The sequence below is a fragment of the Hippichthys cyanospilos genome, chromosome 2 (assembly GCF_059441005.1).
Source record: "Hippichthys cyanospilos isolate Australia breed blue-spotted pipefish chromosome 2, RoL_Hcya_1.0, whole genome shotgun sequence".
NCBI lineage: Eukaryota > Metazoa > Chordata > Actinopteri > Syngnathiformes > Syngnathidae > Hippichthys > Hippichthys cyanospilos.
Genome location: NC_142370.1, coordinates 17,877,698 through 18,166,055, shown reverse-complemented (window position 1 = coordinate 18,166,055; position 288,358 = coordinate 17,877,698). Strand labels below are relative to the sequence as shown.

Below are 288,358 nucleotides of genomic sequence, written 5' to 3'. Positions count from 1 at the left end.
ACTGGGCTGTGGACCGGTGGTTGGGGACCACGGATCCATGCCTTTCCTCAGAAGGCCATTATGACGGTAAAGCCACATAAATGTTTCATCACTCCTCATATAATCCCAGCTGTGTTTGTTTGTTTGTTTTTACAAATTACTGTAGCTAGGAAGTTCGATTAAACAAATTTCTTGCAATATTTCAACATCCTACATACTTATGACAATTTCAAATGTTGGAACAGATATGAGCAAGAATCATCTGCTGCAGGCCATATAATTATGCAGCAGGCCGGAACTGGCACCCAGGCCTTGGGTTTTAACACGGGTTTTAGCCCAACAGTAAGGGGCGGGGTCAAATACTTAGAGGGCGGACTGAAACATGCGCTGCATTATTTTACATGCCATTTTCCTTACTAGAGTGAAAGCGGCCCTCTTCTCACAGGTTCTCAGTGTAACCGGAGGCGCCTCTCGACTTGCTCATCCTGTCTGTCTCCTCAGTTTTTTTTTCTTTCGTTCTTTCCAATTTCAAGAGCGGTACTCTCAGACCGCCTTTCGTCATAGTTCAAGCGACATCGGCAAGAAAGGGAAATAACTTCTCAGTGAATGCAATATGGACAGAGAATACACAAACAACCGAGAAACCATCGCTCTCAATAAAACCAATGAAATAGAGGTAAGTGTCGGGATTAGATTAGAGATTAGATAGATAGATAGATAGATAGATAGATAGATAGATAGATAGATAGATAGATAGATAGATAGATAGATAGATAGATAGATAGATAGAAAGAAATACAAACAAAACGGTTGTACAGTAGTTCTAAAAGGATGTCAAATCAGTTCAGTTCCACTTTTCCTCTAATATGTAGAAGTGAAAGAAGAGTTGTTAACTCAAAGAAAGCTGTAGTTTAAGTGTCATGTCACACCTACTTGTGCAATAGCAGGGTTTTGGAAATACTTGAAAAAAATGCCTTGGGTCTACATGTGTGTGAGTACGTGTGTGTGAGTAAACAAATGCCAGTAAGACAGAAATGTCCCTTTTTTCCCTATATTTGGCAAGAGATGACCTTACATTTTTCATTCCTGGCCAGGTGAATCAACGGCACTGTCCCCTTGTGTGTGCCGCTCCTTTTGAGGCCACGCATCTAAGTGCCTAGAGACAAAACAAACAAGCATTTCTCTGAGGTTTGGAATTGAGGAAATGTCACGTGTTAGAACGGAGGAGTCGGAATATTTGTTACGAGCAACATTGTACCGACGGTCTACCTGGGGAAAGCCGTTAACACTGTGGACCCAGCACAAAGATGGCGGTCCTGATTTTGGCAGACATACTTCAAAACGTTTTCCAAAACCTGTGTACAAACGTCACTTGTCAAAGGACATTTTTAAGTTTTATAAGTATAAAATATAGTTTCGGTAATTTATTTAATTTTTCACGGTCAATGATCATAATGTCAATGAACACAGGCTCTGGTCCAGTCAGCTGGGACAGGCTCCAGCTCATGAGGACAAGCGTGTTCAAAAATGCATGGCTCATATTCAAAGTTACCTGAAGAAATACGAGCTGTCTTTTACCCGTGTCCTCCACAGGTGACGACGTCCCCTTCAGGCAAAGTGCATCGGGCCCTAAACATGAACCACTATGCCACCAAGAAGAGTGCGGCTCAGAGCATGCTGGACGTGGCCTTGTTAATGGCCAATTCGTCCCAGCTGAAGACCGTTCTCTACGTGGGGCCTCTTTACCGTTTTTACATCCCCCTCATTGTCTTACTGTGTCTGTCCATCACGCTGCAAGTCATCGTGGGCCTACTGCTAGTTTTTATAGGCAAGTAAATGAAAGCTGGCAACATTTCCCTTCCAAGACTCTTTCAGTATCAGTCATTGCTTTGGTCCGCTTTGACTCTGTTGCAACAGTGAAGTATGATCTGAATGACGTGCGTAAACACGCCAAGTTGAACAGGATGAACAATGTGGCAACAGTCTTGGTCTTCTTCACCGTGCTGATCAACATCTTCATCACGGCGCTGGGATTTGAGGGACACGCTCTCAGGTGCATACAAACACACTGTCACCATTTGGGCTTTCATAACGATGCGTTGGTCTTCCTTCGCAGGCCGTCGCACAATAGCATGACGTTTGAGGCAACGCCTCACATGTCACCTCAGCGTTCCGAGCTCAACTCGACGGGCCTTTAAACCGGCACTCCAATCTACTTTCAGATGCGAAGTTTGCACGTTACACATGGCAGTTTTTCAACATGTACATAGACTTTTGTATTGACATTCTTCGCTGTGTGATTGTGTTCGTCTGGAATTTTTCCATATTATAGGTCTCAATTCTGCCATCATCATTTCATTGATGTTGCTGTATTCCACAACAGACCCTCTGCTCGCAGAAACAGAAAACAGATTATCGAGGCCAAATAATAGTGTATATATATGTAATATGAAAATATTTTCAGAGAATATATAAATTCATAGAAATGATTTTGCTTTATATTCAGTAGCGCATTCATTACAATTCTAAAAATTCAATCTTCTCTATCTTAAAAGGTTTGAACTAAGCTTCCACATGCCACGTAATATTGCTTGTCAATCACTTTAAAACTTAATCTAAGATCATTTGAATTATTTCATTTTGAGAACAGCTCCATACTATAATAAAAATAAAGACATGTTTTATGTGCACAAAACGTTATTCATAATTATTTTCTAACTTTTTTCCCCTTGAATATTTCATGAGATTACAATACAAATTGTGATTCAGTTTAATAAATGTGACAATGATAGCACCACTGTTTTAAGTTGTCGCCCCCCTTTCACATGCTACCAAAAATGCTCTGTGCTGGTGGGCACTTTGCTGCAAAAAGATATTATGTATTATATACTGTATGTAATATGTGGTCAAAGTGACCACATTACTGAAAAAGGTTGAGTACCGCTGCTATCGACAATATTTAATGCTACAGGGACAAGCCAAATTTAGTGTTTATGTTGGAAGTCTGTACATAATCACAAGAAATGTCTTTGTGACTAGAAGGCATTAAAAGCAATGACAATGAATAAAACAAAGCACTGAGTAATGTGCAATTAAAAATACTAAAAGAATATAAATAAAACTTGTCATTTGGAGAGAGACTTTTTAAATTCACTGTATAGTAAAGGAGGGCAGCATAGTGGAATCCTGGTTAGCACGCCCGCTTCAGAGTTCAGGGCTCCCAGGTTTGATTGTTGCACCGGCCTTCCACCGGGAGTTTGCAAGTTCTCCCCATGCCCACATGGTCGATCACCAGGTACTCCAGTTTCCTTGTAAAACATGCAAGGTAGGTGGAACGGACACTCCAAATTGCCCTTAGGTTTGTTTGTGAGATTGGTCTCTGCGTGCCCTGCGATTGGCTAGCGACCAGTTCAGGGTGGCCTGAGGACAGCTGTGATAGACACCAGCATGCCAAATACTCTACAGTAATGCTGATAAGCAGCCATAGTAAATGGAAGGACGGATGGATTTTAAAAGCTCAGCCTTTGTCAAAATAGCAGGGCTCAGTTTTTACAAGAATAAGTGTGCTCATTAGCCTTTATTGGGTATTACATTTGGAAGTGGGCACTCCCTCACAATGCTCCAATCATATGAATGTCACTACGGGCACTCAAATAGGTGACGAGCGATGATGAGTAAGATGAGAGATTTCCTATTTGCTGAGTTCAGGATCAACATATCCTTGAAATGACGACATTCCCGACAATTAAATGTACAAAAAAAAATGTTCACGTGTTTTAGAAACGAAAGACAATAACAACAAATACCAAAACCAGTGTTCGAGCTAAGTCATGGAAATGGCCTGGCATCCTTGAAGTGGTTGTTGATGAATTATTGAAGCCTGAAAGGATTTTCATCTCTAGTCATATGGCAATAAGTATAGTAGGCGGCCGCTACCGCTGCTAGCAGCAATAGGATTCTCGTCACCCCCCACACGCTGCATCCAGAAGGGACCGCCTCCTTGGCGCAAACGGCATTCTGAGTGGTTCCCCCGCTGCTGTACTGGATGGGCCTGCGGCGCAGGAAGGGATGAGCATGATTTGATTCAATGGCTTGCCGTAAAGCAAAAGGTTTGCAGACGTACTCTTTGTCTTCGTCTGATTCCTCATCTTCACTTGGTTCATTGTTGTATCTCCTTTTCAGCCTGGATGGAAAAAACAATTCACTTTCTTATTGATAATGACAATGTGAAAGTGACTGTCATTGAAAATGTGCCTCATACAGAACAAATGAAGTTCATGGACTGAGCTTCAACTGATCTTGCGATCGTGCTGGCTAAATGGTGAGACTTGCTTTGATTGGATGCCTTATTGGGCGAGCGCATATTGCGCCCAGCTGCTTGCTCTTTTTTTTCAGAAGCAAAAACTATTGATTGATGGATTTTTGATGGAACATATGAACATACATTTCATTAAAATAAACACAACCATGAGAAAGGATCAATTTGTATTAGTTAAGTTACAGTTACCGTATGTGTAACAATCTAATCTAGTGCTACCCCCTTGTTTCCGATAAATACATGGGAAAAAAACAGTAAGAGAATCACAGTTTTTCTATTCGTTTTCATAATTATTCGATAGTAGAACACCTTTTACCGAAACATAAATTTGCTTTATGTTGTTTCTTGTCTTTGTTTTAATGAGCTCTTCCTCATTTTGAACAGCTTTTGGACACCGTGCAAGACTGATTGTTGTGTACTTTGTACATGATTTATGCTGTTTTAAATTCGACCAGATCATAGCATTTAAGAATATTTCATTTACATAATATACAATATATACTACATAATACACAATTGGTTTGTTGGCTCTATAAAATTTGAAGGGTTAATAACCTGTATTGCTTTTTTTGGAGTTTAAAAATCAAACAAAAGTGTTTGTTTTATAGGTATTTCCCCACTTCCACAAAATATGCCAGCAAAAATGCGTTTTGTGTCTACAACTGCTTGATTACGCGAAGATGAAGCCAGCAAAGCTAAAGTGGCATTTTTATTTTGACTAAATAATTGGCAGCAACCTTTTTGTGGGAAATTGACCCAGTTTGTTATAAGGAGGAGCACAATTTTCCATTTATATTTTCTAAACTTCAGTATAGCTGAAAAGTAAGAAATATACTTGGTATCAAACTGAATCTGTCGGTGAATAAAAAGGGCATTTATATTTGGCTTCAACTAATTAATTTTTTTGTTTTTGTTTTTGCAAACATTTGCAATGGGGGTCCTTGGAAAATTTCCTTTCTAAAAGGGGTCCGTGACTCCAGAAAGTTTGAGGAACCCTGACCTAAATATCATATTTATTTAATTTTGTAATCAATTTATTATAATTAATGGTATCAAAAGCTTTTTTTATGGATTAATATACCAACCGTACATTCTATTTTATTCATTCTAGATGAAACGTCTTCAACTCCTTTCATAACTGCCATAGAAGTGTTCCTTTTTTCTCTAAATCCAATTTGATCTCTCTTAAGAGATGATGTTTTGCAATGAATGTATCAAGCCTATGAGAAGTCTCTCTGGAATTTTCGGGAATCGCAGTATTAGTAGATGTGTACTTTCAAGCTCAAAGGCTCACCAGTGCATCCTAAAATGTTAAACAAGTAAAGGCTTCTTAAAATGTTCTACAGTAAACAAAGATCCCCAAAATTATAACATTTCGAAAACGTTCCATTTAATTTTGTTTTAACTTCAGGCAAAATCTCGAATAATGCCAACTGAAAGTGCTAATAAAAAGTTCCGTGAAGTTAAATTTGAAGTCCGAAATCTATCATCAGACTTTTAAAAATGGCTGATGCCAATATTCGCCAGTAGCCTATGCCAAATGTTTAAACACTCAAACTTGCTTGGGCATGTTTTCATGTTACTCCACCCAGCAGGGCACACAATGAAATAGTCTCACAAGGTGTGAGTACACACTGCACTGTATGTGTGTATGTGTGTGTGTGTGTGTGTTAACACTGCACTCACATGTCTTCATAACCTTCATGTCTGACCTGTGAAAATGTAATCAGGATAGAATGTAAGACTATTGACCTTGTCTCTACAGCTAAACAAAGAAGAAACACCAAGTGGTAGGCTGCTCCACTCACCGGGCTGCGGTATGTCACGTACGTAATTTCCTCCTCTGTGAAGACATACAACAAATCAAGTCACGTTGTTTCTAGACTTGTACCAACCAATCACGGCTCACACGTCTGAGTTTAGTCATGTGGAGTAGGCAAACTGAGCCATGATTGGCAGTCACCCGAGCTCTGGGCATCCGAGATGTCATTTTCAGTCGACAGCAAGTGGAAAAATGTCCGCTCCCAGAAATGGGCAAAAACTGGTTGATTTTACGGGGTAATTCATATTCCACAAGTGTGGCTGTATAGAATACATCACTGGAAATAATGTATTTGGGTGGCTATCTCCTTTAACTCGTGAAGACTCATATGCAAGTCACATGTATTGTTTTTCTACTTAACAGTTTAACCTCCTTAGAAACTGTATAGCAAATCAGAAATTTCTCAAAACGTGTTTAGACTTCATGATGGAAACAGATTTGATCCTGGAATATGAATTAGTCCAAACATAAGCGAATGGATGTGATAGAGTGTGGAACAGATGAAACAAATGATTATTTTCTACCATTGTTTTAGTCCTGAAAGAGGCAGTAAAGGAGTGTTTATGAATGCCGGAGCGTCCTACCTTCCTCTCTGTAGTAAGTCTTATCAGAGGAGGGTTTCACTGGCAATTGCTCCATGGCCCTCTCGAGCTTCTTCACATACAATTTGCGAGTGGAATCTGCAGGCGTAGTTGCATGTCAACAATCTACTATACAATCTTCAAACTCCATTCAAAAAGTTGCACAATCGCGTATGACGTAGCCTAATTATGCATTCTGTGTAAAGTACTACGAAATACAAAAAAAAAACAAGGGGGGGGGGGGGGCATCAAGTTTTTCTTACATTTCCTAAATTGGGACAAATTAAACTGTTTTGCTTTTGTAAAGCGTGAAATGGGCCAAAAGGTTTTAACAATTGTTCTGTTAAGCGGGTGAAAAAAAATCTGTAGTGCTTACCGACTATTGGTCCATGTTTGATGCCGTAGTCGCAGAGCAACTGGCTGAGCTCTTCATCGCTTTTCTCACTCAGAGACATATTCTGCACAATGGTAGAGGAGTATGAGAGTAGATCGACAATTAAGTGGTCAAGGTTAGCGATGCGGAAAAAACACGGATGGGGGATTGAAACAAACCAAAAAGACGTAAACTAATGGGGAGTGACATGAAAAGATTTAAACTTACTTCCGAAACGGGTGCAAAGAAATGAGTTCCGCGTTGGAAAAAAAAATCTGCCAATTTTTGGGGAATGAGAAGGAAGCGGACGGAGGGCGTGTCTGTCTAAATGACGTTACGTTATTCGCCAAATCAGTTCACGGCCGTCACATGTTTATGGACGTTTGAATTTGAGTTGATTAGAAAATGTTTAGGGATCGAATTTCTTTCCTTTTTATTAACTTTACATTTTTCACACTTTCCATGCACATATCGATATAAAATTCCGAATGACTATATATATATATATATATATATATATATATATATATATATATATATATATATATATATATATATATATATATATATACACATACATACATACATACATACATACATACATATACACACACGCACACACACACACACACAAAATGTGAGGAGTGGTGACGTTCGACCATTTCGGGTAAATTTATTGATTTCCAGAAAGGCCAGTCTTTTTTACGGGCAGTTTGGAGCAAGGATCGTCAGAGACGCAACTATTCCTGGGCACGTTTTGAAATAGTCCTGTGGTTGGCGCAACAGAGCCCATGGACAGACTCAAGACAACTTTCCGCCCCAAAACTATTGGCTTTTACATTGTATAATTATTCACATATTCTCGCGACGTTTGCGCTTGCTCCGTTTTTTTTCTGTGCGCACTTCCGGGTTTGGGCAGTCGAGACGGTCAGAAGACTAAAACAGCGGTCCTCAACCTTTTTTAGCACCACGGACCGGTCAAAGCTTTAGATTTTTAATGCGGACCGGGGGTGTGGTGGTGGTGCTTCTTTAAAAAACACATCCTTCTCACTGTGTATGCAATATCAACAGCGGCCAGAAGCGGGGGAAAAAAAAAAAAAAAAAAAAAAAAAAAAAGATCAAGCACAACTGTATGAACTTTCATTATTTCCAAAACATTGTTTCGGGTGCAGCCCACGCGGCCCGGTACCAGTTGATTCGCGGACCGGTGGTCACACATAATTTTCATTACGTTATTTTGTCTGTACGTAATTTAGGTGGAATTATTTTTGTCGTCCAGTTTTCACGGCCTGAAGAAGACGAGCTTGATTAAACCCGTCCAAGAAAACCACTAGAGGTGGTCGTGCATCCGAGGTAGTCACAAGTTATATTTCCATCTACTGTGTGAAACCTGTGAATAAGAATGTGAAACCAACATTTGTATTAAAAAAATGACAGCCACTACACTCGAATATTCTAGACAACTTTATTGTGTATCAAAATACTGTCTTACATTTAATAGCATTTTTTTTTGCACAATATTTTTTTTTTATAGCGACAGAGCTGTCAGGAAATGTAAAACTGATAAAAAAAAATGTAATTGAGACGCAAATTCTGTTCTTTTTGGTCAACATATTGGAAAGATGTAATGAAGCACAACATCTTTTGTCCAGCATCATTTAAATTCTTCCCTTTTTAAAAAAGACACATTTGCAACACATCAGGTTGGTGTTATCCTGAATCTTGAGGGCGGTAGAGGAATGAACATGCAGCAGCATTAACCACACAGAAAAGCAGTGTTGTGTGTGACAAGCTTTGCGTTAGTACTACCTTTTTACCGAATGCTTTTAATATTTAGACTCTATGCTAACGTGCATAATTTCAAGATCAGCAGTGCCTAAAACTGGGCCACACTATCAGCAGGTAAACGGTGTCATCAAAAAAGCATAACGAACAACACATACTGAGTGGACTAGTTATTTTCCAATTAATAACCACAACATCACAAACCCCCCCCACCCCGGTTCATAATGAGCAAATGACATTTTATAGGTTCAAAGAAAAAGTGTCATTTGATGGTCTAACTCAAGAAGGCAGACTGAACACTTTGGCTTCATTGCCATTAATGTTGGTATGAAAACTATACCGTACTTTCATGCAGGGCAAGACTGACTTTATGCATCATTAAGACTGAGCCATCGACCGCAAATCATTAAAAGACGCCTTATTGTCTCTCCTTTCAGAGAAAATTAGAAATGGGCAAAAACCGACGACGAGAAGAAAACTGAAATATTTGTATCTTTGGGAGATTGTTCGCCTCTTAATGGTAAGCATAAACTGAATCAGGTTGACAGAAATGTGTAACATGGGAGGGACATGGCTCTGTAAACAAATACAACAGTGGTAAGAAAGTTGCTGATGGTGGTGAAAGTTTTTTTTTTTTTTTTTTTTTTTTTAAATAGGTTTATTTACTTATGTTAGACAATGATATGGAAGGGGCTGCCCGGAATGTGATCATCCCCCCACTTGACCACTAGGATGTACTCTCCCTTCTCTTTAAGCTGGTAGCTGACATTGTACAGGCGGTTGCCCAAATGTTTGACCAGGATCTCCTCACAGGGAACTTTGGGGCCATCCACCCCAACCAGCAGCATGTTCCGACCTATGGACCCAGACGACAGAAAAGCATCATTAAGCATGTACAGGTTTAGGTAGGGTTTCGGTCTAAGGTTTTAGGTTGCTGTGGGATCTCAAAGGTAGGACACAAAAGACTCTTTCAGAGGTAACTGCTCAATAAAATATGTGGTTGGATAAGTACAAATGGCAGTCCAAAAATGTTTACATTGATTGTTAAAATGTAATTCTATTCAAGGGTCATTTTAGGTTCGGCCAAAGTAAAACGCTAAAAATATTTTTTCAAACCCGTTCCTGGCTACTCTTAACTAGGGTGGAGATAGGCCAATCAGACATCAGAAGACAAAGAGTCCAGGCGCCTGTACCGACTGTCTGCTCCGTTAATATCATATCGGCGCTGTTAGCAGGGCATTTCAGTCCGAGGTAGTATCGGACCATCGTGGCATTTGATCACATTGATTGGCTGATACTAGTTGAAGAGCGCCTGGGGAAAAGAGCAGGAAGTGACAAACGCTGACAAACGCAGTAAGGGAAGGTAAGCCTTGACAATTTTTCATTTCAAAGTTTGCACAATCACCCTCCACATTCTGACCTACAATGTCTGTATGAACAGAAGGCAAGATTATGTCATCACTATGACGCAAGTGACAGGAATTGTATGCTCTTACCACATGTCAGTCAGTGAAGACACGGGGGTACAACTGGACATACCAGATAGTGCAATGTTGACATTAATCCTGTGTCAAGAGTGTGAGGGTTTGTTTCATATCGTATGTGTTGTTTATGTTTTTATATTCTGCCTCTCCAAAGCTTCACAGTTGTCTTTTAATAACTGAGTTAGTGACAACAACTGGCTATGATATGGTGTTAATTCTCCTCATGCAAGCGCACAAGCTAATTAGTCATCGTGGTGCATTTGTCATTTTTCCAGTGCAACGGGCCGGCACTACGGGGGCAGGAGTCAGTCATATTTGGCCCAGGTGGAATTGATCAGTTTTGAAGCACGCTCAAAAGTTCATAGTATAGTGTATTTCAAGATAAACCATTTTAATAGGGATAGACCAATATGGTGTTTTTGACGCGATTATTAGTCAAGGAGATTGACATCAAATTTTCAATAATGGGGGGGCGGCATTGAATGGCACTGAAAATAAACAAACCCAACTTTTAACTTTGCTGAAATATCTATGCACATTTAACAACTTTTTAGATTTGAAAAATGTTTTTCTTATTTAAAATAAATTGGACTTGGAAGTTCAGGGCGCTCCCAGGGTCATTAGCATGTCACAAGTAAATCACTTCCTATCATTTTCTCCGGGAAATGAATCTCGACAATTTTAAAACAAAGGAAATAATAAAACTTCAGTTTTAATTTCAAACAAAAAGGTGCACCCTATACATGGTAACAAGAAACAATACCAGAATTTGACTCTAAAATTAACACTGCATTCAATACACAGATGTGTCCTATATGTGGGGAATTACCCTAAAGCTCGGTTTTAATGTGTTCTATTACAAATCAACAGATTTTTAAAAGGAATTATGCCAATGTCAAAATGCCAAACAAACACCAATAACTGACCCAGGGTGGTAATTCAGTTTCTCAAAATTGTAAGCCCAACCCAACAGCCTATTCTAGATCACACCAGTGTCATTTTAACATATTAAGTCGATCAGTTAAATAGGAACTTGTGTAAAACTCTGGATTTTTATTTTTGACAGCGTTGACTGAGGAGCAAGGCATTTAGCAGTGCTTGTTACTACTGGTTAAGAAAGTCAAGACGCACCTGCTTTGCTGCAGTCTACACTGAAGCTGTTCTTCTGACCAACAAAGCCCTTATTGAGGCCAAGGCCTTTGGCCACCACCTTACTGGCATCTGACTGGATAGGAGCAACTTGCTGAGTGGAGCTGATGGCACGAGTTACGGGGTCAACCATGACAGAGGAGGTTTCATGCAAACTGTGGCTGGACACAAGCTTTGAACCTGAAAAATGGCGGTAGAGTGTGATCCAATCATTCTTAAAAGTCACGCAACCATTAATTGTCGAGTCACAACAAGTCTCTCACCAGTGATCTTTGCCTTGAAAGGACTTCCCACGATGTGGTAGGGTCCACCATACTTGATGGATATCAGGTAACTGCCCGGTGCCATTGGAATATATGTGACTTTGTAACCCTCCGAGCATTCCACGCAGTCCATCTTCACTTTGGAGGGACCGTCAATGGCCACAGCTAAAGCCCCGGGGCCTGCGTTGCTCGTGTTGACCACAAATTCACATGCAGTTCCTGTAGTAACAATAGAAAATCGGCATTTGGATTATTAGCCCCCCCCCCCCACACACACCCAATTTTACACAGTAGCGTGCTGCATGTTACCTGTGCTGCCTCTTTCTAAGCCCGGTCCATAGGCAGACACCATCCCGGGGTCGCCGGCCTGGCCTGTCTCTCCAACCCGAATCTTGAAGGGACTACCAGGAATGTGACTTCCGTTGAACTTCACATCAATTAGATAGAGGCCATTCTCTCTGGGGATAAAGCGGACTGCATACTTATCTAGGTAAGACAGAAAACGGGAGTTGACGGCAGAATCCTTCACAACAGTCAACAGTTGTTGAATTACTATATACTGTTTTTTTGTGGTTACCTTGGTCAATCTCAGTAACACAACACTCCTCCAGCGCTCCTGATGGGCTGTGAACCTTTGCATCAATCACACCCTTTGCTCCATTCAGGCTGACTGCAAATGAGGCTGGCTGGTTCACCTTCAAGCCAGACTCCTGCTCGACAAAAGACTCACACTCTCAACTCAGCGTGGTGGAGAACCAATACTTTTGACAACAGGGTTGATACGAGTTGTTTTTATATAATTTGATCAATAACAGTATAGACACCTTCCAGAATTACATTCAGAATTGTTCGGTTTAGTGTACTAAAATTAAACCATGCATATATTGTAATAACTTACTCAACCTTAGTCTAGGGCGGGGGCGTTAAACGTAACCCAGAGGAGTTTTAATCCGACCCGTAAACTGTTTTCATGAAGCATTTGTAAAAATAGCAATAGGACCAACCCCATTAGTCTGCTGTCCATAATACCGTAATGCCTTTGAGTGTGTTAAACGATTCTCAGTCATGGTTCTGTTTGATCGCTTCTTTCATTTAAAAAAAAAAAAAAAAAAAAAAAAAGTCGGTTAACAAGCATATGAGCTGCTGTCTGCTGCCACTCACGCTCAATAGCAACTCTGTCATCCTCTGCAAGTTTCTTCATGGCCTGACAACAATGAACGCTACAGTACACAAAATTTGTCAGTTTTTTTCAAATCTTCGTGTCCATCATGACTGCATGTGGATACTACTCTGTGTCCGAAATGAGACAACAACAACACTATTTTATTCTGCTCAGTTCTTTGCAGGTCACTGCACTCCTGACAAAGAAGCATTTCCCTTCCTCTGGGTAGTGTTGTATTGTATTTGTTCATTTTTAGTTCATCTTATTATGTGTTCTAAAGAACATACCTGTGTGTATATATATATATATATATATATATATATATATATATTATCATATATCATGAATCATATGAGCAAAAGATGGGGGTCCATTCATTCTATACAACTTAAAAAAAAAGTGTTATACAGCTACATAGATGAACAAAAATATATTTTTTTTAAATGTACTTTAACATTATATTTACAGTTGACACCCACTATTTTTGGCACGCAGAGCAAAAATTTACATACAAGTGAGAGGATTTAAAGCATGCAACTCCTGAGCTAAAATGAGTTTGACACCCCTGGCCTAGGGTCTTTGTTGTAAAAATGTGTACTGTGCGATCGTAGTTTTCAGTTAAAACACGTTCATTTCTTGTGTTCCGATTTTAGTCATTAGTTTGAAGACATTTTGTTTGTGTACACGGTTCTGAAAATATTCTTTCAATAATTTCTTACAAATGGTTTACCTTTTGAATAGCTACTATCAATAATTGATAAAACAAAACAACGATGAGGTCTATACAGTTACTGATAGAATTATATGAAAATGACAATATACAAACTTAAGAGAAATCATTTCCTACCTTACATGGAGGTCGCTAAGAAGGTTAAAGAGAAGGCTGTATATTAAAAAGGCAAGAGGGAATTTAACACAAGTGAGAGAGAGAAAGACTGTGTATAAGTGCCTCAGTGATAGTGTTTATACAACTTTCAGGAACCCAGAGGTCACCTTTGTTACCTTTATGTCACAAAGTTCAAACTCTTTTGACTAGGTCTCAGAACAGTTCATATCAGGTTCTTGGGACAGTTCACCTTTTATATACGAAAAGTGCTTCAGATCTGAGGTTGACCATGGAATAAAAAACAAAAAAAACAAAAACAAAGACCCGAAGTTCAGTTCGCTTAAAATGTATTCAAATGTCTAGTGGGTCTGCATGCATTTTAAAAGACACTTGTCTATAAAGGAAGACAGTTACCTGAATTAAAAAAAAAAAAAAAAAAAAAGAAAGTAGTAATCAAATGGAATTGTAATAAAAAAAAAGTTAGGAATCTGAATTGTGTACTACACTTGTATTAAAAAGATAACTTGATTTTGGTTAAAACGCATGAGTGCATGAGACTATGACTATCGTTATAGCACTGTGTGTGTGTGTGTGTGTGTGTGTGTAAGGAGGAAGAGAGGGAGGAGGGGGCGGGGGCAGCCATTTCTAAACTCTTTAACCCTTTAGCGCCCCATAAACATATTTAGAGGGGGTAGGCTGTTGGGAGCCTTTAGAATGAGGCACGAGAAACACACACAGTCCCTTCTTATTCCAGAAGCCCTTGGCACTGCCCAACAATGCAGCAGCTGCTGAGTGACCTGCAGTACTTAAGATATCTGAACCACTCTAACAGTACCGTCACAATCTTCTAACCAGCTACACTTTATTTACATTCAAAGCAACTGCTGCTTCGCAGAGGTTCTATTGTTCTAATTGTCTATTGTTGCAGTTTCCTCGCTAAGGCTCAAGATGGTCAGTACCTCAGAGTGGTAGCTTACATAAGGTCACTTAACAAGCAGCTGTATTTTGGGCAGTGTACTGCGGCCTGGCGTGTACGTGCACATGGACATGTGTGCCCGTCTCAGAGCCTCACCTGAAGGCTGGCAACAGTTAGGCGTCGGGCATCATCTGAGGGTGAGGCCACTGGAACGATGACAGGACTATCAGGGATGTGTTCGTCATTAAAGCGGATTGAAACCTCATAGTCTCCTACACAAACACAAAAGATTCCAATAAAAAAAGCAATCACATTAACTAAGCTACAACACAGGTAAAAAAAATACTATAATAATTCAGTCAGTACATTCACATGAAGACTTGAAACACATACAGTACTACAACTTTAGTCATGTTTGCTGACACTACGCCTCCTCGCCTCTTAGCCCTTGAATTGGGCTTTTACCAGTTGACCATAACGTCACTATGCTTACATTTGCTGAACACTTTTGTTAGTCTCTATAAACAATTAGATGCACGTCCTCTCTTTGGGCATTTTCTACAAACAATTAGATGTACATCCTCTCTATGGGCATTTTCTACAAGGGCCTCACCAAGCTGCATTTGTCATAGTGTTCCTGGTCTACAATTAAGTTGTAGTCTACTTAAAGAGTCAATGCTTGTGAGATCAACTGCAGACTTTCACCTGCCCAAAAATAGTAACTTTATGAAATTAAGACATTTCAAATCAGCTCAAATCAGACTTTTGTGATTCTGTGCAAACATGCTGCCTCTCTTGTCTCACCTGGCTCCTGCACAATGTAAGAGACTCCACTAGAGCCATCCTTGCGGTCCTCCAAGGCAATTTCGGCCTTGCTCGGCCCTTCCACAGCAATACTGAGCCCACCAGCTCCAGCCTCCCTCGTCCAGATACTAAATTCAGCTTTACACACAAAATGGAACAGGCCAGGTTTTCTTTGAAACTTGAGTTATCTCAGAAAACAATATCCGGCCACCACACCTACCTGGCACTCCAGCCTCTGCTCTCTCAAGGCCCGGTCCACCAGCACGGACTTTATGGGCCCCTACCTCTCCAAGGGGGCCGACAGTAAACTGGAATGGGCTGCCAGGCACGTGCATCCCATTGTATTTCACGCACACTGTGTGCACGCCTGTCTCAGTGGGGACAAAACGGATGCAGTACGTGTTGTTCTCTCCCTCCATAATTTCAGCCTGGTGGACCTGACCGGAGGGGCTAGTCACTTGAGCAGCCATGTCTGCTATGCTGATCTCTGAAGACACAAGCAGTTGGGCATTTGAATAATAAAAACACTTAAACTCTGTGCTCTGATAGAATTGGAGCAATATGCCAGTGTTTAGATAGTATTGTCATCAACAAAACACATGCATGCAAGAAATGGATGCAATTCCGCCACTGGCGACCTGGGATTTTGAGGCTGAGGTCACACTGGCTGCCAACATTGGCCACCGATGCTGCTCTTTTCTTCCTAGTGATGCTCTCCTTCATCCTGCCTTCACCTGTAACTTTTACTGTGAATGCACTCCCTGTACAAAAATCACAAACAATGGCTAAGGTTAGGACATCTTACCACCATTTTCGCAGTCTGTCCTGTTATTTTTACATACCTGGAACATGTTGGTCAGCAAATTTGATGTTGATTATGTAATTCCCAGGTTCAGTAGGGCAGTATGTGACCTTACAGGTTCCATCATCCTGGTCCTTGGTGTTAATGTCCACTTTGCTGGGTCCTTCGATGGAAAGGCTCAGGCCACCGTAGCCTGAATAGACCAAAACAAGAGGGTCGTTTCAGGTGTTTTTTTTTTTTCTTCAGTGACTGATGCCACTGATAAACTACTTGAAGCTTGTACCTGCATCACGAGTGTCAATTATGAATTCAGCAGGCTCAAAGGTGCTGGCTTCACTCAGGCCCAAGCCACTAACATGAACACGGCTGGCATCTCCAATCTTAGACTGGTTGATCATAACAGGGATGGGGCTGCTTGGAATGTGGCGACCGTTTTTCTTGATGTTCACCAGATGCTCTCCTATCTCCTTCGGAACAAATGAGATGCCTGTAACAGAGAGAGAATAAACCAACACTTAGAAGGTATTTTCTGATCAGTGTCATCATCCGTTTGGTTTATAACTGTGCCACTCACCAACATCATTGCCATTACGCAGCATCTTTAGGAGGCAAGGTTCCTCACGACCAGATGGCGTGGTGAGCGAGGCTGTCAGTTGACTCAAGTCAAAATCGCCAATGTCCAGAGGAATGTCAACAGCTGATCCCACCTTCAGATGGGACATCCTCATCGAATCATCTCCTGGAGGCAGGAACAAAGAATGTGTATTTTGACAGCACTGCAAACTACACTTCACTTTAAACCATAGGGCACATATTATTTGCATAGTGTATTTTAGGATCTTGTAATACCAGTGATCTTTGCTGAAAAGGGGCTGCCAGGAATGTGCTTGTCATTGTATTTGACCAGGATACTGTAGTCTCCTGGCAGAAGAGGCAGGTAAGACACAGTGCATGTCCCATCCTTGTTGTCCACACAGCTGATGTCTGCTTTAGATGGGCCATCAATGGCCAGAGACAGACCACCTACAGAAAAGAGCCAATCATCATAAGAAAAGGATTCTCCTCCGGGGGGGCACGACTTGAAAGAAGAAAAAAAAAAAGAATAATAACTTGAACATTTAAATAGGAGGTAGAGAAAATGTGCTAACATACCCTCGCCTGCATCTTTAGTATTGACTGTAAATACGGCAGGCTTGTTGACAGTCCCATGGATTAGCCCAGGACCATAGGCACTGACGTTACCGCTGTTCATGTAGTCAACATAAAACTGTAGGGGACTTCCTACGGATGTTAAATCAAAATGTTAGAGAATAGACCTCTCATAAAGCTATTATGCAAGGTCTCAAAAACAACACACACCAGGGATGTGAATGCCGTCGTATTTTATGTCCATCTCATGCAGCCCAGCCTCAATTGGCGCATACTTGACAGTAACTGTGCCGTCCTTATTGTCTGTGATGTCAGGCTTCGCAACCTTGCCTGATGGCATTCGGACCTCACCTGCAGTTTAGGAGAGGGAGAGATAATGAGATTCATGAAAGCCAAAAGAAGAGGCCTGCCTTACTTTTTAGTTGTTTCCTACCTGTGATCTCTCCTTTCTGAATGGTGAACGGGATGACCAGGTCAAATGGTCTGAGCCCTGTCACGTCTAGACCGTTCATTCCCAATGGTCTGTCTGTTGCCTAGAAGACAGAGCAGAAGTCTAATAGTCAGCATGTAAAACTTTTGTCAGTATTTTACACTTTGAGCTGCGCTATCCAGGCAAACAAAATGGAATGAAACAATGACGTGAAATGATCAACAGGGTAGATCATTGGAAATGATGAGGATGATGATGATGTTGACACCAGCAGTAACTGAGAATGAAATGCGGGCTAAAACACTGCAAGGTCAAAAGTGTAGTTCAGCAAAAAAACGACTCAGAAAACATGTCCACATGGAAGACTGTCAACGCAGATCATGTGTCCCTTCAGTAAGTTGTCAAAGAGCACTGGGCAACACAGTGTTTTCTTTTCTGAACTGTTGAAATTTAGCTTAAACGCCAATTGCTTTACCACATATATAAATGTCGACCAGTGTCTCTTTGTTACTGAGCAACTCGTGTTGCATTGTCCATGTTAGGAGCCCTGTTAATGAAAGAACACTGCACAAGAGGAGAAAGAAATGCCTATCAGAGGTGAGACACCTGCAATGAGACACAGCACACACATTGACGCCGGACATGTTTGATGATGCAGAGCAGAGGCAGGAAGTAGAGTAACAGACAATGAAAATAAGACATAGGACTCATTTGGGGGAAAAAAAAAAATGTAGGGACAGAGTTTTTAGGTACCCAGGGCTGTTGAGCGTAGTACTGGGGCATTTGACATTGTTGCATGAGTTGGTCTGATGGAGCCCCCTCCAGTGCCTGGTGGGTGAGATGTTAAAGGGGAGAAATAGAAGGGATTGTAGGGAAGTGAAACAATGGGACACCACCTATCCTAGTGATAATTCTGCTCTAATATTAAAAGGATTGTGGTTTTGAACCTAATCTATGAGAAGTGACATTTTCTCTTATTATACACATACTACATTAAAATATACCAGGAATATTTATATGCCAATGATGTTCAGTGGCTGGCTGATGTTAAATGAATCCCGACTTGTAGGCCCGAGAGCTTGCTAACTGAGGGCTGGTCCTGAAACAATCTAGTCGGTTCAGGTTGTGCTTTCTCATGTCCAATTTTTTAATGTAACCGATGTAGCTCCTACAACGACACTCACCGTAACTTGGAATGGACTGTTGGGAATATGCTCTCCTCCAAAACGGACACATATGACATACTCGCCGGGCTGTGGCGCAGTGTAAAAGATGTCGAATGTGCCGTCCTCGTTTTCCACAACGTCTACGTCCAACTCAGCTCCCTCGGGTGTACACACAGTGCAGGTCACCTTGCCTTTCCCAGCTGCCTTTGCATCCACGGTGATGACTGTCTGTTCTCCAATCTGAATGGTTGGGCCAACACCAGCGCCTGTGGAATTGAAATAATCAAGTTTGGTGATGCACTAGGGCACCCGTAGTATTGTCCATTTAGCATGCACAATTCACCAACAGAAGAATAGGTTGAAGATGAAATCTAGTCATGTTAAACCCAGAAACTCTTTTCCCAACATTTCTACTGTTATTTTTCTGCCGAACTGGAAGCTTTATTAGCTGGTATCATTCAGCATGCCTACCTTAACTTCCATGAGTTAGTATTAGTGTATCCAAATGCGAATGTGAGCGAAACGCACACATGTAATGCAGTACAAGTGGGAAATATAAAAGGTGTAAAAGAAGAGTAAATTAGAGCCCTTGTTAAGAGTCTTTCCATGCTAAAGACAGGAATTCCTCTACAGTACAAAGTTGCTCCATAGGCTTACCTAAACCGTGACCTCCAATTGAGACTGATAGTGGGAACGGTGACAAGCAGGATGTGCAAAAGACAAAAGTGACACACACAAGATAGTCAGGTAGGGGTGATTGAAGGCAAATGTGTGCTCTAAAAATTCAATTAAAATAAATAAAAAAATACAAAACAGCGGTTAAGTGCTGTGTGAGGCGAGGAGCGGTGTCTGTGCTTGCATATGTGGGCATGTTTGTGTCTGTGGAACAGTGAATGGGCTAAGGAAGAGTTTAACAGCAATAGAATCTGAACATATAAATGCATGAAATGTCAAAAAAAAAAAAAAAGCAGCAGAATTGAGTACTTTGTGAAGCACATTGAGAAGCAGATATTTGTGGGCTCAAGTCTAGCAAAGGTCAAACTGATTATGCAAATATGAACAATAATATTTGTAACGGAAATTTAATACCGCATTCATTGAGTAACACATGGTATGAACAGCTGCAAGGAGACTTTGGTGTATATATATTTCAAACTGTAAAGAAAAGTTTCCTAAACATTGATTTAAGAACTGCATCAAAAAGACAACCAGTATGTAGGATAGCAGTCCAGACGTCTTGGAAGGTAGGCAGAATGAGTTTTACTCATACCTGGGTGGTAAATGACACATGCTTTTTAAATGACCTAAACAATTTACACTTTTACAACAAATTACAGAATTGTAATCTAAGTTAAAAAAAAAAAAAACTGACAACATTCTCAAGGACTCAGTAGGTTTAATCAGATGAAACTTAATTGCATGCCCACACCAGGAGTACAGTAAAACTATGGATGATGTTCATTGCATACCTGTGACAGTGCATTTGCTGGCATCTCCTGTGGGCAGGGCCCGGATGCGATACGGTGAATATGGGATTTCGTCTCCACCATACTTGATCAAGATGGTATATCGGCCAGTCATGTCTGGAACATAAGACACTAGGTATGTTCCGTCGTGGTTGTCGCGGATCTTGGCCTTCTTGGGCTTTCCTTCTGGGTCCTGTACATTACAGTTATTCATCAAGAGTGATCAGAGTTTCGTCAAACTACCGGTGCATGACTTGCACGCCAAGACACTCACAGTGATTTGCACTGCCAGCAGTCCTTCTCCTGCATCTTTGGCATCTATGGTAAACTCCACAGGCAGGGAGGCAGGCACCCCTGTGGTGTTCAGACCAGGCCCACTAGCACGCACTTTACTGGCATCATGGGTAGGAAGCACCTTGACCTTATAAGGGCTGGAAAAGGTGATTGTTTTGTTTTAAACACTAAACTAAAAAAATTAAATAAAAAAAAAACAAACACTATAGTCACACTCTGTATATGTGGTACCTGCGTGGGATTTCCTCATCAGCGTACAAAACATTAATGGAATACGGACCCTCTCTCGTGGGAACATAGTTGACTGTGTGAGTTTGGTCACCATTATCCACAATTTCTGCAGGCTCCACCACACCTAATATGCATAAACAAACAATTGTTAATCCCAGCAAAGGCATCAAAGCAGGGGTGTCAAATTAATTTAGCTTTTGGATTAGAATTTATATAAGTTAAAGACATTCTTTAAAAGAAAATAAAAAAGAAAAATTAAGCTTTTTTTTTTTTTTTAAATTGCATGACATTATTGGAAATTCCTATGATTTTTTTTTTCCTGTTCACAAATCGCATATTTAGTATAAATCGAAAGGTATTTTGAAAAACCTTTTAATCTAAAAACTGGCCGAATTCTCATGGATTCATTTCGATCACTTGAGGACCAAAATTCCACTCAAAAAGAAATAAAATGAGTAAGAAACACACGTCTTTGGCAAGGGGAATAAGCCCAGTCAAGAGACATGAGCCTACAACTTCCAAGGAAAAGAAAGCTTTAAGCATTTGGCGCTTTCATTTCCCAATTGACGTGGCAAGATCCGAGTAAGGAAGGCTGCCCTTCTCTGTCCCCTCCTTCCCTAACGTCAACGTGAGTACTGCAGCAAGGGGCAATTCGGCGGCACTTGACAGGTGCAAACACTCTAAAACGGATGCATACTATATAGAATTAGAGGTATATCCTGTTTAATCATTTTAAGACTTATTTCTCATTCGACGGAATGTTATTCAAGCAGGTATGTGGAGAAAATCGGTCTGTATTGAATTATGCTGTAATGAGTCCAGGCCCCCTACCATGGGGGTTGTACTGTAAATGAAGGGGTGAAAAAAACAAACAAACAAACAAAAAAAAACTCGACTTAAGTTGCAGTGCTCATCTGGGCACTGCTTGTAAATTTAAGAATTTTTATGTATTTTAATGTCAGTTGTTGTCCAGTCAGGAGGAACACAGTGGAGGAGGACTGAGAGAGTCAGTCAGTTGTTAACGAGGACGATGAGCTTCGGGCAACGCTTTGGTAACAGTCTGTTCTTACAATAAAAGAAGTAATCAGACAGAACTACGACAATAAATCTTTTAACACACGCAAAGGCATTACCGTATTATGAACAGAGGACTACTTGGTTCGGTCCTATTATTTTTTTTTAATTGCTTAAACGTAATAATCTTGCGGGTCGGATGTTATTAAATTGCCAAAATTACTCTACTTTTAGTACTTTAAGAATCCGGCCCACACCTCTGAAAACCCTGCATTAAAAGAGAAATGTCTAGTGATTTTTTTTTTTGTCAATATTACATTAAATGTTCAAAACTTTAAATAGCATTGAGATCTGAAGCAACACACCTTTGGGGCCCTGCACACGAACTTGAAGTGGAGCCACTCCCGCTTTGGTCGCATCCACTGTAAAAGCCTGTGGAATATTGACCCTGACATTGCCACCAAGCCCCGGACCTTGGCATTTCACCTTGGAACTGTCCACTGTGTCAGTGACCGGAACTGAGAAAGGACTGCCTATGAAAACATTACATTAGTGGACAGTAAATAATCAAATGCATATTTTTTCCTCTAGTCTAAATGACATTTTTCACAAATTGTTGAGCAAGTACTTTTTTCAGGTGAAATTTCAGCATCAATCTAAATGTACAGGTAACCTTAATTATTCATAACCATAGACTGCTATAGATGTCTAAGTTCCATTTTTAGTGGGCTGGCTCATTCACTACCAGCGATACTGCATTAATCAAAAGTGCATTTCAACCTGGCTAACAGTGAATGAGTAAAATACCAGTTCTAATATAAACAGATTTCATTAATCAAACACGTGTGTTTTGTTGTTCAGCCACAACAACGTTGAGCAGTAGCAGTAGTAAACTGACTTTTTGTTTTCCAAGTTGAGTACCTTTGACGGGTTGTCCTCCATACGTTACATTGAGATTGTATGTGCCCGGCTCATAGGGGATGTACTCAACACTGCAACTGCCGTCTTTGTTATCGGTGCAGGACATTTTGGCCTCTGATGGACCTTCCATTGCCAACCCAAGACCGCCAGTGCCGGCTCCCCTGTAAATAAGATCAGATAAAACTGAAAAGCTCTCACAAAATTGGAGTAAAACCCATTGAATGTAAGGTTTAAGTCTCATTTACCGTGTCTCCACGGTGAACTTATTAGGTTTGTTGGTAGTGCCACTCTTCAGGCCGGGACCGTGCACACGTACTCTGGCCGGATCACAACCTTCAGTGACGGCAACGCGGAATGGGCTTTTTGGCACCGGTGTGCCATCATAACAGACTTCAACATTGTGTGTGCCTAAAGCATATACAGGGAACATCTTCAAGCTTGTGTAGCTGAGGTAACAACACACTGACTCTCCAAAGTGGGAAGATGATACTTTTCAACTAACCCTCCTCGTAGGGCGTGTACTCGACGTTATAAAGCCCATCTCCAAGATCGGTGATCAAGCTATCCGTACGGCTGCCCGATGGGTTGCTGATTAGAGTTTTAATGTGGTCACCTCCCGACAAAGTAAGAGCACGAGCATCCACCGTGAAATCAGTGGTGGCTTCACGGAAAATACCTGTTTAAAAAATAAAAAATAAAAATTGGGATAATGTTTTACAAATGTCAACAGGCTCAAATGATATCTTAATGAATCATTGCATTAAGCCACTGAAATGGTCGCATATCTAACAGGTGACCATTTTCATTTGTCCTTTCCGTGTTGTCTCACCTTTGCCTTCCACCCCTGGTCCAAACACACGGACTCCACTGGCATCGATGGCTGGCTCCACAGTGAGCCGTGCGGGGAAGTTAGGCACATCCTGGTCACCGTAGCGGATGGTCAGAGTGTATGAGCCAGGATAAAGGGGAATATATGTGATTGTGTATGTGCCATCCCCATTATCCTGGATATGAACTTCAGCCTCTGTACCACCGTCAGAAATGATCTCTATGGTCAGTTCAGCTGGGCCAGCATTGGTACAGTCGACCACAAACTCCCCAGTTTCTCCAACCTTGGCACGCTCCAAGCCTGGGCCAGAGCAGCGCACCTGACAGGAGATGATTGCATGCATTAACAACTAAGGGCCGCATTTCTATGGTTCTAATTTATTGAACCTGTGCACATACAGTCCTTCATAATTTACCTTGGAGGGGTCTGTGGCAGGATAAGCTATGGGTGTGAAAGGTGATCCAGGGATCTGGACTCCATCATAAGTCAGTTCAACCTGGTATGGCCCTGCTTCCCTTGGGATGAACTTGACCTGATTGGTTTCTGCACTCAGCCCAGGCTCCACCTGAGAAGATCATTTGCATTTGTATCCAAAGAGGTGTAAAATTAATGTGTATGTATTGAAATGTACCCCACCTTGCAAGAAATGGGCTTTCCAGAGGGAGCTGTCACTTTGGCGGCCACTTTGCCCTGTCCTCCAGCACCTTTTGATTTCACAGTCACTTCCTGGTCTTTGCCAACGGACATCTCTACAATGAACAAACAAGCAGAGACATAGTTAAAATTAAAAGAAAAAAAAAGTTGGGAGTAAAAAAACATGGCAAGCTGTTTAGGATGCAGCCTGTATGGTTTTCAAGCACGTTTAAATACAGTTTTTATCACAGACACAGTACGTAGAAACAATGAACTGTTAGAACAGGACTGATAAGCACATACTGTCCCCCAGTCCTGTGACGTTGATCTTGCTGAGGTCCAGTGAGGGCGCCACAGCGACATTAAAGGGGCTCTTGGGTATATGATCTCCACCATAGGTAACAGCAAGCCCCAGAGGACCCTGATGTCAGGAAGGAATTGAGATTCAAGGTGTAACGGTCTGTGTCAATGAAAAGGTTTTGATTGAGTAACTCCATTGTGTTGGTAGAAATAGAGCGCATGGAGGACTTTACTCAGTCAACAGCCAAGGTTGAGTGTGGAAAGGAAGGAAAGAAACTGATCCAACCAGGATGGAATAGGTGGCGGGAATTGTTAGGCGTGGCAGAGATTAAATGAAGATCGGGTTCTTTTTAAGAGTGACCAGGGTGGATCGGATTTTGAAATTAGCTTAGAGGGGCATAAAAAGTTAGATGCTTGTGAAACTAGACTTCCACGGTTTAGACATGTTCAGCAGGGTGAGTATTTTGGTAAAAGAGTGATGAGGATGGATCTGCCAGGGAAAAAAAGTTAATTGACATAGTGAGGAAAGTGAGGAAGACATCAGGGCAGTTGATTTTGCAAAGGAGGATTAAGAAGTTAGGCTTAGATGGATAAGGGTGACATGTAGTGACTCCTAATGCGACAAGCTGAAAAAAGGTTTGTTCTTACAGTCATGCACACTGAAGTAACAAAACTTAAAAGCACTATATTAGTGCACTCAATGTACTATACAAGTTCAACAAACATACTAATAAGATTAGCTTGGGTATTGTTATATGTGGCACATAAAATTTATGCTTCATAGTTCGTACAGTCGTCCTGTAGTTCGGCTTTTTATTATGAAAGTAGTGAAAAACTGTTCTTGCTTTGGCACAAACAGCACAGGTGGATAAGGTAAGTAGTAGCTCATTTGCATAACAGCATCCCTATCCAAAGTATCAAGTAATTGCAAGTTATAGTATCAAGTAATTGCAAGTTATAAGCAGATGTTAGGTATCCTCTAATTCTTTATTTTTTTTCCTCTACTTTTAACCAAAATATGTCTGCTAACATACACCAGTGAACAGCTTTAAAAATTGTTGAAAATTTTCTTTATCTCCTCGGAGTAGTGGTTGGACAATATTGTTATACACTTCTGAATCAATCTGTTTAACACTGATTGGTTGAACATTCTGGAACCTTACCTGCTGTACAGGAGTGTATTTGACCGTTTGCGTATTGTCATGGTTGTTAATGATTTCAAAGTCCTTGACTGCCTCTCCTTTGATGGGGCCGACAAAGCTGCAGTCCAAGTTTGCTTTTCCTGCACCTTTTGTGGTCACGGTGAAATGAGTGGGCTTGTTTAATTCAACACCTAGCAAAAGTAGCAGATTTAAAAGTGGATAATGTGACGAAAGCTTAAAATGTGCATTATACAGTCAACTCCATACATACACAGTCACACGCGCACACACCAAGAATTATCATCGTCCCATAATTCCACAAGTATAGTTTGGAATAGAGATTTTTTTTTTTTTTTTTTTTTTTACAATATTTGAGGAACAGAGTTATGATGTACAGATAAGAATTTCTATATCGGACGTATCCTTACTTATGGTAATAGACGAGTGAGACTGCAGAGGCAGACAGTTGGCTGTTTGCAGCCAGGACGAACAACCTCAGCTAACACAAATACCTTGTTAGCTGCAAATACCACAATATTTTCCTATCAAAGAATTGAGCAGACTGAACCAGCGTCCAAGTTCATCCTTGTTCACACAGGAATATTACAGTAGTTTTTAAGAACAAAGTGATTCTTGTCGCGGAGCAGGTTAGGTACCGTAAGACCGCCACAAAGTTTGGGCTAATGGCCCTCACATGGCAATCTAGAGTGGAGCAAACGTAAAGTTTACATTTGTGGCGGAGGTTAAAAGTGACAGGTGTACGACATCTGTCATTTGTCACTTGCAGTCACTGAACCAGCAAGCAGGAGCACACAGCCCGTTGGTAGGTGACGATTAAAATGCCTTTATTTCCTCTGCAAGCTAACGGCACTGAAATCCACAATCGGCCGTTTGTTACCACATGTTATTTGACGCAGTTGTAGCGCGAGCAGTGGTAAATTGTTTTTCTGCCACAATGACCGCTGAGATAGTTTGCATTTAAGTTAGACTATGCCTGTATGCATAGGTATTTTGTTAGTGTATTATGTACCGTGTTATTGTGAAATTGTTTTGATTTTCCCCCTTTCAGGTTTATGACCTGTGTGTCTTAAAAAATAAAAAGGATAAACAAGAGTTACATCCCCCGTGTGCTTCCTGCCTCGCCCTTTCGGAGGGCAAACAAAAATTTCCGAACATGCACAGTTCAAGTATGAAGATATCAAATTATTCACCTACGATTTCACTAATGCACAAACCATTATCCATTATTATTGATCGAAAATAAGGAGTAAACATTAAAAAAATATTTCAATAAAATAAAATGCTTACCACTTCGGCTAAGTCCTGGTCCTTCTGCCTTAACTTTACTAGCATCATGGGCAGGGTCTACTTTAATTCTGATTGGTGTCATTGGAATAGCCTGAAAAGTACAAAACAGGAATACAACTTATCACACGCAGACAGGCTCAATCCAACTTATATGACTGAATATGGGAATACAACTTACTTGGTCAGCAAATAGAACCATGATGGTGTAGCTGCCGGCCCCAGGTGGTGTGTATTTGACAGTGAATGTATCGTTGTCGTTCCTTATTATATCGAAGTCGATATCAGCTTCGGCATTCCCCACAACACCAGGGGCACACTTGATTCCGATGCTGATGTCACCTTTGGACAGCAGAAAAGTAAATTCACAAACACTAGTAGCTGGGAATTGACATCCGTTTGCATAATACAAGTACAACAATGGTAGCATTTATGCATAGCATTTCAACTTTTGCAGGGTTGTAAAAATGTTTTGGTTTAGTCTTGTGGAAGTAAAAACAAAAAAAAGCCTTTACCTTGACCAGCCTCAGTACAATCAACTGTAAAATAAGTTGGGTCAAAGGCCTTGAGACCGGTCTTGGCCACTCCAGGTCCTGATACCTTCACCTTGTTTGGATGGCAGCCTGCCCCTACGTTCATCTATAATCAAATGTAAAGGGGAAAGCTCAGAGTTAAAACAACATTTTATGAAAATCTGTGAAAAAAAAAAAAACAAAATCGAAGCATACATACCCTAAAAGGGCTGTCGGGGATGTTCACTCCTCCCCAGGAGACCATGACTGTGTGTTTTAAAGGTCTGCGAGGTGTATAAGAGCAAGTGTATGTGCCATTGTCATTGTCTTTAACATGCACATCCAGAGGAGTGCCTTCCCCATCCTGCAGAGTTAAGGACAACCAAAGTGTAATCAGTAATTTTTCAGTGAAACATTTAAAGGTGAAGTTTAAAAATAAAAAAAAATCTTTGTATTCTATGTGCCCCGCAATAGTGTGCAGTGTTCTGATTAAATGCAACTAATTTCTCTCTCTCAACAGGCAGCCATTTTGCATGTTGTTGTCACTGAAACTTACATCAGAGTATCTCAGGGCTGAACTAACACGTGACCAAAACCAAAATGGCATCTGGCCATCATGTCATTTTTGGTTGACAGTTAAAGAAAAAAAACGGATGGATTTTGCTGCTTAATTCATATTCCAATAATTCAGTATTATAATCAGAATGCCATGCTTAGATTTGTGGAGGTGAATAGAAATATTGTAAAGAAAATTCCTTTTTTTAAATAAGAGCACATAGCCTAGCTTAGAACCTAGTGCACACATAAGGAAATCAGAGCAGTAAAGGAAAGCCCATTTAGTTTTTGTACACACTCAATAAAAATTACTGAATGGGGATGACAACGGCCCCAATAGCTCAAGGATTTAACTTGTCCTGCACGTGGTTATAATGGCCCTTAAAATGGCTAACATTGGTTATCCATTGTTTTCATGCTGATTTTATTTACTAAAAAAAACAACAAAAAAAAAACAATCACATTTTTGTATGACAACTATACCTGTGCAACAATCTTCAGCGGAGCTTTTCCACCTTGCTTGGCATCTACCGTAAACTCAGTGGGCTTGCCAACAGCCAGACCACTGCTTTGGAGACCTGGGCCAAATGCCTTAACCTGAAGGGGGGGAAAAATACTGTCACTTGTGAGGAAGAAGATTAAATGAAGGTAATTACATTTTATTTAAAGGATTCGCCAACTATTAAATGTGTGGTTTGAAAAACACCAAGAAAGTTTGTCCAAAGTAACTGCTTACCTTGTCAGGGTAGAAGTCTTTTCCAGGTGGGTTGACAATCTCAGCCATGAAGGGGGAGTGCTGAATGTCCTCACTGTTGCAAAGCACATGTACGGCATACTCCCCAGGCTCTGTGGGCCAGTAGCGCACATCACAAGAACCATCACCCTTGTCGTCACATTCAATTTTGGCCTGAGATGGACCTTCCACAGAGAAACCTGAAGATGGCAAAGCAAACTTAGCAAGGAAACCGAGATGTAAACAACTGAAAACATTTAAAAGTCACAAGAAAACATACCCAAGGTGCCAACATTGTCTCCGACAGCCTCTACTACAAAGTCAGCCGATTTGCCAATGACTCCGCCCTCAAGGCCCGGACCCCAGGCCCTCACCTTCTGCTGGCCCGCCTCAGGACCAACCTTGACTTCAATGGGACTAAAGAGAAACAACACTCTTGACCACAGGTACATCTCAAATATATTAATGGTTTGCAGATAATGACAACCTAAAGTTCTAATGTTTCATAAAGAATACAAATTTTCATACTGCACAAGATCATTCAAAACTGATTGTTTCAGCAGAAGTGTGAGGGTTCTGAAATGTCACGAAATGTCCATGCTGATTAAATTTTACAGCAGAACTTTGCTGAGTGGGCACGTGCCATAAGATGGTACAATACCAATCATCTCTAAAGGTTGTCCTCAAGAAGGTGAGACCCATTTTAATGCATGACTGTTGCAAAAAGAAGCCCACCCAAGTATGGAGTGCATAAAAATGAACACACCAGAATTTTGCCATTAGTGCTTAAAACATCCTTTCCGGATTGGTTTTATGTGACGTTAATTTTCTGTCGTGAGTGTATACCTGCGAGGAATGTGCTGTCCTCCCCAGGTGATAGTGATGCTATATGTGCCAGGTGTGGTTGGATAATACTCAAACCCAAACACGCCATCTCCCAAATCTTTCCTTTTGCAAGGTTCCTCAAGTCCCTCTGCACACAAGAAGCCATATCAGTACCATTTTATCTCAAACTAAAAGGTTAAGAGACACATTTTTGAAAAAAAAAAAAAAAAAAAAAAAACTCACTGGGACCCTTGATGATGACTTTAAGCTCTCCAGTGCCAGCTCCTTTGGTGTAAACTTTGAAGTCTGCTGTCTCCTTTGTTCTCAATCCCTTAGGCTGCAGTCCACGACCCTTTGCTTTGCATAGGCTGGGGTTGCATGCTGTTGAAAGACACACGCACACACGCACACAATGAGAAATGGTTCCCCATGCGATGACAACCAATGATGAGAATTTGGGTCAAGAAGTGTCTCCCTCCATTGCCACATCCCTCCTTTTCTATATTAAGTGGGCTGTTAAGATACACCAAAGGAAGAGGGCCTTTACCAACATACAAGAACCCACTTCCTTAATATCACCTGTTAGTGCCTGTCACAGTGGGATGGCTTTCCAGGTATGAGCAAATGTCAGAGGAAGAGAGACTGGCTACATGATGGTAGATATATGATATGGCCTTCAAAGTGGGAACAATGTAAACTGTCAAAACCATGTTATATTAAATTTGTTTAAAAAGACAGAAAAGCACTATACCACATGACATTATACTTAAATGTCTGCAGTTAAAATAAGTAAAACGGTATTTAGAAAACATCAGTAATTCATACATTACTTTTTTGCATCAAAATATGGTATTTTACATTACAACTTTGTATCATTTGAAACAATTGCTGGATTTTTTTTCTTTCTTTTTGAATGAAAAGAATGTCCTTGTGGTATAGTTTAAGACAGACAACAGACATTTTCAACCCAGAACACAATCAAATGTGTGTTTGAATGGGATTTGAGGCTGGAAGGCACATAACAGTGACTAATATCGTTATGTAATCTGCTGACTTGATTGTTACTGAGCTGGAACAAATAGGATTCAAACTGTTTAATGGTGAAAGGGCTACTGACGACAAAAAAAAAAAAAAAAAAAAAAAAAAAAAAAAAAAAAAAAAAAGTCTGTTGCAAAAACAGCATGGAGGTAGAAGAGTAATTTCCTCATGGAGGTGTGAAATTCTTTTCCACCCAGTTACACACAGAGAGACCTAATAGGCAGATTGCATATACGCAAGTCTACAGATGCAATCACAAAAAGACATGCAATTTGATAAAAAAAAAAAAAAAAAAAAAAAAAAAACCTGACAGCGATATAGCAAAACACTCCTGCATGCAAACATGCATTTTATATTGCTATCTTAGTAAGGACATTAAGAGGCACAAAACCATTTATAGTCCTGTGCGGTAAGAGATTTAAAGACTTAATATAAAGTGTTTTAAAAATTCTCCAAATGTTGTTTGAAGGCCTCTTTTGAGAGTGAAGCGCAAAAACATTCTCAGGTGGTTTTAACCTAGTATGCCACTCACAAAGATAGCGCCATAAGAACACAATAGCACAAACACATGTGAGTACCCCAAAGAGATCCCAGGAAACAGGAAATGACAGCAGAAGGAAGATGCAGCTCCAAAAAGTAGTCAGATGACACCAGGCCTCTATCAGAGGAGGCCAGGGAGAAAGAATCCAGCACAAAGAGGAAAAAAAAGAAAACTGTGACAACAAATGTGTACTCACTAAAGCAATTTCAGAAACATTGATAAGGATATCCATGACAACTGGCACAAACAGAACTGTTGAAACATTTGATTCTCTTTCTGGATCTTACCTTCACCAATATTCACAGTAAAAGGACTCTTGCTGATCTGGCCACCAGCAAAGGTGACATAAATTGTGTGTTGGCCCTCCTGGGTTGGTTTGTAAGTACAGCGGTAACTACTGTTGCCCTTGTCCTCTATGTTGCAAGTTACAGTGTTCTTCTTCCCTGCAGGGTCCATGATCACAACCTCCACCTCACCAACGCCAGCACCTAACCAACAGGATATATATGAGGAGGACACACCACGAAGAGGGGGAACAGAACAGACACTTTGTCACCTGATACTTGACGCAAGTAATTACCAGCTGTGTAGATGTCAAAGTAAGTGGTCTTGTTAGCAATGTTCCCCGTGGGCTCCAAGCCAGGTCCCTGCGCAGAGGCCTTGCTGGAGTCTCCTTGAGCCATGCCAATCTCCACCTCAAAAGGACTTTTGGAGATGTGTTGGCCTGCAAACAACACTGTCACCTACAAAATGGCATATAAAACAAGGGGAATACCAGAATGAGTGAATGAATGTACCTCATAATGAAAAACAAGGTTAAAAGGTTGTGAAAAAGTCAAAAGAATGAGCACATGAATATTCTCACACAATTACTGTATTATTCAATACATACTGCATATAACGCTTTCCAAACCATATGGCGCTCGAAATACTTTACAATGGCGTGTGCACACGCACACACACACACAAACTTTGTACACTTATACTTGTGAGGACATTCATTGATATAATACACTTCCTAGCTCTTAACCCCAACCTTAACAATCAGAAATGATTGCCTAACCCTTATCCTAACCTCAACCCTAACCCATTTCAAACCTATATTCTATAAGCAAATCAAGACCCTCAAAAAACAGGTCTGAATAAGTTAGGACCAACCTAAAAGTCCTAACTTCTCCAAAATGTCCTCCTTATGTTGGTAGGAAACTCAAAACGGTTCTCACAAGTATAGCCGTATAGGAACGAACAAACGCACATATGCACACACACACAATAATGGAAGCTGCTGCCATGCAGGATGCTGCCAGGGAGCAAATTAGTGTTGAGTGTGTTCAGTGTCTTACTCAAGGACATTTTAAGAGGGTAAACGGGGTTGAGGGTCAAACCCGCAACTTTCCAGTTGGGTGGGAAAGAGTACTACTGAACCATACCGAATATTGTCCATTAGCTATTTAAAAAAAAAAAAAAAAGGACAAATAAAAACTATAGCTGTGTGTGTGTGCGTGTGTGTGTGCGTATATTATATATATATTTATGCGCCAGCATCATACTGTGATAGGCAAGAAAAAATATCTCTATATAAAATTATGCCAATAATAAACGTGTGTCCTGGAAGGATACGCAGTTCCTTGTTATACCTTTTCAGAATTACTAGCTCAAATTTCTTGACCTCTTAACAGGTTTGCGACCATTTAAAACTGAAGGCATTCCCAAACGTTTGACTGGTATTTTAAATGGGTTGAGAATTTTAACGTGACACATCCAAGCTACCTGAATCTCTTCTAACTCATATCACCTCTGTATTACACATCAAATATGTACAATAGATTACCTTGTGCATGCCTGTGACTTTTGGGATGTAGTAGACAGAGTAGGTGCGATTCTTATCATTGTTGGCTGTCACTTTGGCCTGGAAGTAAAAGGGTATTTTAAAAAACAGTACACAAATACCATGACATTAGTTGCACCAAGCCTCTTTAACCTCCTCTCTTTGTCCTGCAGGGTCCTCGACATACACGAGGACTTCTCCCATTCCTGCACTGATGGTCTCCACAGTGAATACAGCCTTCTTCATCACAACATTACCATGCGGTTCTATGCCTGCATAAAGTAGAAGTGGTCTTTATTAGCTTTCTTCATGGAGTTGTGCGTGTAGGTGTGTGTGTGAAGACGCATATATACCTGGCCCATAAGCACGAGCTTTCTTAGGGTTGAGTTTGGGTCGCAGTGGTGCACCAGGCTTGAGTTTAGCTTTCGGGAACTGGGACAAGTATGTCATGACTGAATGCTCATCCACATTGGGGTCCACAATTTCCTCAGGGGTAATGACCTAGGAGGGCAACATACCACATATGCAAAGTTTACACTATTGTTGATGAAAAGAGAGAGGGGCTACCGCTACACAGACCTAATGTATAATGTTGCTGTTCACTTAGGTAACTTGCTAACACGCAATTAAAAAAGTACACACAAGCACGCAGACACACACGACCGACTGAAACACACATGCCTTTTGTCTTTTTGAATAGTCCACAGAGACTGAGACAAAAGGCGGTGGGTGGAAACTGCAGCAACCACACAGCCAAGTGAGAGCACGCAATGCGGTGCCAACTCTGTGCCAGTCAGCAAAACGCATAACAACTTCAGCCCATGAGTCATTACCCATTTTGAAATTGCACTGATAAGTTCAGCTAGAATATATGACAATAAGTATACCATGAGCCTTGTGGTCCAATGCTTACTGTTTTAAGTGGGGTGCAACCACACAACAACTCGTACATACAATTAAGGTCACAAATGTCCAATTCAACTTCAAAGTTAAAAATACTGGGTAATTTGTTAAGTGTCAAACATTCACACAAAAACGTTTTAAAATGTACCATTCTGTCAGCTTTTGATGTCTTATTGAAACTGCCCACAAATAATTCTATGCAATAAATGTTCTATGCTCCCCCGCTCATCGAAACAATTTTGAATTATGAACTGAACAAGATAATTTAGAAATGTCAACTTTGATCTACTTTGATGATTACCAGAAAGATTTGATAAGCCACATGCAACATAGAAAACCAATTAAATCTACAGAGCAAAATCTTAGATGTAGTACTGAAAATAATATTTTAAAACCAGTTACTCGCATAGTACCCCCCCCCCCCCAAAAAAAAAAAAAAAAATTGATCAAAACTAAAATTTAGCTTTAGCTGCAGTTAAAATTTCCATCTGGGTGACCATAAACAGGTGGACATAGAGGACCAACACTCAGGCCACCTAAATTGAACAAACAGGTTGAGCCACTGCTTTCTTTGGAAGACTTATGCAGTACTTCTTATATTTGCAAATTCATTTAACATGCAGTTTACCTGTGGTATACCCAGCCAGTCATCAGCCTGCTGCATAGCCTCACGGGCATTGTCAACAGGTTTAGTCTGATCCCACTGGTCCCAGTCAGGACACAGACCTGGAAGGAGCCGCAAATGTAGTTTTTAATTTGGTATCTAATGCATTTACATGAAAAAAAGCTTTGCTATGGAAAGCAATACATTTCAATACATTATCAAGCAGCATAAAAATAGGACTACGCAATAATAGATCACATTTATCTAGAGAACTTGGTGCAAGAGTAAGAAAGTTATTTCTGTTGTTTAAAGGAAATAAATGGGGCCAACTTCACATTAATACCCATATTAAACTGACAAATGATAAACAGTGATAGTAGGCACATTATAACTATAAGACCATACATTTCTTCTTTATTTTTGCATTTAACAGGAAATTAAAGGATATTAAATACAGCCTTCTAAGAGGGTTACTCATTTGGGAGTGTTTCTGTAGAGCAACAAAAAGCTTATCTGTCACTTGTGGCTGCATTGGTATGCCAAATATACCAAAAATGCAACTTTTTTTTAATCTTCATCACTCCATATCAAATATCCTCCTCTTATTCACGTTCCCCACACTCTTGATGCAACAGAATAACCTCCCCGTCATTGTTTAGCTCAGCAAAGGACTCACCTTAAAAAGCACTTTCTTTGACTTGACCTAAGGTCTTTCAGCTTCCACAAAAGTTTTTGCCTGATGTGTCAAATATGTTTTGTATCAAATCAAAGCTATGAGCTCCAGGTTTCTTTTTATTAACTGTTTGTGGGGCATGCAATCACAATGTGTGTACAAGCTCACATTGTGCCCCTTTTCCTCTTGTTGACCTCCCTTAGCTTGTAAATATAGACCCATTTTGCAGTCACCTGGAGCACAGCTGTCGACCAGGGCTCCCAGAGCCCGACCAGTCTGCCAGTCCCGGTTGAAGTTGGTGATGGGAAGCTCGGGGAGTTTGTTCTGAATCCATCCCAACAACCTCTGCTTCGGAGTCTTTTGTCTGCTTTCATCTGCCTCTTCCTCCTCATCCCACATCGGCATGGAGATTGAGTAGTGCAGGATCAAGGTCCAGATCAGACCCAAGATGAGCTTCAAATTCCCATCAACAATGGCTTTGGAGTCTGGAGGCGACACAAGAATTTGTATATTTATTTATCTCACAAGTAATGATCAACAAATATCATTTAACACAAAGTGATGCATATTCTTTTTACTCTGGACGGTTGTGTGAATGGTAATGATCAGTCGACATTGATTTGAAGAGGTATAACATTTTCAAAAAATGCCAATGCCAAAATCCTATTTTTTTCTGGAATTTATTTTGACAGAATCAAAGTGTATAAACCGTTTATTAGTCATCATATTTCCTCGACCCTTTCATCTACTACATTGGGAACACCCTCACCAATTGACATGTATGTTTAAAGACCAAATGGCAAATACAAGCCCAAGCCCAAATTCTGAAGAACTTTGCAAGTGGGCACATCAAAATTTAGTGATGTTCAAAAGGTGTGATTTGTCCTACAAACAAGGCTGAAATAGCTCGAATTGAACTTTTTTTGTGAGACGAGTAATGTGGGCATTAATGTATCACGTGCTAACTGGCAACCACTTTTTTTCCTGATTTTTTTTTTCCTTATAGGACTTTAGGAGGCATTTGAAGTGTCTTTTTTTTTAATTCAACAATGGTCGCAGCTAGTTATGTTGTAACTATGATACTAAATGTTCTAAATGAAATGACGCAACCACTCACAAAATGCTCTGAAGTCCTTGTGTTGTAATGGGTGGAAAATACCTTAAGGAGTTTTGTATTACAAGTGCATGCAACTGTGATATTACATGTTTTTAATGAAATTATGCAATCACTCAATGAATTCTCTGAAGTCCCGGTGTTGAAGTGTGTGGAATAATACCTGAAGGAGTTTTGTATGAATATCCTCCCATAGCTCATGTCACACAAACTACTATGCTTGCATCTGAATAATCGGCACTTATGGAATTAAATGGTCTTGGTCCAATTCCAAAACGTGGAGGATAGTGGCCCTCGTGGACATGGTTTGGGCACACCTGTTTTAAACATTTGACACACTTTGTGTTCAAACGATTCCATCCAACCATTTTTAGAGCCGCTTATGATCAGGAGGGTCTCAGGTTTGCTGGTGCCTAATCCATCTGAGAAGGCAGAGGACACCCTGAATTGGTTGCCAGCAAGCTTCAGGGCACACCAAGACGAACAACCATTCATGCACCCTATCACACCTAAGGACAATCTAGTTTGTCCGATACACCTGCCATGCATGTTTTGTAGGAGGAAACCGGAGTGCCTGGAGGAAACCCACACCAGCACAGGGAGAACATACAAGCTCCACACAGGAAGGCTGGAGCAATATGGATTTCAATTCGGGTCTCTGAACTGTGAGATGGACGTGCTAACCACCGCTCACTGAGCCGCCGTTGTTCAAACGAGTTAAAAAAAAAAAGAAAGAAAACAAGGAGCTTGCTAAGGCGCAGACAATAAATCACATGTACACAAATACAGCTGGTAACAAAGTCAGAAGCATGCAAGTACATGTTGCACAAGATGGGGTTGACTGGAAGGGTGATCTCAAACTTGAGGACAAGCCTTGAGGAAAGGTGGGGCTGTGTGTTTGTGTGTGTGCGCGCGCGCATGAACATATTCTAACTGATGGTAATCAGACCTTTAGTCTACAAAAGCATGTGCTTTAGCGCTGATAAAAACTGTGTATGTTTAATAAGTTCCTGTACAATTGAGTGTGAGTAATCAAACATTTTTGGTTTTGTTAATCTGGCACCATTGTGTCACAAGATGTCAGGTGCACCAGTGGGAAAAACAATGATTTGGTCACAGACATAAAGGGCCAGCTTTAATTACCCCTCACCATCAGATTTCTAAATTTGTGGATCACCATGGCAACCCAGTCTCTTCACTTTCAATACTACAAGAAAGCAAGCAATGACAGAGAAAAACTAAGAAACAAAAAGTGAGAACAGAAAAACAGTCGTGCTAAAGAATGCTGATTAAAGAAAACAAATACAACTGCTTATAAATGAAGTGAGGCTCCTTGTGTACTAAAGAATGCCACACGTCAGAACAAGCCTTAAGAATGCCAATGTGCCAAAAGAAGGGTGTGTCCACCTGCCCGACCTATCACCTTGGAATCACCAGATGAATAGAACTATGTCAGATCAGAAGCCCCACATTTATTAATTTATGTGGCCTGCTAAACCAGCCTCTTTAATGAGTCTCACTGGCTACAATGGTTCAACTTCAAATGTACTCCAGATTGAGAAATTAAGACAATAAAACATTACTGGAAATATGTCCTCTGGTCTGAAGAGACCAATAACAGATTTGTGTTTTGTCAACCAGGTAGAGTACAATCAAAGAAGGTGTTGGGAGTGTCAAGGACGAGGGCCGTCAATTTGTAATGTCAGTTTCAAATGAACACATACTTGGAAGAATATCTGCCCTTCATATAATCTTGCATTCACGTGAGACAAGTCTCATGCTAAGAACTGTAGCAGTGAACACAAATGCAAACACTTACAGTACCAAGAACCATCCTTGGAGGTAAAAATAAGAATTGACAAGAAATCAAAGCTGTCATAATAGATATTCAATTTCTTTTTGGTGTTCACATTAACATCTCAGACTTTTTAAACTTTGATCAAGAAAGTAGTAATCATTTAACCTTCTCCTGTTTCAAGACTCAAAGCTGCTCACACTTAATAATCCACCTCTCTCTCTCCACCAAACTTCCTAGGAATGTGCCGGCATTCCCGTCAGACCACACCAGTTCAGACGGAGCCCATATACGGACACAGACAGCGCCATAACCCCCCCTTTGCTGACTAATACCCCCCGGGTGCATGTGCGTATGTGTCAAAAAAATTCCCATGACTCAACTACATGGCACATTTGTGCAGACATCAGTCCTTAGTCGACTGTCACAGTAATGACATCACAAAAACCTTGGATTCCCCCTACGCCGGTGTCAGCGTCGCCAAGATCGGCAGTAATGGCAGAACAGATGGGAAAAAGAACAGTGAGAGCATCAACAGGACTTGAAGTTCTGAACTTTCGCAATGTGCTTCAACAGATGAGACAAGCCACCCATGTCCATTACTCATAAAAAAAACAGACATGCATTCTGTTTTAATTTCAATTCCTGTGCAAGCAACCTAGATTTTATAATTTCCAATGAAACAAAACTCAGTACATTGTAATCCTCCACCAAATCAAAGCAAATAATGCTGGAGTTGTAAATTCACCCATCCTTTTTTAGCCGCTAGTCTGGAAACAGCTGGGTAAGATGCCTTGTAAAATTGTTGGGCTGAATAAAAAAAGGAAAATGTTGCGGTTTAAAGATGACAAATGCAAACATATGGACTATCTTTGTTTTAAAACAAGCAGGATGTTTAACAAGGACTAATGAATAAAGTAGTTGAAAATTCTTTTTAATGATTGATTATTCATTTTGAAATCTAAAGTAGTTTCAACCGAATTTCAGCTTCAACGTAAAAGTAATTATGGCTTCTTAGGAAAAGTTCTGTGTGTACAACTATTAGTAAGCAGAATTATTATGCAACTAAATTAAAAAATGTTTTCCCATCACACTTGTTTATTTAAACATTCAAAAAAAAAAATCTGTGACCAATACAGCTACGCTCCTTTTCAGTAAGTTATAAGCCTTCCATCAATAGAATCTGTCATCTTCTTGATCTGTTGGCCATTCTCGCAATCACAAAAGGTTTCATCTTCAAATTGGTTCATATCTAATATCAGGATTTAAAAAGGTCTTGGTTGCACTCTCTTTTTTTACTTTACAAAATGAAAACATTTTGCAGCCTCACAGTTTGACCTGCTATCATGGGTCTTTTCCCTTCCTCCTCCACTTGCCTCCCTCCCTTGAACAAGCCACAGTGGATCTACTACACTTCCTCATTTTCCTTTCTGCCATTTCCCCTCGCTCACCCACCCTGCCTCTCTCCCTCACTTCACTCCCTATGACTGTGGGGGAAAAAAAAAAAGTTCCCCTTGGTTTTTTAGCCTTAAAAGGGCAGAAGCAACTCGATCTTGGCGGCCCTCCCATTCCATGGGCTCTGGTTACAGAGGAGGGAGGAGGGGTTTAGGAAGATTGGTGGAATTGAGACAGAGGGTGGAAGACCTAAAGAAGAAGAAAAGGTAGAGAAAGCGCTGTATGGCATTTCTTTTGTTCGATCCCTTTTGCACAACCTGATAATCTTCGCTAAAGTGAGGAGACAGTACGGTGAAAATGTAGTTTGAGTTAACAACGCAAAAAGAAAGAGCTTGGCCAAAATGGGGCTGCAAGATTTGCTAAAGCTAGGAGTGATGCGGAGGCAGTGTATGAAATGATGAACGAGGGGCTTTAATAAATACCATGTGGCTTCAATCAGGTGGTTTTTCATGGAAGCATCTGGTAACACTGAGCAAACACACACGTTTGCATTTGTAAGTCATTGATGAGCTCAAAAAGCACAGAACATTTCCAGCAGTGTACCCTGCTTGTCTTCCATCTTATACATATATTACGATTCCATTACATAACAAGACATTTCTTTGTGAATCCCTAACTGTGGCTTCACATGCCTTGCTCGGTTTATACATGAGGAATGGGGCGTAAGGGCATGAGTCCAACTCTGAAGTAATGCAATTGGCTGAATGCCATTGAACGGAATGAGAATGCATGTTCTACTTATGCTCAAAACCCCCTTGACCAGTCCCACTTTTTGGCTTTGCAGACAGGAAGCTATGCCAACGATAAGGAGCTGGCAGGAAGTGATTCATTCGGACGAGAATAGCTTAACATTCCTCTGTTATCTATCCATTAACATTTCTATACCACCTATCCTAATTAGGTCCATGGTTAAGAAGAAGTCTATCAAAACTGACTAGGTTAAAGTAAAGGACACCTATGAACAATTAAAGGTCATCCATAGATTCAGAGTCTGAACCTCAGAACTGTGGGGGAAACTTGCAAAACACTGGGCCATCTATGTCACAATATTCACTCAACAAAAAGTATAAAAAAAAGAAAAAGAGAATTATAGATAAAACAAGATACTACTAGATTTAATCACAGTGTGTGTAGAAAAAATGTTCATATTATTATTTTTGGAGTGATGTGATGAATAAGCTTTTATTTCCCCTGAAAAACTAAACTACTTGTCAGTCCACACATACAGGATGGGTTTGTGTTACAAATTATTGAAGCATTGAAAGTGCTGAAAAGGAACTGGTCTCTTTTGTGATGCAAAACTTACCATTGCTAACTTATTTGTTCTTCACTGTCTTATCACCGCCTTTCACTGTCTATTTGGATAGAAAAGGAACAAAGCTTTACCGTTCCGCCATTTTGAAACAAGTGATGCCGGCCAATAGCAGACCACCATCTCCGTGAAGAGACGCCAACCAATAGCAGACCAGCATTGTGGTCACGCATTGCATGGAAGCAGTTAGACGGCAATAGCAAATAAGTGCAATTACCTAATAACGCCATCAGATGGAGGCAAAACAACACAAATACAGTCAGGCCGATAGGGTCATGACAGTTGTTTTGGTCACATAACCGGGAAAATGTCATTAAGAGGGGATGAAAAACTCAGTATTACACGTCGCAACATGAAAATAACGTAAATCAGGGACCTTGTAATATGGGGGTCCACTGTATTTAGAACACTGGCTGGATTCTCATGGATTTGTTTCGGTCACTTGAGCGCCAAAATTTCACTCACAAATAAGTTAAACATGTAAGAAACAGCCATCCTGCAAAGAGACAAGTGACAAGCCTACAACTTTGAAGGAAAAGAAAGCTTGTCACTCTTTCAGAGGGTTACCGGGTGAAAAAAAAACCCTCACATTTTCACTCATCTATCAAGGTCGACAGATTATGAGCTATGTCAATGTAAACATGGATGGCATCATATGAAAGATTAATTTGCATTCCTTTCTTACTTGTAATATATGTTTTGTATGCATGAAAACACTGCCATCCAAACACAGGGAGCACTAAAGCACTAATTTGGCTTAATATTAGTTAAGCACTAGTCTTGGGTGTCAGCTACACTCCATAAAAAACATACTTAATGAGAATTGTATTATTTATGTTACTATTTTAAAAGACGAGAACTCTCGTCCTTGGTATTGAAAGAGTTAACGGGATAGCAGGATTTCTACTTAAAATGATGACTTTGTGGTAATAACTTAGAGCACTACTTCCTAGCCAATAGGGACCCACGAAGTAACAAGGAATGGATTCTCTACATTTTTGTTGCCGAACCAGAAGCGCTCGCAAATGGCAGGAGGAATGTTTTGCCGCACTATCCATGTACCTCTCACAGAATCTATACATTTTTTAGGCTCTCAGTGTCCATATGCCAAAAAGTACGTTTCCTAGTTTCCATTTCACTATTATGAAATAGCCGGGCAGTTGCCACACATGTATGTGTCCCAACCTGCCTTTTCAGCTCGAGGCAATCGACGAGAGAACATCCAGTCACAGTTACAACACACTTGCTTGTGTTTACGTGGTAGCCAACATGCATGCTCAATCACATCAATTAAATGGACTAGTTTTGTTTTTAACGTAAATATTCCTTTTTAATATAAATTACAACATGTTTATAACAAGAAACAGACGAAACAAAAGGCTTTATATTGCTGATTATGGTTTAATTAATAAACGAGTGGTACTTTACACAAGCAAGGAGGATGAGGAGGAGTGGGAATGATTCATTGTATTCAAACACGAGTGTTGAAAAAATGCATAGGCAATCTCAAGCATAGCTAGTGAATTGGAGCTTCCGTGTAGTGTAGTGCTTACTTATGCCCAGAGTGTCAGAAAAGTGAAACTCTGACTCTGACTAAAGGGGGAGTCAAGTCCCAATTTTTGCCTAGCACTATTTCCAATGCAGCACCACCGATCGAAACAGAGCATCATTCTTATTAATAGTGCATTGGTGGAAAATGAAACAAGCCATAAAATTCTGTTGTTTTTTTTTTGTTTGTTTTTTTAATGTGTTACATCCCTGCAGCCCATTTCCATTTGCTGTCAAATTGAAAAGGTCTTTCTAACCCCAAAAAAGCTCCTTGCTGGAAATACAAAAAAATAACATACAATTCAATGTGGCAATTATTAAAACATTTACATTTAGAGAATGAAATTACATTTTAAATTACCTGGCTCAATAAATTCTGGAATAATAATTGTTTCAGCTTGCCATTTTTTTTAAATCCTTTTTTTTAACCCTCCTGTCATGTTGTGGGTCAAACTGACTCATTTGAATGTTACAGTAAATGTTGAATTTATTTTTTTTTGTACAAAACCTCTGCTTGGCTATCTGATAAAAATGTTATTTGTTCACAGTTTAGTTAGTACATTTTAGAATTTCTGACATTTTTCTTGGTTAAGGAAACAAATGGAATCACAAATTTAGTCAGTTAGTTAGCATACATTGTGGAACACACCTCTGGGTCATTTAGACCAGAAACATTATTCTAGTTCCTGACAAAAGAACATAACACACTGATTGAAACTAATGATTGAATTTGGATTTCAGGTTTTTCTGCCACGTTTGATTTATTAAACACACGCTGAGTCTATTGGTGTTCCTTGCCAAACAAACATAACAGGAGGGTTACAAAATTTGTTCTCAGTAATTCCCAGAGATGTTGAATCAGATAAAAGTATGAATTTAATATGAAATTTATTTACATATTTTCAAGATGCATACTGCAATTGCCACATTTCACAATATATTGGGTGGTCCTAGCTTAAATGCCGAATTTGTGGTGGAAGAATTGGTGGCCACGACTAATTTGGACACCTGTGATGAGCCACTTTCACATGGATGCAATATCTTGAGGTTTCTTTATAATATGTCAAATTCATTTAATTTTAAGTAGTAACATATTTTGAACACATTTATAATTGATCTCAAATCAAGCTATGTGCAAGTAAATGTCAATCAAGCCGTTACTTTCACTCTATATAAAAAAAAAAGAAAAAAAAACATGTGTCTTAACTTTATATCATTCCATTCACAGCTATGGTTTAAAAAAAATAAAAAGCACATATATCCAGAACCTTCCTTAGCATATGACACATGAATTTGCAGTTTGGTGTAAGGGACTCATCTGTAGCATGTTACAAGATCGACACTTTGGGACCGCGGAGTGTAGCTATAAAAGACATGCCACGGGTATAACTAGGACAGTGGCAAAGAAAGAAAGAGACCTCAAGCATTATGCTGTGTTCCGATGGCAGTTTGTGCTAAATTGTGGTGAGGGTGGCTGGAAGGGTGTGTCCATTTTCTGAAATGAGAGGAGGAAGTTAAAGAGCAAAGCGGGCTGCTCTCTCATCATTTGATTTGACAAGTCAAAAAAGGAGAAGCTAGATCAGGGTGAGTCAACTGGAATCACACTCCCAAAGATCCATTTGGAACACGTGAGATAAGTGAGGATTAAGATACTCAAAAATATTAGTCCAGAGCTGTGGCTCAAGAGAATGCAGTCTCAGCTACCTTTTGTTCAAAAACAATTTGCAAGCACCAAGAACTATACAGTACGCTAGACATTCCCTGAAATGTCACTTGTGTCTGAATGACAGCTACTTTGTCATTCTCGCCGCAAATGTCCCATTAACATGGTCTTGAAGACAGACATGGAAGTAAATTAGTTGAGAACCTCACCTTTCTTCTGACTTTAGGAGGATTACCTTAAGTACACACACTGTGCAGGTTATGTTTTCACCCATGCTCATATGCTGTAAGTGGAACTCGAAAGCAAAAACTTTTATAAAATGCTGAAGCTATGGGGCATTGACAGATGGTTTAAAATCACACTTCCTTTTGTGCAGTTGAAACCCCACTCAAAATGTGCATACTGTCACCTGCAGACAGGGTAGTTCTCAAAAACAACTTGGGTTAGAGAGTATCAGAGTAAGATGTTAGCCTGTGACCCTAATGAAACCAGCCAAAAAGTGTCATGTCCTGCTTAATCTTTATCTACCTATTTTACCTGATTTTTGTCCGTTCTTTCGTCCGTATGATTCATATTGAATCAGTATTTTTCCATCATAGGCCAATGGGCAAGTACCATTTTTTTTTTTTGTTAATTGTTGAAACTCTCATTCAACAAAAGGATGCAATGTCTCATATTCAGGCTACACCATATTTATAATGGACAATACTGTGAAATGCAGAAACTACTTGGAATTCTAGGAGCAACATAAAGGGAAAGTAAAGTAAAAATGTTTAGTTACAATGTGTTGTATATGTCCTTGCTAGTCCAAACGTGATATTCTGATTATACTCTATCATTGTGGAACATGAATTAAGCAGAAAAACCCACCCTTACATCTCAAAGGTAGCCATTTTCCCCAATTGATGTCAACTGAAAATTACATTACAGTACTCAGGGTAACAAACAATCAGGGCTCGCTTGTTTTGAAGCTGGGTTCATGTGCCAATTGTGACAAAGCATTTTGCCTGACATGCCATTTTTTTGGAAAATCTTGTCATGTTTCTACTTTACATGGATACTTTTTTTCAAAGCTCAAGCTTTAGGACCAGGTAGAATAAGAAAGTGTCAGACAAATTCAGCAGACGGATCCACATCATTTGTGAGCGGCTTTATTTTTTATGATTTTGATGCCTCATTTAATATACCAAGCAATTCTTTGAATTGTCCAGATTTATCAGGATTGCTAGGAATACTTCTGTGATGTGGCTAATTTAGAAGACAATTATTTTTCAGGGACTTTTAAGTGCTCAAATCAAATCACTGGTCTTAGTCTTTACCTGTTTAAAAAACAAAAAAAAAGGGTCAAAATTTGGAAATAGCAGAGTAATGCTCTTGCAGATTCTTGCTCCATTTCTCTTACATGCAGTACGGTATTAGCTGCCATTTCCATCTAGAATTATAGTTTGACCTTTGTAGAAGGCTAAACCCTATTTAGTGCATTTGTTGCTTTATTCAAAGCTGTGCCACCAATGCTTGAGTATTTACATTAACATGACAAAAGTTAGCTCATGACAACTCCCACGATGTTAAGTCTGCCATTTTGATGCTAGCTCATCAACATATGAGAAAATATATATCCAAGCAAAGTCCGTTTAACACACATGAATGTCGCCAGGCTGGAGGAAAATTCTCATATTATGGAGCCCCCATTCCACAATGGATCATTATCACACACAATGGGTCGGTATGTCCTAGGACCTAGAGGGTTCCTCTGGGATCACTTCTCCACCCGGCATATTGCCTGAACTTAATGGGGACCCACAAAGTTTGCTATCAAAGTATGTGAGCCCTGTCTGGGAGCAGGCAAGCATAGAAAGACGGGGGCCCTCTTCCCAGTCGTCCCAAATCAAGTGGAGAAAAAAGGGGGACAAAGCAATAGGCCCATGTAGACACACCACCCACAGGGGGGAACCGCCTGCTTTTTCTCTCAACTGGCAAAATGTTAGCACTGCCTTGTCGCTCTCACGTGCCGAATGACAGTTGTAAAGAATAAACTTCCACTACACAGTTGCTCATGAAGTGGGGATCCAACGTCGGCATACATTCTTTTACAGCGAATTCATGGGTAGTTGTGACTCAATATAATCACTGCACCTGGTCACAAGTGATTAGTGATAAATGTTAACGTGTGCAAATATTGACCATTGGGTTAAAAAAAAAAAGTTCCTTACCTTATGTACAATCAACCAACATGTAGAGATTAGCATCTTTTGAATAGAAAACTTCAAGCATGTCCGATTCAATAATTGCGCTCATTTTGACTCACCTATGGACACCAGTTTGATGTTCTCCTTGTCCAAGAACTCCAAAGCCACGGACACGTTCTCCAGCTGCATCTGGCGAAAGGTCGGCCTCTGGTTGTACTTTCGGAACATCTTCTTCTGGGACAGGACCTCCAGCAGCCCGATGAGGCGCAACCCATCGCTGAGGTCCGTCTGCAAGTTGCCGATTCGCTTGTTGACGCATTTCAGGTGTTCGTTACACCAACGGGTGAACGTATTTTGCTGGATCTTCTTCCACGGCGCGTCCTCGGCCAGGTCTTTCTCCGTGGCAGGCATTTCGGCGTCCTTATCCGTGGAGAGAGCGTTGGGAGCGGGCGCGGCGCTCTGGTGGAGCCGGGGGTGGGAACCACTCATTTTTATAGAGTCGGTTCTGGCTCTCGGTTCGCTGCCTTGTTTCTGGGTGGAGTCTGTTCAACTTTTCCTTCTTTCTGCCACTCGGCCTCGTCTGTTTGACAGAAACAAATCAAGACACGAAGTCGGGAAAATCACCTCTCAAAACACGCAAACAAAATAATAAAACGTTTGCGTTGTAAACGAGTGTGTTATTTTGGGGCGACGAAAGTGCACTGGCGAAAATCAAGTTGCCTCAGACGACGATTACGGACTTTTATTTCGCCCCCCCCCCCCCAAAGAGGATGGATTCCGGATCATTCGCAACAACCTCTACAGTCAGTGCATGTTGTTACATCCTACAGAATATTCTTTTAAATTTTCATAACGGGATTGACATTTTAATACATGTGCGATTTCAATTGGATCAAATACACTTCCGGAATTGTTAGCCCCGCCCCCCGAAAATATATGTAAAACCTCGATGACAAACCTACCTTTTTTCTACAAAAAGGAAAGCCACTCTATGATCATGTTTTTGCTAATTAATTCCACTCCTTAGATTTAGCTCAACATCCTTTTTTGAGAAACTGTCAATCTTGTAAAATGTATTTTTGTAACAATTTTAGACATTCCCAATCTTCCATATTCATGGACTAATGTAAAAACGTTCTCATGAAGTCAAGTTTAGTCATACAACACTTTACCGCAACAGAATGAATATGCTGTACAGAACAGCATTTCAAGGCAGTACAGAGTACGAGTGATGAGCGCATCTACCTCACAGCTGGCTCTCACCGGCCTAGTATGTTCTCTATGTGTGGTACTTCCTTATTCCAAAAGCACACATGGGGCTTGGTCCCTTAGTGTAGATGGGGCTATGAATGGTTGTTTGCGTCCCCAGAAACTGATTGGCAACCAGTGAGGGAGTATCCAATCCATTGGATTTGAACTGGAGGCATACAGCCATACAGGGGCGGTACATTTACAACACTAGTTCCAAACTGGTTCGAAATGAGGTCATACTACTACAGTCCTGGATTCACACAGGCGGTGTACAAGTCTGGGGTCGAACTGGTTCACACAAGTTTCAAAATCAGTGTGATATTGGTTCAACTACTGTCATGCTGGTTTAACACTGGATTCACACTGGTGCCATATAACACTGTTGTCAAACTAGTGCAACATGATTCTTGAAAAACGTGTGATATTGGGTCCCCAACACTGGTGGTTCTACTAGTACAAGACTGGATTTACACGAGGGGTTATATAGGTGTTGTACTAGTGTCAAACAGTACAGGACCGTAATGACACTGTTGTCACACAGGTTCTGTACGACTCTTGGTTTTGAAAGCCGTGTTGAACCAGTTTGACACAACTGGTATAGGCTGAGGCAAGTGCAATATAAGGGCATTTGTAAAAATAGATTTACTGCAGTGTGTGACTGTGGTCCGACCCAGGGGTCACCAAACGTTTGATATAAGATTTCTTGGGAACTAGGGGATGCAAATGGAGTGGAACCCGGGATGTCGGAACTGTGAGGCAGATGTGCTAACCAGTCAGCCACGTTACCGCCCATTTACATTTACTAATTGTGTTATTATACCTATTTCATGTTGACATTGGTCTGAAGACACAGGTCATGTTAATCATTTCTCACAGTTATTATCAAACATGATTTAGGAACCAAGGAATATCAATAAACAAAACTTTCTTAAATGATTGAAGACCGTATAATACTTGTGCTATCCAGTACAAGCATATTTAATCCTTGTGCCTGCCACTACATGTCACGGACATAGATTGTTAAAGATGCATTCTTTTTAGTCTGTAATACATTTTGGAGACAATTAGGCAACATTTGATCATTTCCACAGTTTAACTGCTCCTTCTTGAAGGCACACTAATGTGCCGCGCAGCACACTGGTTCGGAATCACTGCACTAGGCCGCTGCCCACTGTAATGTTGATGCCACAGCTGCTAAAAAATTAGCATTTACAACTATTATTGTTATCTGTTACATAGGAAACTACATTGAGAAATAGAGAGTGTACAACAGGCACTACAATAAGCTTCTGTGCTCTGACAGTGAATGATTGCATGTTTTTATTAAGTAGCCCTCCACATACTGTTAAAGGGATATGATATGGCTCCCCAACTTTATGAACATGCCACGAGTGGCTCAAGTTTAAAGTAGTTTAAAGTCTTTGGATTCCTCGTTACAGAAACAAGGCAGTAGTGGCCATAAAGACAGGGAGGGATGTGACTGCAGCTTTTTGACTAAATAAGGAGCTCTGTGCCAGCAGACACAGCGTGGCCTGCAGCTACTTAGAATGCTTTGCTTTTGTCTCTGTGCGTGGTGTGGGTGTGTGTCTGGTCAATGGAGAATTTGAGGAATCCCCCCCCCCCCCCCCCCCCCCAATACCCTTAACAACTCCATAGTAACAATCAAGAGCTAATATCACCTAATATTATTTTCTCTATCTCCCTCTGTCTCTGTTGGTTTCTCCGTTTCTGTTAGGGATCTTTGGGGTGAGGGGAATGTTCACTTTGTTGTGAGCTAATGTTTATTCCTATGGTAGCACAAACACGACCCTGACATCTGGTTGCTGGTACTTTTTAACGTGTCCTTTGTTTCCCTCTAGCGACCTTTTGTTGTACTGCCTGTCATTATTGCAAAACACTTTTTTTAAATTACCTCATATACTTTTATATACAGAGAATAAATGCTGACATCCATTAAAATCTTAGATATTACTTTGATTTCGTTTTATGACCAGTAAGCACCCTGAAGACCCCCAGTGGAATGGCATTGAAGGAATTGAAGCCATTTTAAACTGCATTGTCTAATACAGTGGTTTTCAAATGGGGGTATGAAGGCTGAAGGTTCATGAAGGCACTTCAGAGGGTACAAGAGATTGTAAAAGGGTTATTGTAGGTAATAATAATACAATTTAATTATTTTTAATGCAGTGACAGGAAGAGACAATGAGCAAATTAGTACATGAAGCAACTAATTGCTAAATAGGGCTATAGTGATGCGTTTGTAAAATGCTGCATGCCTTTATTTTGCAAAGTCTTATATTGAGGCATCTTGTCATTGGTAACACAATTTTCAGGTAATGGACAGCATCGGCTGAAGAGTAATTTCATGAGGGGTATACATCATTGAAAAAGGGTTGCGAACCACTGGTCTAATAAGCCATAACCCGTTAATGTGATGGTAATTAATCAACTTTCTGCAACAGAGAATGCCATATCACAGCATGATAAAATTCAAGAAGTGTGGTCTGATAGAGCACTCACCCAATCATTCTGTGCACTAGTTTTTAAAGTTTATGAAGTTTGAGTCAGAGGAGCACTTGCTTTGTGGCTTTTGTCTGAATAAGTTTGTTCTTGACGCACTACATGTTGGAAATAAAGGCAATGATTATTACATAAAATCATTACATAAAAGCCTTTGAAAATGGGAATCTTAATAACACAGATTAGTTCAAGGCTTTAAATGCAGACTTTGAAGAGATTCAAAACCGCTTTTAAAGGATAAGCGTCAAGCAGACGTGAGTGTGCAGAGGTGATTCATAGAACTTCTTAGTGGCGAAATACGCTTCACCTTTGTCCTAACTTGCTTCCTCCCTTCTGTGATGCTGTTGAGTGTGAGCTGGCTATGCCAACAGCTTGTCGTCACAGCCCACCACACCCAGTCAACCACACACCCAAGCAGAGGATGTGACTGTCTAACCAGCAGAGTGTCCAATACAGTAAAATCCAAACATAATTTCATACCTACATGCTCCCCTTGAAATTAAATCGAAGCGTCAGTGATTGCTAGTTAAATGTAATAAATGGCATGGTTATTGCACTTGCCATTTTACACACCTCATTAGTATTTGCTCCTGCACTGTATCATTTTTTTAATTGGATCCCCATTAGAAGCCACACTTGGCAATGACTATTCTTGCTGGGAGTGCTTAGTATAAACTAATGAATAAATAAAATCAAACATTGCAGGATTAACTTGCCGTAAAAACAATCAAGTTTTGTAAAAAAAACAAAAAAAAAAAAAAAAAAAACAATGTTGACGCACAAAATTAACTTCAAATGGGGTATACATAATCTGAGTCTAAATGGCCATTCATAGGCTCGATCGTAGACAAAAAAAAAAATGAAATAAGAAAAACATAAATGAAGCTAACTGAACCAAAAAATAATTAATTATTAGCAGTGTTGATTCTTCCTTTCCAATGCAACCCTAAAACACCTTATTGGAATCACATCTATGTATTTTGCACTTTACATGTAGATGAATATTGCTAGTTACGCTTTCACAAGATCTCACTACAATCTTTCAACTTGTTAGGCCAGACAGTATTTCTGCACTTGCTAATCAGCAATTTGTCACTCAAAAGATTGTGCCACCTCAAGAAGGAAGATGAGAGTTACAGATAAAATTAAGTTAATCAGGATCAAAAGTAAGGGTTTGATTGTGTATCTGTGTGTGTGTGAGGGGACTTAAAAGTGTGCTTTGTTCTGTCAAAAGGACATAGTGCATTGAATAACTCTAGGTCAAGCTGCTCCCTACTATTGTGTTTTGTTGATTTACACAACAAATGGTCAAGAATGAGTTTAACCATACATGCATTTGTACGGAAGACAACTGGCAAAGTCATTTTTCTCTGATTGTGCATTCAGTCACGCATGCAATTACAAAAATACAAGTCAGAAGCAGAAGCATTTTGAGAAAAAAAGATGCCCTCCCCCCGTCCTTCCAAAAAAGGGTTAAACATGAAATCCTGTAGTGTTCTGGGTGAAATTACTACATTACAACTACAATTCATAATGAAAAGTAAACTGGGAGAGAAAATGCGTTCGCCTCTGAGGTTAAAAAAAAAAAAAAAATACACACTCCGTGGATTACCTTATTTGGTGAGACGCCATAAATGAAGCCTCGCTAACAAGAGGATCATAGGCTAGTTTACGTGTTGTGAGATCAAGCGCTATCAACCCGCAAGATCCGAAATCTTCGGCACGGTCACCTGCACGCGGGTGTGAATTGGGTGTTAAAAATATTTATAAAAACCAGGACTGACTGTTTACATGAGATTGCGTCACACATTCACAGCAACACACACCGAATAGGAACAAGACATTTTGCCTTTTTATTTGACATGAGTATTTTGAAAAAGAAACTTACATGTTGTCTTGTTTCTGTCTGGGTCCCTCCACGCGAATTGCCAGTAGGAGGGAATGAACTTTAAAGTTTAGAGGCTCGTGCTGGTGCAACCAAGAGGAAAAAAGTAGTCCCTCCGCTCTTATTGCTGCTTGACTTTCTTCTGAGGGCTAGTGCTTTAATTGGTGGACGAGTGGAAGCATCAGAAGTACTGCGGGGGTGCCACTGTCTGCCCCCCGCTCGCCTCTTCGCTCAGCATTGACGTCACGACCGCACCTTAAGGATCGCAAAGGAGTGATGTCATCGCCTCATGCGGCGCGCGTACCTCAATAATTGTGCTTCAGCGCGTGTATATATTGTGAGACCCCACTGACTCCAGATGAGTGTTCTCTCAAAAGGCAAGGATTTTCTGCTTATAATTCATCACTGGGTTGGATGACACAAGCAGAAGAGTGTAAAGAGTACACGGGAGGGATGGAGAGAATTAGAAGAAAGAGTAGAAAGCGCGTTCAGAGAGGCTAAAAGACTGAGGGTATCGAAGACTGTGCAAATGCAAAAAAGAATCTGCTTATAAATTATAACCACTATTTAGTGTATGTGTGTGAGTGCATGCTTACATGTGCGTGTGTTGTATTAATTACGCCCAGATGTTTGCTGTTGGGCTTGTGAGCCAGGCGGTCAGTGACATCATTCATGTGGAGTTCATAGAAGTTACATTAGGAGATCTCGCACACTTTTTTTTGGCCTGATGTGGCTTTTCCAGGAAATAGTAATGACAAAAATAGCAAAAATCCATCTAATGCAAACCGAGTACAGTACAGTATATCCAGATGCACGGGAGTGTTCAATGAGGTATTATAATACTGTATATTTACACTCAGACATACAGCAGTACGAGTCAAGCGCTGTTGTAAATCATACCTACAGTATTTGCAAAAGTACAACTTGCCAAAATGTTGACCTCTAATGACGCAGCGAGAGAGAGAGTGAGAGAGAGAGAGAGAGAGAGAGAGAGAGAGAGAGAGAAAAGAGAGAAAGAAAAGATACTAAAGATACTTAGTAGTTGTTATGCTAGTCAAACTTATCTTATCTGGCTAAGTACCGGTACTTGATCTTGGGGCATGGCTTTAGCCTGACTAAATTTTCAAAATTAAAAACCGGGACACGGCAATTTCAATGGAAATGAAAAACTTTTTTGCTCTGTCCGGTTGTTCTGCGAATGTAATAAGGTTTGTATCTCCTGGTTCAGCAACAGGAGTTGACTTGCAACTGTTCAGATTTTGATTTGTCAAATAAATAATAAAATGTCACCATGTACCCCCTGCAATGTGCTCAAGTCACCTACACATCATTGGTGTTTGGTGCATTGAACGAGTATTTCTGCGGATGTATCAGATATTCTACACTGTGTGTGTTCATTGAGCATACTTCCAGTGAACTGCACAAGCGACTCAAGACACAACATACATCGCAGTCCCACATTGGAAATGCATCGCAAGACATACTGTGCTTGATCTGACGTCATTTCCCATGATTCTTAGGCATGGAAGCAAGTAGTATTGGTAGGTCACGAGAGCGAATATCAATGTTTAAATTCCGTATTAATTGGGTTATCCAATGAATCATTATGACAATTGTGTCATGATTGACATAATCATGGTCAAAACAATGAACTTGCTGGGTGGCTCAAAAAAGAAAAAAAAAGACATCAGGACTTACTTAAAATTGGGACAAATAAACGGGGCTGGCAAAATCTCCTGGGACTTAGGCTCAAAACTGGGACTGTCTTCGTTAAACCAGACATGATTTCCTAACTGTAGGAAGACATGCTAATCACCATGTTCCTGCGCTGCCTTGGTCAATATCTCTAACATTATTGCTTAAGCCTTATTTATCGATAAACTAGCATGTTGTGCAAACGTATGTTTTCTTTTATTTCCAAGCCAAAAGTATTAGGCTAGTTAATTTAAAGACATTTTCAAAAGGGAATCTGCATGGCTATGGATGGGAGATTGGAAGTAAAACATGGCTGCAATGTGACATAAAGTAACACAGTCAGATTCAGCTTTTACGAGTTTTCAAATGAGTTGTTAAAAATCATGTATGGCGCCAACTGAAAGCCTAACAAAACTTGTCTTTGTTAGCCAGTTAAGGAAACAAACGAGGTTCAATGTTTGACTTGATGTGATGGAGGTGATTGCTTAAAACTGTCCTTGTCTTTCTGCCTCTTGTTCGGTATGTTGCGTACAACCATATGAACCTGTACTTGCACCAAATGTGAACTGGCATTCATCGCTGAGCTTATGCACATGCATTAATTTACAATAAATCTGGCATGCATGCATTTTACAGTTGCGTCACTTTCTTTTTTGTGTGGATGTTTTTTTCTTACTGTGTCCACTAATCCCCCCCCATTTGACCCCAAGTCAAAAGCACTCAACACACATAAACCTCGATCCCATATAACCAACTGGAATAGATGTGGAAAAATGTTACTTGCGAAGGCCAGGTCCATTTTTAGACTAATGAAATTTAAAGGAGATTTATAACCACTTAAAGCAGGAAAATCAGTTGCGCAGAAACATCAGTGGAAGTGCAAGTACATTGAGCAATACCTGTAAGACCATTCCAAATTGAGCATTTTTTTTTTTTTTTGCATATTTGGTGAAAAAAATGGAAACAGTGAGGTAAATAATGACATTCAATTTGGAACTGCATATACATAAAGATTTATTTGATTTACTCTTACCTTGACCAGCTGTTTTCTGCATTATTAAATAGGGAACTTGTGTCTCTACCATGACAAAACAACTTGAGTGGGTGTTCTCAACTCGCTTCGCTCAACCACGACCCCTTGACTTACCAATAAACACAATCGCATCACTCAGCACAACTCAAATCAATATAAGACTTTAAATCTGCTAAACACAAATGGGTGTGTACGTGGTGAAATTGGTCACAACACACTACAAATCAAATAAATACACTAAAATACACCCCTTACTATGCATTCCCAAAGCTACCATCAAAAGCACCATGCGATGTCTGATGAGGATTTAAGATCCGAAGACTGAGAGAGCGGTAATCACAGTGACCCAAATGACGATGCCTCTGGTGTCCCCCACAGACTTGGTGAAATCAGTCCAAGACTTCTTATCCCCTCTTTGGGTACTGGACCGTGGTAAGGCGCATAAAAGTGCAGTGAGTATGGTTCACTATCCATGTGAGTGAGCTATGAACACTTCAAATATATATATATATATATATATATATATATATATATATATATATACACTGGAATTGGGGCTCTTTAATGAAAAAAGGAAGAAGTTTACATACTTTGAAGTAATCACATTTATGTGACTATTTTTTGCTAGGCAATTTTTTTAGACATTCCATTTGTCTCTATGAACTTTCCGTAACTGCCTTTACTTGCACTCAATGGTGGATTTATATCATGGAAACATCATTTGTCATTCACAGGGCAAGTGTAACTGTTGCACTGAGAAAGAACCGTATAGACTGAAGAAACATCACCTTCGTGAATCACTGAAAAATACTGGTTTCCTTGGTTACTTGGATCAGTGAGCTCTGCCAAACAACTAAGAGAAGGACACGCGTCAAACCCTGAAGGAAATGAGTCAACAGCACTCTAGAATCATGATAAATGCATGACTGTAAACGTACATGGTAACATGTACAATACCCGGGCCTTCGGCACAAATGATGCCATTTTCAGTTGACGGTAAGAAGGCAAAATGTGGTTTTCCATCCATTTTCTCTTGCCGCTGATCATCACTCTCATCGCTCTCTTCGGGCAGTAGGCGGGGGACAATGGTGGGTCACACAGACACAAACAACCTTTCGGACTCACAATCACACCTAAGGGTAATTTGTCATGTCCAATACACCTGCCATGCATGTTTTTGGAACGTGAGAGACGAGAGTGCTCGTTAAAGACCCAAACGAGCATAGGGAAGAGAACATGTAAACTCTGCACAGGAAGAATGGGGCAAGCTGGAATTGAATGAATAACAATTTAGTTATCAATTAGTTATCACTTTAGACAAAACAAAAATACTGTTGAAACTGGCCAAATAACAAATTTAGTAAATAATCTCTCTAGTACATAGAAAATGAAAAACATGTTTAAAATGTGCTGTAGTTACAACAAAGAGTATTCAAAACTGCATCATCTCCTAGAAAATACCAAAATTCCGCATAATAAAGGTTCCTTTCAAAGATAAAATAAACACTTGACTCCTGTTTGGACAAGAGGCTAGTGTCATCGGGACATTTCCTTTAGCGACTCCTTCATGGGTGTCTTTCCACTCCCTGGCCATATTAAGACAATCACGTGGATTGGACAAGAGGATTAACAAATTTAACAGGACAGAATTCTGAAACTTTTTTCAGTTTAACTGATGTTTGGAGTACATGTGTCTGAAGGCATGAGTGTGTGTTCTAGCTCATGCATACCTGTGCATGTGTAAAGCTACAACATGCATCTGTGTATGTGTGTGTTTCCCTCATAAGACATTTGACAACACTTCAAATGAATTCAATCATAGACACTTTTTTAGCAAAATGCATATAAACATAAAGTACATTTAAGTAAATGTCTTGCTTGAGAAACTTGATGCCCCACACCCACCTGTTAACAAATAGATTAGAGAATAGCTTGGGAATGCTCACTCAAGTCCATTTAAACAGTGAGACGCCCTCCGATATCTGCAAACGCAGCCTTTTAAGGAAAGCTTTCCCTTCCTTTCCCTGCCTATCTTTCTTCCACTTTTACACTGTTCTGTTCAGCCACCCCTATTCCCCCACCCCCAACCCCAAGCCTGCACCGCCTGCCTGCATGTGTGTGTGATCCTAATTTTTCTTGTCTTTGGCTCTTTCCCCAAGCAAGCGGTATTGAATTTCCTCTTGACCAGAATGCCCCTGTCGGGTCTTGTTGAGCGACGGAGAGAAGAGGATCCGTAAAGGACAAATTGAAGATGAGGGCAACGCCAACAAACAAGAAAGTGAATATGATGCACACAGATGTCTAGATTCCAAAGTGGAACATGTTTTTGCGGTCCTGGTTTCTGTAGAGTGACAGTACGGTATTGTTTTGTTATGAAGCTGGATCCTGAGCAGAAACATACACCATTAAATTCATTGCGAAGTTAATACTGAGAATGAAGCACACTAAGACACTAATGGAGAGATGAGCTCCAGTAGTTTTGCCCTTTTAAGGGGGTGGAAGGATGCAGACAGCAGTTATGAATGACTGATCTCACTCTCATTTGTTCCCTCCTCCCCTCATCTTGCCTCCTCTAATTTTTCTTCAAGCGATCCATTTCTTGTGCCATCTTCATCGAACATGTTATAATGCGCTAAGTAAGTCACAGGTCATTCATGAACTGTACATTCAGACGCACAGATGGCTCATAAGTTTTAGACGGACTGACATCATCATGAGCCCACTGGATCACTAACCTTGCTTTTGTGTGTGATTTATGTACATCACATCAAACATGGTGCCAAACAAGTACTTGCGCCAATAAACAAACGTGACACACCTGTGTGACCTAAGTGCTTGCACGTGAGCTCCTGTGTGTCATACTGTCTGGTTGTGTGCTTCCAGACGACCTTTGCATTAGTCTGGCCATATGAGTGTGTGATAAAATGCGAGGTGACACCAACATCTTATCTTTTGCATCTGGATTCACAAGAAGCTCATATGAAGGGGGAAGCATAATGATCTCATGCAAGATTAACAGAAGCATGCAGTGAAAATGTCTGGATGTGATGAACTGCCTGGTATGTGTGTGTTTGTGTGTGCATGTGTTTGTGTGTTTCTCAGCAATTGTACAATCATATCTAAAGATGTTTTTAAAAAGTATATAAATTGTTACAATATAGACAGACAGACACAGACAGACAGACAGACAGACAGACAGACAGACAGACAGACAGACAGACAGACAGATAGACAGATAGATAGATAGATAGATAGATAGATAGATAGATAGATAGATAGATAGATAGATAGATAGATAGATAGATAGATAGATAGATAGATAGATAGATAGATAGATAGATAGATAGATAGATAGATAGATAGGCAGGCAGGCAGGCAGGCAGGCAGACAGACAGACAGAGCGGCACAGTAGCAAGACGTGTTTCACAAAATCAGAACGCCTCCATAAGGTCTCCACCTTCATTTCCCAGCCGCCAAAAGGTTCAAATTGTAAATGAAATGTATAACAAAAGAGATTTGTAGTAGATGTGCAGCATTGCCAATAAAATACTACACAGCATAGAACCATGCTATTCTCGTCGATTTATTAAGACTGTACGTTCCGTTCATTTGTTCCTTTGGTCACAAGACACAGATTTGTTAGTTAGGAACTGCATCAAGAAAAAAAAATACTGCTCTCAAAAAAACTAAATCTCTACCCATAATTTTTGTTAGTTATTTTTCTCTGTCTCACTGTGTGCACTCACAAAGGGTTCAGCAGGAAAGGGATGACATCATATGATCTCATGACTAAAGCAGTTGAGCCCAGCACAAACCTGCAGAGACATGACCTGCAGAGCGGGAGACATGGACACACATGGTGGGACAGAACACACGTTGGGTATAGTACAGGGGTGTCCAAACTCGATGCTCGAGGGTCAGCATCCTGCATGGTTTTCAGCTTTCTTTACCGACACATCTGATTCAAATGATCAGGCTTCTCCTCAGCTAGCTGATTATTTGAATCAGGTGTGTCGGTAAAGAAAACTGAAAAACATGCGGATACTGGCCCTCAAGGATCGAGTTTGGACACCCCTGGTCTAATACTTAGTGTATCCCAATAGAGATTTTGTGTCTTTGTAATTACATGTGACATTTGAGCTACACTTGATTTTGATTTTAAGTTTTTGGGAGAAAGATATACAATATTTCACAGAACCAGAAATTTCCTCAGAAAAATGGCAATCTTCCAGTCTTTTTACTATTTCCACATCTGCTGTGGCAACATGTCATGATGTAATCACAAACGTCAGACTCCAGTGCTTGTTTACGTAGACCTTTGGTTTCCATGGCAAAAGACTATCCATACTTCCTTTTCCACAGTTGTGCAAAAATGTCCACTCAGCTTTTTTGATCACCTAGTTCACCTTGTTCATGCATGTTTCTTATTTTCAGAGTAAAGCCACGGTGTCATCACAGTCAGTGAAAGAAATTTCAAGACACAGATGACTTCCATAAGCTCCATTTTTGTCCACCCCCACAGTTTTAACCTTCACTTGACCTGAATTTGATGCTAACTTTGTTTCTTAATGAAGATCATGTTAACCCATTCTTCAGTGACCTGGGTGTATGCAGTAATCAAAATGTACTCATGCATTATTTGTCAGATTTCAACACGATGGGTAATGGGGTAGAAGGTTGTAGACCCAAATGCAGGGAAGCCAGAGGTAGGGTTTGCAAGAAAAAAAGTAAGAATTTAATAAGACAAGGATTACATAAATAAACAGCGTCAACAAAACATAACTTAAGTAACAACTCAAAATCTGGAATCATTCTTAAAAAAAAAAAAAAAAAAAAAAAAACTCAGAACAAACTGACAAATGGGTTTCGAAACAACTACAAAAAAAAAAAAAAAATATATATATATATATATATATATATATATATATATATATATATATATATATATATATATATATATATATATATATATATATATATATATATATATATATATATATATATATATATATATATATATATATATATATGGCTGGGCATCCTGATACATTGGTGGTCTTGCAACTTGGACACGTGGACCCAATCCCTGGCCTTTGTGACCATGTCAAAATACTGACCCTCCAGGTGTTGCTGACATTGTCTCATCAGTAGAAAAATGGAGAGGATGTAAAGCACTTTAAGGGCCTTATTGGTGGAAAAAAGTAGGAGTATACAATATAAGTATGAGTAAAAGATCATTTACCATATATGCATACATTGAACTCATAATTCAATCTATCTTTTGTGTTGCACACCACATTTATAACCAAAGGAGCTGGAGTCTATTGCGGTTTCCCTTTTGAAATAATCCCAATGGAATTTAACATACTTTCCCAGCCTTCTCTGCCAATCTTTCCTCCACAGCGCCATCATCCCGTCAATCTTGATGTCATGCACGTCATGACCCCCGGTCATGTTTTGAATCTTGAGCTTGGACAAAAAGCTCAGGTATGTTCTTATCCAAGAGCCAGCAGATGTTCATGGCATTGTGAGCTGGCATGTATATGGATGACCATTCACATTTTGTGAGAATATAATCTGCGATGACTGCATTTACCACACCATCTGTATTTTAACACACTAGAATTTCATAAAATACTCATGTGAGCATTTTCACCACATTATCACACAAAAGAATTCTTTCTGTTATGTTAATGTTCTTTGTTGTATTGGTGAAAATCTACAGTTTTCTCACATATTCTTAGTTGTGTTCAATTAGCATGCAATCCATTTCTACTATTCTGTTTTGATCTAACTTTGACTGCAGACCTAAAAAGTCATCTTAATCAAGTTTTATTTTCATACTTTATATTCATTCCTCACTACAAGTAAGTTGGAATTTCGGCTCCCTTGGAAATCTCCAGAGGAGTTGTTTTCCGCATTTTAGTGTCTATGCTTCTGAGCCCTCACCTTAGCCCAAGTCCCTGCCTGCAGCCCCCATTACAGGATGGGTATATTAGCTAGTCTCAGCAGGTGCATGAATGGTTGTTCTTTCCTCTGTGCCCTGCAGTTGGCAGGTGATCAGTCCAAGATGTCCCCCGACGACTGCCCGAAGTCAGCTGGGATAGGCGCCAGCAAGCCTGCGAAACCTAGTGAGGTTAAGCGGCTATAGATGGATGGATGGATTGATTTTGTTTGAGGGTAGTTTTAATGACTAACATATCTAAAAAAAAGTGTGTAAAACATTACAAAAGCTTAGGGCCCCACAAGCTAGGCACCCTGGTACCCCCCCCCCCCCCCCCCCCCCCACACACACACACACACACACACACACTCATGCACACACAATCGACACACATTGTACAGACACACTGAACGTTGTTCCCCTCTTTCTTGTAAGCAAAAATTGACCTTGACCCCTCCGCTCACATTGTTTCCTGCAAATAACACACACCCTTGGGCAGACCACATTAAGTTCATTTCCGTTTTGACATGAGGTGTTATCAGCCACACCCCATTGTGTGTTTTCTGATCACTAGAAAGAAGCACTTACTGAAGAAGCGTTTTTGGTGTTTGCTGCATTGAATGCGTCAGAAAGTCATCCTTCCCCTTCAGACACGGGAAAGTCTGGAATGTTTCAGACAAATACACTAGACAAGATAAGGCAGTGTCCCAAAGCTGTTAGATGACCTTTGCATGAAGCTCCACAGGGATACCAGTCAGAGTTCACTGGCTGCCATAATTAAGTTTAAATGAAGTGTTGTGGCTCACTGATCCAGTCGTAATTGTCCTCTATAGAGGACTTTTATTTTTGTTGTTCCCACCCAAATACGGAGCAGACATATTACACACTGTACATACTACAAACATCGAGATAATTTAAGCGGAAATGATGCATGACATTTGGATAATCAATAAAACCTCTGGGACCGCAGGATACCAATTTGTATATGGTAGAGTAATTTTATAGCAGATTTACTCATTGGGATTCCTCACATTCCTGCTATTGTTTCGGATTAACACAAGTTCAAAGATGAAATCATTATTTCTCAGTGTGGGTCTGAAACTAAAAAAGAAAAGAAAAAAAGGGTTCTCACATATCATGTTACAATATTCCCTCTTTCTGGTCATCTTGTCGACAAAGGAACATAAGAGTTTGCAAGACAGCAAAGTAAGATTGTTATCGTTTCCCAGCCACGCAATTTTCACCGGTGGATTAAATTCTAACTTTGGTAGAAGTGGGGTGTACCTTTGGCTGACCAATCACAGGATGTATAAAGTATAGACAAACAACCATTCTTACACACAATCACGACCAGACAAAACAGCCTTGAATCAGTGATCCTTGAGTACTCATGCAGGCACTGCAAAAACATTCACAGACCACAGATTTGAAAGAAAATATCTTTACTGTCAAATAAATTAGAATTACCGGTAGTTGCGCTGATAATTAATTATATGTAACAGATCACCAAGTGGCGACTCAGTGGAGCAGTGCTCAGCACGTCCACCTCACAGTTCAGGGCCTTTCTAGTATGCGGAGTTTACATGTTCCCAGTTTTGGAGTAAGATCACTGTCAAAAAGATGTATGCGTGTTAAACAATTGAGTTCGACTCTAAATTGTGTTGAGTTTGAATTGTTTTCATATGAGTATGACTCTGAATTGTGTTGTGCTTATGAATATAAAACTTACGAGTGCAAGGTATTTTGAAAACATCTCTCGTTTACACAACTATGACCTTGCGAGACGCAACGTCACGACTTTGCATGAATCTCTCCTTTGGATTTATGGATCTAATCCTTTGCACTCCTGGAACTGATGCTTTGGACTATTCACATAGAAATGACATCACGCCAAGATACCAGGCAAAGTAAGTCGATCTTCGAGTCATCATGCCGCCATTGGTCAAGCACGCATACATCTTTTTGACAGCGATATTACTCACATCAACAGCTGACAATTTGCAAGGTGAATGTCCAATTTATTCGTAAATTTTATGAAATTGGACTGACAGGCTTATGTTTGTAGCTTGCAAGCTAATGTCCTGTGATTGCAAAATAAATTCACAGTGTTGGTTGAATATCATTCATATGAATTATAAATTGGTCCGTCACAATGTTTATAATGAGATTAACTGCCACATAACCACAACAACAAATAACAAAACAAAAAATAGTATAAAAGTCTTTATTTGTAATTAATTCATCTTTATTTTGTAAAAGGATTCCACTTCATTTTTCATTTGTGCAACAAGACCAATTCAAAGGGAAGGTGTTTTCCAAATCAACTGCAGTGCTTGTTTCTTCCAGCCGAGGTCACTAGCTGATACAGAAGCTTTCCAAATTGATGCCCTTTTCCAAGAAATTCGCCCCAAATGGCCCACAAAATCTTCACTTGAGCATAACTAAAAATATGAATACATTATCCTTGAGATTGAAGCCTGATGAAATATTGAAAACTTCTGTTTGGCGTTCAGTTCGCATTCAATTCAACCTTTTTTTTCTAAATATTACGCATGCGCAGTGCGAATGACTTTCAGTTCGACTTATTTTTCCTGGTGGCTTGGCGTGACGTCATCTCAGTTTGGATTTTCGACTCAAATTCAAAAGATCAGATCCAATAATCCAAAGGATCAGATCCAAGAATGCAAAGGATCAGAGCTACGAATCCTAAAGGAGAGATTCGTGCAAAGACATGAAGTCATGTCTCATGAAGTCATAGTCGTTCAAACGAGGGTTGTATTCAGAATACTTTTTATATTCACAGGTTTTCATTTGGTAAACTCAACACAAGTTAGAGTTGTACTCACACAAAAACAATACAAGCTCAACTCAATTCAGAGTCATACTCATACGAATTCTCAAACACTGTTACTCAGCGAGCCCGAGTGGGTTCTCTTCGGGCACTACGGCTTCCTCCCAAACTCCAAAAAACATGCATGGCAGGTGTCTTAGACATAATAAATTGTCCTCACGTGTGATTGGGTGCGTGAATCGTTTGTCTCTGTGTGCCCTGCAGGTGGCTGGCAACCAGTCCAGGCTGTCCTCCCCGCTTACTGCCCAAAGTAAACTGGGTTAGGCACCAAAACGCCTGAGACCCTTGTGAGGATTAGCGGCTCTAGAAAATGGATGGATGGCTGGAGGTCACAAAGTCAGAGGTTGCGTATGATTTAGCTCTGAGGTACATCTGATTTTTAGCAGTAGTATAATATCAAAGAGATGAAAACAAGACTCTCCAATTTGAGGGGAGCTGGAATTTAATTTAAGAGTGTTTAAGAGGATCCCTGGGTCGACTCACATACACACACACACACACACACACACACACACACACACACACATTATATATATATATATATATATATATATATATATATATATATATATATATATATATATATATATATATATATATATATATATATATATATATATATATATATATATATATATATACTATGAGATTCGCCTTCGAAAACAAGATATTGGAAGAAAGCTTACAAAACAAAACTACATTTCCCAGAGGTCATTTCGAACAGGACACTGCACTAAAACCCGTTTTCTGCAGCATATTTTTGAAAACACGTTTGAATCAAATAAAATTAGGATATTAAATTTAGGTTTTATGTCGCAAAGAAGGAGTGTAAAGTTAATTTTAAAACTATCGAAAACGATCGCGGGCATATGACGAGGCGGAAGTGATTTCAACTTCCTTTCCTCCATTCGGTGAGTGCGTGGTCGCGTTGCATTTTCTTTGACTCTCGAGAAAATTTGAGAACTTTGAATGTTTTCAGTACGCGGGGACAAACGTTGACCACTTAACACCTTTTTGTGTTCGAATTTCAGATTGCAACCATGGGCCGCCGACCAGCCCGCTGGTAAGTTGACTCTTTTGACGTGTCGGCCGCGGCCAGGCAGATTAAAATGGCAGCGGCTACCACCCCGCGACATGTGGGCTGCACGCTCACAGGCCTTTTGGCAAAAGGCTTCCTTTATCCTTGTCTCCCCAAAAGTCTTCACTTAAGTTTGCATTGTTCAATTGTAATCGCTCTTGTGTTGTTATCTCACGTCATCATTCCCTGGTGCTAGCTTTTTAGAAAACCGATTTCGCTGGCGTTACACGAACTTAAAGCTAGCTTCGCGTTAGCATGCCGGTGTCAGACGATCGTTTATTCGATTTGTCACTATCATAACGTTGTACTCAGACGTACTGCTACGTGTTATTGTTATTTTGACCACACTAGGATTTTAGTTTGCGTTTCATAGCATTGATACCGTTAAAGCTCAGTCATCAGGCGATAAAGCCATCTGATAACTCGTGGCTGAGGACATGTTTTCCAACTTAACCATGATTTATTGAGAGAGTGAGTACAGGAAATACTGTGTATTTTATTCTTAAAATTCATAATTTCATTCAAATATTTCTCCACAGCTACAGGTACTGCAAAAACAAACCCTACCCGAAGTCCCGCTTCTGTAGGGGTGTACCTGGTGAGTGGGTCGCTTTGTCCTCCATTTAAAGTATTAGCTTTGATTATAGGGCTGAGCCACTGACATATGTAATGTATGCTAACTAGATAAAAAATGCAAGAAGAGAAGAGGACCTTGTCAAAATATCTGCATTGTATATTTAGTAATAAAATTATCACAGTATTTGTCATTATTGGTATTATTATTAAAGGCTTCTGTATACTCACGCGCGGGCAGCAATGGCCACATTCCATGTGACAAGACGCACACGTCACAACTTATTGCAGCACGGTAATTGATGTGTGCAGAAACTCTTGTGATTGGTTAGTCACATGCTGCGATGACACTCGGCATTAAATTTGTTCTTAGCGACCACTTGTATGCTTTAAATATGACTGTAGCTCTAGTTATCATTATATTACATGGGGGGGTGGCACTCCTCCGGAGGTCGCCATGTCAGTTATAGCTATGGACAGCAGAGGAAGGAGTATGTATTGCTGCATTTACTGTAATGCCCCTAAAGCTTCCACGGGCGCCTGTGAAAAATTAGATGTTTAGAGACGGTATACAGTATTCTAGAAGACTGTGGCTAAATGATAATCTTGTCAAACAAAACATTTTATGGAAACATATTTTTGTTTGTTAAAGATCCCAAGATCAGGATCTTTGACTTGGGCAGGAAAAAGGCCAAGGTTGATGAGTTCCCATTGTGCGGCCATATGGTCTCCGATGAGTATGAGCAGCTGTCCTCAGAAGGTGAGAAATGGTCAGGCTTTTTTGCTTTCTACCCTCAGCTTCATGACTCTTAAGCGCAAATGGAACTTCAGCACCGTTTGGCTGACCAAAAGTTTGAAACCACAAGCACTCAAAGGAAAATTGCCTGGGTTTACATTAGTCAAGTCAGTTATGTATACAGTATAACTTGGCCAAAATGAACTTGACGCCTTATAATGTCACTTTCATTTAGTGTTGCCCTATGGGCATTGTCAGTTTTCCTCTGTCACTGCTTGGTGCCTAAGTTGAGGCGCTGATACCTTTCCTACCGCCTGGTTGGGATATTTGTGCAGCTCTGGAGGCCGCCCGTATCTGTGCTAACAAGTACATGGTAAAGACCTGCGGTAAAGATGGCTTCCACATCCGCATGCGTCTTCATCCTTTCCACGTCATCCGCATCAACAAAATGTTGTCCTGTGCCGGAGCTGACAGGTGAGTGTTGCTCATTTTATGACTGCTGATATCTTCTTGACCTCCAAAAGCCATATTACTGAATTGACCACTTTGTTCCTGTAGGCTCCAGACAGGAATGCGCGGTGCTTTTGGTAAGCCACAGGGTACCGTGGCCCGTGTGCACATCGGTCAGGTGATCATGTCTGTGCGTACCAAGGCCCAGAACAAAGAGCATGTGGTTGAAGCCCTGCGCAGAGCCAAATTCAAGTTCCCTGGCCGCCAAAAGGTATGCAAGTTACTTTTTGAATTCTCGCGTAACATACAGTATTTAATAAAGACAATTGCAGCTTATTAAGCCGACTGGTCTTGCTGACGTGCATTTCTGGTGCGCAAAGGCTGCAGACAGCAATTCTTTGGTTTGTGTATATTCTCAGCTGTGAGGTGCTGAGTTCTTTTAAGGGACCACTGAGACAAAACCTCAATCTTTAGTTGCTGTTATTTAGGTGTTGGGGTCATTACGATGTGTTCCCTTTCCTCTTCAGATCCATATCTCCAAGAAATATGGTTTCACCAAGTTCAATGCCTGCGATTTTGATGATCTGATGGCTGAGAAGCGCGTCATTCCTGATGGCTGCGGGGTGAAGTACATCCCCAGTAAAGGACCTCTGTCCCGCTGGAAGGCCCTCCATGCCGTGTAGAGCGTCTGTAGCATCATTGACTACAACCAATTAAAAGTGGCTTTCACCATGAAATTGACTAGTTTATTTGCTTATTCTGTCCCAAATTGAGGTTCTACAGTATATTGTCATCATGGACCAATGTACCCGGGAATGGACGATCATTTTAAAAGAACTACTTACAGCACTGTTCTGACTTTCAAGGTTAGGTGCCCCTTTTTTTTTAAATGTGCTTATTTTTAAAGCATTGACATGAAGAAAACAAATGAACAATGTCACAAAGTTAGCATTAAAGTGTACACATTTTCAAATGAGATCTTGACAGCTTAGAGATACATTGTTTTTGCGTTAGGCAGAAACTGCCGGCTCGGTTATAGACAGACGTTTCAAAAATCGATGGTTTTGGTGGGGCTAACGTTACCAGCTGGACTACATCCTTATTTTGTTTAGTGTCCTGTTTAACATGAGTTTTTGTACGCTTTGTCTTGATACTAATTGACAATTGACAGCGATTGTACAGTGAAAATTAGTATTAGCTTACTTTATCGTTATTGCTAGTTGCAACAGGGATCCCTCTATGTTTCGAAATGCTGGCGAATCCACTGTGGAAAATGGCAGCATATCATCTCCATAAGACATACTCTACGAGTCTTCTAACCAATTGAGGTCAAAGTGGCATCCCTAAGCAATCATTTTGCCTGCTTTGTCTTGTCCCCACTGTCAATCCACCACATGTTTTCCTTTGACTAACTTATCCGTACTAAGGCACCGCTCTAAATGGTTTGTCAAATTACTGATGCTATTTTATAAACTGGACAGCTTTTTGGGTGTCCTGCACAAAGTGCACCTTACTATTCTTGTTTTTATCTCTGACAAACAAAGTAATGAGTGTTTGTCCATCTTGTACGTATTGTCCATATTCAATCTCTTATTTGCAGCTGCCACACTCATCTTTGCTGTTGTTGGAGAGTAACAGGAACATTTTGCCCCACACTTCTCTGCTGATCTGGTGGCGTTTTTTTAAATATATTAATTCAAAACTGATATTTCTTTTTGACTTGAGAGTTAATACTCTAGAAACACAGTAAATGATTTGAATATTGGTGACTTTTTATTGGAGTTTGGCGCCCCCTAGCGCCTGTCTAATCGTCTGCCTCTTGGTTACTGCAGGGATCACCAACCTTTTTGAAACAGAGCTACTTCTTTGCTGCTGAGTTATATTAAGGGCTATCAATTGCAAAGACACCGATCATGTTATTGATTCCTCGCAATAATTCAGAAAAAGCTGTAGTAAATCTGTAAATCAAGTGTAATATGTTTTGTAAAATTCTTAGAAAATCACAATGTCCCTTATCACTTCCAGTGTCCGCGGGCACCCCTGGCCTAATTTGTGAGCCAGCCCTGAGAACAGACCGAAAGTAGAATTCCCCCCCCCCCCCCCCCCCCAAAAAAAAAAAATACAAGTAAACATGTATTTCTTGCTTACTTACGTTCCACCACTTACATTTGTTTTTCCTTAGGTTTCCTTACAAGCTTTCTGATGCCACGTCAATGTTGGTTTAAGCAGACAAAAGATTCATGCTATGCTATGTCACCAGTGTAGGAGTCAGAGTTGGAACATGACGGGCGGATCTTACTTTGTACAGGTGTTGACAAAGCTGCAGGTTCACCCAACGTGTATCTCATTCAGTCACAGATATGCACAGAGACCAAATATTGGGCATTCAGCTGGTAGCAATGGGTGTTCAGTTAGGGAACGCATTCTTCTTGACTGTTCTGCCCATGGTGCTGAAGGAAAGATTCGTTAATGCTACAAGCCATGCGGTTACCGCCAATCTATCCCATTTGGAAGACAGCTGGCAAGCGTCTGTGTCCAGTTTTTTCATGACCTACAGAGTCCTGAGTCAAGTGGTTCCAATCCTTCCGGGCCTTTTTCTGGCATGGCTTGGGGATATGGGCTGGAGGAAAACCCTGATTATGCTGCCACTACTGGGTCTCACGCTGTCCCGGCTTGTGATGCTGTTCACGGTGATGCTGGACTGGCCTCTCGAGTACTTGTGGGTAGAGGTGATCGTCACTGGATTGTGCGGGGGCTCCACCGTGTTCTGGAGTGGTATCATGACCCTGTTGTCTCTCGGTTCCACGGAGCAGGAAAGATCCAAACTCTTGATGCGAGCAGACCTTATCAGTGGATTCTCTGGTGTTGTGGGCTGTGTGATGGCTGGACACTTGTATGATTTATCCAGTACGACTTTGGGACCAGGTGTTCTCACCTTGCTGCTATGTTTTTTGCTTCATGCGTCCTGTATGCTCTACGTGACCTTCTTCCTCCAGGCGAGTGTTATGTGGCTATTGAATTTCATTGACAGGCCTTCAAAATAACCTTTTCAAATGCTAGGAAATGCTACGCACACACACACACACACACACACACATATATATATATATATATATATATATATATATATATATATATATAAGTGTGTGTGTGTGTGTGTGTGTTATTCCTCGTGATTATACTATAAATCTATTTTTTCTGGATCAAAGGGGTATGCACAACATTACTGAAACACACATCTACTTGTTATCTGTGAAAGCTTCCCCAATGAATCTTATCAAATCATAGTCTTGGGACATCATTTTGTTTTTCAGTTTTCTTTCACATTAATGTATCCCCATTCAGGGAGGAGCATTGTGTGATGAAAGGACGTTGAATAAAGGCAACAACGACAACACAAGTGGCCACCCGCACAAAGTTGTGAACATAATATTACTGTGGGTGGCAGGAATCCTCTATAATGCGGTCGATTCTTCTACAAGAAACATTCTGGTCTTATTTCAGTTGATGGAGCCTCTTCACTGGAATGTGGCCCAGGTGGGTCCATTTTTTTCTGACTTTGATTGGAAGCACGTGTAGAGAGAATGTTCAGATTCAGTTCGATTATTGATATTCGTACCCTGCCCCGAAGCTTGCTCTAACTTTTGCCCATAACCGTGTCCATCCTGCAGGTTAGCTATGGTAATGCCTCTGGATTCCTGATCACACTCTCAAGCTTCCTGAGTTCTGTGATTTTATCAAGGTGGCTCAGCGATCGCTCGCTGATCACTATCGGCTTGCTCTCCAATGCCGCCAGCATGCTTCCAATGGCCTTTGCCACTTCTACGTGTGTGTTCTTCATTGGTAGGTTATTTTAGGATGACATTTTGTTTTTACATTTTGTTTTGTTTTACCGTTTACCACTGATGTCCATTAATGTCTTCACAACTTGCCAAAACACAGTTTATGTCGCTTTATCAATTTACAAAGACAAGATTTGTTTCTTCTCTTCTTTAATTCTTGGTTCTTGAAGTCTTTTTCCATCATATGCACCATTACCTGCACCTGTATTTTAGTATTTTCAAAGGTTGTGGTCCAAAAATGGTAATACCTGACGTTTCTTTCTAGCTCGTGCCCTGGCAGTTTTCTCCCTGATGCCTCTACCCTTGATATGTTCTCAACTGTCCCAGCAAGTGCACAGCTCTTCATACAGTGAGTTATTATTTATTGCTTGGAGTTAGAGTGAGAAGGGTTGCATGAATTAACTTCTTTTTCTTTTTTTTTGGGTGGGGGGGGTGTTTTTATGTTAAAATATTGTGTATGCCCTGCTGTTTTGTTTACTGCTGCATATCTGCTTGACTTTGATTGCCAAGTAAAAGAATGAGTGATGATGCAATATTTATTCATAAATAATAATTGTTTCATTGGGGTTCCTCTCATTCTCAGGTAAACTTCTCATCTCACTGCAGCTGTCTTGGAAAATGTCCAGTGCGGGAACTAACCTGCTCTACGCCAAGATTTACCAAGAGACTCTTACTTGGTTTCCTGGCTTTGTCTTGATACTATCCAGTTTGATCTCCATTGTTGCCATCATACCCATAAGGTAGCTTGCATGCATGTGACTTCAAACACATAATATACCTGCAATCACAGCCCAGTAAAGTAAGAAGACATTTAACATATACAGGATATTACAATTGGTAGAAAGTACTGTGCATCCACAACACAATGTGCATTTTGTATGTAGTACTAAAGAACTAAACATATAAAGTACATATAGTGATAGTTTGACACGTAGTTTGTCATACCTTTCAGACACTGTATATTTCCATATTCAAAATAAAATAGTATAAGTAGTACAGTGTATAAGTAACACTACAATGCAGACACAAGGACATGTTTATCATGCTATTGTACAAATAGAACAAACACACACATAGTTGACTGTAATTATAGTATTGTCTACAGTAAAATACGCTACATTTAAATACAGTGCAAAGCTGCCCCTTTTCAACAGCATTGGTGAATTTTTTTTATATTTCAATATGGTTCATACATCACAATGTAGAAGCCTTAAAATATCATTGAAAAACATGATTATTATGGTTGTACATGAATTTTTGAATGTAGTTATATAACAACATAGTAAAATATTATTTCTGTAAAGTTATTACATTTTTTTAGTTCATTTACCAGTAATCCTGAACAGGAGATCATTTAGTGGTTGAATGTAATGCCTAAGTTATGATTTAACTTGACCAGACAAGTGATCAACATTTTCAGCATTTAGTACAGGTATTTACACCTGGATTGAACAAAAAATAGCACAGGTTGTTTGAATCCTTCCATATTTTTAACTGTGAAAACTGCATTTGTATGACCCATAGGCGTATTTACGATGAATACTCAAGGGTGCTCTATGGGTGAAAATACAATCATTTGTGAAGGTGAAAGAAAATCAATGAGACATTTCACAATCTTTGACCATACCCAGTACTGTACAAGCATTTGGAATGTCTTGGTATACAATGTATGAGACGTTAAACGGGTAGATGATGAAAGCAGCAGCTGCTGATAACACGGAGCTGTAAAGAAATACTGTACTTTAAAACAACTGCGAGTGACGTTCGTAACAACCTGTGAAGAGCAGGAATGACAGCATCACAATCATATGTTTGCAGAAGGCACACCTTTAGGATATTGCTTTATATATAATCTAACCCAAATAGGTCACTGTATTTGATGCTAGGCTCTTTTAAAGGTTTAAAATAATTGCTACAAGGGTTTCTAAGTATAACAAAATAAAAATGATGTGACATGAAATTCTTTGGCTTGAATTGGTAAAATGCATAATGTCCCCCTTTCAACGTAATACTTACTCCCTTCTATGTTTTTTCTTACAGAATATTTGACAGTAGACTGTCTGCTGGGTGCAACTACCGGCTGATTGCAGATGAGGAGGCCGGTCAACATGACCTTTTACTTGAGATGAAAGAACCTAGTGATAACAAACCTGTTAGCGAGTCGTGTAACTTCCAACAAAGGAATAAGAATTTGACCTCTGGGAAATAGTTTCCTATCTGGGTTTAAATGTTTGTCTAAATGAAGGGATTTACAATGTTGTGGAAGTTTTCTCAAAATGTGTAGAACCCTTGAAAGCACAAATAGTGGTATTAGACAGCTAACAACTTTGATACGTTGGTGGTTTACCAACCTCAACTGCAGTCTGATAGCACAAAGTTGACCCTTAAATCCTACTACAGTGAATGAGTAAAAGGACTGTATTTCGGGTGATTTGAAAAGCAAAGGTTTAAACACATATGCTCACACAATTCTCAACTCTAATTTTTTCATGAAGCACTTAAAAAGCAAAACATCATTGCATAAAGTGCTCTACATCGAGTAAACATAGATATACAAAAACAGAAACGGTTAAAACAATAAATGAATACCATTAAAGGGGAAGTTAAAAATAGTTTTTTTTCTTCTTTTACAATGTAATATGTTCTCTCCTTCCCTGCTAGTCCAAACATGAGAAGAATCCGCCTGTTTGTATTCATCTCATTGGGCGGCAGTTTGCCACCTGAACACTGTTGCCCCACCCTCAAGGTTTAAAATGCATATTTCAGGTATTTTTGTATCGAAATGATCCAGATTCGCTGCGGTTAGAGCAAATATACAACATAAACCTCACGAGCAGTTCGAAGGAGGTAACCCGAATGTGTTTAAATGACTACTATATATGGGTGAGAAGTTGTAACTCAGGGGTCTTCTCAGGGTGTGCTTGTTTACATGGCGTTCAAAAACATGATTATTGTCGATATTTGAGTTTTCAATGGGTTATTTACTGCAGTCAACATAGTGACTGTTGCTAATGGCTCAATCATACAATAATATTGGTATGTACAATGATGGGTTTTTTTTATCATTTTTTTCTAACAATCTATCAAAAGGAATTTTGATTCACACACTGCTCTCTATAGTATTTATGTTGCATACCCCACTGCTGACACCATCTTCTATCTGATATGCTCACTAATAAAGGAGTAATCTATGATATATATTTTTTGAACTTATTTGGTGGTTTGATTGCTGTTTCATGAGTATTATTGGTTGCTTTATTATTAATATTATAAATATTCAATATTTGATTCACAATCAGCGAATAAGCCAGCATGCCACGTTTCTGGATTTCTGAGTTCAATGGATATGTTTGTGGCTTTTCTATTTCAAGTAATAAACATGTTCTAAGTACCGTTTATACAATTGGCTTTTTTGCACCATGACCACTTGGTGAATAATTACTCCACTGAGTGATTAAACGGAAAAGTGAAGTGAACTGACAACCCCCAACCATAAACATACTGTAAAAAGTAACGTTCAGCACAGCTGTGGCATGTAGCGAGAAACTAGCAGGAAGTCCCACCCACAGGAAACAGTCATGCTTGGCAGGCTTCAGGTTTCACAAAGAAAGGAAGCTGTCAGAAAAATATGACCGAGCCTGGTAAGTTTCTGTTTCTTTCTTTCTTTCTTTTTTTTTTTTTTTAATCATTCTTATTGCTGGATTTTTACAGTCACAAATGTAATACAGTGTAAACAATCATAGTCTGATGGTGGAACATTAACTTACAGTATGTCTCATAAATGTTATATTTACAGTGCTGTAGAGATTGTTGTCGGGCTGGCATTCAGATCTATGAATGTATAAATAATTTGTAGACACTTATTTAGAAAGGACAGCTGCGAACACCAGGAAGAATTCATCTTCATTTACTGAACATCCTGAGCCTGGATGACCTCCACACATTTGTTGAAGCTGCATTCACTGGCTTCTTTAGTAGGTCCACTTGTTAAGTCTAATCAGATATTCATTGACAGACAATTATGCATTTATGTAACTACACAAGGTCAATGAACAAATGCAAATAATAATGAATACTACAAACACATCCATTGATTATTTTTAAAATAAAAAAATGCTGTTTAAGAAATACACAATATACACAAATACGTACTACATTGATGCGGCACAGACAGTATTTCCCTTGATTTCTTCATTACATGGCGAGCAGGAATTTTAAGCCTTTGCCCGCCGCTTGCATATGATCGACAACTGAATTGTATCTTTCTGTAGGGCGTCACACTCTTACAGTAATTACACGAGAAAGATAATGTCTTATAGAAAGGCCCATTGCACATTGAAGCTACAATTTTTAATGAAAACCTGCCTGACATAAAACGATTACTTTTGCAGTGTTGGATTTTTTCTGGATTACGTAAGGGTAACTAATCTTATGACCAGTGATGGGCAAGTGTCTTCGAAAATGTAATGCATTATGTATTACTTATTACTGTCATTTCATAGTACAATAATTAGTTACATTACAATATTACTGTATTTGAAATGTAATGCATTACACTACTATTGCATTACTTTTTTATTACTCTCACCACCGTAACTGGAAATATGGATTTGCAATTCTAAATGTAGCTCATTACGCTCATTACACATCCAGTGAAAGGTTGCCTTAAGCCTAAAAACAGTACAAATCATTTCATCTGTTTTGTAAACTTTAAAGATACAATTAAAAATAAAAATTTAAAAAAAAAAAAAGCCTTCATAATTTACCATCATTTACCAATGGTCGTAGGTCCATCTTGTGGACATATTGTCCATATTCAACCTGCTGTTTCATCTCAGCTGTAGTAGATCAGCAGGTAAACATTTTGTTCCCGACCTTTGTCCTCCGATCTCGCAGTGTGTTTGGTAAATTTGGGGACGAAGAAAAACACCACTTTCAGGCTAAAAATGACTTTAGTGTCATGAGTACAATATGAATACAATATGAGTACAATATTCATATTTTTTGTGCATAATATATTACATTACCACGTTACATTAAAACGTAATGCATTACAGTAATTACACTACTTTTGTAATTACAGTAATTACATTACTTTTGTAATGCATTACTCCCAACACTGGTTATGACTGATGCGTGGCTTTCCCACCATATTCAATATCTGGCTTTCTATGACTAAGATGACAAGCAATATCACTTCCGCGAGTGCTGAGCCCAAAGATAAGTACAATAATGAAGATTCCACCGAACCACTTGACTGTCTGATAAGTCTAGTGCTGTCTACGTCTTGTCATTTTAACAGCTACATAATACAGTATTGTGCTTTACAATGGCAGCAAAAGAAACAACATGTTAAAGGCCTCAAACTTGCACACAAGGAAAGTTACATAGTAGCACACACCCAAGGCATTGTATCGGGCCTCCCATCAAATTGTCATCTGTCTGTTATGTACTATACAGGATGCAAACTGCTGCTCCAGCTCTCGTGAGCATTTCTCACGCAGATCTGTGCAGGTGAGATAAGATGGCCTTCACAAAATATTAGCTTGGTCCTTGGTTTAGATTTTTAACTGTTGGTCTATATTATTTCCTTTGAAATTTAGAGGAAATATGTGTCTTTGGTGACATATTTTTCTATTTTACTGGAAATTTCTTCCACTTACATGCTTGAACCCAGCCTGAGGCATTTATCAGGATTCCTCTCAGACTTTAGCAAAAGCATCAAGAAAAGTCAATTCAAAAGTTCATAGTCACCTACTGCGGGACACCCCGATAAACAGCAAAGTGGCAGTGTTTTGTTGTAACCATGATATGTCTTTTGAGGATGTTGTTTATTAAATAGTGAGTCGTTGTATAACTTTTGACTTGAAAAAGTACACTGTATTACTCACGTATTTTTGGCCACTGCACATGCTTAGTGCACTGTTTTAAATATAGATCTTTTGCGCATTTAAGGATCAACCCTAAAAATGTCTAACAACACAATATCATCTTCTACAGTTATGACAATGAGGCGTTTCTTCCTCCTCCTGCTTCCCTGTCTAAAATTGTGTGGTGTTGAGGGGGCTTCAGATTTCAGAATTTGTGCCTTCAATCTTCAACATTTTGGGGAATCCAAAGCCAAGAAGGATGATGTCATGAAAACATATGCTAAGGTAAGACATGTCTTTTGAAGAGACCCAACTTTGTAACTTGTGGTGACCGTCGCGGCGGCAATCCTAAACCTGCTAGTGGGCACGAGCAGCTCGGGATGCCGTCAAGCTGAAGTAGGAGTCCTATCGGGCATTTTCCTTACGCTTGTCCAACTGGTCTGCTTGTATTTTGTGGACTTGGACAATGCATTCAACCTTGTCCCTTTGGGAATTCTGTGCGGTGTGCTTCTAGTGCACAGGTGTCGAACTCCGGGCCTCGAGGGCCGATATCCTACATCTTTTCGAACCTTTTCCCTCAAAAACACCTGATTCAAATGATTGGGATCATTTTGAAGCTCCTGCAGAGCTTGCTAATGAGCTAATCATTTGAATCAGGTGTGTTGGGGAAAGAAAACCGGAAAACATGCAGGATGCCGGCCCTCGAGGACTGGAGTTCGACACCTATGTAACCCCTGACGTGGGCTGTCCAGTCCTTGTACGTCTATATCTTCCATGAACTGATGTTCGTTCACCTTATTTGTAGTTAAATGGTCTTAAGCCCTTTTCAATGATGCTCCACATTAATTGCTTATCATCCGTATCTGTTATACTGACATATGTGTTTCGCTTCAAGGTAACCAATTCTTTCATGATCTTGTAGATCATCACCCGGTGTACTGTCAGTCTGCTTCAGGAAGTGAGAGATAACAGACATAAAGCTTTGCCCCAGTTGCTTCAGCTCCTTAACAAGTGATTAAATGAACACACACAAAGACGATGGATTAATATGTCAACCCTTGTTGTCCCTTACTCTTAATGTATGATTAATATTCAGGTATGACCGTAATCATGAGTATAAAGCAGTGGCTAGCGAGAGATTGGGCAGGTCTGAAACGTACCAGGAGCAATACGTGTTTGTCTACAGGTGAGCAAAAGTACACTTACAAGTTACACATTTTGAACTCAGCTCCGTTTCATGTGCTACATTCCAGACTTGTGATGTGTGCAGGGCTGATGCAGTGACAGTAACGGGCCAGTATCAGTACCCGGACAACAGGGCAGGAAATGTCGATGCCTTCTCCAGAGAGCCCTTTGTTGTTCGCTTCAAAGCACAGAAGACAGGTTGGTCTACATGCCATCCAAAAATATGAAAATGTATATATGTGTATACATTTATTTGTATTCTTACACCATTCCCTGCCCACTTATGTCTTTAGCCATCAAGGAGTTTGTCCTTATCCCACAACACACCAGTCCAGCGAATGTGTCTAAAGAGCTTGATGCACTATATGATGTTCTCCAACATGTAAGGAGGATGTGGAAAACTGAGGTAAAATGTCATTTTCATCCATGTGTCCGTCCGTCCGTCCCTTCATCCAGCCAATTTGCATAATTACTCGTAATTCATTAGAGAAAGTCCAGTCAAAAAATTTCTTTAGCAATGTCCATATGTTCTATGGATCCCCACTGTTCTAAACATGGTATCCTGATTAATATTTCATTTGTGGAATATGACCAAAGCAGCAAAAGCTTTGCATCCATCCCAGGGGGCGGCCAACTTATCACTTGCCGCTGGCTAAAAATGAAAACAGTTGCAACGGTTGATGATGTAGCCCCACCAGGAATGTCCAAGTGCGGCGCTTCCTCACGCGTCAGTCACGTCGCACAGGTTGAATTCAGAGGTGTTGACTTGAGTCGGTTGGCGTGGTGTCTGTGTATGTGTGTGCGCAAGTGTCCTTCCGCTGATACACCAAGCATACTGTCCCAGTTGAATAAAGTGCAGTCTGTTGAGCAGTCTAAGGGCACTTGGTAGAAGGATGGTGGGTAGTCTTTGGAAATAGCCTATCCAGGAGAGGGACCAGATAACGGTTTGTTTTGGGAGCAGGCCGACAAACAACGTGGTCGACCTTGAGTCCGTAGCATGAGACTCTGAAAGGCTTTTTAATTAGCCAAATTAGCAATCAATTACTTTGAGGCAAATCAGCTACTTCTCTGCGATGACAGCTGTTCCAATGAGGATCCTATAACCGCCTCCAAGCTGCAGTTGGATCCACGCACATGCGAGTCTGAGAGTTGTGCACTTGCCCAAACACCTCCAAAGAAGACCTGCTGCATGTTGTCCAATCCAGCTGCGCCTGCCTCGTAAGCTTCGTGATGAACCAGATGTCTGCCCGCTCCGATAAGGTGGATATCTGTGATCAAAATTCCAAGAATGTAGATGTTCCCCAAAATCCCTTTAGATGGGTTTAGCAGGTGGCAACATAAAATGGCCACTGGTGGCTCCACTTCTCCCACCGGCGAGTAAGAGGAATTGTTAGTCCATGGTTTTACTGCGACCTGTAAATAGGTAACGATCATTCACGGCTTTGCTTGGGATTGCCCCAAAACCAAACTCAGAAAATAGGTGAGCCCTGTAATTGGTCACAACTTGAGTCCTGAGAAATATGATGTCATTTTCAGTCGACAAGCACCTCTTTACTGGCCCTAAAGTAGTCCATGAGTGTACAGTTAGTTTTGTGCTTTTAACAGAATATAATGCTCCTTGGGGACTTCAATGCCGATTGTGGCTACCTTTCCAAGAGGAGCCGCAAGAAAATGCCTTTGTTTACAGACAACAGTCTGTTCTGGTTGATGCCAGAGAATACAGACACCACAGTCCGAGAGACCACCTCCTGTGCCTATGACAGGTAAATGAGTCACAGCCAAGTCTTACAAGCGCACTACTGTGAAGTTAAAATTATACAATTGTTGCATTGGAATATGAATAACATAAAAAACAAAAGTCATCAAAAGAGTTGAGGTTTTTATCTTTTGCACTTCATCAGGATTGTTGTGCACGGCAACACGTTTGCAAATGCAGTCGTACCCTTTTCGGCCAAGCCATTCAACTTTCAAATGGAATATCGTCTCTCAGAAGAAGAGGTAACTGGTTGCATGTTTCAATAACAGCATTTGATGAATCCTAAGACTTCAATGAAATAAAGCGTCATACAAATACTATTAAAAAGTAGATTATTCTTAAAAATGTTAAGAGGAACATGTGGCCACTGCCCACATTCCAAAAATTGCATGAGGGTAACTTTTAGACTCCATTAGATTTTTTTTTTTAACATGTGCCCTGGACTGACTGGTGACAGGCAAGATCCATCCTTTATCTGTTGCCAGCCAAGCACAGGGCACATTTCAAAAAGCAGCTGTTGATTTTACAAACTGCACATTTGTAAAATATATTTTTCATCATCTGCTCAGGCGCTCAAGGTGAGTGACCACTACCCCGTTGAGGTCCTCCTGAAGAACAATGCATCAAAGGTCTCCTGTAGTCTCTTCCTGGTCTCACTTCTGATATTCATCTTCAGATGAATCTTGTCAGAGATGGTGTGCTATCGAGAAATGGACCTCTTATTTTTCTTAAAACAATCTTTCAGGTAAAACATGACAGCCCAACCTCACTGAAAGTCACCTTTGATGATCTCAACGCTGAATGCCATGAGCATTTTAACTTTGGATCACTTCTTTAGAGGGATCTCTTTTACCTATCATGATTGGTAACTTTTAGGCTTAATGGTTCACTGGATTTTTGTATGAGGCAGAACAAGTATGATAGTAAAATACGATTCACACTTGTAAAGAGGGAGAGTTTTGAAAGAAATCTCACTACCAATGCTAAGGGAAAAACATCGCTCTGAGTTGTTGGCTATTATTATACCTTGTGTGCCTGAATCACTGTCCTGAATTTGACGTGACTGGTAAGAGCTGTGTTTGCGTTTAGAAAAAGTGTGCACGTTTTGGAATTTTGGATTCTTGGAGTCAGTACTGCGCAGTGCCTGTGTCAGTCGTCATGTGTCAGTGCTGATTGACTTTCTACCTCTGGCTGTAGCCTCCTTGTTTATGTGTGCGGAAGCCCCGGGTAACTAACAGGTTTTGACATATTTGCCCAGGTTTTGAAAATTCTGGGCTATTACGCACTGAAAACAATGGCCAATTTTATTCGTATTCGCTTGCTCTCTTACTCACTTGGCTTGTGCTTCCAAAGTAAGGTCCCTCTGAGACACCGGAGTGCCTGTGCTGCATTCACATACCACCAGTAAAGGGCAATTCTTCATTATACACAATGCAGCTTTAATAAAGACTCCTAACTAAGGGGGCAGACCAAGGGGTGGGACCATCAGGATTGTGTCAGAAGCAGAAGAAAAATAAGATACCCCACTAGACAGGTAATGAAAAATTTCATACACATGTCAAACTGTAATACAGACAAATCAGGGCTTGTAATACACATTTATGCAGCTGTCTTTTTATTTGTAATGATTTGTTAATTTTTCAGTGTTGGTAAAAGCTGTCCATTTTTTTTTTTACACATATATCTGTATTCTAGTCCAAACCAAAAGATACACACGGTGCAAGCACTAGCTGCCATATAGGAAAAGTTGTGGTTGTGAAGCTAAAAGCAAGGTTTGTTTTCTGCTTGTATATAAAATATATCAATAAACAACACTACCAATTACTGTTCAATTACTGTTTGGGGGTTGCATAGTTTAACTGGATTACAGTTATATACAAAAGCAAAACGGAAGAGGATGAAAATGAACGACTGTGGAAAACATGCTTTAAATTTTGCAAGTTTATTTCATCTGTCTATTTCTGAAAAACGAAAAACATATCAGAACAGGGAATGGAGAATTATGACTTTCTCCCTCTGTAAAAACGTTGTGACTCGTGGCATTGCGTTGTACTGTGTATTGTTGCACCACAACAGTGTTTCAAGGTGGCCAAATAACGAGTGACACAGCTTAACTAGACAGGGCTGGAAAATCACAAACAAATGACTGAACCTCGCACTGTTCAATGGATGCAAAAACTGCAAAGATGCCATCAAATTAGAGGTCCTGCGTTAAAATGCTGCAAGTTGTCCTGTTAAATATGTCTTTGATCAAAATAGCTTTCACCTGTTTCCTGACTTTGGCCATGTGACATTTATTACTTTTACTCTGAAGGGACGCCAGCTATATGTCCTGCAAATAATTTACACGGAGGCTCATGGGGCAATCAGGAATCTGCTCTTTTTTTTTTTTTTTTTACTCACCCTTCCTGCTGACAATTCATCAACCTGTATTTTGTAAACATAATAACAAATGAAAACAGAGGGTTCGATCCTCCGACCGTCACGATCACGTCTAAGTGTCCTTGAGAAAGACACTGAACCTCCAGTTGCTCCTGATGCTGCGTCATCCATCAGTAGGAAAATGACTAGTCAGTGTAAAGCGCTTTGAGTACCCAAGGCAGAAAAGCGCTATATAAGTGAAAGTCCATTTACCATTTACAACTATGCAGGCAGTCTAGTTACTGCATCATAAACAAAAACTACTCCTTAACGTAACATTATGTCAATTAATGTATATTGACAGATTACTGATGGACTTCAAATAAACGAATATTTTTTTATCTTTCTTGTCTACAAATTTTGACAATTTAAAACATTAAATAAGCTTGATAAACTTGGCTTTGAAATTCCTTGAACAAAATGAAAAGACCAACAATATTGCACATTTCTAAAACTGTACACCAAACAAGAGCTTCAACCTTTAGAGTTGAGCAGCCTATTGTAAAATGATGGTTATTTCACTACATTTTACCAGACTTGGATACTAAGGGACATACACAGAAGAAGAGTAACACTTTCTTTAGCTTTCTTATAAAATGCATATTCACCATATAGGTCAACATAAATAATAACTTGGAAGCCAGCTGCGATAGGAACCAGCAAGCCTGCAACCCCTGTGAGGATAAGCGGCTATAGAAAATGGATGAATCAACAGATGGATATTTTTATGCAATATCTATAGGTAATTTCTCTTTTACTTGGTTTTATTTTAAAGGAATAAGTCACATTTTATGGCATTTCCTCTTTGTGAATGTGAAGGATTTCTCACAATATACAGTATTTTCCTAAAGACTTTCCATTATGACTGTTGGTACACTGTTTACTTAGTAGAACCATACCATTCATCCATCCGTCCGTCCGCCGAATTTGGATTGACACAGTATTGACTTTTTTCTCTATAATTTCATCAGTTCTAATATACCACTAAATACTGAATGTTTTTCACAAGAACATGGAATTCCTGCGATTTAATGGGGAATTCATTCTCTCTGACATGTTTGGTTAGAAATTCATTGCCCTTTGAGTTGGTCTTTTTAAGCTAAGAAAAGCCTTGTAATCCCAATATTGCAAAGAAATAGCCTTTGTTCAGTCTCAAGACATATGAGATGTTACATCCAGTTGACCTGTGAGGACCAATGCTTGCTGATGAGGATCGTGAGCGGCTCAAACCATGAAGGACTACTTTTTCACTAAGACGCTCAATTTTGTTATTTAAAAAAAAATCGGAAATATGGTATTAGTTTACGTTTTCAATCTTATCTATTTGTTAAGAGAAATGAGTAAATAATGACTTCCCGAAAGAAAGGGCAAACGGGACAGCGTCACATCGGTTTGGGCGGGAGAAGGTAGACTTGTTTAGAAACCATGTATAGGCATTACTTTTAATAATATTATTATTATTACTGTATCGTATCATTTGACAGAACGTCCTTGTTAGTTTTTGTACTTTAACGATATAAACCCACCTCCTCCCGCCCAATTCATCGTGTTGCAATCTGGTTTGATCGTTCGGGTGAACACAACAAGCAATTTCATTGGATACCAAGCTGTCACTCAATGTGCTTTTCCAAGCTCTGATTGGGTATCTTTGTGGCACATTCGTAACTTATACGATTTTAAGCGAAATCGAAGTTGAGCGAGGGAGGGGAAGAAAGCGAGATGTTGAGTGAAAGAGGGCTGTCGCGAGCGAGCAAAAAGGAATTTTGAGCGAGCAACTTTTTTTTTTCCGTGCTCAAAATCCATCGCCGCTCGCTCAAAGTCTTATCATTGCTCGCTCAATAATTTTTGTTCTGCGCTCAAAATCTGTTTTTTTTTTTGTGTGTACGCTCGCGATCGTGGCACAAATATAACGCCATACAGAACAGGGCAACCTGTCAATAAAGAATGGAATGGCAGTAGCTTTTATACTGAAACTTTACCCTAGGGCCTTACTTCAACGTAATTTCCGATTTTTTTTAATTGTTTACAGTCAGGAAGAGAAAGTGAAATGGAAATGGCTTTTGTGCAACATTATATTCATTTGCCTCGACTATCCAATTCGAATGTAGAATGGAAGAAAGGACGTCTGGCAGTCTGATTGAGCAATCAAGGAGAACAAATCTCGCGGAAAAAAAGGTACACCCGCAAACTGGGGAGATGGATTGTTGTTTCAAAACTTTTGTGGTGCGCAGTGTCTTTTCCACACGTAAATCGTAGAAATGTTTTCACCTAAAATTGCCAAACACAAAGCAGTGCAAAACTTTGAAAAAATCGATTGTCCAGACGACCTTGGCTCGTACGTGTCTGGTGAATGCAAGGTTTGCATAGCCGTGACGACGCTGAAGTTGGTTCCAAAGGCGCTCGGAGATTCAATCCTTTGATTCCACCTTAAAAGCCCGCAATTGCCCTTTCTTGCCGTTAGAGGTCATTGTTTCCCACATGTTTGCATGCAGAAGTGAACGCTTTTCTTGCTCTTGTGTCATCATCACAACGGATGTCAACGTTCTCCTGCTGCTACTATTACACAAAGACGTTAGGTATGTAACCTGTTTCATTATCTACACCTTGATAGTTGACAAATGAGATTGGAAAACAAATTGAAAGTAACTCATTTTAAAATCACAATCACATTAGTCCATTCTCGCTTTGGCTGATGCTGGCCATCTTTGACAGCCTCCCATCAGCATCAGAGTAAAATGGCGTTGAGTTTCTCAACTGATTCTTAATCCACATTACCAGCGGTCAAATGAGACCCTTTTTGGAAAATCCGAAAAATTGAAGCCAACTTCTGCGTCGTCGCCCTTTGCTGGTCACATTGAGAAACAATTGAGTTGTTTTTTTCGTTATGTATCATTTCATGACATCTTCTTTTTTCTTTTATGGAGTAAATAAAATGAAAGCTAAATGTTTGTTGTTGTATGGCTCATTGGTAGAGTGGTCGTCTCCCAACCGAGAGCTTGTGGTCCTAACCATGTCAAAGTGACTGCGCAAGAGACTGAACCCACAGTTTCAGTTTCTCTTATGCGTGATCATTAGTAGGTAAAGCTCAATATAAGTCAAAATCCATTTACCATTTTATCATGTATATCAAAAAATATTCTTCGACGCCAAACGTGAAAATCAAGAAATTGCGAAATGATTGATGGTCACGCCCTGTCAAGGTAAATTGCAAAATAACAGCCTGAAAAGAAATGGTCAACTTGTGGGCAAAGATGCATTTGTTGACAAAGAATGAAAGTATTAGCAAAATGCCCCAGCATAAACTGATCAGATGTTGCATTTGAACATGTCCTTGGAAATTTGCATATGTAGCTAATTGTCATTGCCTATGATTTCAGCAATTATAAAAATAATCTCCCTGTTATTAGTCAAACATTTGACTTTTGCAAGGGCCAAGGTAAGTATGCCATCCGGGAAACATCCGATGTAGCATTTCAAAATAAAATACTAAAATACTGTATGTGACTTTCCTGACCTCGGATTGCAGAATGACATAATTCCCACTAATTTTATATATATATATATATATATATATATATATATATATATATATATATATATATATATATATATATATATATATATGTTATAAATGATATATGTAGTACATCATTTATATATAAAATTAATTAATTATTACAATTATCACTTGGATAGTCTGCTGCGGAATCCGCCCCACTGACACTCCTGGGAGATACTGTAGTAGATTTATATTGACATAAAATTTTTCTTCCCCCCAGATTCAACTGATTTTGGCCTTGATTCCCAGTGTGATATTAGCATTGTGGACTCATGTGAATTTTCTGACGCACAATGGTGGTGTGGAATCAACATGTGACAGGGCTTCAGCTGGTAAATACAAACAAAACGATATCTGTATATTTGTTATTCTAGTAAGTTTTTCTTACCGTTTACTGAGGATTGCCTTGAACATGTGCTGTTTTGTTTGGGCTGTTGGAAACCTGCAAAACTGGTCCAATTTCTAGTTTTCTATATTTTACTCATACATAACTGTAATGTTCTGGTCGATTTTTCATGTGCAATAACACACTCCAAAACAAATCATGCTCATTTTAAAATACATAAATAATTTAGTCATGAGCGTGACTTACAAAGCCTTTTCAGATATACCCGGATAAAAAAAAAATACAAAAAAACTTTTTAGGTGTACAGATCATCTTATTTGTGTTCATAACTGATTTTTATAATTTTGTAACCATATTTTTAAATCTCTTTTTGAACACAGGGTGATTTACACACTTTCAGTTCAATGTTATTGTTATTACATAAATTAACACATTTAAAAAAGACACACTTGCTTTATTCTTATGTTTATTTTTTTTAAGTCACTTGTGACCCTTAAAGGGAGCGTGTGTAAAATTTAGGCCGTTTTTCATTACGGACAACAAGTGGTGCTGCAGGTGCTGCATTTACCATTGTCCATTGCTACCCGTGCCACCCCCACATGTAATATAATTTCATGATATCTAGACCTATGAGTATTTTTAAAACACACTGTTGGTCTTTAAGAACACGCGTTTTTGAAATTTACAATCATTTAATTTATTCATTCTTAATGAAAATATACCACACTGTCCCTTTTAACTAGATCAGCAACCCACACTGATTCAAATCTATTGTACGTTTTCGTCATTATTTGCATTATTTTAGAGTTGACAATGCCGTACATCGTAAGTGTATTTAATTTAGTAAATGAAAGTTCTTTTTTTTTTATTTTGCATAATTTAAGCAGTTAAAATACCTCTTTTTTGAGCCTTTACAGACTGAGTGTTGTCCACACGTCCATATGTCCACACAGTAAATATGGTACGAGTATAAAAATGAACAACGTGCGTTATGATTTTTTGTTTAAGAGATCCCTAGTTTTACAGAGGATCTCGCTTTGAACCTTTTCAGTGTGAGTTTCCAAGCATAGTTTATACAGCAATGACAATGGCAAGAAATATTATTGTCTTCTATTTCTACTTGAATGGTATATTATCTGGTATGACTCCCAGTTGTCCTAAGCAATACAACACATTTTCACCACTTGAACTTGATTAGACTCGTATTCCCTGGCCATAAAGTAAAACCAAACATTTGGATTTTAGCTATCGATTGTTGGCAAATCAGGCGCATCTGTGCAACAATCATGCTGTCAAATCAGCATCTTGATATGCAACCATGGTGAGGTAAATAGATTACTGTAATTTGGGGAAGTGATCACCAACACAGATCTGGACTCTAGATTCTAGACTTGCGTCTTTCAGTGTTTCGGTGATGAAAATTGGGAGCAAAAACAAAAGTGGTGCATTTAAGTTTTTGCTCTGTAAATGAAGCGAGCAGAGAGCATTCATTTGGACAGGCCAACGCACTAACTAATAAACAGTAATGGTTAACGCTGTTTTCCACAATTTTTAGCCACTACTAACGACTCCCTCTGCCATCCCTGTACAATGTGGCCATTTGATACCATGACAACCTGGAGTGCTATTGCGATAATGTGAAACCATCAAACAATTGTACACACCTAACATTATGCTGCTCACCAGGGTTGAACAAGACAATACTTGGAAGTGTTTAGTGTTTTGTTGTAACAGGATTGCCCCAGCTCTCACAGCACAGCTTTCATTGAGGACGGTAGGCGATACCGGATCCTTCCTCGACCGTTCTATGGACCGGATTTGGCTCTTCGGCCTTCTTTTCGGACCTCAGACTGAAACCTGAACTGCGTGGTCAACATTTTATTGGTGATGATAGATGCTGAAAAAGCAGTCTCTAAGGGTGTGGTCAAATTTGGTTCCGAGACAGACTTATGTAACTGAAGCATCGATGAAACAAATGCATTGAAGTTCAAGGGGATTATGTAGAAAAATAGTAAAAGATCACGATTCTTTCTGCCTTTTTTCTTGTTCAGGCCAAAAACCCTTCATTCTAAATTAAAGGGACCAGTGGCTTTGTGACAGTATGTTTGCCTCAGAGTCTAAATGATAAACGAGAGTCCCCATGAAGCCTAATTAAAGCATCTTTCATATCTCCTACTTGAAAGCGTTGTAGAATTTCATTGCCAAATGACAGTTGTTATCCAGATCCATGCATGTGGTGGATCAAAAGTGTGCCGGTCTAATGCAGTCCCTTGATAATGGCTGACCTTTGCGCAACTTAGCTGACCATTTAATGGTTGTCTCATCTCCCATTTAGGCCCAGTTACAGTACAATATCACACATGTCAGTACACTCCATACATTTTGTAATTATATGTTCATATTTTTGTAGCACAATTAAAAAAAAACTGATCAGTAAATTTTCTTCCCCCATATCATAACTCAGTCATGAATGTCGTCATAATTGTCATCTACTTGATCATTACCTCACAATTAGGCTCGCTTAGATCTGTTCTTTGTTTTCTCGATTGACATTATTTTTTTTCCGCAAGATCAAAACAAAAGCGGCGGCGAAGTTTTTATTAATGTTTGTAAACGTTGTAATGTTTGTAAATCTGCTTTTCCATGCCATGAGACATATTGGGAAAGGTCCAACATGGAAGAGATGGGCTTGGACAGGTAACAAATCGACTCACATGACACAAGGCAACATCAACCCAGAAGAGAAAGCTGGTGGTTGCTCAGGTGGGGCAACAAGAGGAGGCAGACAGTGCACACCAGCAGTCTCACAGTCCAAACAGGAGCAGTGGACTAGCACGGAAAATGTGGAGCATCGGAAGCTCACATGGAAGGATCTTTGGGAAATAGAAGGAAGCCAAATCAGCTTCATCATCAGAGCCATCTATGATGTTGTTCCCACACCCATGAACCTAAACCAGTGGTTTGGAGAAGATCCCTCTTGTGCACTCTGCCAAAATTCCCGCAAAAATTCCACATCATTACCGGCTGCAAAACCAATTTGTCCCAAGGACGCTACACCTGGAGACACAACCAGGTCCTAAGACAATGCCCTCCCTCCACCAATGCTCAGACATTCAAACATCACCCAGTTCATAAGAGCAGGACAACTCCCAGCAAAATAATCAGCAAGACCCAAAACAACCATCCTAGACGCTGCCGGAGACTGGAGGATGCTGGTTAATCTAGACGAGAAACTTGTCTTTCCACCAGAGATCATGACAACTAACCTCAGGCCTGATCTTGTGGTCGACCTCCCAAAAGTCTGTGCTCATTGCGGAACTGACTGTGCCTTGGGAAGCTGCGGTCGGTGAAGCATTTGAGCGTAAACATCTGAAGTACGCGGATCTAGCAGTCGAAGCAGAACAAAGTGGCCGGCGTGCTCTGGTGCTTCTGCTTGAGGTTAGGTGTAGAGGATTTGTTGCTACGTCAACAACCAAATACTTCAAATACTGAAAGACGCACATTGGTTTGAAAGTGTGCGTCCCCTTTAAAAAAAATATCCGTCAGGGTTGTGATTGCTTGCTTTCTTCCTTATTCCAGATCATTTACTTATGTTTAGGTACATCGACTGACAAACAGGAGCACTGCTGTTTGGAGGTAGCATAGTTTTGCTGGATTACATTTACATACAAAAGTAAAACAGGTTAGGATGAAGGATGAGGATTAACGACTGTGGCATGTTTTAAATTAAAAAAAATCATGTTTTTTCTTTCTCTTTTTCATTAAAGCCATACATAATAAGCACTATGTTGTCTCTCTAGATAATCCTGATCAATGTCTTCAGAGGCCATACACTTGAATGCCATCCAACTGAGTATCTACTCCAGGATATACAATGTTGTCCAAAGTGTCCCATTGGTAAGACGATATGAATTTTCAGTTATTTTCAGTTCAGCAGTTTTCAGTTGTGTGTGTGTGTGTGTGTGTGTGTGTGTGTGTGTGTGTGTGTGTGTGTATATATATATATATATATATATATATATATATATATATATACACACACACACACACACACACACACACACACACACACACACACACACACACACAGCAATTTGCTGGCAACCAGTTTAGCGCCAGCAAGCATGCGACCCCTGTGAGGATAAGTGGTTCTAGAAAATGGACACAAACACACAGCGGGGCAAAAAAAGTATTTAGTCAGCCACCGTTTGTGCAAGTTCTCCCACTTAAAAAATGAGAGAAGCCTGTCATTTTCATCATAGGTACACTTCAATAAGGAGACAAAATGAGCAAAAAAAATCCAGATAATCACATTGTTTGATTGTTAAAGAATTTATTTGCAAATGATGGTGGAAAACAAGGACAGTGTGTCCCTGCCTTACGTTTTTTTTTTCACCTTACGATGTGGCCCGCGACTTGTTTTGTCCCCTCTTTACGCTTGCATAGCGGGATAGGTGAGGAATATGAGGCTCTCAGTAAATATGTGGATCCTGACCTGATTGCAACAGTTTTTCCTGGTCGTTTTTGTCATTTTTAAAATGCGGACATCTGTGCATCTGTTCTTCACAACAGGAAGTCATGTTCGAGATGACTGCACCAAACGGGGAAGCACATCTTGTCGGGCGTGCATGAACGGGACTTATATGAATATCCCGACCGGCCTCAAAAATTGCTTCACATGCACAAACTGCGATTCAGGTAAACCTCAAATCATGTTTTCCAATCATTGCAAGACATAGATTTACAGTTGTATATTAGATTTTATGAATAGAAATGAACACGCAATTCATTGTAAACACTAAAGTGGGACATACACACACACTCATGCACGCACACACACATACATATACATACATATATATATATATATATATATATATATATATATATATATATATATATATATATATATATATATATATATATATATATATATATATGTATATATATATATGTATATGTAAAAAAACTGATTTTCAAAACGTAAGAGACCCTATTTATGCGGAGCATCTAAAATCATGTTTCTGCGGTATACTTGAGATGACATACAGTATGTAGGGATGTCGCTGCAGATGTTCTGAGAGCTAATGTCTTTGCTGGAGTTGTATTCAAGAGGATCTTTATAGGAAACAGTTTGTGAATTTCCCTACGGGGATGAATAAAGTATCTATCTATCATCTATCTATCAAGCTGAAACTTCCCGTTCCTCTATATCAACTTCATAAATTGCAAGAAGTCTTATTGATAATTTGTGCAGATTTACACCCGGGAGAAAATGACCTTCCTCATTCAGTTCACCTGGCAAAGACTGGAAACGTTGTCTATGAATGCGATTTCTCCTTCTGGTTCATATTAGATTCAAGAGTTTCATTGTCATAAGCATCGTAACACTACACAATGAAATACTTATTATTTTGTACGTTCTACACAATAGAGCAAACAATAAGTAGGCAATAAAAAACAGTAATAGGGCAATAAAGGCATTGATAGTGAAGCGCTGATAAAAGAATAGACTCACATTTTCAGGATATGGAGTAAATGGAGTGGAATGAAGTATATACATCATAGTGCAAAATATGTAGTGCAAAATATTATGGAGTTAGCAGCTTTGCTGCACTATACAGGATTTTTAAATTGCATGTGTGCAAATGGTAAAATAACTGGTAATGAGGCAGATTATTGCCTGAGGGATTCGTTCAGAATCCTGATGGCCTGTGGGTAGAAGCTGTTAGCCAGCCAGGCAGTCCTGGCTCTCAGGCGCCTGGAGCATCTGCCTGATGGCAGCAGTTCAAACAGGTTGTGTTGCGGGCGAGTATCATCCCTGATGAGGTTGTGTGTCCTCTGTGGAACCCTGGTGTGGTAAATGTCCTGCAGTGAGAAAAAGGCTGCTTCACAGATGCGTTGTGGGGTCTTGATCACATGCTGGAGAACCTTCCTGTCATGTGCTGGACAGTTGCCGTACCAGACTGTGATGGAGGTGTTTAGACACTTTGAATTGAGGTTCTTAAAAGCCCCGCCATTAGGGTTTGACAATACAATTGTCAATACTTTGGACGCAGCTGATCCTGATTCTTTTGGTCTGACTGACTACACTCCATTCATCGCCACAATCAGAGGCATGACCGCTCTCAGACAGAAAACATCAGCAAAAATGAAACAGAGGTCATGAAGATCGACTTCATTGATCTGCAAAGAAAATCTGTCATGGTCAATGTAGATGCCATCATGGATAATGTAATCATAACGGAAAATACTGTATCAAATTCCGTTTAGGGACCATTGCCAGCACACCAAACTCCATCATTTTCATCTTTCCCTTCTTAACATAAATTTATCTGTATCTGTTGGGATTATCATTATGTTTTTTGACAAGTTTCTATGATGCTAGATTTCCATTTCAGCTTGTTATTGGAAATATGCATTATACGATCAGGGCATGGGTACATTTCTTATTATTATGCAAATTTAACACGCAGAAAGTATCGACTACTTTTGATCACACTGTTGTTGATTTAAATGTGTAAAATCTAATAATGTGAACATGAAACGATCTTGACTAGATAAGCAATCATTAGATTAGATAATAACAGATACTAGACTAATAAGGTGATGTCTAAAACTTCACTCCTAATAGAATTGTATCCACCTATCCATTTCCTTAACCGCTTGTCCTCACAAGGGTCGCTGGCTTGCTGGTGCCTATCCCAGCTGTCTTTGGGCAGCGGGCACGGTACACCCTGAACTGTTTGCCAGTCAATCACAGCACACAGAGACAACGAACCGTTCACCCGCACAATCATACCTAAGGGAAATTTTGGAGTCTCCAGTTTACGTAACATGCATGTTTTTGGGATTGTGGGAGGGAACCGGTGTGCCCAGAAAAAACTCACGTGGGCATGGGAAGAACTATAAACTACAGACATGGAGTATAGAACTGGAAGGGATCCGGGGATCTCAGAATTTTGAGGCAGAAGTGCTAACCACTCTGCCACCGCCTTCCTAATCGAAATGTTCACAATGAAGCTGCTCCTTTTCCACATTCCAAATGCAAGCCCTTTTCCTTTTGTAACTTTTGTCATTCTATATGTATTCTCCTTTTAGCATGGGCGTCCAGTTTCCCGCGTTGTCCTGCACACCTGAGGCTCGGTCATTAACAGCTCCCACAATCTAAAGATGCCTGCAAAAATCTGTTGGTTCACTGTTGCGGTATTAAATCACAAACCAGTGCAATCGGTGCTATCTTGATCATATTTAAGCAAATCTAGATTGCTTGTGATTGCTTGCTTTCTTCCTTATTCCAGATCATTTACTTATGTTTAGGTACATCGACTGTCCTGTTCTGTTTGCATCGTCTGCTTTCATCTGGTTCCCGTGGCCTTCCCTCATTTGTCGTCAGTTTAAAATCATCATCCTCGGATCCAACCTACTGTACTCTGCTCCAAGCTACAATCGTCTTATAAGATTTTTGAGCTCTACTTTCGCATGTGCTTTCCATACAAAAATAGTTACCATGTTTCCACAAATAGTCACCATCAAAGTTTTATCTTATCAGCAAAAAATGGGATATTTGTTGTAGAATTTCTTTTGATCTACATTTTACAAAAGCATGAACATTCCAAGTCATTTTTTACATAGTTTTCCACTTTAATGTTTAATATTTTCAAACTAATGCAAACATTGCCACTGAATAACAAAGTATAAAATGAAAAATTTAAAAGAATAATTAATGAAGGATAAAACGATAAATCAACTTGTTATAATGCACTTCCAATAAAGCAGCAAAACCAGCTGTCGTTTTTATATTAAGCACGGTTGTCTGACACAAAGCATGAATGCTAAAACTAATAATGACCTTGATGTACTAAAAAAGATCCATCCATGGCAAAGATCCGTGGCTTCGGGCAAAAGGTGGGGGACAGCCTAAACCGGTTGCCAGCCAATGGCAGGGCACACATTGACGAACAACCATCCACGCACCCAATCGCACCTAAAGGACAATTTCATTTGTCTAATACACCTGCCACGCACGTTTTTGGAATGCGGGAGGAAGCCGCAGTGCCCAGAGAGAACCCACGCGGGCTTGTGGAGAACATGCAAATTCCACACAGGATGGCAGCGGCCAGGTGGATTTGAACTCGGCTCCCTGAATTGAGAGGCGGATATGCTAACCACCGCCCCACCAGCTCGCCCCTACTTGTAAAATCAAGTACTGTAAATTTTGGCTGCATCGGTATTTAAGTCGCAGCAGCAAAATTGAGCAAAAAACTAAACTTTTAACTGGCCGATTACAGCAACAACATCCTATCTTCAACAAACAGTTTTTCCATAAATTTAAAATACACATTTGTTTTACCGGTGGATTGCCCCCTGGTGGCTAGCAAAAAAAAATGCATAATAGATAAGTGTCACTCAACTATCAAGATAAAAATGCAGAGGCTTATAGTCTGAAATTCATGGTCACCAGGAAATACTTTTTAAAGTGCCTGATCAGTAAAGTAACTAAGCTACTTTTTATAGTAGCTATGCCAACAATGAGTTGTACTTCTAATACAATATTTTTTTTTAAATCCGAAAAGTGACGTGTACTCGTTGAAAATGTAACATCAAGGGAAAACATTAGAATTGTAATTGAATTTTGGGTGGTCAGAGACTCCATCCTCACCAGAAGACTTGTGCACCTAGGGTATTTTTAATGCACAAAAGTTCAAATTGTTTTTTTTTGTTTTAATTTCAATCTTTCTGGAAGATTGCAATTTTAATCCAATGATATGATTAAATGAAATAATAAACTCAATAAACATTGATTTAAGATTGATTTGAATGTGTCTTTCATACCATGTGCAAAAAAAATACCTATTCATATCTTGCACAGAACTTGCTTGAATCCCACAATGAATTATTTAGTAATGCTTGTAACCGCGTCTTGTAAAGCGCCCGTCCAGCTCTGCCACCAAGCCAAAACGTTGATTTCACAGTTGAATTAAATTTCAAATCGATCGTCAGCTCATTTTCGAAAAGCTATACAATATGGGCAACAAATGTATTATATTTATGTATATTTGGTTTAGGATGCTTGGGCTATAGTTTGAATACCACTGCACTACATAATTTGGTACCTTGACATCCCACAAGTTTATGCAATATTTACAAAACCGTTACATCTCAAGAAAGTATGCAAAGAAAGAAAAAAGAAAGAATACATGCTGCACGACACAACCTGAGTAATTGAGTGGGTTCTTGTCATTATGTTTCAGTTTCTGAATGCATTTATGTGAAGACACAGATCATTTGAATAATTTCTCACAATATTTAAGAAACAGCTGTAGTCACTATGTAAATTGTAAAGTCTTATATGTAATGGAAAGGTTAAATATGTATCATATTCCTTCTTGGAAAGTCTCAATGTCCTATCACTTGTAAGCTATTTGCAGAACAGGTCTGCGGGCTACTGGGGTCATCCTTGGGGGCTACTTGGTGCCCGCGGGTACTGTGTATCACCTCACTCAGCCTACCGTTATGGATATGTTGGTTGTGTGCTTTTTATCCCATTTTGATGCATTGTTGCTCACTGTGATTCAAGGATCTGGTCTAAGGATAAAGAAAGGGTGTACCAGAAGGTCTAACGCAGTGTGCATACCACTTGAAGGCTTTTTCTGCGTGGATCCAGTTGCGGATGGCTGTCTTGAAGCACGTAAACACACACCCTGTCGACCAGGACAATTCATAAGTGCAAAAGGTTAGTTTCTTTCTAATCTCTTTTAAGTTGTCCACAACTCTGTGAACAACATGCCTACCATATTCTTGTTTGGCAAGTTTCTGAGTTGTCGGTATTCACTTTATGAATTTTCCATACTCAACACCTCTTAAATAGGCTTAGTGGGAAGCATTATTTCAATCTGTAAAATCGGGGCTCGCAGGTTTGGGGCTGGTTCAAACTTCGAACTCTAGTACCCAATGGCTAAAATGGAGTTAATAAAATTGCTGATACTCTGTATTACGTCTCGCCAATGTCTGGGAATCAGAGATTCTCGATCTTTGAGTGTACTCATTTCAGAGGGACCAGACTGCTCATTTTCTTTAATTCGCGTTAAAAAAAAAATCCATCTAAAATCTGGGCATTGAGAGTAGATACTGTACATGATCGTGTTCTTCATTCAATAAATAAGACTGAAAAACATGTTAAAATGTTTAATGGACAGTAATGTGTTAAATTTATCAGGTAAAAAATGAAATCACTTCTTACTCCGGTCAGAAACTGAGCAGCGGGAATCTGGAGCCGTTTTTAAAGAGTATATTGATTTTAAAGATTGTCCTGCACAAGATGGCCAGAGGAGTGGCACGGTGGTAGCGCGTCCGCCTCACATTCAGAAGTTATGGATTCCCTTTAGGCGCCGTCCTCCCTTTGTACAGTTGGCATGTTCTCCCTGTGCCTGCAAGGGATTTCTCCAGGTGCCCAGGTTTCCCCTCGCATTCCAAAAACAAGCAGAGTATGTTTATTAGACAGTCCAAATTGTCCTTAGGTGTGTTTGGGAGTGCGAATGGTAGTTTGTCTTTGTGTGCCCTGTTTGACTAATTGGCTGGCAACTGGTTCAGGGTGTAGCCTGCCCCCTGCCCCCTGCCCCCTGCCCCCTGGCCCCTGCCTGAAGACAGCTGGGATCGGCACCAGCACGTTTGCGACCCTCATGAGGACAAGCGGTTAAGCAAATGGAGGGAAGGTAGGAAGATGGCCGGAGTAGCTGGGTTCCTAAGATTTTAACAAGACGTTGCTTCACAATTTTACTTTTGAGATATCTCATGACACTGGTACCCAGGGTGCAAACTGCACTTGACAGAGATGCATTCAAAATTTTTGGGATTGTGCAATTTACATTCATAGGAACAGCTTTTAAAGACACTGAATGTTCAGACTGCACAGGAGAAACCTTTTCAAATGGGACATTTTGTCTTCCACATGCAAAGTAAGTGAAGCATCGACTTTCTCATTTGTTCTATTTTGAGCTGTTTTTCAAAAATGTATCTGTCATTTCAGATGTCAATCCAAAGAACTTCTCATAAAACCAGGAACGACATCAACAGATGCCCAATGTGGACACAAACGTTTTCCTGTGTGGAGTATCGTCTTTGTCATGTGGATTTTGTGTGTTTTGGTTATTCTTTTCTTTTCCATTAGAAATGGGAAAACACTGAATGTATAAATGATACATTTCAAGTTTTGTTGCTGTTGTTTTTTAATCACATGAAGACACCAAATCCATAGAAAAAAATGACTAAATCTATCCTAATTTAAATTTTATGTTTTGTGCCTCCATAATACAGTGGGCCTGCGTGTTACGAGATTAATCCGTTCCACGGTTGGGCTCGTAAGGCGAATTCACCGTATGACGAGCAATCCAAACCTATGTTAAATAGCTAATGCGTTTAGAACCCCAGGTTAAAACATCAAAACTGTACATACATATTAAAAATTGGGAACAAAATACAATAGTAAGTGCTATGTATACTGTATATAATATACAATGTATACAATCAGAAAACATCATGAATAAAAAATATAGAAAGGATTTATTTATCTTTGAGTGGCGCTTGTTATGCCCATATTCCCGTTACATTTGTGCCACAATCGCGAGCGTGCGAAAAAAAAAATGAGCGCACAAAATAAAACTGAGTGAGCGAAAACAGATTTTGAGCGCAGAAAAAAAAAACTATTGAGCGCGCGCTGATAAGAGTTTGAGCGAGCGCCGATGGATTTTCAGCACGGAAAAAAAAGTTGCTCGCTCAAAACTTCTTTTTGCTCGCTCGCGATAGCTCTTTCTCGCTCAACATCTCGCTCTCGCAATAATAATAATATTAAAAGTAATGCCCATACATTTTTTCCAAAGAAATCTACCTTCCCCCGCCCAAGTCTGTGTTGACACACACTCGTTTTCCCTTTGAGGGTGAACACAACAAGCAATCTCCTTGGATACCACGCTCAAAATCTGTTAAGGATGAGTTAAGGATTAAAATGCACTATAAATACGGTTTTGGAACCACTCACAAACAAAGCTTTACCATTTCGCTATTTTGAAACAAGTGAGGCCCCCATCCCACCCTCCTTCGCTCCATCCACACGTTTGTGCAATGATATGTTGTTGTATCTTTTTTTTTTTTTTTTTGCTCCATGTTCGGAGATTTTTTCCTGGATTTTAGCCACGTCCTACAATTTTTGGGCACAGCCGAAGACTCCCTTTTTTTTTAATCTGTTTTTTTTCTTCATGTAACATACCATTCAGTCTTGCTGTCTGGTCTTCAATAATAATGACAATAACCTCATGCAAAAGTTGATTCGAGTCAAGTGGACTCTACTTGGTAATTGAAGGGTAAAGCCATTAAAACTTGTCATTATACGTGATGCTGTCAAAACTTAAAAATAATAATAATAATTTATAATAAATATCCGTGAAATTTTATGGTCAAAATTACAAATCACAGTTTAATACAGGAAGAACAAAATTTTATTTCTTTACGATTAAATGAATATGTACAAAATAAAAGAACACAAACTTGTTAAAAATGAAACACCAAATAAAGAAAACGCTTGCACCCACCAAAACAAATCTCCCGATTTTTCTCGACCTCTTCATGCTGACTTTTTTTTGGCACTGAGATGTACAGTGTATCTACTCAGGTGTTCCCAAAAGTTTTTTAAAAGCACCGTAACGCGTTGAGGAGCTCTCTCTACCTTCGAACTGAGATGTACAATACAGTATATCCACCCGGGTGTCCCAAGAAGTTTTTAAAAGCACCGCAGCGTGTGTCCAGCCGTGCTTTGTTGTCTCATTGCTGCCTTGGTTAAACAATTGTAGTTTGCAAATCCAGTGTAGCTCCAAACACCAAATCGATCCTTTGAAAAACAAAAGGCCTTCCTAGCAGAACTATTTGCCAGGGTTAGGTTTATGGTAGCTAAGTCAGAAAAACGACAGCTTGCTCACACCCCTGGTAGCCCAATCAGAAAAATGGCCAAGTCGGGACAGGTTTGCTAATAGCTACACTATGCCTCTAACGCAATTAGCCAAAGCCCACACCGCATAGCTTGGTTGTTGAGCATTGCACCGCCTTCCTGCAGTGAGCGTGCACTCACGTCATGTTCAACGTGAGGCCTCTAGATGGCGATCTAATGACTCGATTGGCTATTACGGTATACGGGCGCTCACATATCCATCTGCGCTTGCGCAGAATCCCGCAACTGTTGAAGTGAACGCCCTAGCACCTCCTGGAGCAGGCAGATTACATGCCTCCTGGCGTGTTCGATGAATTCTAATTGGCTAAAAACTCCAACTTAAAACAACAACACTAGCAGGAGCATAACCAAATGAATATAATATGACACGAAAAGAACAGAATCATTTTATAAATTATGAAAAAAAAAATAAATATATATATATATATATATATATATATATATATATATATATATATATATATATATATATATATATATATATATATATATATATATATATGTCTGCATTGTGTAGGTAATGTAGTCATTCAGAGTAAAACTAAAAGTCCCATTAGCATAATTCTTCAAAATTCAAAACACCGCTTTTGTGTAAAATGCCTGTGTGTAAAATGAATGTGTTGCGCAAGCTTGCGACTGGTACGTGTATAGATAATATTTATTTCATTAAAACATGGCAGTGGATGGTTTGACAAACAATGGACTGTCAGCAAATGTTGTTTTTTTGCCATTGTGCGAAGGTAATGATTTTAAAAGGCATTTACTGTAAGGTCGTTTTGAGCACAACTTAATTTTCATTACAATCAATTGTAAATATTTAAAAATGTATTTAAAAACATAAATTCAGAGGTAGACAGTGACTAACTGTCTGTCGGTCTGTGGCCGACTGACACTCCTTTTGTCTTAGGTCCAATGGACGATGGGAACACTTGTATCCACTCTAATGAAATAATAATGGAAATAATGATTTGTTGCATCTCATTGTCAAGTGACTTAGATTATTTTGGATTGTGTTCTAAATTTATCTTATTTAAATTACTACTCCACATTGTAAGTACTGGGCAAGGCTTTTCATTTTGTCATGAGATGAATTATATGTGTTAGTAGAACGAAGGAGTTGAAAAAGGTTGATTGAGGGTGTGGTCTGACGACTGTCAGACCATTAAAAAATGTAAGATGCCCACCTCTGCATAAACTATGTGAGATTGTCAAGGGATCTGAGGCTTCAGCATTCATCCGACTCAGAAGCACCTCCCCATGTTTTTACAGTACTCCAGATGACCCTGCCTGGTTGGCCACCCCGCGGTTTCTGGAGTTTAAAGGGCCAGATTAGTCAAATACTCAACATTAGATCCATAGCTATTTAAGTTGCTTTATATTTGCTTATCTGTTTTGAAGTCAACCACCGAGATGGCATGTTTTCTCAAAGAAATTGCAAATGACTCATTTCTGCTGTTAATTTTTTTCCTGATGTTTTCATGTATGTCTCTTTTGTTTTGTGGCTTCTACCTTATGAAACCTTCTTGGCTAGATCCACCTGCTTCCTTATTTAATCTATGAAGAATGTGAACTGGTCAAAAATTACCCTTCAAAACATTGTTTTCAAATCTTAACAATACATGCTTGCGTGTTTTAAAGTGCACCAGAGGATCTTGAAAAACTAGGAAAGAACAGGATATTTTAATGTACTGTATAAAATGAAAAAATAGCCAATTGGTTGAGAATCACTGATTATTTTTTTCAAGCGTTCCTCGGGAAAGATGTCAAAAGTTGAGCACAGTCATGTATTACTGGAGATATTACAGAGAAATACATTCAAGTAAGGATCCAAATATTTTTTGAAATCACTGTGGAAAACCTTTTACGGAGTTTGTTTGCAGCACAAAAAACAGGACATGGTGAGTTTGTCTGCTGTAACCATAGCGAATCGCAAGTAACTGTGAAGTTGTTTTAAAATGGCTAATGAAAGCTCAAACACGCTGGCTCTACTTCAGATTAAAAGTGCTCAAAATAATTAAGCGCGCGTGTTCGTTGGCATTACTTGCTCAGTATTTTATTTTGAAAGGTAAATTCGGAACTTAAGAGTTTTTCAGGAAAACTTGACTTCGGCGCCTGCGAAACTCCGAAGGTTATCTGTACCCAAGAAACTTCCAAGTCATACACAAAGTTTACGCTCCTCTGTCGCGGACAGAGCGGATATTTATCATCAAGATTTCCCAGGCGGCGGTTCAGGACTTTATGCGGTTTGGAGTGGCCGTGACACAACTATACAATGCACACGCTAGCCTCAAACGGGTCCGTAATGGACCTGGAGTCGGAGTCGGTGAAAGTTAAAGCGCATTACTGCGGGTAAGTGGCAAACTAAAATGATGGGAATGTGAGAAAGCTAACGCCAATACCCTGCGTAGCGGTCCAGAAACAATGGGGAAACACCTGCGGCGCAAAGATTATTGGAAGGCCCGAGGAAGAGCTGTTTTGAGCTTTCAATAAATGTAACGTAGTTTCTGTATCACTTTTTGAGCTCTTCTTGGTTGGCTGCAGATAGTTGCCAAATGTACTTTGTTTACGTGTGATCGGGATGTCGTCGTTGCCTGAAAACTCGGGAACGATTAATGCTGCACTTAAATTTTCAAGACACTTGCTCATCAACCATTATTATTTTTTATTTATTTACTTTGCCCACCGATCAAATATTTTTTCAAGCACTGCCCTTGTTAAGAAAAAGAAGTGTTGCAAGACATGAATGACAGGAATGCTTGAGGATAATTTAAGATTGATAGACACGCCCTCAGTGTCGCACTTGTTTCTGGAATGACATGTTCATTTAGGGGGAATACACAGAAGGATCAATGTGCTCGGAACCATCAATACAGGAAGTGCAAATATGCAAATGACTAAAATACAGGACACGTCAGTTATGCATTTAAGATTATGTTGGTATGTATTACGGTATATTTTTGACAAATATTCTTCTTGTCTGAGTGATGTTGCCAGGGCACATCACTGAAACAACCATCCTTAGTAAAGTGAGGTACACACGTACCATAATCAAGCCTAATTTGAGCCTGATTACCCTTTCATTAAACTTCAACAAAGGCCAGATGCCTTTAAAACATTTTTCTGAACTGTCATCCTTCCTGTGGAAAAAAACAAAACAAAAAACTTTTTGAGTATTTTTTTTTGTGTGATATCCCCTGTAGAATATCTGGCCAGATAAAGATTCAAATTCGACTCAATGGCAGAGTGGTCATCTCCCAAGCAAGAGGGTGTGGGTTGAATCGCCCGACCCCCGAAGTCCAAGTCCACCTCACTTCAGACTGAGTTGAACCAGAAATTATACAGCATTTCCATAATTGCAAACAAGCTGAAATGAAATCTTCTGTCGTCAGGCTGTTAAATTTTGGCCAACCCTTGAATGTTTGCTCCACCTTATCCCACAGTCATAGCACTGGGTGCATCATGACAAGTCATAAAATATTTGTGGTGGTATTTTATCAGTCATTTCTATACAGCCCTCCACGTATGTGTAGTGTCCATTGATTTACACGTTGTTTATACCACATGTTCTGTTCCGTCACCAACCAACTGATCAGAGCTAAAAATGATACAGATTATGATTATTACACTAATAATTATTTCCTTAGTGCGTGTTCGTAAATGTTAAGGTTTTGTCTCTGTACGTATGCTTGCTTTCAAATAGCCACAGAAGAATAGTTGAGCTGAAAGTGAAAAAATATATTTGGCTTATAAGGATCAAAGATCGTCTTGTTGATTGCTAGGCCTGTTACCTTCTTGTGTGTGTCAAATGCCACAGGTGCTGCACACCCTGGAGTATACACATTATATTCCACGCCAGTACAAGGGTCACATTCTTGCAACTGCTCTATTGCTTATAATTGCAGATACTTTTAGCTTCAATACACAAAGGCTCGTGCTAGATTAACCTTCAACTGCTTTCAAATATGAGTCTTAGTCAATTTACAATTGCGAGATTTGATCAAAGAATCCTGGAAAGTTAGTGTAAGTTCAGTCTTAACGACGTTTGCTCGCGCGTGTGTGTGCGTGTGTGCATGCCTGCATCCATCCAGAGACATGTTGATCACAGACGTGGCTGCCACTTTGACTTTCGTGGAGCTTTGTGAGGAGGTGAGGATGATGTGCAGCCTTACAAGACAGCAGCCCATCACTCTCAAGTGGATTGATGATGAAGGTTGGTATAACTTGCAATAGCGTCCCAGTTTGAGTTAAAAGTCAGTGTCATTTCCTTGTGAGACAATACACGATTCATATTAGATGATTGCATAGACGCACAGACATACAGTATATTATCTCAAAACACATTGTATGTATATGAGTCTCTGCTACTGTTTCAGCACCCTGTGACTAAATGGGTTGTCCGTGTTTGAAGCATCAATTTTCATTTATTTCTCTCAAGGTAAACATGTTGAAAAAGTCAAATACCTGTATGGGTTTGAAAACATACAATAAATGTTAACTACTAAAATACATATTTTGAAATATGTTGCGTGGCATCAAATCATATGCAAAAGTTATTGTGAGAAAGAAAAACAACTGCTATTTTACAATATTTAAGGATGTGGATTGCGACTGAAGAAGGTGTTTCCTCAGACGCTTTATTAAATGACCAAACATTTTTTCTAACGTCCCGCTATGTAGATGAGCTCATTTTCACGCACCCCTTCTGCGTACAAAGCACATCTTTGCTTCCTATTATCATAGGAATTCATGTTACACATTGAATATATTTTACTTAGTTTAGATGTAATTTGATTGAATTCTCAGCTGAAATGTTTGCAGGAGACCCGTGTACGATCTCATCTTCGCTGGAGCTTGAGGAGGCGTTGCGTATTCACAGTCGAAGCAAAAGATCTGGATTGCTGCTGCATGGTAAGTAATTACAACCTTTCACTGAACATGACGTCAGGGACAGTGCCCCTGGATTGCCAGTGGCTGTTAATCTCTTGGTAACACTGTGACTGTCCAATTTAAAGTGTATTTTACATTCATGTTTTTCAAAAAATATATGGGATTCTATGCGCACACATTAGTCTAAACACAGCATTCAAGTGGTAATGCGGCTGTTGATCTCTTGGTAAATATGTGACCGTCCAATTTATAATGTGTTTTATATTAATGTTTTTCAAGTAATGAATGGGATTTTATATGCACCCACTAGTCTAAACATAACGTGACAATGACCAGATTTTGCTGCCTAATTCATCTCCCACGGGCGCAACACTAATCAGAATGCCGTGTTTTGACTAGTGGGGCCACATGGAACATATGAATATTTAAAAGGAAAATGAATCTGTGTCCATTTTTGGTCAATCCAGATCATCCTTATTGTTTCAACTTCCGTTACAATGTAAATCTGCTCGGTGTATGAAGAAGTAAGTAAAATGTGTACTTTGCCACTGACTTTGCTTTTCTACGCACAGTCTTCCCAAGTATTCCGGAGCAGCCTGGAATGCCATGCCCCGGAGAGGACAGTGAGTTGAACAGTTATTTTTTTATAGCTGAACTTGAGCCAAACAGAAATGTGGTATGCAAAAACATACGGTTCACACTGCTGTGGTTTACTCAAGGCCATAGATTTCTTTGATCACTTGTTTGAACTTATTTTTTCAAGGTTAAATGATGATACAACGCACAGTACTTTAATTCAACGATTTTTACTAACAACAATTGATTGTACAAGTTGTTTTATTGGACATTCATTGCCAGTCAAAAATTATTCTTATTTTTATTCTTAAAATTATGCTTACAAGCCCGGTTTTCCGCAAAACCAACTTGCCAAGAAAGTGGTTTCATTATCCAGCCAGAAACATGGTGGTGGTTAGAATAATAGTCTGGTCAAAGGGAAACTTGAAATTCATGCCCATTCATCTATGTACAGGTACTGTATGTTAACAACTGACCACAACTACTTTTTATCATGCATGTGTAAGCAGGGGAAGTATTAATAACGATGTCAGCAGCACAAAGGCTGAATTCTGTCGCCTTATCACTTAAGCCGACATTCTCGAAGATAATAGTACTGCTGACTCACAGTAAGAATGTCCATGGCAAAGATCGTTTTAACACCTTGCTCGGGGTCTTTCTGTACATGTAGAGGTTTGCGTCTCTTCCCCATGCCTGTGTGCGTTCTCTCTGGGTGCTCTATCACACACGCGTAGTCAACTTCCAGCCGTTTTCTTGAAGACAATATTGAAACAAGCTCGGGATTCGAGCAAATTGAAAGCATGTACAGTACAAACAGTTGAGAATATTCAAATTTCAAAGGTAGACATAATGGACATTTGGATGGTGGGATACGTATGATTGACAAGCAGTGTGATTATACTGTAAACAAATACTGCCCTGCTCAACGTTACTGGAACCCCATTGTTTGTGTCTTATATCATATCTTTGGAAAAAATGAAAATGTACCACATTTATATCACCAGTCTTTTAACTGGGCATTCAAAGTAGTTTCACAAAGAAAACTGTTTTTCAACTTAGATTTTGTCACATCCTTGTGGCCATCTATAAGTTTTTTGCACTTCTCAGATGGTGTTTTTCCTTACTCTTCCTTGGCAAATTTTTCAAGTTTGCTGGTTTCGTTTCCTCCTCATACCAGTTCATACCAACGATTTTCAATAGGATTTAGATTAAGATTCATTGCTCGGCATTTTAAAGCAGTCCTTTTTTTTTTTCAACCATTCCTGCGTGATTTTGGATGTGTGCTTTGGGTCTTTGTCTTTGCTGGAGGACGCATGGTCTTCGACTCAAACCAAGTTTTCTCACACTGGATAGAGCATTAGATTTTAGAATGTCTTGATAATTCTCTGATTTCATGATTTGTGTGACACAGTCACAGCCCAGTACCTAATGTAACAAAGTAGCCACACAGCATTATGGATCCTTACAATGTTCAACCATTGGGGGCGGTGTTCTCTTCCTTGTAGTTTTCATTGTACGGTCCGTAAACAAACTGTTCATGTGCAGTCTCAAAAAGATCCATTTTGTTTCATCTGTCCACAGTACATTTTCCCAGAAGGTTTGTGGTTTGTCTGGGTATTCCTTGGCAAAGAATAGTTGTTCCTGTTTATGTCTTTACCTCCGCAAACATGTCTTCCTTAGCCTTCACCCATAAAGCACTGTTTTGTTTAGTGTGCGGCATGTAGTACTTGCTGAAACCAAACCATTCTAGGTTTGCCTTCAAGTCTTTGGATGTTATACATAGCTAGTTATACATACCGCTAAAAAATTTACAGCAAGAAGTACATTATTCCATTCATTTTTTGTTTTACTCTCAACAGCATGTTATACTAATTTAAAAATGATGATTAATATATTCATGATTACAATAATAATTCTGTGCTAAATTCGATAAGAAAAGTACTAAGTTTACGGCCATACTACCCTGACAACGCTCTGATTTTGGAAGCTTAGCAGGGTCGGGATTGGATGGGAGACTGGGCGGGGAATATCAGGAACTAAGTAATAAACACACACACACATCTGGAGCTTCTCACACTCTGGGCAAAGATTATCAGATTGGTGGTTGTGGCAACCATGAAGAACTTAAAAAAAAAATGCCTAAAAATGGCTTATTTTGAAGCATTGACTGGCCTTCTCAGAATGTTTGAGGAGATGCAGTGAGCCCCCGGTTGACCGCCTTACGTTTTTTTCACCTTCGGACGAAGACCGCGCTGTTTTTTTGTCACCTCTTTACGCCATTTTTTCGCCTTAGGATACCTCAAACATGGCGGTCAATGTGCGTGCGTGAGTCTGCGAGTCACTCCACGCTCATATGTCTATAGACGCGTCACTGATTACGTCACTACAAAGCTGGTCTTCTATTGGTCGGCGTCACGACTTTCTCAGATGCTGGTCTACTGTTGTTCAGCATCATGGAAACACTAAGATGCTGTTCTGCTATTGGTCGGCGTCACTCGTTCCAAAAAGGCGGAATGTTAAAGTTCTTCTGGGAGTGCTTACAAAAACTTATTTATAGTGCATTTTAGTGCTTAATTCAAACTTGAATTTGTTATCCACAGGTCCAAAGATTGCTAGTGATGTTAAAGAGAGAAGTAAGAAGATGATTATGTGGAAATGAAACTGGAGCTCACTAAAGAAATACGAAGGAGACTAAGTTAGCATAGCCTACCCTCATTATGAAATATGTTCATAAGTCGCTCATAGGTAAATAAATGCTTTATATATTTTCTATTTATGCTGTTATTTAATTGTATGCATGTATATTATATTTAAGTAGCACCCACTATGCTATTTTGATACCCATTTTTAATATGTATATACAATTTTGATGTTTTTACCTGGTGTTTTACACGCATTAGCTAATTAATACAGGATTGCCCGCCATTCGGCGAATTCACATTACGATCCCAACAGCGAAACGGATTAATCTCGTAAACCCGGGGCCCCACTTTATTACCTCATTTTGATGGTGTTGAGCTGTACCCCTCCAGGAAAAAAAAAAAAAAAAGATAATTGAGACATTTCGATGTGGCCTCTTTTTCTTAAGATTGGATCTTGACTGGGTTTCAGCAGAGACTCAAAATCAAGAACTTGAACTTGGGTGCAAAAAATATGAATTTGAGTCTGTGACATCCTTAATCATAATGGTTATTATATTATATATATATATATGTATATATATATATATATATATATACATATATATATATATATATATATATATATATATATATATATATATATATATATATATATATATATATATATATATATATAATGGTTGTTATATTCGTGGCCCGGGGTTTCATTGCCTTACACTCGACGCTGTGGCACAGCCCCCCATTTTCCCTCGACCTCTGGCCACTCCCATCCACCATCCCTCCTCCCCATGGCTATACACCCAAGCGCCCCCCTCTCTCTCCCTCTCCCTCCCTCCCTCTCTCTCTCTCTCTCTCTCTCTCTCTCTCTCTCTCTCTCTCTCTCTTTCTCTCTCTCTCTCTCTCTGTATCAGCTGTGTGGCACCACTGTCTCTCTGGGGAGGAGCTTACAGTGCTGCAGCATCGCACAAGGAAAGCTGGCAAGAGACAGCGTACAAGAAAAAAGCTGGGAGAGCAATAGAGGGAAACAGCATACCTTATTTATACCAGCTCTTAAGCACAAGGAGGGCATTCTTTTTTCTCCCCTCATTTCTGTTTTTTTTCCATGCCGAAAAATGGAAATATTTATCAAGGCTGAAAGATGGAGGGAATTAAGCTGCTTTGAGATCAGTCAGCTGTGAGGTTAGAGCAAGCGGCAGGAAGCAAAGAAGACTAAGAGACAGGCAGGGAGAAAATAATTTAAAAAAAGCTACAAGAAGGAGGGCTTGCCAAGAGAAAGGGACAGCAGGGTATGTGGATATAGTGAGGGATTGTCGCCGGTTCACCTTTGATACGTGCATTTACATAAACGCGTATACAGACACTTAGCCTGGATAATGTGCTGAAAGAGGTGGAGGGAAAGGAAGAAGACAAATCGGTGAGCATTCTATATGTATGTTCCATCAGTCCATTCCTCATATTTCATTATCGAGTATGTGCATCACCCCATCCATCGAGAGACAATGAATTTGAATGAGTGAGTCGTCACCTCCATCCTTCCTTGTCTGTGCGCTTCTGCATCCATCGTTAGCATGTGTGCTAAATTTAAGCGTTGGCCGAGTCACGCATTGCAGGCGGGAATCAAGTGCAAGCAACCTGCTAGTTCTAGTAGCATGGCTGATGCCTGTTTTTGTTTGACTTCCGTCATGGTTTTCTTTCTTCACGGAACTGCCTTGTTTTATCTTCAATAAGAGACAAAGATAGCACCTGATGACTAGTGTGCCGAAGCAGGGATTGTAATGGTATGACTGATCATTGTTATTTGTGGTTTCCTCAGTTTATTGGTGTCTGTCTATGAGGCAGTGATGCAGGTTATTTATGCTTGAGATGGAAGGAAAGAGCATTTAATTTCAAACCAGATTTGATTTTATTGACATAAAGAACTGTGCACCAGGGTCTGAGCCTCCTTTACATGGTGCTTGCGGCACTGGAAGGCAAGGGAATGCTTGTTGTTTTGCAACAGTATTGCACTAAAAAGGTTGTTTATACCATAAAAAGTTGCCATGCTAGTTTTGCAACCCAAAACACAAAATCCAGACACAAAGAAGGACTTTACTGTGCTTATTTTATACAATTAATTCAGATAATTAGCATTTAATCCAAGCCATTCCTGTTTATTGTTTACTTTTATTTGTTTGAGCCTGTAACAAATTTCCTTCTTTTGCTGCCTCCTTATTTATTGCACCTTCTGGCTTTGAAGGACACCAGTGACAAGCTCGTTATATACTGTAGTAAACTTAGCCTGCAAATTGGGTTTGCAATGTCAAAAATTAATAACTGCCAAATAGTGGTTCCTGAGATGCAGATGCTTTCCATTAACATAGATTTTACTACTGTTTTGCATCTTTTTTTTAAGATTGTTTTAAAAGGACACCGTGTAAGATTTGACAGGTTTTCACTACGGACAGCAGGAAGTGCTAGATTTACCATTGACCGTAGCTTTAACAAACATGGCAGCCTCCGAAGAAGTGCTAACCCTATGTAATATAATTTAATGATAACTAGACCTACGACTATATTTCAAACATACTCTTGGTCGTTAAGAAGACATTTATTTTCAAGTTTTTCAAATTTATAATCATGTAATTTATTCATTTTGAATGAAAAATGGTCTACATCTTACACAGGGTCCCTTTAAGGGGAAGTCAACTCAAAATTCTTCTTTACAACGATGTGTTCTTTGCGCCCCCCCTAACCACGGCTTTCTGTTCATTATTGCGTTTGTGGAACATGATTGAAGCAGCAAAATTCACCAGGGGCAGCCATTTTGTCACTGGCTGTCACCTGAAAATGACTTCACAGTTGCTCAGGCCTCTCATGTAACAGTCAATCATGACTCACCTTTTTTTCTGATGTAGCTTATGTGATGTTCGCAAGATGAGCTCTAATTGGTTTCCTGGCCAATGAGCAACAGTTATGTGATTTTCAGTCAATGGGAAGTGGCAAAATGGGCATCCCTTGAGATGGATTAATATTGGGTGCATTTTAATGCGTAATTCATATTCTACAAATACATTATTAATTAGAATTAAGTCTTCTGTGAAGATACATTTGGGGTTGACTTTCCCTTTAATATTAATTTATTATATTTTTGAAGGTATTGCATTAAGCACATATGAAATGTCTCAGGTTACTTTAGTAGGTCTGTTGTGTATCTGTATTTAGTTTCCCCTATTGCAGCATTTCGTACTTGACACTTAGCTTGTGATACATTATCACACTGCTTTCTGGAATAGCTCTGCAGCTACGTATTTTAAATGTGTTTATTACAGACTCACAAATGATACAAAAGCAGATGTGCATCATATTTTGTGTTGAATGCAAAGGTAAACAAGAACTTGTGCAACCTGCCATCTGTAGCAACAGGATTATGTAATGTACTAAAAGGAATTAATCACTGAATTGAAACCGCAACCAATATGTGTGTGTGGAAAAAAAAAGCCTTACAACAGCTTCCACCCTCCAATAGTAATTTTGAAAGGGTCAAACCTGGCCTACAGTATGTTGTTACTCTAACAACTCCTTACCAGTTCAAGTAGTATACTACCAGAAATGCCTTTTAACGGCGGCACTTTGTTTTAAGATGGCAGAACATGGCACGATGTTTGAGGAAGAGCAGGTTTGAACTTTTATACTGTACTTCATTGTAGCATCTGGTTGTTTGTTTGGAAACTTTAAATCACTGTCTTCCACAGAGACAAATGCAAACGCTGTACATGTAATTGAAATGGGGTTTTGGTGATGGATGATAAACATATGTCAGGAGGCCGATCCTTCATGCATTACAGAGCTGAAGTGTAAAAGGTGACCCTATGATGACTTATTTTAGTCAGGCACACCTGAAAGGCAGACAGGGTGAGTTGGGAAATGCAGCGGGAATGAACTGACTGAATGAAACCCATCATTGAAAATGAAACTGTACAACTTGTTCTCATATTATACAAGATAGGCATTTTTTTTTTCTTTCTGTGACTTTTTGTTTTTTTTTCCCCTCTGTGTAACCTTAGTCTCATAAGTTATTCAATACAATGCTTGCTCTTCATGTTCTACAGCATACTGCTTGTCCTTGTTGGGGTCAAGGGTAACTGAGCCTATCACAGTTGATTACACCTCGGACTGGTCCAGTCAATCCAAGATCTTATATAGACCTACATTCACACTCATAATCACATCTATAGGCAGTTTTTTAATCTTATTGTTTTTGCGATATGGGAGGAAAACTGTTTAAGCATGACAAGGACAAATGCACACCGATAAACTACAATGGAGAGTCAAAACTGGTTCTTCTGTTTGTAAAACAGCCATAGAAACTACTATTTCACTGATAGATATCCATCCATCCACAATTAAATATTTAAATGAGGTGTGCTCAAGACTGAATGCAAAGATAAAGAAGAAGGTAACGATAAAGCAAGTAAAATAAATGCATAAATGTGTGTTTGCAGTAGCGTGCAGGATAATGCCTATTCACCATCTATCTACAACGTGTGAGTGAGGTAATAGCCCAACGAGTCAGTGAAAAGGGTGGCAGTGTGTCTGTTTCTGAGCTGACAGAGATGACATGATTGGTGCAGAGATGCACACTGCTAACTAGATGTCATTGAGGATTGTTATATAACAAGTTTGTTGATAGCCAATCCAGATATAAATGCACTGCTTGTTTGAGGATTTTGTACCCCCAAAGAAATCTGTCAAACAGTTTAGTAGTGAAGAAAAAAATTCCACTCCAGTCCTCTAGGGGTGCTAGTGATCATTACAAGCTTTGATTACAGCTATACACTACAGTTGTGCTTGATGTTTTACATAGTTTTACGACTAGCTATGGTCAAATATTACCTTGCACACCAATGGAGTTTATTGTTTTCAAATTGCATTGTTACGAATGTTTGATTCCTTAATATTGCCTACCTATCAGTATAAACAAAATAAGTGGTTTCAGATCACGGTTTGTCGAGCAAAATTTCCATTTTGTCTCTCATCCAAACACATTGAAAAGCCAAACTGAGAATCAGCTGCTATATCAGTACCACGAAGCTTGAACATATTCTTGGCAACAACTAATGACTAATGCAACTAATGGATCGGAATGTATGTACGAATACTATGTGTTATCAGAGTCTAGCTTCCCACTGGTTAGCTTTACTCTCATTCTGTAACAAAGATCTTGCTTTGACGTTTGTTTGTTTTTCACAAAAATCATTTTCTTGCCAGCACAAAATCATTTCCAAAAATTATTGTTGAAGAAAAATTCTCTCCACATGCTTGATGAGCAAATGAGCTGCTCAGCAGGTGGCAATTAAAAAAGCCATATGTCAGCTGTCATTTGTGGTTACAACTAATGACACCTGAGGAACATGCGCCCAGACTCCACACCCTTAAAATTCAACACACCACAAGACTTACAAGACTCTCAAGCTCTAGAAATAGCAAGAGTGCTTTTGCAAGTTGTCAGTCCTCCCTTCTGCACTGCAGCACACCCACATATTTGCCTCACAGCTACTGATGATGACGTTCATGATGATGATGGTGATAACAGATTACTTAAGGAAATTGCCAAAATGTATTTGAAAGGTAATACTATCTGCTTACGTTATCCCCGCAAATCATTTTACCGTACTATAAAGTTACGATTTTTTTTAATTGCTGACAATCACTTGCGCCATTCCAATTATTCATCATTTAGTCCTATATCATAAAAGAAGCAAGTCGATCCAACCAACGTCGGAATCCATCCATGTTCACAAACAAGGGCATTAAGATGAGATTTATTCTGTGTTAAGAATTCTTCAAGCGCTCCAGTTTATATTGTTTACTTACCTGTGTTATCTTATTTTGAAATATCTGCTTTTAAACGGGAATTTTGTGTTAAGAATTCTTCGAGCGCTTTAGTTTTTAATGTTTAGTTATATCTTACTCTGAAAATGTACGCTTTTAATCTGGAAGGCCTCACCATATTTCCATTTCCTGTTTTTACCTTCCCAAAAGTGATTGGCTGTCTCGCATCGTCGCACCGAACATGTCCTATAGATGTGGCCCTATCACCCAATCACGCAAACTTGATTGACTGCAATTCCAATGTGTCGCTTGTTACGCCGTCCACGTAGTTGATTTGGACCAAGCATTATGTATTTTTCCAAACCACCGAGAGCCGCAACATAAGGATGAAAGAGCCACATGTGGCTCTGGAGCCGCAGATTGCAGACCCCTGGTCTAAATAAACCGCCTAATCCCTTTGGTTGCTCACACAGCTCCCATCCTGTTTGTCCCCTCCCACAGGTGGTGCCAAATGCATGTATAATAAAAACATAACTAATAAACAATGTTTACTTACCTAACAAATCATTATGATTTCAACCAATTGGTGAAAAAGCATTTTTAAACATGCTGCCTGTGGCATCATGGAAAAAAACTCCACTTTTAGCATTTAACCTACAAGTTCAATATGTTCAAACATATTTGCAAATACATCTGAAGCATTTTGAAAGTACAGCAGTATGTTTGAAAATATTTAAAAATGCATGTGAGTGTCAGTCAAAAATATTTTCACGTTGGCAGCTCCACACAATATAAATATAGAATATATACATGATTTGTCTAAATAGCGTGAGAAATTGCATTCCAAGTGTTAATTGAATACTTGGAGCGATATTTCATTAAATTTGTCCTCATGCTTGTCCAAGTCCTATCATGAAAGGGCACAGAGTAAAAGCTTCATAATAGCATCACTGTGGGGGCTTCAAATAAACAATCTTCCATCTTCAGAGCTATTACACTGAGGCAGAAATGCATCATCAGTTCTATCAATTGCTTCTACAAAGTTAACATTCTGCTACAATTTATTCTATGTTTGAACGAACTGGATAGATATTCAGCATTGCGTTTATGGGCGGCACGGCTCGGTGGTAGTGTGGTTGTCTCCCAGCTGAGAGGCTCGATGTGGGTTCGACCCCCCGACCATCAAGACCATGTCCAAGTGTCCTTGAGCAAGACACTGAACCTCCAGTAGCACCTGATGCTGCGTCATCAGTAAATGACTAGTTAGCGTAAAGCGCTTTGAGGACTCAAGGTAGAAAAGCGCTATATAAGCGAAAGTCTACCATACTCAGCATTGCAAAACACACAGATTCCCCCAATGAATCGCAAAGATTCGCATGGCATTCTTTATAAATTCTCTATAGCTTAACTTGAATTGGTGTCATTTTCCCTCAAGATTGGTGAACAGTAATGAAAACTGTCAGACTTTAGCTTCAGGCTATTTTGCCACCTGTAAAACTTCCACCACAGAGCTGAATCTGTCAATAGTGGTTTTGTCATTGAAGCTTTGACTGTGGCACAGCAGCGGGCCATTGTTCTCCTCCTAACACTGTGCTTTGTGTATTCACCATAATAAACCTATTGGAAATGACAGAGGCACACTGTGATAACACTTTTTTGTCTTTCTTGCTTTCTTTCTTTTTTTTTAATGTTCTTTTAACTGATATACAGCACAAAAATACAACCAGAACATCTTCTGATCTATTCCGTTATTAAAAAGGATGAAAAAACATATCACTTTTGAACTTTTAACTCTTAGTTTGTAAAATGGGATGGAGAAGCTTTAGTTTAATTATTGCTTGTTTTGAATGTGGCATCATCAGCCTTTTTTTTTTTAATCAACAAGTTTGCATCCATTTGGTAACTTGCATCAACACCCCCAACACTCAAAGTTGTTGCGCACTCTGATGCCAGGCCACATAACTGACTACCTGATTTGGGTCTAATAGCTTGGATGATCCAGTTGCTATCTAGATGATTTCTTTATTAAGTGGAGAGGCCAACATACAAACAGTGTATTCTGCATAGCTGTATCATGATTTTTAACATTTTGTGTTTCATGATGTACGTGCAGCCCATTTGCTGTTTCCTGAGAATTCCATCAATTTTCAAGAGGTTCCCATTAGTTGTTAGGTTCAAAAGCAGCTGACTATTTCTGAATAAAATCCAAGGATAATTTCTGTGATGTTTGATGTTGTGTAGTGGCTCCTTTTTTTGCTTAATAAACATGCGTATATGTTGAGTATATGTTTGATACACCGACCAAAAGCATTAAGGAAATGTAATGAATAGAAGTAAATCCTGATGTCCAGTATTGTTCTTGAAATTTGATTACACTGAAGTCAAATTACAATAAGTCAAAATTCAACAATTGAATATTGAATGGGGCGAAAGTGTTTTTGTGGGGTCAATTTTTCCAGTGAGAAGCAGTGTACAGTTGCTTGGCAACAAGCTATGGCCTGCTGTTATGCTGTGCAATAGTGAACAATGCACGGCTATTAATGAGGCAGTCAGACTCACTTTAAAAAAGACTAATTATGTTTATAACCACCTTAGCACTGTGATGCACCATATCATCCTCTCTTTCAAATGATATTTTGCTCGAGTCTCAGTTAATATTCATCGGCAGAACTAACCAGTTAATTTTGTTCAAAGACATTAATGGAGCTGCACATTTGGATTATGATTGTGTAAATTAGGTGTGATGTCTATTTTTACAAAGGATACACATGGCGGCCGTGAAAGTTAATTGCGAGATGGAGCGGTTGAGTCTGTGCATTATGATTGGCCTAGATGTTGAGCAGTGTTCAAGTGCTTTCACCTATTTTCTATTTTAAGTAACTGGGTTGGAACTAAAGCTTTAAGTAAAATGACTGGTTTGTTACCCTGTTTGAATTTGGGTCATACACATGGCCTGATAAAAAGAAACAATATACTGTACTTAAGAACTCTCTTTGGCAATCTTTTAGCGCAAGAACATTTAATCTGAAAACAGTCTCTATTATGTCATTCTCTGCTGCGTTTAGCTTTACGGATAGCAGTTCATTTACTCTATCTGCCAGGCCTTCCTTTTTCCCTCTGACGCATCTGAATGGCTTGCCCATGATGTGGCAGCCTCTCAGGGAGCAGTTTATGAGATTACTGTGTCTATAATTTGACGCTCATCCAATGAACAGCTCTCCCCCTTGCAAAAAGTAATCTGCAAAGATAAATGTACAATGCAATTTACAGCTTTTGTTTTTTACTTCAAGTTAATTGTGCTTGTATGACTGCATTTTGAGTCATTTGTCTCCAGGAAATAAATTAAAACAACTTAGTCACTGTAAAGAATAGTAATGGATTTTGTAATCACACATCATTACATGAGCTATTATTGGGGATGGGACAAGACACGTGGGACAAGACCACGTACCGGGGTGTGTCATGAAACTGATTCCCCGAGACGAGATTTTGGCAAAATGTGCAGAGGTTGGCATTTCCATTTTTTGCTGGTACAGTCCTCCGTACATAGACCCCTCTCCGATGTCATTGGTCTGTTATTGTTAACTGCAATTAGCGCACTAGCTGCGAACAGCCAACATTCTTCTTCTAGTCTCGCTCATCCCATTACCGTAATTATCATAAGTAAGAATACATCCGATATAGAAATGCGCATTCATACGTCATTACTCGTTTAACGTGGCTGACGGATCATCCTCAGATATCAAATGTCGTTGAAAAAAAAAAGTCTTTAAGTCACTCTTTATACGACACTCCCATATTTTTGGCCTTCATTTATGAGGGAAAAAAGTACATCCTAGCGGAAAGGATTTTTTTAAAATTCTTTTAAGACGCAATATCCGATACATTAAGTATACGTGAGCATCCCCCAATATAACCAAGCAGTTTTTTCAAACCTAAACTTAATGTGTAACAACAATATTGATTTCTGTATTTTAGCCCTTGCAATCCACAATAATTTTTTGAGCTGGTGTCTCACTAAAAAGCGAATGCTGGCGAATGTCCATTATTGAATGGCTCTTTGATCTCTTCTGGGGTTTGTTCAAGGGGTCAAGGCTCTTGTCTTGTGGCAAGAGCAACATCTGGCTACCCCTGGCGAACTCTCACAACTTTGTGGCGTCCTCCGGTGATCCTGCACGCTGAAAGAGATCAATCGAACCGCTACCTTCACAGACAGTCGTCAGTGATTCACCCCTCAGTGGGATACCAGCTTAAGTATACAATATGTTTTGGTGTTAGACTTTTTGTAATCGGGTATTTCTGTAAAGTGTCTTGAAGCCTGATAAATGGATGGGCTTTCTTTCGGGGTCCTGCCTAAATGTCTGTTCTGAATGGAACTCTTTGTTGGAACTATGTTAAGGGAGTGGATTGACGCCCTGTGTGTTTTTCTTCCTGAAGAAGTCTTTTTAAAAATTCATAGCGTAATGCACTGTGTAATTCCGCCTTAAGTCATTGTGTTGATTCAAAGGGAAAGGCCAGTACCGCTGTCTTGCTTGGCTGTAGAGTCAGTTCCTGTTTGTTATGATAAAGAAAAAAGGTTAGAGGTCACAGTGGTATTGCTATTGGTCCAGCCTATAAAACAGCCTTCACAACGTCACTGTGAAGGAATCTAGAAAATGCTTGCTCAACCTCCCTGGTGTTGTAATGCTGGCGAGGCAAATAGAAATGTGTCCAAGATTATGTTTTGCTGGGGGAGTGTAACTCTACATGCGCCTATTATTAAAAAAAACAAAACAAAAAACAAACAAACAACAACAACAAATCTTTATAAAGAAATGCATGGTTTAGATCATAATAGTCAGTTCAGAGTTTTTGTTTTGATTCTATCCAGAAACTAACCATTTTATGTTTAGAGCGAAAAGGTCTAATTCTGAACTTAATTCTTAATTCAGAGCCAGCATTCCTCCTGTAGAATAGCCTGCTGACCAACCCCTGCCCAAGAAATGGGTAATCACTATGCATGCGAAAAAAAAAAAAAAAGTTATGAATTTATGTTGAACTTGGAGCTCAAATACTCAAAACAATTGCAGAACATTTTTTATCATGTGACTGAGGTCTAACTTTTATTTTTCACCTTTTTGAATATGTCTTTGACCAATATTGTCTACTGGTATAGTCTATAAGCAAACAAACAAAATGTTCAATTCTTTTTGAGCAACACCCCCACTGTATGTTATTTTTTTGTTCAACATAGGTATTGTCATGACTAAAAACAATGTTTTACACATCTCTAAATAATAGTGCTTTAAGTTGAATTGAGGTGAATTTTTGGTAAAATACCTTATTCATAATCAGAACCTCTTACGCCATCTTGTGTGCAATATGGTGCAACTGCAGTGTGGTCATGCTCAGGAAGGCCCTCTTGTTTGTGCTGTCTCTTAAAATGCGATTTGTCATGCTTTATACCGCATGCTTGATTCACAAGTACACATACATACATAGATAAACTTGTAAAGTTTAAGGTTAACACATTTTTTTGAGACTTTTTGATCAACAAATCACTATGTGCTTTAAGGATTATTTCTGTTGTACGTTTTCATTTATTTTTTACTTAACAACAAATTAAAAAAAGTAAAAGCTAACAATAGGGATTGTAATAAGACACTAATATAATATAGGTAGGGCTTCTGTGAAATTGTTGTTTAATTGCTGCTGCTTGGTTCAATACTAATTTGATACCATGCAGATACTGTAGATGTAGTGATGGCAGTGAGCAGTGGCTATGAACAAGTAAGCACGGATGAGATGGCTTTTAACTAGCGTGTATACGTTTTTCCGATTAGATGAGGAGCTGAAATGGAAACAGTTGATTCATCCCTGTGGCCCCTCCAGCAGAGCCAGATTGATCAATGACCACACGCACACGCAAACACACACACACACACAACCAATAGAAGTGAGGTGCATATTAACTGGATGGTTATTTTCTTCCATTTGCATTGTCATAACTTAGAATTAATGGTATCTATCCTGCAAATAAATATGCACCGACTGTAGTTTTAGGTTGGTACATCTCTATTGATGACAGACATGCCTTAGCTGTGCTTACATCGGGTCTTAGCCTCCCCTGTACTCACATCACGATTAAACGTAATATTTTTCAGATTTTGAATGATAATCTGGGCAAATGTTACATCAATAATATTCCAGTTTGGAGAGAGTTCAATTTTATGAAAAAAAAAAAATGAAAGTGTGCCGTCTTTGAATAGTAGTTTTTATGCAAAAGATCCCTTTGCATTAGGGTGGATGACAGTATAAGTTTAAATAATATTGTTTGCTTCAGACGTTGTTGTTGGGTGAGGATGGTGGAGCTTTTTGCGCATGCATTGAGAAATACAGCGAATATGGAAAATGAAATATATCATGAGCACATATTTTGTGTATATGCATGCATTTTCTCCATATCTAAAATAGCATTTTTGTCAGTGATTCACTTAGGAAGAGTGTGGTCCCAAGTGGTGCCCTAATGACAAATTGTGGCTTCTTCCAACATTTTTTTTACCCGTCCCTGAGCAAAACCATGATGGTTCATGTCCCACTGCAGACTCAAACATATGGCCAGTAGTTGTTATAGAAAGGTTAATATACTTACTAACTACTGTCTACGTGCCCTTGTGCAAGCTGTCCAACCACCAAGAACCATAATCAATTGCCCTTGGAGTCTTGTAGCAGGGACAGTGTCCAGAAATAACTCATCTGCATTTAACTACAGGTATTGCATAGTATATTCCCTAACTGATTAATTTAAAGTGGCACACTGCTGTCTTCCCTTCTCGATAACAGAAAATTGTGTATTTCCTGTCTTTCTTCATCCCCCACTCCCACCCCTCCTACTCCTCCCACATAATTATCATTATCAGGGAGGGGTTCATGTGTTTGTGAACGAGAGAAACAATTTCTGGAAATGGGTCAAGCCCTTGTAAATGTCCTGTTGTGGAGAGTAGTAGTCCTAGTACCACCCTCCTCTTATGCTATGACCCCCGCCATACACTAGTTTACTGTACAGGAATTACAACGGTCGTCTCTTCTGTAAAGTCTCTGGAGACGAAATGGCAGGACCATTCGCGCTGACCCTGGCATCTGGAGGTGTAGTATTTTGCACTCATTTCATCGGACTTTTTATTCTGTAGCATTCTCAGTCTTTCAGCAACACAGCTATAAAATAGTTCAATGCATCCTTTGCTCTCAAATACTGTAGGTGATGTTGGAATTGGTCAGCCCCTAGAAGACATTTCTTGTGTGTTTTCCTTCTTTTTATTATGTCTCTAGGTAATAGGAATCCTCTCTACCCAAAAACATACTGTATGTAGTATATACTGTACTTGTCGTTTCAAATCTGTAGTGTCTTCATATAATTAATTTTGGAATTTAATTATCCTTCGCATTCATTTTTACAAGTTTAAAGAGAAACGTCATCAGTTAAACAGTAGGTGGCAATAAATTGACTCTGGCTACCATATCGTCAGAAATCTAAAACAAACAAATAAACAAAAAAAAACCCAAAAATGGTTAACTGAAGGGGATAGACTCAGACATATGAAAAATAGTCACCCAGACAAGAATGCATTAGTAGTGAATGGCATGTGGAAAGCAGCTTTTGAATGACAAGCACATTTGTTTGAATGACAAGCACATTGCATCTTTTAACCAACCAGGTCACCTCATGTTATTTTGGTTTCATCCAATAACACCAATAATCTATAATATACTCTAATACAACCTCAATTTAAAGTTGTTCACCTGAGAAATTGAACAAAATAGATCATATGACACAGCTTCCGTGGGAAGTATATTCTCACATTCTGCCTCTGCCACAGTTTTCCCTCATTTTTCCCCTGTGATAAAGTGAATTCCACAAAGTTCTCCTTAACAGACATTACATGTATAAAAATAAAGTGTGTGAGGCTAACAGGCATGTGTCTCTTCTTGGGCACAATTTTATTATTTTTAACCACAGACAGCATTCTGTGCGCCAGCTAAATGTCCCCGAGTCACTACAACGCCGAGCCCCACCCCTCACCACCATAATGAAACACTAGGCCCATTCGCCGAAACGGAAGATTCATTTAAAGAGCCATTCACGTCCACTGACTGAAGTTGGAGGACTCAGGAAAGTTCTCTCTCCAGAGCTGAAGTTGCCCCCCACCCAGCAGCCGTCGCACTTGGACCAAACTAGAGAGCCCGTCACAGTTGGGAGGCAGAGTTCACAATGCAGCAGTCGTTTTGTTATACCTCATTATATTTTCTTGTATACGCTGCTTCAGCACAGGCGCGCACCACTTTTCTTATACTCCGACACTCAGAGAAAAGTTGGGATGTTTGACTTTTGGATACCGAGATGAGCCTTCAGTGCACTATAACCTTTACAGGTCAACTTGATTTGACCTCATCTATACTTTTGAATGCATACTAACTTGCTGTTCTCTAAGAAGGAGGTTTATGGAAAAATCCACTAGTATTTTATAAAATGTACTGTATGTGCCGTTGTTTGTTTTACAAGAATTTTCACTCTCACCGACTCAGTTAGATTTATTCATTCAAAAGTTTAGAAGTCAAATTAGGTGAAACAGTTACAGATGTTTAGAGTAGTTAATGATTAATATGCGATTCTATTTCTTCCATTTATTGTTCATATGAATTACCAATCGGACCCAGCGCTCCCAATTTCATTTCCCTGCCATAGTTTGATAATAAAGCTATTCTACTCTATTCTATTCTAGAGCATTTTAGGTGGCAAATAAAGTTCAATGATGATGATGATTTTCAGCTTTCATTTTGCCTCCCACTATCTCACATTTCGCGTGAGTACATAGAAACTTTACAATCCATATTTACGGCCAAATCTTTATGACTAATGATATGATTTGTCCTGTTATCAAGTGGGAATTTTTGGCACTGTGGTTTGAACAGCCACAAAAAATTAGGATGAAGAACAACAAGTGACGACTGCTGTGTGACAATGGAACAATTTCCACCAACGCTGTTTTTGCTTTCCTAATCCACTCTGAGGAAGAACTGTTTCACTGCTGTTGCTTATTCATCTCTGTTGCTCACTGTGGCTCTGGCCAAACATTTCTCTACATTGGAATCACGTGCCTCCTTTGCAACCATGTTTTGTCGTGTGTCCACCAGAGTCCATCTATCGACGAGGAGCCAGACGATGGAGGAAACTCTACCAGGTCAAAGGGCACCTCTTTCAGGCCAAGCGCTTTAACACGGCAAGTTGCGCTTACACACATACAGTGTTACCTGTTTTTTGGTCTACGTTCAGTGGTAATGCTGCTACTCTGAAAAAAAAGAGCATTATCTTAGTCTAGTATTCATTGCATAAAGTCGTAAATGCTAAGTTCACCTTGACAAAAACGTAATTGCAAAACATACCTGTTCTTAATTAAATTCAACCTTTGTCGATTTTTGATGTATCATTTTTTTAATCTACAATTGTTTTCATTGTCTAATGAAAAACATTTATGTGCTGTTTTTCTTGAGTCACTCACTGTAAATATTTATGGGGTTGAAAGACAGTTAAGCTTTGTTTGTAATATGTTCACTATTTGTGATTGCACCATACTTAAGATCTATGTAAGTGATCCAAATCGTTATCTTATCAATTTCTGATGAATGTAGGTTTTTTTTTTTCATTTACAATACAGTTCTGTAGGTGACACAAATATTCTAGTGCGTGATTGTGCTTTGATACAAAATGCATTTTAGAACAAAAATATAGATGTCTGATTTCATACAGCACATTTGTTTTCGGCAATCATGTATTTCAAATGTTGTCATTTCTGTGTGACCAAACACGCAATGTTTATTTTCTACTGAGAATGTCTTCCATTACATCTGGCCATCTCAAGTGGGGTGAATGCATATCTGACGGTATATATTACTGTAGTGCAGTAAATTAATTTCTTTTCAACTTCATACTTAGTAATTCTATACATATACTGGCATATAAACGCTTAGTAGTATAATTATCCTTTTGTTGTAGAATAGTAGGCTAATCCTTCAGTGTATCGTGCCCCGTGTGTGACCCACAGAAAGCCTACTGTGGCCTCTGCAGTGAAAGGATATGGGGGCTTGGCGGGCAAGGCTACAAGTGTATCAACTGCAAACTGCTGGTCCATAAGCGCTGTCACAGACTCGTCTCTCAGACCTGCCAAAGGCTTATGGTGAGTCAGTCCCCCGTTATTGAAAATTTGCTCCTAACTACTATACAATTCATGCAACAGTCACTTTTAGTTTTATAAATGCGAGCAGTTGATTTTTTTTTTTTGGAGTCCTAATTAATAAACTGTATTTATCCAGAAAGAGACAGCAGGTGTCTCAGACTTGAGTTTACATTCATGCAGGAATTTGGACATCACTCATTAAAATTAATTCAGTGATTCCTCCCTAGATGGGTTTTTTTTCAGATTTGATTTTTTGACTCGGATTATACAAAATGATTCATTGTACTTTCAGAGAAAACCCCATATAGGAGCCACTTTTTTGTAGCCTTCTGAGCACCTCTTTGAATGCAAAACCTCCTTTTCTTTCCACATTGCCTTTGCTTCTTCAACATGCTTATTAACCAAGCCTGGAAAAGCGTGAGCCAATGTTTGCATACATATTTGAAGGGGTGTATTGGGGTATATTTGGTGAAAAGTTTTCATTTATTTTTTTCAGGATCCAGCCATGCCATCTCAGGAGCCCCCTTCAAATGTGAAGAGTGAAGAAGTAGACCTTCCACTAGATGATACAGAGGAAAGAGATGGAAGTAAGATACTTGTAAATAACACTTTAGCTCTGTTTTTCATAAGTCTGGTTTTCAAAGTACAGGGGTTTACTTAAATAACGATGGAGAAAAAAGAATGTTGCGATTGAGTTTACAGTGCATACTACAGGAGGACATGCTGAACTACGTAATGTAGTTCTATTTTTGTGGGGCTCAGGAGCCCCTGTGAGTTGGCCTACTTCATTGTACGCTGTGACGTGCTGGACTCCATCTCCTGCCGGGTCAAAAACAGACCTTTTTTTTTAAAATACATTTCAGTGGGGGAGAGAGTGGTCTCAGTTTGTTATGCCTCTGGATTTCAAAGTTGCAAATGTTGAGCAATAAACTAGAGGAAACTCTGTTTCTCTTGTATTTAACATTTTTCATTACATCATTTATATTCTCAGCCTGAAGGAGTTCTTCCAGACAAAAATGTCCCTATAAGCATTGTGCAACCATTGTCACACTTAACCATCTGCAAACATAACTTTTCGGGTGTCTATTTGTCATTGCAGGACTGTATTTACCACACAATTGTACGGTGGACAAAATAGAAGAGACAGATGTTGAGGTAAGAAATGTACAATGTTATAATTTGTGCCAATTCACCTCTAAAAGCATGCAACAGTGGTCAATTACTCTAAAAGGTCAGAATGTCACTTGTCATTGCACCTGCACAATTACAAGGCAATGAAATTCACCTAATAGCTGAACTTTTAATAAAGACAAGTAGCATTGTTTTGACAAAATTAATAGGCAATTTTCTTTTTAAACAGGATCAGAAGTGCTTCTTATTTACCATTGAGATGCAATTAAAATTTGAATTAAAAGCACTAAAATGCACAATAAATATGATATTGCAAGCTCTTGCACAAGATCAAGTCTTTAGCATATCGGCATCTTAGTGACGCCGTGACACCGACCAATAACAGACCAGCATCTTATGGGCGCTGTGACGCCGACCAATAGCAGACCAGCATCTTAGTGATGCCGACCAATGGCAGACCGGCATTTTCTGCACGCCTTGACGCAACTAATAGCAGACCAGCTTCTTAGGGAGGCTGTGACGCCGACCAATAGCAAACCAGCATTGTAGTGACGTATGCAGTGATGCATATAGTGACATACACACGCCATTGACCGCCAAGTTTGAATTTTGTAATTGTTATTGATGCCGTAAATTGGGAAAAATGCCGTGACAAGGGAACCCAGAAACTTAATATTCCACTTCGTAACGTGAAAAAAAAGTAATCGAGGAATGCTGTAACCTGGGAGTCCTCTGTACTTCATGAAGTAATAATTAGTGTCTCTTCCTTTATTGCCAAGTTACCTAAGTTTTGAAACTTATACATATCCAAATGTAACTAATGTGCCAACAGAAACACCGGAAATATGTAGCACTTTGTGTTCAATACATGCATCTGCAATTAGCTTTAGGCCTATTGTTTACTTGCGCCTGCGTGTGGGTGTGTGTGTTTATTTATGTATTTATTTTTTTACATCTCACACAGTCATGTGATCTATTAATAATACCTGTGCATAAAACCTTTGTGATCAATGCATTGAGTGTCCTTTGTCTAGAACAAAGGCAAAGGCAACTTCTGTATAATGATGTCCTGTACATTGATTACATGAGTATGTTGTTCACATTTTCCCCTCTATTTCACCTAAGGACATTAAATCAGTGGTGGATGGAATCGATGGTATCAAGCTGTCCCAAGGCCTTGTTCTGGGGTTAAACGACTTTGACCTGATCCGAGTTATTGGGCGCGGCAGTTACGCCAAGGTGCTGCTGGTCCGCCTAAAAAAGAATGATGAGGTTTATGCCATGAAGGTGGTGAAGAAGGAGCTGGTTCATGACGATGAGGTGAGGCCATACGACACAGCAACTGCATGAATGATCCCCTACATCAATCGAGAAAAATACTTATTTTATCATATGTTCTTCTACTTTTCATCTTTTATCTCACCAGTAACTTTTTAATCAATAATGCACTTAATCATTATCACGTAATACAATTTTTTGTAATATAATTTTTTTCATCCTTCTTGTGTCATGGTGCTGATATACCAGGTGAAATTTGGAAGAGTTAATGTGTGTTTTTGAATAAGACAAATCTAACTCTAAAATTAAGACAACTGCAACCAATGTTAGTATGTATTTTTAGTGCTGTTTTTGTTTGTTTGGGTAAAATATGCTTGTGTGTGTGTATATATATATATATATATATATATATATATATATATATATATATATATATATATATATATATATATATATATATATATATATATATATATAATATACAGTATATGCTTTCGTTTAGCCACGCTGGTGTGTCTTGTTGTACAAAGCCACTAGATGGCGATGTAGACCAACTCTACAGCCCTTCAGAATTGGCGAATAAAACACGTTTTCCAGCCCAAGATTCAAACTATAAATGCTGTGATAAGACTTATATTACTTTTGATTTGGAAAAAAAAGAAAAAATGAATCCTTATCTGAAAATGTGCACCCCAACAATCACAGTCAAATAATCTACAGCATTTCACATATTCCTTAACAGAGATAGGAAATCTAGGTCCAGAAAGAACAACGCTTCCACAGTTCAGGCAAAGGTGCCTTTACTCAACTGTCGGGTAAACCAACTTGTTGAATCCGCATCTGAGTTATTATCAAATGTATTGGTAATTCTATTTTGATATCAGTTTTATCATTTAGAAAGTGCTTTTAAATGAAAAATGTCCAAATCCTCAGATTTACGGCTTTTCAAATGATACATATTCTAAGATTTCTTTAGTTCTTTGTGAAAGTAGAGTGATCATCTCTAGAATCACAGTACAACATTTGCTATACTTGCTTCAACAATGTTATTTTTAACATGACCAAAGTAGCAACTGAATCCTAATTAATTTCCTTGTATATTTTCTGTTTTTGGATGAAAGAATGAAATTGACATTGTTTTTTGTTTTGTTAGTGTAATTCATCAACAAAATAATGGACACTTTAATTTTTTAAATAATCATTAGTTGGAGTCTTACGCATAACAATAACCACGTTTTTATTTACATAAAACACAAGTTTTATAATGAATAGGCAGCCAAATAAAGAATAAATGCATGCGCAATATTATTTTCAGTGTGCTAGACTTTTTTTTACAATGCACAGTTAATGATTTCTTGCTTAATTAATTTGACAACGAAGACCTCTGCAATTTTTTTCAATGAATCACAACATTTTACCAATTAAAGTAAATTGCAGTATATGTCTTCCCCTTGGTTTGATTGGACATCTTGTTTTTATTTATTCATGGCGCTATACACACACATTAGTTGAATTATTCATCTCTGCCGCACTGTAATGCCCGACATCAAAGTTGGTTTGTAACCAGCTTTGCACAAAATTGACTACAAAGTAATAAAGACGACGAAATTACTAATAAGGGGTGCATTCTATGCTATAAAGAGCATAATTTTACATTTTTCAACTAGGTCTACTTCGGAATTGACTAGGAATTTGATCATATGCATAACATTTGGTCTGTGTTGCACCATATACTGTAGTGTTCTAGCATTGATACATTTCAGAGACATTTGGTAGTACTGTAGGTCATAATATATTCACCTCATTGATTGATTGACAATTTAAGAAGAAACATAAAATTATCATGCCGCGGGTGTTATTATACATGTTGTGCGTTGTCGCGAGGACTACGAGACTGGTTGGTTTTTGATGAGCGGGAATTGAGTAATGGCGGAATAAACAAATCGTTAAGAAGACTACGTGAGCAATTTCCAATCCTTTCAGCGGGCACTACTAAATACACTTCATCATATGCAACCAATAATTAGGGCATATCTTACTGCAGTTGTATAATTTATTGCTGTAATTTAAATGGTAATCTTTCTTTCAATTGTTGAAATCTTAATCCTAATAATAAATAGGCCGGGGGAAAAAGAAATACTGTTCCAGGTTTATCTTTAAACCTTCATTAGCCATACCGGAAATCTTTATGTAGCATTTTAAAATTCTTATTTGTTATATAAGTGTAGGGAAGAATTAACCATAGGTAAATGTAAAGATTTGAAATGAATAGACATTCAGCAAGCATATGTTGTGTGTTGAAGGTGCGGTCTTATTTCTTGGAATGTGAGTAACTGTCATTTTTTAATTGAGTCTAAATTATGTGACATTTAAGGTGTTCCAAGGTATAAGTTGTTAATATCCTGTTATTATCTTGGCACGAGTGTATTGGCATATTGACAAAACATCACTATGGATGGTTATTCAATGCAAAGCTACAGTACATGATCTTTTAGTGATGGCTTATTTACCACTGAGAAACTATGCATATTGAGTCTTCATATGTGATCTTTCCAGGATATTGACTGGGTGCAGACAGAGAAGCATGTGTTTGAGCAAGCTTCCACAAATCCATTCTTAGTGGGCCTCCACTCCTGTTTTCAAACAGAAAGTCGGTACGAAGCAATGAATAATTTAGCTTTTCGAATCCTTTTTTTTTTGTCATTTATGTCTCTTTGAGGATAGTGCTGTTATTTCTCTGATGCAATAATATATTTTGGAATATTAAAAGAATTCTATAAAGATGTGAGCATAAATGTCTAGTTGAGAATCTACAGTGGACATTTCAAGTTAAAACTTCACTTGAGTGAAGACATTTCATCAACTCACTTAATGCTTGGTTGTTCATAGTAATATTGAAAGTGAAGTCAAGACCTGAGGTCAAGTGGTGACGTCCCGTTAAAAAAATTCTTATTCTTATTAAAATCTTATTCTTTCCCCAAGTAACTTACCTTTTTAAATTTTCCAGGTTATTTCTTGTGATTGAATATGTGAATGGTGGGGACTTGATGTTTCATATGCAACGACAAAGAAAGCTTCCTGAGGAGCATGCGAGGTAAGCGTTAAGATTTTAAAACATTATTTTGCATCAACAAGGGGGTACACCATGCATCTAATATAAGTGGCTTGAACTCTAAAACATAGTCCTCCAGAATTTCCAAGAGCGTTAGTCACTCTTATCCTTTGGACAGCCCAAAACGTTTCATTTGGATTCAAATCTAACTCCGATTCAAGCAGGTCCTTGTTCTAAAATGACTGATTTTTGGAAATTTCATCTTCCGACGTCTCATTACTTGCTAAAGAAGACTTTATTTGTCTTACTTAAGGGAAGGAAAAATCACCTTTTCCACTTTGCATTGAACTTGTAGCAACCAAATGTCAGAAAGCCGTGCAACCAGACACTGATGAGCACATACAGTACCTGGTTGTTGATTTGGGGCCTTGCTTACTGACACATTAGGGGTGCTCAAAATAAAACTACCAACAATCAAATTCAACGTCAAGATGGTTCAACACTTTTTTTTCTTTCAACATAACACAAAAGGAATACTAAAGTCACCTCAACTCTCTTGTGTGCAGTATGGGACAGGGGTGGCACAAATTGCAATTATCATTAGAGTTTACTTTCATCCCACTTAGTACGACATAAAGTGGACTCCTTACTCTGTTGTGGACGGTTCATTTTTTTCACTTACATGTGGTCGTTTTATTACAAGAAAACGTTGCATGTAATGACTACATTGAGAAATCAAAACATGACATCATTTACATTATGAAAGGACATTACATGCAAAGCATTATCATTACTTTTCCTATAAATCTAAATAATACTGTATATCATCAGTCTCCTTCGGTGGGAAGTTCTCTGCTCACCTGTAAACACAACCGGAGCGTTGCCCTTCCCTTTGCGACGTTACTTGCTTGAAATACATTGAATTAAAAGTAGAAATAGATTTATTACAGAAAAAGATCCCAGAACTGACGATCTCACTCTTTTTTTACGGGCATAAGCGGTTCGAATGATGGAGTGCAATTGCCGGTGTCCGGATCCCATGACAACAAAATTGTAAACAACATCGCCTTATGTAAGCCAGACATCTGTTTGGGCTAGAGGGTTAAATAATGGTATATTTTAAACTAGTATTGTATTAGTTGCTTATGAACATTAATAAAAAGAAATATCATTTGGGGTGAGCCTCTCTGGTTTATTTTTTGGCAGGCTTTAGTGCTAGCTAGCTAGTCAGATTTAAAAACACACTTTGATTACGTTTTGGCTGCCGCGAATGAATTGAGATCTTAAGATTTCCGGAGGAATTTTAACATGTATATTTTTGTCCACAAGATTTGAATTGGTCATTTACACAGCGTTTTATCTGCCAACATGTGGACTGTTTTGCCAGAGCGGGTCACATTTTCATATGCTGGCTTTCAATGTTTGGTTCATTGCTTGATTTGATTTAAGGGCTACAATATCTGTTTGTGTGTCATAAGTCAGCTTTAGCTCCGTTTAAAACGCACATTGAATGTGCCATGTTGTTGCTAATGAGAGTGCATCTCCTCTTTATAGCAGCAGCAGAGTGGCGTAGGCGTTGTTGCCGGCGCATATGGTTGTAGCCCTTTGGGATGCCCCCATTTAATTTATTTGCTCTCTCTTTCGGACCCTACAATCTGTATTCTGGAGTCAGTGCCTGTACATACAGTATGTAAAGCAGCATGCTAATAACTCATAATGCTTGTACATATTCATGAGGTGTGCTCCTGATGCATTCCCCGTGCTGTGGGAATGGCAGTCTGTGGGCGATGAATGGCGCTGCTGAGCGCACGCTACTTCTATCGGTCTGGATGCCAGTACTGAAACAACTCTGTGCAATCAAGGCTGTCACCATGAAATTGTGGGGGTGCGATGTGGGATCTGCCTCTGCGCTGTCAAACGATCTTTTCATCAGTGTTTCACATTTGGGGATTTGTAGCAGGCACTCAGACAGAAGGCCCGTTAATCGTAATGGAAGTTTATCTCACTGTGACAGGTCAGGAACTACCCACAGTGCGCTATTTGCTCCAAACAGAATGACATGTTAATCACGATGTATAATATATCATTCATATTGTGAAGTTATGGCCTGTGTATAAATAGTTCCTTGACATGCCTGCATTAAATAGTTGCTGATTGTGTATACGTATTGCATGTACATGTAGTAATTCATGACCATCATAAATAACTAAGCAGGAAAAAGTAATAATAAAAAAAAAAACAACTAAGAAAATAAACAGAATGTCCGGAATCTGTCCCTGAGATTGGCTTGATTGAATTAAAAAAGTAAAAAAGTAACTAATGAATTAAATATTGCTATTTTCTTGGCCGACTCGGTGCAAAACCGCTCCTCCTCGCGTCCGGAACTAAAAGGAAACTAAAAGACGTAGATGAAGTCGGTGTGTACGGGGATGGTGCAGGTGAGGTTCGAATTTCTTCTGCCGTTATAAGCTTTTCTCAAGTCATATTTACCTGCTCAGGCGGGGTCAGTGTGAGAAATGCATCAGTGAGGGAAAATAACACTTTGGGGATGTTTAGGGTGATCAATCAACATTCTAGCATGGTCACAAGCTTCAGAAAGTTGATTTTCTTGATAGGGCCCCTTTAACCACCTTTCTAGTTCATGTTTTGGATCATTGTTGTGCGTCGTGGCACTCCTCCAATGTCTGTCATCATCTAATCTTTCTTTCCCTAATTTTGATTTCTTATTTTTGGAGAGAATTTCCTGATTTCTTCTCAAGGTATTATTGACAAGCTACCGCATGCCTTTTTTGTTTATATTTGAGTCACCAAGGTAAACAAAGTGAATTAAGTAATAAAGTTTGCTTAAATTAATCGCGTACACAGTGTCTGGGTAACACGGAATGCTTTTGAGACCATTATTCAAATCACGAGATCAATTTGTTCAAAATAATGATGAAAACAACATTGATGACGTGAGGTTTTTACTCAGTGGCTTTCAATTGTACTACAAATTTCACTGACACTGAAAATGTCATAATCAAAGTGTTATTCATGAACAATTCACTAAATGATGTGGCTCACCCAAAAATGCATAAAAATCACAGCACCAGACATGGCCCTTACATTAAGCTGTAGCATTAGTGGCTCTCACTGGTTAAATACAGTTTTACAAATCAGGTGTGCTGGTCATTTGGTTAGGGTGGCACGTGGAGCAGTAGCCAATGAGCTATCGGGTTTGACACATGCCATAGTCCCCTCTAGGATAACTTTCCTAATTGGGCGCACCTACAAACCTTTGGATCAGAATATGAACGCAGATCAATTGTCCCTGAGTCCTGTTGTAACCACAAATCAAACCCAAATTCATTCTGCTTGCAGCAGAAAAGCATACATTTCAAATGCGAAGGGTAATCGAAACGGAACGATTCATAGCAACATCTACTACAAATGTCAACGCCAACAGTGGAGGCAATTACGTGGCAGATTGTGTCAGCCTTTGGAGAGTCTGTATAATTAAACCAACAATGTAGTGGTGGTATTCCAGGAGAAAAAAAAACATTACATTACCTATTCATATCAAGTTGTACAATGGGTTAAGCAATGTTTGCTGTTGGGGAAACTCCTAAATTGTTCAACTTTAACTACTAGTGAATGTGGTTTATAACTTTCAAACCCTGCATTTTTAAATCATCCTCAAACAGATTTTATGCTGCTGAAATCTGCATCGCTCTAAATTTCCTGCATGAGAAAGGCATCATCTACCGAGATCTGAAGCTGGACAATGTTCTTTTGGACCATGATGGACACATTAAGATAACAGACTACGGCATGTGTAAGGTAAGAGGCATTGACATTTTTCTCAGTGGATGACCTGAGATTACACGTCACGAGCATCAATCAGTATATTGACTGAGGACACTGCCCCCGTTCCCTCACACACACACACCCACACCACTCATGTTTAATGTATTCCGTTGCCCATGTTTTTATTTCTTCTTTCAGGAGGGGATCAGACCAGGTGACACAACCAGCACTTTCTGTGGAACACCCAACTACATTGCTCCAGAAATCCTTAGAGGAGAAGATTATGGTAAAGTCAACTGGTTGTTGTTTGATCAGTTTATGTACTCATTATTGTGTCTGATTGTTGTATTTTTAGTTTTTACCCCAAATTAAAATGGCATGACACACATTTTTAGTTGGTGCGAGGAGTTGGACATAAGCAAAGCGATATCTCTTTCCTTACCTAGGGTTCAGTGTAGATTGGTGGGCCTTAGGCGTGCTAATGTTTGAGATGATGGCTGGGAGGTCCCCATTCGACATCATCACTGACAATCCCGACATGAACACCGAGGAGTACCTCTTTCAAGGTGAGTTGGTAGAAACTGATCCATTAGTAAGATTTGCCCCTTAGCTTGCCATATCACCACTGTTTGAAATAGGGGCTAGGTGCTCAGCATGTCGGTGCAAAACCAGGTCTATGTCGCCTTTTGAGTTATTGACAAACATTACATTTCAACCGAGATGGCAATTACAGGATTTCTACAAAAACAGCTCACGCACGACACGCTACAACAAACACGCTGCTCATACCTGTCAACCCATGGAAGTTACTGAATCTTAACAGTTTTCTTACCTCATCTGTATGTATTCGTACACAGACTTTGAACGACGTGCACAGGATACAAACAAAACCAAATATGGCATACGGAATGTTTGCAATTTATTCTTCTAATTCCAAAGCATTATCATCTTGACAGTGATCTTTGTTATATACCAATCTTAAAAACACGGTAAGAACAGATATATATACATAGATATGTATGTGTATATATATATATATATATATATATATATATATATATATATATCTATATCTATATATATATATATATATATATATATATATATATATATATCAGACTAATTCTGAGGCTGACGCTCATCACGGCAACGTTGAACGCTATTGCTCTTACAATGTCACAGTCACTGTCTCAGTCACGGACTCAGTCACGAAGATGCTATTGGCCGGCGTCACATCAATCACAGAAATGCCGATATGCTATTGGCCGAACGCCTTTATCTAGCTTGATGGCACAGCTGGTCGGGATGGAAGGAAGGAGAGAAAATGAGTGAAAAACAGAAGGAAGGAATGATGTTAAGACTTTGCAAACTTTATCTGTTAGAAATGGCTTCTAAAATTGCTAGTGGCGGTAAAGGAAGAAGTAAGAGGATGATGACAATAGAAACGAAGCAGGAGATAATAAAAAAAAATACGAAGGAGGCGCACGCATGGTTAACCTTGCTCGTGAGTATGGACGGAACCGCTCGGCAATCTTTTAAGGGCAAGACTTTCCTTGTCGGGGACGGACCTCGATCGACAACAAAATGGAGAGGCTTCTTCTATTATGGATTAAAGAGAAGGAAATCGCCCGTGATATGTTTTAGTTCGAGAAAAGTTCTTGTTTAAGAAAATAAATCAATAAATTCTACGGGTTGGTCTCTGCTCACCTCCGTCTCCACTCAGCTGAAGTCACGTCGCCCCAGAGGTAAATGTCATTTATCGTTTGTTTATCCATATTAATTAAATTGACTGTACAGTACTAATTTTGAATGTGTGTGTAAATTCGTGATGGTTCCATCTATGATTTCACCACGCGCTGCCAGTCAATTTGTATGTACAATTGACCTCGTTTAGCTACATCAACAAAGTCATCTGCACACGTTTAACACGGCAACGCTGATATGCTATTGCTCTTACAATGTCACAGTCACTGTTTCAGTCACGGTGTCAGTCACGGAGATGCCGAGATATGCTATTGGTCGAACGCCTTCATCTATCTTGATGGCACAGCTGGTCGGGACGGAAGGAAGGAGAGAAAAGGAGTGAAAAACGGAAGGAAGGAATGTTGTTAAGACTTTACAAACTTTATCTGTTAGACATGGCTTCTAAAATTGCAAGTGGCGGTAAAGGAAGAAGTAAGAGGATGATGACAATAGAAACGAAGCAGGAGATAATAAAGAAAAAAAATACGAAGGAGGCGCACGCATGTTTTACCTTATATATGTGTACATATATACATATATATATATATATATATATATATATATATATCAATCAATCAAATTTTATTTATATAGCCCTAAATCACCGAAGTCTCAAAGGGCTTCACAGAATGAAAAGAGGTCGTACAGAGACATCTTTTCAGTATAGGGTACACAACAGCATCCCCTGTCAAAGCTATATATATATACACACACACTTAATATTCCACTCTACTGAGGCATTTTATGCAGATATAGTATCAAAATCAACGTTTCGATATAGTTAATTGTAGTTGCAGATAGGTGGACAAATTCCAAATCATTATGGAACATAATGATTTAAAAAAATGTTTACATGTACGTTACAGTTTTAAGTGCTGGTGAAGGTCTAAGCCTCCTTTTAGCAATATTTGCTTAGGGTCAGAGGCTCTTTGTGATTCAAGATACTTGTAGACAAAATATGTTAAAAACAAAGTTTCTGGCTGTTTGGCACCAGTGGGAAAACCATACTGTTTAAGTTCATTTCTTTTGTCGCATAACTGATATTAAGTGTGAGTGTGGGCGAAACAGATTTCATGTAATGGAATAAAAATGAGCTGTGAGCTGCAAAGGATTTATGCCTGTGCCAGTGCAGGCTTAAATGGTTTTGCTATGCTTCATTAAAATGCAGGAGTCACTAACAGGGTTAATTTTATTTTCCTCAAATGTTAACAAGCTTTATTTCGCCAGTGTTTCTCAAAACGAAGCTTGCCTGTGTTCATATTTGACATAATTAAGTTTTGACTCTTGCTCACTTACCTTGAGGACATACATAGTCATACTTCAACAATCTGATTCTTGGAAAGCAGATGTATATTTTGACATTTTTCACATCAGTTTCCTGTTGTCAGTAAAACAGTGCCCGCACTATGCAAATTCAGTTTGGGATGCTGTTTAACCATTTTTCTGAAATTAGAATACATTTTCCCAATTGAAATATTCTTTTCTCAGACGCGAACTGAATAATTGAAACCACTCAAAACATGCTTTTAAAAGTCATTATTTTGTGAGTTAACATTTGAAGAGGGATAACATTTTTTTTTATTGGAAATAAATTATGTGCTTATTATTCACCTATATTTTTGAGAATGTACAGTATGTGTTTTCACTCTCAGTAGTGTAAAAGTATTTTTAAGAGTTGTTTTGAGTCACGTAGTAAGGACAGAGATGCATTTTTCACATCCGGTTCCAGGGTGCAATAACATTTCTCAGCTTTGCCATCACTGTTAATCTTCTTTTTTTCCAATTCTTTTTCATTCTTCCATTTTTCATGCTTCAAAACCCTGGTGTCTCCATGAAAGTTCTCTGATATTCTTGCTAGCAAACTGCAGCACACAAACTAGCATTCAACTTTCACACTCACACTTATTTTAAACACACAATTTAGTATTTACTGAACATAGCATGCATGTTTTTGGAATGTGGGTATAAGCTTTAACCTGGTGAAAACTCACTCCATACACCTCATAGACACATTCTCCGAATTGCGCATTGACAAAAGGAAGTCACTCTAGGCCCCTAAATAACAGTTAAAAAGCAATTAAAAACTATAATACTATAGTACCCATTATGACCTTTCTTTTTAACAGTATTTAGACAGTAACACAGCACACACACGACAAGATTTGCTTCTGATTTACTCAGACCAGTGTACTGTACATCAAATATTCTATCCAATGGTTGAAGGAACTTTTTGTCATAGTACTTGGGACTAAAAAGAAATGCACTTCACGGTCTTGAATGCACAAAGCGTGCACTAGCTTCAATGACAAGCTATATATATATATATATATATATATATATATATATATATATATATATATATATATATATATATATATATAATGTACTACAATTGAAAGATGTAAAAAAAAAAAAAAAACATAAACGTAATAAGGTCATTCATTTTCTTATTTGTGTTTCCTCCATTTTCTTGTTTGTGTTTCCTCGAGCCATATGGCTCCCTTATTTTGCACATCCCCCATCGCACCCTCCTTCCCCACCTCTAGCTTTTCAGAACAGAAATTCTGCCATAATGCAATATGTCTATGCTTTGACTGTCAGTAGCAACCTCCTAGTGGGTTTTCTGCTAAAACAGTAGGCTTCTGAATGCATGCCTTTTAACGGATATCAAGGCTTTCCCTATAGGAGCTGCTCAGCCATATGCCACTGAGCTGAACCGTGAGCCAGGTGCTGCTTTCATCGGTATTTGGCGCTGCACATGCCAGCCTCTGCGCTTTAGTCAGCGTGACACCCAGACCCTGGGAAATGTTTGATTCATTAGGGGGAAAAAAACAACACATTTCACAAACTGATGATGTATCAAAGTAGGATACAATATTCTTCAAAGCCTCTACCGTATTCTCTAAAATGATTTTGGTCAAAAATGACCCGAACTGGGCCAAAAAGACCCTGACCCTGATGATTAATTTCACCTCAACAAGTTGAATTGAATGAATGACCCGCAAAATTGAGTTGTTTTGCACACACAGACCAAAAATTTCGTTGTTTTGTACAATATATGTTTGCGTCATTTATTGAACCCAACAGCCTTTGGGGTTTTTCTTTAACGATTTTTTGTCATTAAAAACATCACCCAAACTGGGCCAATAAAGCAAAACAACTTTTGGGGTTATTTATTCATGCAATTTCTGTGGTTAAATAAATAACCCTAAAAGTCAGGCCAATTTAATAAATCACAAAGCAGCGCAATTTTAGATGTCCTGTGCAAAATGACACACATTTATGGCTTGTGTTCTGGGTTATTCATCTGACCCAATTTTTAGGGTTTAATGGATCACCAAAAAAGTCGACTTAGATTTTTTGGGGGGAGAGGTGGAGTTTATTCACCCATACCAAAAAGTTGCGTTATTGCATAACACAAAAAGGTGGTCAGTCTATTTTCGACTTGTTTGTGGAATGGTTGAAGATATTCGTCCTCTAAATTAGCAAGGTTTTATTTGTGTGTTTATACTGTTTATTATGGGACAGTATGATGCCTCAGATCAATTCCCAATAAACAAACAATTGTCAATCAATGTATTCCCCCAAATACATTTTAAACACATTGAAAATCTTAAAATACTTCCAATTTAAAACAAGTTACTGGAACTCAACACAAGCATGTGTTATGTCATGTGTCTAATGTTCAAGTAAAGCACAAAAGCTAGGTGCGCAGTAAAATGATATTGCAGAAGTAGTTTACAAAGGTAAACATGTGTTTTGTTTTGTTTTTTTTGTACCAGATGTTAAGTCTCAGCAGCTACTTGATTGACACATTCATTGATGACAGAGGGAAACATCTTTCAGTTTTCCAAACTGTTTTTGTTAATTTATCACATTTGAAATGCAGGTGTGTCAAGGCTATGTCTTGCTTTATCAACATGGAACTAACCCAATAAAATTAAGTCTTTTGTGTCTCCTCCCACGCAGCCCTTTGCCCCCCCCCCTCCCCCTCCCCATGCGTGCACATGTAGACACACACACACACACACACACACACACACACTTGTCTTTTTTTTCTCTTTTCATCTCACCCTGTTTTGTTGATGTGCTGTTTTTCCAACAGTTATTCTTGAAAAGCCTATTCGCATCCCAAGGTCTTTGTCAGTGAAAGCTGCCAGTGTTCTCAAAGGTTTTCTGAACAAGGTGAGAGTCCATTGCCAAAGCAGCCCTTCTTCTGCTCACTCAAGACAGCAAGTTAGCTGAAATTCAACTAAGCACATAGACAAACTACATACAGTGCATTCGCAACACTTCCCTTTTTTCACATTCTGTTATCTTACAGCCTCATTTCAAAGTGTATTAAATTTTTACCTCAACATCCTAATTTTTTGACTATATTAAAAAAAATAGAAAACCAAGAAATTACATTTACACAAGTTTTCACAGCCTTTGGCATGAAACTCAAAATTGAGCTCAGCTTTATCCCTTTTATACAGATCATCCTCAAGATGTTTCTACATCCTAATAAAGAGTCCACCCAGGCTAAATTCATTTTATTGGACATAATTTGGACAGACACAGACCTGTATATAAGGTCCCGCAATGCGTGTGGGAAACAGGTATTTGTGCCATGCGTCCGGGCACAAACACCAAGCATGAAGTCGAAGTAGACCCGTGAGACAGGATTGTCTTGCGGCACAAAACTGGGGACGAATACAGAAAAGAATTCTGAACACATGAATAAGATGCAAAAACAACACTGTTTATTTCCATGTAGCTTCCTTCCCTCAAGAACTGTAACTCCTAAAATTCAATGTGAAATATTTTATTTTCCATATGAGGCCCCATTTAGGTTTGGGAGGCAAATTGGGAATCCAGATGTGACATTGTTTGGATTTTTTTGCTCTGAGGTGGAGTTGCTTCGGGTCTGATTTCTGAATAGCTATCTTGGTTCCAACAGGATCCTAAAGAGCGGCTGGGTTGCCAGGTCCAAACAGGTTTCACAGATATCAAGTCGCACACATTTTTCCGAAGTATAGACTGGGACCAGGTAAGTGGTACAGAGAGGTTGTTTTCTTCATTGGATTTAAATTACAAACAATTTTTAATGTAATGAATTGTAAGTAATACATAAAGAAATGTGTAGAATTATATTGCATACAGTGAAAATGTAAAAAGCACATTGCACACATGTGTGAAATAGCTTGCTGATCGCTTCAGTGACAGAAAGTGGAACACTCCACAATCATTCGTGTTACCATTAGTATCTTAGCTTCATCAAGCTACAGTATTTCTCAGCGCTGGCAAAACCCTTCTATCACCCAAAGAGATTCACAAAATAAGACAAAACAAAAATTAAATGCATCTGTTTAATAAAAAAAGGTAGAACAAGATACCTTGTCATTTCACAGGAAGTTGCGGCACCAAAATAGTGTGAAAAACCGTTGCACAAATGAAAAAGATGATTTGATGGAATAACCTAGGATAACCCATTTTAAAAAGATTTGATAGTGACAGCCCTAATATGGATGGCATGTGTCTTTCTTTTTTATTTAAAAAATGTTGACCCCCTAATTTTTGGCTCATGCAAAGTATGATGTCTGTTGTGATATGAAGTGTTGTGTTTGTGCTGTATTTTGATTTCCAACACATTTCGACTTGCATCTGAATAAGACTCCATAATATGTGTCTTAACTAGTATACAGCAGTAGATGACTCTAAATAATGAATGAGTGAACTATTATTTTATTACATTATTGACATTAGTTTGCTAAATTGTAACCAGCAGATGTTATTACTTGGTGCTTATTACTTTGTGACGACAGTCAGGTGCTGACATCTGTCCGCAATTGGACTCTGCAATCTGTCAGATTATTTCCAACTAATTTGAAAGCAACAACAAACAGAATAGATTCCGCCACCCACCTTGAATGCAAGTTTGCTTTGAACACTCGACAGAGCTGTCATTACTTTTACTGATTTGCCCTTTGCCAAACATAACAGTAATTATCTACGATATAGATCTGTGCTTTTCTTGTGGTGTAGTTGGTTGGAGCCTGTGCCAAGAAAATACCCTACATTTCCAAAACTGTTCCATCACGGCTTTGTTTTGAATTTTTTGTTTTGTTTTAAGATTGTAAGTCCATACCCTATTGTTACCTACCATATAGTCAGTCAACCTTTACCAAATTGCCATTAGAAAACACATCTAACCAATTAAGGATAAAATACAGCAACTTGATGCGGTGCCATGGCTTAGTGGTTGAGTGGTTGTCTCTCAATCAAGAGGTCAAGGGATTGATCCTGTGACCATTTCCAAGTGTCCTTGAGCATCATACTGAACCCCCAGTGGAATGTGTTGTCAAAACAAAGTGCTCAGAGTACCTGTGGTAGAAAATCGTTATAAAAGTGACTACAGTGATCCCTCCTACTTTGCGGTCTCACATATCGCGGTCTCAGTACTTCGCGTTTTTTTCCAGAAAAAATAAAAAAATATTTTTCTCAATAAAAAATCATTTAAAAAATGTGCAAACATGTACAAAAATGGAAAAAAGCACAAAAGTACATTATACAGTACTGTATTAATCAAATAACGAAGTAATATTAGTCAATAACTATGTTAAGAATTCCTCAAGCGTTAGAGTTCGTGACGTTTTTTTTATCTTATTTTGAAATGCATGCTTTTAATTTGTCTGGTCGCGTTGCATTTCCGTTTCCCGCATGCTTTTAATTTGTCTGGTCGCGTTGCATTTCCGTTTCCCGTTTTACGTTCTCTGGAGTCATTCGGCTCGTTACGGTGACGTAGTAAATGACAACGTAAGCTCATATTTATAGTATATTATCATTTATGTTGATAACGCACGCTCCTGCCTATGTTTAGTAAGTGATGAGTTTTTATTCTCTTTATGTGTTCGTTTGCACTTTATAGTTAGTAGTTGTTGTTAGTTGTTGCTCACCCGCTAATGTCAGCTAAAAATACAGTAAATTCATAGATTAAGTGTTTATATGTTAGTTGACTTACTTTAAGATTGTTGCTGTTGATTTATTATTCAAGAGATACAACATGAAACACCATACATGAGCCAAAATAAATGTGAAGTTCAACATGATGACTTGTGTACTCTTTCACCGGAGTCTTGGTGCAGATAACCAGTCCTGAGAACAAATTCTCAACAAACTAAGTCATATTAGTTATTTAATGAATATACAATAATGTTAATAAGGATAATGTAATGTTAAATAATAGGAGAAAGGAAATAAAATACAAAAAAAAAAAGATTGTTTATGTTTACTGCGGCTATATTGGGGCGTACATAGAAATCTAGAACTGATACCCTACTTCGCGGGTTTCAGACTTCGCGGGGGGTTGACAGCCCCCATTAACCGCGAAGTAGGAGGGATCACTGTATTTGCAAATTAATTTTAACGTATTCGATTGAACACACTGTAAAGATGGGAACACGCAAGTGTTTAACAACTCAGGAAAATCATTTTTTTAAGCTTTGTTGGTGTAAGTTGTTCCCCTTTTTGCTTATTGTACAGCTTCAGTTGGTTTGTGGTCCGGGGTCGCATTTTGCGCTTCATAATGCGTAATATGCAGGATCTGGAAATTGAGTCTTTTTTTGGCCTTCTTCACCAATCCTGCAGTGTGCACACCCCTGGTCAGGTCCTTGCTGAGGTTAACCCCTAGGAAGCGGAAGCCTGAGACCCTTTCCGCACTGATGTTCAGTGGCTGGATATCATGTTTGTTCCTTCTGAAGTCCACAACCAACTCTCTAGTCATACTGGTGTTCAGGAGCAGGTAGTTGTCAGAGCACCAAGCCGAGAGTTGCGCCACCTCCTTCCTATAGGCAGACTTGTCCTCTCCTGAGATAAGCCCTACCACTGTGGTGTTGTCCGAATACTTGATAATGGAGATGCTGTGGTGGCTGGGGGTTTTGTTTTTCATCCGTGACAGAGCCTGTGCAGTATCTGATGTAGCTTAGCACAACGGCGGCGACACCGTCCTGTCTGTCCAGCTGAAACAGACTGGTAGCTGCTGGGAGGCTCCCTCTGGCCACGTTTGAACTGTTTTTGTGGTGATGGGAGCAGTTTTCCTATGTGGGGTGTATGTCGAGATCAGGAAGAGAGCTATGTGACTGGCCCAGGTGCAATAGTGGCACAGTAACACACACACAGCTCGCCTGTAATAATTGTGAAGACGATCGAGTTGTTGCCGCAGTTGTTTCTTTTGGGACAAAATACTTTTGAAACCATTCTGAATTTAGTTTCATTGTCCCGTTCCAGCATCCATCTTTTTAAAAATTATTTATTTTTTATACATACTATTTTGTTGACTGTTTTGATAAAAGATTCATACCAATAAAATGTCAGATATATATGTATCGGGCTATAGTCAAGGCTTCATTATCACGATCGTATTGGAGCTAGAACATTTTTAACTGGGGCATCCACTTGTAACCTGCGGCTTCCAAGGAAAGTGTCAACGATTTAAGGCTGTGCAGGATGTCAGTTAACAATTTTGATTCATTTCTTTGTTTTATAGTCTCATCGTTCTCCATCGACTCTTAAGCCAGGTAGATACATACAGCTCTATTTGTTTTCAGTTCCGTATTTCGATCGTCACTAATTTGCCGCTTTAAAAATGTTAGCGCCATTGCAATGTCTCCGTGGTATCTCTATTCCTAGTGGGATTAGGCCTCAGACAGTCAGGTAGTAACTAACACTCTGACGAAGAAAACAATCATCAGTGTGTTAATGAGTGCTGCCACACTAGCTGTGAAGTACACACCAAAGGCAAACTGGGGAAGTATATCAAAGCTGGAGAGATTCCTGAGTGCAGCAAGCAGCCCCTGTGTAGTGCAGATGGAAAACAAGTTGACAAAGCTTTGAGAGGTGGAGAAGCGACGCTCTCTGCCCTCAAACTAGAAGCCTGTCTCCAGTCCTGACAGGCCTGGCACACCGCTACTGTTGTTACTATGTATTAATATTCATCAGACAGCTCCCTGGGGTGCAGCTTTACTCTCAGAAGAGATGACACATTTGAATATAATGTACCTGCCTCCCTCTTTAATTCACTTTCGAAATGAGAGCTTCTTTATAGCTAACCAAGATCCGAACACCACGAGAGCGCTGATTGAATTTAGCTTTTGGAATGATTATTGCTGTAAATCGGTACGGTCCTTTACCAATGAAACTAGGTGTCCATTGATAATGAATGAATGAAACTAACCTAGTAACGTTCCATTTTGAATTTATCCATCCATTTTATACGTCGCCTGTACTCAGGAAAGTTGGAATCTTTCCCAGCTGACTCGGGGCAAGAGGCAGACTAGACTAATTTACTATTCATAATTTAACACTTCATCTCAGCTCAGCACCTGGACGTGTTTTAAAGTGCTGACCAAACTGAAGTCTACAATGACATTCAGAATGGACTCAAACTGGTCTTGTTGGGCTGCTTCAATAGTTCTATACTAAAAGTTGCAGAATTTCTAGGTACCAGTTGCTAACCTTCTGCTCTGTATCACTTTTCTTTCCACACTGATGGTGGAACTTCCCATTTTCTTGTAATATGCTCGATATGTACATTTGTTCAGTCGTTACTCCTCTCCAATCTGGGTGGATTGTAGTTTACAGACAGTAATTAAAAAAAAAAAAAAAAAATCCATGGCGGGTGTATTGGACATACTAAATTGTCCTAAGGTGTGATTGGATGCGTGAATGGTTTTTCATCTCTGTGAGCCCTGCGATTGACTGGCAACCAGTTCAGGGTGTCTCCAGCCTACTGCCTGAAGTCAGTTGGCATAGGCGCCAGCAAGCCTGCGCCCCTTCTGATGATAAGTGGCTCTTGAAAATGGATGGGTGGATCTTTGTTAGTCACGGTCATCAAGACAAGGTCATTATTATTTTTAGTATTCATGCTTTGTGTCATTTAATGGCTCCCTTGGCTCCCTGGGGCGGTCGACTTACACCCGCATAACTCAAATGTTATAATGTCAATGTCTCACCCTAAACATCCTGAAAGTGTTATTTTCCATGCTTGACCCATTTCTGGAAACTCCTTTCTTGTTCTGCGCACTCAGCACAGAATAAGAATAAGGCACTTCTGTTCATGCGTCGCTCTATGTTACGGCGCAGTAAAGAGGCATGCCCTCGTACGGCCTCTACACCGCCCCCTTACCGGCCTTGCAGAGTAAATGCACACCCACATTATCAGAAAAGACCCTTACTTTTGTTTTTTTTCCCCGAGTTGGGGAGAAGAGAGTCGGCCAAGTAAACGACAATGTTTCATTAATTAGTTAAAAATTTGACTGTAGAACATGACAAAGTGGCAAAAATGTGTGTTTGGAAGCAAACGGCCGGCCAACCAGCAGGTGTTTGTGATTCTCACGATTTCACACACATGCTGCATGGAGAATCTTTGCTAGTGGAAGAGTGGATTTGCCGTAAAATTACAAATAAAAACTGGCACACGCCTAAGTTAAAAATTGAAATGGTTAGGTTTGCTTTTCTCTTTGTTATTGTTTCGTGGCCGGTTTGCTTTAGAAAGATGCCATATGCTGAGAGATGCGGTTTCAGTCAAAGAAAACATTTCACTTCCTGCTTAGAAATCTCGATCCTAAAAAAAATTCAAATTACATACAAATATAAGTCACCAATGTGCCAAAGGTAAGATTTCAAAATATTTATGTCAAAATAAGACGCGTTGAAATTTACATAATTGCCTTATGTCAATTAATATGGATAAAATCTATGTGACATCCAGTCACAGACAAGCAAACCATATCTTAATTTTGAATGGGGAAAAAAACAACGTAACATGTTTCTCCGTTGCCATGGTAAATTTATCAGGATTCACAGAGGATATCTGTTTTTTGTGCTCCTGCGCAAGCAAATCTCAAGGTGAACACTACCAGTTGATCAACACCGAGCCATGCCATCCCTTGTAAAAAAAAAAAAAATAGTATAGTTAACATCTTGGTACAAATTTGGCACAACACTAGTTTTAGGACATCATGAAACGGCACGGAAGCCACATGGTGAGAGGCAGGGTTTTGATGTGCCAGGCGTCTCACTTTTGGAATATGGCTGCCAAAATAATTTATATTTCTTAAAAAATAAATTGCCATTGTGACAATATAAGAGCATGTATATGCCTGTAGTTAACTACGGAACGTTTGCGTATACCTTTTTACTCTGTTGAAAAAAACCTGAACAAAACATATACTGTATACACATTTATTTGGAATTCTGAATCCTGGTGAATGGACTGATTTATTAAATGTGTTCTCATTTGTTTCCATAAAGCTGGAGAAGAAGGAGATGACACCACCCTTCAAACCTCAGATCTCAGATGACTACGGTCTCGAAAATTTCGACACGCAATTTACCAATGAGCCAGTACAACTCACACCGGATGATGAGTAGGTCACAATTTTTCAAATGTCATAACCACCATCATTAAGTAATATTCTTTTACTGATATTTGTGGTGAATATATATATATATATATATATATATATATATATATATATATATATATATATATATATATATATATATATATAGCAAAGGTAAAAGTACCAATGAAATTACTGAAAATAAATGAGTGACAATCAGGCATGACTTGACCTGATTGCAAAACCGGTTTTTTAGCGGTTGGCAAACACATTCCGGTACTGAGAACCCTTGTTGGTCTTCGAATTACACTCTGCCCTGCACAAATGCAAGAGACCCTGTACTGGATGAAAGTCTTGAATTTTGTAAAATTCCTATCTTATTTGTTTGATGTTCTTTTTTGTTGTTTCCTTTTTTTGTGCCGTTTCCTTTCTTTAACAGAAGGATGCCATTAATGTTGCTTGTGTGTATGTATAGCATGATGTTTTTTTTGGAGGGCAGCACAGCTTGGTGGTAGAGTGGTCGTCTCCCAGCCGAAAGGCCGTGGGTTTGATCCCCCGACCATCAGGATCATGTCTAAGTGTCCTTGCGCAAGACACTGAACCTCCAGTTGCTCCTGATGCTGCGTCATCAGTAGATAATTGACTAGTTAGTGTAAGGCGCTTTGAGTACCTAAGGCAGAAAAGCACTATACAGTGGGCCCCCGTTTTACGAAAGTAATCCGTTCAGCGGCTTTGCTCGTAACTCGAATTGCTCATATGACGGGCAATCCAAACCTATGTTAATTGGTGAATGCGTGCAACGCGTGCAAAAACCTTAGGTAAAAACATCATGACTTTATACACATATTAAAAATGAGTAACATAACCTACTGTACAGTTAAATTAAATAACATAAATACACAAAGGAAAAATGACCTTTACCTTTGGGGCGACGTGACTTGAGCTGGGTGGAGGCGGAGGGGAGCAGAAACCAACCCGCAGAATTTATTGATTTATTTTCTTAAACAAGAACTTTTCTCAAACGAGAACATATTACCGGCGGTTTCCTTCTCTTTAATCCATAATAGAAGAAGCATCTCCATTTTGTTGTCGACCGAGGTCCGTCCCCCGGCAAGGAAAGTCTTGCCCTTAGAAGATTGCCGAGCGGTTATGGCCATACTCACTAGCAAGGTTAACTATGCGTGCGCCTCCTTCGTATTTTTTTATTATCTCCTGCTTTGTTTCTATTGTCATCATCCTCTTACTTCTTCCTTTCAATCAAGCTAGATGAAGGCGTTCGGCCAATAGCATATCGGCATTTCTGTGATTGACGTGACGCCGGCCAATAGCATATCCGTATCTCCGTGACTGAGGCCGTGACTGTGACCTTATAAGACCAATAGCATATCGGCGTTTCCGTGACATGCGAGAATAGTTATTTTTGTTGATGCAGCAAAGCGAAAAAAATAGTGCGGACTCACTGACCAGCATGTTGGATTGTTCGTAAGACGAAAGGTTTGTTTGTAAGATGAAAGGTTTGTGCGTAAGAGAGGGACAAAAAACGACGCGTTCCAGATGAAAAATTCGTAAAACAGGGAGTTCGTAAACCGGGGGCTAACTGTATAAGTGAAAGTCCATTTACCATTTATTGAATGGATAGATGTGTTTTTCCATTTCATTTTTTTTTTACAATCCATTATGTGTCCTACGTCCTTGAGAATGGTCCAATCAGATCAAACAATTATGAAAGACCCCCACCGCCATCCACGGTAGGAGTATATTATTTGTATGTACTGCACTCTTGAAATAACAATGTATGATTCTCTTCCTTCAGTTCTTGTATGTCCAAAGGCCTGAGGCTACTCTGAGAGAAATTTAAGAGCAGTGAAAAAATGATGACTGCACCAGACTAGAAGAGTGTTTTATGGATGGCATGAAAAACAACAGTAAAGCCATAGATCTTGTTGAATAAGTTTCTGGTTTTGGTATTGTTAGTGGATATCACACCATTGAATTTGATGCTGACTTTTGGGTCTACGATTTGATTCAGAAACAATTTTTGATTTAAAATGATTTGATTGACAGTTTCTGCTTCATTCTATACAAATACAGAAAGCATACCATATTTTCCGGACTATAAGGCATACTGGTATATAAGCCACAGCAGCAAAATATGAGCAAAAAATGTATTTTTTTCACGGATAAGCCGCACAGGACTATACGCCGCAGGTAATAACATCAGATCTTTATGCAAAAAGATGGTATATGAAGTTCATAATTTTTCACAAGTTATTTAATTTTTTTGTAATTGGCTGTCAATAGCAACATTCTATCTTTAACAGACTGAACATGCCTGCATGTTTTGTCCCAACATATTTATAGAAAATGAATGGGTGGATGGATGGATGGATGGATATCTCTTTGTTAAATAGTAGTTCAAAATCGAAATCAATACTTCAATAGCATCTTTTTTTTGTCTCCCTTTGTTTGATAGTTTATTTTAGTAACATAGTAACACATTCTACATTATTCATATACAATCATAAATAGATAAATAAAATTGCATATACTGTGTACTGTATACAAAATGTACACATCACAAACCTACCCAAAATTGTACACATTCTCTTCTTAAAATTAGACATATATATTTTTTTTAATAATATATTGTTTTAACTCTTTTTGAGCACAGCCATTGATTCACATATTTTCAATTCTATTTGATAGTTGTTCCATACATTGACACCTCGAACAGATTCGCACAGATGAGCCGCACTGGACTATAAGCCTTGTGCTGTCATCATTTTACAACGACAGTGTATTTCTGTAGCTGTTTCTTAGGTCCTTAATCAGTGATTTGATATGACATTTTAACGGTGGTGTGTAGTTGATGGTTGTGATGTGACAAGAATAAAAATTGAGTTGTGAGGAGTCAAGCTAGCTGCTAGCAACCACCGCTGCGAGCGCTAACTTCCAAATATAAGCGTGTGATGGCCATTGCATTGATGTCCATGTGTTATTCGGTGTGTTTATTTTATTTTGGCCTTCGCAGCGCGCTGTTAGTGTGCGTGATTTTGTTTCTTCCATGGTAGCGCATATGGAAGCCGAGAGGAAGCGAGCTTGTTTTATTTTTTTCAATTGAGAAAATGGGCTTTGGAACGCTTTTTATTGATTCTGAATCGTAACGAACGATAATCTCGAATCTTGCGACTTGCTAATACTATGGATGTCATTACCATTGTTTTGCACACCTTTAATAATTATTGCAAAATGGCGGCTGGATGAAATGTCAGGTGACCTGCTGAGGATTTTATTTCCCACGACTGTATGTTGCTTCAGACCTTTACCCTTAACAGTAAGCAGCAAGATGACAACATGGAGCAAGTGGATCTGTCGGCGTTAACTGGAGCCTTATTAAAAACCTATCATGCTGTGAACTGTGACAGATGCCTTTTACTCCCTCACCTTTTGAACACGCACAGGCCGGCTGCGGATGTGACGTACCTCTTCAAATCAGCCTGAGGCTCTAAGAGCCTTTCAGCTCATTAAGCCGACTGCAACGAGGCTGCTGGCAAGGGCGGTCCAAACTCACATGTGACAGAATGAGACGACAGTGGTCCATGGCAGACTTTTGGGGGAGAGAGGGGTGGCTGTCGAGGGGGGGCTCCATTGAGGGGAAATGAACAGCGGGGGGTGGAGAGCACTCTGCCAGTTCAAATAGTGGAGATATCAACCTTGCATCAAACAGTAAGGCACTTCAAACGAAGGCGCTTGGCTCTTCGCTGCCTCCCGCACTTTATCTCCCCATCCCCGTCTCTTTCCTCTGTTACCAGGGAGAGAGGCTGATGTCGCCCGCTCCCGCTCTGAGGGGGAGGGGGGCAAAAAGCTCGCCAGTCTCCCATCCCTCTCACTCCTGATGGGCTTGGCACAAGAAGAAAGAAACGTGAAGCACTGTCAGGAGAGAGGAGGGTAAACTCTCCATGTTAGAGATTTACATTGCCACATTAAAAGCTCGGATTGCTGGGGGCTCTTGCCAGAATGCCGCGGTGAGGAGAAAGGGGGAGAGAGGCATTTCGACTTTCCGTGCCAGCCTCGCGTCTTTGAAAATAGAAGCCATTGCCACAGCCCAGGGAAGCATGTTTCTTCGCTGGCCTTGGTGGCTATTGTTGAAGCTTGAACAAACCTGAACCAATGAGTCAAGTCAATCCGCTTCTTAACCGTGTTCCGTCATATCGTAATGTCCATCGTCCCACCGGTTTCACTTTTTTGGTGAAAGCCACAACTTGACTGACATGAGCGAGCTCGATGATTTACTAATGTTGTTGTTAAATCTGTCTGTGCACTATTGGATGTGTGACCAACAAGGGGCTCAGGAGGAAACCTAAGCACGTGTGCCCAAGAGGATGCTCGCTATGTGGCTCCCCGCTCAGACTCTCAGCTGCCTTTGTATGAGGAAGTCCAGGATCCAATTACTGGTTCAACACTGCGTTATGATGGTGTGAAGCCACGGTCAATATTGTGAAGTTTGGCAATGAGAATCCACTTTCCACTGGATCAGAAGATTGCCTTGACTGTGGAACGGGCAGATAGGAGTTGGAGAAACAAGAGAAAAGGTTTTAGTAGAGCAACCAACATTACTTTTTTCCAGGGGGGGGCGATTCTAAGTCCAGAGGTTAAGGGCTGCAAGACCGTTGTTTACATTATAACGGCATCAATTCTCTTAAAGTTTTCGCTTACAAACAAGCTTCTCGTGAAAGTTGTGATTCGCCCTTACATATCTGTATATACTCTTACATAAACACAAATCATGGCATGCAGCACATGAGCAATTTCTTCCTCTTCTAATTTTACCATCTTAACAGTGATCTTTGTTGTATAACAAAACTTAATAGCGTGGTAAGAACAGGTCGAAAAATACACAAAAATTTTCTTTGTGGCACCAAAAAAAAAAGCCAAATCTCCCAAATATAAGATGACCTTTTTTCCCCAAAAATAAAGGCCAAATGTGTGGGTGCATCTTAAAAACGACAACTTAATAGTGCAACTTATACACAGGTGCGTCTTAAATTTGGAGAATTACTGTAGGTTGCAGCAATTTTTCTCTCCATGCTTTAACAGATGCTTGTCGAGATTCAGAAGGAAATATCCAATTGCGCAACTGTGGTCACGTGTCACTGCCATTACCTCGCTACAAGTCTTTCAAAACAAGAGTTCAGATTAATACTTCAATCATTTTAAATGAATACAAAAGTAATAATAACAAATTAATTCGCAAGGTTTTAGTCTTTTAAAGTTATACTGATCGGTGTAATATTTACATCCAATGCATTTCCTTCGCACATATTTTATTAATCAACTTTTACTTTGTGAGCACTATCTTAACCAGGGTTACACCTGGGTATATAGGAAAATGCATGCTCACGGGCTCAACAGATTGCGAGGTACGGCGTACATGTTTGAAAAAGTGTTTCCACCTGTGCAAACTATCCTGAAAACGTGAAAACTTGACAGGTATGCAAGCTAGTTGAGAATCAGCGGCTAATCGCCCTTTTGCTAGGTGGCGAGACAAACTGCAGGCCTTGGTCTAATTAACCTGGTCCCCTAATAAACTTTGCTAACCGTAACTGGACTTTGAGGATGCAGGCTGGCTGCACACACATAGGGTGCGCCGCTTATGAGAAAGACTTTGAGGAAGACTGTTTTAATGAAAGAAAGGTATCGTACCAAATCCCTTGTCCTGGTACTATCTGAGTAGCCCACAAAAAAATGTATGTGCACTCATGTGCATACACATACTTTGAGGTATAAAAACAAAGCAAGCAACGTTGCTAGGATATGTTCTATTTACCCAGCCACTCTGAATCCACCGGTTACAGGGTTCCAGCTCAATTAACCTGTAATTGTTTTTGCGACTGGGTGAAACAGACTTGGGAAGTAAAAAGAACAGATTGTTCTGAACATTCACACTCTTTTGTTTGGCATCATGTTTGAACGAATTACATTTCACAGGGTTGTCTCACACACACACACATTGGGGTTTCCCCCCATGATCACTAAAAACTGTCGAGCTAAACTTGGACAGGAAGCCTATGGAAAACCCAACACAAATCAAATGTTTTCTTTTGCATGTTGCCATCGCAACAGCAGCTGCAGATCCCCACAAAAACTTCTTTTTCTTTAAAAGAGGGAGTCATAGACTCATTTAGAAAAAAAAGCACTGCGCCCAAAATACAAAAGCATTTTCAGTCTGCACAGAAGCTTAGATTTTAATGAATAAATATCCTACAAGTAATTTGTTTTGATATTTTTCGATGGGTGCAGCTCTGCGTAGATTTTTGATTTTCACACGATGCCAAAACCTATAATGAAACAGACTTTCAGCCACACAGCTGCCAAGTCATGATTGAGGAAACCCAGTGAAAGTACAGTGGTACTTCGAGATACAAAATTAATTGGTTGCATTCGTGTAATTCTTAAGTAAGGAATGGAATTGAGTCTTTCACATGATACCACCCAATTTTCTTAGACATGGCACACAATATTCTGTCGGCCTTAAAAGATGAGTAAAAATCGGCCGGCGCTCTGGGGGGGCCTTTTCCGATAACGCTCGGCACTGAAAGAGTTAATATTCAGCGTGGCTGTCTTGTCTTGTCTGTCTGTCTGCAGTAGAATCTACGTCTTTTTTTCAGCGCGGCATATTTAGAGTTGGGCTGACGCCGCAGGGGGTAGGCATCAGTCACATTTGGCTGACGTCCGATTGATGTACCTAGGCCTAAATAACCACTCGTTTATCTGTCCATTTCTGAAAGCGTGTCTTTGAGTGAGCCGTTAACAATGATGAGAATAGCGTCAGATCGAAACCCTATCACGTCAAAGTCCAAATGTAAGCAGAGCTGCAGCGCTGTGACAAATGAGCAACGGCATCTTCTGCTAGCTGTTTCCTACTCATATGTTCACATTAGTTGTTGTCACAATGCAGAAGCTGGTTTTAATGCCTTCTCTTCCTCCTCCTCCTCCTCCTCCTCCTCCTCCTCCTCCTCTTCAGGAGCGTCATCAAGAGAATAGACCAGTCGGAGTTTGAGGGATTTGAATACATCAACCCGCTGCTCCTTTCAACTGAGGAGTCTGTGTGAAGTCGACGAGGTGTCCCATCCTCTCAGCCAAAAGCCTCCGTCAAGGAACCCCGAGATCTAGAGGACCAACGCCGGACCTCGTCAGTAAAACAAACGTTAAAATGGGAGCCGTTCCTTCCCGCGCTACCGGAATAGCAGATTCCTGAACTTGTTCTTGCAAGAACAACTCACTCCACTCCAACAACATTCCCTCCGGTAATATTGTTTCCACATTTTTGTTTCTTCTGTCCCTTTGATTCTCCGCAAGCCCCAGATTGTCCACTGTGGCGTCCGGTTCTTTGAGAGCTGGCTCGTTCTGTGCCTGACACCCTTTTATTCTGTGGCACATTTCTGGACGAACCACAGCTTCTGTGAAGGACTTGAACATTTTACATACACTTTCTTGGTCATTTGTCGGTGTTTTCTCTTGTTTTTTTTTTTTTTTATCTCAGTTCGAGGGGGCAGGGCAGGGGATTCACCTAAAATAAGAATGTACAATGAATGAATGACAGTATAAGTTATTGTGTACGATCACGTAGGTATTCATTCCAAATTTGACGATGCCTTTTTACTGGTGTGAGTGGCCCTGTTTCACTCCTAACAAGAAATTACTCTTGAATTGTGCTTTTTGGGGTTTTATTTAAGAAGTGCCTCGCAAATTAAAAAAATTCCAGTGTCACTTTTTCTGATTGCACTTATCTTCCTTTACCCACTTAAAATAGTAGAATACAGTAGTCTGTACCGTGCCAGGTTCTTTTCAGAGCACAGTAGGATGAGGAGATTGTTTTGTTGTAGAATCAATAAATTCCGAAGCACAGGCGCACTGTTGCCATACTCGACATTGGAATTGTCTCCAAAACGGAAGCCACCAGCATTGATTAAAGTAAACGGAGGTTTTCCTGGTTTGCACATTTCATTGCAGGGTTATGAGATCTGACGAACAGATCTGAATACTGTCACAAACATGTTGTTGCTGAGGCAGCGTTGTTCAGACCAGTGCTTCTCAAACGTTATCACCCTGAGACTCACTTTCACTTACTGTTGTAAAGCCGCGGCGAACAATGAATAAAATGTATAATTAAATTGTAGCCACTGAAAACATCAATTTAAATTGTTTTATTTTTCTATTGTATTCATTTTTTCATTGGGCACTTCAGAGCACACCAAGAAAGTGATCGGGAACATGGCAATTGCATGTATAAAAAAAAAAAAAAAAGAATAAAATCAAATTAAATGTCAAAATTTCACTTCCCAGCACTTTTTTTTCCTGGAAAAGTAGTACATAGTTTGCTTTTTATTAATTGCAACTGTTAAAATTGGATCACTCGTAATGATTGCGCCGTAAACACACCTGCTTGTGCTCCGTCTGATGAGCTCAGAAGAGAAGTACTTGTTTTTTGTTTTTTTAATGTGCTGCTATTCGCATTCACAAATAAAATCAAATGAGTTTGTCTCAGCCAGAAGCTGAGCTGCACTGTGTTTGTTTACAGAGTAAACTAGAGACTGAAGATGGTTTCGCTTCCCATCCCATCCTTACTTTGTTCCATTTGGGTCTGGGGAAGCCTCTGTACCATGCCAAAAAAATCCAGTTACGAATGAATACATGTAAAACCAGACCCTCTGTTAGAGCGTTTGCAGTGGACGCCTTTCAAAATAAAAGACATGGCCAACGTTGTGTGTGCATGTCTCCACAAATAATGAAGTCCTCAATACTGAGCTATATCTCTAGAACGAAAGACGACTGGATAAATATCTTAGATATTGCAAAGGGAAATGATTGGATGGATTCCTATTTTTTCAATCAAAAACAATTTTCCATTTCTATCCTGTTTTTTTTTTTTTTTTTTTTGGGTTTCGGCCAACCTCCATCCCAACAGCAGCGATGTAATTTGCATTTGAACATAACTCAGAATGCATCAGTCTAATTAACTAAAGCACCCAATAGTAATTATTTGTGAGGAAAAAACAAAAGCACCGCAAACATAAAATAATCAAACGAACACCATTTTAGGTGCTAAGTGAGTGAGTTGCGGGATAGCATAGTGGTACACCGCTGCGCAAACTAGCTGACTGCACGCCGTTCAAACCGAGAAGCCCTGTTTTTCCAACCTCGATGGATCTGTGACCCACCAGTTACGAATCAATGGTTTAAACTGCAAATTGTAAAATGGTCGTTTGTTTATCGCTACATTTTGTTGTAGTTAGATGAATACAGGCTTTAAAACATCACTCAATATTAGTACCGTTTATGGCCACCTAAATTAGTGGTGGGGAACTTATTTTCCACTGGCCAAATGCAGCACACCACACTTACATTATAACAGTGCTTCTCAAATAGTGGGGTGCCCCCTTTCCCCGGGAAAAGGCTTTGTTTTTGTCATGTGAAGTGTAATTACAATAAAATGAGAATTTCATCCTTTTTTTTTAAGGTTCAGGCACTCTGATGCACTTGTTTGTTTGTTTGTTTTTTCAGTTTTAGGCTAAGCTGTAACCAGTAAACGCTGTAAAAAAAATTATTAACCATTGTTGAAAGTTGATTTATATTGCTTTTTACTTTTGTTAATGTTAAAAAGGACACAGGTCTAGGTAAACCTATACAATTTTTATAAATAATTGATTTACTGTATAGTCAGCGCATTGAGTGGGTAGGGCATGAAAAGCTTGCTCTTTCCTAAGGGGGGCTTAATATGGTAAAATATAATTGAGAAGCACTGTATTATAAGGATGTTTTTCTTGCTTTAAAAAAAAACAATTCAGTGACTGCGTTTATTCTCATAATTTATTTTGCAATAATTTATTTTATTAAATGGTATCGGTGTATTGTAATATGTAAAAAAATGATTCGATTATTTAATTTTTCATATGCTGTTTTACAAGTTTATTTTGAAACATTTTTTTCCAACCTCATCTGGGAATTGATCTGTCTATTTTAATCAAAAGTGCATGAACGTTTTGCCCACTCCTTATCAACATGTTCTCATTTCAGCCCCCCCGGACCTCTTAAATCTCTCAAAAATCAAGCACTTAATTTCTCAATTGGAAGCGAATTATTTAATGAAATCTGATCCTTGATTATTTTATTAACTATATGATGGGATTAATTAGCGGATCCAGAGTCAAAGGTTCTTATTTAGCTTAAGGCCTGGACATGCAGAGAGGAAGATAACACGGGAAGTGATAATGAATGAATATAAAGACAATACACGCGCACACACACACTTGCAAATCCCCTCCACATTTCAGCAATCTTCTCCTCAGCTACCAGCTCTTTTAGTGTTTGCGCCCACGAGGAACCAATGTTGGTTCACAATGGACATTTGAATCACTGAAATATCAGTAAGGGCCAGCAGTACCAATAGAAGAACACTGTACTTAGATTTCATTTAAGACCATAATAATAATGATGAACTACTGTACAGTTCTGATTTTTTTTTTTCTATTCAATGCTGGTCTGATTGTTATTTTTCTTCTCAGCGTCTTATGTAAATATGTGTCATAATTAAAAACAATATTGGTTTTCTGTGAACCTCAGACTCGTTCGTACTTGGTCATCTCTGGTACTTCCTATGCTTAGAATGTACACACTCACACACGCGAGCGCACACACACAGCCCCGTTTGTACGACTAATACTTGTGAGTTCTTTGAGGATGTGTTAAATGAAAATAAATTCATAAATTAAAATGCTTTTGAATTGTAGTCAATGAAGTTTGCGTGATTGGGTGAAAGGTATACAATAAAATTGAGACGGCTGCTCCGGATGATGCATCTTGAAAATATGATCTTTAAATTGAGTAAATATAAAAATGTATCACGTATAGTTATGGCACTCTTTTCATATGATTTGCTCTCCGTGTATAGCGAAATGGCAAAGATGCAATCAGATGCAACGAAAATATCGTACGTTTTTTCTTCTTTGAGGACTCAAACACACACAAAGAGGAAATATGACAAAATCACGGACAAACAGGGTTACTACCAAAACCGGACTCCGGGGCCACATTTTTTTGGCAGCAAGGCTGTACGAGCTCGGTATTCCAGAAGGAACTGAATAGTTGATTTCTGTTTTTAGAGCTTTACGGTGAAACCGTTGAGCGGGTCCTGTGGAACATAGTGCTGCTCTGAGAAAAAGACAACCAGCGCCAGGAAAGAAACCTGATGTCATTCATCCCATGTGATGTTTGGTGTTCTGCTGCCATGGAGATGTGCAGAGCTGAAGTCATGTCAGATGCCCACTAACAACACTAAACGTTTAAAAATACACACGCGCGCACACGGAAACTTGTATGGTAAGGTAGCCTGTCAGATGTTTTGTCCCAACAAAAAGTGTTTCTGTTTTTTAAACAATCATGTGTACGCACAGCACACAATAACAAACGATGGAGGAAATTCGCCCCCCCCGTCCTCATTGAGATTTGTCTTGTTACGTTTTGCTAACTTGTGTGACGCACGAATGCCACACGGGCGCGAACGTGAGTGCAACGGAGTTTGAGCGTCTCCAATCTGGTGATTGTATGAGCATTGAAAGTGGCTTTTCGCTCGCGGGTTCCGATCATGTTGAAGTCGTTATAAATAATTTCCTACTAAATAGAAGCCGAATATTGTTGTTGAGCGAATTAAAAAATACAATGTATTTAGAGATGATTTAAATACCCCCATCCGGCCCTGCGCTGATCGACCATCGCGGGTTATGAGATTAACCACATTTTTTCTGTTGGGATGGACCACCTGGCCGGACTGTGGGGAGGGTCCTGCCCAATGGCCTCGCCTGCTGTCAAGACATCTTTGCACTGGACATTTCCTGCCTACAATGTGTTTATCTATCTGTATTTGTTTGTATTTGGTACACGCGGCATCCACATCAACCTGTTGAGCCTGGAAGGGGGCTCCTCCCACCTGTGGTCCCTTCTGAAGGTTTCTGATTTTTCCAAACTTTCCCGAAGAGTTTTGGAGTTTCTCGTTCCCCCTTTGGGAACTTTGAGCAGGGGATGGTGTTGTTGTACTTAAGATGAAAAGAAGTCAAAGTCAGCTGGGATAGGCACCAGCACGCCCGTGACCTTTGCCAGGACAAGCGGTTAAGAAGATGGATGGATGGATGGATGTTGAACATTCCCTCAGTCAAACATTGGAGGACGAACTAATTACTTCATTGACGATTTTTGTGTGACACTTTACAGAACTAGTCTTCTTTGAGAAGCGATTTGTCTTTGCTTTCACAGTTTCTTAGTTTATTATTCTTTTGAATGCAATGCTCCTTTTGACAATAGAATTTTTACTTTCATAACAGTGACGGTCTTAGATAATCCACCTGTGCATTAAAGGACGTGCAAAAAAAAAGTCAGTCGAGTTAATTAAATGAAGTTTTTTTTTTTATTACATAAGCAGTTACATTTTAACTGCATATTGAGGTTCATAATGGTTTCAAACTATCCTGTATTTGCCGTTGACGTTTTATGACGTTTAGTGTTCAGTAGCACGCCTCGGGTTGCAGTGGCTGCGGCGTCTGGCTGGGGGGCGCCACCAGAGCAGTCAACTACAGTCCTGTACTTTCCTTGAAGTTGAACATGTCACGTTGAGTCACTTGCATTTGGTTAGTCACCACCAACTTTCTCTCTGACACTTCTTGTATTAACATTCACAGAGAAACTGGGTGGAAGTAAGGACTCCAAACTCAAAAGTCCTCTTTGACTAGTCATGCGGATGTATCATAATAATGTGGTCAGCCTCATTTGTACGTTGCGAGGAAAAGAAAAACACATCACTTACTCAGACCATAACAAAATCATTAAGAGAGACAAATTCAAAGCTGTGAGGTGCAGTTGAGAAATAAAGAACTAAAACTTAATTTCGTTGTTTCCAAATCATTTTAAAATTGGCATAGAAGCCTATGAATACTTTATTGTGTCCTTCAAGGTGTTGTTCTACAAGTTGAGACAATTATGCACGGGTGTATGAATTGGAATTTGAGGAAATTTGTAAAAAAAAAAATAATAATAATACAACAACAACAAAAAACCACACACATGGCAGGTGTATTGAACATCCAAAATAGTCTTAGGTGTGATTGGGTGCGTGAATGGTTGTTGGTCTCTATGTGGCCTGCATTTGGCTGGCAACTACTTCAGGGTGTCCGCTGCCTACTGCCCAAAGTCAGCTGGGATTGGCACCAGCAAGCCTGCGACCCTTGTGAGGATTAGCGGCTGTAGAAAATAGATGGGTGGATCACAAACATGAATTTTGCTCAAAGGCACCTCAGCAACATAACTGAAGACTGTTATGATATTTTATATCTCCTGGTGTCTGGTCAAAAAAAAGCATGAATAATATATTAAAATGGAATACGTACAGGTATGTACAGTATTTCTAAAGAAATGCACTCGCAGTTGCCTATTTGGTGCTTTTCTCAATTACTGACATCGTCAGGTGGAGTTTTAAATTATTCCACGGACGGACCGACCGACCGACCGACCGACCGACCGACCGACAGACAGACAGACAGACAGACAGACAGACAGACAGACAGACAGACAGACAGACAGATAGATAGATAGATAGATAGATAGATAGATAGATAGATAGATAGATAGATAGATAGATAGATAGATAGATAGATAGATAGATTTCCGCTCTCTGCCTGTGTGCAAGCCAGCAGCGAGGGGGTGGCGGCTTGTCCCTGGAACAGCCGAGCCTGCAGAGTCACTCACATTCCTGGCTGGGATTCAATGACTGAGCCAGACACACAAACGCGGAGGGGAGAGGAGCGCGTGCGTGTGACCGAGAGACGCAGACTGAGAGAGAGAGAGAGAGAGAGAGAGAGAGAGAGAGAGAGAGAGAGAGAGAGAGAGAGAGAGAGGCGGGGGGGGCCTCATCTCCATACAGTCACAGTGAACTGCGGGGGCCGACAGAGCGCTCCTCGAGAGCGGAAAGAGCCGCTCAAGTAGAATTTGAATCAAGCTAATATCCACTTCGGCTTTTAATTTGTTTTCACCATCTATCCTTCGGAATTGGACGCAGCCAACTTTTTGTGTGTTTTTTTGGAGCTCGGAAAGCCAGCCCCCTGTTCTACCCGACACAGCTTCAGGGAGCGACCGACTGGTTGGTTTTCCTTCACTCGTCACGGGAATACAAGCGCGAAGTCATCCACGGAGACTTTGTTTTTGTTTTCTCTTTCCTGCCAAACTCAATGTTTGATGAAGTGCTCGAAAGTTTTCGCCAATTCTCGGACGCGGTGGATTTATCGGTTTCAGGCACGACGGTCAGACGCTCGAGCTACTGGGTCGAAGACGAGAGGGGCGTTCGCTGGTAAAGTTTCGGGGGGAACATGGAGACTGTAAGTCGGCAAAGCTTCCAGCCTCATCCGGGACTGCAACAAACTCTCAAGCAGTTTCACCTCAGCTCTATGAGCTCTCTCGGGGGTCCGGCCGCCTTCTCTGCCCGCTGGCAACATGAGCTTCTCTTCAAGAAGGACGGCAAGGAGCCCGAGCCCGTCCTGCAGCATCTGCCGCCGCCAGTGATGCCCGGACCGCTCTTCATCCCGTCGGATCGTTCCACTGAGAGGTGCGAGACTGTCCTGGAGGGAGAGACCATCTCGTGCTTCGTGGTCGGAGGGGAGAAGCGGCTGTGCCTCCCGCAGATCCTCAACACGGTGCTGCGGGACTTCAGCCTGCAGCAGATCAACTCGGTGTGCGACGAGCTGCACATCTACTGCTCCCGCTGCACCGCCGACCAGCTGGAGATTCTCAAAGTCATGGGGATCCTGCCCTTCTCGGCGCCCTCCTGCGGCCTCATCACCAAGACGGACGCCGAGCGGCTGTGCAACGCGCTCATCTACGGGGGCGCGTACCCTCCTCGCTGCAAGAAGGAGGCGAGCGGCGGAGGAGCGCTGGAGCTGGAGCTGACAGAGAGCAGCTTCAAAGTCTACCACGAGTGCTTCGGCAAGTGCAAGGGATTGTTCGTTCCCGAGCTGTACACCAGTCCCAACGCAGCGTGCATCCAGTGCATGGACTGCAGACTCATGTACCCCACGCACAAGTTCGTGGTGCACAGCCACAAGGCGCAAGAGAACAGGACTTGCCACTGGGGCTTCGACTCGGCCAACTGGAGGGCCTACGTCCTCCTGGGCCAGGATTACACGGGCAAGGAGGAGAAGAGTCGTCTGGAGCAGCTCCTGGACGAAATCAAGGAGAAGTTTGATTTCGCCAACAAGTACAAGAGGAAAGCGTCGTCCAGGGTGAGTTGGAGAGCTTCTTCATGCGTCATCAGCACGCAAGGGCACGCGCACCAAGTTCTGCTCTGTTTGAATGAGGTGTCTGTGCGCCTTTAATTGCAACTTTAATGGAGCTCATCCTTTATTTAATGGAGAGAGTGACACAGTTGATGGTGTCCTTTTTTTGGCACGTCGCGTCAGCATCGGCGCATTTTAACGAAATTATGACAGGCTACAGAAAATGGATGAGTGGGTCGTGCTTTTCATCCAACAACACCCAACTGTGACTCTTCGGTTTAGTCTTACTAATGTACTGGTCAGAAGTTGTGTGTGAGTATGTATTCTTATGACAATTTGGTCATCATTTGCATGTTATTACTAATTATGCCCTATACAATGATGACACTAAATCACCTCTGGTGGCAATAAAGCCATTATTTACAGGGAAAACACCTTCCAGCCTAACTTTTATTGGGCCTTACTGTAAATACAATCCCATTTACCAACAAATGTCTCACGGGGACTGTGTAAACATTTATTTGAGACCAAATGAATGCTCGATGAAATTACATCTTTTTCTATGCCAATGGGAGACTTGAATGTCTATATTCTATGGTAGCTTTGGTTTGTATCGTGGCTGATTGTTTAATTGTCACTATCGGCAGTTGTTCTGACTATATTGGCAAAATCAGCCAATTCTGCATCAATCTTGCGTTTCATGTATGAAATGTTTTGGTGACGGCACATACAGTACACAGTAAATTCCAGTTTAAGCAGAGTAAAATATACACATGGATTTATTCTTCATATTTTACCACTTCCCAAGTATGAATTTTGCACTATTTAGGCTGGGACCAAATGTGGTCTTTTTAGAGTAAAATGTTCTCCACAAAATTCATGGCATAATTGAAAGAAGTGGCCCTTTGGGTTTTGGATTAGTTTTGTACCGTTCTTCTAATTTACAGTATTGATGAGAAATGTGAAAGGGATGCTTTACTTATTTAATTATTTCCAGCAGTCGTTTTTTGTCAGTAATTGCTTTGATATTTTCATTAGCTTACATGTATAATTAATGTCTTTAAAAACACATTCTGGGGTTCCTGCAAACAGGTGGTAAATGTCTTCGGTTTTCCCTATCCCTATAATATGTGCACAGGCATTTTTTATTCATTATTTTTTTATCAAACACAAAGGTCTGAAGCACTCCGGTCAAAGTGGAGATTTGCCAAATCCTCCGGACCCGCATTTGTGTGTAGCAAGCATAAACCGACGATTTATGTCATCACTCTGCTCTATATCCTGCCAACGACAGCAACTCTGGTGAATTTGGAAATCAGAATTCAGAATTTGGCGATACTACTGCCCCCTAACGGCTTGGCATGTTTTGTAAATTATTAAAACTGCGCTATGCGGATTCTTGTAGCAGTGATTCTTTTTTTTTTTTTTTTAACTGAAAATGTGGAGGTAGTTATGATTTTTTTTTCACACAAAGGAGGGGGGGGGGGTTTAGTTAGGCCTGGTTACTTGTAGGCAAGCATGAGCAAACTGACAGCCATGTAAAACTGTATGAGCGTGTTATAATGAGGAGTTACGTTGGAGTTTTCAGGTTTGGAGACAAAGAGGGAAGTTTGTGTAGGAGATTGATGAAAGATTCCCACCCCCACCCCCCCTCTAGGAAAAAAGACTAGTGATGTCATTTGCATGAACTGTTACACATGAATGGGGTTGATGAAGCAAGGTTTAGAAGTATTGTGGTGGAAACATAATATGATCCCAACAAAGAGGAGCATTCAGCAAACATTGGGCCCACCCCTCCCCCGAACATCCACCTACCCCAGGCCAGCGGCCCACCTCTGACACACACACTGGTGCTCCCCCTCTCGTACCTACTTTTTACCCCTGTCTGCCGTCAGCATGGACTCGTAGGGCAAAACACTTGATAAGACCTAAGAAGCAAAGCGATTGTAAGCATCTCGTCGCTTGTCCCGCACAGAGGATTCTCTCGGAAGAACATGCAAATGAAAAGGGAAATCCGAGAGAGCCTTGATGTCTCGGAGAGTGCCAAAGTCCTGGCATTGCATTCATCGTAAATGCCCACTCTTGGCACACACGTTCATTCAAGCTCGGGAGGGCACACCTCAAGGAGCCCACTTTCTCGGGCCTCTTCTATTTTGATTGAAGAGCCCGCGGGGCACTCAAGTGTTATGCCAAAGTCTCATTTGCTTTTTAATCTGACTCCCTTATTCCCCCTCCCCCTGGTATCCTGTTTCAAGAAACGCTAATGAGGGAATACATGCTGGGTAGGAGCTGAGGAAAATTACTAAACTTACGGCAACAGAGCTCCCCTTTGTCAGCACTTTTGAGAAAAGATGAGGCACTTTGAAAATGTTCTTGGAGCATGCGAGCAGAAAGTGCCAGACTATGCTGCCTTATGCCTTTTTAGCTCCAGAGGAACGCTGTCATCTGTGTGCTGTCAGCAGCGGAACTGTACAGCCTATGTGAATATTAATGAGTCTGTTACAGCAGTGTTAGCAGCAGTCTCGGATGCAGACATACAGGAAATGATATTGCCGCACCCCCCCCCCCCCCCCGCAGACACTCCTCCAAGAGCTTCCTTCCGACTCAGACACGCATGCAGAAGTCGCGCCATAACGAAATATGACTTTTGTGGCTTAACTTTCGGAAAGATTTTGAGGCTTGTGTTCTTCTTATAGAAATACTGATACAGTATCAGAGAGCAGAGTGTTCCTAAACTGTGCCCGACTGAATGGGAGACCACTTTGACCATAGTTTGAATCTTTTCTTGGGGTACCCCCACCGCAAACCGTCAATGAAAACCCGGTTCTGATAAGGCACTTTAGTGTAACCATTAAAAGTAAGAGGCGCATAACTTTCCTGACAGTACTTTCGAAACAATATATGGACAATTCCTGCCAACCAAAAACATAGCTTTAAAGTCCACTTGTCCTAATCCAAAATTTTCGTTTTTTAATTGCAAATGGTTTGTGGTGTGTCCTTTCCCAACCCCTACAGGCATACCACTGCTACTGCTAGTTGCTTGAGTTGGATATTTTGAGAATGTTTACAATACGAATGGATAAAAAATCATACCGTAACTGAAGGAACTAATACATTGCTTCACATAAGATAAGGGATTTTCATTTACTACAATTTAAATTGATATAAAACGTCACTTTATCAATATTTAAATGAAAAAGAAATCGACACGGTGCCTGTTGGCTTCCGTGCTTTTTCTTTTTTTGTTTTTTTGCTGTTCACCTCCGCGGTATGTCAGAGGCAAAGGCATCACCATGTATCCCATCAGGAAAGTCAAGCCAACACGCATGACACAATCACAATGGAGGACATTCAAACGCACGTCCTTGTCTTGTCGCGTGCTGTAAACTCGCAGTAAGTGAATTAAATTAAACACGTTGGAGCTAACAAACACTCAAAGTAACCTTTCTAACAAAATGGAAAGTTATATGTGGTTGCGATTTAAAGAAGATGATTACAAATGCTCCATGTAAGTTCATCCTATTATTTTAATACGTTGTACTTTGACATTTGTTAACATCTGTTGTTGGGTTTTGCTCACTTCTTGTAAATGCAGTTTGAACCTTAGACTTACTTTCCCCTTTTTCAGACTCCAAAAATTTCTATTGGGACCCATAACTTTTTAGTATTGCGAGTCTGGGGGACCCAACAGTCTGAGGTAAACTGAGTATTGTTGATAGCTTATATACATACATGTCACATCCATCAACAACTCTGTGGTTGGGATTTGATTGATTTGAAAATGAGCATGTTAAATCAGTCTTTGTTTAAAAAAAATGCAAAAAACCAAATCAAGTTGATTTTGTTGCATTTTGCCCCGTTTGGTGTGCTCGAGCCCGTCCCTCAGTTTGTTCACAATGGAAGATGAGCAAAAGTTACAATTTGTGTCCCGATTTGGTTTGAAAGTATATACCCAGGCACGTAAATAAAATAGCGATATTTATCCGGTATCTTCTATGTTAAGATTCTGTCTCTTTTAGTCTTAGCGCCAAGGCACTCAGAGTCCTTTACTGCTCCTTTGGATATTTTGTTTGGCCTCTATTTAAGGGGCCGCTTGTTCCAGGGGTGAGGTGGGGCAGTGGTGCTACTGGGAGCTCAGAGGAAGTGAACTCCCAGAGGGGAAAGCAGTCCATGTCCTATTTCATATGCGAGGCACAGTGTTGGCTAAGCCTGCTGACAGCCAGCCATGTCCACGCACTGGACAGGACAACAGCTGGTGGCTGTGCATTTCAATGGCTACTCGGGGAATATTTCCATCCTCCTTTCGCCGCAGATCAGCAAATGTGACAGTTGCAAATGTCCGATGCAACTGCTGAATTAGCAGGAATATAGAATAGATACCTTATTTTCTTTCCCTTCACCTATTCTTTTTTCCAAGGACATAGTAACATTTTAATGTTTTCATTCTTTGCTTTGAAATGGAGGAATCCACTAATTCAATTAGCCCTCAGAAGTGAGTCGCATGCGCGACAAAACTGTCAGTATGTGTTTGTGGTGGAGGACTGCCAGTCCACACTGCTCAGGAAAAAAAAAATGCTACATTGACATTCAGACATATACTGTATGTCAAACATGATTGAAGAGTTGACTACTTGTCAAGCCCAATTTCAATGGAGAAGCCTTCTTTCACAGAAGTTCACTGGCTGGTATGGTGCAAAACAAACAAAAAAATACATATATTATTTAGTAATTAATGTCAGTCAAACTACACAATGACGGGAAGACATTCTGTAAAACGCATTGTTTTCCTAAACATAATTACCTGTGTTATAATTATTAAAGTAGAGCCAGTAAAAACTATATACAGTATAGGTCCTCACAGATTTCCTCATTAATATATATGCACGTGTCTGCATATTTTCATAAGCACATTCGTTATTCCCCTGCAAACATTCGACCACAAAAGCTATTTTGTAAATAACCCCTAGATTCAATTTCTAGTTTCGTATGCAGGTGTTGTGATGCATAGCTTTGCCCATACAAAAACTTGAGGAACATAAACCATTTGTTGAAAATGACAATTGGTCATTCTGTCTTTTTGCTAATAGCTCTTGCATGTCAACAAAAGTAACTCTACTTCATGAAACACAATAGATGCAATAACAAAATTATTTGTGTGTGTGTTTTAATACTATTTTAAACAAACACATGGCAACTAGATTTGTTTCCTAGAAATGCTATTAAATTATAGTCAATATTTTAGTTAAATAAAAAGTCTGTAATTTCATCACCAAACAATTGTTTAAAGACTCTTCAATTATTTGCTTTGTGTGTGTGTGTTTATTGCCCAATAACTGTTAAATATGGGTTTCCAATGAATTGTCACAGCACTGGACATGTTTTACTTTTTTGAAACACCTGACAACAGTGCTCTTGTAAAACACATACATACAAAGTTGATTTTGAAAAAGACCCAAACAGGCTGTACAATGTCTACAACTGGCTAGTTTTAGTTCATTTTTGGACAAGCTCCCTGACAAGGCATATACGGTAGTATATTGAAAAAAATCCACATCATATACAGTAGGGACAGCACCCCTTACATCTACTCAAACAACATGGAGGATACAGTAAATCACTTCCCATAAAGTAATGCATGAAGGCAGTGTTACTGGCAGCCATGCATGCGAGCTGTCTTGGAAGGTGCTGCACGCAATGCACAGAGCACATGCATTTGAGGAGCAAAGAGCACGCAGGGAAATAAAAAGTTTTTTTCTCTCACTGGGTAAAATCCTTGTCAGAATATTCATCGCTATCTCCTAACAAGCACATTCAGCTCACAGTGTCTATTCTTAAATCTTTGGAGGACCTTAAGCATGTCTCATCGGGATTATTGTAAAAGCAGCACGGAGGGAAGAACTCTGTGACCTCCTCCAGGTGTTGCGTGAAGAAGAAGCTCTCGCTCAGTCAGATGGTGCAATTTGATGACTGGATTGTCTGTTGGCTTGTGAACAACTGTCAATTTTTTGTGTGCATTCAATATTGATGGTAGGTTACCGTAGGCGTTGAGGTCCAGCTTGTTTATTTAATGAGCTGGTCTTTGAAATATTCATCAACACACATGGCGCATAAGCCTGGCTATATCTTTCTCTTCCAACTATTCAACTCGGTAAAGCCATTTTCTACCACGAAATCTCAACAATGTCTGAACATATTCTCATATAGGACAAGGATGAGAGAGGATGAGACGCAATCAAGCAATTATGTATAATTCCTGTCAATTCAATTAAATGTAAATCACCATGAACGAGCATAAACAAAGATCAAGTTGCATACATCTTTCACAGGCAGCAATCACAAAACTGGACTAACAATGAGTTCTTGCTCATAATTAGGGAAAATCAGGTTGTTGTTGTGTGAGGCCGTACACATTTGATCAAACACCTTTAATATGCTACTCTTCCACATTTTTGGACAGAATCTTAACATTCCAACTTCATTTTCTCACAATTTATGACATTGTAACTTCCATTTTTCTCGTTCCGAAAATGTAGTTACTCAGAAAAAAAAAACCTCACGGAAATTTTCTATGCATTCCCAACAATACTTTTGACGTCACACGTTTACATCAAACATTTTTGAAATGCAAAACATTCAGCTCATTCAGTTTATCCGGGGAACGATTTTCAACACAGCAAAAATTCACACTTTTAAAATGTCACATTTTAACTCTTGTTGATTGGTTTTTAGTTGCTCATGTGGGGTTTTCAAACATGGTCGGTCATGTGGGGTGTTTGCACACCGCAATACAAACATATTCATTGGGTCAGTCATCCAACTGGTTCAATCAGTCATGAAAGTATCTGGAAAGAGAGACAAAAATTGCAATACAGAAATTACAAGCGTCTAAAAAAAAGAAGAGGGGGTGTACAAACACTCAACAGGACTAACACAGGGTTAATATAGCAGCACAAATTCAAATATGGCAGTTTTTTTCAGTTTTTTTTCTAATTAAGTTCTACATTTTGACTGATCCAAACACATTCTGTTAGATCTCAGCATAGGTCAGGGGTGGGCAATTCCAGGCCTCGGGGGCCGGTGTCCCGCATGTTTTCCTGTTTTCTCTATCAAACACACCTGATTCAAATGATTAGGATTATTCTCAAGCTCCAGCAGAGCTTGTTGATGAGCTAATGGTTTAAATCAGGTGTGTTAGGGAGAGAAAACTGGAAAACATGCAGGACACCGGCCCTCGAGGGCTGGAGTTGCCCACCCCTGCTGTAGGTGCTAGAACCAAACGCAGGGAAGCTAGGAAGCATTGTTTGCTCAAAAATAACCATTTAATAGGGTGAGAGAGGGCAAAATAAAGGGAGTCGACAAACCTAACCAAAGTGAATACCCCAAAACCAGGAATCATATACCACAAAGAACTCGGAAAAACCACTCTGAAAAACTGGCAGGACATCAACAAAACTAGATCATAGTGACAGAAACAACAGGCTACAGAAACATCATCAATGACGCGACAAGAAGTCAAAGGAAACAGGAGAGTAAATAGACTCAAAAGCAAGGAACACCTGGGCAAGACACAATTTTAGCAGGCAGCTGATTGGCAAACAAGCAGGTTAACAAGGATAGGTGGACGCAACAACATCGACAAGACACTAACACAAGGAAAACAGAAACATGAACTAACTAAGCACTAACAACCCCCAACCACCCAGAACGTGAAAAGACAAATCAAAACCCAACAAAAGCCCAGAACAGAAAAGAACAAAACACCCCAATACCAACCCCCACACAATGAATACCATCCAGAACAAATCATTTTCTCACTTTGACATGATCTGTTCCGGTCATTAATGATTATTTCAGTAATTGATTAATTTTTCGATTATTTTTTCAGTCTTTGAAATTAGCAAAAGCTCTGATGCCGATTCCAAATAACCTTATGAGCCCATTACTTTACCTCAAAGAGAATGTAGTATATTTAAATATGCACACAGAACTTAAGAAGGTGTGTATTACACACACAAATAAAATGCAAAATTGACTCAAGTAACTTAAAATGATTAAAATAAAAGTGCAACCCACCTTACAAGAGTGCAAATGTAACTTACTAGCTTATTGCCTCACGTAGGATAACCTTGAATAGTGAATTTGTACTGTAAAATACTTACAACCTAAAACACCAAACAAGAATCTAATCGTAAATAGGTACTTGTCCTGTAGTATAATCAAGTTTGGTATATTACACAGTCCTCCGCCCTTACCAGAGTCCATCTTGTTCGATAGCGTTGTCTGGTATTTCACTGTGAAGCAATGTTTCCGTGAGTAACATGACATTGGAGTTCATGAGCTTCCTGTGTTGTGTGATCCAAAGTCGCAACTCATCAATCTCCTTCACCAAAAACTGCACATCAGCAAGGGAAATGTTGGGTAGAGAGAATTGGTTTGATTACTATTCAAATCTTTCCTCAATTTCCATTCTTCCTCAGCCAGAAATTGCAGCCGCTGTCAATGAATGAAAGTAATAAGTAGCACTTGTTGCCCACACAATGTTTTTGTGGAAAAGGAACTACTTACAATTCATAACTTAATACACGTCAAGAAAAACTGGAGACTGGAGTAGATCATGACACTTCTTTGCACATCTATAGATGGAAGCGGAACTCGTTCAAATCAACGATTTTTGAATTGAAAATTGAGAATTGAAAAAAAAAAAAATCCGTTCTGAATTAATCGCGGACCCAAAAGTAAGAAACGAATCAGGTGACGGTCAAAGAGTTGAACCACTTAATGATTTACCATAAAGTCAAAAGGTCAACAAAGTACTACTGTTTTCTAACAGACTGTGTCCTAACCACAAAACGCACATGAAATCTTTGAAATTCTGCGAAGAACAAGTTCTTTTCTGTCGCCACGAAGTGCTGAGAATGTGGCTGACCGCGCCGTACTTGAAAGGCATCACATCAGATATGCTTCGTTTAGGCAAGGAACAATCATCCCATTTCATCCCGCTCGAGTGGTTTCTGTGCGTCAGCAGTCGTGGGCCCCCCCAAACGCTCTCAACTTTGACAAGCGCGATACGCATCATCTTCAAAATGAATTCCTTTCAGAGCTGCCAGACTGTGGAAATGACACATTTTGCGACAGACGTTATGTGATGAAATGTTGTGTTTGATGTCTGCCGCTTGGTGCTTTTTGCCGCATCAGCCCATTTGGCGGCATTGCCGGACACTCCCCCACCCGTGTTCCCCTGCGCAGCCATATGTTTAGAAGAGCGGTCAGCAACACACTACTTTAGCCTCCCCTAATAAAGAGGTGACCCGCTTCACCCTTTGCCTCTATTATATGCCCAGCCCACCAATGGCGTGCCGCGGTGTCACTCCCACGAGGCGGATGGCTGTTTGTAGCGCACACATACAGACATGCGCGCACACAAACACTCAAATAGTACACAACAAATTAACATTCCCCGGCAGTGTGATGTAATGGACTTACTGTTTGCCTGGTGAAGATGCATTTAGATGCGTGTCAGATTAATATCGAGTCCAAGTACTATTGTATTTACTGCACTAAATGGTCGTTGCAACATTAGGGAACATCTAAATGTCTAAAGCATCCTGTGCCTCACTGGGTGCGTGATTGTGCAGTCGCCTAGTCGAGTGTATTATTGGTGGTAGTGCTCCGTGTATCTTTTTGTGTGTGTGTGTGTGTGTGTGTCTGTTTGCCGCCTGGATCAGCTGTAGGAGCTGTAGCGAGAGATTAGCATGAGCTCACTGCCTACTCATTTCCATCCCCATCTGCCCGTCTCCCACAGTCATACAGTCTTACCCCCGGCCCCCAACCCCGACCACACACACACACACACACACACACACTACTGTCAGTGTGTAGCACAGCATCCGCCTGGAACAATCACTCATCGTTTCATGTCACAGTCCAGTGGTCCATGCCAGACTGTTTGGACAACACTCCCATGGATGGGCAGTTTTGTCTCTTCAATTGAGTCCAATTTTGGAAGCGGCAGGTTGATACGAGCAGATTTTCAAGTTAATGCTAATCTCATTCATGTCTGAACTGACTTGATTCCTCAGAGGACAAAGCTGCCAACTCAACCTTACAGCTTTGCAAAATCCCCCAAGTCAAGTGGATGGGCCGTTGCGAGCAGACAGTCCCTTAAATACTGTTCAGCGTTTATCCCTAATCACACAGTTTCATTTTGTGGTGGAGGTCATTTGCACACATATTTTGTGTGACGAGGCTTGCGTTGTTCACATTTCGATAACGTTTGATCACTGATCATTTCAAGTCAGGCGTTCATAAGGCCTTCGTCTTCTTAAGGCCTTCGTATTCATAAGGTCTTCGTATTCATAAGGTTTTCGTATTCAGAGTCATAGACACTAATAATGACTTTCATTAGCATCAGTTTTTGAAGATAAAAAAACATGCCGTCTCCCACGATGAACATTTGGAAACCATTGAGAAAATGCTTCCAGTGAAAGAGCCTTTGTCATGCGTGAACATTAAAAGGACGAAAAAGTAGGACCGGCTCACACCAGCTGAGATTTGTCCGCGTGGAGTGGGCTGCTCCCACGAGAACTCGGTGGGGTCGGGCTTGTATCTGCACACTGACTGGTTATTCTCGCCCCTTTTGTGTTGGGTATCAGCTGCGGGTCTATGATTGTTTGACAGATAGAGGTGATGACCCACCCCCTACCACTGGGTGATCAGGGCTCCCAAAGCGCCTGAATCATGGGCTACTTTCCCATTGTCTCTCTTGCCCCTCCTCCATTTTCAGATGTGTCTTCTTTTCCTGGAAGCATCAAATTCAAAAAGCGTTGTATCATCTGTATTTACAGGAAATGCATTATTTCGGATGTGTCAGGTAATGATTGCTGTTAAAGGATGGTCTTTATTATCGGAATTCATACATAGGCTTGATTCCAATAAAGTTCAACCTGATTATGATTCCAGCTTAAAAATTATGGACCAAGGATTAGTGAGTGTACTGATTGTGTATCGTCATAAAAAGTGATTCAGTGGTACCTTATAATAATCTTCAGTTAAGTAAATATGACATTGAAAAATCTAGGGCAGTGGCTTGTAACTTGAGGCGCAAGTACCCCTGGGTAAGTGAAGAAACTTGAAGAGGAACATGAGAATCTAACAAGTTTGTGTACGTTTCAGTCAATCTATTAGGAGCAAATGCATTGAAAAATTAGCGACTCACTTGCAAAACATTGTATGGCTCTATTTTGTCAAGTTTTACATGGATGCGCAAAGACATTAGTGGCACAATTTTCCGGCAAACAAGCCAGAAAAAAAGGATGTTACATGCGCAGATGTTGCTGAATAAAATATGCCTCAAGGTGCCTCTGCAAATGTAGTACTAAAGTTTAATAAATCAGACAAAAATGGCAAAGTACTCTAGTTTAATTTTGTTTTTTCATTTAAAATGGGATTTTTCTGGTTAGTATCCTGGTTTTTGACTTTAAAAAAAAGTTTCACAAAAGTTTGAAAACTATTGCTCTGGGGGTGTCATATGGTGATACTAGTGCAGCTATGACTAAAAAATTAGACCAGCTACACATTTCTTGCTGTGGCTGCCTGGGGGAAGGGTGTGTGTGCAAGTGTGTGTGTGTGTGTGTGTGTGTGTGTGGGGGGGGGGGGGGGGGGGGAGTAACCCTTCAACTCTAGCTTTTCAAAAAGTTCAAATGTCAAAAATGTGTGTCTATTTATAGGTCTACCTGTCAGGGCAATGATGGGGTTACTCATTTTCCTCTTTAGGAATAATGGGCTGGGAATTTATAATGGGATGAACATCTTTCCTGTATCCTGCCAGGGAAGTCCTCTTTCCAAACTCACCATCCTCCTTAATTAATGTGTTCGTCCGCGCTCTGACCAATGAAGCATTTACGCATATGTTAAATAAAACAACAAGCTGAAAAGGGATCCCTCCTATTGCCATCTGTATCTGCCTTCTTGGGTTCCGGAAGCCTCTACCAGGAGCCCTTTTAATGCAATTCATTTTGTTAAATCCTCTCCTGCCTTCCCCAACCAGTCGTAATTCTTGTTTTGAAGCTTGCAGGCATGCAACTCAATATTCCGTCCACAAGCATACCGTTCAGGTATATGGTGTTCACAAAGTACATGAACTTACAGCACTCATTCTACTCAGTGGGCTAGTTCTCCACAGAACAGACAATAGACCTCCACGGTCAAGCCGTATGATGATATCTAAAGACCGAATAATGTGCAGACTGCGTAACTACTAACCATCGTCAACGGAGAGCGTTAAAAAACGTATACTGGTACTCAGCATCTTCCTTCAAAGAAACTCAGCCAAGGCCATCTTGAGCTGTCGGACATCTGTTTGTATAAAGCTGACTGCCATTTATAAACGTCTGCTGTCAGAGTGTGTGTATGTGTGTGTAGGAGGGATGAAGATTGGGCAAACTGACTTATCCCATGTGACCTCTATCGTCTCCTCAAAGGGCTCATCTGTCTGCCCTGTTTAATTATCTTCCTACACACACGCACACAGACACACGCGTGTGCACACATGCAAAGGTCAGAGCTGCAGCTGAACCTTGCCACACCATTGCCCCTGCCCCCACTTTCAAACCCCTCCTTTTCCCATCGCCCCATCCCCCAATGCCGTCGCTCCCGTCATGACAGGCTGCCGCTGCTGGTTGCCTGCTCGTCTCTGCGGAGGATGGAGCCAATTGGACGTGTGTTTTGAACATAGGTCAACATTTAACTTTAGTCTTTTCGTGTCCAGAATGAATCCCTTTGCACAAATGGGCCACTTATTGTGACTTAGAGCAGTTAGACAATAGTTGAAGTCCTCACCGAAAGGAACTAGGGAACAAAACTTGGGCCTAAAAAGAGCCGATTATGCCCCTTCAAACACCAGCCAAAAATATTTGACTAACTGGTCTAAATTTGCCAAAAGAAGCCGATCATGCCCCTTCATAAATCAGCCAAAATATTTGACTAAATGGTCTAAATTTGCCAATTTTTTACTTTCCTTTTCTTTTTATGTTCACGTACTTTAACCGTTTACAGCATATGTACAGAAGTAATGCTGGTGTCATTTATTACACATAAATGTATACCACCCTGTATCTCTAAAATATTAGCCTTCATTGTTTGATAAGGTCATTCTATTGAACTGTCATTTCAAACAAACCAAATGTTAATTTTTACAAAACGGAATGACGCTAGGTGAGCAATGTAAGGAAGTTGTGTCAGGAATTTGCCTGGATGTCAGCACTTTGTTCACAGCCTAAAACAACTTTTGTTTAAATGCAAACAAATAAACATAGTGCAACATTAACACAAATATGTTAAATATGATGCTTATTCAACTACTAGTAACACAAACGCATACGACAAGGGTTTCTTCAAAAATTGCACCACACATCGCAATGACTAAAAGGAAAGTGTTATCTATTTATTATTTTAAACAATAAAGTTACAGTTTACCTCCGCGATCCGAGAATAATAGGTAGAAACAGGCCGGCCAACAAATAGTTATAATCCATGCATAAGTGACACACCTTGAAATGCATTAGCGGGAAACACATATTATATTAAGATTCATCCATCCACCCGTTTCATAGAGCCACTTTTCTTCAAAAGGATACACAGAGCAGGGCGCACAGAGACGAACAAGCAATCACACATAAAGACAATTTAGTGTGTCCAATACACCTGCCATGCATGTTTTTGGAGTGTGGGAGGAAGCCGGAGTGCCCGAAGGCAACGCACGTGCGCTCGGGGAGAACAGTCCAACTCCACACAGGAAGGCCGGAGTGAGCTGGATTCAAACCACTGTTTCACCGAATCGTCTTATCATTTTCAGACGATGTGAAAATGTATATTCTCGATCATTTTTCTAAACCGCTTAATCAGTAACATGTATTTTCTTTCTTCCAGAAATTGCCATTGGCCTAAAAACAAGTTTATATTGGCTGGTCCCTAAAATAAGTATCCTGTTACACTTCAGGACTCATTACATCTCTGTCATTAGGACACACAGCTGAGGTTGACATGTCTTCACATTCCGCTCAGTAATGGCTGCAAATTAACGGGTGGGATAAATGACGTATTATTAAACATTTATTCACATCTGGATGACTCAGGTGCAACTAAAGTAGACTTTAGACCACATCAAGGTCAGAGGGCGAGAGCTGGGAATTAGCCCGGGTCCCTTAGCTCCCAGCTTGGTGCTTTGGGAGGAAACTGTGCTGGGAGGTGGTGTTTAGTCTTGGCCCAAGGACAAATCTTGAGGTGTTACGTCTCGCTGTCCCCTCGTCTCTAAGCCTTTCATGTTTTCCCCGCCACGTCTACTGCTTTCAGTGTCAGCCACTCACTCAGGAAGCACCGTGAAACATCAGATTCGACTTCCTGCAGCAATCAATACAATCTCCCGCGAACGCACGCCCCGCATCCACACAATGCCTTCGCTCTTGCAGTACTTCGACTCTTTGGAATTCACACATCACGGACACATCTTTAAAATGACAGCTGGACCAAACTCTTTCAATAGAGATGCTCCAATGATCAGTCAACAACTGCCATTGTCCTCATCAACCGTCTGGGTGATAACGTGTCAGAGAGCCACCTTCTTTAAGCAAAAGCTGAAGCATCATTGTTACTCATAGAGCCCAAAGTTATCATGATATCCAATCAACAGATTGCTCCTTTGGAAAATGCAAAAATACCTGTTAGGACTGTCATCAAAAGACAACCGCTATTTAATTTTCACCATGTTTATGTTTACTGCGTATACAATTCCGGAGCATTCCTGCTCATTGCTGCGGTCTCAGTACCAGCCCTGCTTGACTAAACGACTGGGTCCACACTGGGCGCCTAATCTTGTTTTAGGTAGTCTTAAAACAAAAGAGTTTTTCAAAATACCTCATTTCAAAAAGAGGAAAACACAGCATGTGCAGCAATAATGTCACCCCTCTTTAATATTTGGTTGCATACCCATTGACAGCCATGGCAGCTTCCTGACATTTCTTGTAGTCACCTATAAGCTTCTTGCACTTCTTTGATGGTTTTTTTTTTCCCAATTGTTCTAGGTCAAGGTTACAAGTTCTTTAATGTTTGCAAGTTTATTTCCCCCATTCACAAACTTCAACTCACACCAAAAATGTTCAGTGGGTTTGAGATCAGGACTCATTTGCCATAAAGCAGTCCATTTTTTCCTTTTCAACAATTCCAACCATTTTGGATGTGTGTGTTAGGTCTTTGTCTTGCTGGAGGACCCATGACCTTCCACTGAAACCACCTTTCTCACACCGGGTCGGACATGTTGCTCTAGAATATCTTGATAATTCTCTGATTTCATGACTGCTGTGATAAGATCAAGTAATAACATAATACTGTACTGTATAAAGTAAACTGTGCGAATGTTAAAATGGCATGATATGGATCCTTTATCCAAAAAATGAGTTTGAACAGGAAGATCTTTTTTTTAAACCTATAAAAGATGCGGGTGCATCAAATCAAACCGGATCAAATTGTTTGACTGTGAAATATGTCAGGGTATGTACAGTATGTAATCACCTTTTATACGAGATCTACTTAATACCTAAGAAGAAATGAATCATTTACAGTGTGACACCATCCATCCATCCATTCATTCATGTTCTAGAGCCGCTTATCCTCACATGGGTCGCAGGCCTGCTGGTGCGTATCCCAGCTGACTTCAGGCAGTAGCCGCGGGACACCCTGAACTGGTTGCCAGCCAATTGCAGGGAACATAGAGACGACCAACCATTCACGCAAAACCAATCGCATCTAAGGCTAATTTACTATGGCCAGTAGATGCGTACTTGGGGAGAACATGCCAACTCCGCACAGAAAGTCCGGAGCGAGCTGGATTTGAACATGGACGTGCTAATCACTGCGCCCACCAAGTCGCCCTACAGTATAACACTTTCATCCAAATGTATGTAAAATGACTAATAATAATAATAATTGCAACATTACCCTTTTTATTGAGCTTCTCCATATTGAACTGTTTCACAATCCCACCAAATCAAACTAACCAAATCTTTTCACTTTCAAATCAAACTGCCTTGAATCATTTTCATACCATGCGTATGCGTGTCAAAAACCATCAAATTGTCTTTTGTGGAGATGCACACCGCTAAATATGACCTAAAACAAGACCCACTCGCACAGATTGTTTGCAAAGTATTTCCCCACTGTTAATCCATCCACTCCATCCACTTGAGTCTCTCAGCAGTTTTCGTGTGAAATGGATTGCTTTATGGATCAACCAGTAATTCCTCCGTTGCTTCTTCCCCCTTTCCTCCCCATGGCAGTAATGAAATGATAGATCTTTGATGTTGATGGAGGCAGAAGTGAAGGGATGACCTCACAGCCACCTAATCACCGCAGAGGGACAAGCCGGCGGCTAATGTGTCCATTAGCCTTGCCTCTGACGGAGAAACCAGGCTAGCTGGAAGAAAGAGAAGGATAGGAGGGAGGACAAGAAGTTTTACAGCATCAATTTTGTCCCTTGACAGGCAAATGCTTTAACTCAACTCAATTTCAGCCACACACTATATATTCTGCTGCTTTTGTGACAGGCCTCCTTTATTTAAAGGCCTATCTTTTACCTTTTCACCAGGATTTTAGTTCACCTTTGAATTTAGTGAATATTCTCACTCCTCAAGGTCATCTCTTTCTCAGGGCTCTGAATCAATAGCAACCGGCAGTTTCTGGTTGACTTAGAGTTTCTAAACAGATGAAGTGGCTGTTGTATCCCCCACATGTAATGCAGTTCTTTCATTCATTCCATTCTAACCATACCTTGATGCACTCATTGATGATGCCTGCTCAGATGAGAGGCCAAATGTCTTTGAAGATAACCCAAACAAAGTCTATTTTAATAACCTGAGGAAGTCAGAAATTAAGGACACTTTTGTTGACATTTTTGTCCCTCCAAGGGATTAAAATAATTGAGACATTAATTCATATCTGTAAATAATTTAAAAGATTAATCTCCTTTTAGTCCCCAAATTTTGTGAGAAAAACCCTCAACCAGACGTTTTTATAGGTCAACACATTATGTCTTTGTGACAGATCAAAAGATATTTATACAACATAAAAGTGGCCAGTCTTTTTTTTTTTTTTCTTTAACAGACTTTAACGGATGCGGTTGTAATCAATTACATTGTATGCAATTACTTTCTACTGTATTTGGGACTAGTCCCAAGTCCTGGGTTCTAGGAGGAATGTTGCCATTTTCTTTTGTCAAACCTATTCTATTCATTTGGAATTGAAATGAACAAATAATATGAAACACCATCCATACTGTTCATCACAGACTGACCCAATATATGTGAGATATTCCCACATTTAATTTGTCAAAGTGTTTTGCTGTGGCTTGCTACACTGACATCATTGCTGCTGTTGTCGCAGCTGGGTACTTTGCATTTATATGGTAGGCTAAACTTGAGCTGTTTCGGTGATAAGCAAGCTCCTTTTGTACAAAGAACTTATATCGCTCTGCTTTACGGTGCTGTCGGTCCAGCTTGTAAATTTACGTTCATCTGACCGAGGGCTCACACACGCTCTTCCATTTTCATGTCTTCCTTCTGTTGACCCCTCCCCCAACGCCATCCACAACAGGAGCCTATCAGATTATTTCAAAACACAATGATAGCCAGGGTCCACTTCAGAGTGGGATTGACCTTTGTTTTCTAACCCCTAACACCTCAAGCACAAGAACCATGATCCATATGAATTGATCTAATCAGTATACAGAAAGCAGAGTTACAGATTAAAAATTAAGATTAAGATTTTTATCCGATTAAAACAATAACACTCCAACCATGACTGTAATGTACTGATTGTAATTAGTGTTATAATCCGACACCCATAATTTATTTGCCCTTGTAAATGATACCAAAGCTTCCGGTTAAAACCTGAATGTGTTCTGTTCTACAGCCCCCCTTTGTGTTTGTGTAAATATTCTCTGCACTAAACATCTCAGGGTCAGTAAGGTTGGAAGTGCTAGGAGTTTTCTGTCATATAACCCTTCTCTCTCGTTATTAGGAGGCAATAGTGGAATGACTGTCAGCAGTTATTTAGTGATGGCTTTGATTTTCGCGCCCTTGGTCTTTCGCACATTTGTTTGGGGAAAAAAGAAGCTATATCATGCTTTAAGCATGCCAAGCCAGGAAAATTATCTTTAAATGTACTTGCCACGGGCACTCCTTGGATGTCCAACAACTGCAGAACACATATTTACTTCCATCCTAGATTATTAAATCTTATACAACCTTATACCTGGACTGTTATGCCTTGTCTCTCCATGTCTCGGCCGTAGTAGTCAGGATTGCGGTGAGCCGGTGATTTTATATATATATATATATATATATATATATATATATATATATATATATATATATATATATTTAATTTTATATATATATATTTAATTTTTGTTTTTAATTAAAACCAGATGAGTGCTTGACTAACAACAACATCAACAACAATAACAATATTAATAATTTTTACAAACACCAGGCAACCACGTTCCATCTGTTTTAATAAAAATGCACCGTAAACCCGAGGGTCTTTAATTTTCCATCGAAGTTGTAAGACATGATAATGAAACCCAAAGCGTGAGACCTACAGACAGCGAGTCCAAAGTAGTCAAGAAAAGTAAAATCATAAAATAATGTAGATTGACAAGGTGAAGAATGTAAAATATATGGTCAATCCAATAATCGCGGACAAACTGCAGATCTCTCTCTGGGTTCAAGGCCCCGCCTCTCTCTTCCCTTTGGAAAGCATGCGGTTTGACTACTGAGTTAAAGCTCTCCCTCTTCTCGCACTTGCTCAGCTCCCAGAGTTCACCAGCAGAACAAAAAGTCCAGCTTCGGAGTGGAAAGTGCCAGTGCGCGCTGGCCGGCCAACTTGATTTTGAGGCTTCCCAGCAACCTGCATTGAACCAATGGGCCTCTTTGTGCTCTGCCTTCACAAAGATATACACCACACTGAAAAACAACAAAACAAACAACAACCTCTTCTAAAAATGCAGTTTGGGACCACTCAACTGAAGGGTTCAATGAGCCCCGCCACCCCCACCCCAAAAAAAAGAGGTTACAAATAAAACCCCATGAATAAACCCAGGAAAAACAGCAAGAACGTCTTCAGTCTGAAGTGAAAATGTCCCACCTGCTTGACTTCTACATTTCCTTTAATGTACCAAATCATGATGGCTGGGCTAGTACTTTTGTACATGCATCATGCATTCCGCCATGGCCAAAATACACACTCGCTCTGGGCTATCAAGAATAATGATCAGCATCAGGACATCTGGATGGCAATTTGGAATCAAATCTGTCTATCGATCTGCAATTTGTAGCAATGGTGTTTGTGTGTTTGACAGCTCTCAGATTCATGGTGCCATTATTCAATCAGGCAAAATATGGTTAAAACCGCTGTTCAACAGTTTTGTTTTTTTTTTCCTGCTATAAATAACAAAATCCCATGTCAACATGCGCTGACAGTCATGACAAAGTTAATCATACAAAATGTAGCACGTTAGCACTGCTCTCACTGGGCTTTATTGCCACAGAATCTGTTTGTGTGTCTTCTTACAGCGGTGATGAACTTTGAGCCTCATTGCGAGGCCTTAGCAGCCGTCGATGATAGTGGAAGCACAGCCGGTCATCGCATCGCTGTTGTTTTCTGCCCTTGACCAAACAACTCGAGTATTCCACCCTGAACTTGAGGCTTTACAGCCTCGCACACTTATTGCACGGGCCAGCTCTGTTGACTGCCGGTTGAGTACAGGGTGTGTTGAACAAAGTCCCATTCAGACTCCTATTCTGGCGCTCAGTACTTCCTTATAGAAATAGTACGGAGGTCTTTCAGAGACAGGCTTGAAATATTTTTTGTGGCGTTTGTGCTACAGAGAACAGCCAAAAGCAACTAGCGCCGACATTCCTATTTCAGTCGGATTGGGGAGTGAGGGTGGGGTGGCGCCGTGTAGACAGTCAGACACCACCGTGGCATAGAGAGAGGCAGGGAAAAAGCGATAATGGATTGACTTTAGAGTGTGTTACAAGGTGCCAGACAGTCTCTCTCTCTCTCTCCCTCAAAGTGGGCTAGCATTAAGGCAAGCCTGTCTTCCTTTCATGCTTGGAGTGAGCTGAAGCATTAAGTGAGGGAGAGCGAGCGGTGGCTAGTGCGAGTGTGTTTATGCTTGTGAGCCTAATGCACCGCCTCCACGCGGCACAAAACTCCCTGGCCCTGCATTATCCCAAATGCTGCTGCTGCTGTGATTGGAGCGCTAATGTGGTTGCTAAGCAAATGCAGTCATCCTGGACTGAATCGGAAAGGGAAAGACTGCTTCCTGGCCGGCCGGCTGGTGGGCTGGGCCTCGGCTAACATGACTCACACGCTTAACACGCACATGCCCAACAGCACATCAACCTTGGAAATCAATGACATTGGATAGTTTACTCGACAAATTCAAAGTGTTCTTTTAAAATGAAGAAATCAACAGGCGCTTTTTAGACTTTATTAGACTGCTCAAAATACTAAATAAATGATCTCTTGTTCGACACTCGCATATCCAAATCCAAATCCAGGGTAGTCTCACAATCCTATAACAAAACTATGCTTGGGTTAAAAAAGAAAACAAAACAAACAACCAAAAAAAAACATTAGACACAAATGCAAAGCGAAAACTAGCTAAACCTTGCAAGCCTTAACTTACTAAAAGGTGTTCTGTACTTACTGTCTTTGTTTATGTAGCGCATATGCTGTAAGGCAGAGTCAAGTAAGTTTGACACTTACTTCCAAACTTATACACCGGTTCCATTTTCACAATGACTCCCCTTGCAATCATGTTATATAGTCTTGAGTTGTTTCGATAAAGTTAAGAAATTGTATTCTCATAAAATCGCTTGCATACTCAACGCCCAAAGGAACTTAAGTGTATCATGCGGTCCTTGAAATATGAATGTCCTTCTACTGAAGCGTGTTTGAGACAATATTTGCACTGTTTTTACTTAAATTAACATGCTAACAAAACTAATATAATCAAGCACGTCAAGCATTACTTGAAGAGATACGGAACTTAAATAGTCATTTTCAGCAGGATTAAGTTCAGGTCTGTTCAACCATTAATTTCACGTAACTTAAATAAAATGTGTGCGCTCAGGTAACCACCACCACTGCTCAGCTTGCGATTGTCACATGATCAAACCCAGGTAAGCCATGACTGGTCGCTATCGCAACTCGAAACAACTGCGATGTCAATTTCAGTCAACAAATAGCAAAATGTTTTTTTAAAGGTATTAGTTCTACATAAGATGTAATCACCATACATTTTGGACTATACGCCACTCTGGTTTATAAGCAAAAATTAAAAAATAAATAAATAAACTTTTTGTCATGGATAAGCTGCAGCTAACGATAAGCTGAAACATCAGATATTTACGCAGAAAAATGGTATGTGGACATTTTTTTTAACTTGCCTGCTTTCAGCAACAAGCTATCTTCAACAGACTAAACATGTCTACATATTATCGACATGACAGCAAAAGAATACTTAGTTTTATACGTTATACTTTGATACAAGATCCTATTCAACTTATACATCATTTTTATATTTTTAATATTATATTTAATAAAATGTTGAGCACAGCCATTGATTGGCATCATCTCCGTTTTATTTCATAGTTGTTCCATATGTGGACACCTTGAACAGATACAAACATTTGCTTCACCGGTCGATTGCTCCCAGGTGGCCTAGTGAAAAAATGGCGGCTAAACCACACTGTATCATAAGCCACGGGGCTCAAAACGTGAGAAAAAATGTGGTTTGGAGTAAGTCAGCTAAACAATTATTGAGCCAATATGAACCTTTTATTGGTGAAAATGTCTAAATGAAATAGCTTTGTTACGTATGAGCCAGCTGTAGTGTAATTGATTAAACGTGTCTGTTTTTGAGAAATATGAGCACTCTATACTTTATTTCTTAATGTATTATTTTGTTTACATTCATGTTTTTGATAAGCGGCAATTGGAGCTGCACTCTCAATGTTATTGTTTCATTTACCTGTGTAAAATGACAATTCGAGTTTTTGTATTCTATTCAATTTGAATTTCAACAAAATGTTGCTGTAGCTATATATAGTAGGCTATCTACAGTTCAGAAGAGGAACACGTTTTTTGGATCAATCAATAGAAGATAGTGACATGTTGCAGAGTCCAGCCAAGGGCGCTGCCTGCACTTGAGTTACCGATCGGTCTGCCATCCACTAGCTCTTATTTCCGGTAAAGTGAGATGACAGCCCAGGCTCAACTGTCTGGTCGAGTTGGATATACGCAGCGGTAGAAAATGGGGAAGGGATAGGGTTAGGGCTAAGGGTTGGATCCTAAATGTGTCTTTAATTAGAGCAGCGCTAAGGTTACCGGTCAGCACGCCACATGCTTGTTAAAAGACTTGGCCAGCAATTAGCCCGTGTCAAAGTCAAAAGGTTGTGATGAGTATGGTCATGAGGTACCAACATGGATCCACTTTCAACATGTTTGCGGTAGCATGCGCATGCACGTTAGAGCAAAGTGTCATCTACTTTTAGCTTCACACTTTAAGTGTCAAATTTACCCACCGCATGCCCGTCTATGATAGTTTAACGCGTGAGTGAAGATTTTACTAACGTAAAAGGCACATTTTGTAATTAAAAAAAAAAAAATCAATAGTTCTACATAATATTATGACCTACAATTTTGCGGCCTGTGGCAGGTACTAAAAATACATTTTGGCATAGAGGATTGATGGAAGACACCATTCAAATTATGAAAGAAAATTATACTTAATCTCAGTACGTTTGACAGAAAGCATTGGCGTACCATTAAAAAATAAAACATTGTATAGATGTGTAATTGCTTGCTATCTTGACTTTTACCATGTTTAATAAGTTAAAGTAAAAAATAAATACATAAAATACCTGACCTTTAATTCCTTCTATTTTTCTACACAGGAGCCTCAAAGGAAAATGTTTGATCAAAACTCATGTCCATCATTGCTTTTCAATTACGTGTTACAGACCAGACGAGTAACTGAATCTTAATTAGGGATAGAGGGATAGAAATCCTTAACAAAGGGATGGAAATTACAACTTTTTTTTATCATCGATTGACAAAATAATCGGCAGGTTGGGCATTCATTAAAACAATTGTTAGCTGTAGCCGTAATATTAATAATTTAGACAACAAAATCCACCTGTTTTTATCCATCTCAAGAAGAAGCCATTTTGTGGCTTGCTGTTGGCTGAAAAAAACATCACAGTGCCTCAGCCCTCGGGTAATGACCAATCGCAACAGCAAAAGGCCAAATGCCACGCCCTGAGATGGATAAAAGCGGGTGGATTTTTCTGCTTGACTCAGACTCCACAAATGCAATATTAATCCGAGGTATCGTGAAGACTTCCCATTCAACAAGGAACAGCATGGAATCTTAGACTTTAGGGATATGGCATACATTGCTCATTATGGTCCTTCTGCAGGAAACAAAAAAAGGCAAAGTGTGACAATTAATTGTGAGTTAATTGTGGAAAATGGTTTGCAGAAACAAAAGGCTTGAAACAGTTTCTTTAACTGGTACTACGTGATGGCAGTCCAACCCCGAAGTAGCTTGTTCTGCTGTATGAGCTGTGACAAAGTCCTCGTGTGGGCCTGACCTGATTCCGGCAGAGCATCGCGTGCCTGACCAGAGCGTCTCTCTGTTCTTGTCCTCTCTTTCTCTTTCGCATCCACCCATGCATCCCACTCTCACTTGCCCACTCTCCCCCTCTCTCACGTACATTCTTCTGTCGCTCTCTCTTTCTCCCCACATTACAGTGACTCACCACCCATGCTGCTCAATTCACTTGAACACACTCTCATTCGCACACACACATGCTCCCACACAAACGCGCGCGCGCGCACACACACACACACACGCACACACACGTCAAATCGTACGAGCAAAGAGCCATATTACTCGGAGTACAGGTCAAATTTTTTTCCCTCATTTTCAACGTATTAGGGGTGTCGACTTAGCATACCTCAAAAGAGACCAAATTTTTCTACATGCCTGCGTTTGAATAACATGAATTCGAAATAAGTCATATTTACAAGGCTTAAAATTATTACAAATACCTCTAATTTGAAATAGCATGCATTCATTTTAGAGTGTTTTCACAGAACATCGCAAAACTGCACTTTTGTCTAGCGCCGCACAAGTGCCACTTTGTCGTCAACAACGAGGCTGCGTGAGTACTTCTTTTCTCGGACTTTGATGCATTATAAAAAGGAAAATATGGCTCGGCTTGTCTCCTTCAGTCCTTGGACGTCGGCGGAGGGAGAAACAGCGAAGAGCAACCTTCCACTCTGATCTCGCAACAGTCATCACTTGGGTGAAGAAAGCTCGGGATAATATCCAGAGTAAGATGAATTCTGAAGACCTCCTATTCGAACAAACTGTAATGAGGTTGTTTGAACAAATGACGAGAGAAAGAAGAGGACAGATTTAAATAGGGGGAGCTATTTGACGCGTCAGGTAATGACTTTTAGGGCTTTTAGACAAATTAATATTCAGCTGCGACAAAAAAATAAAGCATTGAAACTTCAAATCACAACATTAGTTTCAGCATTTGCGTCTACGCGCACGCGTACATTGCCTCGCAGTCTTGTCTCGCTCTCTCCCCACATTTCCCCCCATAACCGCAACAGTATGTTACTTAATATACGATGTAGAAATGCCTCTAAAAGTACCGTAATTTCGTCATTTCAATAACACACACCGTGTGATTTTGAACAGCCATTATCTATTTAACCACCAAGTCAGGAGTAGACTTATAATCGCTTTTTTCGTAAAATTCACCCAAATTGCAGTAAAAAAAAAGGAGGGGGGGATCGACTTATAAGCGAGGTTGACTTGTACATGGAGAAATGCACAATGTTTTTTTTAGGTAAATGCAATGTATAGCATCCGCAATGAGTCTTGAGGCTCCAGTTTAACTTGCCAAGTTGCCACTGGAAGGACGCCAGCTTGAAGTGGAGGGCATGAATACTCTGTCACGATTTGTGTTTCACTGGGAAGGTGGAAGCATCGCGTGTGACGTGGCGCTGTATTCTTCAGTGACAGTAGACTTTTAATGGGCCAAAACATGCCCGCACTCAGTCACCAACGGCAATGATGATTAAACAAAAAGAAGTAAACGCTGCGATTTGATCGGTAAACAACATTTTATATTTTACAAGCAGGAACATCTGTCCAAGTCCAAGTAAAAGAAGTTCAGCTCTCAGGTTGCGTCTGTGCTGTGCCTCATTACAAACACCCAAGCATTCAGGAAACCCTTGCCCCCCTCTTCATCTTTCAGAGGTCCTGTTGTTGGGAGGGATGATCCTAGACCTGTCACCCCTAATTAACCAGATGTGGGCCTCTATCCCTCTCTCTAATCCCCCACTTTCTCGCTTTCACTTTCTCCCTCTACTGTCTTGTTTTTAGGACATCAAAACATAGCAAGGCAGAAACATTATTGTTTGTGAGCCTTATGTATGGGTCAGTAAGGTACTTTGGATATGAATGCCCTCTAAATCCGCTATTTTCCATCAACTCTTGTTTGATATGAGTGCTCGCCCGAAGTCCATACAGTTGCATCTGTGAAATTAAAGTAGTGAATGGGATGAGCAGAATGGCATAGGCTTCACCGTAACATCAAAAGAGATCTTTGAGATGCAAATTTCCAGTTCTCCATGGATACAAAAGGAAGCAACAGGTAGCTGCTTGAAAATTGGTACACTCATTGGAAAACTACAGTATATGGTATGTAATCATTGAAAATCCGTACTGTAGTTTTTCTAAAAGCAAAATAATCTCTCTCAGCCTTATTTTTCTATCATGTTGTAATACGCAACACTGCGTGCGCCACACTGCACTGGCCAGTCAAAATGATGGAAAATTGTTCAACTCATTTGCACGATTTTAAGGAAAAAGAAAACAGCGTATTGGGAGATGGACCGAGAGGACATGCATTGCTCCAGCAGGAGGTTTTTCCACCCATAGACTTTCACCTTGGATGACACATCATAAAAATAATTGCTTTGAAAGATACGGGTGCTTTTCTTCTTGTCTTTTTCATTGCGTTTCCCTCATTAGAGTATCATTCACAGCCAGAAGTCAACTTTATTCGTTCGTGGAAAGATGGTCATTGGCACAAAAAAAATTATGAAATACTCTTTCTCCACTGTGAAAACGCTAGACTGAATTGGTGATCTGGTGGCTTTCTGCAAGCCAGCAAACTATATCAAATTTGTCTGTTGCTTTTGTTTTGTGTCACAAGTGTCATGTTTACTTCCTGGCACTTTGTGCGCCAACTGCCTTCTGAGGCTGACCAATGCTGGTTAGGGGGAGAGAGGACAGGCTGCCACCAGTGCTGCGTCTTTAAAAACTCTACCCAAGCTGCTTTTCAGATTACCAGGGCCGCAAACTAGGTAATCGCCCCTCAGCACGAAGGGGCTTATATACCAACTGCAAAGTACACACAATTCATTTCCAGCGCCACCTCTCCCTGCTCACCGCTTTAATCCGATTCTTGCTTTTTCTGTTTTGTTCTCACTAGCATGCGAGTGGGTGCTCTTGTTTCCTGCCCATTTGTGTTTAGATGCACTTAGCCATATGGTTTTTGCATGTGCAAGTGGCAGTCAATACAAGCATGTATACATGCTGCTGCTCACTTAGAAAAAGAAAAAAAAACATCCAGGAAAAATTGAGCTTATTTTCTTTCTCATGCATTCTGGAGACAACACCCCTTTCCTCAATGTTCCTTTCTCAGCTCATATGCTTCCCATCAGGCAAAGTGATCTGCATGACGTCAGTTTGTACGTGTGTGTGGTGTGAGTGCATGGAGAATGGCAGAGAAAGCAGCCCTGCTTTCCAGATGTGCAAGGCGAGAGAGGGGGGGGGGGGGGGGGGGGGGGGGGGGGGGGAGAACGGGACGGACCAAGGCGAGCGTAAGCCACAAACTGTAACGGAAAAACGCTTACCGTTTCCATTAGTTTTGCGACCAATGTGGATAGAGGATGGACGATGTCACCTAGTGCCACCTAATGCTGTTAAATCATCTGTAGCCATAATACATCGCTGCCAACGGCAAGGCCTGACACCATAGTCAAACCGCAGTTTCCTCATTTGCTTGCTTTACAAGAAATCCGTTGTACAAATACGACTATTCCATAAATATTTTGGCCTCCTCGACTCCTCCTTCAAAACAAATATCCCTCTCAGAAGGCTACTTTCAGAGGCGCTCCGAGTCAAACCAGCCTAGACCAGAATAGCGACGGCTATGAGTCAAGCCCAAAATTTCTGTTGCCACGTTATTCAACCTGACCCCTTGACGACCTCGCTTTGACCAGGGCGCGTTGGCCGTTAAATGACAGACATAAAGAAGGGCAGTGACCTCTAGTCATTAAATGACATTTGGCGCAATCAAACCTTTGAATGCCCCTCCCTTGATTGCTTCTCAAGGCAGTGTTTGGAGAGTGAGCCTGCATTTCTAGCTGCCAAGACACAGTCGACCCACTGTGTTTCCCTCCTTTCTATTTTTACAGTGGTTCAGTAAAGCAGTCGCTTTGCTGGTTTGAGATTTTTGTGCGGTCAGTAAGGCTCGCCATCTTTTATCACACCTTGAGATGTGCAATACCACAGAAGGGTTTATTGAGGAGCTAAAGAGGTCCCAGTCCATTTGCTAGCCGGGCAACTTTATGGACTGCTCGACACTGCAGAAAAATTAGATATCCTGCAGCAAAACAAACAACTTACAGCTTCATTTTTACTCGCTACAGAACTGTAGATTTCAGCGCAAAAGCCCAATCAGATGGCCGAGGGGGTATTAATGATGACGCTATCCAATGACATGACGAAAGTTAGTGTTTGAAGCCCTGTTGTTTTTTTTTTTGTTTTGTTTTTTTTACTCCAGGTTTATACGGCCCCTGGGTCAACCGGTCACTGTTTTACAGGGGTGGAGGCTAGTTCACAGGCAGCTCAGGCCCCTCTTATGCCATCTGGCAGTCATAAAATCAAGCCAGCAAGGCTGACTTTTGTACTGTTTAATGGGACTCCTCAGGGCTGAGCTATGGTGAAAGAAGAATCAGAACTGGCTTGGACCCTTAAGCTGGCCGCTCTTTCTAACTAACAAGCCGAGAAGAAATCCTAACCCAACCCTTCCTTCCTTCTTTCCTCACTCACTCACTCACTCACTCACTCACTCACTCACTCACTCACTCACTTACATTCCTTCATTTTAGGGTTGGCATTGCTGTCATATTCAACTCAAATCAATGTCCTGATTTTCTAGGTACAATTTTAGATTACTTTAGACATAAAAAAATCACCTAAATTTAGGTAATTTAGGCCGTTTATGATGGAGCGGGGACCTCATTAACTCATTCTCTGCCAGCCTTGGTCAAATATTTTTTTGACTTATTTAGGTCTACTGATATGACAGTGAATGCATTAACACAAGTCGTGAATGAGTTAACGCAACTCATTCACTGGTGCCAGCACAATAAAATTGCATCTAGTGAATAAGTTAAAAGCATTAATACTTGGGTTTTCAAATAGGTAAAAAGACAACTAGGCTTGGAGTGCTTGTTGGATGCAATAACTTTAAACCCCACTTTTTGGTGTTTTTACAAAATTCAGTCCAGAGCCAATGAAAATACTGATGTCAGCATGGGAATACACTATCACAATGGAATTAGATAACACAGTTTTTTTGTTTTTTTTGTTTTTGTTTTTTTTTGCACCATGAACTCGGAACACTCTTTTTCTTTTTTAACACTTCCTCTGCTGCTTTCTAGTGGAATCACTTCCACATGCAGCCAGGCATTGCAGACATTGCAGATTAAACAGTGAGAAAGGAAACTTTGGAGAGTTCTCAGTGCCACTAGAAATGGCATTTCCACACACTACTAGGTCACAGACCATAACTTCTATTCTCAGCCTCAACGTGGAAAACTAGTCAATGATAACGTCAACTAGGAATTCATTTCTCAAAACGTAGTCTTTTGGCTCCATCGAGCTGCCATGTGTCCCACAAAGGGATTGAGAGGCACTCCAAGCAGAACAAATCTGACTAGTGAGAAATGAGATGATTCCTGGAAAGGGAGCTGACTGTAGTCTGCGGCCTTACAGAGAGGGAGGCCCGCAGCAAAACAAAAAAAACTTGAGGACAGTGCTTTTGTCACAATTACGGCTAATCCCTTTAGCTGCAGAGTAAGTGAAGACCCCCAGCGAGCCCACTCTCACTCTCACATGGGGAGCCATGTGGAGAGGAAGCCTGAGCAAGAAAGTCAGAAACTATCGTGTGTCTTTTGTCTTTGCAATCATCTCTCCTTTCAAATGAAAACATGGCGTTTTACAGCTTGGGTCTGAAATGTGTTAAGCAGAGAGACATTAGCCAGACCAATCCTGTTATGAGCATCAGGCTGGGAAGGGGGGGTCGGGGCGGGGGAATGGTGCAGCAGGGGTGGGCACAATCTTCTTAAGTGATTAATCACCATGTGAAAGTGAGACCAACTGAGGGATTTCGCCACCACAAAACATCAACCATTTTTCTATTGTTTGTTATTTGTATGCATTGCGGATCAAATGTTTTTGTAGTTTCTCCAAAAAATGCTTGACTTTTATTAATATTATTTAAAAGGTGGCACATCTATGTGTAGTTCTTCCTCGTTGACCCCTTTGAAATCCTATTTTTGCCAGGTTTATCCTCGACTAAGAAGAGGGAAAGAATTGGAAAAAATGTGATTTTTGTTGTTTTTGTTGCTTGGGATGAGAACACACTTTTTAAAATAATTGGTATTATTTTAACGGTAATGACTTTTGCTTGAGTTTGGGAAAACAATCCATATTGCCTTAGGAGGTATGCGGCGTGATGGACGAAAGGAACCCCTTTTTTGCTTTCAGCTATACGGATAAAGAGATATCAGTGGGGCTTGGTGAAGAGAACCAGAAAAATGAGCCTGGGGTGTATTGCAACAGGTGGGGGCGGGAGTCATAACCTCTCCAAGGAGGAGATGGTCTTGACAGCTTTAGTTGTGTTATGTGTTTTGGGTGTCAGCAACAAATCAATGTAGGTATCCACGCCTCGTATGCAAGATGTATTGCTAAAACTTGCACGTGTAAAGGTTTCTGATAGTGTGGGGGTACTTTATAGAATGTTTGGTTAACTTCGCAACCAAGGCTGATAACATCCAGGTTGCACCTTACTTGTAGCGAAAAAAAAAAAAAAATCATGGTTTTACTTCATTTTATTTTTTTACAGACTGCATGCTGTCAATTCTTGCGCTTGTAATAGGTGTCTGGCGCCAGTTTATTTTGAAGGATTGGCTGACTTCCTCAAACATTTGGCTTTGGCTGCGGTACAGTGGCTTAGCATGTACCAGCTAACCCTCCAGCGCTCACCGATAGGTGTTTCTAGGTGAGCAGCTAACAAGTTGACATTTAACAAGCCAACCGAAAACCATTGTGTCCATTTGTCCTAACTGAACAACAACAAAAACATGTGGTTTTTAGTCGCACCGTTGGAGAAAACTGCTGAAATGTATGGTATCGGCTACCATCTCATATATTTGCACCTCCTTACCTGAGGTGGGGGTTCTCCTTCACCTTGTGTTAGCCACTCTTTTCTTTCGATTGAATGGCATGGAGCAAGGCCGTTTAGTGGTGCTGTTCTAAAGGTAATTCCTTCACTTTAATCAAGAAGTCTGCGATTTCACCAGACCCGACACCCACTAGACTTTCATGCCACTTGTGCAAAGCCAAGGGAATATGCTGAATGGCCATTGAGAGATGGAAGGATATATAGATTTATAGCTATCGAAGGATATAGCTATCCTTCGATAGCTATAAAAATGATTCGAAATTAAATCTGACAGAAAAAATGTATTTCCATTCTTCTACTAAATGACTGTCTTCTTTTTTTCTTCTTCTTCCATGGTCCAATGGCATGTTCCTGGTGCTGCTGATCAATAGGTAAGTCTCCTTCTCTGCTTGACTTTCTAGCCCAGGACCTTCTCTCACATTGCTGCAGTCTCAACACTATGTGAGATATAGCAGTGGCTGTCCATTTTCACCTTGATACCACATTACGCATGCTTCCACAAACACGGCTGTCTTTCTCACGATGGTCGTTTACACTTGAGGTGCTATAAAAGACACCAAATTTTACAGTCTGACCAAGATACTCTCACTACACGTCGAGTGTTGGATAGTTGTGCGTTTTGGACGACAATAGCTGTTTTGCTGTTTCACATGCAACAAGCAGTCAACTGAGATTTGTATGCTAGTTTTTAGACAGAGGTGCAGCAGCGTTGGGAGGAAGGGTGCGGTAAAAGCAGTTTAACCACCATTACAGACCGAAATGGGTTCAAGTAAAATGGCCCTGCTGCCGCGGTTCGCGGAGAGACGGAGAGAGGTGTAACCGCATGTTTCTTCTGTCTTCGACACAGCAGTGAAGCAATTTACGAGTACAGGATGCTCGCATGCGAAATTTCCCTTTGTCCAGACGTATTCCTTATGATATAGAAGTTTGTTTGCCAACTCTTGTCAACTTTGAGCACCTTCAACATTTTGGAGACAGATCGACAGATTCATGAACTGCGATTCTCTTGAGCTCAGTTCACATTTTAGGTAAACAGAGAACGTTTACCTCAGGTTTTGATATTCTTTAGCAGTCATAGTTGCATACTATAACCGGTATACTGACAAAGCATGAGCACCTTCATTTTTAGTCTTACCATTCAAAACTCCCTTTCCTTCAATAGAATAGCACTTTCTCCAAAACACATTTTCTTTCTTTCCTATTTTATTCTGGAAACGGCTACATTTATTTTGACCGATGAATACATTTTAACATCAGCTTTGTCCATAAATGTTCACATGAAACATTCATTGGTCTTGTCATGAAAGGTTATGCAAGCACAGGCATACCATTGGGGAGCAAACATTTTCAACTGGCAAACTCATTTGAAAATACTTAAAAATACGTACACATTGGCAACTTTCTCCTCTAATACATTAGTTTGTGTGATGCTGATTACGAGTAAAGACTTATGAAAGAAACATTTCCTCCCACCAGCATTGTCTGTTGTATATGTCACGCATCTACAGTATATTTTCGATTGAAATCGCCATGCTAGACCAATTATGGTGAGGGTCGCTTCTCACAAGGCAGACGTGACTGGCTCCCTTCTCCGAACAAAGCCATAGTCATCCACCTTTAGGCAACAATGCATCAGTTCATTTGTGAGATGAGGAGGAACATCATCACAGAGGAAAGACTTGAGGTCAAGGGTCAGGTAGGCCCTTTTTACGTGTGACACAGCTCGGGCCTCCTCTTCAAAATGCAAATCAGACTTATAGTGTGGTCATTGCCCTGGTCCCTGGCAAAAACTGCTCATGTGACAATGAAGATGTGACGTTGACAACTAAAAATCCGTCAAAGCGTTTGTCTTATCAAGTAGCCTATTGTGGAGTATTTAAAAAAAAAAAAAAAAAAAAAAAACATTTTGACATAACGATGGCATTTGAAAAGCTGTCTATTTACAAAGACTTTTGAGTGTGCGTATAAATAAACCGACAAAAACAGTAATTTGGCAGAAACTGTCTAAGCCGGAATAGAGTGTAATGGCATACAGGATCCCTTTTTCTTGCCATTCTTGCTCCGGACACATTCAATCAGAAAGGTGCTATAAGAGATTGAAAATACAAAGAAAGCTGGAAAAGAAGAGAGAACCTATTAGTGTGCCTTTTTCCTACTACAAGCTTCTGGGTTTACACTTCCGCTTACATGAGCTATACATGTACATCTCGCACAGGTATATTCTGTACGTGTATTTTCGGTGCCCTTTCACTCTACCTGGTGTGTGTTTATGTCGGTATGACCGTGCGCATGTTTGCATTATGTCTATGTGGTGGATGGCACGCCTTTGCAGTTTTCTCCATCACTCAGATTCTATTAATGTTTAATTGCTTTCTCTGCCCAGCCCACAGCTCTACTTTGGTTCGTGAGTGAAAAAGAAGTAGAGATGGAGAGCTGTGGGAGAGGGGCAAAAATGTGGGAGGGGTGGGTGAGGAGCTGCAATAGCAGAATGAGATGAGTGGTGAAGGATGTAAAGTGGAGGAGGAAACACAAGTGAAAACGGTCACCACAGCAAGCCAGATTTGATGCAAGCTTCCACCGCAACTCCTTGAGAAACCCCATCTCACTTTTCCAGTTTCCCGTTGCTCTTCCTCCCAACCTCTTTCGCCACAGCTCTCCCATTCTTTTCGGTATGGCATCCCAGTCTCCTTTATCACCGTTGCTGAATAAATGAAAGGGAAAGGATATTCAGCCTTTGATGGGAAACACTAGTTTCAGCGCTCGACAGCCTTCAGACCACGGTGCCCCGCCCCCATGAAACATCAAAGGGCAAAAGGCTGAAAAAGGTGCTGTCCGCACCGTCGGCAATGTCACACTGTTTCATCCTCGTTTGAAGTAGTAAAACGTATTTCACAGTCAATGTGTTCGTTTTGCCTGCAGTCTACTAAGGCTGCAACGTAAGACTATGCAAGGGAGGACAATAGTTTTGGTTACGCTGACATGCAAAGTCAAATTTGTCTCTGGTGGAATAATCGATATAACAATCAATAAAATGTGTTTCGATAAAGGCATCACATGCAGGATTACTGCCGAAACCTGCCGTGACCACTCGGATTATGCGTTATAACTGGAGTACTATAAATCAAGATTGTCGATTAGACGCAACGCCATACCCACTGGGCATCTGGAGCCCAAACAGCAGCGTTTTCACAAAGTAGTCCGGGGTTTGCACCAATTACGCAGCTGTGAGAGGGCGTGGATGAGCTGTTCAGCTCTGTGCCTGCCACTCGGAGAAAAAGACTGAACACTACTGTTAGGCAGCCGCAGAGAGCGAGAGACAGCGTGTTGGGTATTAGTGGAGGGGAGGGAAAGGGTGGGAGGGGAGGCGTGAGGATGGAACAGCTGCAGTCTGGGATTCCAGCCTACTGGCTAGACTGCTAAAAGTTATTATTGAGCTCCTGACCAGACTGCCTCCATCATTCGCCCATCCTACCATCCCGAGGGGAGAACGCTAACACGGCGGCCCTATAGAACTACAAGAGACGAGATCAATGAACTGTACAGTGTACTCAGCAGTAGACAGATATGCTAATTCGGCTTAGAGTTAAGGCGAGTGTGTATTTCTATGGAGGACCTTGTGATGTTGTTTGCTAATTGTATCTTTTGACTCTGATTTCTGCTGGCCTTCTCCTTCATTTCATGTCATGATATTTGTAACATTAATGCCGCGATTGTTGCTCAATGTAATGCATTTGTGATTCCGCATTTTACTCGCTTTTAGCATGTTTTATATGGTTTACATGTTTTAGCATGGGTTTTTATTAAGTGTCAGGGTATCCTGCTCGTGCAATATTTATGTCCATGAGACATGTGCAATACCGAGCTGCAAATTGTTGTCTGCGTATATCGCTTGCTATCTTGTTTTCTCATGTTTGCTGCAGCTGCTGAGTCCAAGACAATTTACACCAAGAGGGACAATAAAGTATATCGGATCGTATCGTATCGTATCGTCTGGTTTTTACCTGAGCTTTGCTTACATGTGATGTCATTTACGGTCGACGGCTAGTTGTAACGCGTGGTTTTATCTCATTCACTGCCATTGATAGCTGTAGACATTAAAGAGCCATCTTTGCCGGGCTGGCAATGAATACGCTAACACATTCGCTGCAATTGACAACTATATAGTGAAAAATCCATTTGAACCCTTTCATCGTCAGCCAGTTTTGAGTAGCTACAGCTAATGGATGGATGAATGGAGTAAACTGGGTTGGCAGTGAACAAGTTGAAGGTATAAACTGTACATGAAAAATATTTTACTCTTCAAATGAAGAATAAATTATTTACTGCTGAAAATGTTTGAAGAAGCTTAGTATCCTTTTAATGAAATATAACATGTGGAGAGGTGGCAGGGACTCAATACAAGACGTAATTAAGGGAGGAGGGCACAGTGCAAGCCTACTGGCCCCTTTACATGCCCTTTCTGTATGACCTTCCTCACAAATAGCTTATGTGACTTTCCTCGCTCTCCTCATTCCATTGGGGCGAAGCTAGAGATCACCCAAATTAGTTTAAGCACTACCACAAGTCATTGTATCATTACTGCCAGTCTCCCTTTTTCAACAAGAAAGCCGGGTCTCCATCGTAATAGTGATTTGCTGGAAAGAAGCGTCTCATTTGTCTTCTGCTGATGTCTAGATGAAACGCCACAGAAGCCAATGTAAAGAGTAAGTTCCTCATCAGAATTTCATAAAACAATTGAAATTATTCACAGAAGCTAGACGCAACAGAACTATCGCTCAAGTCGCATCCCCACACATTCAAATGAATGACACAGCATAGGTCCCAAGAAAATAGAATCTTAGGTCACAAGAAAAAAAAAATCCAGAACTCATTTGACTGTTAAATAGGGCAGTGTTACAATTAATGATTGCATAATTTGTGCCAAATTTAATTGGCAGAATGTGGCATCAAGTCTCTATGGAGACAGGCCCAGTCCTTTAGTTTCAAACCCCAGGCTGAAAAGCATGTATTTTTTATCAAGTTGAAAGGAAAGGCATGGACTTGATTCAAGGGCTACCTCAACACTCTCATATGCACTAAGTCAGGGCTTACCAACGTGGGCACCAGGTAGACTGCAAGGACCAAATAGCTCACAAGTGGTAGAACAGTGTGATTTTTTTTAGGAACGTTACAAACACATATTTCACTTGATTTACTTATTTACTACAGCCGTTCCTTATTTATTGTGAGAAATCATTAACATGATCGGTATCTTCGCATTAACCCTGCGTTGCCCTTCGTTTTAGTCGGTACCAAAGAAGTAGCTCTGACTTTCAAAAAAGGTTGGTGCGTACTAATGAAACACCATTCAAGTTCAGTTTCGCAAAGCCGCCCAAGCCAAGTGACGGTTTCAACAATTCCGTACTTATCCTTTGCCATCCATGTTGCCTCTTTGTTACTGTGAGCAATGGCCCAAGCAGATGGCTCACCGATGGTGAAAGGGCAGCTCCAACCAATCCCCCACCCGCCAACACAGAAGCACCCACCTCGTTGCCACCTGCTTCTTTTGCTTGTTTGACCCTCATGCCAGCACACGCTCACCAACGGACCACAGGGATAAACCGAAGAAAGATTTTGCACTCGGACTACCTCGCGTAGTTTGTTGTTGCTACTATCGCTGAAAAAGCCTTCCAAGATGTCCAGTGGATGCTATTGCTGGCTTAGTCTGATGCCTCCACGCATTTTCTGCGCTTCTCAAGGAGACTTCAAGGCTGACCTACATACAGTAGCTAGGAAGCTATACCATGCGTTTGTTGTCTCCAACTCACCCACACTGTCTCCCCCAAGGCTTTGTCATCCAGACTCAATCCCAGAGGGAATGACGGGCTTCTTTGTTGCCGATGCATGTAATGCAATATTCACCATTGACATAATAACTGTGTTCTCATGTGTTCTCAGTTGGGATCGGGCCACTGCCCACTTGCATTTCCATGGCTTCATAGTTCATCTGTATCTCAAAGTACTAGCACTATTTGACCATTTGAACATAACACAGCGTTTCTTGAACTCATCTGAAAACTCCCCTCAACGTTCTCCACACATCTTCCCATCTCTATTTCGCAAGTGCAGCATTGGCACTTTCTTGCATGGGATTCTTGTCTGTCGCAGGACACTACATGAAGGTGAGGTCCTCTGCTTCACTGTTTGATTTTTACAAGGGAGGCGTGGATTACCTCAGTGTGGGCCTTGAATAAGACTACTTGTTCCAAAACAGATGTGGTGTGTTTGTGCGGTACTCAAGCAGAGAATGAGCTCATTGTTTACAGTCCAACCTGGTGCTAATCTTTTCTGAAATGCTAACAGCTGCCCGAGTGTACCCCCCAGCCAGTCTTGATATTGACTTTCACTGGCTGTTGAGAGCACAGTCTTGGTCCTCCCCGGTACAATATTAGTCAGGGCTTCCATTTTCGACATACGCATTTAGATAGGCTCAGCTTTTGGTTGTTATCGCTTATAGCAAAGGCCATTTTGCAACCGTAGGCTCTTAATTTAATGACGATTTTTGTACCAGATGTACATGCATTTCATAACTGCTACGATGCTATGCCCCCTTTCAACCTCTCATTATTACGGTTTTGTAAGCGATTGCTTTTCAGGTGTCCTCCAAAACACAGTGCTATTACGGCTAATGATTTAGGATTTATTACGGCTTGATTTGTGCAGCATTCCAGATCGAGCACCAGGCGCAGTTGGATTTGAAACGCTTCAATAAACATTTTTAGGAAATTCTGTCATATGAAAATCGCATTGGCTAAAATTGAGGATGGACCGACCCTTAGACATTTTAGGTTCAAATAAAACAAAGTGAAATGATAAACAATAGCACACATGCTCTCACACAAGTCTTTATTGTGTCAACATATGCTTAATGAACTCGGGATGAAGCATGCAGGGATGCGGGATAATTGTACTGCTAATTGACCAAGGGGTCTTATCACCGCTATTGCAGTTCCCTCATTCATTTTCCACATAACACTGGCCTTTGCATTATTCTCTCTGAAGTCGAAACCAGTCGGTGGTTTCACCATGATGGAAGCAGCAAAGACGCTTGACTTTCTCTTCCTTTGAATGCATTTTTTATATGTTATTAAAGCTTTTGGTAGAGGTGTGGCCCCCTTGTTTGTGGCCAGCGTTTGAGCTAAAGAGGGTTTGATGTTAATTTCAATCTACTCAAGCCAGGGGGAACTTTCAAGCCGGCCTTATCTCTTGATGCATTTTTTATTTTTCTTGTACCTCCCTCTTTCATTTATTCTTCTATTTTCTTCCAGTATGTTTTTTTCATCTTCCTTTTCTCACGTTTTGTCATTGAGTAGGAATAAAGAGAATCATTAAGCAAAATGATTGCAGCTTCATTCTTCTTTCTCTTCTGATTCTGTGGATGTCAAAGTATTCATCTTCACATGAGGAAGATAACATGGTGACATTTACAGGGAATTAAAAAAAAAAAAGCAAAATGCATTGAGCACAAAATCAATGTGCTTGCCTGTCTTAACACTTCCCGTATTTCACTCTTTTCGCGACAGATGTTTTCCCTCCATACACTTCATCATCTCAAGATAGTTTTTCTTATTGTAACAGGACCACACTCTAACACGTGCATTTTTATTCCGGAAGGAATTTCCGAAACAATGCTTCAATGTCACTTGAGGAACGAAAACTGAAACAATTCAATATTGACAGCTTCACATCTGTGCAAACGATACCTGAAACATTTTTTCTGGTGCAAAGTCATTTATTCAGCTCAGTATATGCTTGTGGAACTGGAACAAAAGGACAATCATGAGTTATCTCGTGTGTTTTAATGCTAACTAAGAGACTGTGAGAGATAATAGCAGTTCAGTATTATCTGGGCTTTCTCGGCATGAGACATTAGTCTGTACATTCAGCATTTGATCTGGAGCATTATTGTGTGCGTGTGTCTGTAACAGAACTGATGAAAGTAACTTGTGCGTTCCACGGTGCAGTAGCAAAACAGACTGTGATAAGTCTGTCTGGGAATCTTGTCTTCTCAGCCACAGACATAACAGATGAGCGCAATGCAAGATTGCAGCGTGTCAGAGGAGGGGGATGTGGGGGAATGTCACATCGTTTACAAAATACAATTATGTAACTGTGTCATGATGCAAGGAAATGCGGGTAAGACGAGTATGGGAGGGATCTGGGGAAGAGTACAATTCAAAAGCTCCGGTTCAAGGGGGGGGAAAAAAAATCATGTAAACAGCAGTCGTTAACTGCAGACATGCCTTTGGCCAAACTAGTGAGTTGTTAAGAGACGGAAGCAAATATATATAAATAAACACTTCAGCAAAGAATATTTAATGCAGACAATAGCCATGAACGGACTGATCACAGATCTGGGATATTGACCGCTAGAGTCTCTCTGACGCTGTGTGTCACGTACACTTCCCATTGCCACAATTGGTGCCCAACCCTCTCCTCCTCTTTTGGTCCTTCCATTCTCCCTGTACGGATAACCAGAAGGCTGGGGTTGTTTTCGGACTGAGGGGCTTTTTGTCCAGTGTGACTAACGAGACTGGCCTACTGGCCCGGCCGGCCATGGGCAGATGACAGTGATTGCATGTGACGTACTGTACAGTGTGTTTATAACTCACTGGCTGTTGTGATGACAGCAGCATCCCTAAAGCCCAAAAAAGTTTACACCAAACATTTCACTTGAGTTTTTGTCAAACATTACAGAGCTAACTACCAAATCAGGCCATCCAGCCCCTATTTTGACAAAGAATGACAAAAAAAGGATGATGACACATTTGATAAAGGTTTTATACATTCTTTGTAAGACGGACCTTGCTTACCACAGAAGCAGCTCAAGTTTGGTCTACCTCATGAATGCAAAACACCCAGCTACAACTGCAGCTCTAGCTAACAAATTTTAAATCCAATCGCAGCCATCATCAACTACATCCTAAAACTCAGCCAGTTGACGTTTGGGAACCTACAGCATTTAGAAAAGTTTTGACAACTTTATGGCTGTTATAATATGTTACATTACTCCATTTGTTCCCATCAGAAAGAAAACATCCACGTTTCAGCGCCCTAATGCAAAGTTGTTTCCTTAACCTGTGGTTGCTTTGCACTGTTTCAGACACCCTCTGATATGTGTGGGCTTCAATGAACAGTTTGTGTCTCAGGAAATGGCTTGGAAGTCAGCCTTCCCTTGTCTTTGGCCAGGAAACGCTTAACGTCTGCGATTCGTCATTTGCTCCATCTGGCAGTGCGAGTGGAGGTTTGAGGGGATGGGGGGGTCCAAAGACTTACATAACTAAAACAAATATCCAACATTTTAGGGGATTACATCACAACAACGGGATCAAATTCATATATATTAGTTCCATGAATTACAAGGATGCAAGTGTTGTTTGAACACGACAAACGGGCCCAAGATGCCTTTTAGAGCAGCCGGTCTTGTCAACAGCATTATTTATGTCAATGCATTAATGATCCAACATGGGTTCCTCATACCATACATTGTCACAAGCTTAATACGTTTAGCAGACTTGCTCAATGACGTCTATGTTCAAGACTTTGTACAAGCTCCCGCCCTCCTTGTCCTCCTAGAATTGCTCGAAAATATGGCTTGAGTGCCCAATGAAGAGTGAAAGAATGGAAGGTGGGGTGGGGGTGGGAATCATTCGCACACACCAACTGAATGATGGATTTTATTTGGTCTCTGTTTGCTGAGCCTTAACTTGGCTATGTCACTCTGTTATGTCGGTTTCTATGGAGAAAAACATGGAACATGCCAGACTCTCTGAGCCCTACAAGGAATAATGAAAAAAATGTGTGCAGGGATGAGAAGAGGGGAGGCGATGTGGTAATGGTTGGGGGGGGGGGGTCAATTCCAAGAATTCGGAGGGTGTGGGATCACAGAGCAAGACATAACAGAAAGTCGTTATAGCTGCAGCTGAGTCAAGAACTCAAGTAAAGACAGTTGCAAAAACCTGCTTTGACCATGGGTCGATCATGCTAATTGTCAGCTGTCTCTAAAGATTATTTTAAAGTGTCCCCGGATATACACCATTGCTGACATAATTTCATGCTTGACAAGATGACTTACAGTACATTGTGCGCATGATCAGTTTAAGGGCACATCGGAATAATTCTGTGAATGCACACATCACGTCAGTTGTGGGGGTCAAAAGCAGATAGATACTCTGTTGATCAGATAACCTCATATTCATCAAATTAATCAGTAGTTGTTTTTGATCATCGATCAATTGCTTGGATGTCTTTTGACTTTAAATTGCCCAGATTCTCAAAATTTCGGCTTTGGAACAGTAAATACTCATGAGGTTTTGTTCTCCGTAAAAGAAGAATGATCACGGTGTTTAATAAGAATTAAATATTTGCTGCTACTTTGGATCACAATGATCAACAATTTTGCCATGCTATGGACCAAACGAAAAAAACTGGATCAAGTTGGTTTCTTTGTGCAGTTTCTCTTAATGTGACACTATGGCCTGGTTTTGAAGCAAGGGATTTAAGGAATTAAGGAAAATGAAACGTTTTTTTTAAATAATCCAATTCATCAATTCATTGAAAAAATACCAACAGATTAAAGGATTGTTGAAATAATTGTTAGTTGCAGCCCTAGGTAAGCCGACAAATGGATAGTACTCTTTTCATGTCTGTTTTTTTTTTTTTTTAAGGTTAACAGATACGCAGTGAATTTTCCAGTCTGTTAACAAGGTGAAGCTTGCTTTTTAGCACGAAAAGAGCTGTCGTCTATTCATCGTTTTCCTGTCCGTGAATGAGAAATGGGTGCATTATTGCATGCCAAAGCGTGATCGATCGTGTGCGTCTGCGTGTACGTGAAGGAGAGATGGGCTATGTTAGTAGTGGCAAGACTTGGATTGACGGAATGTATTTTACTTAAGAGATTGAAATGAGTGAAAGGTCAGCTGCAAGTGTGTGACTGATGTTACTACTGCCATTTCCTTAATTACTGTCTCCCAGTGTTTTTCCGAAGGGAAGTGTATGTCCACAGCTGTGTGAAAAGAAACGTATGGCCTAAAAGGTGCTCCGGTTTGATTCCTGCATCAAGCCTTTTGGTTTATCATTCCCCGTCTTTGTAAATTGTTTCCATATGTGGTTTGAGTTTCCACCTCCTGTTCTGTTACAGTCTTTTTATCTGCCGTTTACTTTATACTTTGTAGCAGGCTTTTCCAAATAGGCATACGCGTACCCCTTAGTATACTACAAGGGTCATATGGAAACATCAATGAATTTAATGCCCAGATCAAGAAACGACACTAATGATTATATTGATAATCAGGTAATCTGTTATTTTGTTGATTAATCATCGAATTGAAAACATTTTGGGGTGGTTTCATTACTTTATTAAAATCGGGATATTCTTTCACCATTGGCTTTGCAGAAAACATTTTTACATGATTTTGTTGTTGATTTGATCTTAAACATGTAAAAAAATCTGCAAAAATGTATATTTTTTCAAAGTAAAAGCACAAATGTCTTATTTTAATTTTATTCAAATGTGATGTAGGAATTTGAGAACATTTCCAGTCAAGAGGCTTACATTCTGAGCAGTGGGACAATTTAACTCAATAAACAATTAATCAATTATCAAAGGGGATCTAACCCACAGCCTCTCAGTTGGGGGCACAACTACCACTCACTCATTCTGCCACCTCATAAATCATTGGACTTCTACCAAACATTTTTGTTTAGTGTCTCGTTCATGATATTTAAAGGGGTATGTTTTTCAAAGGATAGTTTTTTGTTGTTGTTTTTTTTTTGGGTGGTGGTGGTAAGTGTTATAAGTTACATATACCAGAGGCGAGTTTATTCTTAATTGCGATTAGTCCTTTTAACTTTCGAGTTCCATACTTATTTTCAAGTCGCCATATTTTTTTTTTATTATTGATTTTAAAAGAAAACAATACCTGAGAAGTAAACGCTTAAAGGGTCAATGTGTAAGATTCAGACAACTTTTCATTAAAAAGTAATAAATTAACTGATTATAAATAAAACAAAAATGTAAATACATGTGGCCTTAATGACCAACGGTATATTTTAAATATAATCGTAGGTCTAGTTAAATCAATTCAATCATAAATTATATTTCATGACATTCCTCCGGAGGCTGCCATGTCTGTTGTAGCTGCAGACAATGGTAAACGCTGCACCTCCTGCTGTCTATAATGAAAACGGTCCAAATCGTACACGTTGTCCCTCTGATTTAAGGAAACAATAAAAAATGATCCCATCAACCGAGTAGTCAGCCCAAAGGCATAGAGAGGCACAGCGATGCGCGCGTTCACATAAACGCACATTCGCACTTCTTACGGCTAGTGTTGTCTGTCTGCAAACAGCCGAGGTGAGTCACTTGCAGCCTCCTTTGGCCTTCCATTTGTTTGTGTTCAGTCAGCCCACGCTCACACATTGAAAATCTAGGCAAAGCCATTAGCAAACAGATGTCACTATGACCAAAAAAAAAAAAAAAAAAAACACGAAAATCAGCAACAGTGTGCACCCCTTTGCTAGCAGGTTACAACAATCACTTATCATGATTCGCTTGTGTTTGGTCCATTACACCGTACTCTTGTTTGGACCCCGTAGTAACAGTTATGTCTACAGTCAACAAAAGCAATGGGTTCCACAGTGACCTGGCATCCATGGATTACGGCCTGATTCCATGCTTCCATCATTCATTGCCTGCAAGGTGGAAGTCCTCACTCCTCTCTCCACTCAAGAGTGTCTTGACCCCAGCCTCAGGGCAGGCCCCAGCTTATCTTGGTTTGTTGTGGCTTTTTATTGCAGCCAGAATAAAGTACCCTTTGGGTGTTGCCAGCTTTTCCTTGACCCTCGCCCGACCTCTCAGACTTTCACCACACTTTAAGAGCAGAGCTTCTCCACAGTTGCCCCATCACAAGAAAAGCGATGTTGAATTTTGAAGGGACGTGACTAAAATGCATAAAGTCAAAGGGCGACAAAAAAAGTGTGTACATTCATTTCTGCCTGAAACTCACGAGCAAGGTTGTGTGACTGATGTATTACAGGCTAAAAGCTGAGCTAGTCTTTTGGTTGGACATTGTGGGTCACAAAGACATCGTTACTAGCCCAGGTGTTTTTCTGAGTGGCAGCATTTAGTTTGGCACTTGACATATCCCACTAAACAAAACTGGGACAATGACACAGCAGTCAATGTGACATTCCAACTTCCATAAACTGGAAGATTCACACAAGCACACTGGGTACTGTGAACTCCTACTGTGTTTTAACATTCAACTGCCAAACAGGTGTTTCAGTGTCTGTCAATACATGCTATCATTTCTCTACATTAACATCCTTTATTGTATAATGAAACGCCATACTGTATAAGGAAAAACGGTGTCTCACTCCTGTACATATCCAGCATAACACAACACAACACAACACAACATAAAAGTCTCATTATTTAGACTTCCTTAAATTACATACATGGTGCTGTTAATCAACAGATCATCGGGGTACCCTGAAGATATGCGAAAGAACTTGAGGAGGTTGAACACGGTTTTTGCAGGTATAAGCAAAATCCAAAAAAGAAAAATATGCTTTGCAATGCGGTGACAGGATAAGTACTTTTCTTTCCAAATTAAGAGCACATTAAATGAAAGATGAAGCAAGTTATTGCTAAATTGTTCGCAAATAAATAGGCTCCATTGCAAAACGTTGCTTGCGGGCTTTGGCATTAGCGATACAATTTTCAGGCAGACAAGAAATCAAAAAGAATATGTTACGTGATCTACCTTCTGGAATTGCTGAATAAAATACGCCTGAAGATACCAGTACAAGCGTAATTCCAAAGTTTAAATAATGTGACAGTAGGGACACAACATTCTGTCTTAAGTTATTGTTTCAACCAAAAATGTGTTGCACTTGTAGGGAGGCACTTGGTTGAAAATGGGGGGACGTTATTGATAAGATTTAGAACCACTGCTGTAAACAGAGATGGATATTAACATGCTGCACAAATCAATTTTGTTTGCACAACACTTTGTAAAAAATTCACGTCATTTTAATGCAAATCTGCCAGATGACTATTTTTTCAGTCAATTGTGACCTCTGGTGAAGTGAACTCGATTTCACCAGTCAAATGGGGCTATGCAATCACATGACCACACACAAAGCCTACACAGAGGCTTTCAAAGTAACTCTTTTATGTGACGTATGGCAGGAACAAACAATTCAGTCAGAGGAGGTATGGCGTTTCAAAAGTTTGCAAAAAAAGATAGTGATCACTCGCTACTTCCCGCCTCACCTATCACGGCCTTGGTGCATCACGTCCTTTTTTTTCAAAGGACCTTCACTTCACAGCAGCACATAATGCACTGCAGCAATCCCACGCTCAATCCTAATGTGGAGTCTGAAGCAATCTAACGGCACTAATAGATAATCTTGTTTGAATGAAGGCATTTTTGCTTAAAACTAAACCACTGCTTTTCTACATCTGGCACTATATAAGGATGTTAGACAACCAGCCGAGCACGGCCGCAGCATTGTGCGCTTTTGTCTGACAAACGTGTGGACCTTACCATGCATGTGGGAAGGAGTGGGCTGTCAGCAGATACAACAGAGATAACCTTTGGGGGGGGGGGGTCTGTTGGCAGAAAGCAGAGTGACCTGGCATGCAGAAACGGGGAGGGGAAGCGCACTCGGCAGCGTGACTTGAGAAGTTGGAGCCTCAATGAAAGCACCCCTAACCGCGAAAAACGAGGGACTACTCTAAAAAGATGGCAGGCCTGGCCTTACATTTAATCTGAAACGATGAAAAACAACTTTCTCTATGTCTCATGAGTGATAAACATACAGTAGAGAAAAAAATACTTGCTAAACAACTTGTAACACAAAAGTGTAAAAAACATGAAGGCATCCAACTACAGATGGTATGGTTGCAGAACAAGGGGCCCATTTTGGGAAAACACATTCTAAGAAACCAAAAACCAATCCTTTTTAATTAAGACATACTCCTGGCTGGAAGCCCCCCCCCCCCCCCCCCCCCCCCCCCCCCACACACACACACACACACACACTTCCAAACATAATCATACACACATCCGCAGCACCCTATAATTAGTTTGTGTAGAAGTTTCCCTTTCTGATTGCCACTTTCTTTTTTCGTGAGTTTTTCCTTCTAGTTTGGTCTTTTTTGGTTGAAGGCGTATGCTTTAGAGTAAATGACACACTGTAAAAGACAGTATACACGCGATTGACAGCCAGGGAATGAGCTAAAAGTAAGATGGCAGCAATACTGCCTGAAACACTACAATCTAAAAGCTGCACCCTGGTTGACCCAAGATTTTAGTGGTCAGTTGACCTCCCCGTGAGACAACCTTCCCTTTGTATTTTACGGTGTCCTTGTGTTTCTTGTTCCTGCTGCTACCCCTTTCCGCACCACACACGCACACACACCTACACACACACGCGGCCACACCCTTGACGAGCCATTAGTCGACAGAATGGAAAACAGAAAAACGAATCCCAATTGTGGCTATAAACTTCAGACTTGTTTACGGCATAGGTCTGCTTAGTCACCTCTGTGTGAACTCCCAGGACAGACACCACTGTCCCCTCACGAAGGAGCAAAGAACAACACGACCCCAACTTCACCCTTTCCAAACTGTCCTTTGGATGACTTCGGACCGCAGGTTCTCACTGCCGTGCAATTCTTGCCTCTGAATCGAATTTACCGCTTTCTTTTTTATTCACCTCGATTCGTCAGAAAAAAAACGCCTCTTTTTACTTACTGTACTTGTTTTTCCTAAGCCCATTCTGTTTGTCAAAATGCTAAAAATGTTGCGTATAAAATCTTGAACTCACTTACTCGATATGGTTAAAACGTCCGTATCAGAGTCCAGGGTTCAATTCCGGCCCGCTCCGACTTCCCTGTGTGGAGTTTGCATGTTCTCCCCGTGCTTGCGTGGGTTCCGGCCGGGCACTCGGGCTTATTCCCACATTCCAAGAACATGCTCGGTAGGTGTATTGGACACTCTAAATTGTCCTTAGGTGTGATTGGGTGCGTGAACGGTTGTTCGTCCCTGTGTGCCCTGAAATTGGCGGGCAACCAGTCCAGGATGACCCCCACCAACTGCCAGTAGACAGCTGGGATAGGCACCAGCAAGCCAACAACCCAGCTATTGAAAATTGGCGCTGGAGAGGTTGGCACACCATTTGTATGTGATTTGTTAGTCGAGGTAGGGTGCTAATCTTAGCAGGAGAGTGCGTGTTGGTGTTGCCCCTTCCTTTTGCTCTCACGGTGAAATAGCATAAGGCTAGCGTTGGAAAGGGGCCGGATATTTTATGCAACTTTGCAAAAAAAAAAAAAAAAAAAAAGCATTTTTTTGGTGTATAACTGTGGAGTAATCAAGGTTGGGGACTTTTCTTGGTCATCGAGGTTGTGAGATTTTTACTCTTATAGAGACAAATTATTATCCATCATACGAAGGAATGTTTTGCTTTTCTTTAAATAAAGGAAAGCAAGAAACTTTATCCTGTCTATGAGAAAAGTGATCATTTTGAAAATATATTCAGACACAGCCATGGAAAAAAATATATAAATATGACAACCTTATTTTCTTCAATGTCTTCAGGTTAATGCCTGGAACAGTTCAAGGTGCGAATGATGTGACTAAAAGCAAACATGAAAAAAAGCTAACATGAAATACACAAAACCTTTTTTTCTGAAGATACAAAACCATGAAAAATGGTTAAATATCAGCAACCAAAATGAGTAAGAAAATGAAAAACACTGATTTTTTTTTCAACCAAGAGTAAAAAAAAAAAACAACCAAAACCCTTGCAATACCATTGACAGCAAAGTTAGATGAAATTCCTCCAAAAGTCATTTCAAACAGAGACACTTAACATACGGTATTCTGTAACTAAACAGAGTGGACAACAGTGTTATTTTTTTCAATGTTTATTTCCTTGTTTCCAACATTTGCATGCGAATGTACTCTAATTGCCTGAGCTCCCCTTACTTAAAGTTTTTCTGTTTTGACGTGGGTCTAGCGGCTGAGATTTTAATCAGCTCACCGAGCCATCTGCCACCGACGCTGGGTTGCATATCTACGGGATTAAATCAAGAGGATGTGCAGCACGTGCGTCGTTCTCAGGCACACTCGCACACACCGGCATACACACCATCTCTGAAGCACACACTTATCAAGCCACAACAAAAATGGACACATTTTACCGAGCGAGTACCGACGGCCGCGCGCAAGAGTAAGTGCACACGCGTTGAGCGATGCGCAAGCAAAGAATGTGGGCCACTGCCATTTCGCCTGCAGCACAGATTGCCAAACGACCCTCCAATGCCGGCAGTTAAAGGCTATGATTACCATTTTATTACACTATGCCATTATTCCGATGCCATCAATGGAAATGAATTGGCCGACAATTGATTTACTATAACCTGCCCCTCCTCTCGGTTGGCCCTCAGGGAGCCTCCGGCGCTCATTGATTTGCTCACCCTCCAGTCGAACAAGGTTTCCACCTATCACGTTGCGGCGGCGCAGCGATTAAGGGATTGTTTTCTTGATTTTCGATAGCCCCGTTTTATGACTCAGTAAGTCCCTTAATTGATTTTTAACAAACGGTGCTGTCGTCCTTTTACACATTAACAGAAGCCGAGAATGATCTCTGCAACGGAAATAGCAATATAAGCAGTGTGTCTATCACCAGCATCAAAATTATGGGATTTTATTAGATTCCTGTCTCATGAGACCGGGGACAGACTGTTGATTTTGTGTTTATTCAAGCAAGTTTAAACAACCTCACTAAATTTGTCTGAGCTCAGCATGTTTGTACAAGTTTGCATGGCTGCTGGTAAAACTGTTCAGCAGTCTGATTGAAAGTAGGGAGAAAAAACTCCCAGGTAGCCACAGGGCATGCAGAACATCATTATAACCAAGTGTCTAAAAGCTGTCGAAAACATTCTCATCACAGCGTAACTGGAGTGCTCGCTAACAACCCAGACCATTTCGCCTCTGCTGCTTCAGCACACATTGCACAAGCTGAGACAGACATTCTCTGTCACCTTAGTCCAGTCCATCAAAAACCTATATACGTTTCTCCAATACGACACCTGTGAGATTTATACCGCGCTTCCGTAGAATCGGAACGAAGCAACTGGGCGAAATCGTCGGGATGAAGGAGAAGAACCCGAAATCGGGGTTAAACATTACCAGACAATTGTGGGATAAACATAAGCCGGGCTACTACAATACCCAATTCAACAAATCTGCGGCCAAAATAGCATTTTTTTCCGTCTTATTTTTCTAAGTTGTAGCGTTACAATTCAAATATTGTATTCTACTACATCGAGATGACAATCTGGTCAGCCCAACTGACGGTAGTTCTAAACTCGACCTGCCGTGTCAGAAAACGTATGGCCCACTTAATGCCTATGTACAACAAACACAGCCACCGGTGGACACAACGGCCTTTATATGGAGTAGATAGGGAGCCGCTGTCACCGTTTGTGAGGCCCCCAGTTCTCTCAGTGGGTCGTCCTATAAAGTTGCCGGACATGAGTGGCAGCACCTGTCATACGAGGAGCCCGGTCAGGAGGGTGGCGAGCCATGATGTCCGAAACAGCTGACAGACACAACTAATCCTACCCCGCAGACAGGAAGGAAAAAGGCTGTAGCCTCTAGCCATCTGATCTCCGGCCTCGGGAAGACTGCAGTGTGCGCTTTGTGTACATCAAGCAGTCGACCGATTGGATACAATATGTGGCTATCAAGACATTTGACTCTTGCTTATATTCACCCGGTAGTGTTATTTTTTTTCGGTTCAGGAGTACCGTATTTGGAATTTTCTGGAGAAGAAAGTAATCACTCCTAATACAAAAGTCATATGCAGCTTGACAGAAATGCTGCAAGCGCATGTTTGAGCAAAGGAAGACTTTAATCAAATTAAGTTTGAGGCACTGTGCGGCCTTCAAATTTACTGGAGGGTAATTTTCGAAATTCGGCTTCTTTGAGGAAGGTATTGTTGTTGCCGGAGTGTTCGAAAGCGCAAGCTCGAAAGAGCGCACACACGCAAGCGGGGAGACAGCAAGAAGTACAGCAACGTCGGCATGGCTGCTGCTGACTTCTGATGTCAAGCAACTCAAATCCTACAATTTTCAGCCCCAGCAACTCAATGTCACGCCTTAAACCTGACTATGCTTGCTGGGCTTGTACTTGAGATCTTACGAAGAATCCAGTGGTGACTGGAGATGAATGGAAAATTATATGAACACGAGCATCGAATGTTGCTATTGTCAGGAAACACAATAGCGGCAGCCATGCAGGTGATGAAATAGATTAGCATGAGCTCCAACATAGTTCCATTTTCTAAAATGGAAAAATGTTCGGACTAGAAATGTAGCCTTACAAATAGATCATTTCCAGTGTACTGTGTATAGAAAAGTCAGTTTTGCTTAGCTTGTTGACCTTTGTGCGTTGCTCCTTCCAGCCTCAAATATAAAATTGGTTGGAGGACTCCCTGGGAGGCATGCATTATTTGCCTTAAACCTTTGTCTTCTGAACTTTCACCTTTTCTCAAGTGTGTCAAATTCATTCACATCTTCCAAGTCACAGCAGAACATTCCATCTGTGAATTATCCCATCTCCTTACCATACAATACTATCCGGATGGCAGCTGCAGTGAAAAACATAAAGGGGAGCTCAAATTGTTGCCTTGTCCTTTCTATTTGAATGCGATAGATACCAAGTTACTGATGGACAATAGTTGTCCTAGAAAGAGAAACTATCATTTTCCAAAAGCTTATTTGCATTCTCCTCATTTTATTTGACAAATGCTATAGATAGACATCAGGGGTCATTGTCCATATAGTTTTATGTTGGCAAAAAGAGGCAACACTTCCGATGCAAAAAGAAAAGCTTATAACATTTTCAGACCAGGATTAAGATTTTTATATCCATCTGCAAATACATTTTATTTAACAATCTGTAAAAAAAATTTCAAATACGTGACAATACGTAAATGCTTTTGCTCTATAAAGCATTTGAAAGAGGCGCCTTTACGATATGAATTGAAAAAAAAAATCGCGTATACTGCACATTTTGTTCAGAGAATGATAATGACGTGCCCACTTATGGTTCATTGTGCTGTAAATTGCTCTTTTTACCCCCACCAAGGTAGAACATTGGACATGACGGTTTGGAGTGCTACATAAGTTATGGGAATACTTGACGACATTTTTATAGCACAATAGACCAGGAAAAAGGCCCAAATGAACAGAAGTGTACAGCACGTGCCACATCACAGTGATCATAAAAATATGGCAGCAGGGTATGTTCTTTTTTTTTGCACCTTTTTTTCAGCAAATCATTAGGCATTGATAGTTGCACCTTTATTGTTTATAAACACTGACGAGCTTTTAAAAATGCACGGATGCAGTTTGGCGTGGATGCGATTTCCCAAACAGTTTGGATGGAAACGGAGAGCAGGGAAATATCACGTTTTTAATAAGCTTGACAAGGTCCTGAAAAGGCTTCACCGTTACTTGACCAAGGGCCTGAGGCTTCAATGACGTGTCCAGATGAATCAAAATGCATTGCAGTCCATGTGAAATTCAAATTAGCAGCTTTGACGGGGGCACCGTTGCTCATGATAAATCCTTACATACAGGTGTAAGACATTATGCAAGAAGGGATAAGACTGAAACCGATGGTCTGTCTCGGGTCGCTCCACTAGTAAGGCTTTAGCGGGCGTAATGATGACTGTAAGATGAGAAGGGATTTGACTGCAGGCCCCCGCCCTCATTTAAATCCCCTTCATCCGCTCCTCTGACAGGGAGATCTAAACGGGGCGAGTTGCCAGTGCGAGGACACACGATGCACTCACAATAGCAAACTGTTTTTAGCGGTCCCGTTTTAAGACTACCAGTCATGGAGTATGCCATTCACAATAGGTTGTGGTCACGATCAGATATTTTTACAACCGGTTATTCCATTGATAGTGCCGCGGCGGAAGAGTGGTAAGCACGGCCGCCTCACAGAGTCCCCAGTTCAATTCCAGCTGGCTGCGGCCTAGAGTTTGCACGTTCACCCAGTGCCTCCGGCTTGCTACCGCGTTCAGAAAACATAAACGTGGGTGTATTGTACTCTAAATGGAGATTGGGTGCGCGAATGGTTGTTTGTCCCTGTGTGCCCTGCAAACGGATGGCAATCAGTTCAAGGTGTTTGCAACCAATTGTTTGCAGATGTCTTATTTAGATTCAACTCAAATGATAATCTTTGTGATTTCACCGAAGGGCAACAGAAATGGGAAAATAATTGTGAGGAACATCTAAAGGATTTCGACAAATTGCAGTTACAATGACTCTAAACCATGACTCGATTATGAAAACAGTTGTCGATTAATTTGATAATCGACTAGTGTTTGTTGATCAATTAAATGCGACCGTTCTAATTCAAGGCCGAACATAGTCCGGAGGCTGGATTTTGAATTGTAACTCAATTCCAGACTAACTAAAGACATTTTAGTAGAAGGTTTGAATTGAAATACGTGGCAGCTAGCTGTTGTTTGCTAGCAGTCCAACATTTTTTTTTCAACCAATCGGTTTGTTAGTTGTTAGTGCTCCTTGGGTTACACAGGTTATGACCTGTCCCACAGTCTGGAGTGAGGTGGAGAAGGAGGTGTTGCATCCAGTGCCCCTAAAGTCGTAATTGAATAGCAAACTACCACTTTGCATGTGCATGCATGCTCTTTCCCTCTTTGCCAGCTGGCAAGTGTTCATGCCCACACACATTCCCCACTGCTATTTATGTATTTGCTCAGCCATGCGACTTAACCCTTTCACGAGCAACCTCAACCTTAGGGCACATTAAACGTCAAGCAGAATTACAGCCCATGTTCCACACTTCCCCATCTTGCACATACACAGACACATTCCTCCTCTTGTTAACCATAATTCACATCTGGCCTCTTTTAAAAGAGGCCAGCTATTTGCAGTGATGCAAGGCTAAGAGCCAGCAGCATATACCCCCCCAACACACACACACACACACACACACACACACACGCACACTTTTACGAGGGCTGTAAATAAAGGATTTTTTTTTCTCTCATTTGTCATTCAACAGTTCCTATGCCAAACGTCACCCTCGTTTATTACCGCTTGCCAATTAACGCGAAGAATAAAAATTACTCATATCGATACTCGAGGAACAGGCAAATGATTTACAGACGCAAATGCGGGAAAAGATTTTCAGTATTGCAACGTCTTTGTGGTTGGTCACACAATTCAAACTGAGTAGCAACTTCATTTCTTTTCTTTGAGAAGGCTCTTAAAAAATATGCTTTACTTGCGACAAATCCTTTGTAAATGTAGTCCAGAATTAAAAGAAACCATCACCGCATTTAATATGCTCAATTAGAAAAAAAATGTATAAATAAGAACATCATTCCCAAGAGAATACTTGAATACAAATGTGTGGCATGTCAAAATGTATTCCTTCATTCAGAAAGGCAGACACGTGCAGTCATGCATGATCCAGCTGGTCGAGCAGTTTACTGTAAATGACAGTACGTACACATGCGCAAGCAAGCAGAAGCACACATATCTGTTCAAAGGATTTTTGAAATAGAAATAATAATTGAAGTAATTTAATGCTGAAATAACTATGATATATAAGGAGGCAACCGAACATTATTTTGAGACGTAAATGACTAATCTGTTGATTGTTTTGTCGATTAATTGGAGAATCTTTTTTTTTTTTTTTTTTAATATATTCATTTCCACTCCTGTATTTGAAACAACATACTTTTTTTTCATTGCAAAAACATTTTTTTTTAAATTGTGTGTTGGTTTGTTCTGGAACAGGTCAGAAAATCTGCAAAAATGACGATAAACATTTGCCAAAGTAAAAAAACAAAACGTCTGTAAATGTTTTGCGTCAACACGAGTTTGCTTTAATACAAGATAAAAAAAAGAGAATATGTCTAATCAAAAGGCTAAAATTCTGAGCATTTTAACAGTTAAACGGCTCGAAATGATTAATCATTATAAAACGTTTGTCAATTTAATTGGTGATGAATTGATTGATTATTGCAACCTCCAGTTCTATATTTCCCAATGACTATATTGTCTAATATGGCAGTTGTTTTCCAACGCCACTTCCCACGCCGGATGATGTAAATACTGTATGGGGAACTGCAACTGTAATAATACAATAAATACAATATGGTGCCAGGTTTGACGTACCGTATACATTAACATGAATTCATCGGGTATACTATGGATATATATGGACAGGACCTGTCGTGGACTAATGGTATCACATTGAGTTTTGCGGCATGGGTAATCAAATTACATTTCTGAATTCATTGCCCACACAGGTGATTGTATAATTGCCGTATAAACATTCAGGCCATGAAGTGAATGGAACCGTGTCTTGTCACTTGGGGGTAAGCGATGGAAAAGGAACAGAAATGGAAAAGTCCAGCTGTATTTACTTACACTCTAACCCTTCTCCTCGCGTCTATCTTTCGCCGTTGAGTTTTCCCTCTCCTCGGTCGGCGGATCCACGGTTGCGCTCTGTCTGAGGAGAGCCAGTCTCTCGCCATTCCCACGGAAACAGTTGCCAAAGCAAATTTGGCGAGAGGATATGGAGACCCTGCTCTCTTTCCAGACCTTCCAATCTCTTCCCCTCTCTCCTGTTATGTGTGTGTTCCTTTCTGTGTTTTCCAAGCCTGCGGTACAAGATTCACTCTGTGCCCGCTCGCTCTTTTATTACAAAACACGACATTCTTTCTCCTTTCAATCTTTCTCATAAAATTTCCATGTCTTCTCACTTGGGGAGGTGGAAATATATGCATTTCCCCTTCATCGTTGCAATGTATAAGGTTCAAGCAAACGTGTTATACTGTATATGCAATGTATACATTTTTAAATCAGTTGTTTGGATGTCTTTCTGCCCACGCAAAAAGTGTTTTTGAGCGTTACTGTAAATGACGCAAAGACCCATCCCCTGTCCGCTTTATCTCCCTCTCAGTTTTTACTGATGTGGCCGGGAGAGTTGAACTTTCTTTCCTTTCAAGGCTGATGTAGCTTTTTGTCCTTTCCTCTCAATTGTTCCACCGGATCGCTCGATGTTTGTATAGTTGTTATATTGGACAGCAAACACTGTTACCCAACTATTGTACAGTATGAAATCAGTACTCCCAATCCGTCCAGTGTCTTATTTTCATCAGAGATGTTTAACCTTCAGCCTACCGTACGGCAGCCGCAGCTCTCATTTCTCTTCTGTTTTGTCTACTGGCCTCACCGGACTCTTCCTGGAAATCCAGTCGGTTGAAAAACAGCACAGCAGCAAATTGTGCTGGGAACAATTGATGTGGAAATACATGTTTAAACATAAAAGAAATGAGCTTTATGTTTTCAAGGTTGCGGTGTCCCTTCAGGAAGAGACACGTGAAGGTGATACTGGAATGACATTTTCTACATGGCTGTCATTATGGCAGATTTTTGCTTGCTTTGGGTATGGAGGAGATGTTTCACCGATAATGGGATACATGTTGGGTGAGCAGTACGCACAGGTACAACGTGGGCTGCTTTACGTCACTCGGTAGCCTGAGCAGGTGTCTTTATAGTCGAACAGACACCAGCAGATATGTTTCACAAATTTACAGTAGTTACTTATGTGCTGAGCAGAGACAACTTTTCTAACAGTATACATCCCTTATCAAAGTGAATTCTAGATGAGGTCACTTTAAGTCTAGTCAGCAAATCAGGATGTCAGGAATAAGCCTAAGCAAACCAGTCTTGAATAGAAATCATGCTTAGCGTTTTAGTCTGCCAAGGCTTTTATGGTGACTACCGACTGTTTTTGCTACTTACTTTATTGAATACACTCAGTGATCTTCTCAGCAAATCCCCAGCCGATGGAAAGATGGCAGGAAGAACAAGGTGCCTAAATTGCAGCTGCGCACGTGCTTTTTATGGTACAGTCTACCAGAACAATTGCACTGGAAAGATGGCAGGAAAAGCAAGTTGCCAAAATTGCAGTTGCGCACGTGCTTTTGATGGCACAATCTACCAGAACAATTGAGTAAACTCACTGGAAAGGGGAGTTGGTTCTCTTTCTCCTTTTGCGGTGTGGAACTGTGCAAACATTCGCACAGCTGCACACAGATTGTGAGCAAGACATTGCATTTGAGGAGGTGATAAAATGGCATTTCAACAAATCGCCGTCTCAGAACAGAAACTTGAGAAACACAAGTTTGTTTCTTTGCCCCAATTACAAACAGCCAATATATTTCGAAACCATTTGGATTGTCTCATTTGTTTTAGCAGCATATGTGAAATATGTTTATGACCAAGGTTGCAAGATGTGATGAGCTCTGCCTTTCCCCACAGATAGTGCCTCCTTTTTCAACACCACGAGGCCCCCTTTGGAAGACGAGCACGGGCCAATGTTAGGTCACAGGCAGGGTGTGGCTCTCTTCGCCCTCCTCAGTCAAGAAAGAGCAAAGAAAACAGGTTTTTGGACCTTTCACCTGAGCCTACAAAGGGGGATATTAAGCAAGGCAACCAGTTTGGCACCATACCACAAACGTCAGGCAGTCTTAAGTCACATTATGCGCTCAAAGCAAGATTTGTTTCCTGTTTAAGGAAATGTTAACTGTGGTCAGTGGAATTTTCTTGCGTGGCCAAGATTTAGTTGGGCTACGTTTCAAAAGAGTGTCAGGGGTCACTGTTAAACTCCCGATGCAATTATCTGTGTCGTCTTTGAAAACAACCATGTATGTGTATACATAGGTGTGTGTGTGTGTGTGAGTATGCGGTGAGGGGGTGTGGTTTATATATACACATACACACACACAAGTATGTAGTTGCTTGCTTTCTGGGCAACCAGAATCTTGCCTGTTCGTAAAGGACATCCTGTAATCTATGACACAGGAAATGGTCTCAGACAAACAGACAAGTACATGAGAGAGGGGAGGCGTTGGCAGAATATGACGTGGGGAGGGGAGGGTGACAGAATGTGTCAAGAGACGCTACGCTACCTTAAAAAAAAAAAAAGAAGACTCTACGCTTCCTCATAAAAAGCAGTCTGCCACAAGAGAAGAAGTTAAAGCCTGTGGCATTTGACTGAGTTTTTTTCTAAAGTGACAACTCGAGCAATGTGCAGTCCTCACTTGAAAACTTTCCAGAGGTGAGTTTCACCTCTGCCGAAAGCATATTCCCTGAGATCAAGTTTTCAGAAAACAGGAAGATCTTCCCAGGCCCTTTTGGCATTATTCCAGCAAAGTTGAACGGATGTAACCTTTCCTACAAGTCTGTTGTTTTTCTGGCTGACGGCAAAGCCACAGACTCTGACAAATACAAATGTAATACATGGTCTAAAACCTCATTTGTTCAGTGCGTGCCCAGCATCGCAGAAAGCTCCAGTCCAGGAGGTCCAAATAAAGCTTGTGGTGAGATTTTACCATCTCTAAAAGCACTTCTTTATTGCAAGTTATCTTTACGCATTACTGATGTGCTTTTATTTAGAAGATCTGCCTTTACTGCAATGCTTTGTTCCCAGTCATGGTCTATGATCGTAATTGTCATACAGTACATCAGGGATGGGACGAGATGAAATTAAAATGCCACAAGACTTCTTGTTCCTGCACAGCAAGAGATGCATATCGCAATGACGGTGACAACTTTTTCCACGACACAAATGGTCCTCACTCCCAGAGTGAGCCGCAAGTCGCTCTCTCCAAAGTAAACCAACAACATAAGAGTTGTCCCGAAATCACGTTGAATCGTCAATTTGGGGCACTGATAAAATGTATCGATGCTGACATTTTACTGTGCAGTGCCTGTAGCCAATGTTTAGCACAACACATCTGCTAGCTAGCAGCACTTGAGGACCCCTGAGTCAGATTACTTATCAGAGGCAATTTAAAAGACGTCAATCAAATCATTATCCACACATTAACAATAATAACTGTATTAATAAGCAGTGAGAATAATAGTCACCAAGACGCTCACCAGAAAAAAACATTTTGATATCTACGGGCAAAATCCAGGGCGATTGGATTCATACTAAGGAAACGTGTAATTTTCAGCAAACCAAACGCACATGACACTGTAGAAGACATAACATTCTATTTTTTTTCCCTCTCTCAAAGGGCCGACCTTTGGCAAACATCCGTGGTTTTCAGACAGAGGAAGTGCTATGAAACTCCGAGGGTTTCAGAATGCATCGACAGTCTTCTCAGTGAGAAGGCCGTTATCACCCCACCCATCCTGTCTCACACACAGACATACTTAAGAGACATCCACTTGCCCGGACACGTGTACACATAGGAGCCCCCGCATCGCGGCCCCCCGTGGCAGCTGCCACAGGGCTGCCACTCTCGGTTTGTCCACATATGCTGTTCCATCGCCGTGACTTAGTTTCTTGTAATCATATTTGTAGACCTCCGCATGATACCCGGTTGTGTTATTTAGCATTTGTTGCCATTAAGGGTCGGGATGACACCATTGCATAAATATTATAGGGTGTTACGTTGCTGCTTCGAGGAGTCGGAAGGTGCAAAAAAAAAAGGAAACCCTCTATTTGAAGTGTGACATCCTGTCTGTGTTGTGTAATCCATGCCAGATCATAAAAGGGTTGGGCTGATAAGTGTCCATATTTTTGCGTGTCTTCTGCACACTTGATCATCATACACACACAGACAAACTACATATTTTAAGTGGACTAGTTTCCTTTAAATGACAGTGTTCCGCTTTTCATTTGGTCCCTTGAAAATACAAATTCTGCTGATACGTTCTTCTCACCTCCTCCTTATGGCCACACTGACATCATAATCAAGAAGGGGACAGGCACGTGGTATGGAGACTTTGCTCAGAGCGCACCGTAGTGTGTGTGTGCGCGCGCACGTATGTGTTGCTCACCGGAATCTAAGCTTATCTGTAGGCACAGGTCTCTAGCCCTAATTCCGCAGACTAAAATGTAGGACATATTTCCACATCTTGCCTACAAGGCTGGTAACCACATGCAGGACTCCCCTAAGCGATTGCCTGTCTGAGGTCAGGAAGTGAAACACTAAAATCTATCTGACTTCATATCAATTGGTCAATGGTCTCTCCATTTTTCTTTCATCAGGTTGTTATGACTTGATAGGAAGGATTTGATTTCATGTATCATGGACAGACTTTTTCTGTGTTTGTGGAAGCTAGTGACAGCTCCACTTTGCTGAGGCTGAGGTCAGTGCCATAAAGCCAGTCTAACAGAGGAAAGAGAAACAAAACCCTACTTGTGTGTCTGTATGGGTGTATCTCTGTGACAGACACACACACACACACATGCACGCACGCACGCACCCACGCTCACACAAACACACACACACAATTGCCCCAGTCACCTTTTGCCTTCACTCTTGGCAACTCATGAGCAAACACGCCTTGCTAGATTGGTTTGGTTGGTGTGTGACAACTGCGTGACACATTACCGACGTCTGTGTGTGTCAGTTGCTTCAGGATTACCACACCATCAAAGTCACCCAAAGTCAATACCACATCTAAATTTAAACACACTGGCACTTCCAGTTATCAGTAACCTCCTCTGGCACTCCTCTATCAGTCATTGGTGTTTACACACAAACATGTTGGTTTATCTGGCACAACGTAGTGCGTTTGCGGCTCGTTGACCTTCTCGTGTGACGCTTCTTGGCTGGGTGCCAAGTGGGGAAGACCCTTCTCATATTAGAAGAAAAAAAAAAAAACTTTAATGCCTGTGACTTTCTTTCACTTCATATAGACAAGGCTTTTCAGCATTTATGCTAGGTGTTTCCAAAAACACTATTTCTTCATTGATTTAATAGATTGAAATCAACCTACTGTTTGTCGTATCATAATCAGTCCATTTTTTGTTCTTCAAGGTTTCAGATCCTGTTCCAATCAAAAAGCCCAAACCTGAAGACATCCCAATACAATGCCCTGTGGCTGACAAGGAGAAGCAGCGTGAATGGCTCCATTCCCTTGCTAACCCAAAACAGGTTGGTGTTACTATGTGCATACAAAAAAATATCTATATATACTGTATGTGCTATATTTTGCAGCTCATAAGGCTCACAGGTAGTGCTTGTGTCTTAAAAGTGTATAGCGATATATTGCGATACAGCAAAGGTGATACTTATTTGATCATAATAATATTTAAAAAAAAGTCTATGGCATATATATTAGCAATGACTGAAAAAACAGGAGGAAATTATGAGAATAGACAAATTCTACTCTTTCAGTTGGCACTAATGCGGCAGGAATACAATTTGCCACATGTGCCTCTTATCACGCACCACTCTTCTTCTTTTTCTGCCACTTTTGCTCTTCAACTGTAATTGAAGAATTGTGGAACTAAAATTGTGGAATTGTCCAACATTATTTTTTATGTTTGGCATGTTTACAATGATAACTGGCAGTTCTGATTTAATCTAATTAAATCACTGTAGATTTATTTTCTTAAGGGTTCAAAAGCAAGTTTTGTGACATGCTACTGTGTAGAAAAAAAATGTTGTTCCACATATAACAGTGTGAGCACATAACTACCCCTAGTGCATTGTATGAATCCATGTTTGTATGAACCCAGTCGTACATGCATATGTGTTTTTTGCATCAAATTGTTTACAATTCAATTTCTTACCAGCGACATTCAATAAATCACATTTCATGCATCTCTCCATAGGGCCTCAATTGCATTCAACCGAGACAGAGGCCATCAGCTTTTAGACCCTGGTCACCACACGTAACTGTCAGTGATAAGGAACACTCCAGTCACCCCCTTGCTCTGCTAAGAGACAAGTAAGTCTATAATCATTTTGAAGAAGAAAAACCAAATTGGCAAATACATTTGCTCTCTTCCGGAAAAAAAGCTTTCACGTAAGAGATGATAAGTGTTTTGTGGCTCTGGATCTGATGAACTCTCTCTGACTGAGCCACACCCTCCCGAACTTCAAAGTTAAGAGATTTTTGACACTCATCCTGAAAGCACCCGCTTGGCACGGTGCTGCCAATACTGCCTGTAACATTGCTGTAGATTTGGGCCGTATTGGCAAAGAGGTATATGTACTTTACTGCGTTTGAACCTTTCTTTCTGCTAGGTTGGTGTTGCTTTCATCTTAGATTTGTCACAGCTAAACGGGCTGGTCTGACCTCTTCTAGCTTCTACAACTACAAAAGCTTGGAGAATGCCGTGGCTCCTAACGTTGCCCTCACACCACTGCTTCTGGGGAAGGTGGGTCCAATGTCCCCGTCCGTCCCCAGCACGTCGCACCCAAGCGCGGGCGAACCCCCGGGTGAGGGCGCCAATGCCAACGCGAGACCTCGCAAGAGAAGAGCCACGGGGGAGCTCCAGCCTCCAGCACCTGAGGGTGCTTGCTCCCTCACCTCCAGTGCCAGCAAGCCCCCTCAGGAAGACAAAGACTCAGAGGTGGAGATTGAAGTGGAGAGCCGCGATGAGTGTAAGCTAAGAGCACTGTCAAAGGCGGTAAACTGTATTTTTGGAGTGACCCCCAACCTCTCCTCTCTTTCTTGACAGTCACTTCGTCTTTGTCCTCGCTGTCGTCGCCATCTTTCACTTCGTCCAGCTCAGCCAAGGACCTGAGTTCACCCGGCACCCTTGGGCCCATCTGCACTGTCCCAACAGCTGAGGGCGGTACCCCTGCAGCTGCTCCCATCTCAGCCCCTGTGACCCCGCCAGAACTGGGGTTGGAGTCAGAGCTGGAGAGTCTGCGGCAGGCGCTGGACAACGGACTGGACTCCAAAGAGTCAAAGGAAAAGTTCCTGCATGAAATAGTTAAGATGAGGGTAAAACAGGAAGAGAAGCTGGGATCCGCCTTGCAAGCCAAACGCAGTCTTCAACAGGTATGCTTCTATGCGAATAACATCAAGTTGTGCAAATGACAGGGCTGCATTTGATTTTCTTGGGAATGTATCCGTTTAAATTTATGTTTGATTCACAGTTCAGCAAGACTAATGAACTTTTCAAGCCTCATGAAATAATTTCAGTCAATAACTTCTGATGAATGAATGGGTGAATGAATTAATTAATAAATGGTACTTTTGTCTTGGCGGGAGAGGGTCTGTATCGCTCCTGCTGGCACAAAGTAAATTCGAAGAGGATGGCTTTAACCTCGCCACGCAACAAAATAAAAACGCGGTGACTCCTGTACGGCATACGTCACCTCCCACTTTCTTCGGTCGCAACGAAGATGGCAGCCAATCCGTGTGATTACTTCTGTCATGGTAAACGGTGCGAAAATAAATGGACACATGTAAACAAAACAGAGAAAAAAACAGAGGCTACCTGAACAGTAAGGACAAACCAATGGTTTGGCTTTCACTCGCGATGTGCGCTCAAAGATGAGGGATTTCTGACTGATGCTGCCCTGGTTCTGTTACTGATGGGCTAGTAAGTAGCTTTGGGTGATCAAATTAAATGACTAATGCTAACGTCAACTAATACTAGCTAAACAACATTAGCCAAACAGCGGAACTAGCAATAAATAGCAATCAGCTTGATAGTTTGCTGCCACACTGACATGACCATCCATGTCAACTCAAATGAAAGATATTGTTTGGACACTGTTGGATTGAACAGGAACAGGAACAGGAACAGGAGGCTTTCACAACTCTACGCGCAGGTTCTCATTGGAAATGTAGTCTTCTATACACTCAACACACCACATCCATTGTCAAGATGGCGCCACCATGATCAACATAGCATTAAAGGAACTTTGGAGGCCATCTTAATTAGTGATAGACCGTAAAGTCACTTATTTTTCATTCAAACTCCACCTCAAGTTTGTTGAAATTTCTTTAAGCTTAACTTTGTATTTTTTTAGACAGTATACATGTTGTCAAATTCTAACCACAAGTTCAGGGCGCTCCCATAGTCATCAGCATATCTTAAAAAGTGTTTTGAAAAATTAATCGAGTAAATGGCTCTTTCAAGTGTCAACAACACTGGAAACAATGCTCTCCAGTTTTTTAAAGTAACACAAATGCTGATGTGCGGTGTTTTGATGCTAATCTGTGTAAAATTCCGATAAGATGCGAATCACATTCCAAAATTGGCTTCCAAATGATTATCTCTGCTTGCAAAGCTTAGCATGAGTTGGCAAGGGAAACAATGAGAGCGGATGTTGCTGTCAAAAGGAAAGGCCAGACTTCCATTCTTAAATTTGGTCTTGGACCGGGAACAAGAAAATGCAGTTGAGAGTGTCTGTGCACGTGCACTCGCATGTGTGCGCGCGCAGCACAAAAATAAGTCTCGAGCAACCCCAAGCAACGACGTTCCACTCTCACTTTGTAGCCACGCTCTGAGGAGGCGGCGAGAGAAAGTACAACCTACAGGATCGACTGCAAGCAGCCAACAAGCTGCAGGCTGAATGAAGTGTGTGTCTTATTTGAAACAAGGACTATTCCCGCTGACTTTAGCTGAACCAACATGAGATGTCAAGATGAGAGGTGTTGAAAGCAGGGCCTCGTGTAAAGCCTGAAGAGAGTATAGGGCGTGATAGGGATTGTCTCTTTTTCTTGGAACCAAAAAAACTTGATGACAGACATGTTTGTCGAAACTATGAAGTTCCCATGAGTAGGCTATGGTTACTACCAACACACATGTTCGCACATGCGCGCGCGCGCACACACACACACACACACACACACACACACACACATACATATATGCACACGCTCTTGCAGTAATTTAGGGGAAGGAAATGGCTCTTCAGTTAGCCTACACATTGCCCTAACACTCGACTTTTCGAAAGTAAACACTGACATTGAGCCTGCAGCTTACTTGGTTTCTGGAGAAAACATTTGTGGGGTTTTTTTGTTTTTTTTTATTCTTTGGCTGCCGTGAGGCGATGTGCAAAAATGGTATGGGCTTTTCTGTAAGTGTTTTCATTTTTCAGGCAAATCTATCTCATTTTGGGTTTTGGGCAAAATTGTTCATTTCGGTGCATGCCAAATAATAATTCCGCCACTAGTCCCCAGACTAGCTATTAAGTTGTTTATACAGTATATAGTTCCTGGTGATAATTTATTACATATTTAATTTTCATCTTATTTGTAGTATCTCGGTTTTTTGAAAATCTGGTCACCGTTGTCCAGGTGTCGGAAACAGGCGACCCTGGAGCCACATGCGTTTTTTTTTTTTTTCAATGCGGTTTGTGAGATTGGACAATCGGGTGACACCACGAAACATGACAGAAAGATCAGCTTCGAAAATAGAACAGGAAACTAAAATGCCTGAAGGATTCTGAAAACAGAATAAATCTAATCTTTATCCCCCTGCGTGTGAACAACGATAGACATTGGCTCACTGCTAACATCTTTTAATTCCAGATTAAAAGCACAAATTTCAAAATTATATATAATATATATATATATATATATATATATATATATATATATATATATATATATATATATATATATATATATATATATATATATATATATATATATATATATATATATATATATATATATATATATATATATATATATATATATATATATATATACACACACACACACACACACACACACACACACACACACACACTGTACTAACATTCTCATTTCAGACATCAAAAAGTGTTTGAGGCTCCCAGTTTCGGTGGAAAATGGGAGAAAATAGCACTTTGCGCATGAAGTTGCCGACCCCTGCCCTCGTCTATCCACTGCTCCAACAAACCGTCTCTTTCCAGGAGCTGGAGTTCTTGCGGGTTGCAAAGAAAGAGAAGCTGCGGGAGGCAACCGAGGCCAAACGAAATTTGAGGAAGGAAATTGAACGCCTGCGAGCCGAGAGTGAGAAGAAGATGAAGGAAGCCAACGAGTCGCGGATTCGTCTGAAGCGGGAGCTGGAGCAGGCCCGGCAGCTGAGGGTCTGCGATAAAGGCTGTGAGGCCGGACGTCTCCGCGCAAAGTACTCGGCACAGGTTCGTCAAACACTTTTCCCTTTTTCGTCTGGCGTTCTGCACGCGTACACTTGTACAGCAATCGCAGCGGTTCATGCTTTCGGTCTTAAAGCTCTCTCAAGGTCCGCGGGGGAGGGAAAAAATACATTTCCTCTTCCTTAGTCAAAAATAAATGGGTGCTGCCCCAAATGCGGGGACTGAAGTTCAATCCCCCTCGGAAAGGAAACAGGAAAACATGTCGACTTCCCCCAGGCATCATGGGAAATGCAGATTAGACAAAACAAGAGGAAGGTTGTGCTCGCTGGCTGTGTCTGCCTCCCAGCGAGGAGTCTCCAAAGCAAGGCATCAGACAGTCAAAACGGAATTTGAATCATTTTTACAGCAGTAGCCAAAAGAAAAAGAACATTTGAAGCGTATGCAGAATGCGGCCCAAAAAAATTCTGCGTGCTGACCAGGGTGATACCGCGGTGGCTGTGCATGCATGTGTGCATCCTTCCTCATCATGCATACAGTCAGGATTTCATGAAATAAATAATACATTTATTATCTAAATTCAATATTCATGAGTTTTATTGTCATATGCATAGTCATACCGCACAGTGGAATTCTTATTCTGTTCACTTCCCTGAGCACACTACATTCCATAATTGAGCGAATAATAAGGTAGGCGAAAGAAAAAAAAAATTAATATACGTGGATGGTGACAGTATATCACGGGTCGAAGAAACCGCATGCATGTAAAAGTGACAGAAACATCACAGATATCAAGATATCACCCCTGACCTTGAACACTCACATATGATATTAATTGATGAAAACAAAGGACACGACTGTGTTTCAGCCTCTGTCTGGCGCTCATCTTCTGTCCCGCTTGTTTAATCGTTGCCCCTCCTCCCCCTTCGTAACTGGTTGCACCGGTCTGTTTTTCTTGTCTTGTCTGTTGTGTCTCATGTCCTCCATCTGTCCTGTCTTGTCTCATTTCGTCTGGTCCTTTGCCTCGCCTGTCCGTCTGTTTGTCCGCGGGGGGAATTGGGTCAGTAATTGGATCGTTGCACTCACTGTCAGAAACGCTCTGGTGTATGATTTCATCCGTGTCTCGTGATGCTGTCCAGATCGAAGACCTCCAGATGAAGCTGCAGCATGCCGAGGCTGACCGCGAGCAGCTCCGAGCCGACTTACTGCAAGAGCGGGAGGCCAGGGAGCACTTGGAGAGGGTGGTGAAGGAGTTGCAGCAGCAACTCTGGCCCAAAACCAACGACGACAAAAACTCCGCGGCTAAGGACAAGGACACGCCGTCAAAAAAGTGATCCGGGATCAGTCCTTCTCACGACCCTAACCCATCGCCAGAGATTCCCAACACTTCCCATACTGGCTGAGCCTACAGCGCACACCGGTGTTCTTCATGCCTACGAGGAATAATGCCGACATGCAAGAATTGGGTCCTCATTCTTGTCCGCAAAAAGAAAATGGTCATCTGGAGAAAGACAACTGATTCCACTGCCAGGAGAACTGTGACTCTTTCTTTCGTACTTGCAGGCAGAAGATTTCGCAGTGTGATACAGAATGTTAAAAGAAGATCACGTTCAATTTGGAGAAGCCTCGACGCAATGAGGACGGAAGATTTGGAAGGCACGATGCTACATTGACTACGTAAAGAAACATACGTGCAAAAAAAAAATAAAAAAAATCTGAAGACGAACAATACATAAAAAAAGAAAGCTGAAGACGAACAATACACACAAATGAACTACCCACATGTGCCGGCGTGGTTTTTATATACTTGCTTTTGAGGAAGCCATTCTAGCAGGACAAGAACGAAAAAAAAAAATATATATATAAAATTTCAAATGTCCACGCAATGAGCACAACCGCTTGCAAAATTGATGTCAGTCATCAACCTTGATTTTTTTTTTTTTTTTTTCGGGGCACTGTGATGAAGACTGCCTCCAAAAGTGAGCACTTGATTTTGAATAATCAAACTACATCTATCAGTCTTTGTCCCAGTGTTGCTCAGTCTTATGAACACGGGTCACCAACCACATGTGCGTTGAAGCATTTGGGTCAAAACCCAGAGGTGCCGAATCTTCTAAAGATAAAATATTCCACTTGTTTTCTTCTCCATAACAGAGGAATGGGAACGCTGGCATTCATTTTACTTCGTTGAATCACGATTATACTATCTTCATGACTGTATGGGGCACCCTAGGCAAGAACCACAAATGTTCATGTTAATTAAATCAAGGTATGTAAATATATATTTGGGGACTTAACGATAATGAATGGCACTTTGTCCTAACAACAAACCATTTTTTTTATACATTGTACTCCATCTCATTTTGAAAACATCACCTTACACATGAATGCTACCATATAAACCCAATTAACATTTTGTTTCTTATTCTCTACTAAATAGTGTTCTGTTTACTTAAGGCAAAGTATTGTAAATAAACCACAAGCAAACAAAACGAGGCTCCACCTGTTCATGCCTGATGAGGTTTGGGATTGATGGAGTTTGGAATGGCTTGAGTTCACCAAAAGATACCAACAGATGACGGACCGAGAGGAAAACTTGGCTTACTGGTTGAAGTTGTTTGAAAATGACGTCATAGTTTGTGGCCAATGCTTGATTTTTATGAGAGGTGTTAATACAACTTTTGAATGAGAGAATCGCTTTTGTGATGCAGGCGCAAAAAAGTTGTTTTCCCCTTTCATTTGTCACCAGTCAGTATGCTAGTAGGATTTCTAAACAAAAAATAACCTGCACAAAACAATCACATGGGGATTTGTATTTAATAAAACAAATCAAAAACGTCAACAACAAAAAAAAACAACGTCAGGAAGATGTCGTTGCAAAGGGTACAATGCAATCAGAATGTACATTATGTTAATGCTAGTTTTCCTTGTTAATGTTTTCAGCGAGATATTTTAACGCTTGTCTGTTAAGTTCACCTTTTCAACAGAAAACTCCTATTTTTGTTCCTGCATGAGACTGAAAACATTTGCCATTCATATCATTAAATAGTGGGAATTTATAGTACAGTATACCGTTTGTGTGAAAGGTTTATTGTGTTATGCAAACTGAAGCAAATTGTCTTTTCTTAGAGGGGTAAACGAAAGCAACAAACTGTATACACACATTAAAAAAAAATCAGCAAATATATCAAATGCAATGCTGGACAACCTCAAGTGCCTAACACTGGCGAAAGGTTTCCAGAAGAGGAAAGCTGAAGAAAATGCCTAGGGGGAGACTACTAGTTCATAACGAAAAAAAAGTTCTCCCTCATCAGCTCTTCCTTTAAAATCAGCCATCCTGGTACAACTGGTTTACATTTTCGTTTTGGATGCAGAGAGCAATTCAACAATCACGATTAACGCGTAAGCACCCCCCACCCCTCCCCGAGTGCGGCAACGTGCTTTTTTATACATTTATAATCGATTTAGAATCGATAATGTGCATGAGCAACACTTTTGTAGATGATATTTTTGAAAAAAAAGAAAAAAAAAGAAAAATAAACTTGCTTTGGTAAGTCGTCGCTAAGGGTTGTACAGTACATGCAGAGTTTCACGCAGGTTATTCATGCTGCCTTGTCATATGGCACGCATGACAATGTCAATAAAGAGGTCGATGTTATTATCGTCTCCAAAGCAACTGACTGTCCCGCTCAGAGAAAGGCACTGCGTCAGCCGCTTTGGCGTGCCGACAAATTGGTCAATTTTGTAGTTGTTTTTACACTCGCAAACGTTGACAGCCTATGTGTGGTTTTGTTTATGTGTGGTTTTCTACAAGGAGACAATAAATGACATCGGCCTTTCATTCTCCTATCCAAAGCACGATCGTTGTCTCGTTTTTGAAAGAATTTTGCCAGAAGAGCAATAACAATCCGTATTCATACAAATATTTGCCAGTGTAACAATACGAATACGACTTTACGAAATGTAAATATTTTTTCATTAACAATGTTGTATAATATATGTACATGGTGTTTCTTTTTTCAAAACGGAATCTTTTCTTACAATAGATGTCTTTGTTTTATTGTTTTTTAATTTGTGTTTGGAAAAAAAAAACAGTTCATGCAGGCGCAAGAGACAATTCCCCACATAAACGTGTCCGATGATTTGCTGTTTTTTTTCCTTTGTATTTTAACTGTAATCTTTGTATTGCATTTGTTTCCACCAATCTTTTTAATGTTTGGTATCACGTAGCAAACTTCTGTTGCTTTCTCTCACGCACACGCACATGGTCATCTTAAAGCTTGTTCCCCAACGTCCTTTTGTATGCGTTTAGCCCTGTGCTGCTGCGAATGCTATATACAACTTTGAGAAATATTTTTTATGTCAGAGGCAAAATGGAAGCTGTCCCATTTAAATGCCGCATATGCAGTACGAAAAGCATGGCGCACTCATGTGATCCCTTCGTTTTCGCTCATCTTTTCCAAACAGCACCCCTCTCGCACGACACCGACAATATTGTAAAGGACTTCATGAGATTATGTTTGAAAATAGCTATGCTTATATACTGCAGTGACTGAATGTACAGTGTATAGATGCATTAGCAGAAATAAAAGTTGTTTGTCCAGATCGAATGACCCAGTTTTGCTCATTTCGCCAAACACTCAGACAATATTTATAAATATTGCACACAAAGTGATGCTGGCCCTAATTCAGCATGCTGATGAATGTAATTTAGTTTAGAAAATAGAAAATAGTCATTCATAGAAAACATTTTCTGATGATTACAATCCACATTGTAGTTGTAAATCTTAGTCGACACTCTGTTTTGTTTTTTTTCCAATGTGTAATGGAAATGTAATGCAATTTCCTTATTTTCATACTGATTTAACCTTTTTAAAGAATAGAATTATACATAAAAGCCGATTTGTATGTTTTGTGACTTCAGGCATAGTTACTGGAATGTCTTAGATATCTATAATAGCCTGATTGTCTTAAGCATTAGAGTGGATGGAAACTGGAATAAAAAAATAATAATTTCCTTGAAAACCAGCCTTTCCAATATAATAACATGATTCATGTGTAATTTCACTCACAGGAGAAGATGAAGAAATTAAAAATGGCTCAGTGCAATTTCAGTTGCCATAGTATCAAGACAAAAGGAAATTTGTTGTATAGTTTCAGGCCGTGTGCTAGAGAAAGCTCCATAATTAATGTACACAGGCAAAAAAAAAAAAAAAAACAGAGAGAGAGGAGAGAAGGAAAAACTATATGCTAGCGCTTATTGTAAGTAGATATGAATTTACACTAGTTCTCAAGGTAACACCCACTCAAGACTGACAGCACTTCATGTAAACACTCATTAGTGTACTAACAGAGCCACACGCGCACGCACACACCATTATGAGCTGTATTATGCAATGTTCAAGGAGAGAGAAACTGAACATACAGAGCCCCCCAAAATTCATTTGTTTTTAAAAATTCACAAAAAGAGTAACACAAGTAACTGTGTGATGCCCGAAATGACAACCATGTGTACTGAAGGTCTAAATAAGGACCCTGATTGTGTGCCCAGTGCAAGTCAGGTGCCAAAAGTAGTCTGCCTTTGCGTATGAATGGAGTTTTCTTTCTTTTGATATCTATGCATACACACGCAGTTAAGAAAGAGCGGTTGCGCCATTTTGGGTGTGAACAGGGTCAACTTGCTTCATGGCCAATGGTAGTAGGGTTCCTTCAGAGTTGGGCTGATTCATCACCTTAGCTTGGAGACCGTCTTCCATACCGTCATTCGTAGCACCTCTTCCCGCTTCCCTCCGGATTACTATTTCAATCATTTGATTTGATTCCTCCTCGGGGTAGAATTGATTGGAATTTCTTGACCAGGGGACTGCACTGAGCATTCCTACATCAGCCCAACAGCATTGGACGGCTCACGACCCCTGCCCTGGCCTATTTGGTGCTTTTCGGTGGCCCTTTTCTTTTCAGGCCTTCCCAGTCCATGTTTTCCATCGACTCTGTCTTCGTCTTTGACTTTGGCTTTGTGTGTCTGTCCCCTGTCAAACAGAATTCTGACTGGGTTCAAATGACTTCATTTCATGGCAAATGTGAACAGAGAAAGTGTATCAAAAACCGTTATGACATAAAATGGCATATGGAGCACTTCATAACTTTTTGTTGAAAACAAAAAGTACAACTATTCTCTCAGTACAAATTACCTTCACATTAGAGCAAAAACAACAGCAATATTGTACCTACATATTTTGAGTTGTAAGATGAACACTTCTCCCATCAATCTGTAAATTTCAGAGGTGAAAAGTTGACAGGTTTTCTTTGCTATTATCTCTTTACAATCTGGTTGAACTTTCACGGATCTAATTTGCTTTACACTTCAAAGTTCATTGTGCTTTTTCGTGTCATTCTGAAATCATCTGATGCAGTATTCATTCCATGCAAGCTCAAGCTGTTAAATGTGCTTTAAATTTGGTTATAGCTCGTTTCACATTGTAGTAAAACTTTCACAAAACTTTACCAGCTCATGACATGAGCAGACCTGGCCCAGCCGTCAGACAGCAGCAGTCCTGCTTGCACGTCTATTGACTGACCCAGCAGTCACATGAGGAAGAACATCCTGCAGCGAGCTCATTAGTCTCTAAAGTCTTTCTGCTGCTCTTAGTCTTCCTCAGCACTCCATGTCTCCTGCTGTTTTATAATGTATAGTCAATTACAAAGCTATGTTTAATTCATCAAATAAAAAAAATTGCTGGTTGGGAATTGTGGCACTGGGAGCAAATCAAACACATCAGCTGCACATACCATATACTACAGTAATACAAGTGCACTGCCTGTTTGTAGTACATATACATGCAGTATATTCTCTTTCGCCCGTGAAGTACTGTTACGTATTTTTTTTATATAATTTTTTATTAAATAATCTAATATTGCTTCTTTTGCCATGATATCACAAAACGTTCTTTAGTTACTTTCTAGTAATGACCTGGGCAGGCTGGACATATGTACAGGGCATTCAGCGATGGCATTCAATCTTTTTTTTTTTTTTAGCTTGTTGGGCCAGATGAAATACATGGGAGAATGTCAAGCCACTACATTATAATAAAACAGCTAGGCCAGCCGATGCTTCAAAAATGAAGTACCACATCAAGTAGTCAATGACACAAATGACCTTAGCACGCATTTATTCTGAAGTTGCAACAAAAGTCTAGCACTTGATAATCTTTTGCTCCATAGCATGAGCAGCTTCAGATGCAAACAACACGGTGTTGTTCTGAAATCACGCTCAATTGTAAATTCGGGTCACTAGAAAAGAAAAAAAAGAAAAAAAAGACTCTTTCACCTCTCTATGAACTTTCAACGTATTCTTAAGGCCTTGCCTTGTGACACCCTTGGGAGGTTCTCCAAATTGATTTTATTTATAGACTTTGACCCTGAAAAAATGATACTTTTGTTCGGATTAAAGCTATTACATCGATTTACTGTATTAATTGCATTTTAAGTACGACAACACTATCTTCACAGAGCTCCATAATGAACATGGGGTCACTACTACAGTATATTATTATATTATTAACGTGGTCACGCAATAGGATGGTTTGAAACAACAAAACTTTGGATGAAAGGTGAAAATAAAACCATCAAAGGAGGCCATATTTAACTCATTCAATACAAAAGATATGAAAAATAAAAGTTTTTTTTTTTTTTCCAGCTTTTCCATCGCAGGTACTTACTTATTTACTTTTTTTCTTCAAAGGTTTGGCGATAGGAGGGTCTAAACATAATTGCTACTAAATGAATTAAGAAGTAATCAATTTCTATAGTTAATGATAAAGTAATCAGTTACTACGATTTTTAAACGATTATGTCACAAATAACCCCAGGACCAGGAAGCAAATAAACCCCAACCAGACACACGAGTCAAAAGCCAATTAAAATTGTTTATTAAATCAGGGTGCACGCCAAGCGTGACAAAACAAAACAACATTGAAAAGGTAAAGTACAACTGAAAACAAAAAGTACCAAATGAAAGAGAGGCAAAAGGCCTGGGCAGAAAGAATCCAACGGCAACGGAGAGGCGATGAGGGAGCGGACTCAGAAGGAGAACAATTAGAACAAAGTAGCAAAGAAAATTCATCAACAAGGGATACCAAAAACACAAGCAAAATACAAAGCAAGGAAGAAGACGTGAGGGTGAACGCGAGATGGGAACGCTGGAGAAATCACTGAGCCGCGTGAAGCGTGGCAAAGGAATAACCCGTCGGTTGCTCTCCCGCACCGGACGGCTTTTAAAGCCCTCGATTGTAATGGGACGCAGGTGTGCCTGGCCGGTGACTCCACCCCTTCCCGGCGGAAGAAGTAAATAAACGTAATTAGGCACTAAAATACTTGCGAGTGCAAACTGTTTGGAAAAAAAGAACAAAAATAAGGAAAAAGTCAAATGAAACAATAAAATTGCTACTCGAGATTAAACGTCTGGAATCCATCCATCCATCCATCCATCCATCCATTTTCGAGAGCTGCTTAGGCTCACAGGCTATTCCAGTTGACTCCGGGCAGCGGGCGAGGGAAACCCTGAACTGGTTGCCAGCCAATTGCAGGGCACAGACAGACGAACAACCATTCACACACCCAATAACACCCAAGGACAATTTAGTATCTCGAACGCACCCGCATGCATGTTTTTGGAAGAAGGGAATGAGCGGGAGTACCCGGAGAGAACCTAAGCAGGCTCGGGGAGAACATGCAAACTCCACACGGGAAGAAGAGCGAGGTGAATTTGAACTTTTGTCCCTTGTGAAATTTTCTCCCTGAACTGTGAGGTAGTGTCAGGGTTATCTTTAAAAGTAGTCTAAGACACAAGCCCTGCTGCTAAACAGCAAAATAGTAACTCAGACCAGCCAAGATTGACTTTTCTCCGCCTGGCCAAAGGGAAAAGCTTGGCGTACATTCTCATGCGTTGCCAACAGCATTTTCAAGCGTCCCCGACTGCTTTTTATTCATTCAGCAAAGCATTGCACAATGCAAGACATAATAAAAGAGCCAACCGAGCCGAGCGCCACCAACAGCGGGGCCAAGGTCACACTTTCCTGCTTTATCTAAGGACCGGGACGAGATGAACGAGGACTGCATAGACGGCTAGCAATGCACACTCTTCTAGACAAGAAATAAGCACATATTGATAACAACTTAATATATGATTCCCTTCACAGGTGGACATGCTAACCAACTGTGTTAGCGAGCCCTCTTATCATATTTAGATTATATGAAAAGGTATATTTGTGATCTTATTTTTCATTTCTCAACCGCTTAATCAGTAGTTAATGATGTCCGAGATGCTGCATGTAGTATATGTGTTGTGTGCATAGTACAGACACGCTATAAAAAAATACAAATTCACGTAAATATAAATTCACATAATAATCTTGGTATCAACTAAAGACGCGTTTATTGAGTTAAAAGTTCAAATGTGCATTGACCGGCCTGGACACTGATTTCTCAAACAAATTAATTCATGAAAAACTAATTGATATATGAAGTAATGAATCTAAGCAAGCCTATTTTTCCCACAACATATATTGACACAATCCTGAAAATGTTGTCTACATCCTGGACTCCAGTCTTAATGAAGGAGTAGCAACCTGAAGGCTAGTACACACAAGCACACATGCGGACGAAGAGTCACACTCACACTCGTCACACTTGTCCCCAATCATCCAATGCAGGTCATTGCCCCCATCTCCTATGAGGTGGGTTCAATATTTATGGGTCGCTGCCACATTTTGCCATCTCAGCTTGACAAAAATGATCAGCGTCTCAGCGTGCCGCCTGTCAAAGCAGCTGCGGCATACATCATTATGTCAGAGGCTGTCACCGTGGGCGCTACGGGACGTGTCTGCCTCTCGGTCATCTGGCGGGTTTTGCAATCCGAGGATGTTAGCTGGATGCGATGGTGAACTGAAGGATTTTGGCCATTGAGAACAAGTGAAACCAACCTTAAGTAGCACAGAACTACGGTGTGTGTACGGTACAGAATAGTATTTATTTAAAAAAGACATTTTTTAATTTTTTTTTTCTTCACAATTGAAAAACGTTCCCACGTGCCGAGCATAACAATTGGGGCTACGACCAGACTTTGGAGACTGGCGAGGCTATGTGGGCTGCTTTTTTTTTTTTTTTTCTCATCGGTAAGCGTACCCCTTTCGCATTAGGCCGGCGTTGGGCCGTCTTTTCTTTCATAGTGGCAAGCAGCCAGCTGTTTAAGAATGTGCTGCGCAACACCACCGCACAACACCAAACGATGCCAGCTATCTCATACTGGGATGTTAATAATAGTATGGTAATAATTCTGTTTTAGTGATATTGGTTCAAAGGTCCAATTTAATAGATTAATTTAATTCCGTGGACTTGCTTGTTCTTACTTTTCAACCCCCCCCCTTCTAAAATTGTCCCTCTAAAAAAAGTGTTATTTTGAAAACAAAGTAAACGCAGCTATTTTTTCGTATCAGTGACGAGTCAAATAATACACAATCAAGTATCAATGAGCCAGAAAGTAAAGAAGCTAAGCAAAATGCTTCAGAAGCAAAACAGACATGTCGAAACCAATCAAACCAACAAAGTAAAAAGTGGGATTTTCTACCAAATTGTACCGTTGTATCAGTGGTTGCGATATCAGGAAGTTGATATCTTTAGTTCATTCTATTGTATTAAATTTTACTGTGAGATTTGTTATTATCTGTTACTGTTTTTTGCACACATCTTGTAATTGCAGTATGAACCTTGGACTTACTTTGTTCGGAATTTTTCGGACTCCAAACATTTTTGTTGGGACCCATAGTTTTTTAGTGTCGTGAGTCCCGGGCACCAAACAATTTTCAGAGGTAAAATGAGCACTGCTGATTGTCCGTGAGATACAGGCTACACATTTGCATGGATACAGATAAAATTGTTGAAAAAACTACCAAAGTGAAGTCGATGGATCTATGATCACATTTTTAACCAGCCCATTTCAAATTCTGCTGATCTCGTAGGATTTTCAAATAGGCTAGTATTCTACAACATATGTGACACAAAGCTTAAAGAATATCCTTATAGAAATTTTGCCTATTCTATCTTGCCTAAAGTGTTGTAGGTCATGTGACTAGGGTCTACCTCAGCTGACCAGGAAAGATGAAGTGGTTGCCGGCCGTTAACAGCCATTCACATGTCACCAAAGAGTAGGAATTGGATCGCACGACGCCTGCAGGGATGCCACTGGAGAAAACCACAATATCATCACTAACTAAGTTGCCACGCATGTTATGGGAAAGAAAGCAAACCAAAAAACCCGGACATAATCCTGAATAATATCTGACAAATACTATACTGTGATATTTTTGTTTGTTTTAATTTGCATTCATGCAGCACAAGAGGCATTCCTCAACACATTTTGCCTGGGGGCAATGAAATAATGACCCTTACATTTGAAGACACTGATCAGTTTATATGCATATCACATTTCTTGAATTATTCATTCATTCTTTCATTTTATACAGCGTGCAACTTTTCATACGGCGCTCTTCAATATATTCAAGAACCAAAACAAACTAGAGCCGAGAAAATATAGAGTTGAGTGCGCTGAAACCAAGTCATTGGTCGATGACGGTGTTGACTCAAATACATAACTGAATAAATACGGTGTGACACGCATGCCGCGTTAAGCAGAATCATGTCCTTGTAAAAGTCAGTACATGTTCACAGTTTACTAAATGGATATATGAATGTTGTATATATGAACGTCGTAAATGCTGTACTATTGTATCCGTTAAAGAGCATAGTGTATAGGCTGGTATACTGATGGGCAGTTAATCAAAGGTCCCATTTAAAACGTTAGTTCTTATGAGTCAGAGCAAACGTATCCAAAGAATGTATTGTATTTTTACAGCACGTGATTATCATCCGCTAAACTGTCCTCTCTTGACGCCAAAATCGGGAAATTGCACCAAGCAACATTGACACAGTGTATCTTTATCTCTAACCATTATCAAGCTATAACCTTTTCAAATAGCGCTGGCACCTAAAGGGTTAAGAGGGCACAAGTCAAGTGCTCCTTTAAAACAAAAGGCATTTAAAATGCTTATTATCTTACGACCGCGTATCAAACTCAAACGGAGCCACGGGCAGTGCCTTCCCATTATTTATGATTGCACCTGGCAAGGCAGAACAAAGCTTTGCGAAACGCTGTGCTGTGCTGTGCTTGCTAATGCCGCTGCGGATGTGTGCGTAGGCTGGCTGTTGGTAGGGATGAAACTTGCTGTTGGCAGCGCTCCAGCTTGGAAGGAGGCTGAGCGACGCCTCGGCGCGCTGAAATATTGATTGAGAGAGCTGAAGCGCCCGAAGGCACCTTGGACAGTTCGTGCTCGGGAGGTGTGAAAGTTCAGGTTGCGCGCAGGGCTGCGCAGCTGTAACGTTTAACCGGAAGACCCTTAGATCGCGGGCCACCTTCCGGCTTGATCAACGCGGGCCACCTCCCCGCTTCACACTGTCAAGTTACATCAAGTTGGAACTCTTCGCCGACATTTTCACCTCACGTCGTTCCTACAAAGTCATTCAAAAGAACCCTCTTTTCATGTCACTAGGTATACACTCTACTGTGACGTCGTAGCACAAAGGTGATGTACCCCTGCAAAAAAAATAATACAATCAGCCAAGTATCCCCTAACCTACCCTATGGAGTGCTAATCGTTTGGGGATGGACAAAAAAAATGAAAACAAGAGAGCTTTGCCGGCTGTGTCTGACTTTTATCAACTTTGGAACACGATTTGTTTTGGAATGTCGTTATATTACTCGGAGAGCTACTTCTTTGGTACTGAGTATCATGAAGTGCTACCAGTTTATATGAGTTTTCACAATAATTAAGGAACGGCTTTAGCAAATATTTAAATCAGGTGTAAATGTAATACAAGTATACAGTAAAATTAATATAATAAATAATGAATACAAGTTTCCCTTTTATTGAGCAGACTGCTAGAAATGTAACACTTTAGCTTGCAAATATGTATAACAGGAGAGCTGCTTATGTTGAAGGCTCTTTTTTTTCTTTTTTTTAACCAAAATGCTCATGTAAGCTGCAGTGGTTGGCCATAATTTTGATAAACTCGTGCTTTGCGGGGGAAAGAAATCTCGTGGCGCTTTAATCTTGCGAGATCTTGTTGTGCAAGGTCTTATCCCATCCCGAATAATTATACAGTATTGCGTACGGTGTATCAAGCGGGCGGCTCGGTGGGGCAGTGAATAGCACGTCTGCCTTACAGTTCGAGGGACCGGAGTTCAAATCCACCCGGCCCGCGTGGATTCTCTTCAGGCTCCGGCTTCCTCCCACAATCCAAAAACATGCTTGCGTGCGTGTGACTGGGCGCATGAATACTTGTCCGTCTCTGCGTGGCCTGCAATTGTCTGACAAGCAGTTCAGGGTGTCCCTCGCCTACTGCCCATAGACAGCTAGGATAGGCACCCGCAAGCCTGCGACCCGTGTGAGGAACAGTGGCTGTAGAAAATGGATGGATGAATGGAAGTTGTACCAAGCCAAGCAAGATGTTAACATGCTCTACCGCCATCTTTCTGCATAAGAAAAAAAACTTTGCAAATGTAGTATATTTGGAGTTGCCTTGGGACGTGTGATCTCACACATCGTTTTTTTTTTTTTTTTCGTATTTCATCTCTAGACAGCACAAATATTGTACACTGTCTCTTCAAATTTGTGGGTACATGCAGGAATTCTGTTAAAAAAACACTTGAAGTAATTTTGTGCATCCCCATTTGTAAATCTGGACCAGTGATTGTAGTGATTTACTGGCCTGCACGCAAGAAAAGCCTTCCTGACTTAATTGATGGTACAAGGTGGAAGCGTGGCCCCACCAATAGTTACTCGCTGCTCTTCACAGAGGGAGCTTGCTATTTTGCCCTTGGCCAGCCGCCTAACATAATTGAAGCGCTTCTTATACTAGGCAGGCTTCTCAGTGTGCCGTGGGAGGACTCATTCACAACAGCTGTGACTTCCTCCCAGGCCAATTCGACACCGTCTGCCTGAGGAGGTCTACTTGCCGTTTCGTTTATACGTACTTCGCTGAGCTTCGACTTCCCAAACAAGCGCCTCAGACTCCTCTGGGTGAATGTGGGTGTCCTTCAATTTTTGGCCACCTGGGACTGTCTGCGCGAGTCAGGTGCACCACATTTAAAGGGATACGGAGGGCTCGCTCTGATTGCACAATGGGAGCCGGCTGCTTCAAAATGCACATGGTGGACACCACCTCAGTCTAACTATGCCGAGCTGCCAAATTGCCAAATCTCAGTCTGGCCCCACCCTGACCACATCCGCGCCTCGCCTATCACCAGTCTTGCGCCTGATCACAAAATTAGAGCCCAAAGAATTTTCTCTCTATTTTACTTCTGTGTCCTTTCTGCTTCTAGGTCTATTGCTCTTCGCGTGACAACGAGTTCAATGAAATTCTTGTTTTTGTACATCATTGACACGCTTACTTCAATTTTTGAAGTATATTTAACAATTCTGATTGTGGCATCAGAGAGGGCACAGTTCACAGGCAGTGAATGAAAGGTAAATTTGCATGTGTTCATGGGCTTCCGCTTTCAGCGTGGCATAACAACATCATTGTAGTTTCTGCTCTTGATAGTTCCCCTTGCTTCTATTGCTTCTTCCATTTCTCCTCAGTCAAAGGGTAGGCTGTGAGTTCCATTTTTCAATGGGAATGCCAGAAGGCCTTTGATTCATTTTTTAATAGACCCCTGAAGCACAAAGCACCATCCTCTGCCTTTTTATGCTTCCCCCTCTCCTTTGCCTCTCCTCATTGAAAAAGTCAATAGATCCACTATACCTTTCCCCTCTTTCTTTTTTTTTATAGAATCCAAACCAACATAGTAAGGCAATATGGTAGCCAAGCATTGTTTTGTGATTCACGATGCTTGGTATTTGTTTGTCTTGCCTGCTGCCCCTGCTGGTGTAGTTATATGTTAATGACAAGCGAGCACTAAAGTATTGGCAGGAGTAGTCGGGATGCAGCAATAGCTTAATTTGTGGAAATGCTGGCCTGCGCTCATGTTCCTCCATCTCCTCTGAGACAAAGATGGTAGGAGGAAGAGGAGGAGGAAGGCAGCCAGTTCATCTCATCCCGTTCTCGTCCTACTTCTCTTTTTATCACCCTCCCCCCCTTATCCCTGCACATTTTCCTCTCAGTCTTACGCCTACACATGTCGTGCGCTGTCTCTTGCAGCAAAGCTTCATGCCGTCGTGCCTGGATGTAAACCACCGCACAGTAAAAACATAACTTAAAGTATGCGGAACCGTACGCACGTGTGATGGGGCCCACTGTGCGCGGCGCAAGTGGTGGTCTCGTCTTGTCGACTAAAACCTCATTAAGATATGGCTAACAGGGGGCACTGTGACAGCCATGAAGACACTAACAAAGAAGAGTTTCAAAACTACTTTGACTCAGTAAGCTGCAATAATAATATTCAATTTTGCATCCGTCCATCCATCCATCCATCCATCCATCCAATTTTCAGAACCACTCATCATTTCTAAATACATTTGATAAACCTCATGTCCTATGATCATTCAAGTTTTGCCATAAATAACTGCCCCCTCCTCCTATAAATTAACTGTCAAATGAAGTTATAGATGTTCACAACATTGCCCTATTTATGAAAATGACTGGGATAAAGTGCTATCTACCAATAGGTTGTTTTATATGACTACTAAGCCTGGGAGTAAAAGTTGACCAAGTCAGGTGTGTCAAATTTTTAAATATCAGCTAAAAAATATCCAGCTCGAACGTGCGCTGGAGCCATGTTTGTGCCACCATTTTCTACAGGGACATATTTGCACACACATAGTGTTGTAATGATACCAGAGAGAAAGACACCTCCAAAAACCTGAGGATGTCAGAAGTGTTGATGTGCAGGCGCACGTTTTGCAGCACTTTATACTCAGTGTAGCTTTCGCCCGCAGTCAAGTGATATTCTAAATAGAGTCTACAGCATACAAACAACACTTACAAGAGTTAGAGAGTTAGAGAATCTCAGTAGATCCCAACGATCTAAATTCAACCAAGCGTTTATTTTTTTTTAACAGACTTTTTTTTTTTTTCAACAGACTTAACATTTCTCCCCAGTGTTCGTCAGGAGTTGTTTATGGTACTTAGGTCATGGTTTGTCCTTTTCAGCCGAATCAGAAAGGTGTTAGTACTGGTGAACTTCCATAAGCAATAGTTCATCCGCCATGTTGCGCGGCAAAAATGTGTGTTTGAGAGCACACAGTTGGACAATAAACATCAGTAGTAAATAATGCGCTCACAACTTTTGTTATGAATGCTGGCTTCCCTCGGGTTACAACTGGCCAGGAGGAACGAGCTTTACTGAAAGATGTGTATTAACACTTGTTTGCATTTTTATGACAGTGAAATCCCTGTTTTTATCCCCTTTATTGACTCCACTGGAATATGCTCCTGCATCAAAACCCTCGAAACGATGAGAGGTTTTAGACGGATAGATGGATGACGACATTATGAAGGGGGCGAGGCAGCCACACGGGTAGAGGTGTGGCTTCCATAAAATACACATTGATCTCCCTGTTTAGGAATATCAGCAACATACAACACATATTCATAAAGAAATTATGCCAAATGTGATTTATATGAATATATTTCAGGGGTGGCACAGTTGCAGTTTTGTTAGCACCTCCGCCTCGCAGTTCAAAGATCCCAGGTTCAATCTCCGTGTGGAGTTTGCATGTTCTCCACGTGCCCATTTGGGTTTTCCCCGGGCAAGATGGTTTCCTCTGATATTCCAAATGCATGCCCGACAAGTAGTGCTTTAAATTGTCCTTAGGTGTGGTTGGGTGTGTGGATGGTTATTTATCTATGTGTGCCCTACACTTGGTTGGTGTAGGGTTGGTGAAGTGGTTGGCAACCACTTCAGGATGTCCCCCGCCTACTGCCCAAAGACAGGGCAAGCACCAGCATACCTGGCACCCTAGTGAGAATAAGCGGAGTGTTTACAGCAGGATATGGGCCCTACAAGGACACTACTACATGTGTAGTGTACATTGGACAATGTGTGTGTGTGAACAAATTACGAGTTAGTGTTTGTTGACCTTAAATCATAATCACTAGTGTGTTTATGCTATCAGTAGTGTATCAATGCTTTAGTTTTTAAATATTCATATGTATAGAGATAAGAAATAATGATCAGTTGTATGTATTCACTATAACAAACAAAGAAAGAGTAGTTATGTCTATTGACCGCAACTCATGTCCAACCATAGGAGATTATGAAAGTAATAAAACAAAATCAATGTTATTTATTTTTTTTTGTTTTGTTTCAGGGGCACTCAATTATTTAATGGATTAATTGATAGGATAAACGAGTCTAAAGATATGATAGTTGCAACCCTAATGACCACCACTATTCGCAAATGTTCTGTTCGGAAAATTTAAAAAACACGCACATACACACGCACCCACACACAAAGGCAGAGTCAGTGAGTGAATGGCTGCATAATTAAAGCGACAGGAGGATTCATCAGACAGTCCCTGAACACTGGCTGTGACAGCGGACCTCTCCAGGCTGCACAGTGGCCCTAGCCTATCATAGTGTATTTGAAGGACAGGGACCAGCAGCCTCTGAGGCAGTCGAGGGAAAAATCAATATGTCTCTGGCAAGCACCATCATTAGTTGGAGCTGCTTTTACAAAAGAAGTCAGACTGCACAAGAGTTCTGTGGCATAGAGAGGCATTGTATTAGAAATGTGTGTTTGAGAACATTGCTTGAGAACACGGACAAAAAGAAATGATTTGTGAAATTACCAATGCGGTTGTTTTAGGTATCATAACCCCATAGTCAAAGTGTTTTTTTTTTTTGTCATGTGCACAATGTAAAAACAAGTTTCTCTGAAATTCATTGGAATTCCTCCTTTGCCATTCATACGAATGGCATATAAAATAAGGTGCCAAGTTAAGACAAAACAGAGTAAAATAGTAACAGAACACATGTGTGAAGTGTAAATAGGTAGGTTGTGTACAGATTTCTACAATACTTCCTACAATACTATGTGTGCATGCTAGGTTAAATAATGTGCATATGTGCATGATAGGTTAAATAGAGCTAATTACAAGTAGTGTGCAAGGAATGAGCAGCGTGAACAGTCTGATATTAGGCACAAGGTCTTGGCACAGTCCCAGTTGTATGGGGTAGTTGGTGGTATTATTTAAATGATATTGTTTCAGATCTGTTGAAGAGGGGCAGAGGGGAAGAAGAATCTATTAGTTTTGCATTTTACACTCCTGGAGGAGAGTGCAACCGTCTGCATTGGGGATGGGTCAGGTCCTGGACGATGAAGGCAATTCTCCTGTGGACTCGATGCTGAAAGATCCTCCGCAGAGGGAGCAGGGGAGTCCCGGTGATCTTAGATGCTGTCTTGACCACTCACTGCAGGCGTTTGCAGTCCATAACAGTAGAGCTGCCGTATCACACAGTGATGTAGCTGGTTAGGATGGACTCAGTAACACAGCTGTAGAAGGTGCTGACGATGGGGAGGTTTTTCAGCCTTCTTCCCCATCTGTGCAGTGCGGAGGTCCTCCCTGATGTGAATGGCCAGGTACATAAACCTGCTCCCCCTCTCTACTTTCCAACCTGAGCAGTAGCTGATGAGTCCTCTTCTCTTTCTTCATGTCCATCACAGGGTGCAGAGGATGGGACTGAGAACACTCCCCTATGCTGTGCAGTTGTTGACGCTGGCAGGTCCTGTTCTGTTCACTATCCTGACAAACTGAGGCCTGCCAGTCAGAAGGTCCTGTAGCCGGCCGTAGAGGGTAGCGTGTAGTTTGTGAGTTTTGGGGGATGACTGTATTGAACGCAGAGCCATAGACAATAAAGATAATCCTGAGGCAAGAGTCCGATTTCTCCTGGTGCGTAGGCAAACTGACAGGGCGATGACATCCTTGGTGGACCAGTTGGATCAGTAGGCATACTGAAAGGGGTACATTGTGTATGCTGCTCTAAATGTAGGTCAGCAGCACTCTCTCGAAGCACTTCATAATGATTGGGGTGAGTGATACTTTTCGGTAGTCATTCAGGCAGGTGGAGAAGGGTTCTTCTTGGGGAGGAGCACGATGGTAGTCTTCTGATGGAGACAGCTCTCTGGCTGAAGGAGTGGTTGAAAATGTAGGTAAGTAGTTTCTGTCAGCTCATTAGCACAAGCTCTGAGTGCTCTTCCAGGGATATTATCTGGCCCTGGGGCTTTGCGGGGGGAGATTCTCCATAGAGTCCTAAATACATCTAGAAAAACTAAGCGTCATTTGAATAGAAGGTTGCGGGATAAACTGCTTATTAGAAATAATATTGAAACTCAAGCCAACATCAAGCGACACTATGTTCATTATCATTTCAATCCTCTCCTGGGGGAGTTGGGGGAGGATGCTTCAGGCTGGTATGTCAATATTTTAAGTAAACATTTCTGATACGCAACCTTAGTTGAAAACCATTAATGGTGGATTTCACCAGTGGTACATATTCTGGAAACTTGGTTGGTAACATTTAAGTTTAATAATAAGGGATGATGCAATGACAATGAGAAAGATCTGCCAGGCATGGAGGGCAGCATGTGTATGGTAAGTGAGAAAGTAATGCAAGTGCTTACGTGTTGTTGTGGAAAAGCCCACTGTGCAGCGTGTGAAGGTTATGTAGCGCAGAATTATAATAATGGTGAAGTGGTTAAGTAAGTGATGATGAAAGAGGTGTCAAAATGGACAGGTGATAGGACTGTGGAACATGGGTGTTCCCCTAGCTGTGCAATGCATGACAATACAATGAAGGTGCCGTGGGAGTAATCTGTAACTTTTGCAACATGTCATACGATAATTTTTGCAGTCCATATGAAAAGGAAAAGTGATAAGTAAAAATGATCTAGATATGAAAGATGGTAGAGCGGATCAGATACACTTGATGTTGTCAAAAACAGTTGCCAAAAGTTACTTGGACAATTTAAGACTTTATTTTTTGGCGGTATATAGTCAGTACTGTTTTACCACAGAGTGCCGGCATGGCATTGCCCAGTGCCATAAAACTTCATGGATGAATCATAGCTTTGTACACTAGAGACAGCCTATAGAAAAAGATATCATGTGAGTTAAGGATGATATAAGTTACGTTTACATTTTTTTTTCTTTTTTTTTTTTAATCGGATTACCCAGATCCACACTCCATTTGGGAAGGTGACAGACTGGCGGTAAAGCACCAACTTTTTGCCAACTGTCAAAAGAAATTAAAATGAGAAAAATAATAGTAGTAGTAGATGTGTTAACAGCAGTAGAAAAAAAAGTAACATTAGAAGTAGTAAAAGAAGATAAAAAGGTGTAAAGAAGTACAAGTAGGGTCCAGTCCCAAAACTCACACATCCATTAGCACTCATTAGCACATTCCTGTCAAGCGTGTGAATGTGTAGGATACCCTGATTTTTGTAAGTGCTCTGTCGCCCTGCCCCTTTAGCGGTCTTCTTACAGACTTAGGCTGAGCCCATATCCACGGGCACGCAGCTGAAGGGTTAACTGGAAGGGAGAGCTGGAAAATGGAGATGTTTGATGAAACTTTTTAAGTTGAAGTCTCCAAACATTACATATTTTTTGGCATTTATACGTGTGTAAGTATGTAGTGTGGGTATTGGGATCAAGTGAAGAGCAAGAATGAAAAGAAGAAGGTGAACAAAAAGAAGAAGAAGGTGAAGATACAGAAGGTGAAGAGGATGAAGAAGGCGAAGATGAGGAAAAACGTGTAGGTCAAGAAGGTAAGGGAGATGAACAAGAAGATGAAGAAGAAAAAGTATAGATGGTGAAGAAGATGAACAAGAAGAAGGTGAAGAAGACGAAGAAGGTGAAGAATATGAAGAAAGTGAGTGAAAAAGGTGAGGACATAGACGGTGAAGAAGAAGGTGAGGAAGAAAAACGAGTAGGTAAAGAAGAGAGGGTGAAGAAGAAGGTGAGGAAGAAGAAACAGCGAGGCAAAAGAAGCTAGAAGGTGAAGAAGAAGAATGTTAAGGCAGTGAAGAAGGTGAGGAATAAATTGAAGAAGATGTTGAAGACAGTGAAAAAGAAGGGAGTAAGAAAAATAAGGCGTGGAATAAGAATTAAGTGAATGCGAAAATTGTGGAAACAGTTGAAAAAGAAGGGGAGGAAGAGGAAGATGGTGAGGAAGAAGAATGCACGGAAAAAGAAGGTGAAGGTCAAAATGGGGAGAAAGTGAAGGTGGGAAGAATGAAAAGAATATCAAAGGTGAATGTGAGGAAGAAGAAGTTGAAGAGGCTGAAGTAGTATAAAAAAGTATGCTTATTATTAATCTTTTCTTTTCCTACTTTGTATGTTATGATTATCTACACCTTTTTTAAGAACTCCTTCCTATTTGGTAGTTTTCCTTTCAGGTTGGCTAGCACTTTCTCTCCCTGGTTTTTGTTCTTGTGTTCCTCTAGATTCTTGTAGTAAAAGACTAATGAGTTGTTCAATGACTCTCTTACTGCTTCAATCGGTCATTCAACAAAATATAAAAAAGTATGAACGTGTTATGAATGGATAGAAACAAGGGTGGGTTATATGATGGGCGTCGATTAGAAAATGGCAGGACGCGCCGGGAAGTTTTCCTATAGCTTAACATGTTCCGTTTCGCGCTTCCGAGACCCCCCCCAAGATGTATCGGACAAAGGTGTGCACTTGTCCACACGCGCAAACTTCATGGTCCGTCAAAGACCCGGAACAATATTAGTTGTGTGAACAATTGGCGATGCGGTGTTGTTTGGGTCATTGCGTTTCATTCTCTTGTGTGGCCATGCGTAGGCAACAAAGTGCAGTATCAGTGTTTGAGAGTGAGAGTCAGTAAGTAGGCTTAGTGAGCGCTAAGTGGAGCGGCTCGAAAGAGAGTTGGACACGTGTTGGTTCACTCACTCGCCGGCCCAATGCCGCCTTTTAACACACTCTTGATGAGCGAATGACTAAAAGTTATGGACAGGAGGATCATTCCACTCATCTGCCCACATTGAGAGACTGAGGCTGAGTCAAAGGCGTTGGAATCAAATGTTCTACGCGCTGCAAAAAGATGCAGGCACGCCCACGGCACTACAGCTGAATTGTCGCGTTAATTGTGAGTGTGCAGGTCGAGTAAGTGTACATTTGTATGTAAAGAGCCAAGAGTGTACGTTAAACATTTTCATGATTTGGCTACAACAGTGGATATTTGTGCTTTTTTATGTCATTAACATCAGTAAGTGGGCAAAAAAAGAAGTAAGAGCGGGATTTTTCCAGCAATTTCCTACCCGTTTTGCACAAATCTATTTGGCAGTTATACTGTAGAAATGGAAAGCATTCTTGCACTTATCAAAAGAAAAATAAAATGGCTGGTATTTTGCTATCATTTAAATGCACCAAGGCCGTTAGAATATCAACATAAGTGCTGAATGATCAAACCTCTTTCTTCAAAATTTCAAAAAGGACATTACATTTCATGATAGAAATGTTCATATTTTCATCATTGATGTTCACAGCTGCTACTTGCTAGATGCTGGTAAACCATACTTCCTATGTTCGTAAGACACTAAAATTATATTCACTGCTGGGAGCCAGTTCCCTCCCTATAATGCCCTTCAACTTCTGTTCTCACCGTTTCATGGTATTGTTTAGTTTTTTTTTTCAAAATTTTATTTCCTACCCTTGAAGAAGGTTTGAACATCGAGGGATACTAAATTCCCGTAGCCGTTTTCAGCAATGAGAAGCCTTTAACTAATTTGATCACAAAATTAAGGGTCAAAGGTGTTTTTAAAGGTATTAATTGACTCCATGTTGCATTTTTAGACAAACGTTAGCATGGTTGGGCTGCAGCTCTGCGCTCAGCCCTTTTCTGTAGGCAACCCACACAGCAGCACAGGTGCGCCACCCCCCGCCGTCACGGCACGTTGAGGGGCCAATATCCCCGGGGAGGCTCGGCACTATCGTGTTGCACATGATTAATGCAGGGCCCTTGTCTGTTGGAAACGCTGAAGGAGACTGCGAGCCTCGGGGCATAAACAGACCCGCTTCCCAAAGTGGGATGTGGCCCCATCTCGGCATGCTTGACCGGAGTACTTGGGGGTGTTTTGCAAACCGTGCGGAGCTACTGTAGTGGTTCATGTAAAGATGAAAGCGGTTGACCTTGTGAAGTTCAAAGTTTTCCCTCTCTGTCACCCTCGTGTTGTCTTCCACCTCTTTCCCCACCTGTCAAGCTGGCTTTATCTTTGAATTCCGGCATCTTTGCATACCCTCGTTCCTTCCATTTGTCTCCCCAAGCCCTCGCTGCTTATGTGAGCGGCATATTCATTTTCTTCGTCAAAAGGTCACCTGCGGTTCAACTGCCTCTGTGGGTAAATAACCAGAGGCCCTGCAGTCACAAGACAAAACATTTCCCATTGTTCACATCCAGCAAGTTTACTGTGTCAATATGACATCTGAAACACCCTCTTCTGGATCTGTGGCTTTCGGGTGATTCTTACCGTTAGACCACATCGAATGATACGCACTGCACAAACGTGACAGAAATCGTATCAGGTTAGGGGCTTCATTATTTCAGATCAATATTAATCAGTTATGATTTAGGAAGTGGTTGGGTCTGTAGCGTAAGATATTAGCCAACATTCTTGAACATTGTTTTCCAAAGTAACAGCAATTGCTTGACATAATATCGAGGGATGACCATCATTTTTTTCATGGATTATTCACAAGGACCAGGACATATTATTTGGTACGCGCCCTTCTTTTCATTAAAAAATCTCAAGATCCTTCTCAGTGTCGTCCCACATTAGCAGCACACTCTCTGCGTGTGCGCACAGCCAGCCTGTGTTTTCGAAATGTTTCGTAACTCCATCAGTTATGGTTTGCATTGTTTGTTTGGGCCCCAGTTTAAGTACAAGTACAAGAGTCCAAGGAAGTCAGAGGTAAATTAACCATCAACTGAATAAAACTGATCAGTAGCAAATGATCAACTAATTGTTGTGCAGTGGTGGTAGTCACAGGGACAGCAGTTTTAGTTGCTCAGTTGATCAAGTGGTGCATTCCAATACCTGCCCTGTAAAACTTGTGCGAGCCCCAATATGTGCAGTTTCTCACTGCATCTATTCTGTGCTCTGAATTTAAGTGCTCCTCGGTGCATCAGTGTAATTAGATGGATCTGCGCAGCATAAGGAAATGGTGCATGCTTGATGATAAGCATGATCTCCGGTGGATGATATTCACTTTCATTTTCCTTAGAAAAAGATTAAGTCAAACATACGGGGCCAGCTAAAAAGAAGACGTTAATTTGATATTCCAAAACATGAATTGCTTGGAGCCTCTTATTTCCCTTGTTGGCTCCCAATCATATGTGGTGCTACTCTTTTTTGTTTGTTTTTTTAAGACGCAGAGTGGAATAATTAGAGTTGCCGTTACTTGCATGCTCACTACGGCGTCACAGAGAGACCATACTTTAGGACCATGCGCCAAGTTTAGTCTTAAACTGAACAAAAAAAATAGTGCCTGAAACTTAAAAAAAAAAGAAAAAAAAAGATGAAAATTCTAATTTTATTGCAATTACACTTCACATGCCAATAACAAAGCCTTTTCCTCTGGGTCATCCGTGCACTCCCTGGCATCACCTCACAGCCCCCAGGGGGGCCCGGCCCACTATTTGAGAAGCACTGCTTCAAGGGAAAATGCTTGTGGCTGGATATATTATTGTAGGTTTGTGTAAACTTGCATAAATGCTTGTATTCCTCATTTCATGCAATGTTTTTCCAGAGTTTAAATATGCAAGGTACTCTGCCACTAGCGGAGGCCCACCTCATACGGTGCACTTCACACTTTGTTTGTCTGTCATCGCTGCTCTCAGAAATATCACGTCGGTAAATTTTGGGTCGGACAATGCAAGACTGGGCTGCTTCTGTTATCGAATCTCGTTGGGCAAGGCCCAGCGCCATCAGATGGCTTGATTGTTGCAGTCCTGCCAGGCTCACAGGCGACAGATGGACACAGTGCGTCAGAATAGAAAAGACTCACGTTTTATTTCAACTGATGCTCAAAATTCCTTTTTGGACTGGTAAACAGAGCCTCTTACGGTCATGTCCAGCTCCATGTTTGCTTTGCCCGCGTAGTAGCAGAGCACATGTAAACTGTCACAAAGCATGCATGTAAGAAAGAGTATTTCACATGCCATTAGGTCTTGCAGAATAAAGTTAGGTTTCTTCTGTAAATTCTTTGTCAAATTGTCACAGTTTTATGCAACACTTGTTTGATCTTAGTTCTGCCTCTCACCTGTCTTGATATGCTTATGTTCCAATCCTGTCTGGTTTTATATAAATAACAAGAATCATCTCCTACCTGCTTAAATATATATATATATATATATATATATTTTTTTTTTTTGCCGGTCCCAAGCCCAGATATGTACAGAGGGTTGTGTGAAGAAGGACATCCAATGAAAACGTCTGCCAAATCAAATATGCGAATCAAACCTATGACTTCAATACCGGAGCAGTCGAGGTCCAGGTAAACAACAACCGCCTCTTGTGCTTTTCACCTACAGGGTCCTGGTAGAAATTTTGCAGCTTTTTGTGGAAGGAGAAAAGGAGGAAGGTGTGTCCACAGGAAGAGCGAGAAGAGGAACACGAAGAGTGTAGAGCTGAAAGAAGGGATCTTGAAAGTGACAGGAAAAGTTAGAAAGTTGGTTGACAGGATGCAGAGAAGTAAACTAGATATACTGTGTGTCCAGGAAACCAAGTGGGAAGGCAACAAGGCTAGAGGTAGGGTTCAAGTTATTCTGTTATGATGTAGATGGGAAGAGAAATGGAGTAGGAATGATCTTGTAAGGAGAGTTAATTGAGTACGTTCTGGGTGTTTAAAAAGTGTCTGATAGAGTGGTGAGTATCCGACAGAGTGATGAGTCTAAAGCTAATCTAAAGCTCCACAAGTAGGATGTGAGTTGGAGGAGAAGCAAAATTTATCGTAAATACTTTCTTCCAGAAGCGGCATGAACATCGGGTGACCTGTAAAATTGGTGGTAGGCGTACACAGATAGACTACATCTTGTGCAGAGACACAATCTTATGGAGATCAGCGACGGCAAAGAAGTGACAGGTGAAAAGTGCAGCCAGACAGAATATGATGGTGGTGTGTCGGATGACCCTGATGGTGAAGAAGATGAAGAATGCAAAGACATAAGAGCTTAAAAAAGGAAGTGTTGTATGACCTTTAAGAAGGAAGTGTTGTATGACCTTTAGGAAAGAATTGAGAGAGGCTGTAAATGGCCAAGAGGTGCTTCCAACTGACTGGAGCACAACAGCTAATGTGATCAGAGAGACAGGTAGGAGAGTACTTGGTGTGTCATCTGGAAGGAAAATATATAAGCAGACATGGTGGTGGAATGAGAAGGTGCAGGACTGTATAGAGAGAAAAAGGCCAGCTAAGAAGAAGCGGGACACTGAAAGGACCTAAGAAAGAAGACGGGAGTACATTGGCGTGTAACGTAAGGTGAACGCAAAGGTGGCAAAGGCCAAACATAGGGCTTACAATGACTTGTATGCTAGGTTGGCAAGGCAGAGAGGCAGAAATAGGAAGGACATGCACTGGTCTGACTCTGTGATAGGGTTGTGCTTTGTAAAGCGCCTTGGGTTTTGTGAAAGGCACTATATGAAGGCATGCATTATTATTATTATTATTATTATTATTATTATTATTATTATTATTATTATTATTATTATTATTATGCAGGCCGTCAGGGCTATCAAGGATCAAGATGGAAACGTCCTGAGTGATGCCAGTAGTCTAATGGGAAAATGGAAAGAGTAATTTAAAGAGTCAATACATGAGGAAAATGAGAGAGAATGAAGAGTAGAAGAAGTGATTTTGCTAGAACAGGAAGTAGCAAAGATTAATAAAGATGAAGTGAGGAGAGGATGAAGAGTGGGAAGGCACTTGGCCCCGATGAAATACCTGTAGACTTATGAAAGTGCTTTAGAGATGCCCATTTTTAAGAACAAGGCAGAGTTGTAACTACAGAAGAATAAAGTTGATCAACTTGGCTCATAGAATGGGAAAGAGAGGCTGAAGCGAAACGAAGGACAGAAGTGAGCATTTGTGAACAGCCGTATAGTTTTGTGCCAAAATAGAGCACTTACAGATGCAGTATTTTCGTTGAGGATGTTGATAGAAAAGGTCAGGGGAAGCTGCATTGTGTCTTTGCAGATCTGGAGAAAGCTTTTGACAGTGTGCCCAGGAATGAACCGTGGTATAGTATGGGGAAGTCTGGAGTGGCTGAGAAGCATGTTAGAACAGTGCAGGACATGTACGAGGAAAGTAAGACAGTGGTGAGATGTGTTATAGGTATGGCAGAAGATGTGCTCAAGGTGAAGATGAAGATGTGTTCAAGGTGGAAATGGGACTGCATCAGGAAATGGCTCCGAGCCTGTTTGCTATGGTGATGGACAAACTGACAAGATGAAGTTAGATAGAAATCTCCATGGACTATGATGTTTGCAGATGAGATCTTTAGTGAGGGTAGGCGACAGGTGGAGGAGAGGCAAGAGTGGTGCAGGTTGGCCCTGGAAAAGAGAGTAATGAATGCTAGCCGCAACACGTCAGAGCATATGTGTCTGAACGTGAGGGAGCCAAGTGGAAGAGTGAAGATACAGGGAGAAGAAATAAAGAAGGTGGATGATTTTAAGTAAGCACAGTTCAGAGCACTGGAGAGTGTGGAAAAGAGGTGAAGAAGCATGTGCAGGCAGGCTGGAATGGGTGATGTGTGATCGAAGAGTTTCAGAAAAAAATGAAAGAAAAGGTGTACAAGACTGTGGTGAGACCAGTAATGTTGTTTGGACTGGAGACTGTGCCATTGAAGAAAAGACAGGAGGCAGAGCTGGAAGTAGCGAGTAGTGGAGATGACGATGCTGATGCTCTTTGAGAGTACTAACCAAGATGGGTAGGGTCAGCAATGAATATGAGGGACAGCACATGTTAGAGTTTTGGGAGATAAAGTCAGAGAGGCCAGACTGAGATGGTTCAAACATGTTGACAGATACAATATATGGGTAGAGGAATGCAGCATTTTTAATTGCCAGGCAGTCGATCAAGAGTAAGACCAGTTGTAGTGAAAGAGGACATAAAAGTAGTTAAGAGGGAGAGAAGAGGATGCAGGAGATAGTCTTGGATCTGTCACGTTCTGCCTGGGTTATGTTCTGCTATGGGTTTTTGTTGTAGAGATTTTGGGTTGTTTGTTTAGCCATTTCGTTTCTAGAGTTTCTTCCCGGCGTCTGCCTCGCCTCCCTGCCTCATTAGTTTGATCTTGTCCACCTGCCTGTTTACCTGCCCTCCTTCTCCTCCAGTCAGCTTCCCCTGCCTTTTGTCTCTCCCCCAGCTGTGTCGTGTCTTCTCGTTAAGTGTGTAGTCTATTTAAGTTCCCAGTTTGCATTTGCTTCTTGTCGGGTCATTGTTTATTTCCTGCGCTGCCTGGTCCTTGCCGTACGTCTTCCCCCGCTGCCTTGCCTCGCGTTCCCTTGTGTCCATCCATCCCGTGCTGCCTCCCGTTCCCTGTTGCCCCAGTAAGTTGAGTTTAGCGTTTTTGGTTGTACTTTGTATTTTTTGGTCCCTTGCAACCCTGCTTTTGTTTGTTATTAAATATCCTCTTTTGAGCCCCATCCCAGGGTTAGGGGATGCGTCCTTTTGGTTCCACCTTTCCCACGTCCCACACTGCCTCATGCCGCCATGCCGCAATGTGACAGGAGCCTTAGATGAAGGCAGTTGATTCACTGTGTCGACCCCTTAAGGGAAAAGCTGAAAAAAGAAGAACTCCTACCTCGCCTGAAATATGCTACTGGGGTCCACGTATGTAAACTTTCATCTTCAATGATGATGTAAGCAGCAAAATCAACTGACAGGGCTGCCAAAACATTTTAACGCAACAGGTTCAAACAAAACAAATTGGTAGATATTTCATCAGGTAGCAATACTGTAGGATGGAGGTGGCCGTTATACAACATTATACACTGACCTCGGTAAGTATATTTAATTTCATATTGAATAACTAGGGTATATTTTGTGCTGTGATGTTCAACAAGCAATTTTTCACTTACGACATCCTATTTACTATCTACGTCTGTATACCAATTTCCTTTATGTTTTGCTCCGTTGAACTGAATGTACCCTCTCTTCAAAATCTCACACTACAATCTAATCTGAGCAAACCAGATGTCCAGAGGACACAGGATACATGTATGCCGACCTACTTGTAGATTATGCCTAAATACTGTATTTGGAAAGCTTTTAAGTGTGGTTGTTGTTCAACAAAAAGGACGTTCGCATTTTTTAAACCAGACTAGTACATTTTCATAGCATTGCACAATACTTTACTAAATGAACTTTGAACTGCTGAACAAGAATTATTAGAAGTAAAATGCGAAGGAACTAAGATTTACCCCATTTGCTGATCAAGGTATACTATATCGTGATTTTTGTGACAAACGTGTATGTACATCAAAAAAATAATAACACAATAGAAAATGCTTCTTAGTTTCCTTGAGAAGCTTGTTGTGAGACTTGTTTGACCTCTACTAATGATAGTACCAAACTAAACTCCATCAATTCATTTTCTGTAGCCGCTTATACTCATGAGGGTCGCTGGCGGGCTGGCGCCTATCCAAGCCGTCATGGGGCAGTAGGCGGGGGACAGTCAATGGCAGTGCGCATGGAAAGGAACAACCATTCACACTTACAATCACATCTAAGGAATTTAGAAAGTCCATTTTACTTTCCACGCATGTATTTGGAAGGTGAGAAAAAAACGGAGCGCCTAGAGAAAACCCACGCGGGCGCAGGGAGAACATGCAAACTCCACACAGGAAGACGAGAGCTATAATTAGTCCTTGGACCTCTGAACCGTGCAGATGTGCTAACCACACCGTCCCCGTGCCGTCCCATATTTGTTATTTCTTTCCTCAGTTCTCTCTTCGTTCTATTGTTCTTGGTTGTACAATGATAGCACATACAGAGCTATTAGACCAAAAAAGGGTGTGTTGTTCTTTCATAGTTTGCTACAAGCCACCTGCACCCTCTTTATCGAATGTGAAAGAGGTCAACCAAAAAGCCCCATCAAGCACTACAAAAGTATTGAAAAACCGAATGGATTTTTTTTTTTTTTGACCTGAAACCTGAGCATTTTTACAGAGAGAACATTGCCATTTTATGATGGTAAGACACAAGGAAATGACCCAAAAGATGTGAAATTGAGCAATGACTCGAGGAGGTGGGAGCGATGACTTGGCAAATCATAAAATGTTTTCCCTCAGGCAGCTTGTTTCAGAAGATCAAAGACGTTTTCTCTTTTCTATGAATTTGGACGACTACCAGCCCAACTTCATAGAGATCAAATGTAAATAACCAACGTTCACCTCTCCCCTCCTGTATAATTTAGTATTTATCTGGATTATGGACTTCTCAGTAAACCTTTGGCAGAACTGCCTTTTGCAGCTACAAAGCAAATGGAAGAAAATGTAATTTAATTTCTCACCTTGACGAGACATTTTGCAAATTTTTACTCACAATTTAAAGACCACTTTCCAGATGGCTTCATAAAGTTTTTCTAAACTTTTTCCTCAATACATCTGCTCCAAATTCCCTATAGTGTAGTTCAGTCTGCTGTAAATCCCAAACCCCACGAAAAGGACTGAGGTTTTGGTTTTATTTTGGTCCAATTTCTTTGTTTGCTTTCTTCTAATTACTTTCCTCTTTCTCCCCCTTCTGAACTTTTGTCAAATTCTGATCTCACTCTTCAAGTCTGCTTTCTGTAAAAGCTTCTCTTCTCGCAAAAGAGATGTAAATCTCAAAGATCGCTTTCTAGTTAAATAAAGGTTAAATACATTTTTTAAAAAATCCTGCCCAGAGGGTAAATGGGATTTTGTTTCAATGAGGAACTGGGGTCGAAGATGTTCTTTTGTCATTTGCGTTTTGATCAACAATTCACATCAACCATTTTGGGGCTCAATTAACCAAACATGGATGTTTGTAGATTGTCAATAGAAACTGGGGTAAAAAAAATCATTGACATTTTTTTTTTTTTTTTTAATCACCCTGAACTGCAGATTTGACACTCTGGATGGTGCAGTGGTTCTCAAATAGTCTACCTTCAGAAGGAAAAACATTTTTCCTTATCATCAAGTTGTGGACCAAATTTTAAACCATTCAAATGTTAAAAAAAAAAAAAAAAATGCCCCAAAACAAAGTAAACTCAGGCCAATCAAACGGCAGCATTTCATTTATTAGTTGCAACTTTTAGTGTAGAAAATGCCAAAGTGGTGAAAAATGTTTTTTTGCAGTACACAGCAGCATTCAATATTAGTTATCCACTTCAGAAAAAAATTCAATCACAAATGTGCCAAAAGTATTTTATGTATATGCCCGTATTTAACTGTGGGAAGTGTAAACCAATCATGATCTCAGTCCTTTAAACAAACAAGGACTGTAGCAGCATATGGTGTGAGTCTGTGCCCAATCCATCTCTTCCTGCAGAGCCACGCCAGGTTTTCCCTTCTCGTTTTTAAATGAATTGGATTTGTCTCTCTCTGAAAAAGTGGCCTTTATGTGGAAACAGTTACTTTACAAGTACCTCAAAGACACACATGCACATCCATAAATACAGTCATGACCTTAGAAAATTGGAAACAGTTGTGGCTGACAGCTAAAATGCATGCTAAGACATAACCACACTCTGTAATTTACTGTGAAAAAAACATTCAAACAACCTGATTGCAGCCATTGAAGTTGTGGCTCTGAGCAGTGGGAAGCCTTTCTGACAATCGGAGGACAATACTATTGGCATCGTTGCTGACTGAGCACAAGCTGGCCAGTTTGCAGGGACTCTTTTCACACTGCACTCGCTCTATGAGAAAGGTCTGCACAAAAAAAGACGACAGCGCCCCAGTTTCAAATGTGCTCATACTTGGTAGGGCTGATAATATAGGACATCGGAGGGGTTTTCTGACGTCACAGCAACACCGTTATAAAATAGTGATTTGTTTAATTCAAGCTACTTTGCCATTACAGCAGACAAAATTTTGCTCATCTGTTTTGCAACGTTATACTCCGTGCTGCCTGCCCTTTACCACCGCCACCACCACATAGGTTTTGACTTCTAAGTACAGTGTGAAAGAGGCTTCAGGAAGCAGAAAATCAGCATTTGAAACCCATGATTTGCCAGTCAAAACGTCAGAAGTCGGGGAATTAATATTCTACATCTGAGTAACGCATTTGTCCGAGTACAAGTTTTTTCCCCGCATATTCAACCCCCGTACTAGGGGTTTTGACTTATAACAGCCTAACTCAAAACAGAGCAATTTTTCCACATATCTGTGTTGAATTGCATAAATTGACAGCAAAATAAGTAATATGTCATTTACAGGGTTTAAAATGCTGATATACACCTCTAATTTGATATAGTATGCACCTGTTTTGGAGTGTTTGCACGGAACATCGCAAAACACACTTTTGTCAAGCGTTGCCTAATTGCTTCTTTGTTGTCGCCAACGAGGCTGTGCGGTTCAATTTTTCGATGGGCTTTGACACATTATGAAAAGGAAAAGATGTCTTGGGGGGGGGGGGGGGGGGCAGCGAAGGGCGACATTCCACGCACTGATCTCAGTCATAATTTGAAAAAGAAAGCATGGGATAGTATCCCATGTAAGATGATCAGCAAATCATTTCTGAAGACCTCCATTTCAAACAAATTGGACGGGTCCAAAGATGACAACCCACGGAAGAGTACTTCAAGTTGGTTTATTGTTGCAACATTAGTTTCAGCGTGTGCTTCTAGACCCCCCCTCCATCACCTCAACAGTATGTTACTCGATATATGATATAGAAATGCCTCTAAAAGGTCCGTCATTTTGTTATTTTAATAGCGCACACCATGTATTTTAATTGTACAGACAGTATATATGTAACCACTGAAGTCATTATAAGTCATTATAAGTCACATGTTTATCAAATTCACCCAAGTTGAAGTTAAAAAAAAAACATAATAAAAAACTGAAGTAAAAAAAGGGGGGGGTCGAACTTATAATCGAGCTCACCTCCTACTCAGAAATGGTAACACTGCCTTTGTTGGGGCAGTGGGAAGGCATTGCAAAGGCCTTTTCAGCCAATGCAATGTGTTGAATTTGCTTTGGACCAATGGGACATTTGATCACTCTGATTGGCTATTACCTAGTGAACCAGGTGTCTTTTTCAAACAAGCACAAGAGTTGACAACGTCAGCATTGCGCGATGTGTTCATCGTGACCCAGAAAGATAGCTGTATGCATCGTTTACATCGTTATTTTCCTCCACCATTAAGAGCTTTCCATTTGGCATTTGCTTACTAGACAGCGTCATCTGCAGTTGCGTTGCAATTTCCATCATTTTTCCAGCACGATGTGCCGATTGTCGGTCTGACGACAAAGGGGGTGGGCGTCAGTCACGTTTGGCCCACTTCTGATGGGTGTATCTCGGCCTTTATTTGAGTCAAAGTCATTCAGAAGGACCCTCCAATCTTTGGCCGGGCTACTGCAACGCACACAATGTGCCGCCCACACACACAGGACTTCTGATAACGCAGGACAGCTTGTTGTAGGCAACGATGTGGGTGGATGACCAAGAGGTGTGAGGCAGCAATCAACACTTATTTTGGAATTATTGTTATAATTAGTCGCGATCACACTGCAGTGACTCATCACAGTGAAAAGCCTTAAAACAACAACAATGGTGATCGTTCTGACATCATCTACGAGAAGGAACTCATAAACCAGCCATCATAGTACATTCGTTTTTTGTTATAAGGCCCATTTAAAATCCTTTAATTTTCTCTGGAATCAACAATGTGCCTTAAATAGAGGTATGGGAATTGAATGCAAGTTGGAAAAAGTTGAACTCATTTGCTGTTCTGGTTTCCTTGTCTTCATGTTCTGTCGCGTGCCTAATAAGTAACTGGGGTTGGGTTTTGAGAATCGAGGAAACGTTAGATTTGAAAATGTAGGTGCTAAATTTGGATTCCTATTCAGTTTGGAGAAAGAAGCACGGACGAAGGAAGACAATGCTTGAACAGCACTTTTCTGCCATGCAACCGCTTGCGCCAGCAGACCTCAGCAACGCTTGCCGCCCCTCTCGGTCGCACTTGGCCGACTCATACACAAATTAAGCATGAAAGGAATGTCTGCATAAATGTAGCAATAACGAGGAGTTTACAACAAACAACAAATATACCCAGCTAATATTTAGCTTAATATATCTATAACAATAACCAAAGTGTTTATTGTCATGCGCATGTGTGTTCTCCGTTCAATTAAATCCTCACTTTACTGTCCACATGAATGTCGTTAAAGAAGTAAGTTAAGACAAAGAGCAGGGTACAAACAAAAAACAACTAAAGAGCCAAGATATGAACCATATATCCTTGGATTATGTACAGATGCCGACACTAATGCGCAATTTGCAAGTTTGCATGGAGATTCATATAATGTGCATGTGTGTATGATTGGTTAGGTAAAGCTATTTACAAGTGACGAGGAAAAGGAGCAGTATAAGTAGTGCAAAAATTCAGAGAGAAGTTGTATGTTCTTGGCAATAACAGCTGCACGCGATGTGATTTATGTGATTACTGACATGCTTTAACTGCAGCTATACTGTATTTTCTTAAGGATTTTAACAATTAGGCTTTTGTGATAATATAGATATTGCTACTGGTTCAAATAGTGCTTTGAGTAACTCACAGTGAAGTTCATGTTTTTTTTTCAAAATAATTAGTTAGTTCACTTTTTTAAAAGTGTTTTACAATCGAATGAAAGAACCCGAATCGAAACTGAAACCCTCCAAATTTAAATGATGCCCAACCCTGTTTATAACCCAATGTGCCATATATGTGGACATTTCCAAATATAGACCAGTTCATTGAGATCTTATACTCCAGTGATCCTTAAAGTTGAAAAAATATGCTGTATAAACCGTATCTACTGGAAGGTAATTGCTGTTAAAATTACATTACATAATTACATTACATACAATTACATATAGATGCAACAATTACACGGTTAATCAACTAATCGTTTACTGTCAAGTTAATTGACCGTTATTTTTTTAATCATCAAGAAACTACTTGTATACCTTTTTGAATATAAAAGAGTCCAAATGGTCAGGATTTCAGATTTTCCATAGTAAATTTCATTTTATTTCTGTAGTCCTCTCTCAACCCAGATGGCGTATCTAAAATAAAATCATTTTCTTTTTGGATATTTCTTGATATTTTATGGCCCAAACCAAAGACTGAATCGTAATTGATTCAGGCCAGTTTGTTTTGAATCAATGCATCATTTTTTTGTCTTTGTCAATATTGTAACGTATCGGATAGTATTGGTTTTCGTCAAATACATTACCCATCCTTATTTTGTATCACGGTTGTCCTCAAGGTCCTGAAAAGTCAAAGTCTTGATGACTTTGAGTAAAGCGGATGCCATTCAGCACCTACAGCAGGGGTGGGCAACTCCAGCCCTCGAGGGCCGGTGTCCTGCATGTTTTCCAGTTTTCTCTCCCTAACACACCTGATTTAAACCATTAGCTCGTCAACAAGCTCTGCTGGAGCTTGAGAATAATCCTAATCATTTGAATCAGGTGTGTTTGAGAGAGAAAACAGGAAAACATGCAGGACACCGGCCCCCGAGGCCTGGAATTGCCCACCCCTGACCTACAGAGCACATAGAGAGACAGACACTCAAATGCACAGTCACTGGGCGACAATTAAAGCTAACCGGCACAGGCCGCTCCATGCGGCCATGCGAGCGAACACCATCAGGAACTGTGGATGAAAATCATATTAATTAGTGTTTTCATTTATAGGGAATTTGACCCCACCTATGTCATGATTGTAAACGTTTAGCTGCATCCGCATCCGAGTTGTTAAGTGTGTCGACTCACAGGGACCTTACTGGCATTTAGACTCAATATTCCCACAAGCTGATGTGTAATTAATTAGCCTGCTGTTCTCAGACGCAGCATCCTAGCAGCTCCCAACCTCCTCTGCCTCACCCCCAATCGCATGAGCTAAAGTGGGGATAATTATTTCCGCAGGGAACCTTGCATCCAGCCCACCACAAACTCACGGCCCTGCCCCAAACATATGTGCATACACACACATACACGCACGCGCGGTACATCTAGGCACGTGTGCGCACACACGCAAGCCTGATCATTTGCCACCCTTTACACCTTTCAAACTATTAACTGATGCGGCGTGTTAAGACAGCTTCCGATGCCCTCCTTCATTTACATCGACGTCGTCCCCATCCGGGCTGCAAAGCAAAGCGGGACTCGGTTGACGTCTGACATTTTGGCTTTGGAACATCAAGCACAGACATATCGGTCCAGCTGAGAAACAGACGCTTTTAAAGGTCATTACGGTTGAGATTGAACTAGTTCTTAGTTTAGCCTTGATGTGCGCTCAGGAGGAATCCAGCCCTTGGTAGACGGCATGTGCTGCGGGGGCCCACCTTCCTCATTAACCTCATCATGTTCCTCGGTGCGCGTTGGCCTGGGAGTTGGCTCCCCCCCCTCTCAAGGTGATGTCAAAAGTAATGCTGACTCCAAATCCCACTTGTCTGGGAAGGTATTATTTCTGCTCTCCAAGGAAAGAGGTTCTGCCCCGGGTTTGTTCAGGAGGACAGATTAAAGCAAACGAGCAGTGAGACTACAGGAGAAGAAAGGCCGAGCTTTTTTCTCAAGCTGACAGCTTTATGCTTAAAGCACCACAGGGAGCGAAGTCAACTCAGCAACACTTCTGGTTCTCAGGGCATTTGTATTCCTCTTGCATTAATGTCTTTCTTTCTATTGGAAGGACCGAAGGACGAGTGAAGTTTGCCGATGACATTTGAATAGTTTTGTGTGTGTATGCACATTATTGACTAGGGGGTTGACTAGCCCTCTGGTCAATAGGTTCAGAATAATACTGCATCTCACGTGCTCCAAAAGGTAAGGCGCTTTTGGCACAGATCTTACAGTTAAACGTAACAAAACTAACACACAGTATGACACACAAGCCAATCCAAACATTTTGTTACAGTCACATGAAGCAACTCCTCCAACTCAAACTCCTCCTTTCCCCCTCCAGAAAACCCAAAAGTCAGCAGCAGATAAAACGGTACTATACTTAAAAAAAAAATAGACATCATATGGCCCTAAATTTAAATGTGCAACCGGGGTTCCTTGCACTTTAAAAGGCTGCGCAACTGCGTGTTCGAAATTTTCTTCTATGAGGTTAATATTATAGTTCAAGAAATTAGAGCTGTGAAATGAATTAAATGGTGATTAATCATTTATCTATCCTACTATCAATTGACAATTATTTTACCAATCGAGTAATTGTTTAGAGCTTTGAATTTAGAATGGTCCAAATACCCAGCCGCTCCACAGTAAGTCATTGATTTTGTACTCTTCAATCATCTGCTTTGAGTGTGGAAAACAACCAGTAATCAAATTAGTTTCAAATAGGTTGGCCATCCCTTGTAAGTTGCTTTTTACATTAATTGTTTTTTGATCACTAAACAACACTAAATAATACCACTTTGTAAACATTGAGTTTTTTTTTTTTCTTTTTACATACTATCATGCAAAAAAATGTTATCTGATTATTCCAATCAGATTATTCATTGGAATAATCTATGGAATAATCAGTTCTGTAAATGTTCAATCTTGAAAATAAAATCAATATTTATGTTCACTGTTACCAATCTAAGATGAAATCAATTGAACGTAAGAAGGAGTTCTTTAACAATATTGTTATCATCATCATCATCATTCCTTGTTTTTTTTTTTTTTAGCAATTTATGTGAGGAAAACTCTTATCCACCGGAAGAGGCAGGACATTACATTATATTGCGTGTCACATATTGACGGACTCCTTCTGGCCTTGTGTCAAAAAAACCAAACTGTTAGGGCGGCTAGACTATTTTTCCACACTCTCCGCTTGCAGTGGGAGATCCCTTTGAGAGGCTCATTAGAAACTCTCTGCTGCCAAGGTCATTTGATTACTACTATCTTGTGACTATAAAATATGCTGCAGCACGGTGCCCTGAGGCAATTCCACTATGTATTCTGGAATCTTAGGTAGATGTGAAGAAAAAGTTGAAATTTGCATCACTCAGCACATAGAGGCCTTCTTCAGATAGTTTCATAGCTAATGTTGTGTTTGGGTGAAGAAGACATACCGAAAGCTGTGATAAGTATTGTGCGCTATGGGTTTTCCCCAATTATTTTCATCTTAAAATACAAATTAGAACTACCCTGATAAAATATGTATGCTTTGCCATTACATCAACATAGAATGTACACATTGGAAATCATTGTACTCCAGCGAACAAAGCACAGTATTTTTTGCAGAAATCATTTGCCAATTTGATGATTAATACATTGACTTAGAAAGGATTCAATAAAAATGGTCGACAAGTGAGTACCTACCAAAGAATTAACTCGTCGGTTAGTAAAAAAAAAAAAAAAAATACTGTATGAATGGTAAATTAAACTTGTAAAAAAAAAAAAAAAACGCCTCGAGGGCACATGTGATCAAGGTCGCGTGATATGCATTCTTTGTAAGAATGAGGTTACTTACCACCAAAGCAGCTCAAGTTCAGTCTACCACATAAATGCAAAGCACCCAGCTCTGCGAGAACAGCTGCAGCAAACAAGAGCAACAAAGAAGCTAATGCAGTGAGCCATTGCAAAACCCATTGCCAAAATAACTCGAAAACACCCCTTGTTTGAGCAAGTGTGTGATGGCCAAGATGGACCATGTTTTATTTCGCTCTATTAAGCAACTGCCAAAGGAAAACAGCAGCATTCCTCCCCAAGGTCAAAACAAAAGCTTGCAGCCAGCACTGGCCACCAAAATAGAGTCCAAAGAGTTAAGGAGGCAATCAATGCCTTTTAAACAAAACCAGTCATTTAACGTGGCGCACAAACATGAATGACTTCACTTTTCTAAAGCGCTTTACCAAGACCAAACACAGACACACTTGTGCAGACATGGCCAATAAGCCCTTCCACTTCCTCGAGTCCCACTTCCTGTTGAACTCTACATTACCTGCCATGTCTGGCGGCCCTTGTTTCACCTGGCCGCCATTTCACTGAAACCATACCTCTCCAGACAGAGGGTCACTGTTCCACTGACAAGATTTCTGTTGAATGAAATTTGACATGCGCAGGACACAATTGTAGCGATAATCAATTAGCCCTGGGCATTTTTACGATATTATTAAACTCTAATGAATGAAAAGTAAAACAGCTTCAAATGTTGTGGGAATGAACCTTCAAAAGTCATGATCTGTCCAGACGTCAGAGGAACAATGGAATGATGACCATAGAATCGATAGCATGTTTTGACTGGCCGGTGCAAAAACAAATAAAAACAAAATTATTAAACATACAGCAAACTAGGGCTGTAAGGATCAAATATTTTCAGAAGTGATTATTTTAGTGCCGTGAGATGTGAGGGATTTTTTAAGATCTGTAACTAAATGATCCAAATAATCCCATATTAACCTTGGCAAAAAAAAAAAAATTCTGCCAATCAGTGTTCACTTCAGGCTGTGATTGACCTTTATTTTTTTCCAAACTCCAACTCTACCACAAAGACACTGATGCACAACAGATGTGATCTGCATACTGAAAACATCGTTAAAATTCGAAGAAAAGAAAAATTAACGTTTTAAGCATGACTGTAATAAATAGTTGGCAGATGGTCTTTTTATGGTTTGATGCCCGACTGCAGAAGCTAGCTGGATGGACATGGAATGCCTTTTCCCGGTGAGGTCAATTCAGGAGTGCTGGAGAGCAGGGTGCGTCACAAAGTCAAACCTCCGGCAGCATAGTTTTTGTCCCAGCCGTCAAACAGTGGGCCAGTTCTACACCATCAGCAGGATCCTCAAGGTTGCCTGGGGAGTTCTGTAGGGGGGTCGCTTTGGGAGAACCAATACTGAACAGGCTGTTCGGTCCCTGTACAACTGATGTCAGAGTTTGCTACGTAAATCAAATTTGTTTCCAATGAGCGTCGGACTCCTCCTTGGCTACCCTTTGTCACAGATTCTGTTCATTATGGACAGAATTTCTAGGTGCAGCCGAAGCTTTGCCGGGTTCCGGTTTGGGGATCTCAGCATTGCATCTCTGCTTTGTGTGAATGATCTTGAAAAGTCAAGTCAAGGGTAGGTGGAAAGTTGCTGTAGGCCGCCGCCCGACCGGATGACTGCATTGGAAACTGGTGGCCGCCGGATCCGGAGGCGCAAGTAACGGAGGCCTTGGCGATCCTGACAGTGATGTATTAGATGCCTGTTAACGCGCACGGAAGAGGCTGGAGCCTCTGCCACAAAGTTGAGACCCGGGTATGTGGCCCCCTGGAATGGTGGTGGAGGACAACGTTTGGAACTTTTTGGACCACTGACCACATTGTTGTGTGTTTTAGTTTGGACTTCAATTTTTAAGAGACAATCGCATGCATTTTCATTGTGACTTTTAGGGTTGGTCAACTTTGTGACCAACCAATAAACTCAGTTTTCAATTGGATCCGCGTCAGTGGTTACTGAAGCGCTGCTCTCCTTCACAATCAGAAGGACCAAAGGGCGGTTGTGAAAGTTTGCTTAGCAACTTTGCGTGACCGAAAGAATGAGATCCTGGATACCAGCGGCAGAAATGGGTTTCCTCAGCAGGGTGTCCAGGCTCCCTCTTAGAGACAGAGTGAAAAGCTCGGTCAACCAGTTGGGCCTCAGAGTTGAGCCTCTTGAGAGGAGCCAGTTAAGCTGGGTTAGGCATCTGGTTAGGATTTCTCCTGGACGCCTCACCGATGAAATGTACGTCAAACGGGGAGGAGGCCCGGCAAATGACCCAGGACACGTCTCTCTTCGGGTCGGCGAACACCTGGGGACACCACCAAATGTGGTGGATGAAGTGGTTGGGGAGAGTCTCAACCCTCAAATGATGGGGAGACAATGGATGGGTGGAAAATCTTTTAACTTGACATCCCTAATTCTTTTATTCAATATTCCAACAATGAATCCAATACATTCGATAACACATTTATATCGCATTGAAGCGTATTACACAAGCATTTTATTCCGTGGTCATTATTTGCTGATTTGAAAATACAACAATTTAGCGATATCACGCAAGAAGGATGGATGTTGAATCGTCAAAGATATAGATTAGAAAAACAGGTGGATGGATGAAGTGAAAATCGCGATATGACACCTCAATTCTTTTTTCACTTATCAAAGAACGCATGCGTTATCGATTGTGCATTATACGACACTAAAAAAGGAAGAATGGCCCGTCTGAGGAGCGAGTCTCTCTCAAACAGCATCATGACTCACATTTTACTCATTTGTTGACCTAAGTCACGCAGTGGTAGTTGCACTGTCGTAAACACTCCAAAGTGAAAGTTAAAAAAAAGACCTGCTCCCCGTGATCTCTCCACAAGATACTGGAAGATATGTGATTGTGTATTTAGGTTTTGGTTCTCATATACTCCCATCCCCCACTGGCAGATGCTGCTACAATTTCAAATTCTTGACCGGAGGCCCTGAAAGAGCACAGCATCTCCAGAAGGCGGGATAAAAGTAGTAATTTTCACCCCCCCATAATGGTAGCCTGTTTCGTCCACTACATGTCATTAAACGGAGCTGCATCTAGTTATTTGTGTCTTGTGGCTGGACACATGCGCACAGAAGGAACTCATTTGTATGGGAGGCGTGTCGGACCAAAATGAGACGCCGATTTCAGATGAGGGAGCTTGCGGGCATCTGAAGAGAACGTCACAGCACGCTGTACTTGGTGGTGTACCGCAACATAGACGACACTATCTGGTGTCTGGTGTAGAAAGGCGTTAAATGACACAGCCTTAGTATTTCTATTTGAAGGGAAGCTAAGAGTCTCCAGCCGCTGGTATATTTAACATAACGGAGGTTTATGTATGACTACATGTCTGCTTTTGCCTGAAAATGTTGAACATAGTGGAGTGCGCGTATGCTGATGTTATGATACAGAGTTTGTATTTGTGATGTTTCTGTTGCGGGTTTTCTGTTGTTGGGGTTACTTTGTGTTTTCAAGTTGTGGGTTTATTTGCATGAAGTTTCAGGTGTATTCGGTCGCTGGTTCACGCCGTGTTTCCCCTGCGTTTGTTGTTCGTTCCAAAATAAAGGAACTTTAAATCTTCATAAGATGCCTGCACGCATTCTGTGCGGCCTGGTACAAAAAGTCGGGTTTGTTGTGAATCAAATAGGCTAGTTTTTTTGTTCGGCCTCTTCATTTATTTATTTATTCAAGTGTTTGCGTTTTTGGTCGAAACAGGATGCTTTCCCAAACAGAAAACAAAAATGAAATGAATCATTTAAAAAGAAAAAAGCTTTCACTAAATAAATCTGGGAATAATTACAGTCGTCAAAAGGCTGATATGGACTGACAAAAATAATTACCAAATTGATTATTGATTAGTTGTCAAGTAATTGGTCCAGTAAATAATCCATCATCACGATCATGGCTCGATTAACCTACCATTAACCTACTGCACACATTCAATTTCAGACAATACTCGCACATGACTGATGGTATTGTCACTACTTTCTGAGGTATTTTTCACGTGATTAAGGTCTTCATAATCCTTTTCATTTCTTAGCCTGTCGAGGTAAAATTTAATGCAGTCACTATATTGTGATTCATTAATCAAACTTTCATCTCGGGCCCTGACGCCAAAGCCAGCCACACTGGTTTAATTAGCTCTTGCAGCAGTGGATCACACTGAGGCCCCTCAAGAAGTAAGACGTGATACAAAGGGAAGGAAAATGGGAATAGGCAGGACGACATCTCACAAAAGTCTCTCATACATCACACCTCTTGTTACACACATTACAACAGGCTTTCAACGCAATTATGGATAGTGACTGATCATGGAGAAGTAAAGTTAAAAATGAGAAGTAGACTGTCCAGTTTTGTCTTGAAGCTACAGTTCACTTGTTTGCAATAATCCACCAAACAAAAACAAATCTATACTGTACCACACCAAAAATACTCCTTGCTAATGGCACCAAGTCCATTTCCAACGCTGATTTCACAGGACGGTTAGGACACATCCGTCCATTAAACACAATTGTTTTGAACAGTGACTCGGTGTGTCTGACTTGGCTGGTCACGATATGACTGAGTATCATCTTTGGCTTAGTCTTTTCCTGACCGCTATTGTAAGAAGCAAGCACAGCCACCAAGAGCGTACGTCAACACTTTTTTTCATTTCCTGATATGACTACAACAGTATGAGCATTCCAGCTCTCGCCCTCCTGTGTGGAGTTTGCGCGTCCTCCCTGTGCCTGCTTGGGTTTTCTCCGGGCACTTGAGTTTTCTCCCACGTTCCAAAAGCGTGCACGGAAGCCGTAAAGGCGGGACTGAGAGTGTGTCACTGTCAATGACGGGCCCATCTTTCAGAACGTTTTTGAACACTAAGAAATAACAAATCAATGTATTGCATAATCCACTGTAGAAAATACAAAGTTTGATAAAGTATGGAGTTCTGAACACAATCTCTGCAACTGGCTGGCCAGCTTCAGTCCAGGATACAGCCCACGCATCACCCAAAGTCAGGTCCGATGAAGAAACTAAAATGATCTCAATCTTATGTCATCCGTCTCAGAAAGCTTTGCGTGTGAGATTGGGAAAACCAGAGACTGATTACCAGTTAATCACATGGCTATCTCCAAATAACAATCAACAAATGTATTTGCACCGATACGGAATGTATTCCCCGAGTAATGTGTCAAATTCTTTGCATCTTCAAAATCCATTTCATCTTTGACATACTGAACATATGTTGAGGCACGCCCCACAACAGGATCCCAGCACTCTAGAGTGGACAACACAGAGCCCTAACACAACATGCCAACACCTTCATCCCGACCCCTATGAAGAACCTCATCCCTTCATTCAACAGAATCTACGCTTACATCTGCCAGCTGCTGCACAAAGGTCAACAGAGCCTACAGTATAAACGAGGAAAGTCTACACAGAGAAGCCACGTATGCCATGTTATTTTTAGTTCTGTCAATTAACGGAGATCTGTATTTAATTTAGCCAATATTTTTAAATCTCGCCTAAATAATTCAGAGAATAAAAAAAAACCCTCAACCAGATTTTTTAATTTTTAATTTATACACTGTGGGGGTTTTTGGGGGTGCATATCAAAAGATTAATGAAACAAAAAGTGTCTACGGTCATTGATTTACTTCAACAGATGCAGTTGTAAACATTTGCTTTCTGATATATTTGAAACCAATCCTAGATGCTATGTTTGGGTTCTATTTTTTTTTTTGTCGTATGCCAAATCATTAGGAATTAACATTGAAATGAAACATCGTCCATCATTGCAGACTCGCTTAAATGTTTGGGAAAGACCTATGCTATGGCTCCCCACATTAGCATTTTTGTTGAATTCATGCGCAGCTGGGTGTGTTTCATATATGCAACGTATCAATAAGCAGCATCCTTCTTACAAAGAATGCATTTGACATTTCTTAAAAATTCAAGAAAGTTAAAGGTACCACTGATCAGACCAACAACTCCCGCATTCTCTTCCATTTTCTTGTCTTCCTTCAGCTTCTGAACTTGCTCTCCCGCCTGCAACAGGAGCCTATCGGGTTATGCCAAACACAATGGCAGCCAATCCGCGTCCACCCCAAGGTGTTATTGACCCGTGGGATGCTGTGGCCCCCTTTTTTAAGGTTTTGTATTTTTCTTTGGAGTTTTTCTCTTCCCTTTTCCCTTGTTCAGGGCACGCCGCTGTAGATTTGTGAAACCATGCGAGACTCGTTTGAGATTAAGCGCTAGAGAAATCAATTTGACTTGACATGACAAGGAGTCATGCTATGACCAGTGATAACATTTCTTTCAACCCCGCATTTTCTGGGCATCCACTCTAAGGCGTTTCAGAGCACTGTCACAACTGCTGGTCTCGCCCACAGGGATTTGTCAGGTGTGCTGCCCCATTACAATGTTGCGCAGGAAAGCCGGTTAGGGAGCGTAAAATCATATAAGAATATGGCTTTTGTGTCGTAGCGGGCTTGCTTCAACTTATCAATGGGATTCATTTCTTTTCTTTACCGTATCTCCGTTTTGTTTGCCTCTTCCACTCACACATTTGATCCCACCTTCACTTCATTTTCACAACTTTATTTTCTAAACACGCTACAAAATAACTTAGGTTACCCTCGTAAAGAACTGCAATATTTGAAGATCGTGTGACACATGCGCACCATCAGCATGTGCAATCTGTTAGATTGAACATTCGCACCGGGGATCTAAATCCTGTCTGAGGAATACGTACGTAGACTGTGCGGATAGTGATGTCCCCTAAGTCATGATGATGAAGTGTTCCTCTTCCAAATCAAGCATATGCATTACGCATAAAACTAAATCATGATGTCTTTGCAGGCTTCTTGAATACAGACAATGCGTACAAACATGCTAAGTCCTAAATCTCATATTGTAGAAAGGAACTCATCAGTGCTTGTCAGTGAGTTGATGTCACCAGCACAGTCTCACCAATGAACCATAGGAAGCAGTCCCGAGACCTGGACATTGTTAAAAAATACAAATCCCAACAACAATAATTCCGAAAGTGAGTCTCGCTCATGCTGTCACAAGGGATTATGGACTGTGTATAAGATGTCACTATTGTGAGTTTCAATGGAGGCCAGGGATCAGTGAAAAGCCGAGCACAGTCCTTGCGAGCACATCTGGGGCCCCTGACGGCCTCTGAGGACCGAGGAAATGTATTCAGCAAGAACTACACTTGGAAACAGTCTCGATTTAGATGTTCTCCTCTAGCCGTGCACTTTTTGTTTTAATGAGATCATTTTTTTACTTATGCTCCTCCTTCCTTACACTCCCACCATCCTATCTAGACATTCCTCACTTTAAAGTGATATCTATGCTAAAATTGATACATTTCCTGTCGCTGAGGACATGTGTTTTTTTTGGGGGGGGCGACTTCGACAATACTCGAAAGTCACAAGAATAGGAAATTAAAAAAAACAACAAAGTAATTTTTCATGTTTTATACTCTCCTTCTCTAATGTGCATCAAGCTCACACCTATATAAATATGTGCAGTACAATCATTTTGATCATGCATGTGATAGAACGCAAAATATACCCCTAATTTTCATTTTAAAGACTCACTTTTGTTACATTTTTCAGCTGTAATCAATAAGAGAATCGTTAGAAAAAACTCCAAATGGTATCAAGGAATTGAACCGGCTCCCAAAATGAACTGATTTCCGATGCCTATCCGCGGTCATCCGCTTGAAAAAGTTAAAAAAAAAAAAAAACTCAGCCAGGCCAAAGGCAATGCGTCGACATCTCCAGCAAAAAGAAAACGAAGAGGATTGAAGTATCCCTGAAATTGTACGTATCGGGATGAGGTCAGACAGCACCGTCGCCAATTTCCGACCGCTTCAGTTATTTCTTCGTACCCGAATTCAAGCATGGGACTATCCCTGCGTGGTCTTATTAGACGGTAACATACTATTGCCTGGCAGTGAAAGGAAAACAAGCACACTGTTTATTTTTTGTCCGAAATGATCATTAATCCTTGTGTCTGTGTGGCACTTGACTTGATGGCAGTGAAGCACTGGAGGTCACGCAGCTTGCTTATCATCCATTTTATTTAGGGCTGCATCAGTGGTTCTCAGTTTGTCTCTGTCTAGTCTTTGACTCCCTCCCTCTCTCCGCCTGCTCTCTTCCTGTCTGTGCAGCTGGAATCCTCTCGGTTCTATTTCCCTCCTCTTTCCCTGGTGTGCTGGAACCCCATCCAACTATTTAACCACAGCCCAGAAACAAACCAACATCTGTTTGGAAATCGGCCCAGTCCCGGTCTTTGCCTTCCCGCTGAGAGCGTACCGGCCCCTGCTAACTTCACCCTTCATCGGCCAGAACCGGAGCCGCCACTAGAACAGAAATCAGCAGAGCATTTCTGGTATTCATTGTAGGGTGAGCGTATTTCGATTTCCAAGGAAAAGGGCCCTTGTCAAAAATAAGACATCTGAAATAATGATCTAAATAAAACCTCTTCTCTAGAAAACACAGCTTAAACGAAATATCTCTTTTCTCTTCTCGCTGCGATAATAGAAATCATACAAATTTGCCGGGCAACTCACAGCGAGCAGTCTTGTTGTGCAGCACCCTCTTCAAACTTCAAACACATTCTTTCCCCGCATCGTCATTTCGGATTCCTACGAAATTTATGTTGCAGTTGTTGCACTGCGTTTTTTTAGACAAATTATTGTTTGTCAGTGTTTCAGTGAGATCTTGTTGCAATGATTTCCGCCGCCTCGTTATGCTCCGTGATTACTCTCGCATGTAGAAAAAAAACCCCTCCGAACTGTGTTTCTTTAAGGTCTTCATAAGCGACTTCAACTGAGTGGAGGCACCATTCACAATGGCTTCCGTCTTAGTGCGAGCACTACTAAAATTGTCGGCCTGTCAGAGTCTGGAAATGCCCTTTTTCTTAGCAAAGTACGAGTTGCGATGCGTGGCCCCTCTGCTGTTTTACAGCGTGAAATGCAAATGTACCATCCGCTGCATTTAGAGCACCCTCTGTTTTCTTGAGTCTAACAAGGAACTCAGTCAATTTGTCTGAGGGACTCTCACCTCGCAGTGTTTTTATTTTTTTTGGCGTGTGTTTCTCTGTCTCTGTGTGTTGAGCATCTGTCGAGCATTCAGATTCTCCTTATTAGACACCAACACATACGTGGACAGCCTTGCACACTGCGCGTGCACTCTGCCTCCCTCTTTTCACGACGATTCGTGGGGAATTTTTGCGCCGCTCATCCGTGATGCTGCACTTGCGCTTAGGCGTTTTTGGGGAAGATGCAATACTGCCTTGACGTCTGCTTCCTCTGTTGCTGAGCACAAAGCGGAGCCACTAGGCAGGCACTCTGGGAATACATCGCAGGCAACGCAGTATCAGAGTATTCTGTGAAAAGGGTCAGTCAATTTCATTTCACACTAATTGGTCCCATGAAAGGTGGACATTTTTGTGAATTTATAAAACACCCACAGGTATCCAGGACCGTGGGTAAAAACAGGACATTTCCAGGAGAAAAAAAAAAAGAGGACATTTGGTCACCTTATCATTGGGGATGTAGTTGTTCACTTGGTTTTAGATTTGTGATTCAGGATTGGAAGTTGACTGAATATTCTTAATAACGTTGTTTGTGTGCTTCTTTGGACTTAAAGCAGAAAACATGTTTCATTTTTAATTGACCAAAACCACTTCCACTACTTCTTTACTTGCTTTGACCAGCTAGCCTTGATGTTTCAATGTAACCGATCAGTTGGACACGCACGAGGTTCTGGGCCTTGACAGGTCTGTGCTCTACGCTGGCAAGATGGAGTACGCAATTATTGCAATTATTTGTGAAAGCAGCCATATCCCCACTTACAGTATAGCAGGGTGTAATCACCTATGTTTAAAAGCTGGCAATAAACTCACTTTACATTTCACTTTTTTTATAACACACGCAACACCACACACACACACAAAAAGTATGCTAAACTAGAACATAACAGGATCTGGTATGTTAAATTTTATTATCTCGTATACTGATTAAAAATACTGTATATGTTAGTCCTTTTATGAAGCACTGCCTTGGGCTTACCACAATCTTAGTCATTTTTTTAGTTCCTGTATTTGGTTAAAGAAGTGAGTCAGAGTTGGCTATACAAACACAGTTTTTTTTTTAAATAAAGTGTTAAATTCATTTTCGGTCAGGTTTGTTTAAACAACTGCAGTCTATCATTTTATTGCTGCCTTGATGTGTCGGGGGAGCCAATAAAATATCTGATCAAATTGAGCCCGAGAAGAAATTATTGCTACAATAACAAAATATAGTCACCTGGGAGGTCATTTGGGAAACCCAAAACACAGCTGCACAAAATGGCAAAGTTCAACCGTGCCATTCATTTTTACAGCACAGAACCAGTCTCCTTTTCTATTAATTATCAACCAATTGAAAGTTCAGGTCAACTTACAACATGTTTTGACTGATCTTGCGCCGTTTGCTTGTAAAGAAAAGAACAGTCGGATGAGTGCTTCACGCCAGACAACAATAAACTCCATTCCGAACTGTCAAACTGTCGAACTGACTTCACCAACTGCGCATCTGCTTCCCTCAGGGGGCAACACTGCAATTGAGCGGATGTCGGTCAGTCACCCAAGTTCATCAAGCGTAGTGGAAGCAGAATGCGCCGGTCTCACAGGAAATTAAAAACATGGCACATTTGTACAAATTAACCATCAAATAAGTCAAACTCAAAATATAACTAGCAAAAAAAAAAAGTCTGTTTCACATGTACATTTTTAATTCCGTTATATACACATCCAGTTTTTCGATGGCTGAACAGCTTTCCTCTTCCACAATGTGACTGTGTGGCTTCTTTTTTTTAATATTTAATGGTTTTGCTTGGCATCCGTAGCAATCATGGCCCACCAGTTTTGTCCATCCTCAACATAATTTTAGCTCTTCTTTCTCCTAGTGTCTCAGTGTTTGAATTCCGTCTGTTTACTGGCCAATTCCTCAGTACCATAATGTTGCTGACCCTGCAGCCATCAATGCTCTCCACTGGCCCCAGCTCAGATGGCACTATTCACAGCTCAGCATGAAGAAACATCATCCTTTCATATTTTCCGCGGACTGGCTAGCACCTTTTCTTTTTTTCTTTTTTTTTCACATCTTCTACTCAACTGAAGTTCATTGACCAAAGCAGAGTAAACAGAACCGCAAGCTTGCAGGCCATCAGCAAACCGAACAATGTAAAACCAAGGTTTCCACGTGATGTTTATTTTGTCACTGTTATAGCCATCATCATATTCTTGTCCTTGTATATTTGCCATGTTTCTTTTGCTCTGAAAATCACTCTTTGAATGTAAAATATTTGCATACTAGATCCAAAGTTAGCCTGTTGAATCCATCAGTTTTCTTTGAAGGAACATTTGTATAGTATTTATATTCTGTATTTAATAAAAAAACAAGAATAGTCATTTAATCAAAATGAGTGAGCCAGTCATTGTTCAAACATTGCCAAGCAATGCATCTCACTGTGCACACCAACATTTCTAGAAATGTCATGTCTGGCATAAATGAAATGCGAAACAAAATTCAAAATCAATGTCTGAGTTATTCCTTACCGAAGAGTCAGCGAATTTCATCGTTGCTTTATGCATATGTTTGTATACATACTACCAATCAAAAGCTTCTCATGCTAAAGAGAGGCAACTTATTACTGATGTTTATTCATATCTTTGGCTTGCCTCTTGTCAATGAAAGGAATGCTTTTCATTGGATAGCGACGACACATTTCAGTAAACAGTTTTTGTTGTTAGCTATTAATATTGACGTTGACAAGTTTTTTTTTTCAAATCTGATGTAATAATATTCATAATATTCTGAGTTCAATTATTGTGATAGTCACAATATTGTTCCCTCACTCTTAAATCATGCATTCACAGGCATTGATATGTGAGGTCATGTTTTTTTTTTTTTTTTTTCCTGTTTGGTATGTTCCCTCCAAAACCACATTAAGTATATCCTAATGTTGCTGCTGCTGTCCTGTGCTCTTTCTGTTTGTCGTTTCTCTGCAAAACATAAATCGCAAGACTCCGTTGAGAAAAGTGGTTAAAGCTCACCTGTAATAAATGTGAGTACAGTATCAATATTTCCATAGCAACTGATGGGACCCCCCTTCCAAATCAATACAAAAGTGAGATCTGACCAACCAAGACACTTTATGAAATGAAGAAAAAACACTGTTAGATATAAATGAGGACCATTTTATGTCACTGGTAAGTGTATGTCTGTAATTTTGACCATGTTTGGTAAAAAAAAAAGAGAACATCTTGAAGACACTCACTGTACACCACTGCTAAATGTGGATAATTAAAATAATTTCCAAAGACAAAAATGCCTCCCATTCACGTCTCTCTCTCTCTCTCTCTCTCTCTCTCTCTCTCTCTCTCTCTCTCTCTCTATATATATATATATATATATATATATATATATATATATATATATATATATATATATATATATATATATATATATATATATGTATGTATGCCTGTGCAATATTGCGTCTTAAAAAAATAATGTTAATCCTCACTGAATAGCCCTAAATTGCATTCATGTAGCGATTTTAAACAAGGTTAATCAAATTGTGAAGGATTCAAAAGGGATATTAATCCTAACGCCTGCGGGTATAACCGTAGTTGTCTTTTTTTATCACCTGCTTTGTAGCAGTGACGTTGATGAAAGAATGATGAAATCTTCAGGCTCCCAATGAGATTGCGTAGAATTAAATGAAGGATTCCAAACGCGGTGTATATATATATATATATATATATATATATATATATATATATATATATATATATATATATATATATATATATATATATAGTGATCACCCCTATTTCGCTGTTAATGGGGGGTGTCTAACCCCTGGGGGGTAACCCTAACCCCCCGCGAAGTCTGAAATCCGCGAAATACAGTATTAGTCCCGAGATTTTTAGGTACGCCCCAATATAGCTGCAGTAAACATAAACAAACCTTTTTTTGTATGTTTTGCGTATTTTATTTCCGTTCTCCTATTATTTAACATTACATTATCCTTATTAACATTATTGTATATTCATTAAATAACTAATATGACTTAGTTTGTTGAGAATTTGTTCTCAGGACTGGTTATTTGCACCAAGACACCGGTGAGAGAGTACACAAATCATCAACGTTGAACTTCACATATATTTTAGCTCACGTATGGTGTATCATGTAGTATCTGTTGAATAATAAATCAACAACAATCTAAAAGTCAGTAAACCTATAAACATATAAACACTTGGAGAACTTTAATCTATGAATTTACTGTATTTTTAGCCTTAAATGTATGTAATGCATGCAATGCCTTAAATACATAGTCATTGATATTCGCATAAGCAACTTTCTTTTCTCATCACAGTACCGGTTGACGTATAAAGCCAAAGAGAAACAATTTTGCTTGGTAGACCTTCTGTATTTATCTGCGTATAGAGCTTAGAGCTTTTTTGCGGGTGTGCCTTCTCTATTTTGCAGCACTCAGGGGCTCAGCAGCCATAATTGCTTGTTTAAGGATAATAACAAGGGAAGACTCTCAGAGGAGCCCCACGCCGCAATCACCAGCCTTGAGGCAAACGCCACAACCGCAGTGCAGTGTGAAAAAAAAACAAGTGGAAGACGGGGGAGGGAAACATAGGAAGGCACAGACAGATTGGATGGTAATTAGGGGCTTATTTTTTCCTACAGACTGAATGAGCATCTGCATAAATCTCACCTGCACAGAAGGGATTTGCTGCTGTGATCACATTCTTAGAAGCCTTTGTCATTTCTCTATAGCTATCCCCTACGGCCTACAAACTTTCCCCATCGGGTGAGTGAATGTGGGTTCTGCGTGAGTGTAAATGTTGAATGGAATGTGTAGAGAGCAGCCAGAACACGCAGCAGCTCTCTCAGACAGCGAATGATAATTAAATTAGGGGCTGCAAACATAGGGCGCAAAAATGCGACACATTTTTTTTTTCTTGAAACATGTCTTCATTTGATAACACTACCCCATAAGTTGTGACCAGCAGAGATACTTAGGATTTTGGATAAGATTAGGCAAATGAGCAGTTAGTGTGCTTCCAATGGGCACGGTATGCAACTAGTATTTTCATCAATTCTGGCTCCTCCGTGTGAATGTGGCTCTTGAAAATACAAACGTTACATGGCTTGTATTTTTCCTGTGTATGAGAGCAATATAGCAAGACACATAGCGCAGCACCGCAAAATCACTAACCCCGTGATATTCTCAACTTGGGTTGTCTAAACCTTGGCACCATGCCCGGCACTCTCCTTCAGATGCGTCTTTTAGAGCAGCACCACCCTGTGTTGGAAATAACGCATTCATTATGGACAAACACAAGAACGCGAAGACTGCTGGTTGGAGATATAATATGTCGTAGGCTGATTAAAAAAAATACTGGCTACAAATGGGTGGGGCCGGGAATTCAGGCAAGAATATCCGTCGCTCTCGTGTCTCAAATTTTCCAAACACATATGCTTGAAATTATTTTATGAGGTAAACACATGACAGATTTAATTTGGTTATTTTTACTATTTACTAATGTTACACGCAGAAAAAAATAATTACAACTGAAATGAAACGGTGGCTTGGTTTAAAAAAATAAATAAAAGCAAGAAAAATGAGCCATGTTTAATTTTCAATTAAATGTTTATGTTAATGCCACCCAGAAGTTTGGTAACAAATATTAGCAAGTCTATGATATCAAATTTGTCACTTGAAATCTACAGTGCATGATTAACACAAATAGCTTATTTTGGCCTGCAGTCTTGATCCACGTTTTCAAAAAAGTACTGAAACACTAAATGGTAAACAAAAAATTGAAACACTAAATTGAAACACTAAATGGTAATACATGATATGTTACCATTATACTAAACGAATTGTTATCACGGTTTATTAAGATCCCCTTTCATCCAAACAATAAAATTACCAACCTGTGCCTTTAAATGCTATTAAATCTTAAATTCAATTGTCGGTTTTGTTGTGTCTGTTTTTGGTACTCAATGAGTACAAATAATGAACGTGTATTTGATATTTAAAATCAAGAAATATGGTCATATGAAATATGTAGAATCTATGCAGGTACAGATTCATTCTTGTATGGAACACTATGTGCGGAATGAGGTGTACTCTTCTTACACATTGCCAGGTGGGTTTGGACGGTTCTAACACAGGACACACAATGATGAGGTTTTAATGGGCAAGACCCTCAGCTTCTCCTCAGGTATGTAGTGGTCCAGGATTTATGTCCCAAAAAATGTTTGGGACGGCATTATGGCCGCCCCTGTGGTCCGCTTGTGTCTAATCCCGTCAAAATGATACCAGCTGCTTTGACGTTGACCGACCAACTACCGTACACCAACAAAGTAAACCGTAGACAACACCAGGAAGGGACCCACACTGGGATCCAGAACTGGGATCCAATGCATTGGCTGTCTTGTCTTTGGCTTTATTGCTACAGTATATAAACTCATCTGGGCGTTCGCTTTGAGACCTGGCTCTCTGTTTCATTTTTTAGCGATAGTCAATCTCGGCAAAAAGAGACCAATTAAAGACCTGGTGCCACTCCTGGTGCAACGTGAGGCTCGTCTTTATTATCGGCCACTGGCCCCGAGGTTGGGAGGAGCGGAGTGCTTGTCTTGCCCTCCCGGCCGAGGGCGTCTCCCGTGGGGGCCGATACTCCTGCGGTTTATATGGGAGAAATGACAGAAAAGACTGCTGGTCCCTTGGGTACGTATTCTTTGAACGACAGCCATCAAAGGCTCGAGAGTTGATTCAAGCAAATCCTTTGGGAGTTACAAGGATGACGTATCGGTGATTGACAGTTTTTACCATGCGAAGCTAAGCTGTGAAGGCTATTTGGAAATAATGCACAGTTTTTGTTTTGGCCCGATTAAAGAGTTCCATTGTTCCCCAAGCATGATGAAGACCATAAAATTGTAAATGGGGCTTCATGTGACGCAGAAAAGTGGACATTATTGTGTTGGCGACTTGCTACAAAACAAAAACACATTGACAATAAAAATAGACATTTTTACAGACCTTATGAAATATTTGCTTCCTGAGTTTTACAATTTGGAAATGGAATTCTTAAGGCTGTAGAGAACGGAACATCCGGTCCAACGTTGACTTAGTCGATGGAAAATAGCAAGCATATAATGCTCAAAATGTCTTTCCTCATATGTGATCAAATGGTTCCCAATAGAAGCGCAGCTGGTCCATGTCTTTATGCCAGATGACATGGCGGGATTGAGATAGACATCAGGAGTATATCGGTCCAATTCTCTGAGAGATGGAATAGTTTGTATAACAGAGTGATGGAGTCGACCTGCGATCCAGACTGACATCATCTTCGGCCCAGGAGGCAGAATAATCCCCCATCATTTTCTTGAGTGTACTGAGAATATGGAAGAATTGAACCTTGGTCAGTGATAGCTTTTTTTTTTTTTTCCAAACAAAAGCATCACATCTTTTCTGACTATCCAATCTTTGCATGAGTGTTTGTTTGTTTTTTAACAGAAAAAGAAAAAGTGTGCACCGGCTTAGTGTACTGTTCTCAAAAGGGATGGCCTAGCACCCAAGTAATCAATTCCGTTTAGGCTATCGACAGCTAATGACGAAACCAATCAAGCGCCTCATGTATTAACACTACCGCCACCATTTCCCACCACAGACTGTGCAGACTGATCCAGGTCTGGGAGAAGATCTCCCAGGAGACCGTCTGTTGTCTCATCGGGAGCACACCCACGCATCGTCGGGAAGTGCTTACAGGCATATGGAAGTTATAGACTCCATTGACTGAGCCATATTATGCTGTCTATTTTCAGCTAGAGCAGATCACAGGTGTCTGAAGAACGTGGCTGTGACATAATTGAGCTAAAATAGCTCAAAAATTAATACGAATTGAGAAACCTACACTCGCTCTTGTTAAAAAGTCTGTTGCGAGGCAAAGCGAATGAGCCGCTGCCCAACCCGTCCCCTTTACTGCAAAATGTATTACTGTATGTTCCTGCTTTGTTGCTTTTCTGCTCTGAGCAGGGTCTCCTGCATTGCACCTGCTGACTGCTACCATTAGACCACTATTTAGACATGTCAAAAACAAAAGCAAAAGGCCAAATTATTGCACAGCTCAACTTCATTGGCACGGCATTGGTTGAGCTCGAAAAAGGAGTACCGGTATCGTTGATGGTATTAACTCTCCCTCTAATTTTCATTAGGATCCCCCGCAGGGAGTTCCATGGAGATTTTTTTTTTTTTTCCAAGGGTTTCTTCAAGAACCCACACAAAATACCTTTTTCTCAGTGTTTCCCCAACTATTATTCTTCCTTCTCATTGTTGACACTGAAAACATTCCCGAACAACTTTCAATAGTGTTTGTTTTTTACTTAAACATATTTTAAAGCTGTTGCATGAGGAGGAATGATTCTGAGGACAAGCCAACATCAGAATCGGGCAGAATCAGCAACATGACAGACACAAGGCAGGAACACCAGGCTGTCTTCAGCAGGTGGAGTTGAGTCTCACAGACATAACATGTTTGTTTCCTTGGGCCTTCATTATGGCGAATAATCCAAAAATTGGTCGCACTTTGATAATGAAGTTTGATATGTCTTAGTTTCTTTGCATTGTTGTTTTAATAAGACCACGTTGATACAAATCCTTCAGGACATCTCATCAGAAAAGACGTTTGACTTGATTCCTTGGGGTTTCTGATCTTCTGTCGCTTCAAGGTCGAATACAAATTCTGACACTGGAGGATTACATAACGTGTGAATAGTAATCACCACTAACATGTAACATCTATTGTAGAGCAGGGGAGACTGGGGCAAGCCCACAGGACAAGCAACATGGCAGCCAGCTCCCAGGACCACACCCTAAAACCCCCGCCTTTCCCCTGCGTGACCGAGGTTCGATTCCCAACGCGAACACCCCTCCACACTTCACTGGTTTGTTTCTTAACTAGGTTGCTTCACGGCTCAATACGTGAATGATGGAAGAGACTTCGTTTTGCAGCGCATCAAGTACAATGAATAGAAAACGGCACTCCAGAAACGTGTCTAAACATTTGAATATTTTAAGATGTAAACTTGGTCGTTTTAGAAATACTGCTGCTTACATGCAGCAAAAAGGGGTTTGCCCAGAAATACAAATTAGCCACAACTGCCATGAATAAAAGTTGTCGCTTACGTTTGGTTTCTTATTCTGTCCATTTCTAGAAATTCAACAGTGTGATATCTTGTCTTCTTTCGAGTTGTGGTAGAACAGAACTATGACCATCATTACAGGGATTTCATGGTTTTGACGGATTTGACAAGTGAGACATGAAAAAAAAAATCTTCCCCACTCTTTTCCTGCAACCGGAACATTTGTAATTGACGGAGGGAGGAAATAATAAGGGGATATTTTTTCTGTCTTCATAGTGAGCACTCGTTATTTGGTAGAAGGTTTGCCCAACTGTTTTCCAAGCAAATTAGCTAGAGAAAAAAGTCATTTTTCAAATAGTCCACAGCACAGGGCAACCGGTCAAGATAATCTGTTGAGCCTTCAGAAAATATTTTTATTGCTGCTTAAAATAAGGACAAAGAGAGCTCAGTTGTCTGGAATACTGTGGTGTATATCAGGCTTAAGCAATATTGGCGTGATACCATCCCAATATTTTGTCCTACCGTGCTGCAAGACATAAAGGCCAGTAGGATTATCAAAAAAAAAAACAAAAACAAAAAAACTTGTACAGTTTTTATTGCTAGTATATTAGGCTATTTAGCTTTGGAGCTGGGAAGCTCTGGAACATTTTCATGGCAAAAATTGGAAAAGTACATTTCAGTTTTCCCACCATAGTTTGTGTCTACTTCCATTGAGCTAGCCTGTTGAATTACAGAAAAAACACCCACTGCCGTACACTGCCTTTGTGCACAGTGGGAGAGGGAAAATATTGAGGAAAAAAAGCTCCAGATGACAGTACCAACATTCAGTACATTGATACTTTGGGGGGGAGAAAAGTATCCGGCGGTCTCACTGTAGTTCCTCAGACCTCAGCCTGAGCACTGCACTGTAGAAAGTGATAAAATAATATTTTCCTGAAACTGTATTCATGCTTGAAATGTCATAAAATTTGTACATAAGTTTATTAAAATGTAATAAAACCCAATAATAGAAAAGTTTAACCAATAAAGTCATAAAAAAAATTCTGATTGATATTGTATTAACATTTTAACTGACAATGTTTAACTTTAAAACATTAAAAAGGATCTATCACACTTTCAGTTGGGTCTTTTTTTCCCCCTCTCAAAACTGATAACTAAAAACTCGAGAAATAATGTGTTCATTTTGTTCATTTTCAATCCAAAGTTCTACATTTTCAGATTTGAGAATCGAATACATTAACATATTCACGGCGTTACAATTTTGCTGAGAAATGTTTCACTGTTGATTTCACCCCCAAACTAATATTTTTAAAACCGTCTGATTTAAACGGAGTTTAGTGTTGGAGGTATTTGACAGAGTTCATTTACTCAGTGTTTCCAACTTCACTTTTTACATTATCGGGTGCTAGATAAAGATGAGGCAGAGTGCGTCATGGAATCAAGTTGTTCCGAATAGAGCAGGAAGAAAAAGCTGAGTATATATTGAGTGTGTTATTTGCGCAAGCTCTGTCTAAATGTTACACACGAACGTTCAGCTGGAGAAATGTGGATGGGATTACACTATGCGTGAGCTTTTAACACAGCATACACCAGCTTCGTTTTTGTTGGATGTGATATCTTACTCCCAAGAGCAACAAGGAATGCGGTGTGTGTGGTAGGATGAAGGACACAGGACCTGGTCTCATGCCCCTACTCTCCTGAGCAGTTTTCTTTGTAAAGACAAAAAAAAAAAGAAAATACCCCCCCAGCTTCATTTGAAATGCAAAGAACGCTGAGAAAATGGGTATTGGAATAAGAGACTTGAGACTGACTTGACTGTGGCAATGGGGTCCTAATCGCCATCTGTATGGGCTTGCAAAAACGTTGCCGCTGTAATTCTTGACGCTTGTGTGTTTATGATGACATTTCTTGTTCAGGAGATTTATGAGTTTTTGTCCACTTGACAGCTCATGCGCGGTGAGGCATTCTTGTCTGGCCTTGCACTTTCGTTCAAAGTAGAGCTTCCGTCCCTATGGTCTTGGTATGTGTCTATACTTTGCTCTTTTTGGTCCCGTTTGTTCTTTGCCTCCCTCTTCCGGTACGGGTTAGGGTTAGTTTCTGTATCGCTTGTAAGCTCTATGGGCGTTTTGTCAGTTTTGACTGCGTGACCTAGTGTGTCATACTGTATGGATGAACTTTGTGTGATCCTCCGTTTCATCTCCTGTGTGTATTTAGCTACAACGAGGAAGGCCTTTTAGTGTGGCGCCTTCATGTCATGCCATACTTGGGCTTGCTCAATCTAAAGCTAAGAACAAAAGCTCTAAAATGGCGCAAGCAACTGAAGGATCCCAAGTAGGACACATTGTTCAGTTAATCACGGTCTCATTTATTTTTTTGACAACGCATTAATGTACATGCGCTTTACACCCATGGCTTGTGCTGTTTATAATTGTGGTGTAGGTGTAGCATGCTATATTGCCTTAGAGCTATGATTATGAACGCATTCTTATCCCTATTAATGGATACTTTGTTACCATTGATACTAGCCAAGCCCCTATGAAAGCCCAAGATAAACAGAAAATATTAAGACCCGGTTTAAAAAATCATGGATTACGTGGGTTACTCAAAGTATCTGAGCGAGGCCTTCTTTTGTTAGGAGAATTATACAGGATCGGTAAGCTTGCGGGGGGCGGCTTCTTTTTTATAATGTGTCATTTTATTGTTTTTTTTTTTTTTTTTTTTTTCACCGTTGGTGTCCGGTCTTTAGGGCTTTGTGCTACTGACACATAATGGCCTCTCCTGTCACAAGGCTGTCTGAAGCCATTAATTTGACTCCCCCCACCAATGTTCTTTGGGGCTACGTCCTATACACCAAACTCTGTGCTTTTCAATGTGTCACATTTCTCTCTGTCCCTCTCTCCAACTTTTCAAAGAGCGCCATGGAACTGCTGGAGCGCCTTTTCATGAAAACCATGCAAAGTAGAGGGGCGACAAAAGGTTTCAACCTGCGCCGGCTTTCAAAACATGCAAGGGGGAGAAGGTCTTTGCATGAATTATACACTACAGTCCTGATTGCTTCTTGAAGAAAGGTCTTCCTAAAGAGGAAAACAAAACAGGACAAAAAAAACTGAGAGAAATTGAGGAGGGATTTAGCACAACCAAGCCAGTCACCTGAGGTTCCTACACCCTTCGAGTACATTCCAGAGCTCATGAAAGGTTGCATGGTAGAATGAGGGGGTTTGCTAGACACACATACATGATGAGGCCAAGGCGGTAAAGTTCTCCCCTGCTGGTCCTCCTCTTTTCATGATGACACTGGCCTCTGCATCTCAGGCAACCCCTGGAGGGCCAAGATGTTGATATCGCTTCTGGAGGTTGTATTGGCAAATGCAGAGGTCAGCTTATGGGCTGCCACATGAAGCGGGGAAAAACTTTTAAATTATGACAGAATGATCACAAGGTTTCTTGAAGATCACAATTCTTTCATGAGCAGAATGGATGTAGCTCAGTCACTGCTCTTCAAAGTTTGTGTGCCGCCCCCACTTTTGAGATGCAGGATTGGCACAGTATATTTGGCAAAGTTTTGACTTGAGGTATCCACCGTCTGACCTCCATCTAATCTTTTCTTGGTGCGTCCAAGAGCACTAGACTATCTAGTGCTGGGTCTAATTTATTTGACCAATATGGGTTCATATGCATGTAATAAAGTGTTAATAGTTGTAATTGTGATCTATATCATCTATCTGTAATCTGTGTTTACTATTTGGGTCCATATTCACTGCCTGAAACATAAACGGACAGTTAAAACAACAAGCAATTTGTCAAAGAAGAAGAATACTAAATTAGTATCCTTAATGTAAAGGTTAATTTCATAGAGAGGGAGTAGCTTAACCCTTTTACTGGGTTAAAACTTTGATGAACATTTGTTGGTGGGGGTAAAAAAGCTCATTCCCATCATCATGTGCCCGGACAGACGATGAAGGGCCTAGTCAATTGGTACGTAATGGTCAATATGTCCCACAGCTATATGCGGAGCCCTCCTGTATCCCCACCAAAGACTCGATTGCCTTGAAACTGTTTAAGCTAGATGGTTCAAAGTTTGAATTCTTTCATTTTACATTGCAAGGTATTAATACAATAAAATCAGACAAATTGAAGAGATGCCTGTGGGAAGGGAGTGTGATTAGACATGGGATGACCTATGTATCATCAACATTTACTCACACTGTTTCTTACATCTTCTCTCAACTTGTTTGTTGCTGAGGGAGTTGGCACTCACAGGCTCATGCGAATACACACACATACGCACACACACACCTTTTTTGGAGAACGGTTCAGTTCTACTCTCCCAACTCCCCGTTGGGTTCGCATGTCTCGTCCATTTATAAAGTTGCCTGTGCCTATCTTTTACTTTAGGGAGGCGTAGGCAGAATACAGTAGCGCCAAAGCTAACGTTAACTATCCGTCTACTGGGGTGGAACTCTTTTTGGAAACAGTTCAGTTCTACTTATCCAACTCTCATTCAAAAACAGACACGCAAAACTCTCTTATCCTATAGGTAGGCGTAGTAGCAGTGTACAGTAGCGCTAAAGCTAACAGTAACTATCTGTCGATGGTGCTCTTTTTTCACAATTTTATTGCTGTGGTTCATACAAACATCTGCTACAATTGACAGTTTGTTTGCGCTGCATGCAGCCACGACCCCCCAGTCCAATATCTCTGGTGTTTCGTGAGAGATTGCAACACATGTGAAATCACTGTACTGTATGCTCATACGCAAACATGTCTATGTAGGTTCATCTTATGATGAGTTTTTGCTCATAGGTTTACGAACTATAATTGTATGCTCATTCTGAACGAACCGATATCTTTTTTTTTTTTTTTTACCCTCACTGTATGTAGGATTTAGTGAGTGATATAAAAATGTTTCTTTGATAGTATAAAACAAAAATGCCGGTAACTTGTGTTGCCAAGCAACATCAATTAACCAACAGACTGTCACGGGCCACACGGACTAAATTTTTCAGTGTGAACCTCCAAGACCTCACACTGATTGGCCTCCTTTCTTTCCTCCTGGATTCTACTCTTCGTTATCTAATTCAAGTGTCAATTTTAAGCCAACGCCTTTGTTGACCCTTTCTTCCGCAATTGTCTCTGCTCAGTAGGGCAGCACACTGTCACTTAATCGTTGATCCAATTAATTTGAGGAACCTTTCTGTGCTTCTTTACAACCGCAAAGGATACTGAATATAAATGTACAACAAAAAGTAAGCGAACACAGAGCAGTGCCATTGATTGACACGGGAGCCAAAACTCCTGTGTGCTGCCATAATGCCAAATTGAGCTATGGAACCTTAGCATGGAAAGGTGGGTGTGATGAAAGAAACGAACTTGTCTACTTAACTTGTGTCAAATAAAAGTTTCCAGCTCGACAAAAGTAACAGCTTTTTATAGGTCCGCCTGCTGGTTGGGCTTTTGTAAATGGAAACAGCTCAGTGAACTGATGTCGTTTTATTTTATTTTGAGAGTGTTTTGTGTGTGTGTGTGTGTGTGTGTGTGCGTGTGTATGTGCGTGCGTGTGCATTGCACACCTGGCATCTCTATACACCATTCTTTAGTGGGTAGTGGGTGAAACAGTGGGCAGCGCCATGGAATATTTAAAATGGTCTTACACTGTTGGGGGGCAGTTGCTATTCCACAAGGCAATTATGCATGTCCTTTGTTCAATCTTTCAATCTGTGCAAATGTTGCATTTGGACAAAATCTCTCATAATTAGAATAAGACCATAATTAACTCCTAACCATAATTTGCATATTTCATTCCTGTCTTGAGCATTTGATGTGGATAGCTGATCGGAAAGTAAAACGACGGGAGTATAACATGAATAAACTAAACTGATATAGCAGTGGACTGGATATATTTGTAAGAAACAAGTGTTTGAATGAATGACTTACGAAAGAATAAATCGTTGGATGACCGCACTTACATGAAAGAACGCCAAAGCAGACATTATGAAACCGTTTTGAATATGTGCTCCCGGTCTGCACATGACTTGCAAACCAGTACCATGGCACGAGATGAATGTTTGTCACTTATATCCTAGCGCAAAGGGCTTTTACGGCATTGTGTCCCACATGTACTTCATGCACATCACTGGAAGACATGATTGCTCTGGTGAGCATCTGTAATCACTGCATTGTCAGTGTACACTGAGAACAAAGTGTAAAAGGGCCAGAGATGCACGCAATTTGAAAATGATGCAAGATGTTGGAAGAGGACAGGAGGCCTCATCACAGCTGGTGGTGTCTTATTACCTATCACTCTCAAAAAAGAGAAGAAAAACAAAACTTTGAGGATCCAACAAATGAACTGTGTATGTTTTGGGGCTACATGAATATCGACTAATGAAATGCAAAATGAATCATTTTTGATCATTGATTTATTGTTGGCAGATGTAGTTTAATTTACAATGATCCAGCTCCTCTAAATCCCATCCCCAATGGTAAATATTATCTGGTATAAAAATGTTGCCCTTTTTTCAGCCGTTATGAGCAAAGCTGCAACTGAATCTTA

General features: G+C 40.4%; 9 protein-coding genes, 1 non-coding gene and 1 pseudogene across 21 annotated transcripts; 9 read left to right on the top strand and 2 right to left on the bottom strand.

Annotated features, from left to right (window-relative positions):
* The first annotated feature begins 408 nt into the window (after positions 1–408).
* On the top strand, positions 409–6,846 carry LOC148427678 (ninjurin-1). 2 transcript variants are annotated; one of them, XM_088436119.1, is made up of 4 exons: positions 409–655; positions 1,573–1,807; positions 1,897–2,032; positions 6,063–6,846. In XM_088436119.1, exons 1-4 carry the CDS (start codon positions 593–595, stop codon positions 6,064–6,066), a joined length of 438 nt encoding a protein of 145 aa, XP_088292245.1. In that variant the 5' UTR covers positions 409–592; the 3' UTR covers positions 6,067–6,846. The 2 variants fall into 2 exon arrangements, with proteins under 2 accessions (XP_088292245.1, XP_088292236.1); XM_088436110.1 differs by lacking the exon at positions 6,063–6,846 and adding an exon at positions 2,096–2,809.
* emd (emerin) lies at positions 3,538–7,372 on the bottom strand. 4 transcript variants are annotated; one of them, XM_088436088.1, is made up of 7 exons: positions 7,302–7,372; positions 7,077–7,158; positions 6,704–6,799; positions 6,106–6,140; positions 5,984–6,009; positions 4,103–4,162; positions 3,538–4,030 (listed from the first exon to the last, which is right to left on the bottom strand). In XM_088436088.1, exons 2-7 carry the CDS (start codon positions 7,153–7,155, stop codon positions 3,850–3,852), a joined length of 477 nt encoding a protein of 158 aa, XP_088292214.1. In that variant the 5' UTR covers positions 7,156–7,158; positions 7,302–7,372; the 3' UTR covers positions 3,538–3,849. The 4 variants fall into 4 exon arrangements, with proteins under 4 accessions (XP_088292214.1, XP_088292199.1, XP_088292223.1 ...); XM_088436073.1 differs by having other exon boundaries at positions 3,538–4,162; XM_088436097.1 differs by lacking the exon at positions 7,302–7,372 and having other exon boundaries at positions 7,077–7,260.
* A 1,150-nt stretch (positions 7,373–8,522) lies between these two features.
* flna (filamin A, alpha (actin binding protein 280)) lies at positions 8,523–52,212 on the bottom strand. 3 transcript variants are annotated; one of them, XM_088408881.1, is made up of 49 exons: positions 52,092–52,212; positions 46,552–47,012; positions 35,590–35,841; positions 34,708–34,805; positions 33,530–33,677; positions 33,330–33,448; positions 33,180–33,257; positions 31,929–32,091; positions 31,636–31,836; positions 30,013–30,150; positions 29,791–29,917; positions 29,225–29,361; positions 28,948–29,144; positions 28,695–28,808; positions 27,877–28,020; positions 27,660–27,783; positions 27,326–27,486; positions 27,148–27,238; positions 25,861–26,030; positions 24,701–24,818; positions 24,401–24,513; positions 24,180–24,329; positions 23,765–24,083; positions 23,438–23,611; positions 23,181–23,343; positions 22,936–23,096; positions 22,380–22,547; positions 21,001–21,124; positions 20,750–20,906; positions 20,479–20,668; positions 19,667–19,690; positions 19,028–19,275; positions 18,597–18,671; positions 17,847–17,946; positions 17,624–17,764; positions 17,417–17,545; positions 17,114–17,287; positions 16,839–17,003; positions 16,548–16,751; positions 16,305–16,457; positions 16,101–16,223; positions 15,683–15,949; positions 15,463–15,600; positions 14,815–14,930; positions 12,332–12,464; positions 12,064–12,240; positions 11,755–11,973; positions 11,474–11,671; positions 8,523–9,714 (listed from the first exon to the last, which is right to left on the bottom strand). In XM_088408881.1, the coding sequence occupies exons 2-49, from the start codon at positions 46,919–46,921 to the stop codon at positions 9,530–9,532; spliced, it is 7,638 nt and encodes a 2,545-aa protein (XP_088265007.1). In that variant the 5' UTR covers positions 46,922–47,012; positions 52,092–52,212; the 3' UTR covers positions 8,523–9,529. The 3 variants fall into 3 exon arrangements, with proteins under 3 accessions (XP_088265007.1, XP_088265008.1, XP_088265009.1); XM_088408882.1 differs by lacking the exon at positions 19,667–19,690 and having other exon boundaries at positions 52,092–52,211; XM_088408883.1 differs by lacking the exons at positions 18,597–18,671; positions 19,667–19,690 and having other exon boundaries at positions 52,092–52,211.
* Positions 52,213–64,524: 12,312 nt separating this feature from the next.
* Positions 64,525–67,185, top strand: rpl10 (ribosomal protein L10). The gene is made up of 6 exons (XM_088436492.1): positions 64,525–64,674; positions 65,229–65,287; positions 65,915–66,022; positions 66,334–66,472; positions 66,557–66,719; positions 66,976–67,185. The coding sequence occupies exons 1-6, from the start codon at positions 64,652–64,654 to the stop codon at positions 67,129–67,131; spliced, it is 648 nt and encodes a 215-aa protein (XP_088292618.1). The 5' UTR covers positions 64,525–64,651; the 3' UTR covers positions 67,132–67,185.
* Positions 66,775–66,909, top strand: LOC148427675 (small nucleolar RNA SNORA70). Its single transcript, XR_015864935.1, has one exon. It is a non-coding gene; the product is annotated as a small nucleolar RNA SNORA70 (small nucleolar RNA).
* Positions 67,182–73,486, top strand: LOC148427673 (solute carrier family 46 member 2-like). Of its 2 annotated transcripts, none has more exons than XM_088436448.1 (6): positions 67,182–67,314; positions 69,794–69,985; positions 70,120–70,291; positions 70,556–70,639; positions 70,874–71,030; positions 72,331–73,486. In XM_088436448.1, the coding sequence occupies exons 1-6, from the start codon at positions 67,252–67,254 to the stop codon at positions 72,497–72,499; spliced, it is 837 nt and encodes a 278-aa protein (XP_088292574.1). In that variant the 5' UTR covers positions 67,182–67,251; the 3' UTR covers positions 72,500–73,486. The 2 variants fall into 2 exon arrangements, with proteins under 2 accessions (XP_088292574.1, XP_088292582.1); XM_088436456.1 differs by lacking the exon at positions 67,182–67,314 and adding an exon at positions 68,809–69,444.
* A 399-nt stretch (positions 73,487–73,885) lies between these two features.
* Positions 73,886–80,933, top strand: dnase1l1 (deoxyribonuclease I-like 1). 3 transcript variants are annotated; one of them, XM_088436419.1, is made up of 9 exons: positions 73,886–73,931; positions 76,291–76,445; positions 77,083–77,171; positions 77,257–77,346; positions 77,431–77,543; positions 77,639–77,751; positions 78,951–79,108; positions 79,247–79,343; positions 79,671–80,933. In XM_088436419.1, the coding sequence occupies exons 1-9, from the start codon at positions 73,919–73,921 to the stop codon at positions 79,779–79,781; spliced, it is 939 nt and encodes a 312-aa protein (XP_088292545.1). In that variant the 5' UTR covers positions 73,886–73,918; the 3' UTR covers positions 79,782–80,933. The 3 variants fall into 3 exon arrangements, with proteins under 3 accessions (XP_088292545.1, XP_088292561.1, XP_088292552.1); XM_088436426.1 differs by lacking the exon at positions 73,886–73,931 and adding an exon at positions 75,765–75,804; XM_088436435.1 differs by lacking the exons at positions 77,083–77,171; positions 77,257–77,346 and having other exon boundaries at positions 77,414–77,543.
* A 1,597-nt stretch (positions 80,934–82,530) lies between these two features.
* LOC148427671 (tumor necrosis factor receptor superfamily member 14-like) lies at positions 82,531–96,640 on the top strand. Of its 2 annotated transcripts, none has more exons than XM_088436469.1 (7): positions 82,531–83,696; positions 85,300–85,413; positions 89,228–89,324; positions 90,000–90,125; positions 95,008–95,163; positions 96,304–96,385; positions 96,457–96,640. In XM_088436469.1, the coding sequence occupies exons 2-7, from the start codon at positions 85,375–85,377 to the stop codon at positions 96,620–96,622; spliced, it is 666 nt and encodes a 221-aa protein (XP_088292595.1). In that variant the 5' UTR covers positions 82,531–83,696; positions 85,300–85,374; the 3' UTR covers positions 96,623–96,640. The 2 variants fall into 2 exon arrangements, with proteins under 2 accessions (XP_088292595.1, XP_088292605.1); XM_088436479.1 differs by lacking the exon at positions 82,531–83,696 and adding an exon at positions 83,734–84,098 and having other exon boundaries at positions 85,302–85,413.
* Positions 96,641–100,550: 3,910 nt separating this feature from the next.
* Positions 100,551–155,545, top strand: prkcz (protein kinase C, zeta). Of its 2 annotated transcripts, XM_088407601.1 has the most exons (18): positions 100,551–100,776; positions 102,516–102,637; positions 103,246–103,335; positions 103,887–103,937; positions 121,515–121,600; positions 122,423–122,554; positions 123,051–123,141; positions 123,654–123,709; positions 124,811–125,005; positions 127,520–127,617; positions 127,971–128,057; positions 131,699–131,834; positions 132,000–132,087; positions 132,248–132,367; positions 137,650–137,729; positions 138,487–138,576; positions 144,837–144,952; positions 151,953–155,545. In XM_088407601.1, exons 1-18 carry the CDS (start codon positions 100,700–100,702, stop codon positions 152,038–152,040), a joined length of 1,803 nt encoding a protein of 600 aa, XP_088263727.1. In that variant the 5' UTR covers positions 100,551–100,699; the 3' UTR covers positions 152,041–155,545. The 2 variants fall into 2 exon arrangements, with proteins under 2 accessions (XP_088263727.1, XP_088263728.1); XM_088407602.1 differs by lacking the exons at positions 100,551–100,776; positions 102,516–102,637; positions 103,246–103,335; positions 103,887–103,937 and adding an exon at positions 119,334–119,468.
* Positions 155,546–158,908: 3,363 nt separating this feature from the next.
* On the top strand, positions 158,909–229,493 carry LOC148427669 (ski oncogene-like). The gene is made up of 7 exons (XM_088407420.1): positions 158,909–160,248; positions 219,873–219,989; positions 220,673–220,788; positions 221,149–221,447; positions 221,525–221,850; positions 224,706–224,936; positions 226,028–229,493. The coding sequence occupies exons 1-7, from the start codon at positions 159,340–159,342 to the stop codon at positions 226,220–226,222; spliced, it is 2,193 nt and encodes a 730-aa protein (XP_088263546.1). The 5' UTR covers positions 158,909–159,339; the 3' UTR covers positions 226,223–229,493.
* Positions 229,494–251,072: 21,579 nt separating this feature from the next.
* LOC148427668 (uncharacterized) lies at positions 251,073–251,914 on the top strand (annotated as a pseudogene).
* Positions 251,915–288,358: the final 36,444 nt, after the last annotated feature.

Excerpts from the sequence above, each read along its gene's own strand:
- emd (XM_088436073.1), bottom strand. The coding sequence starts at position 7,155 with ATGTCTCTGAGTGAGAAAAGCGATGAAGAGCTCAGCCAGTTGCTCTGC. Across the intron at positions 6,800-7,076 it reads CAAACATGGACCAATAGTCG|ATTCCACTCGCAAATTGTAT; the intron begins GTAAGCACTACA and ends CTACGCCTGCAG. Across the intron at positions 4,163-5,983 it reads CATGAAGGTTATGAAGACAT|GCTGAAAAGGAGATACAACA; the intron begins GTGAGTGCAGTG and ends TTTTCCATCCAG.
- prkcz (XM_088407601.1), top strand. The coding sequence starts at position 100,700 with ATGCACACGCTAGCCTCAAACGGGTCCGTAATGGACCTGGAGTCGGAG. Across the intron at positions 122,555-123,050 it reads AGACCTGCCAAAGGCTTATG|GATCCAGCCATGCCATCTCA; the intron begins GTGAGTCAGTCC and ends TATTTTTTTCAG. Across the intron at positions 128,058-131,698 it reads CTTCCTGAGGAGCATGCGAG|ATTTTATGCTGCTGAAATCT; the intron begins GTAAGCGTTAAG and ends ATCCTCAAACAG.
- rpl10 (XM_088436492.1), top strand. The coding sequence starts at position 64,652 with ATGGGCCGCCGACCAGCCCGCTG. Across the intron at positions 66,473-66,556 it reads TCCTGTGCCGGAGCTGACAG|GCTCCAGACAGGAATGCGCG; the intron begins GTGAGTGTTGCT and ends TTGTTCCTGTAG. Across the intron at positions 66,720-66,975 it reads AGTTCCCTGGCCGCCAAAAG|ATCCATATCTCCAAGAAATA; the intron begins GTATGCAAGTTA and ends TTTCCTCTTCAG.
- LOC148427671 (XM_088436469.1), top strand. The coding sequence starts at position 85,375 with ATGGTGGTGTGGAATCAACATGTGACAGGGCTTCAGCTG. Across the intron at positions 90,126-95,007 it reads ATGCACAAACTGCGATTCAG|GATCTGGTCTAAGGATAAAG; the intron begins GTAAACCTCAAA and ends CTGTGATTCAAG. Across the intron at positions 96,386-96,456 it reads TTTTGTCTTCCACATGCAAA|ATGTCAATCCAAAGAACTTC; the intron begins GTAAGTGAAGCA and ends CTGTCATTTCAG.
- LOC148427678 (XM_088436110.1), top strand. The coding sequence starts at position 593 with ATGGACAGAGAATACACAAACAACCGAGAAACCATCGCTCTCAATAAA. Across the intron at positions 1,808-1,896 it reads CCTACTGCTAGTTTTTATAG|TGAAGTATGATCTGAATGAC; the intron begins GCAAGTAAATGA and ends CTGTTGCAACAG. Across the intron at positions 2,033-2,095 it reads TTTGAGGGACACGCTCTCAG|GCCGTCGCACAATAGCATGA; the intron begins GTGCATACAAAC and ends CTTCCTTCGCAG.
- dnase1l1 (XM_088436419.1), top strand. Across the intron at positions 77,752-78,950 it reads GGAGGATGTGGAAAACTGAG|AATATAATGCTCCTTGGGGA; the intron begins GTAAAATGTCAT and ends TGCTTTTAACAG. Across the intron at positions 79,344-79,670 it reads ATCGTCTCTCAGAAGAAGAG|GCGCTCAAGGTGAGTGACCA; the intron begins GTAACTGGTTGC and ends TCATCTGCTCAG.
- LOC148427669 (XM_088407420.1), top strand. The coding sequence starts at position 159,340 with ATGGAGACTGTAAGTCGGCAAAGCTTCCAGCCTCATCCGGGACTGCAA. Across the intron at positions 220,789-221,148 it reads CTTGCTCTGCTAAGAGACAA|CTTCTACAACTACAAAAGCT; the intron begins GTAAGTCTATAA and ends GACCTCTTCTAG. Across the intron at positions 224,937-226,027 it reads GCGCAAAGTACTCGGCACAG|ATCGAAGACCTCCAGATGAA; the intron begins GTTCGTCAAACA and ends GATGCTGTCCAG.
- flna (XM_088408881.1), bottom strand. The coding sequence starts at position 46,921 with ATGAGTGGTTCCCACCCCCGGCTCCACCAGAGCGCCGCGCCCGCTCCC. Across the intron at positions 21,125-22,379 it reads TCGTGTGCAGGGCCCCAAAG|GTGTGGTGGAGCCTGCAGAA; the intron begins GTGTGTTGCTTC and ends TATGCATATTAG. Across the intron at positions 17,947-18,596 it reads ACTACGCTCAACAGCCCTGG|GCAACAGACAGACCATTGGG; the intron begins GTACCTAAAAAC and ends TCTGTCTTCTAG.
- LOC148427673 (XM_088436456.1), top strand. The coding sequence starts at position 68,809 with ATGCACAGAGACCAAATATTGGGCATTCAGCTGGTAGCAATGGGTGTT. Across the intron at positions 69,986-70,119 it reads TTCACTGGAATGTGGCCCAG|GTTAGCTATGGTAATGCCTC; the intron begins GTGGGTCCATTT and ends TCCATCCTGCAG. Across the intron at positions 70,640-70,873 it reads AGTGCACAGCTCTTCATACA|GTAAACTTCTCATCTCACTG; the intron begins GTGAGTTATTAT and ends TCTCATTCTCAG.